General features: G+C 40.9%; 5 protein-coding genes, 4 long non-coding RNA genes and 1 pseudogene across 11 annotated transcripts; 6 read left to right on the forward strand and 4 right to left on the reverse strand.

Annotated features, from left to right (window-relative positions):
- Window positions 1–946: 946 nt before the first annotated feature.
- ca14 (carbonic anhydrase 14) lies at window positions 947–85,598 on the reverse strand. 2 transcript variants are annotated; one of them, XM_039694335.2, is made up of 12 exons: window positions 85,252–85,598; window positions 85,021–85,041; window positions 82,936–83,115; window positions 79,106–79,251; window positions 55,303–55,398; window positions 55,129–55,195; window positions 54,816–54,973; window positions 36,576–36,702; window positions 30,344–30,367; window positions 29,900–29,984; window positions 18,270–18,323; window positions 947–3,103 (listed from the first exon to the last, which is right to left on the reverse strand). In XM_039694335.2, the coding sequence occupies exons 1-12, from the start codon at window positions 85,316–85,318 to the stop codon at window positions 3,004–3,006; spliced, it is 1,125 nt and encodes a 374-aa protein (XP_039550269.2). In that variant the 5' UTR covers window positions 85,319–85,598; the 3' UTR covers window positions 947–3,003. The 2 variants fall into 2 exon arrangements, with proteins under 2 accessions (XP_039550269.2, XP_039550270.2); XM_039694336.2 differs by lacking the exon at window positions 18,270–18,323.
- Window positions 85,599–93,460: 7,862 nt separating this feature from the next.
- On the reverse strand, window positions 93,461–99,991 carry LOC148976943 (uncharacterized). Its single transcript, XR_016145853.1, has 3 exons — window positions 99,278–99,991; window positions 98,860–99,171; window positions 93,461–93,700 (listed from the first exon to the last, which is right to left on the reverse strand). It is a non-coding gene; the product is annotated as an uncharacterized LOC148976943 (long non-coding RNA).
- Window positions 99,992–105,066: 5,075 nt separating this feature from the next.
- LOC120495008 (uncharacterized) lies at window positions 105,067–115,490 on the forward strand. Of its 2 annotated transcripts, XM_089117475.1 has the most exons (5): window positions 105,067–105,829; window positions 110,286–110,387; window positions 110,466–110,520; window positions 110,868–111,017; window positions 112,667–115,490. In XM_089117475.1, exons 2-5 carry the CDS (start codon window positions 110,301–110,303, stop codon window positions 113,167–113,169), a joined length of 795 nt encoding a protein of 264 aa, XP_088973601.1. In that variant the 5' UTR covers window positions 105,067–105,829; window positions 110,286–110,300; the 3' UTR covers window positions 113,170–115,490. The 2 variants fall into 2 exon arrangements, with proteins under 2 accessions (XP_088973601.1, XP_088973602.1); XM_089117476.1 differs by lacking the exon at window positions 105,067–105,829 and having other exon boundaries at window positions 107,793–110,387.
- Window positions 115,491–125,302: 9,812 nt separating this feature from the next.
- LOC148976944 (uncharacterized) lies at window positions 125,303–127,260 on the forward strand. Its single transcript, XR_016145679.1, has 2 exons — window positions 125,303–125,907; window positions 126,004–127,260. It is a non-coding gene; the product is annotated as an uncharacterized LOC148976944 (long non-coding RNA).
- A 9,907-nt stretch (window positions 127,261–137,167) lies between these two features.
- On the forward strand, window positions 137,168–141,146 carry LOC148976945 (uncharacterized; annotated as a pseudogene).
- Window positions 141,147–145,920: 4,774 nt separating this feature from the next.
- On the forward strand, window positions 145,921–184,258 carry LOC120495089 (uncharacterized). Its single transcript, XM_039694494.2, has 6 exons — window positions 145,921–146,042; window positions 147,631–147,995; window positions 160,477–160,552; window positions 160,868–160,946; window positions 181,181–181,367; window positions 181,479–184,258. The coding sequence occupies exons 2-6, from the start codon at window positions 147,633–147,635 to the stop codon at window positions 181,971–181,973; spliced, it is 1,200 nt and encodes a 399-aa protein (XP_039550428.1). The 5' UTR covers window positions 145,921–146,042; window positions 147,631–147,632; the 3' UTR covers window positions 181,974–184,258.
- LOC148976946 (uncharacterized) lies at window positions 172,477–177,442 on the forward strand. The gene has a single exon (XM_089117477.1). It carries the CDS (start codon window positions 173,921–173,923, stop codon window positions 175,685–175,687), a length of 1,767 nt encoding a protein of 588 aa, XP_088973603.1. The 5' UTR covers window positions 172,477–173,920; the 3' UTR covers window positions 175,688–177,442.
- Window positions 184,259–195,740: 11,482 nt separating the features above from the next.
- LOC120495119 (uncharacterized) lies at window positions 195,741–196,812 on the reverse strand. The gene is made up of 2 exons (XR_005625983.2): window positions 196,420–196,812; window positions 195,741–195,901 (listed from the first exon to the last, which is right to left on the reverse strand). It is a non-coding gene; the product is annotated as an uncharacterized LOC120495119 (long non-coding RNA).
- Window positions 196,813–208,526: 11,714 nt separating this feature from the next.
- Window positions 208,527–210,731, reverse strand: LOC120494987 (uncharacterized). The gene is made up of 3 exons (XR_005625956.2): window positions 210,308–210,731; window positions 209,132–209,244; window positions 208,527–208,966 (listed from the first exon to the last, which is right to left on the reverse strand). It is a non-coding gene; the product is annotated as an uncharacterized LOC120494987 (long non-coding RNA).
- Window positions 210,732–217,557: 6,826 nt separating this feature from the next.
- On the forward strand, window positions 217,558–235,460 carry prpf3 (PRP3 pre-mRNA processing factor 3 homolog (yeast)). Its single transcript, XM_039694487.2, has 17 exons — window positions 217,558–217,781; window positions 219,892–220,049; window positions 221,838–221,968; window positions 222,168–222,323; window positions 222,632–222,712; window positions 224,639–224,901; window positions 225,054–225,172; window positions 225,267–225,454; window positions 226,413–226,579; window positions 226,773–226,855; window positions 226,996–227,139; window positions 232,689–232,788; window positions 233,152–233,265; window positions 233,791–233,909; window positions 234,029–234,106; window positions 234,227–234,288; window positions 234,588–235,460. Exons 2-17 carry the CDS (start codon window positions 219,905–219,907, stop codon window positions 234,735–234,737), a joined length of 2,100 nt encoding a protein of 699 aa, XP_039550421.1. The 5' UTR covers window positions 217,558–217,781; window positions 219,892–219,904; the 3' UTR covers window positions 234,738–235,460.
- Window positions 235,461–238,308: the final 2,848 nt, after the last annotated feature.

The following is a 238,308-nucleotide window of genomic DNA, read 5'->3' on the forward strand; positions in this document are numbered from 1 at the left end:
TGGAAAATAAATTAATTTTTTTTGTGGAAAACATTTCACACATGAAAACATTTTTCTCCACACAATGGACTTCCAACGGTAAACAAATTGTTAAAATCCAAATCAGTGCAGTTTCAAAGGGCTTTGGATTGCTTCAAAGGGCTCTGCACGATCCCAGCTGAGGAAAAGGGTCTTATCTAGAAACGATTGGTCATTTTCTAAAAAAAAAAAAAAATGAAATGTATACTTTTTAACCACAGTTCGTCTTGTGCTGGTCTGCAACATGCCAGGCATTACATAATCACGTTGGAGAGGTCAAGCTAGACATAGGTTGAAGTACCGGCCCATTGTTTTAAACATCCAGGATATGCATATGAAATGACCATTTTAAACAATAAACTGACACAAAGACATAAATATTCATTGAACATACAATAAAATTTGAACGATCATCCTTCTCCATGCTTGTAAACAATGTCTACATACTGGGCCTGAGGATAAAAACCCAACCTCCTTGAATGATCCAAGTTTTTTTTTTACAGCCCTGAAATTGACTTTCGACTGGGGTTACACCTACATGGGAATTTGAGCACATTCCGAGTAGTCCTCACTACCTACAGTCTAATGGCCTAGCAGAACATCCAGTGTGATCCTCCAAACATCTGCTGGAGATGCTATTGGGAGCATTTTGACATACATGCAGCTTTACTCCATCTTCCTAATCTTATTCAATAAGCCTGCCATCCCATGGTCAACTACTCTCCAGGCTTACATAATCTTATTACTGAGCTGAAGGGCAGGTTTTTGTATTGTTTGCAACCAGGTCAGACAGTATTACAGTAAGGATGCAGATAGCTTGGGTTTTGCAGTTGTACTTTACCATACTCTTCAATCCAACAGCTATGTGGTTGTCAGGTGTGGCTGTAATGATGCGCACAACAAAGGAGATGAAAACAAAAGAGTCTTTATTTAATAAATCCACAATGGAAAACTTAAGAGATTGACAATATCTGAAAGGGAACCAAGGAAAACTCAGGTACATGTGGGGGAATCAGGGAGAACAGAAACAGGCGTGATAAACTAATTAACAATCTAGGAGACTAACTAGGAAACAAGGGAAAACAGGAACCCAAAAACTAAACAGAAAAAGATGATAACCTCTCAACGAACACCGTACATTATAATTTGATGTCTCCCTCTCTATGTTCAAGACCCACTGAATGTTTAGAAGATAAATATAATCACCTCTTGCCATTTTAACCTGATGCTACACCAGCTACATTTGTATTAGCATCTCAGAGCCAAGTACCTGCCAGTGTTACCACTGCTGGTGCTTCCAGCAAACACAGAACGTTCCCCTAACATTCCCAAATGGTCCCATGAGGTTATTTTTTTGAGAACCAAACAAGAACACTATTGGAAAGTTCCATGTTGGTTATTTTTAGGTTTCATTTTTATAACATAAGGAGAACATTCCCAGAACGTTACCAGAACCTAAATTTGTTTGCTGGGTAGTGACTTGCTCAGGGAGACTGAGCTATCCTAAACTTGCCCAGGTGGGTTAATTATCAGGTGGATTATCCTAACCCACCTTATCAGTACAAATTAAATAGTTTAATGGGTATCCTTCTTAATGATTCAGTTATGTATCATCCAACACATACCACAATCACTTTATATCCGCCTACAATATCACAACATTTCACCACATGGGGAAATCATGATATCAGTTCAGTAATCTACTGATTTATTTATAATATGTACAGGTGTAATTCACAGTCATAAGAGGTAATTTTAATAAAGGCTAATCGAAATGGCTGTGGTGAAGAGAATGCAAAACAAGTATCTCCACAAAACCACACACAGTGAGAGCCATACTAATAACATTAAGAAAAAGGTGACAATAAAAAAACGGTTTACATTTACTAAGAAATTAGAAAAGATAAGAGACAGTTAAAAGCATAGATTTTCGGTAACACTTTATTTTGACGGTCCCCTTTTGAAACATTCAGTTGACTATAAGGAAGTTTGCCACTACATGTCAACTAACTCTCATTTGACTATTAGTTGACCCTCTATTTAATACCTGCTAACTCTTTATTGTGACGGTCCCCCAACAGACTTTCTACAAACTATAAGTAACTTTGCAAGTACATGTCAACTTATTCTAACCCTTTCTAACCCTATTCTTGACATACCTGAGGTTATACTATACTTCAAGCGAAAACGAAGAATGAACCGATATGCCGTAATTTCGAACAAAATCTGGCCAAAATGAACTTCATTTGGAGTTCGTTTTGGGAGTCCGAAACAGCTTGACAAAGGAACACCTTTGTACTACCATTGGTCCATGGCAATAAAGGTAGGTGTGCATGAAGGCTCTGCCTTCTTTCTCATGGAAATATTTTCCAGTTAATTTCTCCTGTTCCAGTCTGTTGAGGTGAGACGTGACTCACAAGTTAGATTATGAACATGCTGGAAAGCTGCTTTATAGTAGAAAATAAAGTTGTATTTCTGATGTAAAGAGACACTGACACTGTTGTTTAATGTGGTAAAACTGCTTGATTTCAAACAATCTATTGTATAAACATTGTATAAACAATCTCTTCTTATGCTTTATTTAAAAAAATAAAAACTGTTTTCTTAATATTATTGTGTGTTTAGTTTGTTATTGAGAGAAGCCCGCAGCACATATTTACATATTCATCTAATCGTTGCTCTCAGCAGTGTTGGCAGCGTCAGGTATTCACTAACAGTATATCGCTGCTCACATATTTTGAACTTCGTTTTAACCCAAAAATAAGAACGAAAAAGAACTTTCTCATTAGTATATCGGGGCCTCAACCCTACCAGTCTCCTAATACTTTAGTAACTCTCTATCTAGAGTTAGTAGACATGTAGCTGCAACGTTACTTAGTCAACAGAATGTGTTAAAGGGACTATCAAAATAAAGTGAAACCATATTTTCTTTTGCATTTTCACAAGAAAAAAGCAATTTCCAAGATACACATGGAAGGTTAAATATCAAGTTTTAGGCTGAGGGGCATCTTCCTCTGGTTTTCCAGGATTAGAAGTAGGGTTTAAAGCCATATCCTGTTTGTGTTCTGTTGCCACATCTTGTGTTCTGATGAAACAAAACAACAACAAAAAACGATTCAAATGATTAGGTTGATCTGAATAAACGGAGTGTATATTGTTATTGCCTATACTAAATAGCTTGCCTTTGTTACATACATAGCCCCCCCCCCCCACACACACACAGATACACATATAAATACATATACATGTATGTGTGTGTATATGTATATATATAGATATATATACACACATATACATATATGTATATATATATATATATATATATATACACACACTCACCTAAAGTATTATAAGGAACACCATACTAATACTGTATTTGACTTCCTTTCACCTTCAGAACTGCCTTAATTTTACGTGACATTGATTCAACAAGGTGCTGGAAGCATTCTTTAGAAATGTTGGCCCATATTGATAGGGTAGCATTTTGTAGTTGATGGAGATCAGATTTGTGGGATGCACATCCAGGGCACAAAGCTCCCATTCCACCACATCCCAAAGATACTCTATGGGCTATGTGCACAACTGTAGTTTCGAACTTCCGCTTTTGTCAGAAGTCGGCGTATCAGTTTCCGGTCTACGACTGGCCATCCGCATCCACTAATAAACAAACAAGATGAGTGCTGCTGTTGTACGAAAAAAGAGTTCTTAAACACATCTAAGTTTCTAAGAACTGTAGTGGATCTAACGTCCGTTTCACACCCGTTTGCAGTGTGTGTTGCGGTGCAGGAGTGTGCTGTTAGTGCGTTCATATTATGATGCGTTTGCACAGTGAATAACTGATCCGCGGCTGTACAACAAACACATACTTAATATTTCAACGCATTCTCACCCCAAGGCGTCACCTTTGACCATGCTTCAATATTTGACGTTTTAGGCACCCTTTAGCGTCACTTACATGACGCGATCCTACGGCGTCATCTAACTGACGCTAAAGGAAAGCGTCAGTTAGAGGACGCGGTTAGGTTTAGGTGTGGGGTGGGGGTAGGGTACACGCGATCCTAGGGCGTCATCTAACTGACGCTAAAGGGCGCCTAAAGCGTCAGATATTGAAGCATGTCCAAATGCTTCCCAAGGCGTCAGCTAGGTGACGCCTTGGGAGTGAGAATGGGCTGAATATTTTTATAATTTTTTGCGCGTTGATCAAAATGTCTATTTTGTGCAGCCACTGCGCACGAAGGTTGGTGTTTATCAGGAAGCAGTAGAAGCTCAAATGGCTGTTAGCGACTTGAAGCAGAGCAAAGTGCCGCACAGCAGTCTCCTACGCACCATGTTAACAGGTTAGGGCTTTCACTTTTCACTGATGTGGTATATAACAGCAGCACAGCGATCGTTTCCACACCGAATCTATTTCTGCTGTGCTGCAAACGCTGGTGGTCAAAATGATAAAGATTGACCTGAAAATGTAGTAATTTCACCATAAATGCGTTTAATTAAATAACATGTAGTAATCTCACCATAAATGCACATTTAATCAAGGAAAACTACAATTTACTTCAACCAGGCGACAGAATGAACTCGTCTCGATAGTGGCGGTGGAAAAATAAGTTTTGTGACATGCAAGATCTATTGTTTTAAAATTAAAATGCAAAAGAAAAGGCAAGTCGGCTGCTTTTGTCAATTTCAAGTTTTAATTTAAATTATTTGCGATTTTAATATAGGAAATATTTGACCAGAGGAAAACCAGAGGAATCCTTCCAACCACTATAGATGGATTTTCAAATAGCTTACCTGATCTATCTAAGCTGCAAAGTGAACCCAAACAAACAGATGAATTAGAGGAAATGACTAGCAGTTTAAGCACCATTCTTACTAGTACATTAGATATTGTTGCGCCAATTAGATTAAAAAAGGTTCGAGAGAAAATTAAAGCACCATGGTACAACAGTGCTACGCATGCTATCAAGAGAGAAACTCGCAACTTAGAGCGTAAATGGAAACAAACTAATTTAGAGGTCTTTAGAATCGCGTGGAAAGACAGTATGTCACGTTATAAAAACACACTAAAAACAGCCAGGGCTGAGCATCTCCACAAACTAATCGAAAATAACCAAAATAATCCAAGGTTTTTATTTAACACCGTGGCTAGACTAACAAATAAACAGACATCACCAGAGCAAAATATACCGTTACAGTTTAGTAGTAATGATTTTATGAATTACTTCAATGCGAAAATAGAAAGCATCCGAAACAAAATTATAAATGTACAATCCGCTATGGTGTCTTATGATTCAGCTTCAATTATGGACCCTCTAGAACAACTAAACCGCTTTACAACGATAGGACAGGAGGAGCTAAATAAACTTATCATTGCATCTAAACCAACAACTTGTTTATTAGATCCAATACCCACTAAACTACTGAAAGAACTATTACCTGTAGTGGAAGAGCCTCTCCTCAATATTATTAACTCGTCTTTATCTTTAGGTCATGTCCCAAAAATATACAAGCTGGCTGTAATAAAACCGCTCATTAAGAAACCGCAATTAGATCCAAATAACTTGGCAAATTACAGACCCATTTCAAATCTTCCATTTATGTCCAAAATACTTGAAAAAGTAGTGTCCGCTCAATTGTGCTCTTTTTTGCAAGAAAATGATATCTATGAAAAATTCCAGTCAGGATTCAGACCGCATCATAGTACAGAAACTGCGCTAGTTAAAATTACAAATGATTTACTTTTAGCTTCCGACCAAGGCCGTATTTCAATACTAGTCCTACTTGATCTTAGCGCTGCGTTCGACACTATAGATCATATAATACTCTTGGATCGACTACAAAACTTCACCGGTGTCCAGGGACAGGCATTAAGCTGGTTTAGATCGTACTTATCGGACCGTTCTCATTTTGTCTGTTTAAATGGGAAAAAATCAAAGATAACGTAAGTAGACTATGGAGTACCACAAGGATCGGTTTTAGGCCCTCTGCTATTCTCAATATATATGCTGCCACTTGGTAATATTATAAGAAAACATGGAATTAATTTCCACTGTTACGCTGACGACACTCAATTATATATTTCATCACGACCAGATGAAAACACTAACTCATCTAAAATGACAGAGTGTCTCAAAGATATAAAATGCTGGATGACGCGTAATTTCCTGCTATTAAATTCAGATAAAACGGAGGTATTACTTATTGGTCCAAAAAACTACTCACAAAACCTCTCACAATACAACTTTAATATAGACGGATGTCCTGATACTTTATCCACTACAGTAAAAGACCTGGGTGTTATACTAGACCGCAACATGTCTTTCGAAAATCATATTTCATATGTTACAAGAACAGCCTTTTTCCACCTTAGAAACATTGCTAAGCTACGTAACATGCTATCTATTTCTGAGGCAGAAAAATTAGTTCACGCATTCATGACCTCGAGACTAGATTACTGTAATGCTTTATTAGCCGGTTGTCCTGCATCCTCAATAAACAAGCTACAGTTAGTACAAAATGCAGCTGCTAGAGTTCTTACTAGGTCAAGAAAATATGATCATATAACACCGATTTTATCATCTCTACACTGGTTACCTTTTAAGTTCCGCATCAACTACAAAATACTACTACTGACCTATAAAGCCCTAAATGGTTTAGCACCTATGTACTTAACGGACCTTCTTTCGCCCTACAATCCACCGCGTTCCTTAAGATCACTAAATTCAAGGCTTCTGGTCATTCCTAGGATATCGAAGTCCAGTAAAGGAGGGAGGGCGTTCTCGCATTTAGCTCCAAAACTCTGGAATGGCCTTCCCGATACGGTCCGAGCCTCTGACTCGCTGACACATCTCTTTAGTCAAGCATTCACATAATGCTTACCTTCTAGTCCTCTGTTATGCCATACGGAACCGTTTGCCACTGAAACTGCTTAACGCACCAGTGGGGCTCGACAGCCTTTTAGACAAACGGGTCGGCGCGTATGGTCGGCGCGTATGGTTGGGTTGCGGAGAGTTCGGGTTACGGAGAGTTTGTGAGTTATAACGGAAATCATTATGAACATCAGCTATGCTATTTATTTCCCATCTGCCTTTCTGCTGTTATCTCGGGACGCTTGTCCCGAGAAAAATGGCGTTCGTCGGGTCCAGTTTTGTGTCCAGCCTCTCACGGGGATTTCGGATGCCCCAACGCCTGTGATGAGACGACTCAACGCCTGTGATGAGACGACTCAACGCCTGCGATATGTTATGGCGCCGTTTGATTCATAAACAATATTTATATTTAATATTTATATTTAAACAATATGAATGTAAGCCAGAGGAGAACTGGCCCCCGACTGAGCCTGGGTTCTCCCAAGGTTTTTTCTCCATCCAATCTGATGGAGTTTGGTTCCTTGCCACTGTCGCCTTGCTTTTGGCTTGCTTTGAGCTTGCTCAGTTGGGGTTATTTAGTGTTTAGCAATGTTGTTGATCTGTGTTGTGCTACTTTCATGTTATCACTGTGAAGCTGCTTTGATACAATCTGTATTGTGAAAAGCGCTATATAAATAAATGTGACTTGACTTGACTTGACCACTTGCTTGAGCAACTTGTAATGCATGGAGTAATAGCCCTAACTTACATTGTTTAAATTGTGTTTTAAAAATGTGCATACTAAGAATCGCAATGCTGACACAACTTTTTGTTTTTAAAAATAAGTTGCAGCATAACTTCTGGACTTTAAATAAAAATATTAAGTATGTGTTTGTTGTACAGCCGCGGATCAGTTATTCACTGCAAATGCATCATAATATGTGAACGCACTAACAGCACGCTCCTGCACCGCAACACACACTGCAAACGGGTGTGAAACGGACGTTAGATCCACCTACAGTTCTTAGAAACTTAGATGTGTTTAAGAACTCTTTTTTCCGTACAACAGCAGCACTCATCTTGTTTGTTTATTAGTGGATGCGGATGACCAGTCGTAGACCGGAAACTGATACGCCGACTTCTGACAAAAGCGGAAGTTCGAAACTACAGTTGTGCACATAGCCTATTTGGTTGAGATCTGGTGACTGTGTCACTGTACCACTATAGTACAGTGAACTCATTGTCATGTTCAAGAAACCAATTTCAAATGATTCAAGCTTTGTGACATGGTGCATTATCCTGCTGGAAGTAGCCATCAGAGGATGGGTACATGGTGGCCATAAAGGGATGGACATGTTCAGAAACAATGCTCAGGTAGGTCGTGGCATTTAAACAATGCCCAATTGGCACTAAGGGGCCTAAAGTGTGCCAAGGATACATCCCCCACACCATTACACCACTACCAGCAGCCTACACAGTGGTAACAAGGCATGATGGATCCATGTTCTGGATCTGCCGGTGATTCTGTTTACGCCAAATTCTGACTCTCCTATTTGAATATCTCAACAGAAATCGAGACACATCAGACCAGGCAACATTTTTCCAGTCTTCAACTTTCCAATTTTGTTGAGCTCTTGCAAATTGTAGCCTCTTTTTCCTATTTGTAGAGGATATGAATGGTACCCAGTGGGGTCTTCTGCTGTTGAAGCCCATCTGCCTCAAGGTTGTGCGTGTTGTGGCTTCATAAATGCTTTGCTGCATACCTCGGTTGTAACGAGTTGTTATTTCAGTCAAAGTTGCTCTTCTATCAGCTTGAATCAGTCGGCCCATTCTCCTCTGACCTCAAACATCAACAAGGCTTTTTCGCCCACAGGACTGCCACATACTGGATGTTTTTCTTTGTAAATCCTAGAAATGGTTGTGCGTGAAATTCCCAGTAACTGAGCAGATTATGAAATACTCAGACTGGCCCGTCTGGTACCAACAACCATGCCATGCTCAAAATTCCTTAAATCATCTTTCTTTCCCATTCTGACATTCAGTTTGGAGTTCAGGAGATTGTCTTGACCAGGACCACACCACTAAATGCAATGAAGCAACTGCCATTTGATCGGTTGTTTAGATAATTGTAGTAATGAGAAATTGAACAGGTGTTCATAATAATCCTGTAGGTGAGTACACACACACATATATATACAGTATATATATATATATATATATATATATATATATATATATACAGTATATACTGTATTTACCCCCACCCCCCCTCCACACACACACAAAGTGTTGATCTTTACTGACATAGTCCACATAATACGTGTATTATTTGAAACAAGTTAAACTTAACTTGAGGTTAGGATTGTTGCATTATTCCAAATAAATAGATTGAGATTCACAAACAAATGTAAAGAAATATACAAAAATGTATAAAATTCACAAATAAATAAATTAAAGGGATACTCCACTTTTTTGGAAATAGGCTCATTTTACAACTCCCCCAGCCTAGAAAATTGCAACTTTACATTTTCCGTCAGTCTTAGTGCATGATGTAACTACAGAACAGTCAAGTTTTAAATAGGAAAAATATCTAAACTCTTTGGTCATTTTTTTGAGAAATGCAAATGGTCTTGTCCACTTCAATGTATGCTAAGCTATGCTAAAAGTGGTACCACCAGAACCGGAGATCGGCTGAATGGATTCAAAAACAGTAAAACTCAACAGTTTAACTCAACAGTTTAACTATTTCCAAAAAAAGTGGAGTATCCCTTTAAGATCCACAAATAAATGTAACGAGTTTCATAAAAAATATAAAATCACTGCACACATTTGTGAATATTTGTAAATCTCCTCACCCATTTGTGGATTTTGAAACACTTCTAGCATCGGCATGCAGACAAATCCACAAATAAGTGGACTCCATGTGCTACAACTGGTCAGCGCAATGTGGCCGTTATCTGACTGGCTTGAGGAAACTGTGGGTGGAGTCCACTTATTTGTGGATTTGCCTGCACATTGACGCTCCACAAATGTGTGAGGGATTTACATGCACAAAAATTGATTCACAAAAGTGTGCAGTGATTTACAAATGCACGGGAAGTTCAAATGTTCACAAATAAATGTCAGGCAGAGTTGTGTTTGTGAGATAAAACATATTAGCAAATCTCATTTTATTTATTTATTTATTTTGTGTGTGAATTTGATACATTTTTTTCTGAATCTCTTTACATATGTTTGTGAATCTCAATATATTTATTTGGAAAAATGCAACAATCCTAACCCCATATAAACCTGCCTCCTGGTAGGTTTAATTTGAGTCTCAATTTAGTTCAGGAGTAGCTCTAGTCTAGTTACCCTAGTGTGGAACAACTGATTAGTTAAAAAAAAAAATCAATGCTCATGTGTGAGCTGAGAGTACAGTGTACTATGCTGATGATTCAATTTTCCTAACCCACACTGCACGCATCCCTTAACGTACACATGTGCATATAAAGTACATTGAGCTCATAAATTGTGGTAAACGGAAGCTCAAACACGCTTGCTTGATGTGTGAGAACCAATAAGGTTTCAGGTTTGTTCTCACATGTCACACAAGCAAGTTTGAGCTTACACAAGAATCAACAAGTTCCCTATCGAGGGAACTCCAACTGCATCAAATGACACTTCGGGGGAAGCCCCTCAGCGTAGCGCGTCTGAAGCATTAATGAAAACTAAGACAATCTCCGATTGGAGAGCGTAAATGACGTAATGTGTGACGACACGGAAGCGGAAGCTACAAACCCAATTCCATAAAAGTTGGGACACTGTACAAATTGTGAATAAAAACAGAATGCAATCATGTGGAAGTTTCAAATTTCAATATTATATTTAGAATACACCATAGATGACATATCAAATGTTTAAACTGAGAAAATGCATAATTTTAATTTTACCGCTGTGTGGCATCCCCTCTTTTTTTAATAACAGTCTGCAAACGTCTGGGGACTGAGGAGACAAATTGCTCAAGTTTAGGAATAGGAATGTTGTCCTATTCTTGTCTAATAAAGGCTTCTAGCTGCTCAACTGTCTTAGGTCTTCTTTGTTGCATCTTCCTCTTTATGATGCGCCAAATGTTTTCTATGGGTGAAAGATCTGGACTGCAGGCTGGCCATTTCAGTACCCGGATCCTTCTTCTACGCAGCCATGATGTTGTAATTGATGCAGTATGTGGTTTGGCATTGTCTTGTTGGAAAATACAAGGTCTTCCCTGAAAGAGACGATGTCTGGATGGGAGCATATGTTGTTCTAGAACTTGGATATACCTTTGAGCATTGATGGTGCCTTTCCAGATGTGTAAGCTGCCCATGCCACACGCACTCATGCAACCCCATACCATCAGAGATGCAGGCTTCTGAACTGAGCGCTGATAACAACTTGGGTTGTCCATGTCCTCTTTAGTCCGGATGACATGGCGTCCCAGTTTTCCAAAAAGAACTTCAAATTTTGATTCGTCTGACCACAGAACAGTTTTCCACTTTGCTAGAGTCCACTTTAAATGAGCCTTGGCCCAGAGAAAACGCCTGCGCTTCTGGTTCCCGTTTAGATATGGCTTCTTTTTTGACCTATAGAGTTTTAGCCGGCAACGGTGAATGGCACGGTGGATTGTGTACACTGACAAGTATTCTGTATTTTCTGTACAAGTATTTTCTGGAAGTATTCTTGAGCCCATGTTGTGATTTCCATTACAGTAGCATTCCTGTGTGTGATGCAGTGCCGTCTAAGGGCCCGAAGATCACGGGCATTCAGTATGGTTTTCCGGCCTTGACCCTTATGCACAGAGATTGTTCCAGATTCTCTGAATCTTTGGATGATATTATGCACTGTAGATGATGATAACTTCAAACTCTTTGCAATTTTTCTCTGAGAAACTCCTTTCTGATATTGCTCCACTATTTTTTGCCTCAGCATTGGGGAAATTGGTGATCCTCTGCCCATCTTGACTTCTGAGAGACACTGCCACTCTGAGAGGCTCTTTTTATACCCAATCATGTTGCCAATTGACCTAATAAGCTGCAAATTGGTCCTCCAACTGTTCCTTATATGTACATTTAACTTTTCTGGCCTCTTATTGCTACCTGTCCCAACTTTTTTGGAATTTGTAGCTCTCATGAAATCCAAAAGGAGCCAATATTTGGCATGGCAATTCAAAATGTCTCACTTTCAACATTTGATATGTCATTTATATTCTATTGTGAATAAAATATAAGTTCATGAGATTTCTAAATTATTCCATTCTTTTTTTACTCACAATTTGTACAGTGTCCCAACTTTTTTGGAATCGGGTTTGTATATAAGGACCTGGCACACATGAGATGTCAGCTTTCTGTTCTTCAGCAAGCGCTATCTGTTGTGTGAGTCTTATTTATTGTTGTCTGTCTAAGCCACAAAAGTGAAAGAAATATCATGGCGAGTGAAGCGAGTTTCAGGAGATGTGTGCACCCTTGCCCTCGTTTTATCACGGGTGGGGACACACATCAACTGTGCACGCACTGTTTAGGGATGCAGCACGCGCAGGCAGCTCTCGAGGGGGCTGCTTGCGAGCATTGTGAGAGATTAACGCTCCGCGTGCTGCGTTCCCGGGTGGCCATTTTCAATGATGATGGCCAGCCTCGCGAGCCCCGTGGTGCGGGACCCGCGCTCTCTGAGGTGGCGCGGCGACACTCTTCATGGGGCTCACAAATAGATCTGTTCAGGGATCTCGAGGCTGCTGAGGCACCTTCTCGAGATTCCTCGGGCAGTTCCGATGTTCTCGATCCTCGCGTGGAAGCCCGCTCTGCGGCTTCTTTCGCGCGAGACGAGGACCCGATGCTTGAGCTGTCTGCCTCTGAGGAGGTGGATGTGCTCAGCATCGAGGGCGGGAATTTCGGGGATGACTCGCCCCCCCGTGTTCCCGCGTATGCGGAGCTGGTTGAGGTTGTTTCTCGTGCTGTGGCTCGTCTTAATATCAGTTGGCCAAAAGAAAAACAGGAAGCACAGTCTAAAAGCAAGCTTGATGAGCGCTTCCTGCAGCACAAAGAGCAACCTCATCACTGGGGCTTACTATTTTTTCCTGATTTACATAACGAGTTATGTAAATCATGGAATAAACCACACTCTTCTCCTGTTTCTAACCCCCCTGTTTTAAACTATAGTAACATCATTGGGGCACGAGAAAACGGTTATGGGGTGATGCTGTGGGTGGAGCAGCCTTTAGCAAATTATTTATCCCCTGAATCGGCATCATCCCTAAAAGCCCCAGTGCTGCCCACTAAGCCATGCCTTGATACATCTTCGCTAGTGGGCAGGGCTTATATGGCTGCGGGTTGGGCTGGTTCGAGTTTACATACTATCGCGCTGCTCCAAGCGTACCAGGCCGTCCTTCTAAAAGACATCGATGAGGGCGAGGGTCCAACTCCGGCAGATGTTGCGGAGTTGAGGAAGGCCGTTGACTTGTCTCTCCGAGTCACCAAGGAGACGGCCCATGCAATCGGCTGCTCCACGGCAGCAATGGTGGTCTTGATGTCTTGGAAGTCTGCCCCAAGTGGGTAGCCGCAGCCACAGCCATCCACTAGCTCCTCATACAGGCATGCTCAAAAGGAGATTGTCGCTTCTAGAGCCCCCCTTCAACAGCATGGGGGCATAGACGACACTCTCAGCCTAAGCTTTAAGGGAAGCAGGGCGACCTGAGGGCCGTCCTGCAAGCGAAGAAGGCTAAGAGGTCCTAGCTGTGTTAGGACCTCTGCGGGCTGCCCCACCCGCGTTGGAGCGACTGAGGTCATCTCCTTCGCGGAGCCCGCAGGAAATCGAATGTTGTCTTCCCGCCGTTGAACACGTTTCGGGACACATCGGTTTCCAGTGAACGCAGGCTGCTTTGTCCGCCCCACAGGCTTGTGGTCAGGCAGTTTTCAGGTTCGCCCATCGAGAATCGTTTTCGGTCCAGCCCTGCCGGAGATCCGCTTCAGGGGGTCGAGAACGAATCCCGATTAATACCTGAAGCCAGACTCGAGAGCCTGGTTCCTTTGGTAAAATATTTCGATGCATGGAAAGATCTCACAAATATTTCCCCATGGTTCCTGCGCACCATTCAGAATGGGTACAGGCTGCAGTTCGGTTCCCCAGATTCAACGGGGTGGTCTGGACTGTAGTCGACCCAGTGCAGGGTCAGGTATTGGAACAGGAAGTAAACTCCCTTCTAGAAAAAGAGGCCATAGAACGTATTCCTCCACTAGACAGGGAGTCCTGGTTCTACAGCCGCTACTTTATAGTTCCCAAGAAGGATGGGGGGTTGCGTCCGATAATAGATCTCAGGCATTTGAACCGTTCTCTGAGGAGATTCAGATTCAAAATGCTCACTATTCCAACAATAGTGAACCAAATTCAGTCCGAGGACTGGTTTGTCACGATAGATCTGAAGGACGCTTACTTTCATACAGTATATCCATCCTTCCATCTCACAGGAAGTTCCTGAGGTTCGCTTTCGGGGGCGAAGCGTACCAATATCGGGTTCTTCCGTTCGGCCTAGCTCTCTCACCCCGCACATTTACCAAATGCATGGATGCAGCTCTAGCACCTCTGAGACTCTAGGGTATCAGGGTGCTTAATCATATAGACGACTGGCTCATTCTGGCCCAGTCGCAAGAGCAGGCGGTTCAGCATCGAGATGTTGTCCTCGCCCATATCCAGAAGTTGGGGTTGAGACTCAACACAAAGAAAAGTGTGTTGACACCAGCCCAGAGAACGACATTCCTGGGAGTGGTGTTGGATTCGGTCACAATGCGGGCACGGCTGTCTCCCGCGCGAGTCGAGTCCATCCTGGCCACAGTGGCTGGGATAAAGCTGGGCCAAGCCATCACTGTCAAACATTTCCAGAGAGTGTTGGGGCTCATGGCAGCTGCGTCCAACATTATTCCATTTGGCCTGCTGCACATGAGGGCCCTTCAGTGGTGGCTAAAAACCAGAGGTTTTTCCCCGAGGGGAAACCCATTCCGCACGATCAGGGTTACGCACAGATGCCTTCGTTCCCTATCTATGTGGAAGAAAGTCTGGTTTCTGTCCCAAGGTCCAGTGTTGGGAGCGTCGTGTCGCCGAAAAACCGTTTCGACAGACGCCTCCCTCACGGGCTGCTTTACGACAGGCCTATGGCAGGACCATCATTCTTCCTGGTACATAAATTGCCTGGAGATGTTGGCGGTATCCCGGGATCTGAGGAGCTTCTTGCCGGACCTCAGAGGTCACCATGTCCTCGTGAGGTCGGACAATATGTCAGTAGTGGCTTATATAAACCATCAGGGGGGCCTGAGGTCTCGCCCTCTATACAGATTGGCGCATCAGATCCTCCTGTGGTCCCAGGAGAAATTGTTGTCTCTAAGAGCGGCATATTTCCCGGGAAGTCAAAATCAGGGAGCAGACGTCCTGTCGAGACAGGGGCTGAGGCCCGGGGAGTGGAGACTTCACCCCGAGGTGGTGCAGTCAATATGTCAGAGGTTCGGCCCAGTGGAAGTGGACTTTTTCGCGTCTCGAGAGACGACCCACTGTCCTCCGTGGTTTTCCCTTACTCCTCCAGCCTCCTCCATGCATTTCCCCCGATCACTCTGCTCCCGGGAGTTCTAGAGAGGGTCCGTCACGACAGGATCAGTCTACGGTTGGTAGCCCTGTTGTGGCCGGCCCGAGTATGGTTCTCGGACATTATATTTCTCCTAGACGGCCCTCCGTGGGAGATTCCCCTCAGGAGGGACCTGCTGACACAGGCGGGGGGCTCAATATTTCACCCCCGGCCAGAGGTATGGAAACTGTGGGTCTCGCCCCTGAGGGGGCACAGTACCTAGAGGCCGGCCTATCAGCTGGAGTAGTGGAGACCATACTCAGCTCTAGAGCTCCCTCCACGAGGAAACTGTACAGATTGAAGTGGAACGTTTTCACCATTTGGTGTAGGGAGCGTGAGGTGGACCTGGTTAACTACCCAGTGGCTTCAGTGCTGGAGTTTCTCCAAGATCGCTTCTCCACTGGTCTTACCCCGTCCACACTCAAGGTGTACGTGGCTGCCATTATGGCTTTCCACGCTCCTCTGAGTAATGGGCCTCTGGGGAGACATCAATTGATTGTACGTTTTCTCCGTGGGGCCTGGAGGATAAGACCTGTGGCTCGTACCAGGTTTCCCACATGGGACCTGGCAGTTGTTCTCGAAGGCTTGGCTGAGGCCCCCTTCGAGCCACTGGAGTCGGCTGAGGCCAAGAACCTGACGCTGTATGTTGCTTTTCTGTTGGCCATCACTTCTCTGAGGAGGGTGGGAGATCTTCAGGCGCTCTCCATATCTAACGAGTGCCTGGAGTTTGCTCCAGGCAACATTAAAGCTATCCTTCACCCTAGGCCCGGCTATCTGCCTAAGGTGCCATCTAATGTGGCACGGCCTATGGTTCTGCAAGCGTTTCATCCTCCACCTCACGTGATGACAGATGAAGAGAGGCTTCATTTGCTCTGCCCTGTCAGAGCATTAAGTATTTACATTCCGAGGTCCTCTTCATGGTGGAAGGCGGACCAGTTGCTGGTGTGTTTCGGGTCTCCCAAGAAGGGGCTCCCCGCTTCTAAACAGACTATCAGCAACTGGATTGTCCATGCTATTTCTGCAGCCTACCAGGTGCGCGGTATGCCTTCACCCGTGGCTGTGAGGGCTCATTCCACCAGAGGCATGGCGTCCTCTAGAGTCCTTCTCGCGGGGGCTCCCATTCAGGAAATCTGCGATTAAGCTGGATGGGCTACCCCGCATAACTTTATTAGGTTTTATAGTTTGGACATTCCGTCAACACCCGGCTCTCTTGTGCTCGTGTCCTAAGTGTGCCTGTGTGCAGCTTCACACTAGGGCAGGCAGGGCGCGTTGTGGCGTAGTGGGTACTCGTTCCCCCAAAGTGTCATTTGACGCAGTTGGAGTTCCCTCGATAGGGAACGTCCTCGGGTTACGACTGCAACCCTTGTTCCCTGAGAAGGGAACGAGAACTGCGTCTCGTGGCCACGCCTTCCCCTGCCTGGGAGCGCTTGCTTCATCACAGAAGTTGACATCTCATGTGTGCCCGGTCCTTATATAGCTTACGTGTCATCACACATTACGTCATTTACGCTCTCCAATCGGAGATTGGCTTAGTTTTCATTCATGCTTCAGACGCGCTATGCTGAGGGGCTTCCCCCGAAGTGTCATTTGATGCAGTTCTCGTTCCTTTCTTAGGGAACAAGGGTTACAGTCGTAACCCGAGGACGGTTTGTTCTCACAAGTCAAGTACTGGTGAGCTTCCTTTTTATTATATTTTGTGTGCTCAATGTAATAAAGAATTAAAGGGGTGATGAACTGAGAAATCAAATTTTCCTTGAGCTTTTGTCATCATATTATAAGACTATCCTGTAAGTTTCAGAACTGAAAATGTCCTTGTTAGTCCAATAATTTTATTGACACCAGCCTCAGCAAACTACTTGTTTTTCAAAGTGGTGAACTATGACGTCAAAGAGGATAAAACACCACCCATGCAGAAGAAGATCAACACCTACTTCAACATGGCTGGTTTAGCCCCGCCCACCGATTCGCGCGTTACACGCATAGCTAAATAACATAGATAGGGCCTACCTATACCTCGTGATGACAAACCGGATCGAGCTACCGAGCAATACAGAATGTGGAAGAAGACATTCGCTGCATAAGCTTCCTCTGGATTCCAATAGGACTGCATGGATAAACTTTATTTTTAATGACGTTCCAGCTGATGAGGTTAAACATTGTCCATCTGTTCACTTCATTTCACAGAGGATTGTTTTGTAAACAAGACTGGATTTGCAGGCCGATTAAGATTAAAGAACGGTGCTGTGCTGTCTATATTGGATCTGACAGGAATTGTGCAACACACGCAGCTGGGTCGAACATGTATGGGCGAATCATTCCGGTTGCATTTTAACAACATGAGACGTTTTCAAAACAATTTCCCCCAAGTGCATCGACGCGTGAGTTTAAACTCATTATAATATGCAAAACTGTTATCCACTCACAGCAGTGGGCGTTTACTTCCAAGTCTTCAGTGCGAGTTTTTCAGCTAGGCTCAAAACTAGGGTACAAAATAGCCTATTTACTTATTCATTTTGATGTTTTTGAATGTAAAAACCAAGCGAACGTCATGAGTTGACCTCAGACAACAATTTAATACAATTTAAAAAGCCAGTTCATGACCCCTTTAATAAAAATATGTATGGTTTTGGTAAAAAAAAATTTTAATGAGCAAAAATATATTTCCTGACTTTTTAAAGTGATTTAAGTAATTTATCCGTGTAGAGTTGATTGAAGAGGTTACTGGGATTAAGGGTTAAGTGTTAGGGGTTAGATGGTCATGAATCAAGGTTATTGAAAAAGTTGACCTGGGCTCAGGAGCAGGTCGGATACTTGGCAGGACATCCCAGCTTGAAGTTAAGCTGTCATGTTATGAGGAGAAATAATCATATCACCAATCACAATCCATCAAAGTAATCACAGACAAACTTTATAAAAGAATGTTACTGCTAAAGAAGAAAACAGAAATACAAGACAAACTATACTCTAATAATTAAGTTAAAGCAGTTTTTAATTAATGAAATCGAAATCAGCTGTGGGATCTTTTTTTACCACACTATTTTCAGAAAATGTTACTATTTGATGATGTATTCATTTTTAATTAATAATTTAATTACAAATAGTATTACTAACAGTTGCAAATTGCTTTAGACAATGGCATGGGTATATTGATCACTTTGGATTATTTTAACTTGAATTAAAGTAGCTAGTTTGTATTTTAAAGGACAACTCCGGCGCAAAATGAACCTTTGGTCTAATTACACATTGCTACCTAGTCAACCGTTATCTGAGATTTGTTTTCATGATTGCCGAATGTAAATAGGTTTATCTCTAAAAACAGTTTAGCCTATAACGCTAGTATAACGCTAGTATATAGGGCATAGAGTAATGACAAATAAAAATCGCTTGTTATTACCACTAACAAGGCTCAAAATAGCCCCACACCAACACGAAAGCATAACAAGGGTCCCTACATTCAAAATACATTAACTCATCATAATTCAAGGGTGTGGGACCCACTCACCCTACAGGCCTATTACAGATCAGTGGGTGGGACTTCACTTGCAGAAACTGAAATCAATATCCACCAACTTGTTTTTGGAAGCTATAACAAGCGCTGTGGCGCTATGGAGATAGGAAGTATGACAATGACAGAAGAAACTAAACATGATAAGGAAGAAGAGGATTTTGAAAGTCTGCTTCTCGAATCCGATGTTCGTGGCTATCTTTACGAGCCGCAATATAAGTTAGTGAAGAGCAGCTGAGGCTGATGGAGGAGCAGGAGGTGGCTGTCTGTCGGTCGAGGAGCCCGGACTGGCTCGAACTGAGGCGGACTGCTGGTTCATGTGCTCTCGCTGTGCGCTACGGCCTACAGACACAGCTAGAGTCCATCTGCTGCAGAGAATTTCAACAATGGCAATTTCTCCTGGACGAAATCTCTGAATCAGACAAGCACATGGACGTTTGTGTTGTGATGTGAACCATCATAGTTTCGCCTGACTGAACAGGTATCATGCAGTAATACACCATATAGAAAGAAATACAAATGAGGAGTAATTCACTAATCAGTTTGCCAATGTAACGTTAACGGGGTTTGTTGTTGTGGCAAGAAGGAGGCGAGAATCTGCGAATATTTAAACATTTTAATAGTAAAATGCAAATAAAAAAACGAAAGTATAAGCCAACAGCCCCTCATTGACGCCTGATGTCCACACACAACATAAAATCAGGCCTGTTTCTCTCTCGATCTGCCGTTTATGCTCCCGCTCCTCTGTGAGAGATACAAGACTGGTCGGTGCTTCTCTTGTCTTTCATTTTCGTCCGTGTATCGTCCGTTTTCATCTCGTCCTGCTTGCCACAGCCAACTAACTGTGAATTTTGCGTGAAATGAATTTCAAACTCTGGTGACAGCCAACGTTAGCCTTGTTGACGAAAGAATGATTTCTCTGATGTTTACGCAGTTCCGGATTAGTGGGTGTGGCTTGCTGAGCTGTGCTATGTGGTGCATTGTGGGTGTTGTAGTCTTTTCTCGTCAAGAGGGCAACAAATTCAAAAATTCTTTTACATTTCGACTACATATGATCCACTTTCAATAAAGATTAATGTTGAAATGGGTGAAATGCTCCTTTAAAACGTGCATCTTGTTTTAGTAATATTTATTAGGAATTTCCTGATTAAAGTTCCAACAATATTTAGCAGATTTCTTGAAGTGCAAGTGACAGCCCATGTCTTGCCTCTATTACTCAATATACAGCAGCAACACCTTTTCTTTAGTAGGAGTGAAGGCAGATGAGGATTGACAATTAAAGAAATCAGAAGCACCCTCCTGATAATGGTGACATTGATTATAATAAGTAATTACTTAACAACCACTAAAAAACATGTTCTATATAGTATGAATGTTATCTGAATGTACTACATTCACCGTGTTGTCATTAACATCTGACCTACCCATCAGTTACGCTTCACACTAATGCTCTCAAGTGAGGAAACGAGATTGTACAAGTAAGAATTGAGAAGCACCCATCAAGATGTAGTCAAGAGCATAATCACCTGACCTGATCTGATGCTATCCTGTGCCCTGATTACTGCTTTATAAGGTAATCATTCATATTCCTGAATCACCATTAAATGTGAGGAATCTAATTGATCTCCATTCAGCTTAGCCTGTTCTCTCTGAAACTCAATCACATAAAACCTTCATCTTTAAAACTACACTACATTCTTTAAAATATCTTATTTTGTGTTCAGCGGAAGAAAGAAACTCATACAGGTTTGGAACATGTGATGTGTTATATATAAAAAAACATTAATATTTCTAAACATAATTGTATGTATGACTTGCTCTAAGTAACATCCTGCTTTCTTTTCAGATTTCAGAGAATAAGTAAAAATGCATAGTAAGCCAGATTTTTTTAAACTTGAACTGTAGGACTACTTATAGTTATAATGACATCACACTCTTTAAACTATTTTAGGTTGTTAGTGCTTTTGTCCTATTTGTCATATTTCTACTTTTTAACAATGATCTTTTGTATCTTTTTGTCAATGATTGATTGTTGATTTTTTTTTATTAAAAAGTTTTTTTTCCATTGAATGTTGCTTCTGACCAATTCACCTTTGGCTAAGCCATGCCCTAGAATGTAGATTGACCAATCACAGCCCAGCTAGAACCAGCTCCCACAGAGGTCAGACAGTTTTTCACTGCGCTCCATTGACTTTCAACACAGACGTCTCATATTTTTGGTCTCGGCAGGCTATTGCCGTCAAAGTTTTATCCAAAATATGGTTAAACCTTGTGCCTCGGGCATTTGCAACACAGATACGTGTTTCCCAGAGTGGAGGTCCGTTTTTTCCCTTCCCAAAACCGAAGTAAAATCCTGACAGTGACAAGTGTCGTGTTTGGATTAAACTGTATGGACGTCCTCAGTCAGCTAAACCCCGCAAAGATCAACAAGCACATCTTTTTTTACTTCTAACCTTACTGTGAGTGTGAAGTTATACTAGTTAGACCGTTTTATAATGTTTCAGGTTATGATTTCGGTTCTCATACCGGTTGTTGATACGCTAGCACACACTGCTAATAAATACAACGTTATACAGTACTAGTGTAGTCCGTTTGCTTTGTAATAACGATTATAGAAGTGAATAGAGACCTACCCAGCTTTGCATGAACAGTGTTGCTCCCTGATATTGTTAATCTCAGCCTGTCAGGAGCCAATCAGAATCCTCAGCACTCACCACACAACGATCACTCTCTCCGGATTACTAATCACGTACACCTGTGCACAATCAATGATCACATCTTACCCTGCATAAAACACCCCACTCACACTCACTCATTGTCAAGCCTCCAACAGGAACAGACCCTAACCAGTCACCTAGAAACGCTCCGTGTCATCCAGCAACAAGGAACGGAACGTAACGTATACTTACCTGCAAAATACTAACCTCTCTGTCCATGGTGTGATATCCTCAGGATCCACTCCATGGTCTCTGCCTTTTCCTGAATCCATGTACCCCTCCTGAATCTCGTTCGCCAACGGATGACCTGAAAGAAAGAAAGCAAGTATCACTGAACTGAGTTAGTTTGATGGAAATCACACTGAAGAGGATCTGCTCACCTGGAATCCTTCACGCCGAAGTATCCTCCTCACATTCACCTCTGAACACCTGAAACTTTGAGCACTCACCTTGTTTGTGACAAAATAAAGTTTATGTTCATTCACTTACCTTTGTCTCCGAGCCTATATCCTGAAAGAAGGCTTGACCAACAACAGAAAGAGGTGAAGAAAAGATGGATTCCAGACAACCTGCCGTTGCTGCAACAAGTTCCACACCAGCTACCACGGTAAATCCAGAGTTTTCTCCTGTTAGCGCTTCCGTGAACGCCGCTTCTTCGATCACCTGCTTTGCGAGCCCACCGTCGTGCCCAGCGCCATTCTCTGGTCGGGCGGAGGATTGCAACGGATTCCTGTTACAGTGTTCACTGGCTCTGGAACAGCAAGCTTAACTATATCCTACCGAACGATCGAAAGTGGCATTTATATCCAGCAATTATGTGGAGCGGTGTTGAGATGGGCTGAGGCGTTGTGGATGAAGGAATCATCCGTGGTAGCATCAGTTCCAGAATTTGTGAGGCATTTCAAAGAAGTTTTCGGACATCCAGTGGATGATTCCTCGTTCGGTGAACAGCTGTTGCAGCTACGTCAAGGGAAGAAGACAGTTTCTGACTATTCTGTGGAATTTCGCACTCTAGCCTCTAACAGTGGATGGAATGAAAGGGCGCTCATCTCAGTTTATCGCCATGGTTTGAATCCAGCCTTGCGTCTTCAAATGGTGATATATGATGACAACTTATGAGGACATGAGAAATTCATCCAGCAGGCTATACGAGTGTATCAAAGATCTCAGAGTTGTTACAAGGATAATCTGGATTGTCATTCTGCACTGCCACAGAGCACAAGAAGCTCTACATCCGAGAGTCAAGTTGAAGAGATGCAAGTCGACACTTTCCGGCTTTCCCATACAGAACGTACTCGTAGAAGAGTACTGAAACTGTGTATGTACTGTGGTGCCAAGGGTCATTTCAGACTTAACTGTCCAATTTGACCAGGAAGAATGATGGTAAGCTCAGTTCTTGATCACACCATTGTATCAGCACCCCTCACGATTCATGTTATCATAAAGACTCAAGAAATCTGCATATCTGTGACCAAGGTTATTATAGTTTTGCATTTTTCATTAGTTTTTATTTTTATTTCGTTTTGAATTTTTGTTTTCAAATTCAGTTTAGTTTTAATTAGTTTTAAAAGTGGGTTTGCTAGTTTAGTTTAGTTTCTATTTTTTGAAAATGCTTAGTTTTAGTTTAGTTTTTATTAGTTTTAGTGTTAGTTTTAGTCTTTTTTTTGTAGTTTGGGTTATTTGTCAGGGGCAAGGTTGAAAAAGGTCAGAAAAAGAATTGTGTAATAATAACTCAACAAAAACATCATACAATTTTAGAAATATCTATTCAACATTAAAACCAGTACATAAAATGAAGCCTACAATGTGAAAATCCTTTACCGTAACAATCTAGATATCTTCTATAAAAAAAATCCCACAGCTTTACAATTTCCACACCTTGTACTAAATTTACCCTATACAACACTAATCTGGACTGAAGCAGCAAACAGTCAGTGTAAGAGTAAAATAATGACATAACATTATTTAATATTTGAATCACAGCTTATAGAGTTTTGACACCGACAACCAAGCAGCAAGGCCGCAACCAGGGTCTGAAAATTAGTGAGGTAATAATGATTAATAATTACCTCACAATAATTAGTAATATAATAATGGTTAGGCTATTGGACCCACATTTCCCCATGGACATGAAGGGATTTTTTAAAGGAATTTACCATATATATATATATATATATATATATATATATTAACTATTAAATGGCACTTTCTGGAGAGTTTTGTGCAAAGAAACAGAATAAAAGTAGGTCTAAATAAATTGCTAGTTGAATAGATTGCTAGTTGAGAAACACTACTTTAATTATTGCATTTATGATGACTATGTGAAACGTTAACAAAGCATGAGCTGTCTTCCAGCTGGCCAGTAAGGTTATTTTGGCAAATTTTATTCTGTAACATACAGATCTGTATTATGCTATTGTTTTTACAGATAATCACAATGATCATTGCGTTTGGTGTGGTTGCCTTATGCAATTGCAGTTTGTCTATAAGCTTTTTTTATTAACGCAGACAGTAAAATGTTGCCAGATATTGATACGAAAAACAAGCAAATAATATAATAACAATTCGAAATTACTTCAAAGCTTGTGTTTTGGAAATACGATTAATATATCACTAACACTAACATGCAACTTTCCACTATAATAACTTCCTAAAGTGTCACAAAAAAATCCGAAAAACAGATCCAGAAAATTACCGCACCATTCGATTAGGTGGATCTGGCAACACAGAGGCTACACTAACGCCCTCATTCACAATGCGTTCTCAAGCCCCCTTCACTGCGCTAGCTTCTCGCTGCAACATGAATTGCAAACACACAGGTGGTCTAAACATGGCTAATTAATCATTCACATAATCATTCAATCATGCCATTCCATTTTTGAATGTAAAAAAAAATGGCCGAGGTCCGGACTGGTTAGCCACGGCCATGCCCACTGCCCAGCAGCATTTTACCTCAAAATTGCAACTAAGTCAGTAACTTTCTAACGAAGGCTCAATCGCTTCTCGGGTTGACATTAACACACTTACAGAATTGTATTAAGAATTTAACATATTTTTACACCACCTTTTAATGTGTGATTGTGTAAAATGTTCATCATGAGATACCAACCTTTCGCGAACTTGCTTTTAACATTGATCGAACCCTCGTTTTAATAGAGACGCGGTGTGCATTGCACGGAGGGGAGGGGCTGTGTGTGTGCGTGCATTTGAGAGAGAGACGGAGGGAGAGAGCGTTACAGGGAAATGAAATGCAACGAATACACTGCGTGTTTTAAATAGTGTTAAAGACGAAAACTAAGGACATTTGCTCTATAATTTTATTTTATTTTAGTTAGTTTTGCAAACACACATTACAGTTTTAGTTAGTTATAGTTTTTTCGTAATGGCTCGTTTTTATTTTTATTTCAGTTAACGACAATGTTTTTTCCCATCTAGTTTTCGTTTTTTCGTTAGTTTTCGTTAACGATTATAACCTTGTCTGTGACAGCCATCGTCGACTCTGGTTCAGCGGGAAATTTAATTTCCGGAAAACTCTGCAAAGAACTCAACCTCCCAGAAGTCAACACTCCAAAGTCTTACTCCATCTACGCAGTGACTGTTGAGTTGATTAATAAGGAAAGTGTCACAACAAAGATAACCCCCATTCAATTATGTGTTGAAAACATGCATCAAGAACTGTTTGAACCGTTTGTTCTCCAAAATAGCCAAACAGACTTGATCTTAGGTCGACCATGGTTAATTGGCCATCAACCTACCATCGATTGGCAGTCTGGGAAGATAAAGGAATGGGGCTGTGCATGTTCCCTCAATCGAGTTCCACTCATGAGTTTTTCCAATGATTCAAGATCCCCAGCCATAACTGTAAGTTCCACTTCCATTGAGAGTCCCACTGAAAACCTGTCCACGAACATTCCTGCCTGTTATTCCTTGTTCTCTGATGTTTTTAATCCTGTCACTGCTTCCAAATTACCACCTCATCGGCCCTGGGATTGTGCCATTGATCTGGTTCCTGAAGCACGACTTCCCAAGGGTAGAATCTACTATCTATCCATTCCAGAACAAAAATCCATGAGAAAGTACATAAAGGAGGCCTTAGGTCAAGGCTACATTCGTCCTTCCACATCTCCTGCAGCTGCTAGCTTCTTTTTTGTGTCCAAAAAGGATGGTGGATTAAGACCATGTATTGATTACAGAGCCCTGAATCAAGTCACTGTGAAGTTCAGCTATCCTTTGCCGCTCATTCCAGCAGCCCTTGAACAGAGAAGCCAAGATGTTCACCAAGCTAGACCTACGGAGTGCATACAACTTAATCAGGATAAGAGAAGGAGATGAGTGGAAAACAGCTTTCATAACACCTGCAGGGCACTACAAATATCTCGTCATGCCATATGGTCTGGTCAACGCTCCTTCTGTATTCCAGAGTTTCATGGACGAAGTTCTCAGAGACTTCCTGGGAAAGTTTGTACTAGTGTACATTGATGATATTCTGATTTACTCAAAAGATCCCGCTGAACACCAACGACATGTATCTCTGGTACTTCAAAGACTCAGAGATTTCACCCTGTTTCTGAAGGCTGAGAAATGTATCTTTCATCAGACCACTGTCGATTTCCTGGGTTACATCCTTAGCGACAGGGGAGTTGAAATGGACAAACGCAAGACTGAAACCATCCTGTCCTGGCCCATTCCCCAGTCAGTTAAAGAGCTCCAGAGATTTCTAGGCTTCGCAAACTTCTATCGAAGGTATATTCAACAATACAGTATTCTCACGGCTCACGGCAGTATTCTCCTCCAAACCCTTGCCATGTGCATTCTTCTCCAAGAAGTTATCTCCAGCAGAAGCCAACTACGAAATTGGGAATCGAGAGCTTTTAGCAGTGAAACTTTCCCTGGAGGAGTGGAGACATTGGTTAGAGGGAGCAAAGCATCCATTCCTAGTACTCACAGACCACAAGAACCTCCAATATCTGAGAGATGCTAAGAGACTCAATCCACGGCAGGCCAGATAGGCATTGTTCTTTACACGTTTTCACTTCAAGATCTCATATCGCCCGGGCTCCAAGAATACCAGAGCCGATGCGCTCTCTCGACTCCATGCCTCAGATACTCCAGTGGAAGAACCAGAAACCATCTTACCCGAGAGATTATTTGTTAATCCCATCCAGTGGGAAATCAATGAGCAACTTCTAGAATTGTCTCGACAGCAACCCAGACTCCCAGGATGTCCTCCCGAAAAGATTTACGTGCCTGAAGAATTCCGCAACTCTTTAATTGCTTCTGCTCATGCTTCGGTGGGAACCGGTCATCCGGGCATAAACAAGACTCTAGCAATCCTTCAAGCAAAGTATTGGTGGCCCAACATGCAACACGATATCACGAGTTTCATTCAAGGTTGTATTCCCTGTGCCATGTCCAAAGTCCCAAGAAACCTTCCGGTGGGTAAGTTAGTACCCCTGCCTGTCCCACATAGACCCTGGTCACACATCGGAGTTGATTTCGTCACCAATCTCCCTATGTCTGAAGGGAACACCTGCATCCTAGTAGCCATCGATCGATTCTCAAAAGCATGCAAGCTAATTCCTTTGAGAGGACTCCCTACGGCTTTTGTCACCGCCGAGTTATTGATGGAGCATGTTTTCCGCAATTACGGTCTCCCAGAAGACATAGTCTCGGACAGAGGACCCCAGTTCATTTCCCGGGTCTGGCGAGCTTTCTTCAATCTTATGAATGTGACAGTTAGTCTATCTTCAGGATACCACCCAAAAACCAATGGGCAAACCGAACGGAAGATTCAAGACATCAGGCAATTCCTGCGCATATTTTGCCACTCCAATCAAAACATCTGGAGCTGTTATCTCATCTGGGCAGAATATGCACAAAACTCTCTCAGACAGTCATCCACGCAGTTAACCCCTTTTCAATGCATCCTTGGTTACCAGCCCCCGTTATTCCCATGGTCCGGTGAGCCATCAGAGGTCCCCGGAGTGAATAAGTGGTTTCAAGAGAGCGGAAGAGTCTGGGATCAAACCCACCAGCACATTCAACAAGCTGTCAATCGTCAACAGCATTTTGCTGATGCTCGCCGCCGCCCAAACCTTGAATACCAACCTGAACAGCTTGTCTGGCTCTCTACGAGAGACATCCGGCTTACCTCAACCATGTCGCAAGCTAAATCCCAAGTACATCGGGCCATTCCCCATTGTTAAACGGATCAATCCAGTCACCTACCAACTTCATCTGCCCCCAGAATATCGGATCCATCGAAACGTTTCACGTTTCCCTGTTGAAGCCCCATCATCCACCGGTACCTCACTCAGTCACAGAGCCCACTCCTGAAGATAACCCCCCGGTACCACCCATTAAACCAGACTCCATTTATTTAATAAAGGAGGTATTGGACTCTCGACGTTGAGGGGGTCAATTGGAGTATCTCATTGATTGGGAAGGGTATGGACCAGAAGAAAGAAGTTGGGTACCCCGAAATGACGTTCTTGATCCCAGTCTGCTCCTTAAATTCCATGCTCAGCATCCTGACAAACCTGCACCACGGCCCAGAGGTAGACCCCCACGACGTCGAGGTCCAAGGTCCGCTGGCGCGGACTCTGGAGGGAGGGGGTAATGTCAGGAGCCAATCAGAATCCTCAGCACTCACCACACAACGATCACTCTCTCCGGATTACTAATCATGTACACATGTGCACAATCAATGATCACATCTTACCCTGCATGAAAACACCCTGCGTTCACGCTCACTCATTGTCAAGCCTCCAACAGGAACAGACCCTAACCAGTCACCTAGAAACTCTCCGTGTCATCCAGCAACAAGGAACGTAACGTATACATACCTGCAAAATACTAACCTCTCTGTCCATGGTCTGATATCCTCAGGATCCACTCCATGGTCTCTGCCTTGTCCTGAATCCATGTACCCCTCCTGAATCTCGTTCGCCAACGGATGACCTGAAAGAAAGAAAGCAAGTATCACTGAACTGAGTTTGTTTGATGGAAATCACACTGAAGAGGATCTGCTCACCTGGAATCCTTCACGCCGAAGTATCCTCCTCACATTCACCTCTGAACACCTGAAACTTTGAGCACTCACCTTGTTTGTAACAAAATAAAGTTTACACAGCCTCCGTCTCAATTAGTAGGAAATGCGGTGGTTCATTTTTTGACTGTGACCGGTAACGTTAACGTTATACTTTTGCGTCTATTTTGGATGCCTTGTTGTTGATTGCGTTTCACCTGTATGTCTTGAATATAGCCTTCGGAAGCATATTGCAGCCCCTTTTGCCTACTTCTATCGGACACTTTATTTGCTGCTTTATAAAAGTTTGATAACATTTCAGCAGAAAGAGCTGTTACAGCATAAGCCATGCAGAGCGCAGATGAAGTTTGACGGATGTAGCAACAGTAACTAAGGGGGCGGGGCTTAGCCAAAGGTGAATTGACCATTGAATGTTGCTTCAACATTAACTTTGGGTACATCAGATGGCAACATTGTTTTATGTTGTCAGTAGGCAAAATTTCAGTTGTATGTTCAATGTATGAACAAACATGATTTAGAATGAACACAACAATGTAACATTGATCCAACAATATTACCAAGGACTCTTTTTGTTAATGTTGATTCAACAGCAATGATTTAGAATCAGCATCATAATGTAACGAGGATCCTATGACATTTCCATTGATTTTTTGTTCAAATCTCACTATTGTTTCAACATGAATTGTGGGTGCAAAAGTGATACTGAACCAACATTACTCTATAACATTAATTCAATGTAATTAGCGTTGACACATCAACTTTGACTTATTGTTTCAATGTAGTTCCTATAATCTATGTAGTTTTTATAATATAATTTCTTTATTTTCAACGTCTGATGTAATTTCTTGTGTTATTTTTTAATTTTATTCCTGATTGTCCCACCTTCATGAAGTCATTCTTGCTAGCACTGGAAAACAATAATCTTGTTGTTTAGTGACTTGTACCCAATTATGAACCGTAAACTGATTTTAAGATGAGACAAAAAAAAAAAAGGAATTTATTTGATGAATTACAGAGGAAAACACATTCTTGGCAAGTTTTAAGCAGAACACATAGAGTATGATTGTGTATAACTAGGAATGTACAAAAATATATATAACAACTCTAACCAGCTCATGAGACATGTGGATTGTTAAAAATTCTTACCGAATAGTTTTCACAATGAAGTAGATGATAACAGCCAAACCTATACATCCACAAAGAGACCCGATCACAATCGCTGTGATTTCACCTGAGGCAGAGACAAAATTATATATTCTAAGAGAACTGATTGAAAAGATAAAAACAATTTAACAAATGAAGAGTTCAGATGCAAAAGCCTAAATGCCATTTGAAATTTTCTTCTTTAATGATGATTTTTATCAAACTTGTATATTTAAGTTCAGTAATTTCATTTAAATAACAATTAATAGGTAATTATTATTGCCATTTAAGTGAAATCACTGAACTTAAATATACAAGCTTGATAAAAATGATCACTCTAGAAGAAAATTTCAAATGGCACTTAGAGGCTTTTGCATCTGAATTCTTCAAATAATACTGAATGTTTAGACAATAAAAATGATTGGTATAATATAAAATGTTTCTCACCTGCAGTATAAATTTGAACTGAGACTGGGGAGAGAAACAGTGAAACAAAGAAGAATTAGACAAAGCACAAGCGTGATGCTATGCATGTTTTTTAAGCTACATTCATATCTTTTCAATGACAAACCGATTCACCCAAAAAAGACAATTCTGTCATCATTTACCCATCCTTATGTAATTGAAAAATGGTGTACTGTTATTTTGGTGGAATACAAAAGGCACATTTTTTTTGAAGAATCATTAAAGGTATTGTAGGTAGGAATTTTATTAAAAAAAAAAAAACTTATTTTCCAAATTTGCTTAAAATTTCTGTATAAAGTTTGTTAAAATGTAAGTACTCTGAAAAAGAAAAATATAAAAATAGAGTGTCTGTAGACCTCTCACGACTGTTTTAAAGACAGCTCATTATTTCCATTCATTCCACCCCCTCCCGTCTGGGCTCCTTCCAAAGCCACGCCCCCAAAATACATGAACGCGCGACTCCGACCGCTGAGCTGAAGACGCATTATTTACCTGAGACGAGCGGAGAGGAGGGAGCGCAGTGCATGTAGTGACATCATGTCAGAATCACATGTATTAAAAAAATCTAACTTTATCATTATTGTTACGAACTGCTCTGAGACAGGGAGATGAAGATCCAAATGCAGCTTTATTTAAGAATAGTCGTACAGGCAGGCTTAAGAATCAGCAGACAGGACAATGGAGAACAAACAGTGGGAATCCAAGAAACAGGCAGAGGTCAGGGCAGGCAGCAATAATCAAAGTCCAAGAACAATCCAAAGTCAAAAACAGAAAACAAACACGAGAAACCGCTCGGAAATGCAGACACACAATACAACAAGACTTTGCAATAAGTGAATGTGAAAACCAGGTATTTATGATGTGAACTAAACAAGATAATGAGAAACAGGTGAATGAGATGAATGCTGATGAGTCCAGGCAGTGAGTTATGGGAAATGTAGTTTGTGAGTGAAACATGATCGTCTGGTGTGGAGTGCCCTCTGGTGGCTCTCAAAGGCACTCCAGCTGATAACTGTTACAATTATGAAGATAAACAAATAAGATGTATTTTATTACTCACTATTAAGCTAGCATATTGATATTGGTAAAGTTTAAAATATATATTTATTGATTCGCTAACAAGCTAGTTATCTATAAAGCAAAGCTAAAAACAGGTTGCATGATATATGTTTTTCCACTGCCATTATTTATACCCTAAACCTACCCCTCACTGGGGTTAATAGCATTTATAAGTCTTCCCCTACCATCCTAGGAAAAAAAAATATTGCTCCCCAGATGTAGATCTACATTTTGCTTTGTTTCGCTCGGACATAACAGCGTGTACATACACGCGGAATCACTTGGACATTAATGGCGTAGACATACACGCATCCATGGATACACGCGGATAGCTCAAAATGCATATAGATAACACGCCACTTGACTTGAAAGTGGCATGTATGTTTATGCAAAAGTCATGATGTCATGTTACCACATGGTCAGCTCAAGGACAGATCCGGGGTCGAGGGCGAAGCAGAGGAGGTCGTGCAAGAGGCCGTGCAACTAGGGTCTGAGGAAGTAGAGGCCAAGGATAGGGTGGTTGAAGTGCAGGGTAAGGAGCACTTCTTGGACAAGAGGAACTGCGTCGAGTTTTGCATCTTCAAGCTCAAACAAGGGCATGTGAACAGGTATGATCTGGATACGCGCAAATGGGTAGGTCCTGTGTGGCAAAAGGGTGGTTGCCATGGTTGTGAGAGAGTGACAGTCGCCTAATCCTTTGTTTTGTCGCAGGGTTGGAAATAATGAGCTGTGTTTAGTGCAGATTAAACGGTCTAGAGTCACACGATTTTTATACTCTTTTTATCAGAGTACTTACATGAGACCCTATCATAGCATTTGAAATGTTCCTATTTTTGTTTTAGGAGTTCCCAAAAACAGTTTAACGTGCATGCAATGATAAAAAACACTTTATTTGTCTTATAATATGCATTTATTTTTAACTGATTTGCTCAACGACTCCCAAACAATTCGTTCGACGATTCATTTTCCCAAACACGTGAATCTGCGGCGATTGGTCAAATGACCCAGTCAGTTGTTATTGGTAAACCGTAGGCAGATACTGTCGGCAACGGAACGCCCATAACCAGGATTATAGCTTGTCAAGTGTTGAAAATTGTATTGTTTGAACAAACGTGTCAGAAAAAGTGCACTTTCCACGCGGTCCCTTACTCGCGTCTCCGTCAAGAGCAAGCTTTCCCGGCAAAACTCACATTGCGGCGGCTTTTGAGGGGCACTGCTTATTATATAGAGCGAAGTCATATTTGGCTAAGTCGTTTAGGAGGTAATTGCCATTTTTCAATGAATGTCTGGTGAATATCAAAAACAAAACTAACTTTGCTTAGAAGCTGTGTGGAGTGCACACAACACACACAACACAATGTAACTATATTGTGCATGCTACAGAAAACTTAACAGCAAACATTATTAATATTACTTACAGGTTGTGATTCGGAGGAGGACGAACCTGATCCATATACACTGGATACTGAGCCCTCCTTCAGGAACAACTGGCTTGCGAATGATTCGTCATTAAAATGATGAGAACACAAGGTTCGTGCTATTCTGTTGTGGTATCGTTGCAAATATGAACTCTGACCACTGATTCTTCACATGGTCGTCCCTGGACAATGGAAACAAGTGGCTGAACTGTCTTTGCAATGTAGAATACAGTGTCTTCTCGACATGATGTGATTTAGCTGAAGTATTTGAATGTGTTCTAAATGTCACTTCAAGTTTACACTTTCGTCTGCGCGCGCAGTTGTTGGGAGCGGCCAATGAGCTAATGTTCTGTATCTACGTCACGACAAAACAGCTAATTACTCGTTTCAAAAACAATTAATTTCATAGACTTAGAGTCGACTCTCACTTTTGAAAGACAATAACTTTATATACAGTGCACTTTCAGATATAAATCTTTGCAGGATGTTTTAATTACCTTAGAGCTATATTCCACACTACATGAACAGTCATTTTCAAAAATCCATGATAGGTGCTCTTTAATTATGCATTGTAGAAAGTTTAAACAAATTTGGAAAAATTTTTTTTTTTTTTTATAAACCTACAATACCTTTTAGTTTCTCTTTTTTATGCCATGACAATTCATAGTACGTCAGGTTTAAAAAGGAAAATACACAAGATTAAATCTGTAAATTCAAAGTCATCTTGGCATACAATAGTTTTGTGTGTGAAACAGGCTGAAATTTTGCAGATTTTCAGTAACAGGCAGATATTCAGTAGTGGTTATTTGTGCGAGCACAAGTGAAGAGTTTTCACTGCCAGTGGTTCCTGCTGTGTTTTGATACTGTTCAAATAATACAAATAAGACTCGGAACAGCAGTGTTCTTCTTTTGGTTTACTGCACAAAATGAATACTAAACTCTGTGAACACAGGTATTTTGGACAATAAACTGGCCAACCAAAATCTAACCCAAAGTTAATCTCTATAGACTGGCCAAAGCAATTCAATACACTACAGTTCCCTTTACACATTTGAATGCAAAACCAACATTGTCTAATAATTCAAATGAAGCTGTATACGTTATTATTATACAAAGCAAAGGGAATGTAATGATATTTGGGCTACAGATGCCTAGTCTCTTCTGTGTTTGTTGCAAATATATCTAATGACAATAATAATCATTTAAATTCAATCTCTATTTAAATATTAACATGTTATTGTATTGTTATATCCACAAATTTCCTACGCCCCATGAGGCCTTGCGTCAAAAGTGGGGGCGTCTTCCGGTTTGAAGTAAACAAAGTTGACAGTCATTCAAGTTATAGCGATCCAAACTAGCTAACAATGTGGGAACACAACCTCAACGAAATTAAAAAGGGTGAAATAACAGTACCTTCCCAGACAGCAAACTGACATTGAATCAACGTGGAAACGACGTCTCTCATGACATTGAAACAACGTTGATTTGCTCATCGAATTAACGTTGAACCAACGTCAGACGCGGCATTCTTCAAAGCTAAATGAAATCGAAAATTAAATTGGTTTGCTTTCATAACGTTGAAACAACGCGTTGATTTCAAGTTGATTTTCCGTTAGTTTTGAAAGAATGACGCATCTGACGTTGGTTCAACGTTAATTCGATGAGCAAAACAATGTCAGATCAACGTTTTTTCGATGTCATATTTCCACGTTGATTCAATGTCAGTTTGCTATCTGGGTTTACCCTCCACAGTTACTTGGTTGGGAGTATTATAATAACATTATTAATAATCAATACTCATCAAGGCATGGTGACAGACAGTTGTGTGAGCTGACAAACAATTAAAATAAAAAAAATACACATTGTGTATAGTCATTGTGCTTTGGAGTTAATTCAAAATCATAAATGAATGTGCTACTTGAATAGATTAACTGGCACATTTGGTATTCTGTCACTCAGGCTTTGATCCTGAGTTTAGGTGTAACATAGCGAACAGCCAAACACATGCTGATAGATTTTATAGAATATTAAGAATTTAAACAAATGTACACAGGAAGATTCGTTGTCTTTTGGGAGGTGATGGAAACTAATGTTACAGTCGTTGGCAGGATCACTCTGATTTCGTTTTCGGCTTATGTTCAAAACAAGTTTAGTCCGGTTATACATACAACCGCGAACAGCACATGTTATCCCTGAGCTCCGTAACGACATCTCTCATAAAGATTTGCGTCTTTAAATAGTAAAATAATTCTCAGAAAAACAGCTAGCCTCTTCGCTAACTAACACACAAAATACAATTGGAATGCTACTTCCGCTGCCTTACCGGAAGTTTCACCCACTTTATTTTTTACAGGAGCGCCCCTCGGAAACTTGTGGATAGGCTATATACGAAGTAACTAGTAAATTGCTGTTTGAGTAGATTTTTCATTGGATACTTTAAGTCAATTCAAGTAACTAAAGTCCTCATGAAATCAAAATTTACTCTATTAAGTTTGTCAGCACACATTACTGGTCTAAGGGTGAACAATTAATTCGTACACATTAATACACAGAAAAAACTGTTTGTCATAGTAATCTTTCATCAAAATCTGAAAAGTTACTTCCGGTCTGGAATGGCGTTCCTTCTCCGAAGATGTCAGTTTGACGGCATGGCACAAAAGCATAAGTTGATAAAAATATATACTAAAATGTATTTGAAATTTGTCTAAGTATACTACAAATACATTTACGTATGTACTTTTCGGTATACTAAACTGGTATTCTTCAAGTCTGCCATATTGGAACAACAAATTTTGTATTGAATGCACTTTGAATTGTGCAGAAGTAGTGCTGAAGTCCAACTAAATATATACTCAAGTATACTTGATTGTGCTAAAGTGGAACCATTGAAAGTACACTTTAGGTACATTTTAAAAATCCTGCATTTAAAGACTGATATGATCATACAATCCTTCTCAATAAACATATTAAAACACATTTTAGGCTTAATATTAAGAATACTGCACATGTAAAATGTGCATTGTTCAATAAAAAATACTCCAAATAAAGTTTAATTATAATTTTATATCAGTAAGTGATATGTCAATAAATATGTTGGATTTGAAGTATACTTAGGATGAAATAAATTTATTTTAAATAGATTTTTGAATACTTTTTTCTGGGTGACCATGACAAACAGTGACAAATAGTTTTCCATTCAGCAAAGCTAGTTTCAGAGGACCATGGAAGCATGTTTTTATTTTTTATGCAGTCCTTTTGGACAGACATGGATTGCTATGAACTGTTGTTGTATGATAAGTTAATCAACTGTTGTTGATTATAAGCGATGCATCTACAGTCTTCAAATTCTTTAGCATTGATGAAAGAAAGTCTTTGAAATCCTTGAAATGATGACAGAATATGTAGATTAACCATTCCTTTAAACCTGAGCTTTCAACTCATTAGAAGAGGGTGGAGAAGGTGTCTGCTGATAATTTACTATGTAGTACTATTTATATTGGAAACATTTGAAAATGTGCTAAATTACTTCCTCAAGTACTATATTACATTCTCTTGCTCTTTTTACTGCTTTGTGATGCTCATCCCACTCAGGCACACACAATAAACTCTGTGTTCACAGGCGTTTTTGAAAAACTAATCAGCCATCATGTAAACAAAGAGCACAGCTTCATAATCGCCCACCCCCAACCCTATTCTTTCTCCCCCTCCCACTTTAATGATTTCTCTCTTTCTCGTACCAGCTATGAAAGAGGACAGGACGGTTCTGTTGTTAAGTGGCTGGGTGGCACGATAGTTATCCTGGAGAACCATGGGCTCTGCTTCTTTTTCTTTGCTGGAGTACAACAGTGTCTCTAATTTCATTAGCTGAAGAGAAGAGAAGAGAAGAGAAGAGAAGAGAAGAGAAGAGAAGAGAAGAGAAGAGAAGGTGTGCATTAGAACCGAGGAGTCATTTGATAACTTTGTGATGAACAGGTTTAATATGTGACATCTCGTAGCATCTGAACACTGTGGTAGGACAGTGTGATTCAGTGACTAGTAGAAGGTGACGGCGGTTCCTTACCTAGGTCTTACCATGAGACTAAACAATATTTTATATATTGGGTTGGAGAATATTTTAAATATAGGGTATTTGAGTAGTATGAAGCTGCATACTCGGAGCCTGCATCTACAGTCCCCCACCCAGAGTCCCGCATTCTCAGACCCCTCGTTTTTCGAGACAGTGCCTCCTATCCGAAAAATGAGTATCGTCAATTTTATTTAGCGAATCGTAGGCTTTTTTTATTTTAATCAAACTACTTTATAGACCATTTTGCAAGATGTAAACAACAATGGTCCAGAAGCACTTCCTGTTTCAGTTAAAATCTGGGATAAAATAAAACCAACAGAACATATAAAACTGAATCAAAAAGTTAAACAAACATCTTTAAGATGTTTTCTTTACCTGTGAAATAAAGAAAACAGTTACAAACTGAAACAGGAAGTGTGTCCGGACCAGTGTTGTTTACATCTTGCAAAATTTTCATTAATGGTCTACAGCTCATTGATATAGCCTACCAACATTTGAATAGCCCATTTAATATTTGTAAAGATAGTGTGAAGTGTTTTTTGTTTAATATTCATTGTATTCTACTATAATATGTATTTTGTTTACGTATTTTTGTGGAGGAATTTTATTTTGGTGTTGAGTCCTCAGGGAGAGAGAGGATGTTCGTAATGAGGGGCGGGAGTGTGAAGGAGGAGGAGTAGAGACGGTGCGAGCGAGGAGTGTGGTGTCGCTCTGCTCCGCTAAAACTCTGTTCAATAAAAAGTTATTAGTCTTCAATTTCAAGTCCATCGTCTTTATTGAAACCAATCCACGGCCAGCTAAACTCCACGCCTTACGTATTTATTGGTGGCAGCGGTGATTGTCTACGGCCTCTTTGGAGAAGTTGCTGTTGGACGGTATTGTGATGAAAATGAATTTAAATATATGATATTTACTGCCCTTTCATCATAGATGCTGGATCAGTTGTAGCCTGCTAGTGGTTAACAAACTGGAACACGTTTTGCTTAACGTGTAACGTTTTCATTTTCATTTACATGGACTGTATTTAGACAAACTATATTTATAACTTTAGAGCAGCTTTATTGTTTTCACCATCGTGTGCGTTTTCTTTTCATGTACAGTTATTTGTTTATTTCATTTATTTTGATGAAAAAAGGAGAAGAAAACAGATAAAGAAGACGCCTCCATCTCGGGTTCAAAGTTGACTCATTGCCAGGATTTGATGACGCTCCCTTTTTCTGAAACGTGTGCGCGGCTCCCTCCTGTGGCGGCCTTTGGTAACTGCACATAGCTGAGAGTCAAAGGAGAAAGCACTGCAAATGAGACTTCTAAAATAGACTTATGTTACGTATTCATTTACTTTTTCTTTAATTATTGTTCTTTTATATACAACCTCACTATAAAAGTCACTGCATAAGTCTAACTGACAGACAAACTTTATAATTTTTCCAACATGGCAGAAGACAACGTAACAACCCCACAAGTGCACTTTAGAGCTGTTTTGCCTTCAGACTTCACTGGGGATGGCAACGGAAGCTTTTCTCAATGGGCTCGTCATTTTCAAGTATGCTGCAAAACCTCAGGTAAACCTCAGCCTGCCAAAGTACTTCCTTCAAGATTGGTAGGTGCTGCATTCAGATACTTTGTCAGATGACATCAAAGCTGATTATGACAGTACATGTAACAAAATTGCTGCAGTTTTTGACCACAAACAGCTACTGAGAACTTTTCAAACATACTTAAATGCCAGACCGCGTCAGAGTAACGAGCCATTTAAAGTGTATGCTGCTGAATTGACCTGCCTTGTTCACCAGGCTTTTCCAGATTATGGAGAATCTGCCATCAAAGGTGAAATTTTGCGACGCTTTATAGCTGGACTTGACCTTTCATTGCAAACTAAGCTGTATGAGTTTGGTGTAACTACACTTGAGAATGCGATTAAAGTAGCTTGTCGGTGCGAGAGGGCACGTTCCACAGTCGCTGAGCCTTTTCCACTGCAGACATCCTCTGTACCTCAACCTGCCGTGGTACACAGCCTCACAACTGAGTTTACCAATATGCTTGTAGCACAGCTCAGTGACCTCCATCTGAAAAGAGACAAACTTCAGTCTGTTGTGACTATGCTGACGCAGCCTAAGTCTCATCACGCCAGTGCTATCTCATCTCCTGATCGTCACTTCTCCTATCACCAGAGATCACCTTCGTTTGACAGAGTTAAAGACAATCACTTTATGCCATCTTCCCGTTATCAACATTTCACCGCATCTGATGAGCCCTACTTCAGAGGAAGATCTCCTGTACGTTCCAGTGACAGTCATCGCAGACTACATGGGAGTCCCAGGTCAAGTTATCATCATTAGCAGCAGCAGGGTTATGATAGACCCTTACGATACGACAGTAGAGATACCCGCTTTAGCCCTCAGCAAAGATATGCTGCATATGATGACTTGGTGCCTTCTCAACCCAGCTACAGGCATCAACGGAAGGATGACAGCAGCCCAGTCGAGAACCGAGACCGACGGAGGGATGAGCAGTATTACAGACATCGCTCTCCAAGTCCACAACGACCCCATTCACGCCATGTACACTTCGCCGAACATCAGCGTTCGGGAAACGAGTGGTAACTAGAGATGAGGGCCAATCTTCAGTTCCACTGTCAGCGGCCCATAGCAGCAATGCAGTCACATCTGTGGACACCCAAGTCTGGACACCATACATAAAAGGCCTCATCGAGGACCAAGAAGTCAGTGTTTTTCTTGACACAGGCGCTGGTTTGTCACTTATCAGTGAGGCCTTACATCAACGCATACCTGCACTGAAACATCGCCCCTCACTGAAAAGTCTTCAGGTGGCACACACACGGACAGGACAACAGTTAGACATTTTAGGCTCATTATCTGTTGCATTACGTCTGGGGTCTCACATATTCAGTATGGACATGTATGTTGTAAGAGACCTCGAGACTAGATTACTGTAATGCTTTATTAGCCGGTTGTCCTGCATCCTCAATAAACAAGCTACAGTTAGTACAAAATGCAGCTGCTAGAGTTCTTACTAGGTCAAGAAAATATGATCATATAACACCGATTTTATCATCTCTACACTGGTTACCTATTAAGTTCCGTATCAACTACAAAATACTGCTACTAACCTATAAAGCCCTAAATGGTTTAGCTCCTATGTACTTAACGGACCTTCTTTCGCCCTACAATCCACCGCGTTCCTTAAGATCACTAAATTCAAGGCTTCTGGTCATTCCTAGGATATCGAAGTCCACTAAAGGAGGGAGGGCTTGCTTAGTTGGGGTTATTTAATATTTAATATTTAACAATATTATTGATCTGTGTTGTACTACTTTCATGTTATCACTGTGAAGCTGCTTTGATACAATCTAAATTGTGAAAAGCGCTATATAAATAAATGTGACTTGACTTGACTCTAGACAGGATGCTCTTCTTGGGTGGGACTTTTTCAGAAAGCATGGTGCCTCAATTGACACAGCCTCTGGTGCTTTTATTTTCAAGAATGACAAAATTTATCTTCTCAATTCCTCCCAAGCACTGCCTTTTTGTTGTAATGTGTTCCTGCTTTCACAGGTCTCAGTCCCCCCTTTGGCAGAGATTGTTGTTCCTGCCTCTGTAACATGTACCTCAGAAACTGGAAGTCAGCTCCATGAATTTCAAGGTATTCTGGAACCACGTGTGATCTTGGACAAAGATTTAGCTGTTGCTCGTAGCTTCTCTAATGTCGAACATGGGCTCACAGTAGTTCATCTGCTTAATCCTACACATCAAGACATTGAGTTGCCCAAACAGACCCATTTAGGTCAGTTCTACTCTGTGCATGACATGCCTTCTGATTTCTATAAGCTTTGTGCAAGCCTAATGGTCTTGTAGCTCAGGTTAGCCTGCCAAGCCCTTCATGCCAATTACCTGATATTCACGTGGGCACAGACACTCTTACTCCCAATGAGTTAGAGCTAGTTAACTCCCTCCTACAAGAGAACTGTGATGTCTTCAGTACTTCCTCTACTGATCTAGGTAGAACTGATTTGATCAAGCATAGTATACACACATCCTCCACATCCCCTGCGCGTCAGAGAGCATACCGTACATCTCCTATTCTACGAGAGGAAATTCACAAACAAGTAGAGAAATTGAGCCTAGCCATAGCCCATGGGCCTCCCCAGTGATACTTGTTCTTAAGAAGGATGTGTCTTACAGATTTTGTATTGATTATAGGCGGTTGAACTCGATAACCATCAAAGATGCACATCCTCTGCCACGTGTGGATGACCGTTTAGATGCCCTTTCTGGAGCCACCTTGTTTAGCACTCTAGATTTGTCAAGTGGCTATTGGCAGACTCAAATTGATGATGCTAGTAAAGAAAAAACGTCTCGGTTACGTATGTAACCCTCGTTCCCTGAGTAGGGAACGGAGACGTTACGTCGGAATGACAGAGAATGGGGGTTTCGCCTAGAAAGCCAATCATCTTCGAGTATTAAAAAAACGAGCCAATGGCAAAGAAATGCCATGGGTCTGCGGAATTTGCATAGCATATCTCCGCCTCACCCCATGTGTATAAAAGGAGGAAGCGGACGCCACCGCAGTATGTCTTCGCTGAGGAGCCGAGACTGAACTCAGGCGCCTACCCAGCGGTACAGCGGAAGTGGCAGGGAGACGTAACGTCTCCGTTCCCTACTCAGGGAACGAGGGTTACATACGTAACCGAGACGTTCCCTTTCGTAGTCACTCCGAGTTACGTTGGAATGACGGAGAATGGGGGTCCCCCGTGTAATCACGCCACCTTCACAGCTGTCTTCCAGTGCCCTGCGCAAGGCTGACCCCTGACGCACTAACTCACTGACAAGTAGTCCTACTTGACACAGGAATACCAAGGTACACTGGGGAGCATATCCCAGAGGAAATATGCCGCAGTACACCTACCCGTGGGGAGGACTTAGGAATACACATGCGGCCCAGAGGGCTACGTATGGAGGAACACTGGAGTCACCAACCCGTAGGGTGGCTAGAATCTTACTCCAGGGGGGCAAGGTGGCTTGCCGAGGGAAGACACATGCTCCGAGAGTCTTACAGTGGAAATACACATGTGGGGGTTACTAGCTGGAACCATGCACATGGAGGCACCTAACCGACGTCCAAGCAATACACTGGCGTCAGCATCAACAGTGGTGGAGGAACTCAGGGCTTCCGTAGAAGGCTCAGCTGAGAAAAATCTCACTTATCCAGTCCGTGGAGTGGAATGGCGAGCAAGCGAAGACACCTGAGCGTACTGGCCGGGTGAGCGAGTACAAGAGAGGACACGGGCTCGACTCGGAGATTATAGAATCTAGCGAATGTGTTGGGTGTCGCCCAGCCTGCAGCTCTGCTAGCGAGGCGCGCGCTAGAGCCCAAGAGGAAGCCACACTCCGGGTGGAGTGGGCTGTCACACCAAGGGGGCACGGTCGACCTTGCTGCTGGTAAGCCAAAGCAATGGTGTCCACTATCCAGTGAGACAACCTTTGCTTTGAGAGACCCCTTCTTCTGGCTCCCACCATAACAGACAAAGAACTGGTCTGAGGTCCTGAAACACTGCGTTCTGTCTACGTAAGCACGGAGGGCGCGTACTGGACAGAGCAGTGCCAAGGCTGGGTCTGCCTCCTCCAGGGGCAGCGCTTGCAGACTCACTACCTGGTCCCGGAAGGGAGTGGTAGGAACCTTGGGCACATATCCAGGCCGGGGTCTCAGGATCACGTGAGAGTAGCCCGGCCCGAATTCCAGGCATGCTTCGTCAACGGAAAATGCGTGCAGGTCCCCTACCTTCTTGATGGAGGCCAGTGCAACCAGGAGCGCTGTCTTAAGCGACAGGAACTTAATCTCGACTGATTGCAGAGGCTCAAAGGGAGGCCTCTGTAGGGCGCTTAAAACCACCCAGCGGTCCCAAGGGGGAACGAGAGAAGGGCGAGAAGGATTCAGTCTCCTCACTCCTCTCAGGAACCTGATGATCAGGTCATGCTTCCCCAGAGACTTACCTTCAACTGCTTTGTGATATGCGGCAATGGCAGCCACATACACCTTCAGGGTGGAGGGAGACAGCCTTCGCTCCAACCCATCTTGCAGGAAGGAAAGCACAACACTGATCGAGCATCTCAGGGGTCTTCTCGGCGAGAAGAACACCAATTGACAAAGAGGTTCCACATCAACGCATAGACATGTCTTGTGGACGACGCTCTAGCGGAAGTGATAGTAGCCGCCACCACAGGTGGCAGGGTACTTAAACCTGCCTCGACCCGTCCAGGAGCCACACATGCAGTCTCCATAGATCGGGTCGAGGGTGCCACAGGGTGCCCCGTCCCTGAGAAAGGAGGTCATTCCTCAGAGGAATTGGCCAAGGAGGTGCTGTCGCGAGGACTATCAGTTCGGAGAACCAGGTCTTGGTGGGCCAATATGGGGCGACCAAAATGACCTGCTCCTCGTCCTCCTTGATCTTGCACAGGGTACGTGCAAGAAGGCTCACTGGGGGAAATGCATATTTGCGTGGGCCCCGCGGCCAGCTGTGCGCCAGTGCGTCTGTGCCAAGCATGCCCTCGGTCAGAGAGTAATACAGGGCGCAATGGGATGAGTCGTGGGAGGCAAACAGATCTATCTGTGCGTCCCCGAACTGATCCCATATCAGCTGGACCGACTGGGGATGGAGTCGCCATTCGCCAGAGACTGGACGGAGCCGTGACAGCTCGTCGGCTGCACAGTTCCGAACTCCTGGAATGTGGATAGCACGAAGGGACCTCAGGTGCTTCTGACTCCATAAGATGAGGTGGCGTGCGAGTTGTGACATACGGCGAGAGCGTAGACCCCCCTGGTGGTTGATGTACACTACTGTCGCGGTATTGTCTGAATGGACTAGTACGTGTTGACCCTTGAGCAACGCACGGAAGCGGTGCAGGGCAAGGCACACTGCCAGCAACTCGAGGCAATTGACATGCATGAGGCGCTGGGGTCCTGTCCAGGAGCCCGCGGCTGCATGCCCATTGCACATGGCGCCCCAACCCGTGGCAGAGGCATCTGTGGAGACAACAACATGCCTGGAAACTCGTTCTAGGGGAACACCGGCCCGTAGAAAGCTGAGGTTCCTCCACGGGGTGAAGGTCTGACGGCAGGTCGGAATCACTGGAACTCTGAGCATACCGTGATGCCATGCCCACCTCGGGACTCAATCGCGAAGCCACAGCTGAAGCGGTCTCATATGAAGCAATCCGAGTGGCGTTGCCGCGGCTGCGGATGCCATATGCCCCAGGAGCCTCTGAAAAAGTTTCAGTGGAACCGCACTCCTGCCCTCTTACTGTCGAAGACAAGTCAGCAGTGAGTGTGCGCGCTCGCTCGTAAGCTGCGCGGACATGGCGACCGAGTCTATCTCCATACCGAGAAAAGAGATCCTCTGCACGGGGCAAAGTTTGCTCTTCTCCCAGTTCTCCCAAGGTCTCTGTATTCGCAGACCTGATCTCGAGAGTGTGCTAGGATCAGCCAGTCGTCGAGATAGTTCAGGACACGAACCCCTTGTTCGCGAAGGGGAACAAGGGCTGCCTCGACAATCTTCGTAAATACGCGAGGAGACAGAGCCAACCCGAATGGGAGAACTGCGTACTGATATGCCTGCCCCTCGAAAGCAAACCAAAGAAACGGTCTGTGTCGAAGTAAAATGGAGACATGAAAGTAGGCGTCCTTCAGGTCTATCGCTGCAAACCAATCCTGGGGCCGAACACATTCGAAAATGCGTTTGGCCGTGAGCATCTCGAACGGCAGCCGGTGAAGGGTGCGGTTCAAGATGCGCAGGTCCAGAATCGGTCGTAACCCACCGGTTTTCTTGGGGACAATGAAGTAGGGGCTGTAAAACCCTGACTTCATCTCGGCTGGAGGGACGGCCTCGATTGCACCCTTTCGCCAGCAGGGTAGCAACCTCCGCTCTCATGATCGGGGCATTGCCACCGACCACCATAAAGTGGATTTCCCTGAAGCCGGGAGGAGACCGTGCAAACTGAATCGCATAGCCAAGCCTGATAGTTCGGGCGACCCAACGGGACAGATTGGGGAGCTCTAACCAAGCCCCCAAAAACTGATCCAGTGGAATCATCCGAGCCACAGGCGTACCCCCGGAGGGGCAGCGGGGCGGAGAGATCGGCACAGGCGAGGGTGGCGTAGCGACCCTGCACGTGTGCGCCACGCTCCGCGCCCTGACAGAGGAGACCAGGGAAGGACCAGCGTTCCGGGGGTCTGCTCAAGCAGACGAGTCCACTCAGCATCCCGCATATCGGCCAGGTTGAGCCAGAGGTGACGTTCCTGGACCACGTTAGTGGCCTTCACCTGACCCAGGGAGCGTGCGGCCACTTTCGTCGCCCGGAGAGCGAGGTCAGTGGCGGCACGCAGTTCGTCAAACGTCCCTGGGTCAGTCCCGCCCTCGTGCATGTCTCCGAGCAGCTGGGCCTGGTAGACCTGCAAGGTGCCCATCGCATGCATGGCCGCAGCTGCCTGTCCTGCAGCTCTATAAGATCTCGCCACCATAGCTGACGAAAACCTACAGGCCTTGGGCGGGTGCTTTGGATCACCACGAGAGGACGCGCTCTGTGGACACAGTTGCATCGCAACAGAGCGCTCCACCGCAGGGACCCCAGTGTACCCATGGACGGCTGCACCGTCGAGGGGGGGAAAGGCGGAGAAAGCCGACGAACGTTCACGGGAGGTCAAAGGAGGCTTCCATGACTTCGCCAACTCCTCATGCAGTTCCAGGAAGAAAGGAATTGGGGTTGGTTGAGGCTTTGCAGCGGCAGCCGCTAGGGGTGTGACGATAACCGCATCACCGCGATATCGAGTTAATGAGATGCCTACCGCGGTGTGAGGTTCATAACCGCACTTTTTTTTTCTGCTGAAAGTTACCGGAGTGCAAATGATGTGTGATATGAACAATAAAAACATTAATCTTTGCTTATAATTTATTGTATTCAGCGAGTCCTTTGTTCAAGGGCTTCTGGAGAGAGAAAAAAAAACGCTTTTCTGCGCAAGGGAGGGACAGTCCATATGGGGGGGGGGGGGGTATTTTTTGTGTGTCTGATTATTAGTATAACTGTTTGGTGTCAGTACTTGGGATGTTTACAGATAATGTTCAATTAAATACACACAAACACAAGCATAAAAGACAAAAGCATAACATAAACAGTTGGAGTTTGATTTTAATTGCATGCGATGACGTTATTCAAAAAAATGGCCGCGAATCTGGTGTCTAAGCCAAATACTGTGTCGCCTATTTGGGCACATTTTGGCTTTGAAGCAGGTGAAAAGGGCCAGCCGGTGAATTTAGACGAGGCAGTATGCCGTATTTGTTGCAAAAAAATATCGGTCTCGCGGGGAAATACTACTAATTTAAGATCCCATCTGAGAATTAACCACCCTGCCGTGTTTGCTGGACTTGGGTGCAGCACACCTACAACATCAGGCCAGCAACGACAGTTGGGAGTCTCCGAGGCCTTCGCGAGAGGTGCCAAATACCAAAGAGGCAGCGATCAGTGGCGAGTACTTACTGACAGCGTTACACGTTATTTGGTTAAAGAAATGGTACCATTTCGTACGGTTGAGAAGTCAGCGTTTAAAGCCATGCTACAGGCATTTGATAAGCAATATGTACTTCCCGACCGAAAATACTTTTCTCAAACAGCTATCCCAGAAAAGTATCTGTCCGTGAAGGACGGCATAATACAGGACTTAAAAGACGTTGATAATTTCTCAGTGACAACTGATATGTGGTCGAGCGTAAATATGATGCCATATATGAGCCTGACCATACACTATCTCAACGCTAACTGGGACCTACAATCAAAGTGCCTGGAGACCGTGTTCACGCCAGAAAGCCACACGGGTGAAAACCTGGCGGAAGCTCTCAGGTCTTCCTTCCATGAGTGGTCCCTGGACGAGAGGAAACTGGTCTGTATTACCACAGACAATGGGGCAAATATTGTGGCTGCAGTGCGCAAACTTGGCTGGACATGGCTAAATTGCTTTGGCCATAATCTGCATTTAGCCGTCACCAATGCACTGAAGGCAGAAAAGGACCGCACTGCCCGAGCCATGGGTGTGTGCAGGACATTGGTGACGACTTTCTCGCAGAGCTGGCAAAAGAAGAAAAAGCTGCAAAAAGAACAAGTCGAGCTCAATCTGCCCCAACACTGCTTAGTTCTGGTAAGTTGTGCTAAAGTTCGATTCTTATTTCTTTAGACGTTGTTTTTCAGGCATAAGTCCGTGGATGTAAATGCACTCATCCAAATGCAACTTGTTGAAACTTTTAATAATTTATTCTACAAAATAATGGGTTGCAAACGATGACAAAACCTGTTCCATAATTCCTATTAAACCCAAAAGATATCGAAACAAATAACAGAATTATATAAATAAATGGTATTTCATATTATTGTTAATATGTTGTTTATGATGTAATAATTATAATTTTTCAAAGGGAATACAAAATAACGAAATCTAAAATCCTGTAAATAAACTGGGCAAAATTTATGGAAACGCCAATCAATGCTCTGAATTTCTGCTGCCCATTTTCATTATCAAGATAAGATACGATTTTATTGATCCCGAGCTGGAGAAATTCGCTTGTTATAACAGCATACGGAGCCTTGCACATTGTGCAAAAAAAAAAACCAAAAAAAAAACATATCTAGCCTATTAATTCGTTCCCTCATTTTATAAATCATGCGCACAATTTACTATTTTGTTTCCTCGATTTGCAAAATTATTTACTAATAATTATTGTTCCCTCTATTTATATAAATCGTGTGTACGATTTAGCCATTTTTTCTAATGTGCGGAGCTCCATAACATTAAACACAACAGATGGCAAAAATACACATATAAATAGTGGCACGATGTATAAATAAATATTTTTATTTATTTATTTTATTAAAAAAAAAAAAATCATAGCCTAATTGGGGTTTTTAATTTTTCTTATGTATTCACAGGATTGTCCTGCCAGGTGGGGCACTAAGCAGAAAATGGTTGCGCGCGCTCTCGAGCAACTCCCAGCCATTAGGAGGGTGTTGATGGATGACCGGCGCAGCCAGCATTTGATACCGACGTGGCAGGACATCGAAGTCCTTGAATCCGTTAATGCAGCGCTGAAGAAGGTCGCAGATTTTACAGATGCGCTGTCTTCCGAGAAGACAGTTACAGCGTCCTCTGTTAAACCAGTCCTACAGTTATTAACCGAGGATAGTTTGCTCCCAACTGATGAAGACACGGAATTGACGCGCAACCTGAAAAGAAAAATGGTTGGGGTCTTGAAAGACAAATATAGTGCGCCTGCAACACAGCAACTATTGGCAAAGGCCTCATTCATTGACCCAAGATACAAGGACATCAACCCCGGAGATGACGTTAAAGATGCGCTCTTGGAGGAGATGATGGCAATGCCAGAAGAGCGGCGCGATATCGGGGATGGAGAAGGTGCCATGAGTACCGCTGCGTCTGGAGAGGAAGGAGGAGGAAGTGCGCCATCATCTTCGCCTCCTCCTCCAAAAAAAAAAAGAATCTTGCGGACCTGCTTGGAAAGAGAAAAGCACAATCCTCCAATCCGGTCCCAAAAAGAATCCGTGCAGATACTGAAGTCGCAAGGTATATGCAGGAGGACGCCCTCGATCTGCACTCTGATCCGCTTGCCTGGTGGCGGGATAATCAGGCTCGATTCCCTCTTCTATCGAAAGTTGCCAGAAAATATATGACTATTTGCGCAACGAGCACTCCTTCGGAGCGTGTATTCAGTGCGGCTGGCAACATTGTTACTCCGTTAAGATCCTCGCTGAAACCAGACAAGGTTAACATGTTGGTTTTCCTGTCACGAAACCTGAAGACCGAAAAATAAAGCAGCAGGACATGACATAAGCGGCCCAACAGCCGAACACTTGTTCAGAGTATTTTATTTTGCACTTTTAAAAAAGGTTGTTTATGTTTAACCTAATAGTTAATTATTAATATTTACAATTGAATATACATGTTAATTTGTTGTTAATAAAGAAAACTGCTTTATCATTATTAAAAAAAGGTTGTTTACGTTTAACCTAATTAATAGTTAATTATTAATATGTACAATTTAATATAAATGTTAATTTGCTGTTAATAATAAAGAAAACTGCTTTATAATTATTAAAAAGGTTGTTTTAGTTTAGCCTAACGAATAGTTAATTATTTACAATTTAATATGAATCTTAATCTGTTTATTTGTTAATAAAGAATAATATTCTTTTATAATGTGCTTTATAATATTCATTTCCATTGTCATTTACAAGCTACATGCGTTCTTGATCGTCTGCAGTGTGTGATGATGATGCGATCGCGGTAAAAAACTAATTTTTGGCGGGGGTGGGGGGTGATAGGGGGGGTTTGGGCGGTTAACCGCCAAACCGCGAGATTTGTTGCTGCTTCACCGCGGTAAGAAAAAATCCCATACCGTCACAGCCCTAGCAGCCGCACCCAAAAACCAATCGTCCAACCGCGAGCGAACGGGACAGGGCGGAGGGTTCCACTCTAGCCCGATGCTTGCGGCTGCCCGAGACAGCGTAGCAGTCATTTCGGGATACGATACGGGCAACGCTGAGACTCCCGAGGGAGGCAGCCGCATCATCACTCCCCAATGACTCAGGCTTGCCTTGTGATGCCGAGATCGACATCGCGTCCTCCTCTGGAGCGCCGAAAGAAACACGCGGGACCTCTGTAGAAAGCCCCGCCTGAATCCTTGCGGCACTCGCGGGTTGCAACACTGGAGAGGGGGGCGTGGTCTAAGGACGTGTCGTCGGATCACTCCACACCGTAACCCTCAGATCACCCGGTCCCCCAGCCGAACTACTAGCCCTGTTAGAGGAAGCAGAACGGATGGTGGATGCGCCGGGGACTCTAACTTTCAGATCATTAAGTCTCGATCTCAGTGTAGCGATGGTCATGTTACCACAAAAAGAACATGAGTCATCCACGAGTGCTGCTTTTGCATGCTCAAAGCCCAGACACACAAAACAACACTTGTGCCCATCAGAGGATGACAGATAACGACCGCAACCAGAAAAACACGGGCGAGACATCTTTAAAAAGACGCGCACCGTGCACTCTTTTAGGAGAGGAAGCTCTGCAGCGCTGAGGCAACCAGGGAGAAAACACTGAGTCCAGCAGACCGCAACACAGACCGCAGGCAAAGTGAAGACTCGCTGGGTACCGCCGTCACACCAACACTGGAGAGCCGCTCGTCTCGAAGAGGTGAGTCACTTGTAACTCAGATCTTTTGGCTTGTGGAGTGAAGATATGCTCTTGGCTCCGAAGCGAAAACATACTGCGGTGGCGTCCGCTTCCTCCTTTTATACTTACGGGGTGAGGCGGAGATACGCTATGCAAATTCCGCAGACCCATGGCATTTCTTTGCCATTGGCTCGTTTTTTAATACTCGAAGAGGATAGGCTTTCTAGGCGAAACCCCCATTCTCCGTCATTCCGACGTAACTCGGAGTGACTACGAAAGGGAACTGCCTTTACTACGGGAGATTCCCTCTATCAATTTAAGGTCATGCCAATGGGCCTTACTAGTAAGTAAGTAAAGTAAGTAAACTTTATTTATATACCACTTTTCACAGACATGAAGGGTCACAAAGTGCTTCACAGTAAAAAACAAATAATAATAAAAAAAATAAAAAAACACAACACACATTACATCAACACCATATAGCTAGTTAAAAGCTTGTCTAAAAAGGTGTGTCTTAAGGTGTTTTTACTACAATTTTCTACAGAGTAAGATTTTAAACTGCACTCAAAAACTAATTGGGAGCCAATGAAGAGCCTTAAGCACAGGAGTGATATGTGATCTTCTGTTTGTCTTTGCCAAAAGTCTTGCAGCAGGATTCTGTACAACTTGCAGTTTATCCATGGAGGATTTGTTTAAGCAACTGTACAGTGCATTGCAATAGTCCAGACGAGAGGAAATAAAAACATGAACAGGCATCTCCAGCTCTTCTTTAGAAACCACTGATCTAATCTTAGTGATGTTCCTGAGAAGAAAAAAACAGGAATGAACCACAGATGCCCCTAATGCCCCCCCCCCAACATTTCAGAGGTTGATGGAGCTTGTTCTGTGTGGCCTCCATTGGTCTAAGACGCTGATTTATCTCGATGACATCATAGTCTTCATTAAGACCTATAAAGATCACATTCAAGATCTCTCTGAAGTGTTTGGTAGATTGCGGCAGGCTGGTCTCAAACTCCATCCTCGAAAGTGTGAGTTTTTCAAACAATCTGTACTCTTTCTAGGACATGTGGTTTCAAAGGATGGCATTCAACCTGACCCCAAAGTGACTGAGAAAGTGCTGAATTGGCCTCGTCCAACTACACCTACAGAGGTTAGAGCTTTCATAGGCCTCTGTTCATACTACCGCCGGTTTATCAGAGACTTTGCAGAAAAAGCAGCCCCTTTACACATTCTGACGAAGAAACATACCAAATTCACATGGAGTGAACAATGTGAGGACACATTTCAGTATTTTCGTCATGCTTTATCCTCCCCTCCTATTCTCACCTACCCCGATTTCAGCAAGTCTTTTATTCTCTATACGGACGCATCTCACCAGGCGATTGGCTCCGTGCTTGCACAACAGCAACAGGGTGTTGAAAAGGTAGTAGCTTATGCCAGTCATGTGCTAAGCACAACAGAGCGTAACTGGTCCACTTTTGACAGAGAATGGTGGGCTATTGTTTGGTCCGTTAGACATTTCTCACACTACTTGCAAGGATGCCCCTTTGTGATTGTTACAGACCATCGCCCCTTGTTAGGGTTAAAGAAAATGCCTATTGATCGAGATCCAACAGGGTGTAGGGCACATTGGGTATTGGAGCTTGACGTGTACAATTGGGTCATAAAACACAGGAATGGCGTAAAGCACACAAATGCAGATGCACTAGACGCCCAAGTCAAAGTGATACTATTCCTTCTGTTCCCTCAATGTCAGACAAACCAGAACCTTCTGTAGCCACCACCCCTTTTACCGCTCATGCTGTCATAGACCTTTCTCAGACTTTGTCAGTCGATCTTGATCAGTGTCAAAAAGATGATGTCACACTGAGGACAGTGAGTGAGTGGTTAAAGGAAAGAAAGAGACCCCCAGCTTGGAACCTAAATAAGGGGTCGACAGAGCTCAAAGTATACTGGCGACAGTTTGATGGACTGCATTTGCAGGATGGAAAAATCTACAATTTTGCCTGTAACAAACCAAAAGAGTCACCCACTCTTCAGGTTGTCATTCCCAGTAAAACTGTCCCAGAGGTGTTACAGTTTTTACATGGTCATTCCACAAGTGGTACATCATAATCATCTTAAACCCTACCTGCCTATCACATATCAGCTGGGGCATACGGTATCGGATGCATTGTCTCCCATCGGACAGACTTTGGAAAAAGGAGTGCCCTCTACTACTTCTAGTTCTTCTGCGCCTGCTGTCCAAGAGAACTTGCCTTCTGTTGTCTTTGCTGGAGGGGTCCCCAATCGGAGTTTAACTAGGTCATTGGTTTTGGGACAGTTACCGCTGAGCTCAACTCAAAACACTGGACAGTTTAATGTCTCTCAGCCTGATAATATGGACACTGTAACCTCAGAAGTGGGCTGTTCTACTGATGTGGCTACTCTAGACTCTAGACCATTAGGTTGCAGGCCTGTCAAATTGCCTGCAAAGTTCGAAGACTATGTGGTGAAGTAAAAGAAAAAAAAGTTATCTATCCTTTGCTTTATAACTTTTGCTGAAATCCTTACATATCTTCGACTACAGACCATTTTGTGTTTATTGAAACTTTTAGTTTTTGGTGCACTAATAATCTGCACATTGGTTTGCCTGGGTTATTAAGGGCATTGGTATTTTCTGTATGTTGAAAACGTGGACATTTCTTTTCCCATGGGGTAACTAATGTGAAGTTTAATTTGTTTAATATTCATTGTATTCTACTATAATATGTATTTTGTTTATATATTTTTGTGGAGGACTTTTATTTTGATGTTGAGTCCTCAGGGAGAGAGAGGATGTTCGTAATGAGGGGCGGGAGTGTGAAGGAGGAGGAGTAGAGACGGTGGCGAGCGAGGAGTGTGGTGTCGCTCTGCTCCGCTAAAACTCTGTTCAATAAAAAGTTATTAGTCTCAATTTCAAGTCCATCGTCTTTATTGAAACCAATCCACGGCCAGCTGAACCCCACGCCTTACAATAGTTTGTAACAAAATTTTTGCCGTTAATGTATGTTTTTTTGGCCCTTTTCCCCCCGAAAATATTTTGATAGCTAACGTTAGCCTTTAACCTTGGACTTTTAGTAGATATGTCATAACTGCAGTTATTTTCACTGCCCATTCTGCACCCCCATATATTTCAAACCCACAAAGTTGTCCAAAGTTCAAAAACATCTCAAGGGACACTTCAACAGCAGTGCAATATGAAGGTAACATTTGCAAACATCTCATGTATTCCAGGGTACACCATACATCAATGAAGTTGTCCCTGCCGGACCCAGCAACATATAATTTTATGATTATCCAAAGCGACTTATAAATGAGGAGGGTTTTTTTTAATGCAATTGCAACATCTCTTTAAAATTCAAATCAATAGCATCTCATAAAATAAAAAAAATATTATCCTTTAATACAGGTAGACAATCAGTCTGGTCACTATGAGTCATTTTTTTCAGATACCGTTTTAACCGGTTCTCTAAATATTTGGTTTAAATTGTGTAATAATCCATACATAAAAGAGAAACATGTCTCTGATTAGTCAAAAATCCTGAATCCCCATTTCTAGGTAACATAAACCTGCTAATCTACAGCTGCTTGAAAATGAATCATTTTCAAAGCAAACACCACTAATACAGGGTGTAATTTTCATCCCGGCCACTAAGGGTCACCTGGGGGAATCGCTAGGATGTGGTTTCTTTAAGAGAGGGAGAGAAGAAGAAGGGGTTGGGGAGGTCACAGGTGCTAAGGGGAAACAAGGGGGTAATCCATCGGCCGGAAGTTGAAGCCTCACGGGAGCTGCCATCTTGTAGCAGAAATTCACTTGCGTTAGCATTCCCATTGACTCATTTTGGCGTTACTTTGACAGCGAATAACTTTACATCTGAGGCGTTTGAAGACCCCATTTGTCCTTTATTTATTTCTAAAGAAACACGACAATGTATAAAATGCTCCATTACCTTGTAGCTTATGGCCCCGTAGAAGCAGTTTTAGTGAAAGTAGGCTAACGATTGCGTCATACCCACGCGACTCTCTGTCGCACAGTTGAGAGATTACCGTATGGACAGGAGAAGAAGCGTGCACGCAATCAGGAAAACGTGGAGGCAAAATGACAAAATAATTAATCAGAATACCTAGCAAAAGTGTCTCCTGCTCCTAGCTCATGGACAGCTCCTATTCACACTCTCCGCCTCTGCTTGTTTCGGAAGGGAATTATTCAGATTTCTCATGCCACAGCACTAGAAGACAGACGGGTTGCTCTCGTCACATCTACGTAGTCAAGCTCTGTTTGAGTCTGCGCGTCAGGAATGGAAGTGCTAAAAAATCGCCAAAAACAGGCTTCAATCGTCTCAATGGAGTTCCAATGAGATCGCTCTGTCCATTTCTTTTACTGTCTATGAGGGGAAATGGTGATATAATTGAGATGGAGATGGACTAATTATTAATAACATGTTTTACATGATAGCCACAACATTTGTGTGGGTCTCTTTCTACTTGCTTTGCAGCAGCAGCTTAAGAGGATATTACACCAATGCCACTACTGACACATCCAGTATTATGAATATGACAGTTTATCTTAAGAATTGTCATGACTGAACTATTCAATATGAAAAGTAAGCATTGCTTGAGCTTTCACACAGTCTCTTTGTACCTGTGAATGAGATATTTTCACCCTTTTATTAAAGATGGTCCAGAGGACACTCTGGTGGCAGGGTGGAGTGGTGAGTGAGCCATTGTAGCGGAAATATTCACTGAGGTTGTCAGGCAACAGTGACTGTACATCAAATGCAGGGATAGCCACCTTCTGGCCTAAAAAAATTCAAACAAATGTTAAAAGTTGTAAACATTTTAATGAAATTGTATTTCTTGTATGTTGATTTACAAATAACCCAAAAGGCTGAAGCACAGTAATCACACATGTATAGCTACAGTAGACATACTCACACATGCACACAAATACATGCCTGCATATCTGATCCGGACCAGATAGTTGAGAATATTACCATATGCCTGATTATTATTTTCACCTGCCTGAAAAAGCAAACAAATGAATGATATAAAGTTTGAGTGGTAATTATATATATATATATATATAGTATATGATATAGGGTGATATGATTAGGGTTTTATTAAATCACCTCAATCAGAATCCCTAACACAGCCAAGCCATTTTCTTGGGTCGCAGCTTCGGTCATATTAGCATAAACCTCTGTATTGTAATGGACAATATGGAGCTGAGAGAAAAGAGAGAGTGCATGTTCAGGTTATAATATATTTAGGCATCTTACGTAAGACATGTTTCCTTTCATAGTTTCGCTCAACATAGTGAAGTAACTTTTTTTAAATTTATTTATGCAGTAATAACAAATACAAATCAAGACAGAAATACACAATACAACAATACAGAGGGTAACAATCCATAAACATAACTAACATTGAACACGCTTAAATAATCGACAATATTGTAGAGTCTTACATGCAGTAGTTTTTAGAGTTCTTCAATTAATTTAAAATTTACATATCAATATCCTTCTTAAAAACAAAAAAAGAGTTTTCTTTGAAAATGTACACTTTTGAATATAAAATTTGGCAAGAAAAAGTAACAAATTAAGTACAAATTTAAAATGAAAGGGGACTAATTTCATAGAGTCACCAAAAAACTTTTTTGGCTTATACAGAAGTCTAAAGAAAGATACCTTTAAATGAAATTTGAAAAGTCAACCCAAAAGATTTTGCAATACATATAGTCCCAAAACAAACGAATAATCATTTCGTCAAACTCATGACAAAATGAGCACAAGGGGGAAATACTATTATAGAATTTAGCAAATTTATAATTAACTGGGTAGGAATTGTGAATAATTTTAATTGAGACTTCAAACACTTTATTAGATAAGAAAATTTGTTGCCAAATTGTAGCCAGAAAGTCTCGTCTGCGCCGTTCTGTCTGCGTCTCCTACACTACACTTCCCATGATCCTCTCGTCTGCACACCTGAACTCACTCCCTCATCAGCCTCCCGTTCAGCGTCTTGTTTCATCTGTTTCACCTGTTTGCACCTCATTATGTTTGATTCTTCCATGTATTTAGTTCCCTCTGTCCCATTCATTCATTGTCGTTCGTTGTTTATGTTACCATGTGTTTTGAGAGTTTTCCTGCCTGTTCCTGTACCTGTTTGTTGTTTGGAGTTTAAGTAAACTATTGAATAGTGATGGGCAGATCGAGGCTTTGTGAAGCAATGAAACAGTTGAAGCAAATGTGCTATATTGTTTCGAGGCTTCGAATCAATCCGACACCCTTCTCCATGGTGACACCTAGTGGTCAATTGAAGGTGTTGATCTGAAACAACCTTTACAACAATTTGTTTTTTTATTATTGTATTTTTTAAATATATGATGCTTGTAACCTGTAGTCTCTTCACATTGCATAATGTTATTTTGGTCATGAAAAATTAATATTAATAAAACAAATCAAGCCACAATGTCTCACTTTCTTATAGATTGATGTTTTGAGCAAAAACAGGCCTGTCACGAACAGCTACAGTGGTGTAGATCGGAGAGCGCGTAATTTTTGAAAGAGTAATTGATGTGCTCAGCCTCGAGTTCGAGCCTGGCTTTTGCCGAACATGAGGTGTAAAAAGTATAAACTAACATTGTCTCTAGCTTTATATTTTGCCAATGAACTAAAATCGAAACCATTATATGGGTTTTTGCCTTCATAAAACAGCACAAGACTTTAAGAATAGGCATTCTGTGTGCACTTTGCTCACGCGATCCTTCCCGACCGACCTATCAATCAAACCCTGATTCGGCGGAGCACTCCACCTGATGAAACACTTAGAAGCTTCATTTAGCCTTTGTCACGTGACTGTGGGTGTTTTGAATCACGCTTCGGATCAGTGTTTCGAATCATTTTTGCTTCGGGATCTCGCAAAGCTTCGGAACGTCTGTTTCGCGTCAGCCATCCCTAGTTTCATGTGTATGTGTATCGTGAAAGAAGGAATCCACCATGAATAGATCCAGCGGTATGGGTTTTCCTGCCTCTTCCCCAGCCACAGCGAGACAGAGGAAACATCAGAGGGGGAGTTCGCCATTGGGGAAGGTGCCACCTCGGATGAATATTTTCGAGTGCTTTGAATTATGGACATTACGGAGGAGACCGTGGTGGTAGAACCTTCCGAGCCCCCTTCCATCGAACACGGACGGTCGTTTGAGGGAACTCGGTTGGCCAGGAGGAGGGTCCCTCTTCCGGGGGTCCCAGTTCCGATGGTCCCGAAAAGGAGGAGGAAAAGGAAGACTTCCTCCGTGTCTATCCCGGTGGTCCCGGTTCCGGTGGTCCTGGTTCCGGTGGTCCGGAGAAGGAGACACCTCCCGTCTGCCCAGCGAGAGACTGCTCATGTCCCGTCTGCCCAGCGAGAGACTGTTCACGTCCCGTCTGCCCAGCGAGAGACTGCTCACGTTCCGTCTGCTCAGCGAGAGACTGTTCACGTCCCATCTGCTCAGCGAGAGACTGTTCACGTCCCGCCTGTCCAGCGAGAGACTGTTCACGTCCCATCTGCCCAGCGAGAGACTGTTCACGTCCCGCCTGTCCAGCGAGAGACTGTTCACGTCCCGTCTGCCCAGCGAGAGACTGTTCACGTCCCGTCTGCCCAGCGCGAGACTCTTCATGCCCCGTCTGTCCAGTCTGAGACCGAGCCAGAGATCCCCTTTGGCGTGGCCGCCAAGGTTGTGACGGACTATCTGGAGAGTCTGACTAGGATTTTGGAGATGCCCGTCGTTACGGTTCATGTACCTGACCCAGAGCCCATGCCTGTTCCAGAGGAAGGGCCCATGCCTGTTCCAGAGGCAAAGCCCATGCCTGTTCCAGAGGCTGAGCCCATGCCTGTTCCAGAGGCTGAGCCCATGCCTGTTCCAGAGCTGGAGCCCATGTCGGTTCCGGACCCTGTGTTTGTGTCTGTGTTTTTGTCTGTCCTTGTGTCTGCTTCTGTTCTAGTGTCTGTTCCTGAGCCAGTGTCTGTTCCTGAGCCGGAGGCAGAGCCAGTGCCGGTTCCTGAGCCGGAAGCAGAACCAATGCCTGTTCCTGAGCCGGAGGCAGAGCCAGTGCCTGTTCCTGAGCTGGAGGCAGAGCCAGTGCCTGTTCCTGAGCCGGAGGCAGAGCCAGTGCCTGTTCCTGAGCTGGAGGCAGAGCCAGTGCCTGTTCCTGAGCCGGAGGCAGAGCCAGTGCCGGTTCCTGATCCGGAGGCAGAGCCAGTGCCTGTTCCAGAGCTGGAGCTCATGTCGGTTCCGGACCCAGTATCTATGTCTGTGTTTGTGTCTGTCCTTGTGACCTTTTCTGTTCTTGTGTCTGTTCCTGAGCCGGTGTCTGTTCCTGAGCCGGGGTCTGTTCCTGAGCCGGGGTCTGTTACTGAGTCGGGGTCTGTTCCTGAGTCGGGGTCTGTTCCTGAGTCGGGGTCTGTACCTGAGTCGGGGTCTGTTCCTGAGTCGGGGTCTGTTCCTGAGCCGGGGTCTGTTACTGAGTCGGGGTCTGTTCCTGAGTCGGGGTCTGTTCCTGAGTCGGGGTCTGTACCTGAGTCGGGGTCTGTTCCTGAGTCGGGGTCTGTTCCTGAGCCGGGGTCTGTTCCTGAGCTGGTGTCTGTTCCTGAGCGGGTGTCTGTTCCTGAGCGGGTGTCTGTTCCTGAGCCGGGGTCTGTTCCTGAGCTGGTGTCTGTTCCTGAGCGGGTGTCTGTTCCTGAGCGGGTGTCTGTTCCTGAGCCGGGGTCTGTTCCTGAGCCGGGGTCTGTTCCTAAGCCGAGGTCTGTTCCTGAGCCGGGGTCTGCTCCGCCCTGGCCGCATGAGGGGTCTTCACCGCCCTGGCCGCACGAGGGGTCTTCACCACCCTGGCCGCACGAGGGGTCTTCACCGCCCTGGCCGCACGAGGGGTCTTCACCGCCCTGGCCGCAAGAGGGGTCTTCACCGCCCTGGCTGCCCGAGGGGTCTTCACCGCCCTGGCCGCCCGAGGGGTCTTCACCGCCCTGGCCGCCCGAGGGGTCTTCACCACCCTGGCCGCCCGATGGACTCTGTGTTTTTTCCTCACCGCCCGATGGACTCTGTGTTTTTTCCTCACCGCCCGATGGACTCTGTGTTTTTTCCTCACCGCCCGATGGACTCTGTGTTTTTTCCTCACCACCCGATGGACTCTGTGTTTCTCCCTCTCCGCCCAATGAACTCTGTGCTTCTCCCTCACCGCCCTATAGACTTTCTGTTTCGCCCCGGTCGCCTGATGTCTCTGTCCCTCCGGTCCCGCCCTGGTCGGTCCCTCCCGCCCGGCCCTGGTCGGTCCCTCCCGCCCCGCCCTGGTCTGTCCCTCCCGCCCTGGTCTGTCCCTCCCGTCCCGCCCTGGTTTGTTCCTTCCTGCCCCGCCCTAGCCTGATGTAGCGTCTGGTAGTCTCTCCGTAGGGAGGGGGTTATGTCACAGTGTTGGGTTGTGTCCACTAGATGTCCTCCTTCCCCACGGTGTCATTCACTATCTGGAACTGCATTTCCCATAATTCCTGTTCTGTCACTTACTGATCATTGTTCTCAGCTGTTTCCACTCACATCATTTGTATCTGACAATTTATACCCTGTCTGTTTCTGTGTTCATTGTGGATTCCTTGTTTATTGTCACCACACTTCGGTTGTCTGTATTCTGTCTGCTTCTTGTTTTGTTTTATGTTTTGGACTGCCTTTCTGGAATTTTGACCCTTTGCCTGGACTCGTTTTGTGAGTACGGATTTCCCATTAAAAATACTGCATTTGGATCTAACGTTTCCTGTGTGTGTGTATCATGACACTCATCAGTACAACAGAAAGATACCCTCATTGCCACATTAGACGCCGATAAAGCTTTTGACAGGGTTAACTGGAAATTTTTATTCACCACGTTACAAAAATTCGGCTTTGGAGAGTCATTTATTAACTGGATCAAGATTTTATACACATCGGCCACAGTCACAATGAACAGACTAACATCACAAAGCTTCACACTGCACAGGGGGATGAGGCAGGGATGTCCACTCTCTCCATCCCTATTCACGATTTTTATTGAACCTTTAGCAGCAGCTATCCGTCAAAACCCAGCAATCAAAAGTATTGAAACACCACAACAAACACATAAAATCTCACTCTATGCAGATGATATCCTACTACAAGAACCCCTAGCATCTACTAAAGAAATAATGTAGCAAATGCAACATATAATAATATACATAAAATGTATTAAAGGGGGCCGAAGGCCAATTTAGCTCAAAGGGAAATGATTCATTGATTCGCAATGAATCTATGGAACCGAATCACTGAACCGAGCAAATGACTCGCTTAGAGTTCATTTGAACGGGCCATAATTATAACCAAATCTATAGTGAAACACTATGTCTTAGCAAGGTAACTTTAAATCGAACAGTACAAGACATTAAATGTGCAAACACGACACAAGAAGATTTAACTTTTCAAATATATGGAAACCTTTATTAGCTATTCTAAACACAACTCTAAGGTCTAAACATAACTAAACATAATCACGCACACACACACACACACACACATTCATACAGTCGCGAAAGGGAAAGAGTGAGTTGGAAAGAGTGAGAGAGAAAGTTTTAACTTTCTATATGCACGTAAGACATAACCTGAAAGGACCACCAAGCATTAATTTGAACCTTCATTTCTTAGAGAGGTTATTCAATTAACATTAAAGCACCAGTTCAGTTAGAGCCTGGAGTACTTGCGCTTTGTAGTGGCTGAGGGAATTCCCTTTGTCTGCGTCGCGTCGAAGGGGGGTTTCCCGGCCGGGTCCGTTGCGTTGTTTGTTGTCTTTGAAGTGCAGGGATGGAAGTTTCTGAGTTTGCCGGTCACGTGTGACTAGCAGCCGAATGAAAAGTCTTTACGATTTCGAAGCGCGTTGCGGAGAGCCGTTCAAAACGAAGCTTTGCAGCAAACTTAACTTTGAAACGAGACTTTTACAAAAAGGAAATAAAGGAAAGAAATGAAAGTAAGACGAGTCGGATGGCTTGACTGAGCTGAATTGTAACCCTGATCTTGATGGGTTATTCGTCTGCGGGTCGAATTTGGTCTAGTCGATGTAGAAGCATGCGAACATGTTCTTTGTTTCAGAGATAAGCACGAACAGAACACTCTCTTGCTGGTTTTAGAGAGAGGCACGGACTTAACAGTTACAGAACTGAACGAACTGAACAAAAATCTAAACAAAAATCATCTGAAATCTTCTAAAATCTACAAAAATCTGATCTTGAGGTCCTTTGTTCGGATCTTTAACTTAAACTCTAGTCCAACCTCCAAGAAGCTTCTGGCCAATTGGAGGCGGATCTACTTCTTGCTTTATCATAATTTATGCATGGTCTGTGAGCTGGTCTCCAGCACTTAGCAGAGACAAAAGACCATCGTTTTAACCTTATAATAATTATAATAATAAAACAAAACCTTTTACGCAGATTTCAATCAAGCCATCTTTTGAATTAGGAGAATACGATTCGTTTAAGAGTAAATGAGGCATTCACACTTCTAATGGTTGTATAACAATTACAAGAGTTAATAGTTAACAACAATTACATGATTCATATGTGATCTAAGCATTAACAAACAACACATGAATTGCAGAAAGCAATGAGACTTGTGAGGTTTGATTAAAAGTTCAAGAATTGTTCTGTGGTGAGTTTATATGCTTTTATGTGTGAGATCTCCGATCTCAATCGTAAGGTTACTGAGAGTTCAACTCGAAGGGGGACGAGGCAAAGGTGTTCTGTGGAACATCTCTGTCAGGGCATCAGAGGGGTCTTTGATGTGAGCCTCTCATTCCACCATTTTGGAGCAGATTTGTCTTAGTAACATTACCATATTGACACGTTCGTCCTGTTTAGTGCCCCTCTCTTGGGCCTGTGGGGCAATAAAAGTCCTTATCTGCAGACAGCACGGAGTCGTTCCGTGACTCTGGAATGTGGGCTCCAGAACTTGGAGTGTTGAAGCCATGTGAATTAATCCCATGAGAAATTAATTTGATTAAGTTGTGTTTGATTCGCCTCGATTCTCTACATATTCCCCCCTCGATCGATGATGGGTTGAGAAGAAGACATCATTGAACGCTGGAGAAACAGAAGAAGAAGAAGCAAACACACACAGCAAACAAGGCAACTCCTCCATGACTGGTCACTTTACTGGTGCAGGGCATTAGGTTATCTAGGCCTAACGAGTTCACTCTCTCAATATAGTCAATTATGTGGAAAAAGTTTAGTTAAATTTTAGGACCGTTATTCTAGTTTGTGTTAAACGGTGATTGATCAACTTTGTGACTAAATTTGATTTGTTTGTTTTATCCACTTCTAAATTGTTCTAGGTTAAGACCAATTTACCTTCCAGATTTTGATTCGAATGATGCAGGGAGTTCTCTGGCTAACATTCGTTCTAAGGTGACTTGCAAACGTCAGGCGTGGTGCGTCAATCCTTATATTGTAACCTTGACCCTTATGGGGCAAAAGGGATTTTACCTAATAAGAGAAGAAGGGAAGGAAGAGGTAAAACAAAACAAAGCAGTTGAGTGACTCCAGTATGGGTACTGTGATGCAGTGACAGGTGTCAACATGTAATGAGAGGTGTTATACTTGTTGGGTGTATTGCTATATGTTTCCTGTGGTGGAAAGGTTAGCTAATACAATGAAAAACATGTTTGTTGAATGTTTTCATGGTAGATGTGATTAACTTGTGTATGTCAGTACAGTGTAGTGTAGTGCATGTACTGTATGTATGCGGTATGTATGTCAGATCTGTCTCAGTCTGTTTTGCTCCCCCCTTTGCTTGATGGCTTAGCTTTGATGAGCTTGTCACATCTTTGCCTTGGAAAGGGATCTTCTGTGATCTCCTGGGGGTCAGTCCAGTAAGGCAGGAAGTTCTCTGGCAGACATTGGGAGGTGGTTTGGCACGGATGCGTGAAGCTGTAGTGCAAAACGTGGTCTCCTTGTTGCATTCCACTTGTGATGCCTTCTGGTTGTGACAGACAGTCTGACTTCTGTGCTTACTGGTGTTGCGGCAGCACACAGATGGTTCTTGAGTTTGGAGCTTGTGGTGTGATGGGTAACCAGGATGGTGTTTTCTGGTACCTCTGGGTGTTTGTCAGTGGTTGACTGTGAGAGGCCACTTTGTTCTGTGTTGTTGTAGAACAGGTGGTCGTCTCAGGAAGGTGTGCAAGGTGATCACTGGTCTTCTGTGTTCAGCTTGTCTTTGAAGAACACTTGCAGTCGACTCAGTAGTCGCTCCATGTCCTCTGAGGGGAGGCTGTCGTGTTCTTGGACACACTCAGTGTGGTGTGGAGGTGGGTTTCGTTGTCGCTTACCCACATAGAATGCTTTTGGATGCACTCGTTGATTCCAGTTGTTTCCTTCTGGTGGGTCCCATGACTTTTCCACGTGGTTGGAGTGGTAGCTGTCGTCGGTATGGGAGTCACGCTCTCTGTGCTCCTGATGAAGGACTGTGGCGTTGTCATGCCACTGGGTGTCTTCCAGTTCAAGGCTTGTGTCTTGGCTGCTGGAGTTTGACACTGTGGATGTTTTCAAACCTTTCTTTGAAGTCATCTTTTGTTTGATGTAGGCCTTGTGTGTCAGGTCACGTAGCTGTTGAAGCGTCATGGTGACTGGGCAGGCCATGATGCCGAGATGACGACTCAGTCCTGGATGCAGGTTTCTCAGGAAGAGGGTTTTGAAGTTCAGATCCTCTTCAGATTCAGGTTTGCTATGCGCACCAAAGTAGGCTTGTCGGAAACGGTGATAATAGGCTTGGGGAGTCTCTTGACGACCTTGTTTGGTTTCCAAGGCGACTAACACACCGTGTTCTGACTCTGGACTTGTAAATTCTTTAATCAGGATCTCACGTAGCAGCTGGTAGTTTGACTTGACATGAGCAGGTTGTCGGTCTAGGACGCTTCGTACCTCTTGACTGGATGTGGATCTGAGGAGGTATAAAATATCTCTGTCAGTCAAATGGGGTCTCACCTCTAGGAGGAAGTCGATATCTTGGAGGTAGGCCTGGATGCTGTGGCCCTCCGTGGAGTTCGGGTCGAACTGGGTGATGTTCTTAGCCAGCTGGTTGAGATCTTTGAGGGTCATTCCAGTTGCAGCTTTGGAGTCTGGCTGGATGATCTCTCTTTGTTTATTGGCAGGGAAGAGTTCTGTGGTGAAGGCCGGTGACGTTTTGGGGTGTGGCCATTCACTTCTTCCGTAGGATGACAGTTCTTGGATGGAGGACTCTGTTCTGCTCAGCAGTGATGATGCTGAGGGAGGTCTCTCCCTTCTTGGCTCTGGTTTCTGTGTAAAGACGTGTTGGAATTCATCTCTGACCGCGTAGAGCTCGTCGTTGGCGTCGTCTCGCTGTTGGGTCAGATGGTCAATTTCAATGCTGCACCTTTGCAGGTGGTCTTCCAGAGCAGTGAGTTTAGAGTTCTTACTTTCAATATCAGCTTTGGCTTTCTCTAGCTGATGTTCAGCAGACTGGAGTTGGTTTTCCAGGTGCTTCTGGACAGTCTTTAACTCTTGTTTGTCACGTTCAGTGACTGCAAGGGCTTCTTGGAGCTTGTCAACTTGGGTCTTTGTTTCATGCTCCGCTTCGTCGGACGCTTTGAGCTGGTCTTTGCAGTGTTGAGTGTGCATCAGCTCTCTCAGGAACTCGGTAGTCTTGAGGTCGTCCTGGACTTTCACTTCCAGCTTGTCTATGCGGCTTTGGGCACGTGTCAGCTCCTCCTGAAGGTGGGTGACGTGCTGGTGGCTTAGGTTTAGCTGGGCTGTGAAGGCATTGCTTAGGGAACAGGTTATTTTGGTTAGTTCCACATGGTTTTGGTTTTGGCTTGAATCATGTGTCAGGAATCTTCTCAGAATTATGATTATTATTAAAAATAATAACAGTTCAATTGTCTTTGGTGTGAGGCAGTCTGTAATGCCTCTGAGCCAGGCGTCCATGTCTTCCCGTTGGGCAGTGGGGTTTGTCGTCCACGACATGTTGGCACGCTCGGTGAAGAGACTGACACAGATCTGTGTGGTATAAGCCTATATGTGGTTGCACGGCTGAGTGTAGTTTCAGTAAGTGTGCACCAATAGTGAAGTGTCGTGATGACTAAATGTTGGTCTAAGTGTACACAGTGAGGCTAGGGATGGGAAGATCTCGTCACTCAACTGGGTCAAGGAAAGAAAAAGAAAGAGGTTAAAACAAATCTCAAATGGAAAAAGCTTTTTGTTTCAATGGGAGAAAACATTTTTTTTTTGTGTGAATATTTTCTATCACTGAAAAGCTGGTTTCAACTCGTGAGGTGAGGACTTCGTCACTCAACTGAGTAAGAGAAGAAGAGAGAAAAGTTAACAACCAATTTCAAATGAGAGAGAAACGAAACAAAAAGGAAATTATTAACTAGGGAAAGTATTAATTTCTCATAAATGTTTCTATCAATGACAATCTGTTTCCAGAAAGGTAAACAATATTTTTGATTATGTTTGCAATGAAAAATAATACAATAATAATGCTGATACCTCTTTTCTGAGTTTGACAGGATTGACACACACACCTTTGGTTGGACCGCTTACAGCAGGGCTTACAGCAGGGATGCTTTGAAGGCGGAGTTTGCGCAACACTTGTCTCTGTTAATTAATCTTGGATAAGATGTCAAAGTTTAAATTGCGTTTACAAATGCAGGGAGAGTGAGAAGAACACACGAGGGTTTGATTAAAAATCAAATACCTAATAATCTGTTGGGAAAGATTATCTTTGTCTCTTTTTAGAGTTGGTTGATGGTTCTTCCAGGTTTGTTCCCGACAAATGTGCAAAATTAGATGGAATAAAGCAGGACAGAACAGGAAAGACGCGATGAGGGAGAAATGAAGCAAGGAGGTTGGATCCCGCTACCTTTAGATCTACTACGAGTATAGAATTGATAGTTGATGAACAACTAAACACACAAATAAACTTTGTAAAAGACGATTGTCTCTGGTTTATTTGAAACTCGTATTGAGATGGTAATGTCTCCTATTGAAGCGTCACGCAAATGAATTATTCCAATATAGTGGTTAAGTTTATAACCAACAAGACGAAAGGATAAAGCGCAATGACGATAATTAAGCAAATCTGAGTCTAACACTATTTTTGTAATAGTAATAACAACTTTCCAAATTTTAACTTTCAGAGTTCTTAAGTTTCAAAACTAATTCACCTAAAGTGATTGGATCTCAAAGAGAAATGTAAAAATTATGAAAATTATGCAATTAGAATTATTACAAAAATACATCTAAAAATCATTAGAAATGATCTGTTTAGAAAGGTAGAATCTCAATTTTGCAATTTCTTGTTCTTTTAAAATCAAATTCGAAATTTGACAATTAATAATCATAAACCAGTATTTTCCTTTCAGGAAAAATATGGTTAACTTTAAAGAAAAGTGTGATAAAGTTAAAAGAAGAAACAAGAAAAGATCGATAGGTGTCTAAATGGTTAAATCGCTTTAACGTTGTTCAAACAGACACTATAGCTAACCGCTGGGGTTAGTATTGATAAAACTGATGCTAAAGGCTTTAGCACAGGCCTCAATGCAAACAACCGCTCAGCTTTAGCTTAGCCTAGCTTAGCGTAGCGTTTGTTTGGTTTGTTTACAAAGTTCGAGGGGATCAGAGTTCACCCGGAAGTGTTGGTTAAGACTTCCGTGTCACGATAGCAACTAAAGCGGTCAAGCGAACGCTAGTGGGCGAACCGTGAATTGCAGTTGGTAAGCAGTTTGTTAGAGTTCCATGCAATGTGAGCGCATTTCAATGTTCACAGAACATGTACAGTAACAAATCGATTATATTACGGGAAATGTCGGCGCATTTCACACTGTTCAAATAAAATACACCACTCGTAGCTGGGTTTACGACATGGGGCTTCACTCAGTTTGTTGAGAGTGATAACTTAAGCACGCGGCGGTGCGCTCTATGAGAACGATGGTCTCGTCTCTGTCTTTGTGCAGGTTTAGTTTCACACAAAGTAACAGGGTCTAACTTGGTTCAGTTTCTAAACAAGCTTTACTTGGACAAAACTTAAAATAAGTCCTATTCAATTACACTCGGACACGCGCAGTGTTTACATGATAAATAATTGAATAGACATACACAGAAAAGCATTAACTTTAACGTTAACTGTTTATCACGGGGATCACGGATAGTGGGACACGCACTGGTGATCAAATAAAATAAACAGATAAGCAAAGTGTTTATCACAATGGAACACGCACTGCGATCAAACAAATAAACAGATAAGCATTAAGTGTGTATCACGGAGATCACAATGGAACACGCACTGCGATCAAATAAAATAAACAGAAAGCATTAAGCATTTATCACGGAGAAGCAATGGAACATGCACTGCGATCAGATAAATAACTTTAAGGCTTTTATGACTAGATTCGACAAGGAACACGCTTGACGCTCTGTCAGGAAAATATTGTAACTTACAGGGTTAGTTTTGATTACTGCAGTTTGATTTCGTTCGGCTTCTCTGACTTGTATAAACACACACACAACGTTATAGCTCTATGAAAGACTCTGGAACACGCAGATGTCGATCAGCTATAACGAGGTATTTTTCTGGAAATAAGGAACACGCTTAATTCCTACCTTATTGTAGTGTGAGGTCTTATATTTTATGCAGGTATAAAGAAAACAAAATAGGCGACAGACTAGACTTCTCAGCTTTCTCTGAGAGCTTCACTCACAGATAACAGCAGCAGCAACATTCAACGTGCGCGCGGCGCATACGTCACACACAGACTCGCGGAGGTTCGGATCTCGTATCCGCAACCAAAAATGAAAAGATAATTTCTTGATATATGTTCACAATTTAGGTTGAACTGCCCTTCATTCTCCACCAATATGTAGCAAATGCAACATATAATAATATACATAAAATGTATTAAAGGGGGCCGAAGGCCAATTTAGCTCAAAGGGAAATGATTCATTGATTCGCAATGAATCTATGGAACCGAATCACTGAACCGAGCAAATGACTCGCTTAGAGTTCATTTGAACGGGCCATAATTATAACCAAATCTATAGTGAAACACTATGTCTTAGCAAGGTAACTTTAAATCGAACAGTACAAGACATTAAATGTGCAAACACGACACAAGAAGATTTAACTTTTGAAATATATGGAAACCTTTATTAGCTATTCTAAACACAACTCTAAGGTCTAAACATAACTAAACATAATCACGCACACACACACACACACACACATTCATACAGTCGCGAAAGGGAAAGAGTGAGTTGGAAAGAGTGAGAGAGAAAGTTTTAACTTTCTATATGCACGTAAGACATAACCTGAAAGGACCACCAAGCATTAATTTGAACCTTCATTTCTTAGAGAGGTTATTCAATTAACATTAAAGCACCAGTTCAGTTAGAGCCTGGAGTACTTGCGCTTTGTAGTGGCTGAGGGAATTCCCTTTGTCTGCGTCGCGTCGAAGGGGGGTTTCCCGGCCGGGTCCGTTGCGTTGTTTGTTGTCTTTGAAGTGCAGGGATGGAAGTTTCTGAGTGTGCCGGTCACGTGTGACTAGCAGCCGAATGAAAAGTCTTTACGATTTCGAAGCGCGTTGCGGAGAGCCGTTCAAAACGAAGCTTTGCAGCAAACTTAACTTTGAAACGAGACTTTTACAAAAAGGAAATAAAGGAAAGAAATGAAAGTAAGACGAGTCGGATGGCTTGACTGAGCTGAATTGTAACCCTGATCTTGATGGGTTATTCGTCTGCGGGTCGAATTTGGTCTAGTCGATGTAGAAGCATGCGAACATGTTCTTTGTTTCAGAGATAAGCACGAACAGAACACTCTCTTGCTGGTTTTAGAGAGAGGCACGGACTTAACAGTTACAGAACTGAACGAACTGAACAAAAATCTAAACAAAAATCATCTGAAATCTTCTAAAATCTACAAAAATCTGATCTTGAGGTCCTTTGTTCGGATCTTTAACTTAAACTCTAGTCCAACCTTCAAGAAGCTTCTGGCCAATTGGAGGCGGATCTACTTCTTGCTTTATCATAATTTATGCATGGTCTGTGAGCTGGTCTCCAGCACTTAGCAGAGACAAAAGACCATCGTTTTAACCTTATAATAATTATAATAATAAAACAAAACCTTTTACGCAGATTTCAATCAAGCCATCTTTTGAATTAGGAGAATACGATTCGTTTAAGAGTAAATGAGGCATTCACACTTCTAATGGTTGTATAACAATTACAAGAGTTAATAGTTAACAACAATTACATGATTCATATGTGATCTAAGCATTAACAAACAACACATGAATTGCAGAAAGCAATGAGACTTGTGAGGTTTGATTAAAAGTTCAAGAATTGTTCTGTGGTGAGTTTATATGCTTTTATGTGTGAGATCTCCGATCTCAATCGTAAGGTTACTGAGAGTTCAACTCGAAGGGGGACGAGGCAAAGGTGTTCTGTGGAACATCTCTGTCAGGGCATCAGAGGGGTCTTTGATGTGAGCCTCTCGTTCCACCATTTTGGAGCAGATTTGTCTTAGTAACATTACCATATTGACACGTTCGTCCTGTTTAGTGCCCCTCTCTTGGGCCTGTGGGGCAATAAAAGTCCTTATCTGCAGACAGCACGGAGTCGTTCCGTGACTCTGGAATGTGGGCTCCAGAACTTGGAGTGTTGAAGCCATGTGAATTAATCCCATGAGAGATTAATTTGATTAAGTTGTGTTTGATTCGCCTCGATTCTCTACAATAATTAAAACAATCCAGTCCTTCTCAAAAATGTCTGATTATGCAATAAACTGGAATAAATCTTCCATCCTCCCTTTACATAAAACCAAATGGGATGTGGCACCCCATCAATCACCAATACCTATTTGTCAAGGTCACATCACTTACTTAGCCATTAAGATTTCCTCCAGACTGTCAGAGTTGGTAACACTCAACTTCACACCACTGCTAAAAAAAATAGAAGATGATTTGCTCAGGTGGCTCAACCTCCCAATCTCCATAATCGGCAGGGTAGCAACAATAAAAATGATTTCGATTTTACCAAAAAATTAATTACCTATTCTCAATGATTCCAACCCACCCCACACTCACCTGGTTTAAATCACTAGACTCCATTATAACTCGCTTCTACTGTAAAAATAAAACGCCAAGGATAAAACTCACTACACTACAAAAATGTAAGGTTCAAGGAGGACTAGAAGCACCAAATTTCCAACATTACTCAATGGCTAACCAACTGCAATACATATACAAATGGATTCACCCCACCCAATCTGATTTTATATGGCTAGATATAGAACAATCACTATGCAAAGAATTGAATATAGCTGACATACTGTTCCTCACCAAAGCAATCAAACAACACACATGTTTTAATGCAGTAACTATAGCCACCCCTCTGACAGCATGGTGGAAATTTCACCATATCACAAATTCTACATTAGCTCCATCTAACCTCATCCCACTATGGAACAACCGTGACTTTATAAGCAATAAAAAAACATTGAATTTTCACACATGGGCGGAAAAAGGTATCACCCACATTAAGCATATTTTCAAATCCAACACATTTAAACCATTTCCACAACTGGCCCAGGAGTATGGCATTGGCATCGGTAACAACGGATTTTTAAAATACCTACAAATCAAATCTTCTGTCCTGAAAAAAATAAACATCAGAGATACAAATTTAGACCACCGGCAACATCAGACTTGGTCAACATTTCCTCTCCAAAGAAACTTCTCTCTAAAATATACAAAATGATCTCAAATCAACTTCAGACCATATACTTACCAACAATGAAATGGGAAAACGATCTTTCAATAGCCCCTGATGCCAACTTCTGGACCCAAATCTGTAAAAACATCTACTGTATCTCATGTCCAAAAATGCGAATCTTCAGTTAATACAACACAAAATACTTCACAGAACACATTACACGGGCAATAGATTAGCTAAAATGGGTTTCATATCAGAAGTTTGCACACATTGCAATCAAAATTCTACAGATACACACATCCATGCAATCTGGCACTGCACTCCAATCAAACTCTTTTTAGGAAGAGGTCACACAGTCACTATCCACTACAGTTGGCTGCCACATCCCACTGTCGCCTTCCCTTTGCTTGCTGGGGGACCTCACAATAATCACTGATAAAACTATAAACTCTAAAATACTTCGCATACGCTAACCATCGCCAAGAAAACTATCCTCATGAACTGGAAAAACAGAAATAAATTACACATCAACATTTGGAAAAATCTTAATACAGACTTCATTGCAATGGAATTCGCATCTCCCCTTCATAATTACACATCTGAAACTGACCCCTGCCGCCCAACACTTTCTGACCTCTTACAGCTATGAATCCTTTCTCTGTTCTTAACTCCAACTCCTCCCACCTTCTTAATCAACCCACGAATATTAGTGCATTTTAGTTGTTTGAACTTGTTTCTGTCATCATTGTTATTACTATCTTTACTGTTACTGTTATGATTACTATTTTCACTTTTATTTTTTGTTGTTTCATTGTTGTAATTGTTGTTGTTGCTGTCTTTTGCTCTCACCGTTGCGATCACCACTGCCATCATCATTGTCATTTTATTATTATTATTATTATTATTATTATCATCAATATTGCCATTGTCAATGCTGTATTAGAATTAAGTGTCACTGTCATCAGTACTGCAATAACTTCCCCCTTATCTCTTCATGGGTTTTTAATGCACCACAACATAGAATAGGGGAAAAAGAAAAAAAGGAATATAAATGCTTTATAACTACCTGAATTGACCATGAATTACAGCATAAATACATGTTAATAAAGCATTTATTACCACACAAAGTAACCATCACTATATGTCTGAATAATAAGATTTATGAATGTATGTTTAAATCGTTTATTAATCATTTACTTGCACTTTATAAGTGATCTTATGAACCACTGACAACGCCTAAATAACTGGTTTGTAAATAATGAAATACTTCATATACTTCAATACTTTATAAATGATAAATTGATAATTAATAAAGTATGGAAATTCAATTATTAAACACATTATAGATATGCTTATGAATCAAGAATAAAGCATTTATAGCTGTATTTATAAACTGCTTATTAATGTTTTTTAATGCTTTATAAATAAAACAAAATAACTGTTTACTAATGCTTAACTAATGATTAATAGCATGCAGTTATTATAAAGTGTTACCATAAGTATATATGGAAAAACCTCACAAACACCAAGGCAGGCAAGACAGGCGAGAAGTGGTTTCAACGGGACAGCATCTCTGTCCCAATTTGAGATACTCTCGCACTGTACTCCCTATTTTAATGCACTTTAGACATTGCACATAACACACAAAAAAAAAAAAGAGAGAGAAAAATTGGAAAAGATAGGGACTGATGAGATGTGGGGGAAGTTTATCTTAAATTATCTTATTATATCATATTTTATTTTATACAGGATTGACGATGGCAATTGCTACATAGGAGGAAGGACGGAAATAAAAATCCACCAACACAATATTGGCAGTATGGTGGTAGTGGGGAGTGGGATGGTGATGGTAATGACAATGGTAATAAATAATAAATGGTTACTTTGTTTACGCATGCACACACATACACATACCCACACTCACACCCGCTCACATACACACTTAGATCAAACACTTAAATCACTCTTGTCACTGCTGGAATTATGGATTTACAAGATTGCTCACTACTGCACTATGTTGGTTTGTTTGTATGTACGTCTGACTGTTAAATAAAAACAAAAATTAAAAAAAGAAGAAGAAGCATTTACTTGAAAAAAAGACATGGTGGTGACAAAAGATGAAGACAGCTATTATAGATTTAAGAAAAGTCTAGATAACAAAGGTGAATGGTCGAATTTAAATGTTGACTTAGTTACAGTCTTAGAAGGCTGTTGAAAATATTATTTTGTTATAGTGAGAGAGACTTGAGTGGAGGAAGGGATGGAAACTGTGTCTGTCTTTCTGTTATTGGCCTGCTAAAGCAAGCTGAAGCAAAATAATGATAATGAACCAAAACAAACCAGCTGACCTTGTAAAATTCTAAATGAATAATGAACAGACATGCTTTGAAACTGGTTTAGAAACCATGTAAAATTAGGTAAAAGTTTCAAGAAAATGTAAAGTTTAAAGTCTTATTCGAAAGATTTGAATATGAAAATATGAGCAGTTCATAGTCGGGTATGAGTGTGTGTGTGTGTGTGTGTGTGTGTGTGTGTGTGTGTGTGTGTGTGTGTGTGTGTGTGTGTGTGTGCGTGTGCGTGTGCGTGTGTGTGTGTTTCATAGTGAAAGCATTTTATCTTTTTGTGAGTGTTTTATCATCACAGATGGGCGAAGGCAAATGACAAACTTTAAAGGAGCTGATAATTCTGATGACCTTTAAGTTGATTGGTCATCAAGCTCTGTCTAGTAGTAATAGTTTTGTCATTCATGATGTAGATTGGAAGATCAGTTTAAGTTGTAAATTGGAATTGGGAAATCGTTGATGGCTGTCTGTCAGGGGTTGAAATAAACGAAAAGGGTGTAGATTTGACGGCAACAACAAAGAAAAATTGGCTAATTTAATATCGAATTATTAAGAGAGTCCTTAACAATTATGAACAGAGGGGGAAATGTTTGACTGACATAGACTAAGTCTGTACAGCACGACCTGACCTGGTATAATAACAGTTGATGACTTTGGAGATGTTTGTACATGACTGACGTAAGAGACCAAACAACAGGCCTGAAAAGCAGGATTCGCTGTTGCCCTTCAAAGACTTCGATAAGAAGATGAGATTGGGCCGTTAAGTGTAGAATGTAATATTTTTGCTTCAGAGGCAGAGAAAGATGTCTGGGCGAAAATTGGCTGAAGGATGCTGTTTAATTTAAATTGATGCATGAGCTGGGTCATGCATCAAAAGTGGGATGGTAACAATTGCCAAATATGGTTTACTGAGGGGTTAAAATTTGCTGAAAGCCATTGCACACGTGGGGCAATATTGCGGTGTAGTGTGCTGTACACGCTGATAACACAATTGCAGGACTGTTTCAACAGGAGACGCCAGGGCAGATGCGGCAGCACAGCAGACAAAAGAAACTACATGTACTTTACTATCTGAAAATAACCTCGGCATTTGTTTTTCTCTACAGATCGTGCAGACTTTTGAGACATGAGGAGAATGTGTCTAATGTTTCTAAAAAAAAAATGGCTATGGATGAATTTGGCTAACTACCCTGGCCTGGGTTATTAATGGACGGAAAGGTGTCACACCTGCACAGCGCATAACTAAGATTTTCCTTTTACAGAATGTCTGGATGGAGTGCAGCAAACTGATTCTGTTCCAAATGTATAAACATTTTGTTGTGGACATGAGCAATATGAGTTGAATGTTTTCCAGGGGAAAAGGACCCTGAATGCTGTTAAGTGCAAGAAATGATCCAGTGATAATGTTTCAGGTTGTTGATTCCACAGGTCACATTAAAAGGGAAGACCGGCCAGACAAGCAGATGAGTTAATAATAGATGCTGTCACTAACAAATAATTAAGGTCTCCATTCACAGGTGAAAGCAGGCAAGAAGTGTTTCACTCCAGTGGGGGCCGTGATTTAAGGGAAACCTTGTAAGGATCAGAAAATGGTTGGAGAATGTGATGATTTTGGTTGAATCAAACTAAGTATTGATTTGATTGATTTGTCTGTACGGTATATTAGAGTTAATTTTGAACAACTAATTTGGTTAGAGGAATGGATACAATTATAAGACTTCTCTGGTTAGATTTGTTAAATAGTGCATTCAATAGAGCTTACTAAATTGAATTAGAAGCGAATAAAATATAGAGATGGGCATATTAAGATTAATGAGAAAAGCTTAATGGTAGGAGTTAGGATTGTATGTTATTCTGATAATTTTGTTATTCAAGGGTGAATACGATTACAGAGACAGGTGAAAACCTGCTGTCTGTTCAATTGGTAAAAATGACAGTCTATCCCAAGGATGAACAAAATTATGCGACGAGACAGGTAGCGGAAGCTACAGTGAGAAATGTGTTAAATTTATGCATGTACGTATATTTTATTTTCCTAATTCTAATCTATAATCTTTTTCTTATTCATGATGAGGTGACTGCGGGTCTGATTTTTATCAGGAGTGCAATAACAGTGATTATTCATTTAGCCCAGCTTCAGATGAATTGCTTTACTTGCTTGCTAATTATTAAAGGGTAACTAAACCCCTGGTCAGAGCCTGACTCCACCCACTAGCAATATTTGAAAAATGCTGAAAAAATGGGCAGACCCCAGCGGGGCTAGGGGGCGTGCACCTGAGACCCGCCGTGAGTGACAGCTGCTGTCAGACTCTAAAATAGAGCGAGACTAGTCTGGAGTGACTCAATAGCTGCCTTTGCAACAGAGCGGCCATTTGAAGTCGAGGACTTTTCTCCCTCACCTTCACCTTCACCTGAAGTGGATGAGGGTGAATTGTATGTATACACAGGGCCAAATCCATTCGAGCTGCTGGCTCAAACTGCGGTCTTAACTCCCGCATCGCGACCGGCATCTGATGACTTATGTCGTCGAGTTGATCTCAATAGCGCACGCTATTGATATTATGCCGCTATATGAAAAAATCCAGCAAAATGCACCGGCTCGTTTGTCGACCCTAGAGGATTAACTTTATCCTAACCATAAATTGTGATTAAAATATCCATGATCACTCACATCAAGACGCCGCTGCGGTGGAGGAGTCCATGCAGGACGAGCAGTGTTTGGCACTGCGTGTGGAGAAGCCCATGTCCACCTCTATTCCGTTACTATCCTGATCACTGTACTAAACACTGATAAATCTATGCTAACTTGAAGCTATCCTAACTGTACTATGCTACTAGCTACACAAAATAATCTAAATTATCTATATAATGCTATGCTAAATAGATGCAACAATACTCTATCCTGGTCGTTTTCAAAAATAATCTAAATAACTATATAAATGCTATGCTAACTAGATGCTATTATATGCTATAGTATCCTGATCGTTTTCAATATTCATAAATCCAACTCCTGACTCGCTACAGTAGTTTTGACGGAACCAGATGCTTTTATACCAGGGGCTGCCAAGGGCGTGGTGAGCTCGCACCAAGGGTGTGACAGAGTGCGTCTGAGAGTTCGCTACGTCAGCAAGTACCCCTACTGCAGGAGCTTTCCGTTTAACCTGAAGAGGGCAGCACTCAGACGTTTTTACACCATATATTTGAAAATCAAAACACTTTATACTCAATTGTCAAAAAATGTACTCGAATCAATGAACAGCATTTATGAAGCTCCATTCTTACAGATCATTAACTAAAAAAAGTTGTTTTGGTGTTTAGTTACCCTTTAAGGAGCTAGTTAAAAAAAATTAAAAAAGTTAATTAAAAAAATCAGTTAAAAGTTAAAAAAATCCTCTGTGCCTCGAAGGTTTTCTATTTTTTTACCATTTCGATTCAATTATTGGCAATGGCGCCCCTAATTGCTGAGAAGGTGCCGTGCACAGAAGCGATGTCAAGGGGGTCTCTTGATTAGTTCGCGTATCGCGTCTTTTGCGCGCTCGAGGTCGTTATTTCAAATAGGCGATTAGGCGCACAGGAAGCGCGCTCATTATGCGCTCGCGGGAGGCGCGCTCATAAACTTTTCAGTATGGGAGTGCTCGTGCACCCAAACACTTAGGTATTTTTTCTCTTCTCCATAAAAAAATCTTTTAGCAGAGCTTCAGCAAGCGTTTTTCTGTGGTGGAAATACATTAGCTACTAAAACTTGTTTTTCATTGAGGAGAGCCCAGTGCATGGTTGTATAGCAACGACAGCCATGGGCAAATCGGTCCGAATTTTACTATTAATAATAAAAGATAAGCTACTGTGCATTATAAATGTCAGGAATGTATCTTTATTGACTCATTCTTTTTATAGAGATGATTGAATGCTGAAATATGAGGTATATATTTTTATAAAATCTCTTTTTGTGTTAACCTTTTTTAAAGTTTAGTAGGTAAGATAAAAGACACTCCTTTAAAACAAATCTTTAATGTTATTAACTTGGTGAATTGATTGTGTATTAGGCTTTTTGTGTATGTGATCATGTTGGTCACTATATTCATGAAATGAAAATAATTTACATAATGATCAACTTTGTGTTTTTACCAGTAGCCTATATGCAAAGTACAATTTTCTATTTTCTAACATTCTAACATTTTAAGAGTGACATAGGGCTACAAAAGCTATTTTAGGTCTATAACATTTTGGATAGTGTTTAATATGAAAGCTGTTCAAAATTATTTAAGCGATAAGAGATAAGTATTGTGTTACTAAATAAGTATCACTCAGACCCTTTTACTTTCAAAAACTCCATTTCGTGACAAATATTGTTTAACAAGCTATAACTAAAAGTGTGCCATGCATATCATTTAAGACAATAACCAATGCGCTAATAGTTACTTCCTCTCTTTAAAGTTAGATTAATCTAGCAAAATAACTGGATTCTATTAACTGTGTTTTTCAAATGAACGGTATGTGATTTTATTGTTGGGTGTTTGTTGTTGTTGGGGGGGGGGCTCGAAGGGGGTCTCACCCTGGGTGTAATTCAGAGTAGAACCGCCACTGATTTGAATCCTATTGCTTGTGGAATTTTACAGAGAGGCATGGCCTGCAGTAAATAACCTTGGGAGAGCTATATAGACAGACTCCGGCCTGTGTTCTGGGCGTCACTCTCTTCACAGTGTACCAATCTGTGTTAGCGACTGGGCCTATTCTTGCAAGAATAAACTTCTCCTTCTTTATTAATTTGACTCTGAAGTGTCTCTTACGCAGTGATGTCTGTTTATTGAATTTTTGCCTAAACAGAACACATTAATGTGAAGCTAAAATATACTTCAGCTGTATTTCTAAAGTAGATTTAAAGTGTATTAAAAATTATATTACACTAAATGTACTATGACAAAACCCTTACAAACAAGCGGTGAAAGTTCTTGATAAAAACCAGAGAAACCATTGTATTATTATAAAAAAAATACAACTTATTAACCTTTGACAGTTTTTAAAGCCTTGCTGACATGTGTCTGATGTATAAATTGATACATGATCTTGCACCACCCCCACTCAAGCAATGTGTGTCCTTTTGCAGAGATAATGTAAGGGTCAGCAAGGCTTCTGAGGTGACTGTTACACTCAATTTAGGAAAACTAAATTTGGACATTCAGCGTTTTCATTTGCAGCGGTTGAAAAGTGGAACCTAATCCCACATTACATTAGAGATTGTGCAAGCCTTAGCAGTTTTAAAATGTCGGTTAAGACTTGGCTGAAGGTGAATCAAATATGTGATCAATGATTCTTTTATATATTGTGTATTTCTATTTGTATTTTTTTATTTTCTATGTGTGTATTGCGTGTTTGTTGTCTTTTCTACTGTTCCTTGCCCAGGGACCCAACCCGGTCTCACCCCAAGACGTCATATAACTGACGTTTTGGGACGTCTTTTGACCATACGTCAATATTCGCCTTTTTAGGGCCCCCTTAAACGTCGGTAGATGAGGTTATGGGATCCTAACTCTACCCCATACCTAAACCTAACCCTAAACCTAACCCGTCACCTAACTGACGTTAAAGGTAAAGCGTCAGTTGTATGACGGCCCGGGATCGCCATCTACCGACGTTTAAGGGGGCCCTAAAAAGGCTGATATTGACGTATGGTCAAAATACGTCCCAAAACGTCAGTTATATGACTTTTTGGGATGAGACTGTGTTAAGGGACCACAGATGTAAATTAGCTGTACTGGTACAGGATTTGAAATGTGCATGGTCCCTGACAAATAAACTAATAAATAAAATAAAATAAAACATATTACACTGATACACATCCACACACCTCTGCGGAAGTGCTCTGTCCATTAATGGTGTGTTCACTTCCTGTAGCTACGCCCACTCCATTACCCCAGTGCAGGTGCAGCTGTGCAGCACCATAATACCATGGCAACCCAGCCAAGCCCATCCAATGTGGCAATGTCATCAGCACTGTGTGAGAAAACAAGAGGAAGTTCGATTAGGTCACACTTTAAATTAGCTGTCTTTACCTACTATGTACTTACATTAAAATGTATTATTGAGTACAATGTACTTAATGTATGTAATGTAAAATACTTGCTGCTATTTAGGTAGGAGACTGTTCAGGTCAGGCACATGATTGATGATATTTTGGGTTTAAGGGTGGGTTAAGGGGTAAAGGAAGGATCAACCGTGTAATTATAGATGTAAATACAGAAATTAATTAGGCTACAGATCTAACTACATACAGGATTTTTTTCAATATTTGTACAACATAAAAAAATGTATGTACACAATAAGTTAATTGTATCAAATTATTAATTCAAATGTTGGTACATAGTAGATACTTAATATAAAGAGGGAACCAGTATTTCACTGTCACAAATTTTTGCTCAAATGTTACAGAGACACCTAAAAGTAACAGTAGTGGCCACTATTAAAAAAAATATATGAATTTTTGCATTTATGAATTTTCAAGAGGGAATTTATTTTCCAAGTATTTTTTCAAAATGTATCACTTTAACTAAAGTACATTTTTTAAATAATGCTAAAACTGAAAGGGGATATCGAATGCTATGCCATGCATTGTGACTTATTTACATTGTGAAAAAGTTAAAGAGTTTAGTACGGAAGCCCTGAACCGCAACCTAAAAAAAAAAAAAAAAAATCAGTAAAAAAAAAAATCAGTAAAAAAAAAAAAATCTAGCATTTCGAGATTAAAGTCGAAACATTTCGAGATTAAAGTCGAAACATTTCGAGATTAATCTCGAAACATTTCGAGAATAAAGTAGAAATATTTCGAGATTAAAGTCGAAATATTTCGAGATTAAAGTCGAAACATTTCGAGAGACGAGAGTACGAGAATACAGTCTTCCGTAGAAGCTGCGCGTGTGTGCTTGCCATTGTCTCACATTGCCGCACACACAGGCATTCATAATGGCCAATAGCGAGTTTCACACTGTGTGTGTGTGTTTTGTTTCATCAAAGGAAATTCAACAGGTGCCAATCTACCAACATTAGGCTATAGGACGTTATGAATGAATGAATGAATAGGGCATTTATATAGCGCTTTCATATATGCCTACACTCAAAGTGCTTTACAATCATGTCAGAGAATCTCTCCTCAACCATAAGTGGTTATTAAATCTTAGGAAATCACAGGATCCGGCAAAATGATTGGATACAGAATGATGCACTTAAAATGTATCCAGAGCGTATTTAGGGTGAAGAGGGAGACCGAACAGTTACTGTTGTGTTCTCGACCCAGATAGTGTTGATGACTAGACGATCACGAAAACACCTCAGAAACACTGCCACTAGCACGTGTGACGTGTGTAGAATTTTGTCGAAAGTCCAGATAAAAGTAAAAAGCTACTATTTTGTGTTTATCCATGGCAGTGCGACTTCACACACACACACGTGCGCGCTCTGAGCCAGTGGACGCACACTGTAATGAATGCACAATATTTCGACTTTAATCTCGAAACATTTTGACTTTAATCTCGAAAAATTTCGACTTTAATCTCGAAACATTTAGACTTTAATCTCGAAATGCTAGATTTTTTTTTTTTTTTTTTTTACTGACTTTTTTTTTTAGGTTCAGGGCTTTCGTAGTTTAGGATTATCATCCTAAACATAAAATCGTCCTAGTGACAAAAGATCCCTGTCATGAGTAGGAACTGCAGATGGTAAGTAAAACTGCATCAAAAAATGTCAGTATTTTGTTGGCAATCGGCACGCCTCCAGGAGCTTGACTGTTCCCGGAAAGAAGTGGTACAGTGGTACAGCTGTACAGTATCTGTCTGTTTTAAATCTGATAAAACTAAAGACTCTTGGGAGATATGAAGGATGCACTAGTTTAGGTGCTCCAGATTAACAATGAGAAACTGTGGATTATGTGCCCTTAATGGAGCATTTCACCCATTCAAACATTAACCTTTATTGAAAGTGGATCATATATGTAGTCGAATGTAAAATGATTTTTGAATTTGGTGCCCCCTTGACCGAGAAAAGACAGAAAATAACCGAAGGGTTATTTAACCCACAATGCAGCACGATGGAAAGCTCCACAAGCCACACCCACTAATCAGGAACTGTGCGTACATCAGAGAAATCATTCTTTCGTCAACAAGGCTTAGCTGCCACCAGAGTTTGAAATTCATTTCACAGAAAATTTCTAGTTAGTTGGCTGTGGCGAGCCGGATGAGGGATGCGAGAGCGGCGCGAGAGGACGGTGCGAGGCCGATGGCGTGAGTGATAATGAAAGACAAGAGAAGCACCGACCGGTCTTGTATCTCTCACAGAGGAGCGGGAGCATAAATGGCAGATCTAGAGAGAAACAGGCCTGATTTTATGTTGTGTGTGGACATCAGTCATCAATGAGGGGCTGTTGGCTTATACTTTCGTTTTGTATTTGTTCATTTTACTATTAAAATGTTTAAATGTTCACCAATTCTCGCCTACTTCTTCCCACAACAACAAACCCTGTTAACGTTACATTGGCAAACTCATTAGTGAATTACTCCTCGTTTGTATTTCTTTCTAAATGGTGTATTACTGCATGATACCTGGATTTTCAGTCAGTTCAACTAGGATGGTTCATGTCACAACACAAATATTCGTCTGCTTGTCTGATTCACAGATTTCGTCCAGCAGAAATTGCCATTGTTGTGTCTTGCTCTTACTCTTGCTGTGTCCGTAGGCCGTAGCACGCAGTGAGAGCACATGAACCAGCAGTCCGCCTCAGCTCGAGCCAGTACGGGCTACTCGACCGACAGGCAGCCGCCTCCTGCTCCTGATCAGCCTCAGCTGCTCTTCACTAACTTCGGAGTTAGTGCGGCTCGTAAATATAGCCACTAACTTCGGATTTGAGCAGTAGACTTTCAAAATCCTCTTCTTCCTTATCATGTTTAGTTTCTTCTGTCATTGTCATACTTCCTATCTCCATAGCGCCACAGCGCTTGTTATAGCTTCCAAAAACAAGTTGGCGGATATTGATTTCAGTTTCTGCAAGTGAAGTCCCACCCACTGATCTGTAATAGGCCTGTAGGGTGAGTGGGTCCCACACCCTTGAATAATGAGGAGCTAAGTTTGTAGTCTCTGTCATTTCAATGAAATGTGACTTCGAATAACGAAAAATGACGATTTTTAAGTCATAATAAGCAGGAAGTAAAACACTTAAATCCTTATTTCTCCCATTTCAGGGGAAAATAAGGGAATAAACCATGACCATTCAAAAAAATTTACTGGGTTTCTAAAGGTATAAAGCTTAATGCAAATGGGTGAAGTGTCCCTTTAATGCATTTTAGTCTAATATAGTTATATAAATATATAATTGTATATAAATATATTCATAAACATCATGATTGAAACCATATGTATTGTGAAAAGAACTATACTACACTCTAAAAAAATACTGGGTTGTCTTAGCCCAATTTTCGGTAAAACCTTTTGGGTTTTGTCCAAATTTTACCCAAAATTGGGTTGAAACAACCCAGCATTTTTTAGAGTGTAGTAAAATTGACTTGACAAAATTATCACCAAACGGGTGAACATAATCCACTCTGTCTTGGATGGCAGAGTTTTTGTTTTAAATCTTTACAGCTTACTGTAAGTGTGTGACAAATTTAGAATGGGTGAAAAATATCAATTTACCTGAATGGCCATTATTGGAGAGGATGAATGGTCTGTTACCAGGCTGGTTGTATCCCAGGGGCTGCACAGGGATTAGCGTTGGGTCATGTAGTGTTTGCAATGTGTCCACATTTATGGGTGACTGGCTGGAACCACCACAGTCAGGAAAAAACTCGGCCCATTCTGGCTGTCCCACAGCACCTAACACAACCAGAAAAGGGTGCCATAGCGAGGTGAATGTTGGTGTGGGAATCAGTCAATGAAAATGTGTGTGGAATTATAAATGATATAAATGCTAGTAAGTTAAAAATAAATCAAAGCATTTAGGGAGAATGTGTGTTGACATTATGTTCATTAAGCTCATAGTGAAGTACTAAGTGTTAAGTCATGCAAAGTTAATGGGGAAACACATGGCTACAAACCCACAGACTACACACACGTCAAGTGCTTAAACATTATGAAGTTAAATTAGCTATTGAAAGAAAAAGGGGGGACAGAGCAACAAAAACATAAACATATTAAAAAAGAAAAGGCAGAAAAAAAGTAGTTATTGGATAACAAAAGAAAACTTTGCATATGAGTCTGGGTCTTTCAGCTTGGTGCCAAGTGAGTTCTGTGTACACAGGGATTAGAGGCCCCCTCAGTCTCACTGTTCACCACGAATATCCCCCAAACCCCTGTTCCACTCCAAAATGTGGGGAGGGGAGGCAGGGTTGCTCTCATTGATTTGTGGTTGCCAAGGAGATCTCTATGACAACTGCAAGACACATATTTCATGCCTCTGTCAGTTTACCTCTTGCATGCTGTCTCAAACATGGACAGGGAACAAAGCATCACTCAACCAAGTAACTGTTTTATTCAGAAATAATGAGTTGGTTTACAACAATGGCACACACATTGTACAGGCTTGGAAATGTGTCCTGGAATGTGTGTGTAGAAGGTATAACAGTAGAAATCATTCAAACAGAAATCTTGTATAAGAAAAATAAAGGAAAATAATTTTTCGTTAAAAAAAGAACAATATATACAGCATGTCATTGTGATTTTATTTGTCATATGTCAGTGAAGCACATTTTGACAACCCCTCATTTCTCTCATTTACTGTGAATAAAAATGCAGAATACAATGGTTTTTCTTCATTATATCTGCATCAATTCAATGGATTTTACCAAATACAAGCATGCCTTATAAATACTTAAATATTATATTACAATACAATAATGAGAATTTGCATATTACATTGGCTTAATTGTCATAAAATTGTCATCACCATCTAAACAGTTTTTAAATAGGCTTAATTTTAAATAAGCAAAATATAATTGATTCGATTTATTTATTTAATTTAGACAAATTATTGATGGGTTGTATGAGATTCACCTGGACATTATTTTGTATTTCAGCATTCTGTTATTCTTTTTACAGTATTGTAAGAGAATTTTTTCAGTTATGTTTTTGGTTCTGGACACTCATTAGCACAGATTATGTACCAGTTTAGAGCATGCAATGCAAAATATGGCTAAATAAGCTTTTGCGAAAGCCTTATTACGACAAGAATGTCACAAGATTACATTGGGTTGTTCCAAAATGGCATTGCTGTTCAAGCAGAGCAGCCTCCTATTCTTCACCATTCTTTTGTATCAAATTAAGCTACTTAAATGCAACCGGTGGACTTGCACTGGTGGACATCTCTCTCTCTCTCTCTCTCTCTCTCTCTCTCTCTCTCTCTCTCTCTCTCTCTCTGAGTATGTGATGCTACTATGGAAGAGTTTAAATGGAAGTAACAAAATAAGTAGTTTGAAAAGAAAAAGAAATAGAAGAACATAATTGAGGGAAAAGGTAAGCTTGATTAATAATATTATTTTCCAAAAAAACAAACAAATAGCTAAATCTTCAAAAGGCTTTTTCACAGAAGCTTTGACCCTTTCACAGAAGCTTTGAAATTTGAAGAAATTCAAAAGTATTTTCCATTATGCATATCTATGATAGTTATCAATTCAAGTTATCTATGATATCCTAATTGCAACTAAATAACACAATGAAAGTGAAAGAAAATCTGTCACAAAATCATGTAGAATGAGAGGGGGAAAAAATAAAGAAGTGTATTACCTGCATATGTCCATTCTTTTGCTTAAAATAGGAGGAAAAATATAATAAAAGTTACAATGGATTTGCTATGTATTTCAGCACTTTTTAATTTATTGACTCAAACAGTTAGTGTCTAACACATCAGAGCAGTTTAATTATTCTACAATTAAAAGTTCCTGAAGCATCAAAACTATAATTTGTCCTAAATTCCTTCAACATTGTTACAAAATGCTATTGTATGCAAAGTCTCACCTGTTCCTGAGCACTCCACACACTTCAAAAAGAGAGAAAGAGACACTGTTATCCAGACAAGGTCCATGCTTTCACCCTCCTCTCCACAGGCCTCACACACTCACAAAACGTAGAAATGTTGGAAATCCAAGTATTAAAAGGTCAACAGCAGAACGGCTTGAAAAATGTACGTTTCGAAAAACATTCACAAAGAAAAAGTAATTATTGGTCCTTTTTTGTATCTGAATGATTTGGATTGTGGAAGAGAGAGGCCATTGCATGCCACAAAATAAGATTAAGAGTTATGCCATGAAGAGAGAGAGAGAGAGAACCGGAAGGAGAAAAGGGCAAATGAACGAGAAAATCACTTGCTGCTGGACGCTGAAAAATGTGCATGACACAACTAGCTGAGGGGGGAGGTTTGGGGGCAAAGCCTGATTGAAGGGGTACTGAGGTGATAATAAAGAGAGAATGAATAGAGACAGTCAGAGAGAGAGAGAGAGAGAGAGAGAGAGAGAGAGAGAGAGAGAGAGAGAGAGAGAGAGAGAGAGAGAACAGAGAATAGAAAGTTCAGAAACCATTTAGTTTATTTACTGTATAAACTGCAAATAATTTTTTACAAAGTTTTTTTTTTTTTTGGCATGCATATCTACCATATTGTCAATTTAATACATTAAATTAGCTGTACATGATAATGCAGACATTGATTAAAACATCATAATTGACAGATACAGGACATTTGGCTATTTTTATTTCTCAAACAGAATGTAACTGCAGTAAACACAAAGTTCAGTAGCCCTGTCCAGTGTCCAGTGATTTGAGCACAACAAGTGAATAACAGACACGATACTAATGGTGCTGGATCGAGCAACTATAAGCGAAAAACACAGTAGCTGCATTGGATTTGCAGAGAGCCTGAAATTAATTTTTTTTTCATCAAATTACATTCATAATCGGCCTTACAGGCGCTAAGTGTGTCTGTGTTGTGTGTTTAGTTCAGTCTTAGAATGTTTCAGCAATTCAAGTGTGTCCCCAGCCTTTTCTATTTCCATATGCAAAGACATTGTGGATTTTTCTTTTCTTTTTTTTTCTTTTTTTTGTATTTAAATGTTAAAGGTGCCCTCTGGCATTTAAAATCAAATCATACAACATATTTCATACCAGATGGGGGCAGTATACCTCCAGAAATACCTCCACGGCGCACTCTCATGTCTTCAAACAACACGGGCGAGCGTTGTGTTGCTCTGTCTCCCTCGTGCATATTAATCAAATCCATTGACACGATAGTAAAAGGTTGGAAGACCGCAGTTTCACGTGGAGCACTTGAAGATTTTTACAGATTAGAGACTAAATGAACAACAAACATCTCAATACAAAATTATAAAGGCAGTGCATTTCGACGATATGGGAAAATTAAAGCCCAGGCTATTATTTCTAGTTTTATGATATTCGTTTTGTTCATATTACATTTTTATCATTAGTTTTAATTAATTTGACAGACAGCATTCCCTGATGTGGACCAAGCTAGCATCTTTCAGAGCTGCCAACTCTCACAACACTTTTCACACACTCTAATGCCACACATCAATTTTGTCATGCACAGAAAAGGACACGGAGACCGATGTCAGCTCTCAGATTCTGTTAATTTTATTACGCAATTCAAACAATAAATACAGTATTGGCGCTTTACACGACAGATCACTAACGCACGTTAACCGATCATCTCTACTAGCTTATGGTAAAAGAACACGAACACTGTTGAAAGATACAGTATGTTACAACACAACTTATCAAAATGTATTCCTCATGCATAATATCGACCAATTATTTTTTCAACTCTTCCCTGAACTGAAATGTAGTGGTGGGCTGTATTTTCCACACGACTGACATCAGGTTCAAGTACACACAAGCCGCCGACTTACTCGTGTACATCAGTTTGGCTGGTGGTAATGTTGCCTGCCCGCATACCGCCTCCCATGGCTGAAACTGGTATTACGACACCTGCCGGGCCAGGGCTAGTAATTTAGCATGCTAATTCAGGGTAATATATTGGCAGCACTATAGCTTGTCATTTTTTTAATGACATCATCAACCTTATTTCTTCTCATTCTTTTGATGCGTGTAGCTCATTTTTGGGATATTTTATCCTCAGTTTTTACAGATGGCACCTTTAAATGTGCTATGTGACTATAATTTTTTGTTATCTGAGTGTTGATTTTGATTGTTCTTTACTTTCCCCAAAAAGTGTCACAAACAACCTGAATTCTCCCTATATATGCATGCATAGGGCTAAACATGTTTTGAAATACTTAAGTTGTGTTTAATGTTAATAAGATTTATTTAATATTATATTTAATAATATTCAAATGTATTTGGCATTATATTTATCAAGATTCATTTACAGTAATACAATAGGCCTACACTCATTTTAGTTTGGTTTCCATTGAAAATAGTTCCTAATTCGTTTGTTCCTCTTTAGTGATTGTTGTAATGCAGCACCCTCTTGTGAGACTTCTTACTGGTAGATTTTATATATACTGTATATTAAGGCAGTTCTGAAGGCAAAAGGGGCTCAAACACAGTATTAGTATGGTGTTCCTAATAATCCTTGTATGTGTATATCAGTGGTGGAAAGAGTACTGACAAATTGTACTTAAGTAAAAGTATTGTTACTTAAGTAATAATTTACTTGAGTACAAGTACTGAAAAATAATATGACTCAAGTAAGAGTAAATAAGTAGTTTGCTTAAAAACTACTCAAGTAACTACGTTACAAAGTACTTCAGTGTTTTTCTATTTTTACCCAAAATGGGGAGATGATAGCAAAATGGAGCGCTAAACACTCGCATGTCATCTGTTTCATTCATACTGAAGGCTCAGTACTGATGCATAGAAGTATTAAACTAACACATTTCAGGAAATGCCTTATATGTCTGGCTCTTCCAAACTTTATAATGGCAGTGACTGGATGAAAATGCCCAAAAAAAAATGCCCAAAAAAGTGCATCCATCCATGATAAAAGTGCTCCACATATAGACTAACGTTACTAGCTTTCTCTGCTGTCAAGAGCAATTTTTTTATTACTAATTTTGAAAAGAAAGGTAAGATCATTTGAATGTTTTGATTTAAATCATTTTTAATTGAAAGCAAAGAAGGTTAATTGAGGTCCGATAAAAAAAGGTATGAAAAACAATAAAACAGTATGAATAAAAAATTCCCAGTTAAAAAAAAAATAAGTGGGGTATGGTTAACGTGTTATCTTTTTTTCGCTATGGTTGTAGCCTACCGAAAATGTGCTGGGAGCCCACTGTTGCTATAGGAACGAACTACACTTTTACATGCATCTGATTGACAGATAAATCATCATGCGATCTTATTTCACTGTTTTTTCAGCTTTGTACAAAGTTTGCTTCGTATATTTATTTTAACTGTATTGTTAAACAGGGCAAGCTTTACCATTAATTGAACTGTGTGCATGTATTTTAGACACTTACATTGATCTTGCTCCGTCCATGCAATAACTGCGTCCATGTTATGAGCCGAGCTTTTTTATTTACTTCAACTGCTCAGTGCTCTGGTATTATCAATGGTATGACCCATTTAGTTGCCATAATTAAATATGAGCAGAATACTCACTTACATTCACTGAAATATTGAAACGTTAGCGCTACTGATTCAAAAAACGAGCGCCAGTCATAGACATCATATAGGTAGACGCCCTATCGAATGCTACTGCCTATTAGCACGGACGAGAATTGGAGCCGCCATCTTAAACCGGTCATCCGCTCCGCTCAGAGTAATCTGAATGGTAGGTGAAATTAGCTGTCAGCGCATTAAATGAATCATATCTCACTGAATACTGAACTGATTTTCACGCGGTTTTTTTTTTTTTGCTGCAAAGGTCATTCATGTAGCTATGATACAGGACACATGGTTCGGCGTATTTTAATACCATTGTAGGTTTAACAATAATATAATATTCTGATATAAGATAAGTGACCAGATACAATATGTGTGATGAAGGATATAATGTATTTTATAAATCACACACTATAAATATAATAAAGAAGCAGAAACAGATAGTAGCAGAAAAGTAAGATATTTTAATAAGTTGAAGAAACAATTTATGATTGACACACGCATGCACATACATACACACGAACAGTCACAAGAATAGACACACACACACACACACACACACACACACACAGAACGCAGCCACCGAATCCACCGAACGCAGCCACCTGTAATAAAAATTGAGAAGCTTTTCAACCTGTTTGCATCAGTAATTTCTAAAAATTAAATTCGGACAACATTAAGCCTATACATTTTTTATTGTATGTGGATGTGGGAGGGGAAAATGTCGAGACTAAAGCCCTATTCGGATTAACTTTACAAGGGTAGATGGAGTAAGTTAATGTAATTTTACCACAGGACTTCTGTAATATCAATAGCCAAATCGCATGTGATGGTTATCAATAAAACTAGAAGTTGGAGGGGTAACTCAATTTGCGCATCGCTGTCATTCATGCTTGTATATTACGTTGCTTTGATGTGCGCAAACACAAATAACCTAGCAACAACAGGGCAGTTGAATGCTTATCTGATAACCTAGAAGCTCTTGTAATTATTACTTTAACAGTTACCCCACCTCTCCTTGCCGGGTGAACACCGGCTGATGCAAACAGCATTTCACAACGATTTCAGTTCAGTAATAGCAAATATCCTTGCTCCTTCTCGATTATCTGGTAATATTCTATTCACAAAATACAACCAATAGCACGGTAATGTTAAGACTTACTTGTGAAAAGCACTATTTTCGGTGGTCCGGCGATTAGAACAGGAAAATGCTCCACAGTGCTCTGGCATCTTATCTGCTGCCACGCAACAAGACTAGGAATACGACCGGTTCAAGATGGCGGCCGGATTTCTCGTTTTTCAGCGGCCAATAGGGTATCTAGTCTGTATATGATATCTATGGCGCCAGTTTTCATGTCAAACTCAAAGCGTGGTTTGAACGCCCCGCCCCCAGCCGAACTGGAGGTTTTGTTTGGTTTTACACCCGAGTCAGACCTTTTCTGTTATTGGCTGAAGGGCTTCAGATCTGTCTGTTATTGGCTGAACTGCTTCAGATGTGTCTGTTATTGGCTGAAGCGCAGGGCTCCATCGCAGTAGTTTGAAAAATGTCTGTCAAATATCAGCTTGCCCTGTTGCTCCATCGTCACCTTTGTCAAAGTACTTTGTACTTTTTATGAAAAATAAATGTAGAGAAGTTGAATACTTTATTTTTATTTTACTCAATAAGAGTAAAAGTACCAAAATTTAATTATACTCAAGAAAGTAGAAAAAATGAAAAAATCTACTCAAGTACTATAACCAAAGTATTTGTAATTAGTTACTTTCCACCACTGGTATATATATATATATATATATATATTCGAATCCTTCATTCTGATTGGTCAAGAGCTGTGCTTTATTCACGATAAAACACGGCTATGACCAATTCACCCAACGGTCTGATCGCTGCGCAACACTGCGGTTCTATGTTGTTTTTATTTGAGCTCTCATGCATTTTACACATTAGAACGTTGTTGCTGTTCAAGCTCAGGGACTATTTTTTCTAGCGGAAGGTAGGCTTTTAGTGATTTTACTTCAAGAAAGTTGCACTAATAGATTGTTTTTTACTTTAATATTGTGTGGCAACCGTTTTATAAAAGCAATAAGGTACTGGAGGCAAGTGCTGTATCGTATAAGTACACAGTAAATTTGAAATCCGGAAATAAACACCAATAGACCCCTTTTCTGTTGGTAAACACGGTGACGTTTTTATGTGGGCGGAGCTTAGGTGGAGGCAGAACTATCCCGTAACGCTAGTTAGCAAGTTTTATTAGCTTGTTTCTTTAACAATGACTGGATAAAATCAGATTTTATCTTAATGTGTAAGGTCACTCACTGTCCAGGGCCGCGATTGTTATTTTCAAAAGTTAATTTTGACGTACAGAACCAGATGGCCGAAAACTTTACCTCAGAGCATCCGTTTACTGAATGAATTGAGAATCTCACCTGAAAAATCCAATAACACCAGCAATTGTCATTCAAGCAGCTGATTTCTGTAAATAAATGCAAAACTAAATGCATATTGCAGCATAGGGCGAAGTCAGGATCCGTCAGCACCGATTTGAGACAAAAATAATTTAAATTGTATATAAAACTATGTAAATGGAGCTCTGTGGCGCAGCAGGGTTTTGAACACGGTCCTGACTGAGCCGTTGCTGGGCGCCGCCGGTGTGTGTACACTCATAGAGAATAATGTGTTCGAATTTTAAAGACGTGGCGCTGCGCGACGCAACGCTTCTCGTCCGGTGTGCGACCCCCTTTACTGGAGTTCCACAACTAACTTACTCAAAAACTATGTTTTTCTCTCCCGCCACCGGAATGTGTGTGTCTGAGGTAAAAGGGACGGAGGCAGTGGACCAATGCACTGTGAGGCAAGGGAGGGGGGTCTCAAAATGTTTAGAACGCTTTTTTCGATATTGCCCCGTTTGCATTTGTGTTATTTTATTTCTTAATTATTTTAAGAATATATCATTACATTATTTACAATACACATATTTTAATGTTTTTTTGGGGGGGGACAACCCTCAGATAGGGGGGGTCCCGACCCCCCCGCGATTTCCGCCTATGTGCGCAGTGTGTTGTTCACGCAGCTGTCAGGTCTTCTGTGTTTCGAGCTTCCCATGGATGCTATACTTCCTCAACAATGGATACAATTTATGTTTATGTTCCCGAAATTATGTTCCTGAAAATGACGATCGTAATCTAGCTCTCTGTGCGGCGCATTTTATGGAAGACAGCTTCCAGAATCTCCACGAGTTCAACTCCAGATTCAACAAGAAACTGTAAACATGAAGCACGTGCTTTCCCATAGGAAAAATGTGTTGCTCATCTGTTGTTCAATCTCATCTCTTGAGATCAATTTGAGCTTCTCATATTCATATCATTCTGTGATCATTTGTTTCTGAGTTACTTCTCCTAAGGGTCCCTTAGGAGCAAGACATAAGCTAGAAAGAGACAAGACACCAGTAAGACAAAGGAGGTTAAATTGAGAAAACCAATTGAGCAATACTTGAGAAGTGGGATAAACAGCGGAGATCTCATAATTGTATACCCCTGATCTCAATTATGTCTTGGTTATTTAAAGGAGAATTAAAGAGAATAACATGAGATGAATCTGAGACTTTAATGAGACAAATCTGAGAATTATGAGCCTTAAAAGAGATATTATTATTGTGTGTCCAACGTCTCTTCCATCTCTTGATTATTTCTTTTTAATGTCTTACTGAAGCTATATATGAGAATGATATCTGAGGTATATTTGAGAAATACAAGAACAAATTGAGAATGCAATTTAAAGATGAATTATCTTTATTAACACTGCAGCAACCAGAACGTGGGATACATGGAACAATGTTAGGCTCACAGATTAAAGGGATACTCCACTTTTTTTGGAAATATGCTCATTTTCCAACTCCCCCAGAGTTAAACTGTTGAGTTTTACCTTTTTTGAAACCATTCAGCCGATCTCCGGTTCTGGCGGTACCACTTTTAGCATAGCTTAGCATACATCATTAAAGTCCAGAAGACCATTAGCATTTCTCTCAAAAAAATGACCAAAGTGTTTCGATATTTTTCCTATTTAAAACTTGACTCTTCTCTAGTTACATTGTGCACTAAGACAGACGGAAAATGTAAAGTTGTGATTTTCTAGGCTGATATGACTAGGAACTATACTCTCATTCCTGCGTAATAATCAGGAAACTTCACTGCCGTACCATGAGTGCAGCGGGCGCGATGACTATTCCCGGGAAACTTAGTCCCGGTCACGTTGGAAGCTGGACACTATTTTCAAGCGCTGCGTCATAACATTACGCCTGCTTACAAGTTTTCTGATTATTACGCAGGAATGAGAGTATAGTTCTTAGTCATATCAGCCTAGAAAATCGCAACTTTACATTTTCCGTCTGTCTTAGTGCACGATGTAACTTTAGAAGAGTCAAGTTTTAAATAGGAAAAATATCAAAACACTTTGGTAATTTTTTTGAGAGAAATGCTAATGGTCTTGTGGACTTTAATGATGTATGCTAAGCTATGCTAAAAGTGGTACCGCCAGAACTGGAGATCGGCTGAATGGATTCAAAAAAAGGTAAAACTCAACAGTTTAACTCTGGGGAAGTTGTAAAATGAGCATATTTCCAAAAAAGAGTGGAGTATCCCTTTAAAAGTACGGTGGCCTGGAAGTGCAAACTAACATTAGAAAAATCAAAAAACACTTTTACAGGTCCACGTAGAAAGTCAGTGGCCTACTCCTTGGAGCCAGCTCTGGCCCTACACTTGTTGACAAAGGCTTTCTTGAGCTTGGCCTCCTCAATTGGTTCCCAGTCCGGTAGAGTTGCACATCTCAGGACATAAGCTGTGAGACAAGAGCATTAAAATCTGTCATGAGTAATTTGACAGAAAAAAATAAAAAATACCACATAGACCATATACAACTGCACTTCAGGTTATAAGGAAATAACACCGTGAGTCGTCCATTTCAGTTCAGAGAATTGCAAATCAGCAAGTAAGATTTTTTGGCCAATCATGAATATAAACAAAACAACGGTGTAACGGTTACCAGCTGGAGTGCCCTATTTATCCACCAGAGGGCACTCCAGATAAGACTAGGTTTCACACGAACTCCATTTCCCATAATGCCCCGTACCTAGGTCTCATCACCAACACAGGTGTTCCTCATTTACCCCTCCATATAAGCTGCTCTCTGACTCTCAATCAGGGTGAAGTCTTGTTTTGCCCCGGCGACATTTCTGAGCGTTTTCCCTGTGATTATCTGGATTCTCTGGTTATCGACCCTCGACTGTTCCTGGACTTTGATTCTCTGTTTGCTGCCTGCCCCGACCCTTGCCTGTTATCCCTGGATTCTGATTGTTGCCACCTGTCCTGACCTCTGCCTGGTATTGTTTATGCTCTGGATTTCCTGCTCTATATTGTATGCCGATCGTTGACTTCTGCCTGTCTGACTATTCTTAATAAATATAACTGCACATGGATCTGCACGCTTCTGACTCTTCATGACAGAAGACTTCGCCGACACAAGATCCAGCAGCCATCATCGTCATGAATCCAGCAGTCAAGCTTATGCGTCTCCGTCAAGGAGATCATTCCATTGAGAATTATGTTGCTGACTTTTTAGAGCTGGCTCACCTGACCTGCCTAGATGAGGTATGCTTAATGATCTTTTTTCGTGGAGGACTATCTGAACCGCTCAGTTCGTTCATGCCCTTGCATGATCCTCACGGGACTTTAGAGCAATACATTGACCTGGCTCTTCTGTTGAGCGGATCATCTTTTACTGTGGGCTTTGAGGAGAAGGCCGAGGGGGCGTTCCCAGAGATCGTCCAGCCAGAGACCGTCCAGCCAGAGACCGTCCAGCCAGTGACCGTCCAACCAGTGACCGTCCAGCCAGTGACCGTCCAGCCAGTGACCGTCCAGCCAGAGACCGTCCAGCCAGAGACCGTCCAGCCAGAGACCGTCCAGCCAGAGACCGTCCAGTCCGAGACCGTCAGCCCTGCCGAGCCTGCACTTCACTCAAGCCTCGCGAGTGATGAAGCTCCAGTTCAAGTGAGTCATCATGAGTCTTCAGTTCATGTGATTGAATCTTCAGTTCAAGTGAAACGCCGCCGCAGGAGGAGAAGGAGGGCTCGTTCAGTTCGCCAGGCTTCGGTGAGCTTACCAGGACTCCTCGCCCTGCCGGCCCCGCCTCTGCGCCTCGCCCTGCCGGCCCCGCCTCTGCGCCTCGCCCTACCAGCCCCGCCTCTGCGCCTCGCTCTGCCTGTGCCTTTCAAGCTCTGTTCAAGCTGTGCCCTTCAATTCCCTGTGGACTTCTCCAAGTATTTTTTGGGAGGGGGCAGTAGGTACCTTGTGAGGGCCATGGAGGCGATACAGACATGGCCTTCATTTCGTCCTGCACCGCCGTGGCCGCCTGAGGGGTCTTCACCGCCGTGGCCGCCTGAGGGAGCTTCACCGCCGTGGTCTCCTGAAATGTCTTCACCACCGTGGCCGCCCGAGGGGTTCTCACCGCCGTGGGCAGCCGAGGGGTCTTCACCGCCGTGGCCGCCTGAGGGGTCTTCACCGCCGTGGCCGCCTGAGGGGTCTTCACCGCCGTGGCCGCCTGAGGGGTCTTCACCGCCGTGGCCGCCTGAGGGGTCTTCACCGCCGTGGCCGCCTGAGGGGTCTTCACCGCCGTGGCCGCCTGAGGGGTCTTCACCGCCGTGGCCGCCTGAGGGAGCTTCACCGCCGTGGACGCCCGAGGGTCCCACAACTCCGCCCTGGTCACGTCCACAGCCTGCTCTGCCCTGGCCATGCCCACATTTTGCTTCGCCTTGGAAGCCCGAGGGTCCGACAGCGCCGCTCTGGTCTTCGACTGCTCCGACCTGGTCGCCTCCACAGCCAGCTCCGCCACAGTCTCCAGGTCCTCTTCCGCTCCACGGGCCTGGTCCTCCACATTTCTCCTGGACATTGTAAGGAGCGTCTGGAATCCGCTCCTTAAAGGGGGGGCTATGTAACGGTTACCAGCTGGAGTGCCCTATTTATCCACCAGAGGGCACTCCAGATAAGACTAGGTTTCACACGAACTCCATTTCCCATAATGCCCCGTACCTAGGTCTCATCACCAACACAGGTGTTCCTCATTTACCCCTCCATATAAGCTGCTCTCTGACTCTCAATCAGGGCGAAGTCTTGTTTTGCCCCGGCGACATTTCTGAGCGTTTTCCCTGTGATTATCTGGATTCTCTGGTTATCGACCCTCGACTGTTCCTGGACTTTGATTCTCTGTTTGCTGCCTGCCCCGACCCTTGCCTGTTATCCCTGGATTCTGATTGTTGCCACCTGTCCTGACCTCTGCCTGGTATTGTTTATGCTCTGGATTTCCTGCTCTATATTGTATGCCGATCGTTGACTTCTGCCTGTCTGACTATTCTTAATAAATATAACTGCACATGGATCTGCACGCTTCTGACTCTTCATGACAAACGGTGTTATCCTTAAAGGACAACTCCGGCGCAAAATGAACCTTTGGTCTAATTACACATTGCTACCTAGTCAACCGTTATCTGAGATTTGTTTTCATGATTGCCGAATGTAAATAGTTTTATCTCTAAAAACAGTTTAGCCTATAACGCTAGTATAACGCTAGTATATGGGGCATAGAGTAATGACAAATAAAAATCGCTTGTTATTACCACTAACAAGGCTCAAAATAGCCCCACACTAACACGACAGCATAACAAGGGTCCCTACATTCAAACCGAAGCATTGAGAACGCTGTTAGTGTCCATACAGTTTAATAAGAAGATGTTTTATACACACAGTCAACTTCGCGAATACAGGAAGAAGCCATCTTTGAAAAAAAGTCTCTACCAGTCGATCTACGAACGCCGATCCATGTGCGCTGAACTGTGCAGAATCTCATATGGTCCGTTGTTTCCAGAAGAAACACAAACACAAACCATTTTCTTCTCTTCAATATGTACACGTAGGCTACTGTTCGCGCTCACTTTATCACCTTATTCACATCTCACCAACGCACTTGGAGCGTTCGTAGATCGACTGGTAGAGACTATTTTTCAAAGATGGCTTCTTTCTGTATTCGCAAAGTTTACTGTGTGTATAAAATATCTTCTTATTAAACTGTATGGACACTGACAAAGTTCTCAATGCTTCGGTTTGAATGTAGGGACCCTTGTTATGCTGTCGTGTTAGTATGGGGCTATTTTGAGCCTTGTTAGTGGTATTAACAAGCGATTTTTATTTGTCATTACTCTATGCCCCATATACTAGCATTATACTAGCGTTATAGGCTAAACTGTTTTTAGAGATAAAACTATTTACATTCGGCAATCATGAAATGTGTGTTGAACGAATAGTTGAAATAAAGTCGTTATTTTTGTTGTTTTTTTGCGCACAAAAGTGTTCTCGTCGCTTGATAAACTTAAGATTGAGCCACTGTAGTCACTTGGTCTATTTTAACGATGTCTTTAATGACTTTGAGGCCATCAATTGTCATTCCCTCAAGAAGCCTATGGACTAGTATGCAGGAGTTATCTTAATATCTTAAATATCTTAATTTGTGTTCCGAAGATGAACGAAGGTCTTACGGGGTTGGAACAACATGAGGGTGAGCAAATACTGACAGAATTTTCATTTTTGGGTGAACTAACCCTTTAAAATACAGGCTGATAACAATAAGATAAAACTACTGCTGAGTGAACAGAAAAGGCCCCAGGATTAATAGACGGTTTCATCAGACGCGTTGCCATAGTGATGAGCTGGCCCAAAGTTAACTTCCGTTCTGTTCGTTTATTAGTGTTTACTGGATAATATGGCATTGACTACAAATTGAAATTTAAGGTGATGAGCAGGTTATTGAGCTGTGGGGTGCAACCTGACCTAGGGAGCAAACGCAATTTTTAAAAATAAAAATGTCAAGGTTTCCTATGAGGGAGATGGCGGTATTAAAATAGCCTATGTTTATCTGAGTGATAACCGGTACAGTGTTTCCCATACATTTATTAGTGGCAGCCCACCACATTATCAGCGCTGACCGCCACATATTGATTTCCGTGTTTTTAACAATTTAAGAAGGGAAAAGTTGTAATTGACTGCAGAGTTGCGTAACTTGCGTGCATATTCGGACGCTCTCACTCTCTCTCTCTCTCTCTCTCTCTCTCTCGCAAACACATTGAGTTGACAGCGGACCAGTCTGTGTATTGAATGGTTAGTATCATAAACAGCGCTGCACAGATCCATCCAACATGCTGTCAATGTGAGAAAGACCCACCTTAAAAAAAGGTTAGCAAGCATGTAAGTAGCCTAGCTATGTTAACCTTATCAAACTCCGCCGTCGCGCTCGCCACAGTTTTTTTTAACACTGCGGTAAATCAGACACGTCGGTAGAAAAACATCTTGTCTCCAATTTTTGTTCAACGGGTCTGGTAGTGTCACATTTCAGTTTGGCCAGGTAACATTTATTTTCTTTGACTGGCAAGATACCAGCTACTAGGTTATTTACTTGTTATGGATGTCTCCGCAAGTCTGCCGGAAGTTAAGTTTGGGCCAGATTAATGCACATGCGCAGTACCGTTTGTTTATGTTGTCACTGCTGAAAGCGTCTATAAATCCTGGCTTTTAACCTGGTCTGGAGCAGGCTAGCTGCACGGAATAAATCTCAATGGTAACTAAGGTGCCTCTTTTGTGCAAACAAGTCAAGACTAAATTCATCCAGCTTAATCCCTTATCCTAGTCTAGTTTTGTGCAATAACCCCCAGGTGTTCTTTACGAAAGCGGGGGTAAACCGTGTTTGACAACTATATTGCACATCTTTCAAAACAAACAGAAATCGACAATTAAAAAACACTTTGCCACGACTAAATATACGCAGAGAATTCATTAGTTGTCAGTAATAGTTGCAGAATTTGCATCAATCATTGCTACACTGTCATGATTGGATATAATAATTCCCACCATCGTGGCCTAAAAACACACAGAGCCTAATTTTGAAAAAAAACTTACTTAGGATTCCGTTAACTTTTTTACGGTCAAGGACCTGCTTTCCTTCCTTTCCTGAGGGGTTGTTGCCAGGGCGACCAAAGGGTACTGCATTTTGACACTCCTCAACAGTGAAGAAATTATCAAAAAGTGCATGAAACAGACGCATGCAATTTGGTTTTGATGCGTGATTCATGGCAGCCAGGCGGAATGATGAGATGAATATGCCGCTCCCAGGAAACAGCTCCTGCTGGCCTGATGGTGAAGCTGGGCTGCCACAATTTCTCTCTCTAATTAAGTCGCAGAGAGTCTGAAGCTCTCTGACCTGGCCTGGATCTGAAAGGGAAAAATAGTACAAACAATACAGGAGTGAGAAAATACAAAGCTACTCTTTAAAGGATTAGTTCACTTTTGAAAAAACTTTCGCTGATAATTTACTCACCCCCATGTCATCCAAGATGTCCATGTCTTTCTTTCTTCATTCAAAAAGAAATTAAGGTTTTTGATGAAAACATTCCAGGATTTTTCTCCACTCGCGAGGGTTTTCACGACGTCACATTCTGGGCGGTAACCCGGATGAGCGGCCATTATGGAGGCACTCGGATGTAAACAACAGCATGGACTGCACTGTATGCACTACTGAACACATTGTTACACAAAAAAAAAAACCGTGTGAAAAAACCGTATGTGCAAAATCATACAGAGAAGGACTCATCAAGCAGGAGAGAGCCCAATATTTTGACAAACTAAAGTTAATATGTGGTAAAAGTCCGAACGAGCTAGCTTCTCTTGCCCTTACTGCAATTCTTTCTTCTAACGTTATTTCTTATTCCTACCAAGGCTACGTTCAGATTGTCAAACCAAAAAGCACATGAAATCCGTTTCAAGCTACGTCCATATGTGGTTTGAAATCCTATTCAAATACCAGGGCATATGCCTCAGTCTGAACGAACTGATGCTGTGCCTCTCTCAACCATAAACGCCTTCTTTCATCAGTTTTTTGCACTCTTCTCGTTAACTTTTGGCAGTCAGTAGAACTCGAAATGTTTTTTTTCCCGATGCGACCGATTAGTACAGACCAAAACTCGACTATTATATTATCATTTACACTGATCATTAACGTTTTTTGTCTTTCATGGATAAATAAACTCATGAATTATGACAGCTTGCGTGTGGTGACTCCCTTACTTTGTTGCGACTCAGAAGAGATCATAACAAATGGGGGCTCGTCCGAAAGCGAATTTGTATCATTAAATGAAAGTTGATTAATATTTGGAATTCGTTGATGTCGATTCGATTGAAGTAAAATATGTAAATATTGAGCTTTCGATATGCACGTTGTTTTGAGTAACGTAAATTGTTATTTCGTTTAAATCGACTCACGAGTTTGACAGTAGTTCGCAAGGGAAGTGTATTTTTCTCTTTTGCAGGGATGCATTGTTCATTTTCTCCCTGGTAGGAATTAGCAACGCTTAGCGTTGATTTGTTATTTTGCCTTTTTTATTTTTGTGCAGGCTTTTGGGTTAAGTATACCGCCGTGGTTTTGGATTGAGCTGTTTGTTCAATTTTTAAGCCATCGGTATTTTGGTGTTTAAAAGTCGCTTGACTCTTGAAAGCTGCACGAAGACTAGGCCTAAGTTAGTTTAGTGGTTGGGTAGGTAGTTTAGAGGGGGAGAGTGAATAATTGTTTCACCTGTGTTTTTTTTTTGTTCCGAAAGGAAAATAAATGCACTTGCTTTTTGTTTAATAGTAGATCTAGGCTATTGTAGTGAGAACATAATGTCGTCTATAGAAGAGTTTATTAAGGATCCTAATTCGGAGGAGATGTTAAATTCTTTTGTAAAACAACAATTATGGGAACTTGTAGATCATTGTAAAATCAGTGAGGTAGATAAGAAAATACGGAAAAAGGAATTACGTGCGGTTGTGAAGAATTGGTTATGTGAAAATGGTCTTATGAAAAAACGCGACATTGAGGCAAAGGGTTCGTTAGATATTTTTTCCGGATTATCTTTTGAGGAAAGAAAAGAGATTTTGCACATGCAGCAGCTTCATGATCAAGAGTTGCTGAAAGAACCAAAACGTTATGAATTTGAGATTGAAAAAATAAGAAATGAGAATGTGCTCCGACAACGTGAGATTGATTTGGAAAAAATAAAATTAGACGCTGAGAAGTCCGCACGAGATCATGAGCTGCAGGTGGAGCGATTGAGATTAGGAAGGTCCGATGTAGGGGAGAGAGGTTTGGGTTTACCTGGAGGGTTTGACTTGGCCAGTAATCTAAGGTTGCTTCCCAAATTTAATGAATATGACCCTGATGTTTTTTTTTTCCTTGTTCGAAACTATGTCCGAAGAGAGGAATTGGCCGAGGTCTATCCGAATTGTCATGCTTCAAACGGTGATCACAGGCAAGGCTCAGGAGGCATATGCATCGCTCACAATGGAGGACCGTAAGGATTATGACAAGGTAAAAGTAGCTATTTTGAAGGCCTACGAATTGGTTCCTGAAGCCTATCGCCAGCGATTCCGAAGCTGGAGAAAGGGTGATCGTCAAACTCACTCTGAGTTCTCAGCTCATTTTGATCGCTGGTTTGCTGCCCCTGCTGTTGATAATTTTGAAAAGCTGCGTGATCTGGTCATTTTAGAACAATTTAAAAATATTGTGTCCGATGATATTGCTACATACATAAATGAGAAGAAGCCTAAAGACGCGATAGAGGCGACGGTTTTGGCAGATGACTATGTATTAACGCATAGGAAGTTATACAGAGAAGACCGATCAGTTCAACAGAGTGGTAACTTCAATGAGAGTAGAGTTGGGTTTAAGAAATTTGAACAATCGTACCCTTCAAAATCAGAGAACACTGGTCGGATGAGATCTGATAGAGACTTAGTGTGTCATTACTGTTTCAATCCAGGACATTGGAAAAATAAGTGCCCAGTATTAGCTGCTAAGGGGAAGTCTGGGAAAAAGAAATCATTAGTTAATCCTGTGTTAGTGGCTGATGTTACTGAAACTACCAATGACTCTGAGCACGGTACTTTCATAGAGGTGGCTGAGGAAGTATGTGACTCCAAATTAGTAGCCATGAAACACTTTGTACCATTTATTACGGAAGGTTGTGTGTCTTTGCCAAACTCTGAGAGTAAAATACCAGTGAAAATTTTGAGAGATACAGGCTCATCAGAATCTTTTATTCTTGAATCTGTTCTACCCTTTTCTGAGGTATCAAGTGAAAAGAGAACTGTTCTGATTAGAGGAATTGGATTAAACATTCTTTCTGTTCCTCTGCATAGAGTACACTTGACATCCGATCTCATTTGTGAAGTATCATCTTTAGGAGTTCGTTCGTCTTTGCCAGTGGATGGGGTTGCTGTCATCTTGGGTAACAATTTGGCTGGAGGTAGAGTCTGGCGGGAGGTTATTCCACCTCCTGAGGTAGTGCCTATTCCAGTCACTGAGAACACCGACAGTTTGCATCAAAATTTTCCTGAAGTATTCACAGCTTGTGTCATGACTCGCGCAAGGAGTCGTGAGATGTCACTTGAGAAACAAGGAGTGTCAAAATATGTTGTTCCTGGGTTATCCACCCTTTCGCCTATTTCTCATAGGGAGTTGGTGGATGCGCAGCGGGAGGACCCGGAGTTACAGAAGTTGTTTGATGCTGTGATTTTGCCTGAAGAGGTAAGAAGTGTTAGTGGGTATTTTGTCCAAGATGAGGTTCTTCTAAGGAAGTATTTTCCCTGTAAGAATGTTTTACTAGAGGAGTGTATAATTCAAGTGGTGGTGCCTAAACGATTTCGAGATGTGGTATTACAGAATGCACATGGTGAAATTGCTGGACATTTAGGAGTAAAGAAGACCTATGACCGAATTCTGCGACAATTTTATTGGCCTCGTGTGAACAAGGATATTGCGTCTTTCATTAGAACATGCCACACTTGCCAGGTAACTGGGAAGCCAAACCAGTTGTTGAAACCAGTACCTTTGAATCCCATAGAAGTTACAAGTAAACCGTTTGAGCACTTAATAATTGATTGTGTCGGACCACTGCCTCCATCTAAATCAGGGAATTCATATCTGCTGACAGTGATGTGTCAGGCGACTCGGTATCCAGCAGCTTATGCTATCCGAAAAATTACCACAAAGGCAGTTGTTAAGGCTTTGACCCAATTCATATCGATTTTTGGGATACCTAAGATTATTCAAAGTGACAACGGTACTAATTTTACATCTCGTCTGTTTGCTGAGGTTCTGAAGGTACTTAAAGTGAAACATAATCAGTCAAGCGTGTATCATCCTCAAAGTCAGGGTGCGATTGAACGGTTCCACCAGACTTTGAAGTCACTTTTGCGTGCTTATTGTGTGGAGCTAAGCCGTGACTGGGAGGAGGGTTTACCCTGGCTATTACTTGCTGCTAGGGAAGTACAGCAAAAGAGTTTGGGATTTAGCCCGAATGATTTAGTTTTCGGTCATCGTGTACGTGCCTCTTTCTGTTTTGTGTGAGGGATTAGGTGGGGAGGAGACTCCGCAAAAGTTGGTAGAGTATGTAAATGGTTTTCATAGACGTTTGTTTTTGGCCGGACTGAGTGCACAGAAAAATCTTGTTTTGGCACAAGAGAAGATGAAGAGTCACTTTGATAAGCGTGCTGAAGGTCGTGTCTTTACGCCTGGCGATCAGGTGTTAATTTTGTTACCATCTTCTGGGTCTCCTTTTTGTGCTAAGTTTACTGGACCATATACTGTTATTCGGAAACTATCTGATGAAAACTATCAAATTGCAACTCCAGAAAATCTAAGCAGTGTTTCCATGTAAATTTGCTTAAAGCTTATCGTTCTCGAAATTCTGAAGTCCAGTCAACTCAATCAGTTGCTCCAGTTGTTACTGCTTCTTTTGACTCTTGTCAACCTTTTGTTGAGGGAGAAGTTATGGTTGAGGATACAGTTGTTCCTGAAGATTGTGTTTTGTTACCTCGACTAAAGAATTCAGAGACACTTCAGAATTTAGGTGCTCTGTTTTCACATTTGACAGAGGCTCAAAATAAAGATCTAACACAGTTGTTGGGGGAGTTTACAGGTTTGTTTTCAGATATACCCAGTCGTACTCATCTGATACAACATGATGTTGATGTGGGAGAGGTGCAACCGATTCATCAGCGTTTTTATAGGGCTCCCATCAGTAAGAGAGAAGCATTGGAATCTGAGGTTCGATATATGCTTGAGAACGGAATAGCTGTTCCGTCGTGCTCAAGTTGGGCTTCACCTTGCTTGTTAGTACGGAAAGCAGATTCAACTTATAGATTTTGTATTGACTATCGCAAGTTGAATGCCATTACTAAGCCTGATGTTTTTCCACTTCCTCGAATGGAGGATTGTGTAGATCAGGTGGGTACAGCTAATTTTGTGAGCAAGTTAGATCTTCTTAAGGGGTATTGGCAAGTGCCGTTAACTCCTAGAGCTAAGGAGGTAACTTCTTTTATTACATCATCTGGATTATACTCGTACTCCGTTATGAGTTTCGGCTTACGAAATGCACCTGCCACCTTCCAGAGATTAATGAACCGAATGGTTGCTGGGTTGGAAGGGTGTGCGGTGTATTTAGATGATGTTATTGTTTTCAGTGAGACTTGGGAGGAACATTTGGTCCGTTTGCGAGCTCTGTTAACTCGGTTGATTGAGGCATGTCTAACAGTTAACTTGGCTAAGTGTGAGTTTGCCAAGGCGACTGTAAGATATTTGGGGAAAGAGGTAGGCCAAGGTAAGGTGCGTCCACTTCAGGCCAAAGTTCTTGCCATTCAGCAGTTTCCTTCTCCGTCTACCAAGAAAGAACTCATGCGTTTTTTGGGGATGGTCGGTTATTACAGGGGTTTCTGTCCAAACTTTTCAACTGTGGTTTCTCCGCTGACTGACTTGCTTAAAAACTCAGTAAAGTTTGACTGGAGTGAAAATTGCCAGAGAGCTTTTGAAAACATTAAATTGTTATTGACTTCTGCTCCTGTTCTAGCTGCCCCAAGGCTGGATATGCCATTTAAGTTACAGGTGGATGCCAGCCAGGTTGGTGCTGGAGCTGTCTTATTACAGACCGGGGAGGATGGGTTGGACTATCCCGTGAGTTTCTTTTCTCGAAAGTTTAACACCTATCAGAAAAATTACTCTGTAATCGAGCTTTATCTTTAATTTGGGCACTTCAGTTTTTTGATGTGTATGTGGGGGGAGGAATGCCGGTGGAGGTGTTTTCTGATCATAATCCGTTAACATTCTTGCATTCTTTACAGTCGCAGAGTCAGCGCTTAATGCGTTGGATACTTTTTTTACAACCCTACAATTTGGTTGTTAGACATATTAAAGGATCAGATAACGTAGTGGCAGATGTGTTATTTCGTGTTCCTGATCTGATCAATTAAGTGCAATGGTGATATGGTTGTTTCTGTTTTTCTGTGCTCTCTTGTCGTCTTAATTTGCTTTCAGGATCCAGATTGCTGATGGCAAAGTGGGGCTGAAGGGTGAATGGAAATAATTGTGGTAATCATGGTTGTACTGTGATCAGAGGTGGTATAACAATGTGCCTAGAAATATGATTAATACATTTATGGTGTTGGGTTTGTTGTTGTTTTTTTGTTTTGTTTGTTTTTTTTTATCCGATTTGTGACGGATCTCTTTTAAAGGGGGGTGTGTGACGGTTTCAGTGAGTAACTCGTCATTTCTGAGTTACAGGTGATTTGGCTGAAGGGCGTGGTTATACACCTGAAGGTCATCATGCTGCTCAATAAAAGACTGGGACTGAGATGAGAGCAAGAGAAGAGTCGATTGAACTTGTGCTCATTTGTTCGCTTGGGGGTACTTTGGGGTTCCTGTCACGAGGATGAGGAGGACTCGTTGAGAGGTTTTGGAGTATGGGAGATCACCACCGTCGCTTGCGCCACTTCATGTGGGATATCTGTTGTCGCTGAACGTTTCATGGACTGAGATGGGCTGGACTGCTGTTGTTAATAAGTACACCTACGCATCTGCTGACACCCTGATTATCATTTACACTGATCATTAACGTTTTTTGTCTTTCATGGATAAACTCATGAATTATGACAGCTTGCGTGTGGTGACTCCCTTACTTTGTTGCGACTCAGAAGAGATCGTAACAGTACTTAAATAATATGATGTTAATAATTATTTTGTTGTTTGACTTAAGATTTTGAAATTGTGGTACATAACAGTGCAGTAGCCGAGTATTAATAAAACAGCTCTATATTATTTCTGATGCCAGTTATTGCCATTATTGTGAAAATGACCGTAGTCTCCCTGTTTCTCCCTGCTGTTCAGTAAACAGAAAATGCATTTTCGGGATATTTGTCACGGGTGACAAAATCGCTCAGTAACGGAACCTTCTTGAGAGTCCTGAGTTTCCTAGGGGAACGTATTGGGTGCAACACTCCACTACGGTTCCGGGTGTGATGGAAACATGCCCGTACTGATTAGCGCTAATGCATTGCAGGTGTGAGAGAGAGAGGAGCGGCGCTCACACAGGCTTCCTGTTTCATAAGCCACAATATAAAAGGAGCATTTAGAGAGTGTTTGCAGCGCGGTTGGTGGGTGTACAGTGTGTCAAGCAGTGGAGATTTCTTTAAGACTGCAAGGGAAGCTCAGCTTCCCCTATAATGTCAAACAAATAATGATCAAATGTGTACTATTGTGTTAACATTTTAATGAGTAAAAATGCGTTAGAACACGGTAATCTCGAAGACGAGTTCGTTCAGAATAAGCAACAAATAGGTCGGCTGACTTGATCTCCTTCTCATGCATACCTGTAGCGCGTCACAGTGCATGCATTTTCCTATGGCATTTCCCCGTTGAAGCTCGGCGTCCATTGACTTCAATGGGGCTGCTTTGAACAGTTTTTTTCAGTGCTGTTAAATTAGACGGTCATTGGATAAATGCTGCGATTATGTCCCGCCCACGGACGCCGGGCGTCTCTGGGTTTAATAGGGAAGTGGGCTGGCCTGGCGTCCGGGCGTCCGCGTGATGATTGGAGGATTGCATCTCCTTTTGATTGACAGTGATTTCACCCAATAAAAAAATCGCTGACGCGGAAGCTAGTTTAAAGACTTCGTGCTCAGTCTCGTCGCGAATTTTGTGTGTATTTTTCTCGAAAGACGAACTACTGTAACATATTTCTTAGTATTTGCAATTTTCATCAGATATTTCACAGTTCAACCTAATTCCCACATTTCTTCCGTCGATGTCAGGTGTCTTGTTGTTACGTGTGCGGGCGTGGTGTTTGAATCACGGCACATCTGTCTAGTTTGGTTTCACTTTTGTGTTGGGATTCGGACATGCATTCTCCGCGTGTTTGTTTTCGGTTGTGAGTGCACAGGATGACCTTATGGTCGTACTCATGCGTAACGTTAGCACTCTGTCTTGTCGTGTTCGCTCTGTTCAGTGTGTTGTGTATTGTGCGGCACATGGTTTGTGTTTACATCGGCCGCGTGATTTCATGTCATGTTTTGTCTTGTGCTGTGTAGCACACAGCTTGTGTTTTAAACTAGCTGTGTGCTTTCATGTTGTCATGTTCTGTGTGAAAACGTGTCTTATGAGTGTTCTCATCGTTCTTCAGGTCTCATTTTGTGTGAGCACAATTGCTTTTTAATTTGTTTTATTGGTCATGTGTTTTTGTCATGTTTGGTATGAGCACATGGCTTGTGCTTGTCATGTGTTTGTTGTGCCATATGTGCTTTCCTGTCATTGTGTCGACTCCCATCTTGTTTCCTGATTATTAGTTATTTTGCCCCACCTGTCCTCCCTCGTTACCTGCCTTTTTTGCTCCCAATTTATTCCCCTTGTTTTTTGTAGTTGTTTGTTTTTATCAATAAAATAAAGCCCATCAACTCTGCATCGAGTCCTCGCTCTTTTCACCATTCCCACACCTGACAGTCGAGTTTAAAAAAAAGAAGAAGAAAAAAGAGCTTCCCCTCTTTGAAAGACCAGCAGCCGCCACTGGTGTCAAGATTCCAAAGGGTTGACTCTGGGCAGTGCTGGATACAGGCTTCCTTGGAAAAATCGTTGGAGTGTGGAGATCGCCCATTCGAGTTTGCTGGGTCAGATTGATCGTTTGTGGGAAGACTGCTGGACCGAGCTAGGGCTGGATCTGTGCTGTGGAAGGAGAGAGGAAAGATAAGTGAATTGTTTTCATCTTATGAACATTTGAACCACTTGAAGAGGATACAGTGAATGTGGATCTGACTGTTGGAGGAGCTATGTGTTTCAGAGTGTGATGAGGAGGAATTAAAAGTGAAAACCCTGTAAACGAGCGCAACGGCCGGAGTGGGGCCTCTGTCCAACCCTATCGTGTGAGTGAATTGCAGTGCTTTTGCCTTATTGATACACATTGATTTATTGCTGTGGAATTGAAGTGAACACAAGTGTGCTGTGTCTTTGTTGAGAAGTGGCCCCCATCCATGCTTACACGTTCGTGGAAGGTTATTATATCTGCCCCCGTCAGAAGCCCAGAGTGATACTGTGAACTGAAGAGAGAGTACTTTGTACTGTGAAGATCCCCACCTGTTCTACTTGCTGTTTGAGCCCAGAAGCATACAGCACCACTGGTAAAGTAACCTTATGACTCACTGTCTCCCTATTGTGAACTGAAGAGAGAGTACTGTGTACTGTGACTATCCTCACCTGTTCTACTTACTGTTTGAGCCCAGAAGTATACAGCAACGCTGATAAAGTAATCGTTTAACCCACTGTTGCCCTACTGTGAACTGAGGAGAGAGTACTTTGTACTGTGAAGATCCACACCTGTTCTACTTGCTGTTTGAGCCCAGAAGCATACAGCACCACTGGTAAAGTAACTTTATGACTCACTGTCCCCCTATTGTGAACTGAAGAGAGAGTACTGTGTACTGTGACTATCCTCACCTGTTCTACTTACTGTTTGAGCCCAGAAGTATACAGCAACGCTGATAAAGTAATCGTTTAACCCACTGTCGCCCTACTGTGAACTGAGGAGAGAGTACTTTGTACTGTGAAGATCCACACCTGTTCTACTTGCTGTTTGAGCCCAGAAGCATACAGCACCACTGGTAAAGTAACCTTATGATTCACTGTCTCCCTATTGTGAACTGAAGAGAGAGTACTGTGTACTGTGAATATCCTCACCTGTTCTACTTACTGTTTGAGCCCAGAAGTATACAGCAACGCTGATAAAGTAATCGTTTAATCCACTGCTTCATTACCGTGCACCCACGAGAGTACCCTGTACTGTGAAGAATCCTTACCTGCCATACTTACCGTCTGAGTCTGGAAGTCTGCAGCACCGCTGGGGGAAAAGTAAGCTTTTAATCCACTGCTTTATTATCGTGCACCAACGAGAGTACTCTGTACTGTGAAGAATCCTTACCCGCCATACTTACTGTCTGAGTCTGGAAGTCTGCAGCACCGCTGGGGGAAAAGTAAGCTTTTAATCCACTGTTTTATTATCGTGCACCAACGAGAGTACTCTGTACTGTGAAGAATCCTTACCTGCCATACTTACTGTCTGAGTCTGGAAGTCTGCAGCACCGCTGGGGGAAAAGTAAGCTTTTAATCCACTGCTTTATTATCGTGCACCAACGAGAGTACTCTGTACTGTGAAGAATCCTTACCCGCCATACTTACTGTCTGAGTCTGGAAGTCTGCAGCACCGCTGGGGGAAAAGTAAGCTTTTAATCCACTGCTTTATTATCGTGCACCAACGAGAGTACTCTGTACTGTGAAGAATCCTTACCCGCCATACTTACTGTCTGAGTCTGGAAGTCTGCAGCACCGCTGGGGAAGAGTAAGCTTCTAATCCACTGCTTCATTACTGTGCACCAACGAGAGTACTTTGTACCGTGAAGAATCCTTACCTGACATACTTTCTCTTGGGTCTGGAAGTCTGCAGCACCGCTGGGGAGAAGTAAGCTTCAACCCCCCTGCTCCATCATCATACATCGACGAGAGTCTCTTGAACTGTGAGAAACCTTTGGCTTAATAAAGATTGTTACTCCTTTGAAATTTATCTCTGTCTCCGGGTCCTCTGTTGTGTGCCTGTGGTGTCGGCTCCTCACGGTGGTGACTCAGTTAGAGGGGGGGTGGTTGGTCACCCGAGCGTTCCTCCCCTCGACCTGTGACATATTCATTTCATCCAATTAGGAGAGAGAATTCATGCAGGATGAAGAATAAATAAGTGAAAGTAGAAGTGATAAAATAAGATATAATATCTATCATAGGGGGAAATCAAAATGGTACAAAGAAATTAACAGAGAAATTTGGAAGTGGAAAATTGACACTTTCTAAGAAATGTATTTCTGTTTACTAAAGAGCTGATTAGATATAAACCTCTGTTACTGAATAAACGCTTCATCAGAATATTGAGTTTTACTTTTACAAAAAGTTCCACTGTATATTCCATCAACTGGAGTCTGTATTTATATAGTATTGGAGTGTCAAAATGACCAGACGAAAACCTGGAAAACGATGGCGAAGGACTGGTAATGAAGAAGACCCAAATAAACGACCAAGACGGGCTGCACAATTGGTGAGTAGCCTGGCATAGTTGTGTTGCAGTAAATTTGCAGCAGATAGGATATTTAATGCCTTATTTTCCTCCCTGCAGTCATCCCTCCCTGCAGCCACTAGTGTTCATGTGGAGACTGATCAGCAATATTTAGGTAACTTATGAAATGTGTTGTTGTGTGTTTCATGTTCAAAAGCCACACCCAGTCCCATGTGCAGAGGAGAGAGAGATCCTGAACAAAATTAGTTCTGATTAAGAATCACAGGTCCTGTAAATAGATAGAATGCAGTCTACAGTTGGTCAAATCAAGCATGGCTAAATAGCTTTCTCTTATTCTTCTCTTCTTCTTTTTTTTTTATCTTTTGAGTTTCTTACAAGAAGGTTTCTCACCAGAATTCTGTTTCAGGTGAGAAATCTGAAAAATGTAATTTAAGCAAAATGAGACTAATATTGATCTAGAAAAAAGGTGTGAACCACTGATGTGTCATCTTGCTGTGTCAGGAGGTAGCAGCAGCGGAACACAGCATGGAGGTGTGCCTCCTGGAGGAACCCAAAACGCTGCACTTCAAGGGGAACACGCCCAACATCCAGGTGTCCATGCAGGATGTACCGCGCTCACTCTCGGACATCAAGTCTCTCACCACCTGCCAGGTACACACACCCTGTCTGTCTGTAATGATGTACAGTATATTTTTTCACTGAGTAGAGGTCTCATTTATAAAGCGTGCGTATGCACAAAAAAGGCCTTGAAACAGGCATTGCGTCCCTGCTCGCAAACTCTGACTCATGCGTACAAATGTTTTGGAGACGGCACAGTTTGGCGACACCGATGGTGAGCTGGAGTTAAATGTCTTTTTGGTCACTTTTAGGCAGAAAATCAAAGAAAATTATACAGCTACAGAAAGATAATAATTTCACTCACCAAGCATATCACTTGAAGCAAATATCCATCCATTCTTAAATGTCCGCGTCAGCGAGCGTGTTGGGCCGTTTAGTGAAACTGACGCATAATATAGCCTGATGTAAAACCGTAAATCTTCATTATGAGTAGTAATCATAAATAGGCTACAGTGCATGTTCACAATAACAGTTTAAATAAATTGATTAAACATTTAGATTGAATATGCCATTCTCATTGGAGTTAAACATTTAAAATAGGCCTACATGAAATCATTACATCGCCAGACAAGTTCATTTGATCTTGGTCTGAAGAGAGAGAAATAATCTGCGAACATAGATTGAAATGCACATAATCTTAGAATAATTTCTTAATGCGTATGTGAACGCCATCAGAGTTTATCACAGGTTCGCATTAAAGTCTGTGTAGAGAGAACGGTGTCGTCTTAGCCGCCCCTAATTTAATAACTAATGAACGTTGCGACGGAAGTGAATTAATCACAACTAAATTTAGCTAGAAAAAGCTAGACATCCATTTGTCTCAGTAAAGCTGCTTTGAAACAGCCTACACTGTTAAAAGCGCTATATAAATGAAGATGACTTGACAAAAAATTAAATATTCAATAAATAGAAATATTTGTTGTGGATGCAATGCTTTTGAACACTTTTCTTCTGGCATGCTGAGCTTTAATGTTAACCATAATTGCTTATCATGATAGCTGAATATTAAATGAATAGACGAATAATTGTCTGAGAAAATAGCTTTGTGCAAATAATGCACAACATGGTCTAAATCTATTTCAATTAAAAATACAATTTAGCCCGTGGAAAAGATTAAGAAAAATAAATGTATTTTACACTATTTCATTTATTTATTTAAATAAAAAGGCAAACTAAATCATTTTTAGTAATGTGACTTGATGCACATCCATATTTCATATTGACTAATGTCTTGTAGGCTACCTACCGGTAAACATGTTAGATGATCACATGGATGAATAATCGTATGCAAATGATATGCAGATGAGGATATGCATAGTAAAACTAGCAATTGTAAGCTCCTTATAGGGCCATTTCGGGGAGGAGACGCATTTGCACACAATCTTCTGCTGACTCTGGCTGACTGGGATTTATAAAGTGAATGTTGCGCAGGTTCTGGCGTACGCACGGTTTTATAAGTCTGAATATTTTTTTTGCGCATGCCATTTTTGGCTTTTGGGTGCACATACACTTTTAGTAAGGATCCTACGTGCAGTTTTATAAATGTGACCCCAGATCCTGCTAAAATATGACACAATAATCTGAGTGTAAGAAAGTGATATACAGGTTGAGACAATATAAGTTTTGTGTTGTGACAAGATGTTTTTTTGCCCCCTAATGATTTTAATTTATTTTATTACCAGCACAAGGTAGCGTGGTAGCACAAGAGAGTATTTCAACTGTTAACTCTATCAAAGACAATGAAGAACCATCTTCCAGATCAGCCTTCAGAGATCCTCCTGATGACGTAACAACTGAACTACATGGCAATGCTGAGTATGATCCATCTCAATTATTTGAGGAAGCTCTCCCTGATGTGGGGGATTGGACGTATGATGATGGACATTTGTTCAATGAGGGATTTGATGAGGGTTTGAGTGAGGACTGTGCAGAAGAGTCAAATTTCAAGGACACAACACACAAACCATTATATAACAATGCATCAATAACTGTTGCAGAAAGCCTTCTGATCATCATGGCTTATGTAAACTGTCATAAAGTAACTGATAAGGCCCTTAGTGATTTGCTTAAAATGCTTAAGTTGGTTTGTCCTGATAGTCTGAATACAGACTGCTTAAACAGTGTACAGAAGTTGAAAGACTTTTTTTTTCTCACATGCCACATCATCTCCTATTGTATTGCATAAATATTGCAGTACTTGTTTTGGGTCATTAGAAGGTGAACAATTACAATGTCTATCTTGTGGGACCAGTGTGTCAGAAGAAAGCTCATCATCCTTCATAGAGGTTCCAATTGATGCTCAAATAAGGTCAATGTTTCTCAAGCCAGGTTTTCAGGAGAAACTTAACTTTAGATTTAGCAGGAAGAAGACAAATCCTAACAACATTGAAGATATATATGATGCAGAAATTTACAAACAGCTTGTAGATGGGGGTGGTCCTCTTAGTGACCCTAAAAACATCTCACTTACTTGGAACACAGATGGGGTACCTATTTTCAAATCGTCCAAGTTTTCAGTGTGGCCTTTTTATTGCATCATCAATGAACTGAGTTTCATGGAACGCACAAAAAGAGAGAATATGGTATTTGCTGGACTTTGGTATGGGGACTCAAAACCATCCATGGTTACATTCCTTAGACCACTAGGTGACACACTGAGTAAACTTGCGGATGATGGAATTCTTGTGCAACCTGCAGAGTTGACATCTGAACCTTTTGTATGTAAAGTGCTCACCATTGCTGGAACATGCGACTTGCCTTCGTCATTAGTTCTTAATTCAGTGCAATACAATGGGAAATTTGGATGTCATAAATGTGAGCAGCCAGGAGAGACTGTAAAGACAGGGGAAAGGGGACATGTTCATGCATTCCCATACCAACATGGAGATCCAAAAGGCCCACTGCGCACAAATGAAAAGTTTGCTCTTGATATGAAAATCTCAAGTGAGACCAAAACCCCCGTTAAAGGGGTGAAGGGTCCCTGTTGGCTTAGCAAACTTAAATGTTATAACCTTATCAAAGGCACTGCCATAGATTACATGCACTCAGTCCTTCTTGGAGTAATGCGCCTTCTGATGGTTCTGTGGTTTTCTCCAGAGTTTTCTCGTCAGCCCTTCAGCATGGCAAAAAATGCAAAGGAAATTGACAGGCGATTTCAGGATATCTCTCCTCCATCCTCCACTCGATATCCTCGATCAGTGACATCTCACAGAATGTTTTTTAAAGCATCAGAATATCGGGATATTTTGATATTCTATGGACCTGTTGTTTTCCGTGGAATTCTCGCAACACTGTACTACCAGCACTTCCTTCTACTAAGTGAAGCCATTTTCATTTTGTTGATGGAATCCATATCAGTTGAACAGATTGATCATGCAGAGAAACTACTGTGGAACTTTTGTTCCCAAATGGCTAATCTATATGGTGAGCGGTACGAGACTGCAAATGTACACTTTCTTGTGCACCTAGCAGACAGTGTGAAGGCCCTTGGTCCATTATGGACTCATTCGTGTTTCCATTTTGAGGACAAGAATGGCTATTTGTTAAGGCTCATACATGACACTCAAAATATACCTATGCAGATGGTCCATGCAGTCAAACTTGTGCAGTCTATTCCTGTTATTTCACAAACCATAAAACCAGGGAATGCCATAGATGAATTTTACACACGGATGACTAAAGATGATAGTTTCTGTCAGGAAAACAATGATTTGTCTAGGACCAAACTATATGGAGCATCTAGTGAACTTCAACTGGACACAGTTCAACTCTCTACATTGGAAAGACATACTGGTCATTGCATCAGATCTAAAACAGTAAGGATCTTTCACAGGGCACAAGTTAAGAGAAATTATCTCACATCAAAACACTATGGAAAAAGGCAATAGAAGAAACAATTTTACAGTCGTTTTTTTCTAGTGATGGACAAAGAAAGTATGGACAGATTGAGTTCTTCTTTACCTCAGAACATTCAGATGCCAAATGGGCCCTTGTTCATGAATTCAAAGATGCTGGTTTTTCTTTGCTGCATGATAGTGTAACAAATGGTACATGCAGTCATGTTGTCCCCCTATTGGAAACCTCTGTTAATACAGTCGTTTCCTTGGATCATACATTGGGTAAAGTTGTTTTCTTTGACTTGACATCTATGCCTGGCATTGTTTTTGCAGCTAATTTCCCCAACACACTTGAAAAGTTTTAACCCCTTAATGTTGGGTTTATACTGGATGCAACAGTGGGTCATGGTCAGAGTGTGTGGTGGCAAGATGAACTGCCTCTATTGTATTATCAGGGTGCTTGAATGAATTGAATTAAAACAGCATGTGCTCTATTATGTGTTACACACTCTTTTACTGCTCTATACAATAAAGCTTCGCTGTGAATTCTGTCAGCACAATGTCAACATTTAGAAAGTTCACAAAGGTGTCTTTTGAGCATATTATGGCTTATGTTTTGATGGGTTACGTTTTGGAACTCAAAATTGTAATTAATGAATTGCTTGTGTCAGAAATCAACACATTTTGTACATTGAACATTAGTAAACCATCTCAAATTATTTGCCTGAATTGACTTCTTTTCTTAAATTTTGCGCTGAGATAAACTGAGATATGATTGAGCTATAATATTAAATAATGTCTCATACTGAGACTAATTTGAGAGCTTGCATTACTCTATTTTTTCTTTTTGCTGAAAGAGACAACGTTAAGAGAATCCCGAGAACTCAAATAGTGAGCAGTACGAGACATATTTCTCACTGAGATATAACTGAGATCAAATTGAGACATATTTGATAGCGCCACAGTATGTCTCATTTTTCTCTTAGTTGAGATCTGGAAAAGAGACAGCTGTGAGAGAATTTAGAGAACTTGCACTGTGCTCAATGTGAGACTTAATTCTCAGGAGAGACATTTGAGAAGAATGAGAAAACCACTTTGGTCTCAATTAGTGCTCATTTATATCTAGGAGATGTAAATGTGACATAAAGGAGATCTCATCTTAAATTTTGCTTTGCTATTCCGACTTTAAAACAAGAGGCAGCAGTGTTGGGCCACAATCTGTAAGTAGGCTAAGACTTCATCATTTTAAATGTATTTGCATGTAATTCCAGACGTAACGTTAGCCTTGTGTTTTATTTTATTTTTTTCAAATGCCAGCGCTGGCTTTTTAGCCACTACTAGTTAGCCTATGCTATTTTGTGTCCACGACAAACTCATAGAAACATTATGGATCTTAATTTTCTATAAGTACTAATGTTTTAAACGTATTTTTCATGTATATATGCTTTATGACGTTATTTTCGATTTGATCAAGAACGTAAACATGCCAACGCTGTTTGAGAATGACATTAGTAGCCAGTCAGTTGCTATTGTTGCCAGTCAGATGCTATTGTGTAAAACAAACGTGTATAAAGTTAAAAAAAATGTAGCAAATTATCATTCAGAAAGGTTTAGTAAGAGCCGTGTGTGGTGAGGTTCTGCTTGATTCTCTTCAACGCTGCTTTCTCGGCCTGATTCTGCCTCAAACAGATACTGCAGTATCGACACCATTATTTACATGATTAGACCGGTAATGGTAATGGGTGTCAACCTTCCGGACAACGTTTGCGACAGTTTAGCCAATCACAACACACCGGCCCAAACTAACCAATCTACGACTACGTGTTTCTGAGGGAGTGTTTCCATAGAATCAGGAAGTCAACCGTTCGTTCAGGGGACAGAGGAGAGCGCGGCTGACAATAAAGCTGAAGTTTATGAAAAATAAGACTTTTAAAAAAATAAAAACCACGAATACATGTTATATTGCACCCCATAAATACAATTATGCAAAGAAAAAAAGCAGTCAACCCCCCCTTTAAATGTCCCCAACTAAGAAGCCAAAAGCAAGGAACCAAAACTCCATCAGGTGTTTGGATGGAGAAAAAAACCTTGGGAGAACCCAGGCTCAGTTGGGGCCAGTTCTCCTCTGGCCAACAGACATATTGTTTTAAAGCAGCTTTACAAAAAGTGCATTTCAGAAAAGTACATGGAAAAAATACATTTAGTTAAACATTTAATTTTAAGGGCATAACATATCGTCGGCGCTTAGTCGTCTCTTCACAGGCGCTTAGTCGTCTCTTCACAGGCGCTGAGTCGTCTCTTCACAGGCGTTGGGGCATCTGAAGTCTCCGTGAGAGGCTGGATACAAAACTGGGGCTAACGAACGCAATTTTTCATTTATCATCCCGAGATAACAGCAGAAAGGCAGATGGAAAATAATTAGCATAGCTGATGTTCATAATGATTTCCATTACACAAGAGTAGATGTTAAAAAACCACAATCTCACAAACTCTCCGCAACCCAACTATACACGCCGACCGGTTTGACTAAGGCTGTCAAGCCCCACTGTCGCGGAAATGCATTTCAGTGGCAACGGTTCCGTATGGCATACCACCTACCGCAAAAACACAATATCAGCCCAACCACCCGTCATCCACACAATACACACAGGAAAGTAATGACTGTAAATACTATGCAACCTATACAAATAACCTACAGACGTTTCAAGTTTAATAGTATTAATGCATTTGATCTGATTCAACAGAGGAATAAAAGTTTAAGCATTATATGAATGCTTGACTAAAGAGATGCATCTTTAATCTAGTTTTAAACTGTGACAGTGAGTCAGAGCCTCGGACCGTATCGGAAAGGCTATTCCAGAGTTTTGGAGCTAAATGCAAGAACGCCCTCCCTCCTTTACTGGACTTCGATATCCTAGGAATGACCAGAAGCCTCGAATTTAGTGATCTTAAAGAACGCGGTGGATTGTAGGGCGAAAAAAGGTCCATTAAATACACAGGAGTTAAACCATTTAGGGCTTTATAGGTCAATAGTAGTACTTTGTAATTGATACGGAACTTAATAGGTAACCAGTGTAGAGATGATAAAATTGGTGTTATATGATCATATTTTCTTGACCTAGTAAGAACTCTAGCAGCTGCATTTTGTACTAACTGTAGCTTGTTTATTGAGGATGCAGGATAACCGGCTAATAAAGCATTACAGTAATCTAGTCTCGAGGTCATGAATGCTTGAACTAACTTTTCTGCATCAGAAACAGATAGCATGTTACGTAGCTTTCTAAGGTGGAAAAAGGTTGTTTTTGTAACATATGAAATATGATTTTCGAAAGACAAGTTGCGGTCTAGTATAACACCCAGGTCTTTTACTGTAGTGGATAAAGTAACAGGAAATCCGTCTATATTAAAGTTGTAATGATGTGAATATTTTCTAGAAATAAAAATTCCAGTTACAGCATATTCATTTTTCATCGATTCTTGCACCAAATAACACAACAAGATGACATTTAATAATAATAAAAGTAATTTAAGCTCCAGCTAGTGCCGTGACGTAACTATGACGTCGGCGCAAAAGGGGTCTATAGAGTTAATTTCAACACTTTAAAAGTGTTTATTTGGGAAGCACCCACAAAGTGTTAATTCAACACTTTCCAAAGTGTTGCCTCTCTCAACACCGACAGTGTTACAATACGAACACTAAGAGAGTGGAATATTAACACCAATGCAAATAACAACACTGCCAGTGTTTACTTCTTCAACATTATAGTAGTCAAATATTACACCATCCTGGTGTTGATAGAACACATTTTTACAAATAATATTATAATATAAATATATAATATATATATATATAATATAATAATATTTGTCAGTTTATTTTACAGTTCTACTTACCCCTGATAGAAAGTGTATCCCCGGTCGCGGGAGCGCGCTCGCATTCAGCAGGAGGTGCGTCATTGCTGTTTTTTTTTAATCGACGAGGTTTAGCAAAGACAGATATCACGTGGCCCATCACAAACAAATTATTTTATTCTTCTGTGGGCAAACGATCGAGCTTCATGCACGGAATGGAAAAATTCTCACGAGAATGTCTAAAGTTACTGAAAAACTAAGACGACCATATCGTTCAAACAGCCTGTGGATATAAAATTGTTCTAACAGAAGTGAATATGAACACATTTCTTTTTTCCTGACAAAAGTTATAGTGGGATACAGATTTTTTCAGACCGTATTTTCGACCTGCCAAAATATGTATCCCCCCCTAAAATCTACTGATGATGGCCTATCATTAAGTGTTTTATTTTGTGAATACTGTACATCATGTCTAATAACAGAAGTGAATATGAACACATTTCTTTTTTCCTGACAAAAGTTACAGTTGGGATACAGATTTTTTCAGACCGTATTTTCGACCTGCCAAAATATGTATCCCCCTCCTAAAATCTACAGATGATGGCCTATCATTAAGTGTTTTATTTTGTGAATACTGTACATAATAACAGCAGTGAATATGGACACATTTCTTGTTTCCTGACAAAAGTTTACTATAACTTAATGATAGGCCATCATCTGTAGATTTTAGGGGGGGGGGGGGGGGGGATACATATTTTGGCAGGTCGAAAATACGGTCTGAAAAAATCTGTATCCCACTATAACTTTTGTGAGGAAAAAAGAAATGTGTTCATATTCACTTCTGTTATTAGACATGATGTACAGTATTCACAAAATAAAACACTTATTAATAGGCCATCATCTGTAGATTTTAGGGGGGGATACATATTTTGGCAGGTCGAAAATACGGTCTGAAAAAATCTGTATCCCACTGTAACTTTTGTCAGGAAACAAGAAATGTGTTCATATTCACTGCTGTTATTAGACATGATGTACAGTATTCACAAAATAAAACACTTAATGATAGGCCATCATCTGTAGATTTTAGGGGGGGGGGATACATATTTTGGCAGATCGAAAATATGGTCTGAAAAAATCTGTATCCCACTGTAACTTTTGTCAGGAAACAAGAAATGTGTTCATATTCACTGCTGTTATTAGACATGATGTACAGTATTCACAAAATAAAACACTTAATGATAGGCCATCATCTGTAGATTTTAGGGGGGGATACATATTTTGGCAGGTCGAAAATACGGACTGAAAAAATCTGTATCCCACTGTAACTTTTGTCAGGAAAAAAGAAATGTGTCCATATTCACTTCTGTTATTAGACATGATGTACAGTATTGACAAAATAAAACACTTAATGATAGGCCATCATTTGTAGATTTTAGGGGGGGGATACATATTTTGGCAGATCGAAAATACGGTCTGAAAAAATCTGTATCCCACTGTAACTTTTGTGAGGAAAAAAGAAATGTGTTCATATTCACTTCTGTTATTAGACATGATGTACAGTATTCACAAAATAAAACACTTAATGATAGGCCATCATCAGTAGATTTTAGGGGGGGATACATATTTTGGCAGGTCGAAAATACGGACTGAAAAAATCTGTATCCCACTATAACTTTTGTCAGGAAAAAAGAAATGTGTCCATATTCACTTCTGTTATTAGACATGATGTACAGTATTCACAAAATAAAACACTTAATGATAGGCCATCATCAGTAGATTTTAGGGGGGGATACATATTTTGGCAGGTCGAAAATACGGACTGAAAAAATCTGTATCCCACTGTAACTTTTGTGAGGAAAAAAGAAATGTGTTCATATTCACTTCTGTTATTAGACATGATGTACAGTATTCACAAAATAAAACACTTAATGATAGGCCATCATCTGTAGATTTTAGGGGGGGGGGGGGGGATACATATTTTGGCAGGTCGAAAATACGGACTGAAAAAATCTGTATCCACTATAACTTTTGTCAGGAAAAAAGAAATGTGTCCATATTCACTTCTGTTATTAGACATGATGTACAGTATTCACAAAATTAAAAACACTTAATGATAGGCCATCATCTGTAGATTTTAGGGGGGGGGGGATAGATATTTTGGCAGGTCGAAAATACGGTCTGAAAAAATCTGTATCCCACTATAACTTTTGTCAGGAAAAAAGAAATGTGTTCATATTCACTTCTGTTAGAACAATTTTATATCCACAGGCTGTTTGAACGATATGGTCGTCTTAGTTTTTCAGTAACTTTAGACATTCTCGTGAGAATTTTTCCATTCCGTGCATGAAGCTCGATCGTTTGCCCACAGAAGAATAAAATAATTTGTTTGTGATGGGCCACGTGATATCTGTCTTTGCTAAACCTCGTCGATTAAAAAAAAACAACAACAGTAAAACGATAACTTAAACAATTCACTTGTTATAGTTTAATTCACCTTGGACAAAGCAATGACGCACCTCCTGCTGAATGCGAGCGCGCTCCCGCGACCGGGGATACGCTTTCTATCAGGGGTAAGTACCTTGGCACGACACCTGCGCCTCAGTTGCCCTCCATGGGGATCCAGTATTTTCAACAATTGCCTGATTGTCTCTTGTGTCACCACGTAGCCAGCCTGAATGCATTTCAGATGCATCATCTTGTATCCGTGAAGCATACCATATCGGTTCAGCTGATCCTGGAGAAACACAGCAATGTCCAGCAGATCCGAATGTTCTTTTCGTCTGAACAGGCGCAAAGTCTTGAGGTGTCTGCGCAAAGTTGACGTACTAATAACAATGCCAGACAGCAGTATCTCCCAATGCCTCAAACCCAAAGTAAAATAAAATCGGATTAAACTAGAAAGGTGCGTAGTCGAAGGCATGTTTCCTCCATGCAATCCTAAAATAGAGATCCTGGCAGGATTTTGAAGGAGTTCATTAATTCAGAAAAACAGAGCAAAAACTTTTTTTCCGTGAAAAATTAACTCGTTAATTCAGAAAAACAGAGCAAAAACTTTTTTTTTCTCATGAAATATTAACTCGTTAATTCAGAAAAACAGAGCAAAAACTTTTTTTCTCGTGAAAAATTAACTCGTTAATTCAGAAAAACAGAGCAAAAACTTTTTTTTCTCATGAAAAATTAACTCGTTAATTCAGAAAAACAGAGCAAAACTTTTTTTCTCATGAAAAATTAACTCGTTAATTCAGAAAAACAGAGCAATTATTTTTTTCTCATGAAAAATTAACTCGTTAATTCAGAAAAACAGAGCAGATTTTTTTTCTTCAAGTGAATGCAATACGCCTCCGTATGTCCCTGCTTGACAACAACTGATAAACATAATCGGTTTTAATGAGGGGAAAAAATAACTGTGCGAGTATGGATTAGGACTCAGAAACTATGGGCTATGTGCACCACTGTAGTTTCGAACTTCCGCTTTTGTCAGAAGTCGGCGTATCAGTTTCCGGTCTACGACTGGTCATCCGTATCCACTAATAAACAAACAAGATGAGTGCTGCTGTTGTGCGAAAAAAAAAAGAGTTCTTAAACACATCTAAGTTTCTAAGAACTGTAGGTGGATCACCATGTAAACAGGTTAGGGCTTTCACTTTTCACTGATGTGGTATATAACAGCAGCACAGCGATCGTTTCCACACCGAATCTATTTCTGCTGTGCTGCAAACGCTGGTGGTCAAAATGATAAAGATTGACCTGAAAATGTTAGTAGTTTCACCATAAATGCGTTTAATTAAATAACATGTAGTAATCTCACCATAAATGCACATTTAATCAAGGAAAACTACAATTTACTTCAACCAGGCGACAGAATGAACTCGTCTCGATCGTGGAGGTGGAAAAATAAGTTTTGTGACACGCAAGATCTATTGTTTTAAAATTAAAATGCAAAAGAAAAGGCAAGTCGGCTGCTTTTGTCAATTTCAAGTTTTAATTTAAATTATTTGCGATTTTAATATAGGAAATATTTGACCACTTGCTTGAGCAACTTGTAATGCATGGAGTAGCTAATAGCCCTAACTTACATTGTTTAGATTGTGTTTAAACGTGCATACAAAGAATCGCAATGCTGACACATCTTTTTGTTTTTAAAAATAAGTTGCAGCTTAACTTCTGGATTTTAAATAAAAACATTAAGTATGTGTACTTTGTTGTACAGCCGCGGATCAGTTATTCACTGACTGTGCAAACGCATCATAATATGTGAACGCACTAACAGCACGCTCCTGCACCGCAACACACACTGCAAACGGGTGTGAAACGGACGTTAGATCCACTACAGTTCTTAGAAACTTAGATGTGTTTAAGAACTCTTTTTTTCGTACAACAGCAGCACTCATCTTGTTTGTTTATTAGTGGATGCGGATGGCCAGTCGTAGACCGTAAACTGATACGCCGACTTCTGACAAAAGCGGAAGTTCGAAACTACAGTTGTGCACATAGCCTAAACTCTTGTACGTTAGTCTAATGTTCTACCACTAGACCATTACATTACTATTACAGCACATACAGGCGAATTTGGGGGAATGCAAGGTCTCGAGGTGCATTTTTGTTGAACTTATTTTAACTTGAGTGCCGCGTTTTGAGAATTGAGCACACTACAGTTGCGTGCGCGTTCACAGCAGAAAAAAAAAGTTATTTAAAGTCACGTCATATTAAATTTCAATGTCGTGAAACAGCTGTCGCCAGGGGGTGTCGCCAGCACCCTCAGCATCCCTAGTTCCCACGGCCATGCACAGAGTGCAAAACAGAGCATCGCCATTTGGGCTCAATGGCGGGTACAGTTAGAGACATGCAAGATCTGAGGACTGTTTTATCTCTGAAAAAGCTTGGACAAAGAAGAAGCCCTGACACCGAGGCGATCAGGCTTCTAAGAGTGGTCCCCTCTGGGGTAGGGACGGTTTTAAGAAATCGTTTCTCCTCTGTGCCCTCTCTGGTGCGACTCTCTGAGGAGGGTCGCAGCGCTGCCAGTTCGGTTTCCCTGCCGGTTCGCCGTTTCAGGGCACCAAGGTGTCAGTGTCCCAAAACAGTGCCAAGGTGCCTGCTTTGTCCAACGATCATTCGAGGAGGGATTTAGACACTAAGCCTATGTGCCTCGGTCATGTGGAAGAACCTTGGATCCTCCCCAGTTGGGGGCTTTTTGTCAATGCATAGTGCTATCGATGGATGCTTCCCTCACAATTTGGGGGTGATCATGAGTGGTCGCTCTGCGAATGGCGGACAACACACTGATGGTCTGGTCTCATATATCAGAGCAAATATCCTGTTGAGGCAGAGGCTGAGGCCCAGGAATTGGAGACTTCACCCCGAGTCTCTTAGGGAGAACTTTGGTCAAACTAAAGTCAAGTCGACCTTTTACATCGTTTGTACAACACATTGCTCTATTTGGTTCTCCCTCACGCATCCAGCTCTGCATGGACTGGATGTGATGAGTTAGGTGTGGTTGACGATACACGAGTACGCATTTCCCGATATCTTTGCTACCGATTGAGACCATTCTCCAATCCAGAGCTCCTTCCATGAGAAAACTATGTATTGAAATGGAAATTATTCTCCACCTGGTGTGGTGAATGTCACCGAGATCCTGTTAACTGCCCTGTTGGTACAGTTCTTGATTTCTTGCAAGACCGTTTCTCTGCTGGATTATCTCCTTCTACCTTAAAGGTGTATGTGGCGATTGCATCGGCCATCCATACCCCTCTGGGGATCTCCTAATTACTCGTTTTCTCCATGGTACATTGAGGTTGAGACCTGCACTGCACTCTAGAGCACTGGCTTGGGATTTGACCATTGTACTTGAGGGTCTGGCATTGGCTCCCTTCGAGCCCATTGAAGAGGTTTCAGAAAAAAAAGGGGTTTCCTTACCTTGAAAACTTTATTTCTCCTTGCTATTTCTTCTATCAAGAGAATTGGGGATTTGCATGCCCTGTTGGTTGCTACTTCATGCCTGGAATTTGCACATGGTATGGTGAAAGCATTTCTTTCCCCAAAACCGGTTATATTTCTAAGGTCCCAGCTAATGTTGGGGGCCCAATGTTGCAGGCCTTTTATCCTCCACCTTTTAATAGCCCAGATCAGGAACAACTAAACCTGTCCAGTTCAGGCATTGGATGCCTACGTTCACAGAGCTGCCAGGTGGCATAAGTCTGAGCAGTTCTTTGTCTAATTTGGGTCACTCAAGAGTAGGGATGGGTATCGTTAAGGTTTTATCGGTATTACTACTCTTACCGATACCGCTTATCGATCCGGTACTTTAACGGTATTCTTATCGGTTCTTTTTGGTGTTTTTTTTATTATTTATTTATTTATTTATTTTAAGAGTTAAGAACATAATTAAACTTTATATTTTGAAATGTAAAATAGAAAAAGCAAAACGAAGAAAAATATATTTTTGTTATGCAGCAGTGTGCAGGCTTTTTTTGTTTATACAAGTACAAACACAAGAATACAATTAATCAAAGATACAAATTATATACAAAGTGCTTTAATTTCAGGAAGGTCTACTAACATATCTTTTCAGGTAATTGTTTCTGTCTGAAAAGAAACCTAGTAATCAAATATAAAATAGCACTGTATAGTTTATGTCACGGGTGACAAAATCGCTCAGTAAACGGAACCTTCTTGATAGTCCTGAGTTTCCTGAGGGAACATATTGGGTGCAACACTCCACTACAGTTCCGGGTGTGATGGAAACATGCCCGTACTGATTAGCGCTAATGCATTGCAGGTGAGAGAGAGAGAGGAGCGGCACTCACACAGACTCCCTGTTTCATAAGCCACAATATAAAAGGAGCATTTAGAGAGTGTTTGCAGCGCGGTTGGTGGGTGTACAGTGTGTCAAGATCCCAAAGGGTTGACTCTGGGCAGTGCTGGATACAGGCTTCCTTGGAAAAATCGTTGGAGTGTGGAGATCGCCCATTCGAGTTTGCTGGGTCAGATTGATCGTTTGTGGGAAGACTGCTGGGCCGAGCTAGGGCTGGATCTGTGCTGTGGAAGGAGAGAGGAAAGATAAGTGAATTGTTTTCATCTTATGAACATTTGAACCACTTGAAGAGGATACAGTGAATGTGGATCTGACTGTTGGAGGAGCTATGTGTTTCAGAGTGTGATGAGGAGGAATTAAAAGTGAAAACCCTGTAAACGAGCGCAACGGCCGGAGTGGGGCCTCTGTCCAACCCTATCGTGTGAGTGAATTGCAGTGCTTTTGCCTTATTGATACACATTGATTTATTGCTGTGGAATTGAAGTGAACACAAGTGTGCTGTGTCTTTGTTGAGAAGTGGCCCCCATCCATGCTTACACGTTCGTGGAAGGTTATTATATCTGCCCCCGTCAGAAGCCCAGAGTGATACAGTGAACTGAAGAGAGAGTACTGTGTACTGTGACTATCCTCACCTGTTCTACTTACTGTTTGAGCCCAGAAGTATACAGCAACGCTGATAAAGTAATCGTTTAACCCACTGTCTCCCTATTGTGAACTGAAGAGAGAGTACTGTGTACTGTGAAGATCCACACCTGTTCTACTTGCTGTTTGAGCCCAGAAGCATACAGCCCCACTGGTAAAGTAACCTTATGACTCACTGTCTCCCTATTGTGAACTGAAGAGAGAGTACTGTGTACTGTGACTATCCTCACCTGTTCTACTTACTGTTTGAGCCCAGAAGTATACAGCAACGCTGATAAAGTAATCGTTTAACCCACTGTCGCCCTACTGTGAACTGAGGAGAGAGTACTTTGTACTGTGAAGATCCACACCTGTTCTACTTGCTGTTTGAGCCCAGAAGCATACAGCACCACTGGTAAAGTAACCTTATGACTCACTGTCTCCCTATTGTGAACTGAAGAGAGAGTACTGTGTACTGTGAATATCCTCACCTGTTCTACTTACTGTTTGAGCCCAGAAGTATACAGCAACGCTGATAAAGTGATCGTTTAATCCACTGCTTCATTACCGTGCACCCACGAGAGTACCCTGTACTGTGAAGAATCCTTACCTGCCATACTTGCCGTCTGAGTCTGAAAGTCTGCAGCACCGCTGGAAAAAAAAGTAAGCTTTTAATCCACTGCTTTATTATCGTGCACCAACGAGAGTACTCTGTACTGTGAAGAATCCTTACCCGCCATACTTACTGTCTGAGTCTGGAAGTCTGCAGCACCGCTGGGGGAAAAGTAAGCTTTTAATCCACTGTTTTATTATCGTGCACCAACGAGAGTACTCTGTACTGTGAAGAATCCTTACCCGCCATACTTGCTGTCCGAGTCTGGAAGTCTGCAGCACCGCTGGGGGAAAAGTAAGCTTTTAATCCACTGCTTTATTATCGTGCACCAACGAGAGTACTCTGTACTGTGAAGAATCCTTACCTGCCATACTTACTGTCTGAGTCTGGAAGTCTGCAGCACCGCTGGGGGAAAATCTGCAGCACCGCTGGGGAGAAGTAAGCTTCAACCCCCCTGCTCCATCATCATACATCGACGAGAGTCTCTTGAACTGTGAGAAACCTTTGGCTTAATAAAGATTGTTACTCCTTTGAAATTTATCTCTGTCTCCGGGTCCTCTGTTGTGTGCCTGTGGTGTCGGCTCCTCACGGTGGTGACTCAGTTAGAGGGGGGGTGGTTGGTCACCCGAGCGTTCCTCCCCTCGACCTGTGACATTTATCATAGATAGAATAATGCTTATTAAATCTAAAGTTACTCATTCAAAAGCTGTGAGTGATTTTCTCTGCCTTTTGTTGTTTGATTTGCATTAATGGCTGAATCGTCAGCAGGTTTAGGCTATTAGACTGCTGCCCCTTTAAGACCGAGTGCAGATAATGGGGACTGATGCACCATCATTTTCTCCCTATTATTTACGTCCATTTAAGACATAATTGTGTTTAAGTGAATAAACTGTGTTTAAGTGAATCTCAGAGCTGGTCATTTTGACATTTTTTATTTATATAGTTAAGGACACACGAAGCCCAAGTAGGCTTCTTTTCTTGTCTCGTTGCAGTCCGTTTCGGAGCGCGCACCGCCTTGTGAACAGCGTCTCTTGCACAGGTTTTTGTGTTTTTAATAGCCATTTTCTTGATCTTGCAACAGTAGTAGACGGCATTTTGCAACAATCGCCGATCGTGCTGATTCGACGGTTACGTTTGGGTTTTAGGAAGAACTGACAGCGCTCCGCATTGCTGTGAAGTAAAGGAAGTTAAGCTGGACAGATCGTCTCGTTTTTTAACGGTTTTATCTCAAATATCTTCTTTTTATAATCTTTGGAAGCCGAAATACAAAATATATTATAATAATATCCCAGATCTAAAGTGTAACTACGTTGAATGTTTAGTTCTGTCCTCATTGTCACTCATTAAGCAAGGGCTGTCGTGTTGTGCGTGCTGTGGCTTTGCGTGAGAGATCGCTCTCTCTCTTCTCTCTCTCTCTCTTCTGAACTAATTGCAAATTTGCATCACAGACAAATGGTTTAATTAAAATATAGTTTATATATAGAAATGGCTGGCGATATAAACATGCTCAAGATAACGTCTTTATAGGAATAATAAATAGTAGCCCAACTTGCGTGTATTTACTTAATTTCTCCAGTACCGACAGCAGAACCGATAACGTCCGAGCTTATCGATACAGCGGTCTTGCAAAATTCAGTACCGGGGCCCGTTTAATACCGGGTTTCGGTACCCATCCCTATTCAGGAACTCAAAAAGATGACTCCCGTGAAAATAAGTGTACCACACCCAAAGTTATAAGCGTTTGAAAAAAAATCACCACTAGGTGACGCTGTTTCGAAACTTCTCAGGCTCCTTCAGGGCATCGTACTGATGACCCTTACCGAGTTTCGTAACAATTCGTTCATGCGTTCAAAAAATACAGCATTTTAGCACATAATTCAAAATGGCCGACAGCCAAAATAGCCGATATGGGAAAATTGGATATCGTTCGACTCGGCATGACGCCCTGAATCTAACGAGATCATTTTTATGATTTTTGGAAAAACTGTTCAGAAGTTATGAGCAAAAATAGCCATTTCATATCTCCGGACCAGTCGATGGTACAGCGCCGAAACGCAGCGTCTCAGGTCATACTTATGATGACATGTACCAAGTTTGGTCTAAATAAGTAAAAGCATTGCGGAGATACAGCCTTATGTCTCTTTTTGCAAGCATTACGTAAAATTAATTTGCACGGTATTCGAGAACGACATGTAGCGTTTTTATGAATTCCATAACTTTTGGTCGGCACGGTCTGGAGATGATCTGGTTCAATTTTGGTGAGAATCGGAGCAATGGCCTAGGAGGAGTTCGAAAAAGTAGTTTTTCAGATAATTAAAAATGGAGGACAATTTGTCATGACGGAAATGACGTCGAATTCAATCGAATCGGCTTGAGCCAAGGAATACGTCGACAAAGGAATTTTGATTCTAGCCATTATGGTTCAAAAGTTATTAGCAATAACAAAGAAATTTTTGACATTTGGTGGCGCTAGAGGGATTGAGTTGGAGACTCTAAATTTGCTATGAAGACTTTTCAGATTTTCCTCTATCAGAGTACCAAATTTCATAACTTTCCCGCAATCGGTTCTATGGGCTGCCATAGACACCCAGAGCAGAAGAAGAATAACAATAAGAACAGGAACAGATACAATAGGTGCCTCTGCACCTTTGGTGCTTGGCCCCTAAATATTAACACTTCAAGCTTAGACATTTACGTTAGGCTACCCAATTTTTTCAGGCTAATTGTAGTAATGAGACAGACAGTTAGACAATAGCCATGCCGCTAGGAGTGTGCTCGCATCTGATAGGCGAAACTAGACCAATGAGACATCAGCTCCGACCTAATCAAAATTTGCAATAACACAATAACACTCAAGCATGAGGATTAAACACAGTTTCAAGGGCAGTAGCGGTGACAGCTGTATTAAGACTTGTAGCCATACACACAGAGTTAACAAGCGGTAACCACTGCATAGTTGGTTACAATAAATCACAATACATGAGTAAGAAACTTAACTCACGGAAATAACTTGTGATGCCACAGACGGTACGGAGTGACGCTGCTGTCACCGGGTCCGAAACACCGGTTCCAGAATCGTCATTCACTGAGAACAAGTGGTGGTCAAGCGATTCACATATATCCGCAAAGCCCTGACACTGCAAACAGCATCTGACACTCTGAGTGTCAGCATCACATGAGGATGACGGCTCAGGAGGAAGCGGGCAAGGAAACAACCTGTTACTTTGGCACGTAACCCTGTCTCAGGCGGAGAGTGACGTAGTCGCCGGGTCCGAAACAGATACAACCGTCATTCACCGAGTAAGTCTCCAATTTACTTCGCAAAGGCAAGAGCAAGGAGTAAATCTGTTTTCAGGGAGAGCTCCTTAATCACAATTGAAGCTAGGGCCTCGAACGGCGGTGAAGAGAGAGCCCTCAAAACTAGAGCAAGATCCTCACTCTCCTGAGAAATCTGGTCACCAGTGTGTGCTTACCGATAGATTGCCCGTTTACCGGGTAACGAAGGGAAGTAATAGCGGCCACATACACCTTCAGCGTAGATGGCAAACAGTGTTACACATTTATCGTCTTCTCAACTGGGAATAACGACGTGAGACGCTGCTTCGTTTTGACGTTTAATAAAAGAAAACAAATAAAATACAGCGTGCTTGTTTAGCAGTCATTCACATAATGGCGGTTGCCCAGTCCAACATAAACATTACGTGGATCACGTGTCCACGCCCATAGATCAATGCCTAGTGGGATATGAAGTCAATTCAAGTCATATCAATTTAATCAAATTAAACACAGAATGTTTTTTAACCACATATATCTGATAAAATGAACTGTTATTCTTAGTGTTGGGTATCAAAATGTTAACTTATAAATCTTAACTTCAAACTATTCTTTTAAATAGTCTTTTAGCTAATAAATTCTCAACATCCTCCCCCCATAAACTACAGTTTATATAATTTTCAAAGGATAAAGAAGCTGGATGGGTCTCTGCAGAACAGTCCCTGAACTTGTGCGAACTGCACATGACCTCACAAGGCCATCACGACCTGGAAACAATTCCTCAATTCTTCCTAGCTTCCAGCTCTGTCTTGGGATGTTATCTTCTCCGATGAGTGCAACATCTCCGACCTTCAGCAGAGAAGACTGTGGGGTGTCGCAGCGATGAGCCGACTTCAAATCCAGCAAATATTCTCTCCGCCATCGGTTCCAGATGTTGGTCATAAGTCTTTGTCTGTAGCGCCACCTCTTGTTCATTTCCTCCTTATTAGATATTGGATGGTTAATCTCAGCTGGACATGGCTTAGGAGGCAAGCAGGTCAGTCTCTGGCCCACCAAGAAGTGAGCAGGTGTTAGTGGTTCTGGCTCGTCCACATCATTGTGCACATAAGTGAGCGGCCTCGAGTTTATTATGGCTTCAGCTTCAGTCAGAATGGTGCACATTTCTTCAAAGTTGAGTTTAGCTTGGCCTAGCACCTTTCTGAGAATAATCTTGACTGACCATACCAGTCACTCCCAGAATCCACCCCACCAGGCTGCTCTTTCAGCGATGAACCGCCAAGTAGGGATGCGCGGTATACCGGTATTGCAAAAATACCGGTATATAATAAATTTCAAACGGTACAATATCATCATTTTGTTAAATTCGGTATTTGATGAGCTGCTGTTCCGAAGTTCTCCACTAGGCGGCAGTGCGCTACCGAAACTGACGCGAGTCACGCGAAACCGGCAAACGAAGGAACACGGTGGAAATGAAGCTCATTCGGATTTCTACACGCCCGAAATTAATAAATAGAGAGAGCAGTATGAGTGAAATAAGGCATTACTTTGCCTACTAAATTAATGAGAATAGTGTAGAAACAGACCTCAATGCACCACTCTGCAAACTTTGCTTTCAATAACGTGTTGCCATGGAATGCAACACATCAAATCTGCCAAAGCGCTCGTCAGTTGCTCATCCTGACTTGTTCAAGAGATCAACTGGTGAGTTCATCATTCAACTGATTTAATTTAGACTTTTATTGAACACCGAACAGCGCACATACATAAGAGCTTATCATTTAAATATGATACGGTAAACACGAAAGCTCAAATCTTCTTGCATGACACGCTAGAACCAATTCAGTTGCCGTCTCATGATCTCATCATTTTTGCAGTTTCAAACAAATATATTCATTTAATTTGAATTAATAAAGCACAAAAGTGATAGTAAAATGAATGGCATTACTGCCGCTGTGGCGACCCATAGAGAGAGAGAGAGAGAGATAAATATTAATAATATTAGCCTACAATTAAGCTACATTTGTCAACATTCACTAAGGAACTTGGACTAACAATATAGCATTGATTAATCTAGATCAATCAGTAATTAAATGACCTAAAAATGTAATATCCTAATAAATGTTTAGCATCATAACATTACTTTTTGCAATGCATTATATATGAACCCAAACACAAACAGTAACCAAACCAAGATGAATCAATGCAATAAATGTTGATAATTCTCTGTTGATGCGTTTACGTCATTTCATTATTCTATTATGTTAATCTATTATTATAGATATTAACCTATTTTAATTGTATAATATCAGTGTTTTTTTTCCCCAAATCAAAATTTTACCTACACATAATTTGTTTATTTTTTAAATTTTAATACGTTTTTTTTGTTTGTTTTTTTTGGATACTTTTCTTTGCACATATGGTAGTTGCGGTGCAAGCAGTGTTTAATAAAATTGTTTCAATTCACTTAAATTTAGACTTTTTTTTCCCGACTGTGGTATCGATTTAGTATCGAAACCGAGGTATTAGGTTCTGGTATCGTATCGAAGCCAAAATTGTGGTATCGAGCCATCCCTACCGCCAGGTGATGCCCTTCTCTGAGAAGAATTCCCGTAGCTGTGGATCCTTTATGCCTTTCCAGAACTCCTTCAAATCTTGATCAGCTCTCTTGAACGTCTTGGCGTTATCTGAATAAATCACCTTGCACAGTCCTCTTCTTGAGATGAATTTCTTAAACACTAGCAGGAAGTTCTCTGTAGACATATCTGAGACCAGCTCTAAGTGCACTGCTCTGGTGACAGCGCAAGTGAACAGTGCTATATACGCCTTTGTCATGACGTTCCGTGTCTTCACATAGAGTGGCCCTGCGAAATCCACACCAGTGATCTCAAATGGCGGTGACTCTGTTATTCTGTCTCTTGGCAGTGGCGCGGTAGTCTGCTGCCCAGCCCTTGCATTGGATTTCTTGCAGAGTACACATCTGGACACAACCTTCTTCACTACCTGTCGTGCCCTCAGAACCCAATATTTCTCTCTTGTCTGCACTAAAGTGTCTCATACACTCGCATGCATTATCTTCTCATGTTCATACTGCACCAACATTTTTGTGTATCGGTGGTTGTTGGGCAAAATTCTTGGGTGCTTTTCACTGTAAGAGAGATCAGAATGCTGGAGCCTTCCTCCCACTCTGAGCAGCTCATCTTCATCCAGAAATGGTTAGCTCTCGGATTCTGGAGTCAGTCTTGGGACATTTCCCTGCTTTCAGCAGATCAATTTCAGGGATGAAACTCTGGTTCTGAATCACCTTTATCCAGTTTTTACTGCTTCATTTAACTCTTCTGCAGTCAGTTCACCACTGATTTTTGAGCTTGAGCGGGTGTTGGAGATAAACCTCTTTATCCAGGCTGTCACTCGAAGCACTGTTTTTAGTTTGCTGTACTTCTCCAGACATAAAACAGGGCTTAAGAAGTCTTGGTCTTGCTTAACAAGCTGCACAGCAATCTGGTATTTGGATCTGAGTTCAGACTTTACCTCATCTTCCTGAACATCTTCCTGAGTGCTTTCTGACTGATCAGGTGACATCAGAACACAAGGACCATTCCACCACAATATGCTCTGCTTCAGGTCCTGCACAGTTAGGCCTCTAGTGGGGAGGTCAGCTGGGTTAAATTTTCCTTTGCAGTGAGACCATGACTGCGGGTCAGTTAGAGACTGGATTTCTATGACTCTATTCGCTACAAACTGCTTCCACTTATGAGCAGAACCACAAATCCAATGCAGCACTATCATTGAGTCTGTCCATAGTCTGAGTTGTGTCTTGTCTAGCTGCAGTGCCTTCATGAGGCTGTTCCCCAGCCTGGCTGCTATTACAGCACCCATTAGCTCCAGGCGTGGCAGTGTCATCCTTTTGAGTGGAGCCGCTCTGGACTTGGATGCGACCAGGCTTATGGTCACATCTCCTTCCTTCGTTCCTCCTTGAATATAAGCAACTGCACTATATGCCCTTTCACTCGAGTCACAGAACACATGTAGCTTTAACTCTTGACCATCCTGGATCGAAACCTGATTCAGTTGAGGGAGCTCTGAGCACCACTGTTGCCATTTCTTTGTCAGATCAGGTGGTAGTTCCTCGTCCCACTTGAGCCCTCTCTCCCACATTTCTTGGAACAAGTACTTAATCCTGACGGTGAAGGGAGTCAGGAATCCTAGTGGGTCAAAAATGTGAGCAGAAGACTGCAGAACACTTCGTTTTGTGTTATCTTTCTCTTTCAGAATATCAAGCAGCCCTCTGAGGTCGAACACAAAATCATCAGTGGCCGGTCTCCACACCATTTCCAGCACCTTCAGCACAGACCCATGTGATTCTGGTTGCTCAGCACAATCCATCAAGCTTTCCTGCCATTTTTCTTTGAGCTCAGGAGAGTTTGTCATCCATTTACAAAGCTCCATGCCTGCAGCAGACATAATGTTCCTGGCTGTCGTCGTACACTGTATGTGCCTCTGTCACCTCATTTGCACTTGAAATAAAATCATCGACGTAGAGTGAGGAGCTGAGGACTTCTATCACTCGTGGGTGTTCATGCTCATACTGTCTTAAATGCTTCCTAATGGTGGCTGCGAGTAGGAATGGGCTTGATGAAGCTCCAAACACCACTCTCGTCATTCTGAGCATGCGCAGTGTCACATCCTTCTCCTCTGTTGGTGGTCCTGTGAACCATAGAAATCTTACAGTGTCCCAATCTCTTTCTGAGAGTGAAATCTGCAAAAATGCTTACTTGATATCTGCCATATATGTGATTTTATGCAGTCTAAATCTGATAAAAATACTCATTAGATCTGGATTCAGATTGGGACCTGTTAAAAGACAGTCATTTAGTGAAGGACTTCTATCTTCGTGGGAGGACGCATCAAACACAACCCGCAGTTTCGTTGTCGCTTTATCCTCTCTCAATACCGCGTGATGGGGTAAGTAGTATGTCTGACTGCCTTGTGATGGTGCATGCTCCCTTGGCACATCCTCAGCCATTCCTTGTTTTAAGTAGTCCTCCACAACTTCATTGTACCTGCTGTAGAGTGTGACATCCTTGCTTAGTTTCCTTTTCAAACTCTCAAGTCTCTTTTTTGCTATGCGGTAATTGTCTTGAAGTGGCGAATGATGCTGTCGCCATGGCAACTCCACTTGATAACGGCCATCTTTGAAGATGGAGGTTTCTTCGAACCGCTGCAGCGCCTCCACATCCTCTGGGCTCTCAGACTTCTCACTTGTGATGCCCAGGGACTGAAGCTCCCAAAATGCATACAGCTGTTTATCAATCTGTGCATCTTCACTGAGCTGAATATGCATACAGGTTGTCTCTGTCATGCTGGACACTGCTACTGGGCCTTGCACTGCCCATCCGAAAGTGCTCTCCAGTGCCATTAAGCTCTTTGTCAGTCTCTCTACTCTGCCTGATACTATCTGCCAGTAATAATCAGAGCCAATTAGCACAGAAAGTTCAGGGTTATCATCTCCAGCGCCGTCTGCTAGTTGAAGACCTCTGCTTTCCATTTCCCGTTGTGTAAGTTCACCAGGCACTTTCATCAGCGCAGTGCACACTTTGGGGGGGGACAACTGCCTCGATTTCAATTCCCTGCTGACTATCCCATACATTCTCCAAGCTGAGCTTCACTATATTGCGACTCACCATTGTTGGAGCAGAGGAGCCAAATGTGTGAAGAGTAAGTGTCCCTTGTCTAGTAACGGGTAGCTGCAGCGCCTTCACCACATTCTCATGCACAAAACTCCCCTGACTGCCTCCATCTACCAAGCAGCGGACCATCTTCCTACTCACAGTTTCATGTTCTCGTATCACTCGGTGAGCGTGCACTTTCATCTCGACGACGCGGTCTCTGTATTCCTCCGCGACTTCAATCTCCGCCTCCACATCCTCCAGCGAAGTGTATTCCTCCACTATTCTGTCAAGCTTGCGCAAACTGTCCTCCTTTGTTCACAACACGGCTAACATGTCCCGCACACGGTCGATATCCTTATCTTCCTTTATTAATTCAGCATCAATCTGGTTTAGCAGTCTCGTTGTTGAACTCCTTTCAAGTTGTTCCACACCGACCGGTCGCTCTTCGTTATCTTCGTCCCTCATAGTTGTCTGTTTCCCGGGTTTCGGCACCAAAAATGTTACACATTTATCGTTTCTCAACTGGAAATAACGAAGTGAGACGCTGCTTCGTTTTGACGTTTAATAAAAGAAAACAAATAAAATTCAGCGTGCTTGTTCAGCAGTCATTCACATAATGGCGGTTGCCCAGAATGTCCAACATAAACATTACGTGGATCACGTGTCCACGCCCATCGATCAATGCCTAGTGGGATATGGAGTCAATTCAAAAATCAAATTAAACACAGAATGTTTTTTAACCACATATATCTGATAACATGAACTGTTATTCTTAGTGTTGGGTATCAAAACGTTAACTTATAAATCTTAACTTCACACTATTCTTTTAAATAGTCTTTTAGCTAATAAATTCTCAACAAAAAGATCACCGGGTCGATATTGATGTCCTGGCGCCATTTTGCAAAAACTCCCCATTTTAGAGAGTAAAGGCGCTTAATAGAAGGCGTGCATGCCTCCGCGAGTGTCTCACTCATTTCAGCAGTCATGAATGCATATTATTTCGCTCATTTAAGGTCCCTGAAGCGGCCACACATGAAGGTTCCACAGCTCGGGGCTCGGGTGCCATATCGTGCCATTCACCTGAGAAGACAGGTCCTTCATGAGGGGGATTCGTCATGAGGTAGCCACCATTATCTCTCTCAGGTCCGCAAACCAGGACTGGTTCGGGCAGTTCGGGGCCACAAGGATCACTGACGCTCACCGCATCTTCACCGGAGGGAATATGTAAAGCCTGACTTTCGGCCAATGCGATTGTCAGGGCATCTCCCGTCAGCGGGGAGTGAGATAGCGAGAAAAACGTCTGAAAGAGCGGGTTCTCGCTTGTGGCAAACAGATCAACGTCTGGGCAGACGTTGATCTGTTTGCCACAAGCGAGAACCCTCCCGAATCGATCCCAAATCATTCGCACCGATCCCTGATGAAGCCCTTGAGGAATCCTATCCTTGAGGAATCCTGTTCCTCGAAAGCATGTCCGAGACATGCTTTTGGTTTAGGAGACCTGGGATATGCGCCGCTCTGATGGTGAGGAAGTGTCGATCCACCCACAACAGGAGACTCGAAACCAGAGACATCTTGTCGGCTCAAAGTAGTACATGCTGCTTCTCCAACCTCGACCGAAAAGCTTCCAGGGCTAAGGATACCACGTTTAATTCCAAACAGTTTATGTGCCACTCCGACCACTGACCTGAGACAGGCACGCCAAAGCACACTTCTCCCCAGCATGAGGTTGACACATTCCATCAAGACCGTTGCATCACTATTCCCAAAGGCACTCCTGGGCTGAACATATCTTGAGAACTGAAGAAGCCGCCGCCATCAGCCCTTTCTGAGGCCCAAGAAGCCTCAGAAATTCCCTCAGTGAAACAGACCTGCCTGGTCTGAAACAGCGCAGAGTCCATTAAATTGTCACTATGAGCACTTGAGAGAGGTGGGCTCACATTGCCACGAGTCGAAACACGCCCAGATATGTTATAGTCTGACTTGGGATAGACATGCTCTTCTGCACATTCACACGCAGTCTTAGTGTATCCAAATGGCGAAGCAGTGTTTCCATGTGAATGATTAGCACATCCCTTGAGTGAGCTAAAATCAGCCAATAGTCCAGACAATTCAAAATGCGCATTCCACTCGCTCTGAGGGGAGAAAGCGCTGCAACCACACTTGGAAAAAGTAGGGGCAGCCCGAACAGAAGCACTGAATACTGGTATGCTGTGCCTTCGAAAGCAAATCTCAGGAAGCGCCTGTGGCACGTCGCTATTTGAATATGGAAGTATGCGTCCTTTAAAGGAGTGTTTCACCCATTTCAACATTAATCTTTATTGAAAGTGGATCATATATGTATTCGAATGTAAAATAATTTTTTTATTTGGTGCCCTCTTGACCGAGAGAAGACAAATAAACGAAGGGCGCATCTGTATGTAAGACAACAACTCCCACAATGCACCACATTACACAGCTCCACATTTCACAGTCTCTCACGGAGAAGTGAAAGCATAAAATGAGGAGCGATGATGGCAGATCGAGAGAGAAACAGACCTGATTTTATGATGTGTTTTGTTTCTGTTGTGTGTAACGTTACAGCAGTCGTCAATGAGGGGCTGCTGGCTTGTACTTTCGTTTTGTATTTGTTCATTTTACTATTTAAATGTTTCCCAGTTCCTGCCTCCTTCTTCCCACAACAACGAGCCCCGTTAACGTTACATTGGCTAACTCATTAGTGAATGACTCCTCGTTTGTATTTCTTTCTATATGTTGCATTACATGATACCTGGATGTTCAGTGAGCACGAAACTAGGATGGTTCACATCACAACACAAACGTCCGTGTGCTCGTCTGATTCAGAGATTTCCTCCAGGAGAAATTGCCATTGTTGAAATTCTCTGCAGCAGACGGACTCTATCTCTGTCCGTTGCATGTGTAACGGATGCCAGCTAGTAGTTGCTGTGCGAGTAAACCTCACTCCCCGATCTCAATAGGCGCTCTAGCGACAGACGCTAGAGGCTGCAGTCTTTAGCCTCCTTGTTAGAGCGCCTGACTCTCACGCCGGAGACCCGGGTTCGAGGCCCGCTCGGAGCGGGTCGAGTTGGACCCGGGTGTGAGGGGTTACACATGCAGTGAGAGCACATGCACCAGCAGTCCACCCAGCTCGAACCAGTCCGGGCTCCTCGACTGCGACACGCAGCCGCCTCCTGTTCCTCCATCAGCCTCAGCTGCACTTCACTAAATTGCGGCTCGTAAAGATAGCCACGAAGATCGGATTCGAGCAGTAGAATTTCAAAATCCTCTTCTTCTATATTTTGTTTAGTTTCTTTCGTCATTATCATACTTCCTGTCTCCACAGCGCTTGTTAGCTTAGCTTCCAAACAAGATGGCTGATATTGATTTAGTATGTGCAAGTGAAGTCCCACCCACTGATCTGTAATAGGCCTGTAGGGTGAGTGGGTCCCACACCCTTGAATAATAATGAGCTAATGTTTGTAGTCTCTACTTTGAATGAAATTGAAATGAAATTACTTCCTGCTTATCATGACGCAAAATGACGATTTTTACATCATAATAAGCAGGTAGTAAGACACTTAAATTCTTATTTCTCCCATCTCAGGGGAAAATAAGGGAATAAACCATGACCATTCAAAAATATGACTGGGTTTCTAAAGATACAAAGCTTAATGCAAATGGGTGAAGTGTCCCTTTAAATCTACTGAAGCGAACCAGTCCCCAGGATGGATTTGTGCCAGGATATAATTCAGTGTTGTCATCCTGAACGCGCGCTTGTGAAGTGCTTGGTTGATGGGTCTTGGGTCCAGAATCGGACGAAGTCCTCTACCACGAAATAGCGGCTGTAAAATCTGCTGTCCTGCTCGCTCAGAGGGACACGCTCTATCGCTCCTTTCTTGTGCAGACTGAAAATTTTCTCAGAAGGGTGGCGTTTTGGGGCTATGTCAGTGACGGGACCACACCATTGAGACGGGGTGGTCTACGTCTTAACTGAAGAGAATATCCATGTTGAATTATTCCCAGTAGCCACAATGAAATGCCCGGAATAGCCCTCCACGTGTACACGAAATGACACAGCGGTTGCGTTAGTTCTACGGCCAGAGTTGCCATTGATTAGCAATTATCTCTAGTTAAAACATTAAAACACAGCATGCCAGTGGTAAAGTGTTCAATAGCATTGCATCCACAACAAATAAATATTTGTATTTATTGAATATACATTTTTTTTCATAACTTCTCAGTAATAATTTCATGTATTTTAAGTGTTTAACTCCATTAATGAGAATGGCATATTTAATCTAAATGTTTATATCAGAAGTAAAACATAGTTTAAATCATTCTTTCATTTATTTAAACTGTTATTGAGAACATGCACTGTATTTATTAGGACTCATGAAGATTTACGGTTTTACATCTGCCATTAGATTATAGGCTATATGTGCGTCAGTTTCACTAAACGGCCCAACGCACTTGCTGGCGCGGACACTTAAGACGGGATGGATATTGGTTTCAAGTGATAGGCTTGGTGAGTGAAAAAAAACAAACAAAGAGAGTTAAATTAATAGAAATTAATATGAAAATCGATTCAGAATTGGTGAATTGATTTTTTTCAACACAGCCCTAAGTTGTTGGTTTTTGGTCCCATACATTAACACCAGCAGAAAATAACTACCACCTCTTGAGTTTCTGGTGCTTAAGTGGTCTATTTGTGAACAAACTTTAATTGAGGATAGTAAGAATGCTAGATCTTTATATAGTGTTTTGGATGCATTGTGAACTCTTCACATGTTTCGGTTCCAGCTTAAGTAGAGCCTGTGCAGCAGGGCAGATGGGTGACGGTTAGGCATCGCCACTGTAGTCGCGGATCAAAGAACCAGTCTTCCATTCCGATTCCCATAACAAATTGATTTGCCCCACTCAGTGAAACACCCACTGAGAATCCTGTTGATTGTGCCCTGGTAATTGGTGATTCAATCACACGGAACGTGAAAATAGAGACACCAGCAAACATAGTCACATGTTTGCCGGGAGCCAGAGCGCCTGACATCACAGCAAATTTAAAAGTGCTAGCTAATGCTAATAGTAAATTCTCTAGATCATTATTCATGTCGGCACAAATGATGTTCGACTTCGCCAGTCGGAGATCACCCAAATTAATATTAAAGAGGTCTGTGAACTCGCATGTATGACGTCAGGCAATGTAATTTGCTCTGGCCCCCTTCTTGTTCGCAGGAGTGATGAGATAGTCAGTAGACTGTCCTCACTTAATCGTTGGCTGTCTGAGTGGTGTCCGCAAAATAATGTAGAATTTATAGGCAATTGGTAAAGTTTTTGGGGCAAGCCTGACCTGTTGAAAAGAGATTCATCCCTGCTGGGCTGGTGCTGCTCTTCTCTAGTAATTTGGCTCATAGTCTTAGAGCTAAAACAAGACAAATTTTGGCACCAGGTCAGGAAGCAGACAGACTGGCTAAACCGACCGTCTGCTAGCGGCCTCACGTCACCAAGGTCAGATAAATCCCATCACATAGAGCCTCTTTCACCTAGATATCATATAGAGACTGTGTCTGTTCCCACAGACACAACATTTAATTAATATTCAACAAATAAAAAACAGATATAATACAGATATAGCTTGGGTTGCTGAATATTTGATCCCTTACTTCAAAATCGCTCATAGTTAATGATATGATTTCAGATTATAATCTAGATGTGCTGTGCTTGACAGAAACTTGGCTAAAAACAAACGATTACATTACTTTAAATGAGTTCACCCAGCAAGATTACAGTTATAAACATGAAACTCGTCTGAAAGGCAAAGGGGGAGGTGTTGCTGTAATTTATAGTAATATCCTCAAAACCACTAAGAAATCTAGTTTTAATTATACTTTTTTGAAGTATTGCTGCTTAATGTAAAAATATATAGTGTAAATGCTAAATCACTTTTGAGAATTCTGCTGGCTACTGTATACAGGCCACCAGGGCACCATAAAGATTTTATAAAATAATTTGCGGAATAATTAATCAGAATTAGTCAGAATAATGTTAACCCCCGTTCTTCTTTTAACATGATCACTTTCTCTGTTTGCTTTGCTCCGATAAAACCTTTGCTTTCTTGTTTTTCTGTGCTGCTTGCTTTGGCCATGATTATAACATTTGTGCACACTAAGAAGCAAGTGACCTAGCCCCAGGAGTGGAGAGGTCTAGGTCATAAAACCTGACAAATGTATGCGGAGAGGACCATCCTACCGCATTACAAATGTCAAGAAGGGAAACACCCGAATTTAAAGTCATAGAGGCCGCCATACTCCTCTTAGAATGGGCCCGTACAGCCATTAGTGAAAGCTGTCTGCCCGCTTCATAAGCCAATGAGATAGCCTCAACTATCCATTTGCTCATTACCTGTTCACATGCAGGGAACCCTCTCTTGAGTAGGGATGGGTACCGAAACCCGGTATTAAACGGGCCCCGGTACTGAATTTTGCAAGACCGCTGTATCGATAAGCTCGGACGTTATCGGTTCTGCTGTCGGTACTGGAGAAATTAAGTAAATACACGCAAGTTGGGCTACTATTTATTATTCCTATAAAGACGTTATCTTGAGCATGTTTATATCGCCAGCCATTTCTATATATAAACTATATTTTAATTAAACCATTTGTCTGTGATGCAAATTTGCAATTAGTTCAGAAGAGAGAGAGAGAGAAGAGAGAGAGCGATCTCTCACGCAAAGCCACAGCACGCACAACACGACAGCCCTTGCTTAATGAGTGACAATGAGGACAGAACTAAACATTCAACGTAGTTACACTTTAGATCTGGGATATTATTATAATATATTTTGTATTTCGGCTTCCAAAGATTATAAAAAGAAGATATTTGAGATAAAACCGTTAAAAAACGAGACGATCTGTCCAGCTTAACTTCCTTTACTTCACAGCAATGCGGAGCGCTGTCAGTTCTTCCTAAAACCCAAACGTAACCGTCAGAATCAGCACGATCGGCGATTGTTGCAAAATGCCGTCTACTACTGTTGCAAGATCAAGAAAATGGCTATTAAAAACACAAAAACCTGTGCAAGAGACGCTGTTCACAAGGCGGTGCGCGCTCCGAAACGGACTGCAACGAGACAAGAAAAGAAGCCTACTTGGGCTTCGTGTGTCCTTAACTATATAAATAAAAAATGTCAAAATGACCAGCTCTGAGATTCACTTAAACACAGTTTATTCACTTAAACACAATTATGTCTTAAATGGACGTAAATAATAGGGAGAAAATTATGGTGCATCAGTCCCCATTATCTGCACTTGGTCTTAAAGGGGCAGCAGTCTAATAGCCTAAACCTGCTGACGATTCAGCCATTAATGCAAATCAAACAACAAAAGGCAGAGAAAATCACTCACAGCTTTTGAATGAGTAACTTTAGATTTAATAAGCATTATTCTATCTATGATAAACTATACAGTGCTATTTTATATTTGATTACTAGGTTTCTTTTCAGACAGAAACAATTACCTGAAAAGATATGTTAGTAGACCTTCCTGAAATTAAAGCACTTTGTATATAATTTGTATCTTTGATTAATTGTATTCTTGTGTTTGTACTTGTATAAACAAAAAAAGCCTGCACACTGCTGCATAACAAAAATATATTTTTCTTCGTTTTGCTTTTTCTATTTTACATTTCAAAATATAAAGTTTAATTATGTTCTTAATTCTTAAAATAAATAAATAAATAAATAATAAAAAAAAACACCAAAAAGAACCGATAAGAATACCGTTAAAGTACCGGATCGATAGGCGGTATCGGTAAGAGTAGTAATACCGATAAAACCTTAACGATACCCATCCCTATTCCTGAATCATTGCCGAGTCCAACGATACCAAACATGCTGGGTTTCGTCTTATGGTTGGTGTAGCGTAGCGATTTAGCGCAAAAAAAAAAAACATTTGGCGATATTTTCGAAACCGCTGTTCTGATCGAGACGAAACCACCGTCAGAAAAACGGAAACATAGGTCGATAGCTAAACTCTAATTCCAAAATTCGAAAATATTGATAGTAAGGGGTAGTAAAATTCAAACAAAGTCATGTGTCAGTCATTTGTTACGTGTTTTTTCATATAAATGTCTATAACTCTGAAGCAAATTGAGATATTTTCACCAAAATTGACACACACATGTATGGGCTCACTCTGAGGACAAATTAAAAAAATTGTGGGGCTGAGCCTCTAGGTGGCGCTATAATAGAACAAAACGTGAAATTCCCATTGACTTCAATAGAGTTTTGTGAAATAAAATGCTATACTAAACAAATAACATTACGAAACTCAGTGTGTGCCATAAGCAGCATACCCTGAAGGTACTCAAAAGATTTTGAGACAGCGCCACCCGTTGGTCAAAAGTTATAATTAATTTCCAAAAATACTAATTACTTTTGAATAAATTTGCCTATTGCAATTAAACTGATGTTAATAGATTCCTTGGGTTATGCCGAAAACATAAATATCAGGTTTGCCATAATCAGCAAAACTTCCGGTCCGCCATCTTTATTTCTTTGATAAACCTTCTTTTTCGAACTTCTCCTAGACCGTTGGTCAGATTTTCACCAAAATCGAATCAAATCATCTCCAGACCATGCCGACTAAAAGTTATGGATTGCGTGACAATAGACAAAAACGTTTTCGTATACCACAGCATCAAAGTTGAGGCATGCTGCCAAAATGACTATTTAGGCTTTATCTCTGCAATGCCTTCACATTTTGACACCAAACTTTGTATGTGTCATTGTCATCTCACTCTGATCACAACGTATCAATTTCATAACTGTGCCACCTATTGTTCGAAAGTGACCAGCTGCTCACCGCTTAGGAGTTTTACCGCCACCTACCGTATAAGATGCGCAAAACTTTCTGATTACAAGCAGAGGAAGATGCGCGCTGTGCACTTAAAAGCCTTTAATCTTCTCAAAAAACGACAGTGTTCCTTATAATCCGGAGCGCCTTATATATGGATCATCATTTTATACGGTAGGTGGCGGTAAAACTCCTAAGCGGTGAGCAGCCAGTAACAAAAAGTAGACGAATGAGAACGTCCTCGTCTCAGTTCTCGCGCATGCGCCCATAAGGAAGTAATGGAATAGTGGAATAAAGTCGTTATTTATGTTTTTTTCGCACAAAAAGTAGTCTCGTCGCTTGATAAACTTATAATTGAGCCGCTGTAGGCACATGGAATATTTAAACCTTTTCTTTAATGACTTTATGGGCCGTCAAGAGCCAGTCCCTTAGGCAGTCTATCTAGGACTGATCCAGCTCTCAGATTCAATCAAAAATATCTTTATGTGTTCCGAAGATGAACGAAGGTCTTACGGGGTTGGAAAAGCATGGGGGTGAGTAATTAATGACTTAATTTTCATTTTTGGGTGAACTAACCCTTTAACTGACATGCATGTGCATATTTATAGCCTATACAAATGAAACACATGTAAACACAAACACATTATTTTGGATGTGATTAATCACTCAGCACTGGATAGATAGATAGATAGACAGACAGAGATAGATAGATAGATAGATAGATAGATAGATAGATAGATAGATAGATAGATAGATAGATAGATAGATAGATAGATAGATAGATAGATAGATAGATAGAAGTGGGTGTAGTGGCTGTATAAAAAGATATTATGTAATGCATTTTTTGGAAACAATTAAAAACAATCTAAAATGTTGTGCATTCATTTTTCGTACATTAAAAACAGAAACATCAACGAAAAAACTGTACATCTATTGAGCAAACGAAATCTTGCTCGAATGTGATAAGATATTGAATACAGACTTCACGTATGTCCGGGTCTGTCATGGGTCTGTAGATTAGCTGTCTTTCGGTGTTCGTTTACCGCGTGATAATGAGGTTGTGGTGTGAAAAGTTGTGATTTTATGATACCTTGTGTATTATATCTCTTCAACCTGCGTGTGTTTACACTTCGGGTCCGATGCTCTCCATGCCAAGTTTGCCACACACACACACACACACACACACACACACACACACACACACACACACAACGCATGGGCGGAGTTACGAGTCATTGGCCAGTAGCAGAAGAGCGGAGCAATTACTGGCTATAGTGTAGACCAATAAGATGGTTACTATCTGACGGCAGCGGCCAACGAGAGCCTGTGCGTGGATGGCACTGGATTGGGCACGTGTGTTTATGCACATGTTGACGCTCGGGAAGTGAGGAGAGAGAGAGAGAGAGCGAAAGAGAGAGAGAGAGAGAGAGAGAGAGAGAGAGAGAGAGAGAGAGAGAGATGGTCTGTGGGATAGGGAAAGAGTAGAAGGAATCGTTCTGAAGGGTTTGCGTTGCTTTTACAGGCGCGCCTGAAGGTAAGATGTTTTCAAAACTATTCGTTATTGGGTAGCGTGCCATTACACAGGAATAGAATGAGAATTATATTTGCATTGCTCACTTTTGATTGTTAAAATGTTATTAGTTAGACTGATATTTGATATAGTCTCATGTATCTGAAATTGTCCCATTACTGCAACTCGGCGTATAGTGTGTGTGTGTGTGTGTGTGTGTGTGTGGGTGGGTGTGTAATTAAGTCACGTGCAATAATTTGTGTGAAGAATGATATGTTTATCATTTGAATAATCATGTAACATGTATACATGTATGTAAGAATACATAAAATTGTATGTTTTACAAACGATAATGTCGGGGTTGTGATTACATTTAGAATCACATCCCAGGCATTATCGTATCGTATCTCACACGAACAGTAATACATGTTCCGTTAAAAAAAAAAAGCATGTATAGAAAGTTGAAAATGAGTGAGATTTCGAAGTGCATAACAATGCAGAAGAATTTAGAGTGTTAGTGCTGACATATACTGCATGTGTGTGAGTGCAGAACAGAAGTGAAGCCATAAGTGACCCTAACTGTCATTTTCATTGCTGCTGACTGAGCAGCACAGAGTGCGAGAGTAACAGTCTTAATAAGAAACAAGAAGGGTAGACAGAGAAACAGATTGGAGGAATACAGGAGGAGAGATGTATACTTTGTTTTTACTATGGATTTGCAATGAAGAGGCACTCTTGAAGAGAAAAGAGCAAGGGAGAAAAAGAGAGATGTTAAAAATGGTTGGGGGATGGGCAGGGGACATGAGCAAGTGAAAAGTGAGGGTGTGTTTGTCTCCGGGTGTTTTAATGCCCCAGCCCCTTTCCTTGTGTGTGTGTGTGTGTGTGTGTGTGTGTGTGTGTGTGTTTACCAGAGGGAGGAGAGGAGTCAGAAAATAAAAAAGAAATGGAGACACCCTAGCTGCCCTCTTTAACCACTAGTGTTAAAGCATCCCACTGCACCCCTCCCCCTATTTCCCTGCTCTAGACAGCACTCACTTACACAACCTTGCACACACTACATACTTGCACAGGCTTGCATGCTCCTTGCTTCTCTCTGATCTCAGAGGGTCTACTCTAGACAGACCCCATGCATTCTGTAATGGCTCAGACAAAACATTATGGATAAAATAAATGTAATATTGGCATTGGTTGTATTTGGTTTTATCAAAATTGGGTTCATTTTGGAATGCAGTAGGGTCTGAAAAACCACAACAAAAACCTTGGTAAATAGTTTCAAAATCAATAGTTTTAGCAATTAATAAATTATAGCATTTGATAAAGAAAAAATAGATATTTACAATTTGAAGGTCACTAATCAAATTTGTGACATTGCCAATGGGAAGTCTGTTGTGAAAAAGGTCAGATATCCTTGCTTCCATTAATGATGGTCTTTGGAACATTTATGGCATAAAGTGTTATTGCCATTAAAGCAATACCTTATAGCATTGACATTCAGACAATCTGAAATGCATGCAAGTGTCTCATTTTAATTTTCCACAATATGTGCAAATTTGCCTTTTGCCTACTTCCATTTTTTTGTTCTAGATATATTTTTTCCATCTCTTTCCCACAGTCATGCAGTCCTCAGAATCGCCTTCCTGTCAACCGGATTCATTATGCTCCAACAACAGTTTCTTGTTCAGTGATGATGAGACAAAAGTTTACCTGTTGGAGGACAGGGACAGGCCACATGGGGCCCGTTCGTCTCAGTCCAGTCTTTCTAACAGAAGTGTTTACAGTATGAATGGAGAGCAGGAGCGTCCTGGATCTCAGTGGGCGTGTGATGGATTCAGTGGCCCTGAGAGGACACAGGGCAACAGTCACGCTAGGTCAGCATCTTCGTCCTCCTCGTCTTCATCTGGATTAGGATGTAGCATCTCTGAGAGTGAGCGAGGGAAGAATGGAGGAACTGAAGGAGACCTGCTGTTTGCTCGTAAGGTGAGAATCTTTCCACCAATTCTCAATAGTTTACACCTGGTATTAACATCTGTCTCGAGTGTTCCAAACAAATGTAGTCAGTATTTATCAGTATTAAAGTGGTTACTTTTTACCACTAGTACTGGTTAAAACTCTTCACTTCCTGAAAGCAATCAATAATAGAAGTGGTCTAAATATTAAACATGTGGAAGTCTCAGGACCAAACAAAAATGTTCGTCCAATCATTGCATTTGGACCGAATATGATGGACCTATCTGCTTGTCAACATGTGTGACCCGTGCTTGGCAAAATGAGTCGGAATGTGTATGGGCTAATAACAAGCTACAGGCAAAACAAGTAAAAAAATTAAATAATGTAAACTTTGTGAATATTCATAGCTAATTCTCAATGGTCTGAGCCATAGACTGTAGCCATGTTTCCATCCACTTGTCAATCGAATTATCTAAAGTTCGTTTAAAAAACTCATGCGGATAAAGGTGGTGAAAGTGTGTTTCCATCCAACGGCTTTAAAGCGAATAAAAACCTGTACTTAATTATGTCACATGCTGTTTTGCGATCAAATTGGTATATCGAATTGATTTGAGACATTTTAAGGTGTTTCCATTTATTTTCGCACTGAATCGAACAACATGCAAGCAAACTTTTGCGAACAAAGTTTTGTTAGACAAAACGGATCGCGCCATCTACCAACAAATGATCAATATTTCACAAGTTGAAGCCTAATAATGCTTATGTGCCAGCTATATAGCGTCATATGAATGGGATAATGTATGCGAGGCGGTTGTTGAAGGGGTTGTATTCGCTATAACAACCGCCTCGCTATATATTATCCTGCTTATTACATATGAAACAACCAAATAAATCAATAAATCAATAATTTGACACAAAACATTGACTTAAAAATGAGTTTATTGATTTAAAAATGACTATTGCTTCTGCTAAAGAAAATAGTCTGTTCCGTTCCGTATCTGAACTGGCAACGGTGTGTTATACTAGCAGCCATGGCATGGCAACGGTGTGTTATACTAGCAGCGCCACAGTCTGTTAACAAGAACAGACCACATTCTACATTAGAATTCAACCAAGCCACGTAAAAACAAGCAAAACTAACCTGAGAAAACAACGACGCTATAAACATTGCTATGATGATGCCAATGCACGTATGCCTGACGACAGCGGAGGTGACTGTGGTGTGGGAACGACAGCGCTCCATCAGTTCTGGGAGATCGTAGTTCACGGAAACCCTTTGGTTGAAGCATCTTTTTCCTTTGTCCACTTACATCTGTCTTTGTTGACATACGCCATGTGTGTGCAAACAGACTGGCCGGAAATGAACTCGTCTTCTGACGTGTTGCAACCATAAAAGGGCATAAAACTTAATCGCAATTCATTATTTATTCTGCTAATAATGTTTCCATCAGCTTTTATTGCATTAGCCGTATATCGATCAAGATTAAATCCGATGAGACCGAACGTATTTCATTTGAGTCGATTTTCATGAAATTTCATCGAATTTTACTATTTCCATAAGGCATTTTTCATTCGATATCACTTAATTCGGATAAAAACGTGTCGATGGAAACATGGCTTGTAAAAATGATGGACGACGCCCCTTTACTGTCTCTTCCATTGGTGAAAAGTGAAGCTGCCAAAGTCCTAATATGGCTGAAAAGAACCTCATTCTGCACAGTACAGTCACCCACACTCTCGCAGAAACGGTTAGTACAAAGTTTACTGTGTGAAATAAACAGTTATGGACATCTAGAAATTAAAGTTGAAGCTTCAAATTGTGCACTTTTATGTCAACACTATCAATGGCGAAATTAATCGGCAGCAGTCAGGTGGTACAAGTAAGAGCTCTATGAGTAGTTTACGTTCATTATTATTGTAGTCCTTTAAGATATGAGGTAATTTAACGTCATCTCAGAGATGACGTTAAATTACCTCATGTCTCAAAGCACTACAGGTCATGTGTTTTGAAGGAGGTGTGGCTAGGGCTGGGCGATAAAACGATAACGATAATTATCGCAATATAATTTTTCTCGATAAAACGATATCAAGAGGTCGATAAATGTTTGATAATGTTTATGCGCCAAAAGCGGAACGAAAGTCATTTGAACCGCGAGCCACACGGAGCATTAATCCGCTCGGCTCAAAGTCCAAACGGCAGCGCACTGAGCGCAGCGTGAGCTCACGCAGACTCGCACTCTGATCATTTGATCGTCCAGTGAGAAGCGCTTGAGTTCAGTGAAGAACACAAATGTCAGTTAAACCAGGCAGATAAAACACCGCTGACAAAAAGGAGTAACACTGTGTGCAACGATACAGTCAGAATCTGAATTGATACTGAATCCATTTAGTCTAGCATGGATTTACTGTAAGGTTAGCCTAGTATTAACTGCACCATGAAATGTGTGATATACATATTGAATTGTATTATTAATGTAGACATTGTATTAAATGAGTAATGGAATATAAGTACAGTATTTAATAATGTATTTAACTGTTTTTTTTTTTCAAACAAATACCACAGAAACCATAAAGTTCCATTTTGCTATGATAGTAAGGTGCTAGGTTATAGGCTATGCCTGGTTTTATCTGCGGTTATCATGATCTAAATGCTTGATAGTGGATGACCAATGGTTCATTTTAATAAAACTCAAACAGCCAGAAGACTCAGAATATTACATTTTACCAAATACAAATTTGGACGTTACATTTAAAAAAAAAAAAAAAACCCAGATGTGACTTATCCCTTTCGTAGTCACTCCGAGTTACGTCGGATGACGGAGAATGGGGGTATCGCATAGAAAGCCAATCCTCTTTGAGTATTAAAAAACGAGCCAATGGCATGAAAATGCCTTGGGTCTGCGGAATTTGCACAGCGTATCTCCGCCCCACCTGGTGGGTATAAAAGGAGGAAGCAAACGCAACCGCAGTATGTTTTCGCTTCGGAGCCAAGAGAACTTCTTCACTCCACAAGCCACACAATCTGAGTTTACTACGGTCACTCACCTCTTCGAGACGAGCGAACTCTCTGGTGTTGGTGTGACGGCGGTACCCAGCGAGTTTCACATTGCCTGCGATCTGAGCAGAGGTCTGCCGTGTGTGTGTCTCTCCCTGGTCGCTTCAACATCCGCAGAGTTTTCTCCTCTCACTGAAAGAGTGTGTACTGAAAGAGTGTGCACGTGGCACGTCTTTTTAAAGACGCGTCTTTTTGAAGACGATCTGCCCGTGTATTCCTGAGTGCGGTGTTCTGATAGAATCAGCTGATGGGCGCGAGCGCTGTTTGACGTGTTTGGGCTTTGATCACGCTCAGACAGCGCTTGTGGGTGTGTCACGTTCTCTCAGTGGGAACGTGATCATTGTTCAGACTCAATGAGCTCAGTAGAGTGAGAGTCCCCTCATCCACAACCTGAACTATTTTCTCCACGTGAGATAATACTTTGGCTGGTGGCCAGGGTGACCAAAAAGACGTCAGGTCTGGAACTAAACCGACGAAATTCTCCGGTCCATACCCCGTCTTTCACGTTGCAACCCACGTGGTCCAGAGTGAGTGGGCGGTGCCCGTCCGCGGGCCTGCATTCTCATTCAGTCCCCCAGCTGATGAAATCATGTTTATCGCCGCATCACAAGGTGAGCTGGAGTCCTCTGGAGATGGCTCGTCTGTGCTGCTGTCCTCGGATGTGCTAGCATAGCGAGTTTGATTCAGGGTTCACAGCTATGCTTCCCAGGCTGCCACGAGTTTATGTTTATTATTTTGATCCCCATTAGCTGCTACATTAAGCAGCAGCTATTCTTCCTGGGGTCACAACATTTTAACAAAAACTTAACATCAAAGCTCTACAACAACAAAGACAGATACAGAAGTGCACACAACATCATAAATCATCAAACTCACACACACACACACACACACACTAAACATAACATAACAAACATAACATCAGAATACAAGCTCTTAAATATGCAAAATATTACCACTCTCTGGGTACAACACAAAATATGAAAATCACATTTCAATTATTATAGCTCATTGTCCAGTCATTATTAATTATAAAAATTACACTTACTCCAAAGTAAATAAATACAGTCTCAATCTTTTGGAAAAACTAACATTGTGACTCTCTGAAACCAAAAATAATGGGAGCGAGTTCCATGCCACCACTGCTCTGTAACACCATGTCCTTTGAAGTTGATTAGTTCGACAGACAGGTAACAAGAAACGCCCTTCACTTGATTGACGATTGGAATAAATATGAACGTCACTGAAGAAGGTCAATCTACCATAAATAATTTCAGGTGCTTTAGAAATAATTATATTTTTTAAGAATTTAATAAGAGAATAATTAATTCTACTTCTTACATGAAGCCATGCTAACTGATTATGCATATCTCTTACACTTGTTCTAAAAGAACAATTTAGAACAAGCCGACATGCTTTATTTTGTGCAATCTGTAATCTGTTTAAATTATTCTCTGTAGTTGAAGCCCAAATAATGGAACAATAGTCTAGATGACACAAAACTATTGATTCCACTAAAGTTTTCCGTATACGAAACGGTATACATTTTCTACAATGACGAACTGTGGCCATACTCCTGCCCATTTTATTCAATATTAATTTTATATGAGCGTTCCAGGTCAACCTGCTGTCCACAATCACACCGAGCAATTTGGCCTCCGCCACTTGTTCAATTATCAAACCACCAACTGACAAATTCAAAACGGGGGAATCTTTTAAAAGATGATTAGATCCCAACATCATACATTTACTCTTCCCAACATTAATCTTCAATTTATTTACTCTCTTCCACTTTTCAATTAATTGTAATTCATTATTTAATACAGTATTAAGTCTGGTAGAGTCATAATCAGACAAAAAAATAGTTAAGTCATCTGCATACAGAGAAATAGTGGCACGCTTCAAAATAAAAGACAAATCATTAATAAAAATAGAAAACAACAGTGGTCCAAGGCAACTCCCTTGAGGCACTCCACAACGTGTATCCGGTTTGTGTGGAAAATTCTGCCATATCTCGAGCACTTAAGGCTGATGATTGGTGTTTGGGGGTGGCGAACCCAAATCCTTTCTTCCCGGATGTGCATGAAGAGGCCGTGAGATCGTGGAAGTCCACTTATCTCGTAGAGGCCACAGTCTAGGGTGCACTGGGGTTCCCCCCTGTGGAGTGTTCTGTGGCAACACTTATGTGTCCCCACGGTGCCTCCACCTGGCGTGGCAGCCCTAGGCACCCCTCCAATGCCTGTAGGTTCTTGTCTACTCCAGTGGCAGGGACCTATAGAGCTGCGGGGCAGGCTGCCATCTCACTGTATGTTATTGTCATTCTCATGCAGGGACGTGCACAGGAATTTTGAGGGGCAGTTGCTCTGACCTGAAAAAAAGGGCACCGCCCCTCACGGGCTATATGAAGGAATATATTCAGTTGAATTTGTCCCCTTCCAAATTGCCTTATCTGGCCGTGTTTATTGTCCAAACGCAATGCCTCATCTTATGGTCTTATAATTATTTATAAAGATTGCAAAATGTCAGAGATTAGACAAATGAGCAAAAGAGTTCATCATATTGTTGTTTATTGTTTTTTAAATTATTCTTTATTTATTTATTTATTTATTTATTTGAAAAGAAATAATCTGGATTGAATGGAAAAAACTCGAAAAAATAAAAAACGCTTAGATTTCGGGAAAAAATACAATTCTTTTTTGCCAATCCTTACCTCCCCCTGGGGCCCTAAGCAAAATTCTAAGGGGCCCTCTACCTGATCTGTGATGCCGTGAGCCATGTAAACCATTTGCCATTGCCACTCAATACCGCCCAATACAATCCTCCCTCCTTTAAACAAAACAGTCAAACAATAAGTACAACAGTATAGAACAGAATGAGGTTCAAACAAACAATATTTACTGAATAAAGCATTTTTATAGAATGTTAAGATAACAAGTGAATATTAACGTAAACATAAACAAGAAGAAAATAATAAATTACAACCCTGAACTTTGGCTTTTGGGATTAACTTTGGTTCTCTCTACAACCAGGGTATTTTCGGAATCAGTAGCCTATGATTTTTATTTAATTTTTTTTAATGCATGTTGAAGCAAATCTTGATTTATTGGACGTCTGTGGCTCGGTGATCCCACTGGATCGGTTCTGGGAGCTTGGTTAGAGCTCCCCGGCCTGTCCCGCTGGGTCGCCCGAACGATCAGACTCAGCTATGCGACTCAGTTCGCACGATCTCCTCCCCGTTCCGGGGAGTTCGCTTACGGTGGTCGGTGGCTATGATCATCCCATTGCGCCCCAATCATGAGAGTGGAGATTGCCGCCCTGCTGGCGAAGGGTGCAATCGAGACTGTCCCTCCAGCCGAGATGAGGTCTGGGTTTACAAGCCTTACTTCATTGTCCCCAAGAAGACCGGTGGGTTACGACCGATCCTAGATCTTCGAATTTTGAACCGTGCTCTGCCGGTCAAAATGCTCACGGCCAAATGCATTTTCGAGTGCGTTCGGCCTCAGGATTGGTTTGCAGCGATGGACCTGGAAGACCTGTACTTTCATTTCTTCATCTTACCTCGACACAGACCGTTTCTTCGGTTGCGTTCGAGGGAGAGGCATATCACTACACGGTTCTCCCATTCGGCGAAGATTGTCGAGGCAGCCCTTGTTTCCCTTCGCGAACACGAGGTTCGCATCCTGAACTACCTCGGCGATTGGCTTATCCTAGCACACTCTTGAGAGCAGGTTTGCGAACACAGAGAACTTGTGCTACAGCACCTAGGCCGTCTGGGCCTTCGGGTCCATCGGGAGAAGAGAAAACTTTGGCCCGTGCAGAGGATCTCTTTTCTCGGAATGGAGATAGACTCGGTTGCCATGTCCGCGCGGCTCACGAGCGAGCGCGCGCACTCACTGCTGTCTTGTTTTCGACAGTTCGAGGGCAAGAGCGTGGTCCATCTGAAACTCTTTCAGAGGCTCCTGGGGCATATGGCATCCGCAGCTGCGGCGACGCCGCTCGGACTGCTTCATATGAGACCGCTTCAGCTGTGGCTTCATGATTGAGTCCCGAGGTGGGCATGGCATCGCGGTATGCTCATAGTTCCAGTAACTCTGACCTGCCGTCAGACCTTCCTGTGGACGAATCTCAGCTTCTTAAGGGCCGCAGCCCCTCTTCAGCGAGTTTCCAGGCATGTTGTTGTCTCCACAGATGCATCTGCCACGGGTTGGGCAGCCATGTGCAATGGTCATGCGGCAGCAGGGTCCTGGACAGGGCCCCAGCGCCTCATGCACATCAATTGCCTCGAGTTGTTGGCAGTACGCCTGGCCCTGCACCGCTTTCCAGCACTGCTCAGGGGTCAACACGTACTTGTCCGTTCAGACAATACCGCAACAGTAGCGTACATCAACCGCCAGGGTGGTCTACGCTCACGTCGGATGTCGCAACTCGCACGCCACCTCCTATTATGGAGTCAGAAGCACCTGAGGTCCCTTCGTGCTATTTACATTCCAGGAGAGCGGAACCTGGCAGCCAACGAGCTGTCACGGATCCGGACTGTCTCCGGCGAATGGCGACTCCATCCCCGGTCGGTCAAGCTGATTTGGGACCAGTTCGGGGAGACACAGATAGATCTGTTTGCTGCCCCCGACTCATCCCATTGCGCCCTGTATTATTCTCTGACCGAGGGCACCCTCGGCACAAATGCATTGGCGCACAGCTGGCCACGGGGTCTACGCAAATATGCGTTTCCCCCAGTGAGCCTTCTTGCATGGACTCTGTGCAAGATCAAGTGGAACCTCTTGAAGTGGAACCTCATCGTTGACTGGTGCTCTTCTCGCCGAGAAGACCCCCGGAGATGCTCGGTCAGTGTCGTGCTTTCCTTCCTGCAAGAAGGGTTGGAGCGAAGGCTGTCTCCCTCCACCCTTAAAGTTTATGTGGCTGCAATTGCCGCATTCCATGAAGCAGTCGAAGGTAAGTCATTGGGGAAACACAACCTGATCATCAGGCATCTGAGGGGAGCAAGGAGACTAAATCCTCCTCGCCCTCCTCTCGTACCCTCTTGGGACCTCTCAGTGGTTTTAAATGCCCTGCAGAGGCCTCCCTTCGAGCCTCTGCAATCAGTGGAGATTAAGTTCCTGTCGATGAAGACAGCGCTCTTGGTTGCACTGGTCTCCATCAAGAGGGTAGGGACCTGCACGAATTCTCCGTTGACGAAGTGTGCCTGGAGTTCGGGCCGGCTTACTCTCACGTGATCCTGAGACCCCGGCCTGGATATGTGCCCAAGGTTCCTACCACTCCCTTCCCGGACCAGGTGGTGAACCTGCAAGCGCTGCCCCTGGAGGAGGCAGACCCAGCCTTGGTACTGCTCTGTCCAGTACGTGCACTCCGTGCTGACGTAGACAGAACGCGGTGTTTCAGGACCTCAGACCAGCTCTTTGTCTGTTATGGTGGAAGCCAGTAGGGAAGGGCTCACTCAAAGCAGCGGCTGTCTCACTGGTTAGTGGACACCATTTCTTTGGCGTACCAGCAGCAAGGTCGACCGTGCCCCCTAGGTGTGATGGCCCACTCCACTCGGAGTGTGGCTTCCTCTTGGGCTCTATCGCATGGCGCCTCGCTATCAGACATCTGCAAAGCTGCAGGCTGGTTGACACCGAATATATTTGCAATATTCTATAATCTTCGAGTGGAGCCTGTGTCCTCTTGTGTACTCGCTTCCACCAGTACTGGACCCGCTCAGATGTCTTCGTTTGCTCGCCATTCCACTCCTCGGACTGGATAAGTGCGATATTTCCTCAGCTGAGTCTTCCATTGAAGCCCTGAGTCCTCCAGCACTGCTGATGCTGGCGCCAGTGTCTTTGCTCTGGACGTCGGCTAGGTGCCTCCGTGTGTATGGTTCCCTCCGGTAACTGTCACATGTGTATTCTCCACTGTAAGCCTCTATGAGCATGTGTCTTCCCTCGGCAAGCCATCGTGCCACTCCTGGAGTTAAGTTTCAAAGCCACCCCTAGGTTGGTGTTTCCAGTGTTCCCCCATATGTATTCCCCTTGGGCCATATTTGTATTCTTAAGTCCTCCCTGCGGGTAGGCGAACTGTGGCATATTCCCTTATATGCTCCCCAGTGTACCTTGGTATTCCTGTGTTGAAGTAGGACTCCTTGTCCGTAAGTAAGTTGACAGGAGTTCAGACTTTCGCAGGGCACTGGAAGACAGCTGTGAAGATGGCGTGATGGCACTGACCCCCATTCTCCGTCATCCGACTTAACTCGGAGTGACTACGAAAGGGAACGTCTCGGTTACGGATGTAACCCTCGTTCCCTGAGTAGGGAACGGAGACGTTACGTCTCCCTGCCACTTTCGCTGTACCACTGGGTAGGTTTGCCGTAGTGAGGAAAATTTCCCACCGGTTAATCGACGTGTGACAACAACGGTAATTTCGGTTTCACCGTGGAGGGGGGGTTAAATAGCTTTTAAATGCGTGCGCGTTATACTTTCACTTTCGAAATAAGCGTCAATTGGCAATTCAGCGTCAATTGCTTGAATGGGCAAAAAAAACCAACTCGCTGATAATAAAACTTTTATTTATAGACAGGACTTTTATTAGCATAACGAACGAATAAAATATAGACAGAACTTTTATTATCATAACGAACGCATAAAAATAACCTCATGCATTGGCTGAAAAAAGTTAAAATCGGCAAACTGTGGGCCCAAACAAATAAGAACCATAAAACGTTTATTAACGAATAAGAAAATAAAATAGGCCTAAATAAATTACACAAAGTTTAAATAAGGTAAAACCCATTAAAAAGAGATGAATATAAAATAAAAACTTCAAAAAGGACCTTAGCCTACATAAATGACATACTTTCACTTTCGAAAAATAAGCGTCAATTGCAATTCAGCGTCAATTGCTGGAATGGACAAAAAAAAACAACTCGCTGACAATAAACTTTTATTTATAGACAGAACTTTTATTAGCATAACAAACGAATAAAATATAGACAGAACTTTTATTAGCATAATGAACGAATAAAAACAACCCCATGCATAGGCTGAAAAAAGTGAAAATCGGCAAACTGTGGGCCCAAACAAAGAAGAACCATAAAACGTTTATTAACGAATAAGAAAACAAAATAGGCCTAAATAAATTACACAAAGTTTAAATAAGATAAAACCAAATAAAAAGAGACGAATATAAAATAAAAACTTCAAAAAGGACCTTAGCCTACATAAATGACAGCAGTCAAAAAAAAGTAAAACACTATAAATTGGCATTTATTAACATCGCTTCCAGTCTAGAGTCAAAGAACATGACAGTTGAGACAAAGACCAACTTCATGACAAAGACAGTTTTGTCAGAGTCTACATGTTCTTTGCCAGAAAACCGAGCATGTTGACCATCTCTGGCTTAAGATGAGATCTTTTGGGGGTGACTATGTTCTCCATCGTGCTGAACACCCTCTCGGATGCACAGCTTGTTGCACACACGCAAAGATGGCTCTTGGCATGCACTGCGCAGTTTATTTTTAATTATAATGTATGCTCTCTTCTGAACTAAATAATTTAAAATGATTATTTTTAATTAATTCAAATATTATATATAATTCTAACTATTTTAGCAAAAACGAATACTTTAAAAAAAAGTCAAGACATCGCGGTGTCACGGTGGGAAAGTGATGTCACCGGTGATGGGCTTAAAACCGGTAACACCATCAACACCGTCTATCGCGGCAAGCCTACCGCTGGGTAGACGCCTGAGTTCAGTCTCGGCTCCTCAGCGAAGACATACTGCGGTTGCGTCTGCTTCCTCCTTTTATACCCACCAGGTGGGGTGGAGATACGCTATGCAAATTCTGCAGACCCAAGGCATTTTCGTGCCATTGGCTCGTTTTTTAATACTCGAAGAGGATTGCTTTCTATGCGAAACCCCCATTCTCCGTCATCCGACGTAACGTCTCCGTTCCCTACTCAGGGAACGAGGGTTACATCCGTAACCGAGAAGTTTTTGTTAATGAACATAAATTTAACATTAGCTTAGTATTAACTTGAGTTAGGATGCAGATTTACTGTCAACTCACTGTCAAATATGCATTTCGAGACAAAACATGTAATTTGAATATTGCAGCCTGCACTGCAAACTGCTGAAGAAATATTTTTCTATTCAGATATTTATTTGAAGGAAAAATGAAATGTTTGAATGTTCTACCTCATATTTGTGAAATGTTCTCGTGTTTGGCAAGTGTTTGTCATGATATGTTCTGACAATAAAGAGTAGTTTAAAACCAGAATTATTGCTCTGGTTTATACAACTTTCACTTAGGAGTAAAAATATGCCTTTAAACTTGAAAGAATTAAAGATTTGACATTTATCGTGATAATTATCGATATCGACTGATATAAAAAAAAATTATCGTGATAATTTTTTTGGGCCATATCGCCCAGCCATAGGTGTGGCTTTGGAGAAGCTCTGAAATGAGGGTGGTTATCTCATGTTTTCAAAGCTAGCTTACTATTGTTTAACCTTTCCAAAATTGCCTACCCTACCTTTAACAGTTTACTTATACCAGCGTTTTGTTGTGCATTGTGTTGGCACAGTGATTATCACAAAGTTACCTGAATTTTGATTCTGCAAACAATGTTTTGAGCTGAAAACTCACAGTTATGTAGTCAAGTAACTGTATTGAATGAACTTAAGATGAGCATGCTTCACACGACATGTTCCTACTTTTATTCCTTTCCATTTATTAATTTAGCAGGTGCTTATAGCTTATATCTGCTTGGCAAACAGACAATGTCCTGAGAACAGATGGTTCTTATCTCTACAAGACACACATGGCCAGCGATTTTTAAAACATTTGTTTTTGCACAGATGTTCATTGCCAGGTGAGTTGGTGGTGGTCCTTCACTCTTTTCCAGGACACATCAGGATGCATTAGTGTTTTCACCTGAACCTTTTGACCCCATTTACATCTGAATTTAGTGCTGTCTACTAATGCTGGGATTGCCTGAAACAGAAATTAAATTCAGATGCAAACAGGATTTTAGAGAGAGGGCCCTTTCACACTTACCTTGTTTGGTCCGAATCAAAATTAAAGGTGTGAACCTACCCCGGACCACAGTCCGGACTAAACAGATGAAATTTGGTCAGACGAAAAGAGGTTGTCTCAGTCCGGATCAGACTGAACAAAGGTTTGGTTCTTTTCTTCTGTGTTAGTGTTTCTGTATGGTTCGGACTTTCAGACCTTTTACAGGAAGTTCCGGTGGTTCCCGCATAGCCGAAAAACAGGACGCAAGTATGTCAACGTAATGTTCTTTAGTGCTCGCTCGCATAATTGCAGTGTAAAACCAAACCAAAACTTTCCGAAAGTATAAAATGTATCAAAACGTGAACTTTGGTTCAGACCTTGTTGTGGACTTTCAGGTGTGAAAACGCCCTTAGTTTGGATATCACATAATGGTGGCTTTCTCTCCTCCTCAGTGTTTTGAGCTCCAGGGTTTTGTTCGGCCTTTGCTGGAGCTTCTAAATGGACTGAAGAAAGGAAGATTTGACAAAGGTGAGATAAAAGCACACTGTCTCTGTGTCCAGTCTTAAACATCTCTTTATTTGAAGTTATACCATTGTAATGGCCCTGTAATAATCTGTGTAGTTTAGAGTGTATCAGCCTTTTTTATGTGTGTTGTAATTTATCTGCATCTGTTCTCGTTTTCTGACTCTTCTGCCGTCCACTGCTTTTTTAAACTTAAAACCAAAAGTCAATTTACTTTCTGTTTTCAGATTTTGCACATTTCATTACATAAACCTGTGCAGGAAGTGATTTAATCTGACACTTTCTGATTTCATCAACATGTTTACTGCTTGTGATTGGCAGGTCTGAGCAGTTTTCAGCAGAGTGTTGCAATGGACAGAATTCAGAGGATTGTGGGAGTGCTGCAGAAACCACATATTGGGTGAGAGAGTTAGTTGAATTGAATTGAATTGAGTTATGTATAATCTCACCTTTTTGTTTGCAAGTATTCATGACATTATTAGAGACTCCATTTTCTGAGCAAAGTCTTGTTATGTGTAGACAACAGGACATACTAAGGACATTGACTAAACTTCTTGACCAAATCTGCAGGAGGTGCTATAAAAAGCCATACTAACTACAGAAATAAAATAAACAATAATGGAAAACAGCAGACAGAAATTAAGAAGTAATTTAATTTGTAAATAGACATCTGTGGAAATATTTGCAGGTTAACTACTTCCTTTTTATAAGAGTTTAATATAGTTCAGCAATGACACATTGATAAAAAGTGACAGTGAAGACTTAAAGGTTCTATATGTAACTTTTTTTTATAAAATGAATCCTTTTTTTATTGCCTGTGTTTGAAGGAGTTGTAATCACACATTGCAATGATCCACTTTTCAGGTTTTGCTATTACCTCTGAAAGCCAATATTCATATTTATAAGTGAGGTCTCCGGGTCGGATTTCCTGCGAAATCCATCAGATGTGATGTGCATGCGCGCCCCCGAGCCTCTCTATAGTATCCAGTCAACCATGTCTCTATCCAGTCTCTATACAATCAACCATGCGAACAACGGCACTTCATGGAGTCTGATAACAGCCCAAAACGTCCTGCCTCCAGCACAACACAGACTCCAACACAAACTCCACATAAATATAAAAAACAAAAAAGTTTTATCTGCCCAAGCTCGTCAGGCAAAACGTGAATCTGATCGACTCCGGACGAAAACGCGGATCAACATAGTAAACTCTAGTGAAATAGCAAGGTAAACTACATGAAACATGACATGAATACAAAAGAATGTTCCAGGATTCCAACAAAAAGTCGGTGCTTTAGGATGTAACTTATTTTATTTACTAGATCTACTAACTAACAACACTCATCCCACTACTATCATATTGTTTATAATACACATTTCCAGACATGTTCAGTACAGTAATGTTACTTCCTAGCCTAGAAATCTAGATGCACCCTAGCGGCAGCAAAAATTATTTTGCAGCAAAGTGTGGTCTAGCAACTCTCCATAGACGTTTGAGCTGGAAAACCCCAACTCTGGTAGGGCCAATCACATCGTGTATAGAGTCGGAGGGCGGGCTTAACATAATGATGCTCGGACATATCCGTTTCGAAGTTGTTCATCCTCGGATGCGGCTGGCACCGCACGCGCTGTTACAAAAAAGTTGTGGCGAAATGATCAACTTGTCATATTTGCCACGCTCGTGCTGTCAAGTCAAGTATAAAGGCTTTACTCCGTGTCAGCGCGCGCTCTGATAGGTATAGGTGCACGGACCTCTCCCGAATCATCTCCACCACCCCGAAGCACCACTACTCCGGCTCTGTTTCCCTCGTAAGCTGATATTAGTATTTAAACATTCTCTATGATAATATTTTTAATGACACACAGTCTCTCTCATAAACACACAAACACACACATACTGTCTCTTTCTCTCACACACATATGTTGGCTAGTTATAAACTCTCTAGACTTTTAATGATTAGTGTTTTATTTTTAAAGTTTGTGGGTAGTGTAAAAAAAAATCCCTTATTTTGGGGATGGATTCCGGGAAATCTCCCTTATTTTCAATGTTCAATGTTGACAGCTGGACTGGATACGGTAAAAGTTTATCAACTTGCTCCGCTGAGTACGTCACCGTCTTTGTTGCTCTGATTGGCTTTAGCGCTATCCAATTGCGTGCAGAGAGAATTTGAAAGAGAACCGTTTATCCTGCCCCTCGGATTGAGCCCTGTCAATGAAGAGTTTCCAGACCTAACATCTTGATGTAGGTCTGGCATGCCAGGCTAGTTACTTCCTATATCTTACTGATACACTGAAACTGTTCAGCTTAGTTCACTAACCGTTTTCGTTATCATATTATACATTCACCTGTGTTGACATTGCTGATTGTGAAAGATACATGAAAATAGTTAGTGAAATGGCTTATAACATCACATGTCGGCTAAATTCAGTTTATTGTAACATTATCATGGTACGAGCACAGAGCATTAGTTCAACGTCAAGCTGATAAAAGTAGGCTATTATTGTACCTGCAGTGGGAGTTTACATTAGTTTCCAGCATGTTGTGTGAGGATTTCGCCGTCGCGTTGAAAGTCTCCGTGTGGTCGGTAGTGACTGCTCGCTCTTGAGATCTTGCACGCACACGCACACGAGCACAAGCGCTCTTGTTGCATTTTGAAACATCACCGCAAGAGGCCACTAAAAATCGCATACAGCACCTTTAAACATTGTTACCAAAACATCTATTTAAAATAAATTTAGTTCTTTTAGTGACTTCCTTGTCACTAAGGAATCATAAAAAAAATTATCAGTTTCCATAAAAATATAAAAAAAAATGTTTTCAACATACATAATACATTCTTGAGAACCAAATCAGAATATTAGAATGATTTCTGAAAGATATGTGACACTGAAGACTGAAGTATGGCTGCTGAAAATTCAACTTTCACAGGAATAAATTACATTTAACAAACAGTTATTTTAAATTGTTAGAATATTTCACATGATGATTTTATTGTAGTGTAGTTTTTTTTTTTTTTTTTTTTTTAAATTCTTTATTTATATTCAGCAAGAAATAATTACAGAATAAAAGTGATGATGAAGAACTTTACATTTGCTGTTGTTTTTTTAGAACATTACATATATATACTTTGAACAAATAGGGAGAGATAAAGTTGTGCATTACAAAGTATACAAATTATATATTTAACCACTTTGTGGGAGCCATGATAGAGGAGGATAGATAAGAAGACAGGACAATAAAGCATCGGATCATTAAATCAACACCTCTACGAAGTCTGGTCTTAAGGGCTTTACAAATTTAACCCATTTAGCCCACCAACTAACAAATATACTTTTCTTAAGACGAATGGAAAAGGTAATTGATTCCATTACATATATCTTGTTAACAATGTCTATCCATTCTGAGACTGTGGGAGGTCCGGGAAGCAGCCAACGCCTTGTAAATGCTTTTTTGCAGGCAGATATAAGAACAGCATATAAATACTTATCAGCAGTTCTGAGCAAGAACTCACAATTCCCCAAAAACAGAGAGGAAAACTGAAATGGTACTTTATTGTTGAATATAGTAGTTAAGATCTTGTGAAACTCTGCCCAAAACGGTTTGATTTTTTGGCAATCCCAAAAAACATGCCAGTGATCAGCCTCCCGAGCGCCGCACAGCCTCCAGCATTTAGCACCACCTGGATCAAAATGTGCTTTTTGCTTTGGTGTTATAAAAAAACGAATAAGACATTTCCAGTTAAACTCACGCCATATATGTGAGTTTGTACATTTCCATTGAAGCTCGCATATTTTTAACCACTCATCTGTAGATATTGATACATTGCTTTCCTTTTCCCATCTTTCTTTTATGTAGTCTGTGGAATGGGTATTTTTCACCAAGAGACCTTTATAAAACTTAGAAATAACCCCTTTAACAGTAGCATTTTTATATGCACTCAATATTGTTTTTAATATAGGGTCATTAAGGTCTGTTTTAGGTTTAATATTATATTCAAAGTGATTGCGTACTTGCAGGTATCGGAAAAAATCTGAATTTTCAAGATGGTACTCCTTTTTCAAATCCTCAAAATCCCTTAATTTTCCATTTTCTGTGAGTGAATAAAAAGTTGTTATACCTTTGAGAATCCATGATTTAAAACGGTTATCCATCAAATTTGGCCTGAACCCAGGGTCAAAAGCACACCATTGAATTATCTGTATTTTATCATTTAACTGATACTCTCCTTTTACTTTGTTCCAAATTTTTAATTGGGTTTTGATCCACGGATTTTGCGTATCCTTTATAAGCCTATCTAGGTTCGTACAAGCCAATAAAGCGTGAATCGGGGGGTCCATCATGATTGAAAGTTCAATATCTTTCCACCTGGCATGAAAATTTGGGGAACATAGGTTAATGAAGGGTTTAATTTGGGCCGCGTAGTAATATCCTTTAAAATAAGGTAACCCCATTCCCCCCTCCTCCTTCAAGAGCTGCAATGTTTTAAATTTAACCCTAGGTTTCTTCCCTTGCCAAACAAACCGGGAAATGATTTAATCTATTTCTGAAAATTCTTTTAAAGAGATTTCTACAGGAAGGGCTTGGAATAAAAAAAGATATCGTGGAAGAATATTCATTTTCACACAATCAATTCTATGACTCAGACTAAGAAAGGAAACAGAATTCCACCTTTTGATATCTTCTCTAATTTTTATCCGGAGGGGGCCATAGTTTATCTCTGCAAGCCGTGAAACATTACTTGGTAAATGTATACCTAAATATTTCAATGAACTATTATCCCAGCTTAGCTGGAATTTGTCAGTAAGACAAGTTGGAGGGGAGTAATTAAAAGCCAACAATTGAGTCTTTTGTAAATTCAGTTTATAACCAGAATAATTACCAAATTTCTGTAAGAGATTCATTAAATTTGGAAATGTATTAGAAGGGTCACTTAAATATATCAAAATATCGTCTGCATATAAGGCTACCTTATGATCTTCCCCTTTTATATTAACTCCCCTGATACTTTCTGTCTGTCTCAGCCATTGTGCAAGGGGTTCGATATATAGAGCGAAGAGTAAAGGGGAAATGGGACACCCTTGTCGCGAACCCCGATGTAATGTAATAGTGTTTGAAAGATTACCATTAATTTTTATTTGAGCAGAAGGTTTGTCATAAAGAGTCCGTATGACATTAGAAAAATTTGGGTGAAAGCCAAATCGTTCCAGAACTTTGTATAGGAAAGCCCAACTGACTGAATCAAAGGCTTTTTCCGCATCGAGGCTTACCAAAAGGGCTGTTAAATTATTCTGTTCTATGTGGTCCATGATATGCAATGAGCGTTTAATATTGTCCTGCGTCTGTCTTTGTAAAATTTAGCCAGCTTGATCAGCATGTACAAGCTGAGGTAGTATTTTTTCTAATCTTTTAGCGAAAATGGCCGTAAATAACTTATAGTCAGCATTTAGCACCGAAATGGGTCTGTATGATCCACAGTCTGAAAGATCCTTTCCCTCTTTAGGAATAATAGAGATGACTGCTTCCCTCCAGGAGGGCGGCATCTTTGAATCTTTAAGAACAGTATTGCAGGCTCTAAGAAGGCTAGGTAACAGCTCAGTTCGAAATGCTTTATACCAATCTGAAGGAAAGCCGTCTGGGCCTGGCGACTTATTTGTCTTCAGCCTGGAGATGGCTCCACTTAGTTCAGTTTCAGTTATGGCTGCGGTCATAATTGTATTATGTTCTTCTGAGACACTTGGTAAGTTAAGAGATTTAAGAAAGGCTTCAGTTTGTTGTTCATTCTCCAACTGTGGTTGTGAGTACAGAGTCGTGTAGTATTTCTCAAAAGAATTTTGTAGCTCTTCTTGTTTATACTGTAGAATATTGGAAGCAGGATGCTTTATTTTGTATATGGTGTTATCTGCTCTTTGTTTTTGTAACCTCCTTGCAAGAATTTTAGCTGATCTAGGTCCGGCTTCATAGTATTTTTGTTTAGCAAAAATCATATTTTTTTCTATTTCTTGGGTATATAATAGGTCAATTTCATTTCTGATTTTCTTAATTTTGGTTAGCAAATTAGAGGTTGGTGCCCTCTTATGTTGCTCTTCAAGGTTTTTTAATTCTTTGCTAAGATCTGTGATCCTTAATTGTTTTTTCTTCTTATTGTGAGCACACCAAGATATTACTTTCCCGCGAATAACTGCTTTTAAGGCATCCCACACTATTACCGCATCAACCTCTCCATTATCATTTTCATCCAGAAACTGTTTTATTTCCTTTCTAATCTGAGCCACAAACTGTGGATTATTTAAAGCACTCGTGTTCAATCTCCACAATGTTTTACGTGGATTATCACTGATTTGGACCCCACAAGAAACAGATGCATGGTCAGATAGATCAGTAGTGCCAATATTACAGTAACTTATTTTGGAGCGATCTCTCTTAAAAACAAAAAAGTAATCTATTCTAGAGTATGTGTTATGGGGGAATGAATAAAAAGTATAGTCACGTCTAAGTGGATTGAAGTCTCTCCAAAGGTCTAGTATGCCCAATTCCACCATGAGATTGTTAACTTTCTTGTGTAATGATGTAGTTGGTACCTTTTTAGATGTATCTAGTTCTGGGTTAAGGCGAAGGTTCCAGTCACCCCCGCAAATTACAATTCCTTTTGCTTTCACCATTAAATCAAGCATGTTTCTATACAAACCAAAACTGCTTCCAGGAGGAACATAAACATTACAAATTGTAATTATTGCATTATTTATCTTTCCAGTAATCATTATATACCTCCCTTCCTTATCAGAAATCTCTGATATGTACTCAAAGGGTAATCTTTGTGAGATTAATATTATTACCCCTCTTCTACGACCAGATCTGTAGGATGAATAATATGCCCTTGTGTATCCCATTCTTCTCATTTTTTCATGTTCAATTGCTGATAAATGTGTCTCTTGTAAGAGAACAATCTGAGCCTTTTCCCGCTTCATTTTTGATAGAATTTTACTTCTCTTAACAGGATTTGAAATGCCCTTCACATTAAGTGATACTATCTTAACGTCCTGTATATTCATCAAAATTTTCTTATCCAATAAACCCGAACGAAGCCTCCTCCATGCGCCATGTCTGGGTTTTAAAGCTTATGCACCAACAAAATCTCTCCCAAAGAACATGTATTAAACAAAAACGAACAAAAAAAACAATGTCAACATTATGATGATGTAGCCAAAATAAAACTGGTGTTTCCAAGGTAGGGGCTCGTGTCAAGAGAGCCCTGCAAGGCCTTGAATGGTCTAGGTCCCAATAGGGAGACGTCCCACCTCGTCGCTGAGACGGGGCCCTATATATTGTCCTCACACTAGCAAGAATTTGTGTTGCAAAAAACATAAGCATACTCAAAATGTAGTTGTCCCGACCCTTAATCGTATTAACCAAAAAAAAAGAAAAAAAAAAAGAAGAAGAAGTAGGAACCCTTCAATTGGATTAACCGAGTAACCAACCTTAGCCCTTATTATAATCTGTAAAATTAAATGAGAAAGGACAAGTCACTCATACCTCTAGCAAAAATTAACCAACTTTGAGAGGTGACCTGGAAGTATCAGTCCTCACTCGTAGATAATCTTCTGAATCCCTGGAGCTTTTCCTTGATTCGTGCATGATGACTTTTCCGTGTATTTTCCCCTGATGAACCGAGCTCTTGGTCGCTGCTCTGCGCGTGTCGTCGTCTTCTCACCGTCTGCCACGAAGACAAGAGTTGAATATCCTCATGATCCGGGTCTGCTGCGGGTGGTACGGCGGTGACAGGAAACCCGCGAGCTGCCATATCTCTCGTCGCTTCTGATGCGTCCTGGTAGAGACGGGTGCCATCAACATAAAACACCCGCATCTTTGCTGGATATGGGGTCTGAAACCTGATGCGTTCATTCTTCAGTATTTTTTTGGCTTCCGCGTACTCGTTGCGCTTTTTAAGCACTTCAACTGGAAAGTCGTGATCCACAAAGAAGCGCGTTTCATCACAGTATACTTCTTTTTTCTGCCAAGCTTTCCGGAGAATTTCCTCTTTTATACGGTAACTCCCAAACTTTACCACGATAGAGCGGGGCTTCCCCTGCGCGCTGTCCGGTTTTTGGGTCAGCGCACGATGTGCTCGTTCAATACTCAGATCCCGATCGTCAGGGAGGTCTAGCGCTTTTTTGAACAGATTGTCCAGGAAAGGAACCATTTCGGCCCCTTCCTTATCTTCGGGTATCCCGTAGATCCGCAGATTTTCCCTGCGTGCACGACCCTCCTGATCTATCAGCCTAGCTTCAAGCTTGGCTTGACGTTGGGATAGCCTCTTAATTATCATCGATGCGGCTTGTAGTACCGTTTCTGTTTCCTCTATTCTTCCCTCCGCTTCATCCAGTCTGTCGTTAACACCTTTTATTTCTTGTTTGATGTCCGCCAGCTGCACGTTATTATCTTTTCTAAATTCTCGTAATTCGTCCAGGATACGTTGCAAGCTGGGCTCAGGTGCGTCGCCGCCGTCCTGAGGGCTTAGCTCCAGGGGGTAGCCTCGGTCACCACCAGGACTCGATTGAGTGGTCTCGTCCACAACCTGATTTGCGGTTTTCCTACTTCTAGTAGAAACCCCCCTTTCCATCTTGAAAAAAAAAATCCCAAGTATTAACAAAAACAGTAAATTAGGGGTGTATTTTAAAGATACCGTCGGGAGCTACCAAATTAAGCTGTCATCCTCTCGCTAGCGGAACCGGAAACTGTAGTGTAGTTTTGATCAAATAAATGCAGACTTTCTGAGCAAAAAAATGTTAATTGTGGGTTTTCTTTAAAAAAAACTATTTACAACATTTAATTTTCTGGAAATCATTTTAACTTTATCAGTTGTTCATCTTATATTTTTCCACTAAAACAAATATTCAAAGGATCTATTTTTTTTTTCACACTTGACAGTTTGTATATTGAATTTCAACTCAGTAATTTATTCATTATTTCATTATTTTTGGAAAAGAATTTCATTTTCTTTATATTCATTATTTTAAAGTTAAAGAAACTTTTCTTTAAATTCAGTCTAAAGTGAGTGGTGAAACCATTGTGCCTCCTGCTGCGTTGATTATTCATATTACTGATATTAGCCTATTGCAAACCTCCTAAATGCACATAAACAGAGTTATCTCCTCTTGCCTTAAACTCTTTCTCATAATCAGATGAGAGAGATGGCGAAAATGAGAACACGAGGTCACTGGTATGGCGGCAATTCAAAGTCAAAAAGAACTGAGTGCTCAACTGAGGCTGGAGCGCGCGGTAAATGCCTTTTGCGATAGGATAACAGATCCACACGCGAGGAAACAGGGACTCGCAAGCTCATTCATATCCTGTGCGCACTCGTGACATCTCCTCTGTACCAGAGCCCGTCTAACGGAGAGCCTTGGCACTTCCTATTAACCCCATTGTGTATCCTCTTGGTTGCAGTTCCATTAGAATTCCATTGGAGGTGATCGCGAGCGAGCGCAGAATGAATGGGAGTCTCTGGGGCTAAACGGCTAAATGTGTCTCTTTCACCTGCTTGTCGTTAAATCAACATATATTTACAATGCTAATAACCATGGAAATGTGTCATTACAGTCTGATATCTCTTAACAACACAATGCAATCACTAAAACTTTCTGTTAAAAAAGTATCTGGTAAGAATATATTTTATATTAACAATGCATTAAATCACATTACACATTAATTAACCACAATAAATAAAACAAATTAAGTGATGTCTCAATTCAAGTGAATTACAAGTCATTGGACAGGCGTTTGAGACAGGCGTTCAAACATTTGTTTGAGCGAGCAAAAGCAGCAGGCGAGAGCAAAACAAGCGCGAGAGTGTGTGGAATGATCATGTGCGTGCGCAAGGGCTTGTATTGCTTAATGCCAGAGAATGTCTAATTGAAGAGAATAGGCACTGGCTGGTTACTTCTGGGTTCTGGACTGGCTGCAGTAACGCGTCTCTGTCCATGCTGTGGCGCTCGCGGTCGAGTGCAGAATGAATGGGAGTCAATGGGGTTTCACCCCCATAAATCCACTTTTCTCAGGATGTAATTTTTTGTCGAGTAATTTGAAAGTTGCATTCAAAAGGGAGGGCTAAGATAATACACTCAGCTCAAAATTGCATTTTTAAGTTCACTTATCTGTTCTAAAAACCCGTTCAAAAATGTGATGATGTCACACAATAGCAGAATGCTAGCGTGTTCCGGCCAACAACAGCCTAACCTGTAAGAAATCAAAAGGACATAAGTACTCGTTCATTCGACTTTTGGCCTATAATATATATTGAACTTGCAGAATCAACAATAAAATCTATGTTAATTTAACGACAAGCAGGTGAAAGAGACACTTTTAGCCGTTTAGCCCCATAGACTCCCATTCATTCTGCTCTCGCCCGCGATCACCTCCAGTGGAATTCTAATGGAACTGCAACCAAGATGATACACAATAGGGCTAATAGGAAGTGCCAAGGCTCTCCGTTAGACGGGCTCTGGTAATGCGTACAGAGGAGATGTCACGAACGCGCACAGGATATGAATGAGCTCGCGAGTCCGCGTTTCCTCGCGTGTGGATCTGTTTTCCTCTCGCGAAGTTTTACTGTCTATGCGAAAGTCATTACGCCAGCATCGGTTGTGCGCTCAATTGAAAAAGCTTTAACATTTATTGGTTTAAAAAAGTCACAGGGAAAGAAAAAAAAAAGAGTTATTAGTCTTTCTGTTTGAAAGTATCAAGTATATTTTGTGTATGGGTAATACTGAGGGTGTTATTTTTTTACACATGGAACTCTTTTGAAAACTTTTACTATGCTTTTAGTATTATAGCTACCAAAAATAACTAATCGTGGAAATTGTTAATTATACCATTATATTTAGATCTACTCCCATTTCATAAAAAGTTGCAGCTTTGTATTTTAGTACAGTGCCAACACTATGTAAATAGGAGATTTCGTTGTGCAGTGAAGACAGCATCATTGATTATAACTAATTGAGTTAATCCCATTGAGTTTTGGGGACAAGTCACTGACTCGCAGGCAACTTGACAGACAACACTTATTGACAGCTATGTATATTTCAGTCTGGACCACTTTCATCAAATACGATTGGCAATTAGCATACAGTTTGGATTGGTGGTATGATTCTGTTCTGGGCAAGAACTCCCTGCGCATCCATGCAGCCTAGCATGGATAAGAGCAGGGAGAGCAGCAATAACCCTCCTTAGGGTAAACAGAACAGAACCAACATGAAGGTATGCAGATATCATTAATTCAAGATTTTAAAAGTACAACATAATTCAAGAATTTATTCTGATTCAAGGGGAATCGGAATACCAAATCCTGACTGGGCGAGAGAAGGAGCTGGGGATGGTGGAGGGTAATTAGCTCCTGCGCCATAGCTGCTGATAATACTTGGAGGAGCTATGTATACAGATAGATGTCGTATTCCTTTTGGTAGATGTGGATCAACTCAAAGTCAGCTAATGCAAGCTTGACTAACGTGACCTGTCAGAACTGACGCTACGCTTAATAATTGAATCAACATTTAAATGGTTTTCATGTTCAAGTTGACCATTTAGACACTGACTTGATTTACTGACGCAAAAACAGCAATAAAAAGTTTTGCCTCAAAAACCATCCGCTGTACATGACTTATCACATATCAAAAAGCACTGATCATATTTTAGCACAGATGTTGCAGAATCGTTTAGCCTGCATTGAATTGCAACTAAGTTTACCAAAGAATACTTGAAACCAAGTATATGAAACCATTGAAATGAAGTTGAAACCATTCAATATAATTCAATAATTCAAATATATATATATATATATATATATATAAACAGCCACTTTCCTAACATTGCAGGTTACATTTGGAAGGTAATGCAATTTTAGTCCAATTTTCCTGTTTTATACTTTCTCCTGCATATTGCTTCTAACATGCCAGTGATGAATAAGTGTTAATCTGTCTCTGTGCAGGCATTCTTGTGCTTATGTTTTCATCTATATTATGTACGTTAATAACCTGGAATTAGAAAATTAGTCATTTTGCTTAGTTTTAGTGTTTTTTTTTAAATAGTTAAAAGTTACTATCATATTTAATGTTATTATCTTGACAAACTATACATCATTAAAAAGATATAAGACTCAAGTTTCAGTATTTGACCATATGAGCACATGAGCGTCAGCCACTCCCATTCAGAAAAAAAACTCCCATGGTGTCGTCATGATAGAGCTTTACTAAACAACGTCCCTCGGGGCTTTTAGCTCAACAATATGCAGATTTGGAGAAATATTGATCGATTCTCATAGGTTTACATCATATTTCTATAGACAGGAATAATGTTTATTGAATTTATACCCAAATGCGTCAGTGTAATCTTTATGAGCGCTGGATACTCCGATGTACTGTGTTTTCAGTCCATACCAGCAGCCTGAGGGCACCCTTTGTACAGTACAGTCCATATATGGAACACACTAAGAAACCATAATCATGTGACATTCCAGAACTGCCTGACACAAACAAAGCTAACAGATCCCTGTAACATGCAGATAAAGATGTTTTGAAGACAATAAACATGATTCCAATGATATTTGATTTACCTGTGTTCTTCAAGCCCTGACGGGTATTTTCATAATAATAGCTATATTCATAATGTAATGCTAATCGATATAGACTTTATCTTTGTGCAGAATACTATAAAATAATATATTTTCTGTCTTATTTTTTTATCTGAAGCCAAATCAGATCACAGAAGGTTATTTAAAACACTCGACTTGCGTTATAAAAGTAAGTTTGGAGCTCAAACATTGTTTTAATCTAATAAATTGTTGTGTATTGATGGTGTACTAAGCTAACATGCTAGCTAGCTCTAGGTGCACCTGCCACCCATCTTGTCATGATTCTGCCATCATGTCTTAGATTTTTCCTGGTCTTGTGGCAGGATCATGACAGACCCATGTTTTGTGTACAAGCGCATGGCCTGTGTGGGCCATGTGCTTGTGTTGTCTCGTTACATGTCCCCGCCCCCTTGTTATCCTCGTCTAGTGCTTCATTGTCTAGTCAGTTTCACCTGTCCTCGTCATTAGTGTTCCCTATTTTATCCCCTTGTGTTTGCTGTCCTGTGTCGGTTCATTGTTTGACGTTGCATGTTTTAAGCTGTAAGTAATTCTTTGAGTAAGCTGTTATTTGAGAAGAGTCTGTTCATGTTGTAGTTTTGTTCCTGTCTTAGTTTCAAGTCTTAGTCTGGTGTGTTCTACCCTGCCTTGTTTTGCCCCCTCGTGGGTTTTATTTTCCTGTTTGTCACAAGTAAACCCTTTGCACATCATCTGCTGTCTGCTATTGGGTTCATCAGCCAAGCCATATGACAGAATGAACCGACCTTCAAGAAACCCAGCAGACAGCAAGCCTATTTATCCTACTCTGCAGCCGTCAGACCCCGAACAATGGTGGCAGTCGGCCATCACCGACAGCCTGGAGGGCAAGCTTCCTTTCCCTCCTCAGGGAGAGTTGACCCTGAGGAAGTACGCCCAGGTCGTGGACAAGAGGAGGTTTTTCTTGCCGGAGATTCTGGTCAACCGCTACTTCATCGCGGGTCTTAACGTCCATCCTCCTCTAGCTGAACGTGAGCGACTGGTCAGCCGCCCGTTCCACAAGATGGTGGACAGTCTGTCACAGAGGGAGCTGCAGGGTGCTACAAGGTCTTCATCTCCCGCTACACTTCCTGTGATCCCTGAGGGTCGTCTGTTAGCCGTTGCTACACTTGGGGACCAACCCAGTCTTGCCGCGACTCCTGAGACACCTTCCACGTCCATCAGTCTTCATGGTAAGCGTGGAAGGCACCCGTCATGGGAGTCAGCATCAGAGTCTTCCTGCCCGGAATCCTCCTCGCCTGCAGTGAGCTCACCTGTTCCGGTAACAGTTCCTGTTTCACCCCCCTCTCCGGTCACTAGTCTGGCTACCTACTCCGCCCCACGACCCAGGAGGAAGAAGAGGAGGAAAGGACCTTCTGGTTCTCCGTCTCTACCCCCTCCTGAGCCCGTGATGGCTCTCCAACCCGCCGCTGAAGTCGGAAGCGCTGTTCCCTGTCCCGCTGCTGTAAGTGTGGCTCCGGTTGTTGCAACAGGAGACGCCGTTCTACAACCTGCTGCAGAAAGCGCCTTTTCCCAGTCGGCGTTGGGGAGATCCATTCCAGAGACTTGTACTGTGAATGTCGTCTCTGAGTCTTCTGCCGTGTCTGCAGAAGAGAGAGCAGCAGTCGATTCCGCTGCAAGGGCGGTGGTACAGTCCGTTTCGGCTCATCAGGAGATGCCAGTCATCATCGCTGCCAGAACCCTGTCCGAGTATTTATCCCGTCTGGCCAGAATTCTTGATGTCCCAGTCAGTCCTGTCTCGTCCCCAGTCCCTGTTTCAAATGCTATACAGAGCACAGATCCCAAGCCAGCTGCAGTCTTCGCTGATCCCAAGTCTGCTACACCGAGCACTGATCCCAAGCCAGCTGCAGTCTTCGCTGATCCCAAGTCTGCTACACAGAGCACAGATCCCAAGCCAGCTGCAGTCTTCACTGATCCCAAGTCTGCTACACCGAGCACAGATCTCAAGCCAGCTGCTGTCTTCACTGATCCCAAGCCTGTTGCACAGAGCACCGTTCTCAAGTCATCTAGTGAGAGTCGTGATCGCAGTCCAACTGCAGTGAGCGCTGGTCCTAAGCCAGCTGACTTAAATGCTGATCCCAGGCCAGCTGCCACTAAGACTGCATCCCCGTCTGTTCTGGTCTCCCCTGGCTCCTCTAATTCCCGGTCTGTTTCCCCATTTGTCCCTGTTCCTGGACTTCCGTTTGTTTCCCCTGTCATGGCTCAACCCCGGACTGTTTTTCCCTTGTCCCACACCACTCCTCCCAAGCCCGCTCGGTCCTCTCGTCCTAAGCCCACTCCCTGTGGTCCCAGGACCTCTGTCCCACCCACCCACCCTGGACTGTCACGCAAAGACATTGTGTTTCCTCCACCCCCTCTGCCCTGTATGATGTTTTTGATGTTTCACCCCAATCCTTTCATTGTTTATTCTTGTATGCCCTTATTATTATTTGTTATGTATTGTTGGTTCTTGTCTTTGTCCCAGTCGGTCTTGTCCCATGTTTGATGTCTCCTTGAGGAGCGTCTGGAAGCCGCTCCTTAAGGTGGGGGTTCTGGCTGCGTCCAAAACCGCATACTCAATGAGTAGGTACTTAATTTCAATAAGTACTTACTCAACGAGCGCTAAAAGAGTAGGTACTTTATAGCCAAATCTCGTTGAGTATGAATGAGAACCGGACATCTGCCATGTTGACGTTATCATGTGACCTACTACGACGTGTTATCATCGTATCACAAGCGCAAAGAAATGAACAGCGACACGTTTAATTCTTCTATCTATAAATATCTTGACATTGATGAAACTTTCTCATTTTGTTGTGGTATTGTTGAAGAAACAGCTGATATTTTTTTTATTAAGAAACCCCCAAATCGTCACCTCTTGAATATATGTTGTTAATTTCTTTATTTTATACCCAAAACGTTTCTCCTTTAAGTTTTCCTCCTTTTCTTGATGAATTTACCTCGTTTAATCCCTCAGACCTATAACAACAAAACAACAACATTTTTCATGTATTATGAAGAACTATTTAACGATATTTAGCCTTGTTATTGTTCCTTTTTCCTGTATTATGATGTAAACAAACCAATGATCTTTATGTTTTCTGTTTTGTCATTATGACTATTATGGTATCTTTCCATGATCTTGTATGTAATACGTTTATGTTTAAATTATGAGAGACAGGTGTACTAACACTTCATAACATCAGTGACTCGACAGCACAACCTAGAACAGTTTTCCTCTGCGTTTGTAATGTCTGCACAAAGGAGACGGGCAGCTGCTCGAAGATCTCTTTTGGAGAAAACTGTTGATTTTATACTCGAAAAATGTAAGTATCACTCCTTAAAAATTAATATTACCTCAGAATGAATTGCATTGTTAGCCCACCCCAAAACTTAAACAAAATAATAATATTAAATGCTGACCAATACTTAATTATATAACTTTTTTATATACTAAAAATATAATTTAATATAACAAGCAAAATGTAATTTGTTTTGTCATATGACAGTTATGCATGAATAAATTTATATTCATAAATGCAGTGAAACATCTCAATTATCAGTCAATCGATTAATTAATGGATACATTAATTAAATAATTCAATTTTATATACTGACAACAATAATAAAAATGAATAAATGAGTAAAAGAACAAATAAAAGTAACCATCACAATAAACAAATGCATTATACAAGTCAACAACACATGAAACAAAGCTTTATTCAAACTACAAACATGTATTTACAGGGCTGAACACCACATCCTAATGCCGTCTCAACACAGCGGTTCCCATTCTGCGGCTTTATTCTGATGAATTCACCAGAGGGGACTGTGCCTTCGTCCCGGAGCTTGTTGCTGCGCTGCGCTTCACAATCTGAGGCAATAAGGGCAGGTGGAGAGATAGAGGGTCTTGTAAGGGCAGGTGGAGAGATGGAGGGACTCATCCATGGCACCACTTCCAGGATGCAGCTCTAGGCTCCTCATCCTCAGTGCTCACACCAGATCCTACAAAAATGCACAAACATTATACAAAAGCAGTAATTTTAACACAATGTCATTTGATTTATGTATTAAAAATAACCTTACTTTATATTTGAGTAAAATCCCTAAAACAAATGCTGCCATCATCTTTCCTTGCAGGTCTTGCTCCACCACAAAAGCTATGCAGCAAATGCACAGAAATCAAGAATCAGAAAAGTGTTGTAATTTCTCTACTTGAAATTTGTACAATAATTCAAATAAACTACAATTTAAGATTGAATAGATTTTGTTATCCATTTCTGTAGTATACTCACTCAGAGCCTTTCATGACAGCATTCAGCATCATGAGCCTCTCTCCACCGGATAAACGCACGCGTGTTCTTCTGTCCCTGTAACATACAGACAAGATTCACATTACGAGTTCAACACTGAATTTACATGCTGAGGTTGATGTGTTAACTCACTTTTAATCCAACTTAAATGTTCCTCAATATATCAACACTAATAAGGGACAAATTAAATATAACATATTTAGTTACTTTATAGATTTGTTTATTTACCTTATTTACAGTACATTTGTCTAATGTAAGTAGTGTTGACAACAGTGAATTATCCTTCATATTAATAGCACACATAACGTTACATCACTCAGATGTATTTTTCATGTTGGGATGTGCTCATCTGCAATACTTAAACAATATTTTCATTTCAGATGTAAATAGACATTTTAAATGAGCGTATTTAAGATGTAACGTTATATGGTTATGTAAATCCATTTTAGAAACTTACGTGTAGCGTACTTACTGGAGCTCCCCAGTTTAACTAACTAATAAAACATGTGTTTACAGCAAAATCACAACTATACTATACTGTCTAAGTCCTTTAGACCTTCAACAGTTAAAACGTTTACTCTATAGTAGTTTAACACATACGATTTAAACACAAGAAACCGTGTTTACTCACATTTGAAAACCCCTGCTGATCTCCGATGTTGATAATGACGTATGCTCTCCCGTGGCCTCCTGGGATAGAAGAGTATCCATCGGATGAACACTCAAAAATCGGGGCGAAAGCAGGAGATCATCCGGGAACTTCTCGCCTACTCTTTTATGAGTACTGAGGTTTCGGACATACTACTCCTTTCAAATACTGTTTCCCCCTACTATATAGTACGAAAGTAGGAATATTCGGACGTACTATAAGTATACGTATGCCCGCATCTCGCGATAATTAGTACGTCACTCTGGTAATTCTCGCCTACTCTTTTATGGATACTAAGGATTTGGACATACTTATTCGCTCGCCTACTGCTTTTTCCATACTATATAGTAGGGAAGTATGCGGTTTCGGACGCAGCCAGAGTCATGATTCTGCCATCATGTCTTAGATTTTTCCTGGTCTTGTGGCAGGATCATGACAGACCCATGTTTTGTGTACAAGCGCATGGCCTGTGTGGGCCATGTGCTTGTGTTGTCTCGTTACATGTCCCCGCCCCCTTGTTATCCTCGTCTAGTGCTTCATTGTCTAGTCAGTTTCACCTGTCCTCGTCATTAGTGTTCCCTATTTTATCCCCTTGTGTTTGCTGTCCTGTGTCGGTTCATTGTTTGACGTTGCATGTTTCAAGCTGTAAGTAATTCTTTGAGTAAGCTGTTATTTGAGAAGAGTCTGTTCATGTTGTAGTTTTGTTCCTGTCTTAGTTTCAAGTCTTAGTCTGGTGTGTTCTACCCTGCCTTGTTTTGCCCCCTCGTGGGTTTTATTTTCCTGTTTGTCACAAGTAAACCCTTTGCACATCATCTGCTGTCTGCTATTGGGTTCATCAGCCAAGCCATATGACACATCTGTTATTTTTTATGATTTTTTTCTAAATATAAATGCTTATTGAAATGTTTATTCTTTTTTTTTTTTTCAAAAAGGGCACTTGATATTTAAATGTGAAGTCAGAACTTTGATAAAAGAAATGAGGGAGAATTGAAACAGTGACTACGTTTACATGCAGACAATTTTCGGGTTAAGGTCACTATTCGGGTTTCTGAAACATTAGGAATAACCTGTTTACATGCGTGAGCAGAGAGAGTTTCTCCTGTATAGATGGAATTGCAATATCCCGATGTAAACCGCGACGCGCACTCAAAAGACCAAGATTCCTTGTGAATAGAACATGCGCAGAACACAAATCACTTATGGGGATATGCCGATATGCGTTTACATGACCAAAAATTCGGGTTAGAAAAGGGATACCCCAGGTATAATATATATGAGCATATTCGGGTTTTTGCCAGTGTTTACATGGCCGTTCACGACCGGGTTATTGCTAATATCCCGGTTTTGAACGGGTTATTGGCTGCATGTAAACGTAGACAGTGTGAATAGCCAGTCATTAGTGATTATAATGCAGACAAAGAAAAGTATATTTAGAGTCAATAGACTGAATAGATGACAATTACAATAAACACTAGTCTGCATTTTAGAGTCTAATCAAGTCATATGATCTTGAAAAACATTTTACTAAATGCAGAGTTTTAGACTTATCATCTTCAAATTTTAATTTTCAAATTTGCATTTCTAGATTGATACAGTGCAGGCTTCAATTTTATTTTCATAAAGATGTTTCATAAAAATAAATTTCCAATAACTTTACAAAACTTTAAAGCCATTTATAATTTTTTTTTTTTCATTATGACTAATTAATTCTACATTTTTACAATAAACTGCCAGGTTTCAGCTTTCAAATGAGATCATACCCAGCTGGCATTTTAACGTTGAGTTACTGTTGAATCAACGCAGGTGCCAGTGTTGGATAACCGTTGAATTTTGAGGTTGTAGCCTACAAATAATGTTGATTTGACGTAACTCAAACTCAAAAACTGTTGATATTTCTATGTTGAATCCATAGTGAGTTAACAACACCACTTCAACTATATGGTGTTCAACGTTGTTTTGACGTTGAATTCATGTTTGTTTTTTTCATAAACTGACATTATTTCAACAACATTTAAACTTTTAATGTCAGTCGAATGCCCGGTTGTGCTTTTACTACAAATGGTTCAAGAACTGTATCTGTTTCAGATTGGGTATGCCATTTCTTTGGATTTTTCAAAAGTGGGGTTGCAGCTTAACAGGTTAATAAAATCTGTTTTGGGACTAGCAGAGTTCTGAAACTTAAAGCATTTATATAAAGACTGCTTGTTTATCATTGTTCAAGATGAACACTCAAGTAAGCCAGATGTATGTTGTAGGTCAATGATTAATTAAGATGCTCTAAAGTTATATTGTTGTATTACCTGTTCACTTATTGATCAAAATATTGTTCATATTATGGGCAGTCTTGGCCTAATGGTTAGAGAGTCAGACTGATAACTCAAAGGTTGTGGTTTCGATTCTCTATACCAGCAGGAAATGACTGAGCAGAGAGAGTTTCTCCTGTGTAGATGGAATTGCAATATCCCGATGTAAACCGCGACGCGCGCTCAAAAGACCAAGATTCCTTGTGAATAGAACATGCGCAGAACACAAATCACTATGGGGATATGCCGATATGCGTTTACATGACCAAACCCCCAATCACTCCTCGGGCGCCACAGTAAAAGTGGCCCCCCACTGATTTGGGTGAGTGTTCACGGTTGGCAGTGTGTGTTCACTACTCACTATTCCTAATGTGTGTGCACTAATTTGGATGGGTTGAATGCAAATGACAAATTCTGAGTATGGGTTACCATACTTGGCAATCACTTTCTCTTTTTCACTATTGTTCAATATGTAAAAAGTTAATGTTAAGTTTTCCCCTCAAGTTCTCACAGACATCCTAGCACAGTAACCACAGGTTAATGTACTTCATCATTTACTATGGACATGTTTCACTCATGTTGTCCAAATACGTTTTACATAATGTAAAACCTAAAAAACAAAAATGTATTAGATATATTTTATTCTGCTTACTGTCTTTTGTGTGTGTGTGTGTGTGTGTGTGTGTGTGTGTGTGTGTGTGTGTCTGTCTGTGTGTGTGTGTGTGTGTGTACAGAGAGAAGTACTTGCCTACTTTGCTGCAGATAGAGGGAATGCTAAAGCTTTGGTTCCCTCAAGTGACTGCTCAAGATTCTGTGACACCTAACCCTGCTGACTTTTCACTTCGAAACATTTCCACCCTTGGCAAAAGCAATACCACTCCTCCACACAAGCACAAAGACCAATTACATATTCCAGTCAAGGTTCGTGTAGATGCACACAAGAGACACATATCAGTTCAGTTGGTGTACTCCATTTACACTATGTGAATTTGTAGACATTGATGCCCTTTCTTATTTTCTTGGCTCTTGCAGAAGCGAAGATTGAGCTGGTCAGACACAGACTCACCCTCCTCTTCTCCTCCTGTGGTGTGTAAGCGCACCAAATGTTGTGAAGAGGACCCCTCTTCAGGGACCCCTTCCCTTTCCTCACACATGAACCAATCAGACAAGCGAGTTAGTGAAACCCTGGAGCACAAGGTCATCCGGTGGTCAGGTTCAAGGCTGACATGGGTGCACATTGCTCCAATCTTCTCCCCACCTAAATCTGGTCCCTCTCATGAAGGTGGAATGGCTAATGATAGAGAGAGCGGCAGAGTCCTCCTTCCAGTTTCCCCTCTCACCAGCAGGAGCAGTCCAGCCACGCAGGACAGCTTCATCTCTTCCACCACATCTTTTTCAGAGCCAGATGGATGCCAATGCCAGTCTGTGAATTTAGAGACAAGAAGTCCATTGCAGGAATACACCCAGATCCCACAAATCACAACAAAGCCTTCAAACTTAGAAGAGCAAAGCCCTTTGCAAACCTGATGCAGAAAAACCAAGCACAACCAACCGGATGGGATGTTGAATTGGTTGTCTATTACAGTGATTGAAAAAGTATTTGTAAAGAATAAGTTTAAACTCAACATATAAGATTTTCTTTAATTGATTGGGTTGAAAATTGGCTGTTTTTGAATTAGAAATGACTATGAGAGTATCTAAATTAAAGGTGACGTGTGTGAATTTGGTGTCACTGCCATCACCAAATAGAACTGCAAAAATAATCATTTAAAAAAGGTTTTCAAACACTCCCCCATCAGGAATTGGTCAGCCAAACAGAAAGCCTTGCTCAAAAATCAAGGTATTGGTTGAGCCAGTGTTGTGCTGGACAGGATACTCAAACAGTGTTTGCATGATAATATTCTAACATCCAAAAAATTACACAGTTCACCTTTAAGGAAATTTTAAATCATGCAGATGTTCATTGACTTCTGGAGTGTGTGTTTAAATCTGAGGAAAAGACGTTGAATTTGCTTTCCTAACATGAGATCAAATTAAAATGAGAGAACAATAATTTTAATGGAAGGATAACACAAGGTCAAGCCAGCGGTAGAACTTAATAGAAATTAGATGGCATAGAATAAAAGGGTTAGTTTTTACTATAAATGTGTTGTTTTCTCAAATTACTACTGAGATTATTGGAATTATATTTGTGTTAATTACCATTTGAAAAAGTTGCCAGTAAAACAACACAGTTGTAGCATGACAAGCCCTTTTTATAATTCGGAGGAAAAATGTAGCAGGATCATAACTGACTTTTTAATATCTGATATTTTATGAATTTATGAGTGGATTGTAAAAGAAGTTGTGAGAGTTTTTTAACTGCATTTTATAAGTGTGTGTGTGTGTGTGTGTGTGTATGTGTTTGGTGGGGGTTTTAAATGTAAATCAAACCACATTATTTGCTATAGAATCTGTGACAACTGCTTGAACTGAAAAAAGTACCCACAACTAATATATACATAAGTGATGATATCTCAACCTGATATAATGTAGGAAATTATGTAATACCCAGATTGAAAGAGAAAAGAAAGTTTCCAGAGTCTGAGTCTGCTTGATTGAAATATTGTGTAAAGTGCACTGAAGTAGGCTTTTGGAAAACCTCCTGCTCCTCCTGTCAGATGTGAATTTAGGTGCTTGAATGAGGCTGTGCAGTTATATGAGACGTCCTATTAAACAAGGGTCAGAAGTCTATGCCAACTTTTATTTATTCAATTGTTGATTTCAATATTTATTTATATTTATTTGTATTTATCCATATGGCAGCTGAGGTAATTAGAGCTTGATCAATCATGGAATATTTTTCTGTGTGGATATAGTAGAGGAAAAAATGAAGCAATTCTGATACTGGGAAACCTGTGCCTTTTTTCTAAAAAGGATATTCATATTCATACTTGTCTTTGTTGATTGTGTATTTTTATCAAATGGTAGAAAACACAAAATCTTAAAATGTTCTTATGCACAAGTTTATTCATGAGAAAACTGCCTTTGGACACAAAGTATCAATTTACCACTAAAATCACAGTGAATTACAGTAACCAATAACAAATATGTCAGTAAATTGGTTATCATAGCAACATTCAAAGTGGTGCTGTATTTTACATTTATATTTAATAATTTCATTGCACTCATTTTTAATCCAGAAACAACCGAATTTCTGGGATCATTATGTTGGGAGCTGATGAATTATAATGTTGAATTGCACTTGTGCATCAATTAATGGGACAACAATTGCATCAACGTCACATGCTGCTAAATTACCGATTTTTTACAAGAGATTTTAATTGCTTAATGTCCAGCTGCCCTATAGCTATAGAAATTTTTTCCATGATAAAAAATTAGAACTGATAACTGCATCACATTTATTATATGTAATTTACTTTTTATGTAATGATTTTGTAGAAGTTGCACTTTTTTATTTTGTCATGTTTTATATTGTACAGGTTATTTAAGACAAAGACCAAGAGCATAAAGGTTCATAAAGGATGTATATTGGTTGTTAAATCTGTATTTTTAAATAACTGTTATACCATGCAATCTACACACTGGAATCTGTCTGCTGTCTGTCCTTCTTTCCAGTCACGTTGTCTTTCACCTGTTTTTCCCTTCTTCATCCCTTATTTACTTTTCTCTATTTTTTCTACTTTTTACTGTTATTCATGCTTTTTATAACGAAGACAAACCTTTTAATAAATAATGCATTTTGGAAAGTACCATTTGAATAAGTTTTGTTTTATTGGTGTATGTACATCATAAAAAAAGTTTCTATTTTAGTTTTGTCTATGTGGTGTTTTTAATATCCTAAAAGACAAACCAAGTGCCAATTCATGGCAACAGCATTACTGAGTATTTTTTTCTGAAAACGTGTAGGTTACGACTGTAACCTCTGTTCCCTGAGAACAGGGAACAAGACACTGCATCGGTTGATGCTCTCATTTAGCTTTCACCTCCAAACTGTACATTCTTCAACTCCCCTTAGGATTACGTGGAGGAAGAATAGCAACCATTTTTAAGAATCTTATTTTGTAGGTCCTTGTCACCTTTTTTTTTCTTTTAGACTCAGCTTGTTTGTATTTGGTCGGTCGAATCCGATACTAAGTGTAGTAATCTACCGCCCACATAAATATAACAAACATTTTATAAAAGTGTTTTCCGATTTCCTGGCTAGGATCATGACAGATTATTTTAAATGCTGGTGTGTTTTTAACACACGTCTGTTCAGGGCCAGCTCTAGCCCTTTGGTTGCCCTAGGCGAGATTGATTTTTTCTTCTGCTTATATTAATATAATTCAGTCTGGTAATAGTTACAGTATGTGGCTAACCTTGACACAGAACAATTACTTTCTTCTTTCATTTCCACCTGTGCCAACATTCTTAATACTGTTGCGCCACAAAAAGTTAGGTGTCTCAGATCTAAATCTGAGCTATGGTTTAGTGCAGGAGAGCTGAGCGCAGGTGGAAAACAGACAGGCTCCATGTGTCATAAAGGCTGATCTAACTGGGAGGCTTCACGAGAGGCCTGTATGACCAGACTCAGGAGGCCGAGTAATCATAGTGACCTTCAGTGAGGGGAGCACATGGCCTGCCAGGTAGGTAAACCAGGCTGTGGGGTAGATAAAATAGACCACTTCAGTCATGCTAGGGCGCAAGCTCACTTTCATAAGCTGCCTAATTCGTGGGAACTCAGCCCCAGGATGACCTGATAAGGCCAGCTGCCCAGTCCTGGGGCTCAGTCTCGGAGCGGCCTCTTAAGTTTTCTTAGGTAAGAAACTGACTGCCATGGACCAGTAAGGTTGGGGACTGAGCTACATGGTGGCCTGATAAGGCCAAACGCCTGATATTGGGTCTTGCTAGTAGGGTTGGGCCGATGGTCGATATCGTGATTGCATCGGCTAAACATCGTGCCCCCCCGTTTCCATGGTGATGCGTTATGCGTGAAATGTGATTCACCACCGCCAAAATAGCGCTCTATTGCACATTTAGCGCTTTTATTTCAAAATATTTTCTTAGCTTGTAACTTGCTTACCATTTCATGATGACAAATGTGTAAGTGAGTTTGTTTTGTCGTAAAAAAAAAAGAAAAAAATCTTGATCTGTAACGTGAGATGGGTGCCGTGTTTGGGCCGCAGATCAGACATTTCTGTCTGTTGGATGTATTACAGTGTGGGGATTCATCAGTTTCTGCCGAAATACATGAAAGTAAGTGTCACAGTCCTCCGTCTGCATCAGTCTGTCTTGTCTTCAGCACTACACTTCCCATGATCCTCTCGTCTGCACATCTGAACTCACTCCCTCATCAGCCTCCCGTTCAGCATCCTGTTCATCTGTTTCACCTGTTTTCACCCCATTATGTTTGATTCTTCTGTGTATTTAGTTCCCTCAGTTTTACTCTGTCTTTGTCGGTCAATGTTGAATGTTACCCGGTGTACCCCGTCTTCCTGCCTGTATTCTTATTAAATATATATCTTCATTGTGACTCTGGAGTCCTCCAGTTCCTTCTGCCTGCTCCACACCCGTGACAGATTGACCGACCCTTGACAGTGACAGCATGGGTCTTCTCCAAGACGGACGCTCATCTGAGGAGTATGTCGGCAGGTTCCTGGAGCTCTCTGCTGGGGTAAGTTGGTCAGATGACGTCCTAAAGTCAGTCTTTTGGCTGGGTTTGGACGATCATCTGTACCAGCAAGCCCCAGCAGCAGCGTTTCCTGGAACCTTCGCCGAATACCTGGACCATGTGTTGTGGTTGAATGGGTCAGCCTTCACCGTTGGTGAGGCTGAAGATGACAGCACCACTCAACCACACACCCACCGTCATCACCACACCTGTCATCATCACCCACCGGTCAGAGCCCTCTTTACTGCTGGTTCCGTCCAGCCCTCCCGAGTCAGGTCTCCCCTCTCCGCTGGTTCCGTCCAGCCCTTCCGAGCCTGAACTCTCTCCTCCGCTGGTTCCGTCCAGCTCTTCCAAGCCTGAACTCCCCTCACCGCTGGTTCCGTCCAGCCCACTCGAGCCTGAACTCCCCTCACTACTGGTTCCGTCCAGCCCCATCCAGCCAGCGCCAGAGACCGTCCAGACCGTCCCTCCAGAGACCGTCCAGCCAGAGACCGTCCAGCCAGAGACCGTCCAGACCGTCCAGCCAGAGACCGTCCAGCCGGAGACCGTCCAGCCGGAGACCGTCCAGACCGTCCAGTCAGAGACTGCCAGACCGTCCAGCCAGAGACCATCCAGACCGTCCAGCCAGAGCCCGAGACCGTCCAGCCAGAGCCCGAGACCGTCCAGCCAGAGCCCGAGACCGTCCAGCCAGAGCCCGAGACCAGGATCCCACCCAGCCTCCCTCTCCCATCTCCTCCCGTCATGCAGCCGTCAGCCCTTCCGTCTGCCAGCTCCCCTGACCCAGCCTGGTCGTGGGATCCCCGGTTTTTGCCTCCCAACTCCTCCACATGGACACTTCCTCGGCCCCCGGTCCCATTGGCTCCCCCATGGCTCATACCTCCCTCAGCTCCTCCATGGTCCCTCAGTCCACCAGCTCGGCCAGGCTCCCTCTGTCCTCCGGATTCCCTTCACTCCCTCGTCATCCTCCCCTCACCTATGGACTTCCTTCCTCTGGCTCCGCCCCATTATGTCACCCCTCCGGTTCAGTTGGACTCCTCACTCCCTCCAGTCATCCGTCAGCCCTCACTCCCTCTGGCCTCACCGTGTCCCTCCGTGCCCCTGTCGTCACCTTGGTCACCTGAGCCTGTGTTATCACCATGGTCCCTTGGTCCCTCGTCAGCACCCTGTCTCGTCAGTCGCTCAGCTTCACCCTGGTCTCCTCTCTCACTCGCTCCGCCCCTGTCAGTCGGCCCCCTGGTGTTGTCAGCCCCGTCTCCTTCAGCTCCACCAGGAGTCCTCCCTCCATCTGCTCCGCCCTGGTCTCGCCCTCAGCCTGCTCCGCCCTGGCCACGCCCTCAGCCTGCTCCGCCCTGGTCTCGCCCTCAGCCTGCTCCGCCCTGGCCACGCCCTCAGATTGCTCCGCCCTGGCCACGCCCTCAACCTGCTCCGCCCTGGCCACGACCCGCTCAGCCCTCAGATCGTCCCCCCTCCTTCCTCTGTTCTGCGGCATGAGGTCACGCCTCCCAGGAGGGGGGAGTTCTGTCACAGTCCTCCGTCTGCACCAGTCTGTCTTGTCTTCAGCACTACACTTCCCATGATCCTCTCGTCTGCACACCTGAACTCACTCCCTCATCAGCCTCCCATTCAGCGTCCTGTTCATCTGTTTCACCTGTTTTCACCCCATTATGTTTGATTCTTCTGTGTATTTAGTTCCCTCAGTTTTACTCTGTCTTTGTCGGTCAATGTTGAATGTTACCCGGTGTACCCCGTCTTCCTGCCTGTATTCTTATTAAATATATATCTTCATTGTGACTCTGGAGTCCTCTAGTTCCTTCTGCATGCTCCACACCCGTGACAGTAAGTGGCCCAGAAAAATAGAGTTGACTTCATAATCATTTAAACTGTGTCTCTCTGATATGAATAAAAACCGTCGTCAAATATTTGAATGGGTTGTTATTTCTGCTTCCATAGACACCATTCTGTATTTTACAAACTAAAAATGTATTGTTTTGCTATTATATATATATATATATATATATATATACTGGTTTTTAAATGTCTGAAACCTAAAATAAATATTATGTGGTTAAAAACACTGAACAATATAGTGATGACGAGGGCTGCGCGCGTCCGTCTTTGGCTCAGCGCCAGCCATAACGCGAAAGCACGCAGTTTGAATCTGGCAGTTATATCACAGTACATTCGCTCCATAGACTCGCTCTGTGCTCAGCTGCTGCAGAGCGTGCCGAATTTGAAATTTCTGATAAGATATAGAAGAAAATATGTTGTGGAAAATGAGAATATTAAGAAAATACCCCCTCCCCTGACTCCCTCCCGATATCATCGTCCATCGCGATGTTTCACTGACATCGTCTGATGCCAAATTGATAGACTTCGCCCAACTCTGCTTGCTAGCTGGCAAAGATTACCCACGCTGTTGGGGGTTTGCCTTTTGGGAGGCTTAAACGGCTAACCATACAGTGGTAAATCCTTTTTGGCTGATCATAATTGGGACTCACCTACAGAGAGATCCACTGAAGCCAATTGTCTGATTGGCCAGTGAATTTATTAGCCAAGCACGCCATGTTGGTGCTCAGGGTCAGGGAGGCCTGCTAAGGCCAGTGCCTGACCGTCAACACTGCTGGCTGTATACCTTGTCACTTGAAACTCACTTTGAGAATTTGAGAGGCCCACTAGGCCTGAAACAAGCCAGTGCTGTCAGCCATATCAACCCACCCATACTGTTGGGGACTCACTTTCAAACACAACACAGTTGGGAAACATACTACACCAACACAAATATTGGGGCCACCCACACGAGGCCTCTTGAGGCTGGCTACATGAACGAAGCTATAACGTATGTCCCAAACCATTGGGACTCTTTTCCGAGCAGGTCTACTGCCTAAACTATTAAGGCCAACCACCCGAGGCAAGCTGGCCTAAGGAGCCCTTTTTGGGGGCTGCCCGTCAAGGAGGCCTGCTGAGGCCTACTACTTGACAGCACAGCCTTCATTGGCAGATAAGCTGTTTACACAGCTCCTACAGTATCCTGGGACCTAACCACATTGCCCATGGCAGTGTACTCGGCAAAAACACAAGGGCTGTATAACATGTGCCACCCTGCCTCAACGGAGGCCCCAGACTCAGGGGCCTACTATCTATATGCATGGGTGTTCAGCTCATTTGTGCACCCAGCACCCATATACCTCATCACACAGACACATCGTGTCTCTTACCATTACAATGCTGATGACACCCAACTCTACCTCTCATTTCAACCAGATGATCCCACAGTAGCTGCTCACATCAAGTTCAATGTGTTGACACTTGCTTACAGATTGACCACAGGATCAGCTCCCTCCCTTGACCACAGGATCAGCTCCCTCACTACTACCAGTCTACATCCCTACCAGAAGCCTACAATTAGTCAATGAGCGCTGGCTCGTTTACCATCACAGAGAGCCTCAAAATCACTCTCCAGAACATTCTCATTCATGGTAGCATGCTGGTGGAATGATCTGCCCTCCCTCATCTGGTATGCAGAATCCCTGACAGCATTCAAAAGACAACTGAAAACTCACCTCTTCCATGAGCACTTAACATAAAAAAAATTATTTCCTTTTCCTTTAAATCCTCGCTTATCTGCCTTATGCTACTCCGAGCAATGTCATCAGTTGTAAGTCATCAGTTGTAGTCATCAGTTGTAAGTCACCAAACATCAGGGAGGAAGGCCAGAGGGTTGTTCCATAAAACAAGATTAGAAAACAAGCCAGGCTTATTTTGGTTAGTCAAACTTATTGTCGGTGAATTCTGTTTCATAAAGCAAACTTAAAATAGTTCAAACTCAGTTACCCTGGAAACTTATGCTGGGAAACTAGCCTGGTCCGGGGCAGGCTAACTGTCAGGCTAAGTCTGAGTTCAGGCTTAACGAGCATACAATTTATACTCACCTGCTGGTATTTCGATGTCATTTTATTTTACTTAACCACTATTAATGCAACTTTAAAAAAATATATATATATATATATAAGGAAATGTACTTTACTAACAAATGTAAGAAAGTATATGGTATAAATGTACTAAGAAATGTTCAAAACTTGTGTATTTAATTGGTTTAATTGGTGAGTGTTCTTAGGCCTACAATGCCTAAGGAAGGAGGAAATCAGTTAGTCATGAAGGAATAATGATAATAAAATACACACACACACACACCTTTTATACACTCACTCCTCCTTATACTACGTGATATCATTTTAGATGATGCCCCCTCCCCTCCCCTCAGTCTTCTTTTTGGTCGCTTCAATAAAGAAAATAATAAAAAAAAAAAACCTGAATAGTTGTAACTTCAAGCTGGCATTGATTACATATCTACATACCATAAGATTTACTTACCATTCAGACTTTATTTTTATATTTTATTTTTATATATTATATTCTTTTTCCTTCACTTAAGTTGCTGCTGCTTGAAAGCAATTAACGTTAGCCTACTGTTATTAACACACAAATTTTGCAATGTATTGTGACACATATTAAATGTTGAAGTATTTTAAATAGTTTACACCGCTACTTACGCATTGAGACGATCAGCAATTTCCTGCCAAACTTTCTCTTGCTTTATTTATTGCCGCTGTATTGACTTTTTTGGCGATAACATCTTTAAATTCTTCATTATATGTTTCCATGAACATTGCTGCTCTATCTTTTCCTTTTGTTGCCATGGTGGCCCACAGTAAATCGATTGACCCATGCTCGACTTTTCAGGACTTTTAAAGAATGGGCGTGCATGCGCAATTATCTAGACTATTTAAACCTGACTCAAATTAGTAAGATCATATGATCCTCAACTTACTGTTATGGAACCAATTTAAAGGGTTAGTTCACCCAAAAATGAAAATTAAGTCATTAATTACTCACCCCCATGCTGTACCAACTCCGTAAGACCTTCGTTCATCTTCGGAAACACAAATAAAGATATTTTTTATTGAATCTGAGAGCTGGATCAGTCCTACATAGAATGCCTAAGGGACTGGCTCTTGACGGCCCATAAAGTCATTAAAGAAAAGGTTTAAATATTCCATGTGCCTACAGCGGCTCAATTATAAGTTTATCAAGCGACGAAACTACTTTTTGTGCGAAAAAAACATAAATAACGACTTTATTTGACTATTCTATTACTTCCTTATGGGCGCATGCGCGAGAACTGAGACGAGGACGTTCTCCTTCGACTACTTTTTGTTACTGGCTGCTCACCGCTTAGGAGTATTACCGCCACCTACCGTATAAAATGATGATCCATATATAAGGCGCTCCGGATTATAAGGAACACTGTCATTTTTTGAGAAGATTAAAGGCTTTTAAGTGCACCTTATAGTGCGGAAAAATACGCTAATTGAAAAGCATATGTACAGCGCGCATCTTCCTCTGCTTGTAAACAGAAAGTTTTGCGCTTCCAGCTATATCAGCACATCATCTTATACGGTAGGTGGCGGTAATACTCCTAAGCGGAGAGCAGCCGGTAACAAAAAGTAGTCGAAGGAGAACGTCCTTGTCTCAGTTCTCGTGCATGCGCCCATAAGGAAGTAATAGAATAGACGAATAAAGTCGTTATTTATGTTTTTTTCGCACAAAAAGTAGTCTCGTCGCTTGATAAACTTATAATTGAGCCGCTGTAGGCACATGGAATATTTAAACCTTTTCTTTAATGACTTTATGGGCTGTCAAGAGCCAGTCCCTTAGGCATTCTATGTAGGACTGATCCAGCTCTCAGATTCAATCAAAAATATCTTTATTTCTGTTCCGAAGATGAACGAAGGTCTTGCGGGGTTGGAACAGCATGGGGGTGAGTAATTAATGACTTAATTTTCATTTTTGGGTGAACTAACCCTTTAAGCGCGGATGTTTAACTCGGCTCATTCAAGTCAGGTTTTGGACTTTAATCCCCGCTTTTCTAAGCAGCTTTCATGAAACAGCCCCCAGATGTCACATGAAGATACACGCACACACACAAACACACACACACACATAGATGTCTTCCTGAAATTTTTATAAAAATAATTACTCTGGTAAAATATAGATGCCCAAAATTTCTACTTAAGTAAGGTAATAAAGTATTTGTACTTCGTTACTTGACACCTCTGTTCCTGAGACCTTTACAGCAAAATTATAAAATTATATTTATACACAGGAAAAAATAATAATAATAAGGCTAAATATCTTCATAATAGTTCATAATACATAAAAAAATGTTTGTTTGTTTGTTTGTTTGTTTTTTATTGTTGTTATACGTCTGAGGGATGAAACGAGGTAAATTCATCTAGAAAAAGAGGAAAATTTAAAGGAGAAAATTTTGGGGGTTTCTTAATAAAAAAAAATATTGTTAAAAGAATAACACTGTTGGTCACATTAGTAGATTTTAAAATATAACGACTTAAATCAACCCTAAATGTATTCACAAAATAAATGAGCAGCTGTTTCTTCAACAATACCACAACAAAATGAGCAAGTTTCATCAGTATCAAGATATTTATAGATAGATTAATTAAATGTATCGTTCATATATTTTAAGCAAGGTGTTGCACTTGTGATAATGCGCCGTAGGTCACATGATAACGTCAACATGGCAGATGTCCAGTTCGCATTCATACTCAACGAGCCCGGACGAAAACCGGCCTGGACGAAAACGGCCCGGACGAAAACCGCACTGTTCCTCCTGAATCCAAGTTTCCACTATCGGCCGTATTCTCCTCTCCAGTACCCTGGCAAAGACTTTCCCAGGGAAGCTGAGAAGTGTAATCCCCCTATAGTTGGAACACACCCTCCAGTCCCCCTTCTTAAAAAGAGGAACCACCACCCCGATCTGCTATCCCAGAGGCACTGTCCCCGACCGCCACGCGATGCTGCAGAGGCGTGTCAACCAAGACAGCCCCACAACATCCAGAGACTTGAGGTATTCAGGGCGGATCTCATCCACCCCCGGTGCCTTGCCACCGAGGAGTTTCTTGACTACCTCTGTGACCTCAGCTAGGGTGATGGACGAGTCCACCTCCGAGCCCTCATCCTCTGCTTCCTCAATGGAAGACGTGAGGAGGTCCTCGAAGTATTCCTTCCACTGTACGATGACATCCCCAGTCGAGGTCAACAGCAAGGAGACCTTACGGCTCCGAGCAGCCGCTTCGACAATGGAGGTGGAGAACATGGTCCACTCAGACTCAATATCTCCAGCCTCCCTCGGGATCTGGTCGTAGCTCTGCCGGAGGTGAGAGTTGAAGATCCGACGACGACCGACTGACCAACATGAATCCAGCAGTACAATTGATGCGCCTCCGTCAAGGAGATCAACCCATTGAGGACTTTTGATGCGCCTGAACCAGTTTGTGTGTTGTCTGTTCCCGAGCCTGAGTCAGTATGTGTGTCTGCCCCTGAACCAGTGTGTGTGTGTCGTCTGTCCCCGAGCCAGTGTGTGTCGTCTGTCCCCGAGCCAGTGTGTGTGTCGTCTGTCCCCGAGCCAGTGTGTGTGTCGTCTGTCCCCAAGCCAGTGTGTGTCATCTGTCCCCGAGCCAGTGTGTGTGTCGTGTGTGTCCAAAAAGGAGGACAAATGAGTGTCCGGCTTGAGGCTGCGCCGGACACGGAGCTTAAAATCCGGACTGTGCGGCCAAAATCCGGACGTATGGCCACCCTATGGCCGAGACGTCAAATTCACTCGGCGCAGCCCGTGTTCAGCTGTCAATCAAAGTTAACCGCCCTTATTCGTCATACGATTTATATCTAAATATGATCTAAACTAACGAGTTAGAAAAAAATTCACCCCCCTCACAGTTGTCAGGCACGCGGAACATATTGAAGATTACAATAAAAGTACATGGGACCAAACATATGTATTTATGCTGTGAAAACGGACATTATAACATGACATCTTTGGACATTTGCTCCCTTTTGGGACCGGCCTCTAGCAGATTTGAGATGTATTGCAGTTTATCGCACTTCCGGGTAGGCTTCATCTTTCAGATTAGAATGCTGCCGCTTGATTTCGAGTAGCCGCGTGCTGAGTGACGCGATCAAGAACGCGCTGTTCCATTAGCAGAATGCTAATTAACCGGACTCGCGTCCTCTCGTCCTCGAGAGTTCGTTCTCCCGAATCGAACTTGGCAAGTCCGAAGTTTGTGGTGTACTTGGTATTGAGAAACGACCAATATTGACCCGCGTTCTGTTTTCTATCATGGGACCGCAGCAAACGAGCTGTAGCCTGACATGCACTTCTCAAAAACTGAGACTACTTGAGTGAACATTGAGCAGTTTTTTCCGTGAGCGGGAATTGAAAACCCGGAGTGGACCATGAGCGAAGTGATTACAGCATGCTTAGAGTGGAGAGAGGAACGTGTTTTTGCTCCACTCCAGGCTTTATCACATCCCCCTCAGCAGGGTGAATACGCAGTGGCTGCGTTCCAAACCGCATACTCAATGAGTAGGTACTTAATTTCAATAAGTACTTACTCATCGAGCGCTAAAAGAGTAGGTACTTTATAGCCAAATCTCGTTGAGTATGAATGCGAACCGGACATCTGCCATGTTGACGTTATCATGTGACCTACTACGCGTTATCACAAGCGCAACACCTTCATGCAATAAAAAAAAATATGAACGATACGTTTAATTAATCTACCTATAAATATCTTGATATTGATGAAACTTGCTCATTTTGTTGTGGTATTGTTGAAGAAACAGCTGCCTATTTATTTTGTGAATACATTTAGGGTTGATTTAAGTTGTTATATTTTAAACCCTACTAATGTGACCAACAGTGTTATTCTAACGATATTTTTTTTTATTAAGAAACCCCAAAATCATCATCTCTTGATTATGTTGTTAATTTCTTTATTTTATACCCAAAAAGTTTCTCCTTTAAGTTTTCCTCTTTTTCTTCATGAATTTACCTCGTTTCATCCCTCAGATATAACAACAACTTTTTTTTATGTATTATAAAGAACTATAATGAAGATAGTTAGCCTTTTTTATTGTTCTTATTTCCTGTGTATAAATATAATTTTATGTCATATTATGATGTACACAAACCAATGATCTTTATATTTTCTGTTTTGTCACTATGATTGTTACATAAACTATAGTATCTTTCCATGATCTTGCATATAATAAGTTTAAATTATATGAGCGACAGGTGCTCTAACACTTCATAACATCAGTAACTTGACAGCACAACCTAGAACAGCGTTTGTAATGTCTGCACAAAGGAGACAGGCAGCTGCTTGAAGATCTCTTTTGGAGAAAACTGTTGATTTTATACTCAAAAAATTTAAGTATCACTGCTTAAAAATTAATATTACCTCAGAATGAATTTCATTGTTAGCCCACCCCAAAACTTAAACAAAATAAAAAAATTAAATGCTGACCAATACTTATATAACTTTTTATATACTAAAAATATAATTTAATAAAACAAGCAAAATGTAATTTGTTTTGTAATATGACAGTAATGCATGAATTCATTTATATTGCTAAATGCAGTGAAACATCTCAATTGTCAGTCAATCGATGAATTAATGCATAAATTAATTACATTTTATATACTGACAACAATAAGAAACATGAATAAATGAGTAAAAGAACAAATAAAAGTAACCATCACAATAAACAAATGCATATACAAGTCAACACATGAAACAGCTTTATTCAAACTACAAGCATGTATTTACAGGCACTGAACCCCAAACCCTACTGCCGACTCAACACAGCGGTTCCTATTCTTTGATGACAGCATTCAGCATCATGAGCCTCTCTCCACCTGATAAACACGCGTGTTCTCCTGTCCCTGTAACATACAGACAAGATTCACATTACGAGCTCAACACTGCATTTACATGCTGAGGTTGATGTGTTAACTCACTTTTAATCCAACTTAAATGTTCCTTAATATATCAACACCAATAAGGGACAAATTAAATATATATATCATGTTTAGTTACTTTATAGATGTTTTTTATTGACAGCACATAATTTGTCTAATGTAAGCAGTGTTGACAACAGAATTATCCTACATAATAGCACACACATGTATTTTTCATGTTGGGATGTGCTCACCTGCAATACTTATACAATATTTTCCTTCCTGATGTAAATAGACATTTTAAATAAGCGTTTAAGATGTATGGTTATGTAAATACACGTTGGAAACGTAACTTTATGGTTACTGGAGCTCCCCTGTAAGCTATACATAATAAAACATGTGTTTACAGCAAAATCACAACTATACTATACTGTCTAACTCCTTTAGACGTTCGATTACTCTATAGTAGTTTAACACATACGATTTAAACCGTATTTACTCACATTTGAAAACCCCCGCGTCGCTTATCTCCGCGATGTTGATATTGACGTATCCTCTCGCGTGGCCTCCTGGGATAGATGAGTATCATGAGTAGCCGTGGAAAAGCACTCAAAAATCTGGGCGGAAGCAGTAAGCCATCCGGGAACTTCTCGCCTACTCTTTTTATGAAAACTGATGTTTCGAACGTACTGCTTCCTTCACGTACTGTTTTCGCCTACTATATAGTAGGAAAGTAGGCATATTGGAACGCACTTAAGTCCGAATCTCGCGACAATTACTACGTCACCCAGGTAATTCTCGCCTACTCTTTTGGATTCATTCATACTTTTTTGCTCGCCTACTCTTTTTCCCATACTAAATAGTAGGGAAGTATGCGGTTTGGAACGCAGCCATTGTCTTTCCTTAAAAAATAAGCTGTATAAAATAGATCAACTTTGTCACATGTCTGTCCTGTCTTATGTTACCCCTGTTCCTTGTGATGGTCTTCGTGTTCTTGGTCAGTGTTTGTCATTCTAGTTCAGTTCTGTTTTGTTTCATTGATTACGTTTCCCCCCTTGCGGGTTTTTGTGTTTTTGTTTTCATTTGTTAATAAATATCCTCATACTGCACTTGAGTCCTCCTTTCCACTTTTTTTGTAATCGTATCGTGGCAGAAAGATCCGACCACTTGAGGACTCAGCAGCATGGAGGTCGAGGAGTTTGACTGGGGGAATATGGATGACAATTATATGGACGATGATTACTTGGATTGCCCGGACTACACCATCGCCACATTTGGGTCAACCCAATTTTCATCCATCAATGGTGACAGAAGGACTCCGCCTCATTGGTCACTGGTCATTTTTTGTGGGACCCTGGGAGGTTGTAAGGGATGACGAGAGGGTCGAGAAGTGGTTCAACACCACGCTCCATCCTGACCTCCCTTTGATCCTGGGCCATTGAGGGACAGCTCAGGACCCACTTCTCACCATCAGGGAGGAGGAAAAGGAGGAGGAAATGCCCGTCTGCCCAGCGAGAGACTGTTCACGTCACATCTGCCCAGCGAGAGACTGTTCACGTCACATCTGCCCAGCGAGAGACTGTTCACTTCCCGTCTGCCCAGCGAGAGACTGTTCACGTCCCGTCTGCCCAGCGAGAGACTGTTCACGTCCCGTCTGCCCAGCGAGAGACTGTTCACGTCCCGTCTGCCCAGCAAGAGACTGTTCACGTCCCGTCTGCCCAGCGAGAGACTGCTCACGTCCCGTCTGCCCAGCGAGAGACTGCTCACATCCCGTCTGGGGTGAAGTACCAGTGCCTGTTCCAGAGCCAGAGGCAGAGCCAGTGCCTGTTCCTGAGCTGGAGGCAGAGCCAGTGCCTGTCCCTGAGCCGGAGGCAGAGCCAGTGCCTGTTCCAGAGCTGGAGCTCATGTCGGTTCCAGACCCAGTGTTTGTGTCTGTGTTTGTGTCTGTCCTTGTGACTGTTTCTGTTCTAGTGTCTGTTCCTGAGCCGGTGTCGGTTCCTGAGCTGGTGTCGGTTCCTGAGCCGGTGTCTGTTCCTGAGCCGGTGTCTGTTCCCAAGCCGGTGTCTGTTCTCGAGCCGGTGTCTGGTCCTGAGAGGGATTCACCGCCCTGGCTGCCCGAGGGGTCTGCACCGCCCTGGCGACCCGAGGGGTCTGCACCGGCCTGGCCACCTGAGAGGTTTTCACCGCCCTGGACGCCCGAGGGGTCTGCATCGCCCTGGCCACCCGAGGGGTCTTCACCGCCCTGGCCACCCGAAAGGTCTTCACTGCCCTGGCCACCCGAGGGGTCTTCACCGCCCTGGCCCCCCGAGGGGTCTTCACCACCCTGGCCACCCGAGTGGTCTTCACCGCCCTGGCCGCCCGAGAGGTGTTCACCGCCCTGGCCGCCCGAGGGGTCTTCTCCGCCCTGGCCACCCGAAAGGTCTGCTCTGCCCTGGCCGCCCGAGGGCTCTTCACCGCCCTGGCCGCCCGAGGGCTCTTCGCCGCCCTGGCCGCCTGAGGGCTCTTAGCCGCCCTGGCCGCCCGAGGGTTCTTCGCCGCCCTGGCCGCCCGAGGGTTCTTCACCGCCCTTGGCGCCCGATGGACTATCTGTTCCTCCTGTCCCACCCTGGTCTGTCCCTCCAGTCCTGCCTGATGGAGCGTCTGGTAGCCGCTCCGTAGGTAATGTCACGTGTCTGTCCTGTCTTATGTTACCCCTGTTCCTTGTGATGGTCTTCGTGTTCTTGGTCAGTGTTTGTCATTCTAATTCAGTTCTGTTTTGTTTCATTGATTACCCCCTTGTGGGTTTTTGCTTTGTGTTTTTGTTTTAATTTGTTAATAAATATCCTCATACTGCACATGAGTCCTCCTCTCCACTTTTTTGTAATCGTATCGTGACAAACTTACCGTGTGGTTTTGAGAAGCATCGCAACGCAGAATCATGAATTATTCTATCACAAGCTGAAAGATTATGATTTGAAATTTTGAGTGACAGACAAGTAGAAGGGTGGGGGCACACTGGGGGGCCAATGAGTTTTCAGGAGGGGCCAGTGCCCCCATGGCCCCTCCCCTGTCTACACCACTGATCCTGCCTCAACTAAAGAAAATCAAGGACACGAGGGCAGAATCATGACAAGGTTAGATTATTGTAATGCTCTACTGGGTGGTTGTCCTGCATGCTTAATAAAGCAAGTTATTACCAGAACCAGGGAGTATGACCATATTAGCCTGGTTCTGTCAACACTGCATTGGCTCCTTATTAAACATCATTTACATTTTAAATAGGCTAAATGAATGGTTTAGCTCCTTAGTACTTGAGTGAGCTCTTAACGCATTATAGTCTGTCATGTCTATTGCAATCTCAAAATGCTGGCCAATTGATAATACCTAGAATATCAAAATTGACTTCTGGCGGTAGATCCTTTTCCTATTTAGCACCAAAACTTTGGAACAGTCTTCCTAACATTGTCCAGGATGCAGACACACTCTCTCAGTTCAAAGCTAGACTAAAAACACATCTCTTTAAACTAGCATACACATAACACATTATAGACTTCTAAACTTCTATAATGTTGGGCTGCATAGATTAGGTCAGCCGGAACCGGGAACACTTCCCATAAATCCTGATGTACTTGTTACATCATAAGAAGAATGGCATCTACGCTAATTCTCTCTTTGTTTAACCTGAGGTTTACCGCAGTCTGCCGGATCCAGGCCGTATCCAGATCTGGACGCGACGACAACGCAGTCCTGAAGTGTCAATTAGGCCTCCTTCCCTTTTCCTCTGTACAGATAATCAGTTGTCGAGATAATTCCGGTTCACTTGGCTACGCCAAAGCGATAAAATTCTCTATTGTAAATTTTAAGGCCAGACAAGTAGTTTGTTGAGGGTTTTTTTTTATTTAAACACACATACCTATAGAATGAACTCTTAATGCTTAAGTGCATGCTATTAGCGTTCTCACAAGTTTGCGTTTATAAAGTTTGCGTAGAGTAACCTTTGGGTTACTAGTCGTACTCGCTAACCATTAGGCCTGTCACGGTTCTGTCACTACATTTCTGGTTATTCTTGGTTTTGTGACAGAGCTGTGACATGCCTGGTCTTGTGTTTATGTTATGGTCTTGATGGTTGTGAGCACATGGCTATCATGTGATTTCTGTGTGCCATGTGCTCTTGTTAATGTTCTAGCCCCTCCCATCTTGTTACCTCGTTATTGGTTTATTTGTCCCACCTGCTTTCCCTCAATTCCCTCCTTGTTTGCCTTCCTATTTAGTCTCCCTGTGTTTGTTGTCTGGTGCTCGTTCGTTGTTAAATGTTACCTGAGTTTTGAGTTGTGTTTGTTCTGTGCCTGCCGTGCCTTGTTCTTGGATTTTGTAATTAGTTCATGAGACCTGGATTTCTTTGTTTTGTTTGTTTGATTTATGTTTTATTTAATTAAAACATTACTTCTCCTCTGCATTTGAGTCCTCGCTCCATTTCCCTCAACCCACACGTAACAGAACGAACGAGCCATGAAGAGGACTCAGCGGAGTAAGAGGTCGAGGGGGTCACCTGTTTTCCCATTGTCATGTCCTTCATATGAACGGATGGTGAGATTAAAGGAGTTGATCTCTCTTCGGCAATTGGAGGCAAAGGTGTGGGACTTTGCCCAGAAATTTTCTGCAGCGGCAGAGGGATTAAATCTTGGTGATGCAGCTCTGAAGGATCTTTTCAACCATGCCCTTAATGACCCAATCCCTTTTGAGATTATGAGAGAGCTGGGGGAATTTTCGTTTAAAGAGTTCATAAGACTCTTAGAACGTCTTACAGATCCTCCTGGTTCTGTGAGATGGGAGGACACTTCTTTGATGGTCCAGGAGGTCCCGAGTCCGGTGGTGGTGGTCCCGAGTCCGGTGGTGGTGGTCCCGAGTCTGGTGGTCCGGAGGAGGAGGAGGAGAAAGGCCGCCGCATCGACTTGTCCGGTGGTTTCTAACACAGAGACCATCCCGGAGGTGACGCCCAAGCTGCTCGCCCTGACGACGCCGCCCAAGCTGCTCGCCCTGACGGCGCCGCCCAAGCTGCTCGCCCTGACGGCGCCGCCCAAGCTGCTCGCCCTGACGGCGCCGCCCAAGCTGCGCGCCCTGACGACGTCGCCCAAGCTGCTCTCCCTGACGGCGCCGCCCAAGCTGCTCGCCCTGATGGCGCCATCCATCAAGCCTGAATCTGTTCAGGTCAGGTCTATGGTTCCAGAAACAGTTCACGTCACGTCTGCCCAGACGGAGTTGGTTCATTTCATCGCTGCCCAGCCAGAGACTCTTCAGGTTCCGTCTGCAAAGTTAGAGACTGTTCACGTCCTGTCTGTTTGGCCTGAGATGGTTCCTGTTTCTGAGCTGTTGCCTGTTCCTGGACTAAAGTTTGTTTCTGTCCCTGTGTTTGTTTTTGTGGCTGTGTTTGTTCTGGTGTCTGTCACTGATCCGAAGCCTGTTCCTGAGCCGGGGTCTGTTTCAAGGCCAGTGCCTGTTCCTGAGCTAGTGTCGAATCCTGATCCAGTGTCTGCTCCTGAGCCAGCATCTCCGCCGTGGCCACCCGAGGGGTTGTCCACGCCCTGGCCACCCGAAGGGTTGTCTCTGCCATGGCCGCCCGATGGACTGTTTTGTCCTGGCTGTCCGATGGTCTGCCTACTCATCTTGGCCACCGTGCACAGCCTGGTCCACCTTGATCCTTGCCAGGACTCCTGTAAAGCTTAAAGTCTAGTTTTGGACTTGTGAATTTATTTACTGTATATTGTTTTGCGCCCTTTTGATATCTGTTTTTGTTTTGTCTGTGGAGTTGGGTTGTGTCTGTGTTCCTGTCTCGTTTTATGTCTCTCTTTGGGAACGCCAGGTGCCGTTCCTTTGAGGGGAGGTAGTGTCACGGTTCTGTCACTACTTTTCTGGTTATTCTTGGTTTTGTGACAGAGCTGTGACATGCCTGGTCTTGTGTTTATGTTATGGTCTTGATGGTTGTGAGCACATGGCTATCATGTGATTTCTGTGTGCCATGTGCTCTTGTTAATGTTCTAGCCCCTCCCATCTTGTTACCTCGTTATTGGTTTATTTGTCCCACCTGCTTTCCCTCAATTCCCTCCTTGTTTGCCTTCCTATTTAGTCTCCCTGTGTTTGTTGTCTGGTGCTCGTTCGTTGTTAAATGTTACCTGAGTTTTGAGTTGTGTTTGTTCTGTGCCTGCCGTGCCTTGTTCTTGGATTTTGTAATTAGTTCATGAGACCTGGATTTCTTTGTTTTGTTTGTTTGATTTATGTTTTATTTAATTAAAACATTACTTCTCCTCTGCATTTGAGTCCTCGCTCCATTTCCCACAACCCACACGTAACAAGGCCACGAATGCCCCCAGAGCTTTTGAGGTAGTGGTCTACTGATTAAGGCAGGTAGTTCTCTAATCGAGCTTAGTTTCAGTGAGCCAAGTGTGTTCTGCAGGGGGTACAGATGTATATATTTCACAGGTCCAGAGAAGTCAACAGTTTTAATCTGGGATTTATGACTCCATGACTCTGTGGTGGCTATTCATGTGCATGTATGTTGGAGAAAATGAGCTGTGTGTTTGTTTTCATGTGCCAATGCCTTCAGGGTGATTTCGTCTGGGAAATAAACTCTTCGTTGCATTTCTGTTCATCCAAACAATACAAGTAGTTTTTATCACCCAATAGGGGTGAATTGAATTTATTTAGAACTGATATGAATATGATTCTGAACCACCAGATTCAATTTTGGTAAAACTTTACTTGTAGCCATGGTAATAACAGATGAAACAGATTTTCCTGTTTTTATTTTTATCATCAGTCTATCTATGTGACAAATGTTTGGGTGTTCAAAGGTGTGTACGCAATGAACACACTCTCACACACACACACACACACACACACACACACACACACACACACACACACACACACACACACACACTTACAGAAAAAAAGAACAGCCTTTTTAAATAAAACTACAAATATATATATATATATATATATAGTTATGTAATTTTAGTTTGTTATGTAAATGAATTCACATGGTTAATTACATATAGGCCAAAACATGGTTAATTGATTACAAATTTTATTTAGTAGACCCACAAAAATACCACATGACTGGCCAGGTTTTATTTATTTATTTATGTATTTATTTATTTATTTATTTATTTTAAATCACCACGACTCCAAGACATAGGTAGTGTGCTAGTACTCCACAAATATCACACACATACACAGTCTATTTCTTTTTAATTTTATGAACACATTTTCACTATGAATGCATTTACAGAAAAACCGTACACTCATATAAATACATTATCATGCATTCAAATCTACATACAGTATATAAAAACTCACTACGGATGTTTCCAAATTGGTAATAATGCCACGCACACTCTCTTTGACACACACACACACACACACACACACGCACACACACACACACACACACACACACACACACACACACACACACACACACACACACAGGCACCCCTCCCCTCCTGTATCCAAGCAGTTTTAGGCAGAGATCAACCTAAACCCCCACCCAAAAAACCCTAACCTACTACCATAACATCCTACCCCACCCTCCATCTGCCCCTCTTCTTTTCTATTGGAGGAAAGAAACCAGGGGCAAAAGCAAGGGGAGGGTGTGGAGAATGTATTGCCTCTGTGTCTTGTGTGTGTACTGTAGGACATTTAAGGAGAGAAGGTTGTTGTGAAATTTTCAGCAAAATAGAAGAACCTCTAAATGTACAAACATGAAATTAATTTGTTTATGTACACAACATAATTAATTTTGTTGTTTAATTTTTTGGAAATGTTATACTGAAATTGCAATTTTTAAAATTTTTAATCTTTTGTAATATATTATATTTTGCTTGATGAATTGGGGTAAACATAACAGAAATGAATTGGAGTAAACCGCTGGTATGATTTTATATGTCTGGAGGATAAAGGGTTGGAGAAAGACAGAGCGAATGATGTGCTTACTCACTTGTCATGCCCAACTCTGTCGTTTCTGTCTCTCTCCCCTGCTGTGTTCATTCAGATTGCTCCATACTCACACGAGCTGGCCACACACACACACACACACACACACACAGAGAGAGACACACACACACACGCACATTCTGCAACACTGTCTTGACACACAAATGCAAATTAAAGCACATGTGCAAAAAAAAAAAAAAAAAAAAAACTCTAAAAATCCTCATAAAATATTGAAAAAAATCCTATAGCATTTATATACATAACTATATGCATGCAAATACATCAGTCACAATTATCATAATTTTTAGAGAAACATGAGATAGCTGTTGATTGGCTACAATTGTAGTGACACCTCCTTAATATGGCATGTGCTTGGCTGCAGTGACACAGTTTTGCTCCATGTGGTGTTTCACATTCATGACACATGCGCACAAGCATTAAATTTATTACAGTGCATTTCAATGCACTTAACCTTTTTCTCACCCTGGTCATATAGATGCCATCATGCCAAAAAATAAGCATGGGTCCCCATTGATAAATCTCAGTCATTCGGAAGTATTGCACAAATCTATCAACCAAATTTCCCAAACTACTTGTGGTGTGAAGGATCGGGGGGTACGGAGAAGGGTCACGCTGATAGTAAAATCCTGACTGCATAAATAAAATTTGGCTTTTGGTTTTAATGGAAACTAATCGTTCTATTACAGTTTTTAAAAACTGCTTCCACGCACTTTCGAAAACTTTGGCTCCACACTGTAAAACTAAAGGTGCCTCAAATATCCTGTCGGATACTCAAGGAACCTAAAAACACAATTTAAGTGCCTCAAAGCTCTTTCTCCAACAGTTACTGGAGGAGCATTGACAATCTTAGCGGTTCTTGCTAGAACTTATGGGATCCTTGAAGCACTTTGTATTCATTTCAGAGTTTCTGGAGTCACCTTTTCACTACCATGAGACCTTGTGCTTTGGGGGAAATTAGAGGAACTTGAATGCTGTAAAAGGGTTATTGTAAGATCTTTTAACATTTAAGTGGTTCCTGGAAGATCTCTTATGTTAAAGCCAGCATCTGGAGGAACCTAATGGTTCTGTGAGGCCAGAATACAATTATTATTATATCCTTTTATTGTCATACTTACGTTTTGTAAAAAAAACAAAACAAAAACAAACTGTTTGTTCGGCTCTCCGTTACAAGGTTTGTAAATTCACCAAAGAAATAAAAATACAGAGTCTATTCACTATATATTCAAACACATACATATATAAACTAAAACACACGTTCTTACAGAGTTTACCACTCATTTATTGCAGTAGCACTATGTGGTTTGAAGGTTTTAGCCGCGATGCTAACTAATCTAACGTTAATGAACTAACGTGAATTAATGGAAATCATTGACTTGTTGTCTTAGTGTCAGGATACAGGCTCAGAGACAGAGGTATGAGAATGAACAAACTTTATTTTGTCACAAACAAGGTGAGTGCTCAAAGTTTCAGGTGTTCAGAGGTGAATGTGAGGAGGATACTTCGGCGTGAAGGATTCCAGGTGATCAGATCCTCTTCAGTGAGATTTCCATCAAAACTAACTCAGTTCAGTGATACTTGCTTTCTTTCTTTCCCGTTGGCGAACGAGATTCAGGAGGGGTACATGGATTCAGGACAAGGCAGAGACCATGAAGTGGATCCTGAGGACATCAAAACATGGACAGAGAGGTTAGTATTTTGCGGTATACGTTACGTTACGTTACGTTACGTTACGTGTTGCTGGATGACACAGAGAGTTTCTAGGTGACTGGTTAGGGTCTGTTCCTGTTGGAAGCTTGACGTGAGCGGGGTGTTTTTATGCAGGGTAAGACGTGATCATTGATTGTGCACAGGTGTACGTGATTAGTAATCCGGAGAGAGTGATCGTTGTGTGGTGAGTGCTGAGGATTCTGATTGGTTCCTGACACTTAAATTGTTTTAGTCATTCACTTAAATGTATTCTGTACAACTGTGTCTTCAAATTGCTGATATAACTTATTAATAGCTAATTCCTGCAGTCGACTGTCGTCATTGGCGTTTGTTATGAATAACACAAGTGAATAGGCGTTAACGTTAGTTTGGTCTGTTTTTGTTTATGTACTAGTACAGGTGCCCTGATTCTTTCAAATACCATTTTAAAGCCCTGTACTGGCCAATAATTATTATGTTGTGAATGGATATAATCAGTTTTGTTCTTTTGTTTCCCCAGAACAACCACTGCATTTCTAAAATCATCTGAACATTTCAGAGGTTACATTGAATTACAGTAGTTATCGGCACCACATGCAAGTATTTTATATTACTATGAACTTTTCTGTGTGAATTTGTTTTGTTTGACTGTGTACTTGTGTTTTTAATCAGTTATTCTCTGAAAATATTCCTTCATGCTCTCAAATCTCATTCATGTTACTCAGAAAAATTACATCACCGACTTGGCACCAATAATGCTATATGCATATTCTTGTACCTTAATCATTTGCATTTGAATATAAAAATTGAACTCTGAATTATAACTTAAAGTGTAGTCTTTTTAGACAAAAAAGGCTATTATATGGCTTCAGAAGACTTGCAACACAACTCATAACACATGAGTTGTGGACCAATTTTTCAATTTAATTTTTCATATTTTTTGGATCTTTTCTGTGACATTTTTGGAGATTAAAGGGTTAGTTCAACCAAAAATGAAAATTAAAAGGCATTAATTACTCACCCCCATGCTGTACTAACCCCGTAAGACCTTCGTTCATCTTCGGAACACAAATGAAGATATTTTTGATTAAATTTGAGAGCTGTCTCACTACCACATTGGCTGCCTAAGGGACTGGCTCTTGACGGCCCAGAAAGTCAATGAAGAAAATGTTTAAATATCCCAAGTGACTACTGTGGCTCAACTATAAGTTTATCAAGCGACGAGAATACTTTTTGTGCGAAAAAACATACAAAAACAACGACTTTATTCGACTATTCCTTTTCTTCCTTGTTGGCCTGAAACGAGACTTCCTTAGATTTCCACGACGCATGCGCGAGAATTGCGATCTCCTTCAATCACTTCAGTTCAGTTCTCGCGCATGCGTCGTGGAAATCTAAGGAAGTCTCATTGGATAGATGCACATTTATGATGGATAGATGCACATTTATGATGGACAGATGCACTTTTATGATGAATAGATGCACTTTTATGATGGACAGATGCACTTTTATGATGGATAGATGCACATTTATGGACTGATGCACATTTATGATGGATAGATGCACATTTATGGTGGCCAGATGCACTTTTATGATGAATAGATGCACTTTTATGTTGGATAGATAAACATTCATGATGGATAGATGCACTTTTATGATGGACAGTCCCCAATGAGTGTATGAATGTGTCTGTGTGTATGTGGTGTCATTGAGTTAGTTTGACCGTAGCACCTAACCTTGATCTAACACAACTACAGAGAGACTACTAAATTAAGAAAGCATTCAGATAGAGAGTATGTAAATGGAATTTTAGCATTACTAGACAGAAGTTCAGCAGTATTCAAGGGGTGTGCCCTGAAACATGCACAAAACACAAACACAACCCAGGTGAAAAGGAAATATATTTAAATTGTACTTATTTTGATATACTTAATGTATTTTAAGTGTACCATATTAAATATGTATTAAATGTGCTAAATTGAAACAACTTCAAGTATATTAAGTGTACTTTAATATGTATTTAATTTCAATTTTAAGGTAATAGTAATATATTTTATACTAAATTGTGCTAAAATGGAACCATTTTAAGTACATTTAATGTAATATAATAGCACTGATTTAAAGTGTATTTTAATACACTTTAAATAGACTTTAGAAATACAGCATTAGTATATTTTTAGCTTCACATTAATGCATTCTGAGTATATTTTAAATATAATTTCAGCTTATTAATAATGTATTAGTAGAACACTATTGGACCCACTATTAACATATTAAAAATATATTTTTCCAAAAACCATTTAATATAAAAATAATATATTTTAATGTATTAAAAATACATTTAAACATTTGAATTCAACAAAACCCAATAAAAAAAATATTTCTACAAAACACACAAACACTCTTTGAAAGATAAACTTTAATGCACTACATCAGTAAAGCATTATGAAAACTAAACAAAATACATTAACATAAAATGCATTGATTTGCAGAGGTATTAAACAGAACAAAAATAAATAAATAAATAAACTAACTGAAAGGAGTAGTTCACTTTTGAAAAAACTCTTGGTGATAATTTACTCACCCCCATGTCTTCCAAGATGTCCATGTCTTTCTTTCTTCAGTCGAAAAGAAATTAAGGTTTTTGATGAAAACATTCCAGGATTTTCTCCATATAATCACTGGGAACCAAACGGTTCAGGGTCCAATGGCTAACAGTCAATTTGTCGTGAAAGCATGAGAATTGGCTCAATTGCGAGTCTTGTGCTGAATGCTTGAGAGTTGGCAGCCCTGACAAATCTTTTTTCGAGTCAATTCATTAATTTCGTTCATTGAATGAACCTAATGACTCGGAAAAAGATTTGTTAATTTTGATGAACGAGTTCAAATAGGAAAATCATGAACATGCATCACAGAACAGAGCAAGGCGACCATTTGAGCTTATAAAACTTAAACTTGTGGGTTTTTTTTTTTTTAAATGACCGATCGTTTCGATTGATAAGACCCTTATTCATCGTCTGGAATCGTTTAAAGCCCTTTGAACAGTTTGCACAGAAACTGTCTTTTGGACCTTGAACCGTTTGGTCCCCAATGAAGTCCATTATATGGAGAAAATCCTGAAATGTTTTCATCAAAAACCTTAATTTCTTTTCAACTGAAGAAAGAATGACATGGATATCTTGGCATGGGGGTGAGTAAGCTATCAGCTAAAGGTTTTTTTTTTTTTTTAAAGTGAACTAATCCTTTAAGTCAAACAAAGTGAAATACAATAGCAAAAAGTAAAGTGGCCAAATCTTGAGTAAAAAGAGAAGTTCGTGACTTGTTCAGTCTGCCATAGACTCTTTTGGGGACATCAGAAACACAGAGGGAAATCTGGCAAGAATAAAAAAAAACAAGCATTAGTATAAACTTGTTCATTTATAATTCTAATAAAAAGCTGTCACTTTGTTACTTAATTCAGAACACTTAATGCACAAAAAGTCAGATATAATTATTATAACAAATAGGATTTTTCTTTATCATAAAGAATTTTCTAACCATTTCTGAGGTTTCAGGAAGACACAGCTCAGATGATCTTGGGCTTGAGCTGAATGAACCTCGTTTCATGGACTCCAGGGCCTCTTTGAGAGATGCTAATATCCCTGGAAGCTCTATAAGAAAAAATAAAGTCGCATGTTATACAAAGTTAGGGCAGAAAAAACACTAGTTTGTGTTCTTCATATATAATTTGTATTTTGTTTAAATGGTGAAACATATTTAATGAACCATTACTGTAACTTCCACGCTATTATTAAAGTAATTATTCATTATTAATAAAGACAGAACTTTCTATTGAAAGTTACAAGTTGGTGACAGCTGATAACGCCTTGATTAAATGTAAAAAAGCTGAATACCACTCATAAAATCATATAAATCAGTCCCTCGAGAAAAACACGATTATGTGATTGCATAATTCAATGCATAATCAGGCAAAATACATATTCATTTTTCAAATACGTGTTAATATATAATAGGTCACTTAGTTACTTAGCTGCTACATGACACACTATTCTATTGCCTTTTTTTTTGTTTTTCACCAACAAAAAGTTACAAATCAAGAGGATCAACTACTACTTACTCGACTTGACCTCATCTACTCACGGTTAGGTTTAATAAAAAAAAATGTCTTTGCAATGTGCAAATTCCTTGGCTAGGCTAAATATTAAATATAAAATCTCTCATTTCATTATTTAACATCATTTTAATTTCTCAGTGCAAGATATTTAATAATTGGTTTTGTGAAAGCTTATAGTTGGTGATTACAACTTAATTTATTTATCGAATTGACATGAAAACTGACAGCCTACTAATAATTAATTAGATTTTACTATGAATTAAATATCACAGATGTGAAAGTTTTATTAGAGCTTAAAATATATTATAATATTTAAAACACAAGAAGTTACTTAGGGACAATCAAGCCTGTCGTGTAATCACCATTAATAACCTTTTTTCTGCAAACACAGTGTGCAATGTTTTTATAGTTGTTTTATGTCACTGTCTAGATCTATAACAATTAAGTTGATAGACGTCAATGGATTAACTCGCTTTAGTGTCAAATCAACAGAAACGCCAGTAATCCACAGAACATCGACATCAACTTCTGAAAATATTTTCTAAACCCAAAGTGAGAATAAAGCCAATTATACTAATCACTTAAACTAATAAACTTACCACCAAGAAGTAAGATCTTTTCTGGCAGTATCTTGCTCTGTCCATGTCGTGGCGGCGCAGCTCTGCGTTGTCCTCTTCACTGCTAAATTGTTCGCGGGAGCTGACGACCTGGTAATCTGCTCGTGTTTTCTCTTAATATTAGATCGGTGCTATCCACATTCACTAGGTCCGAGTCAGTGAAATAACAAAGCAAAATTTGGAAAATACATGATTTCTGTTGAAATATCCGAAGTAGGAAATCTAGGAATACCACAGTGACAGTCAGTAGTATCCGTTGTCCGCGCCCTGCCCAACATGTAAGTTCAAATGGCAGTGTGTGATTGGACAATTGCCGGCAAGCTTGTTTTGAAAAGATTGGCTCTGATTGGTCCAAATGAATGCAACTGGAAATATTAACTAACATCCACAAAAAAAGAAACAACTCTGTTAATATAAACCTAACATGCTTTAAAACAATTTTTTTAAATTAATTTTGGCTAAACAAATGTAAGAGTCAAGCTTTAAGAAATTTATTTTGTTTTTCTAGTATGTACACCTGATCTTTTATGTTGATGTGTGCAAGTACTGGTATTCACTTGTTTTGTGGAAAAGACTATTTGATTAATTAATGCAGAAGTATAGAAGTGCATTACTTGTTAGTCAAATTTTAGTGCTTTTCATAATTATAACAAATTAATTTAAAAAAGTTAAACCTAAAACACATAATATAAAGTGTGAAATACATATGCATTGAGTTAAGTGTTGGTAGTATTACAAAAAGTGTGGTAGTTTTTGGTATATTTCTTAAAAGCTTAACTGAGCACATATTTATAATTAAAGTGCTACTTAGTCTTTGTAGAAATATACAATTAATTTCGATACATGTTTAATTGCCTACATGTTAGGAAGGGAATTAAAGGGACTTGAATTTTTAAACTTGAAGTGAACACAAAAAATACTTTAATTTAGCAACAAGTATGCTTTCTGTAAAGACACTAAAACTTCACTAAAACTATGTTTGTTTTTAGCATATTTCTAAAAGTGTAATTAAGTGTATATTTATTAGCATTGCGTTTCTAGTAAAATATTTTTAAATATAATTAACATATGTTTGTATTTAGCATATTTCTTAAAAATGTAATTAAATACCAATGTACTTCTAGTACACTTTTTAGAAACATATTTAAAGCATGATTGTCATTAGCATATTTATTAAAAATATAATTAAGCATACATTTATTACCAATGTACTAATAATATACTTTTTTAGAAATACATTAAAAGTATGCTTTTCTGTATTTCTTAAAAGTGTATTTAAACATATATTTATTACCAATGTACTTCTAATATACTTTTTAGAAATACATTTAAAGTATAATTATCATTAGCATATTTATTAAAAATATAATAAAGCATACATTTATTACCAATATATTACTAATATACTTTTTATAAATACATTAAAAGTATGCTTTTCTATAGTATATTTCTTAAAAGTGTAATTAAATATATATTTATTACCAATGTACTTCTAGTATACTTTTTAGAAATATACTAAAATGCAATAAAATACATTTTTAGTACACTTTAAATAAGCATGTTGTAAATACAAATGTATTATAAACACACTATTTGTATTTCAAATATATTTTTAATACATTTAATACAACGTCTTTTTCACCTGGGAAAACATATGAGCACACCTTCACCTTCTTGAACTGAGTCTGACGTGGTGTTTTACAAAACTGTCATACTCCACTAACACTAATAAACTACCAGTCCACATAACTGATGGCCAACTAAAATAGAAGATGTGTAACCTCCCAATACAGAGCAGTTCTGACAGTAAAATCTATGCTGCATTAGGATTCTAGCCCATTTAAAGGGATGGTTCACTCAGAAATTAAACAATTCAGTTCAATTCAATTCAATTCAAATGTAAAGTGGACCAAACAAATCAAGTGTTGAGGACAGAACAGGATGCTATTCTGTCATCCATTGTACATGTTGGCTATGATCTGGGTAAATTATTAATTAATTAAACATAATAATAGAGAAATAATTAAAATAAATAGTGAAATTATTAATGTGGATACTTTTAGCACCTTTTCCCATTTTAGGCTTTTACCAAGAACCTATATGTAAAGATCTGTGCAGGTTATGTAATAGAACTGTCCATGCCAGCATTCACTGACATAAGCACATACTCATTCCAGGCACATACTGTACATAATTCAACACTTGAATGAATCCATATGTATTCACAAATGCAGCACTATTCAAATGCCCTCACAATGGGGACAAAAAAAAAAATAGACATCATACACACATCGTGAGTGTGCAAATGAACTCAGCCTCATTATGTCTTGATCTGTCTTTCCTCATAGTCAATAAGAGCAGAATAAAGAGCAAGATAATAAATAACTCAGAAGCCTACATAGGTATAGTGGTATGCACTGCTCTGCTGGGGCAGGGGTGAAATCCTCACACAAGAAGAATCCTCCGTAGGCTAGCTAGACCATCCCATTTCGTGGGCTTCGAGTCCATTGAAGGATGCAGCCTCTGATTTGGGACACAGCTAATAAAAACTAAGACTAGATAGACAAGACAAAACATAATATGATTGTGACACAGGATTACTGGAATACAGTGGATTACACTCACTTCGTGACCAGTGTTGGGTGTAACTAATTACTAAGTAATTAGTTACTGTAATTTAATTACTTTTCCCTTGAAAATGTGAAGTAAAGGATTACTCTTCATTTATCTGTAATTTAATTACAGTTACTTCTGATGTATTTGAGGTAAATACTGTGTATAGATCAATCCGATCTCACAGCGATTTGTATGCATTTTATGAGGTGTCTAAATTATACGACCGCACTCGTACAAATTCGTATGAATTATTGTAAAATATGTATGAAAAAAGTGTGAAATGTCATGAGATCAGAAATAAAAAAATAGTGGGTTTAACATCAAAATGTATTGTCTGATGCTAAAAAGTGTGTTTTTATAATGTAACCTTCTCAACCTTGGTCAGTTTAAGGATAATTCATACAATTTTATAGTATTTATTTGAAAGAATTAAAACAGATTCCTGTCTATCCTTGTATTATTCAGCTGGTTGAAATTGATATGGGATTTTGAAAGTAATTAAAAGTAATTAAATACTTTTTAGAGAGAGTAATTAGTACAGTAATCTAATTACACTGTTGAAGAGGTAATTAGTAACTAGTAGTTAATTACTTTTTTAGAGTAACTTACCCAACACTGTTCGTGACCTAGAAGATGGTTGTCTTGGCTAATGGTTCTGGCAGGGCAGCCATGACGTGACAAAGATTGGGTTTGGTGGCCATGACGTGAACAAGCTCAGGCTTGGAAGTCATGATGTGAACAAGCTAAGGCTTGGCAAGCATGACTTAAAGAAACTCAGGCTTGGCAGGCACGACATGAACAGTCTCTGGCTTTGCAGGCATGAAGTGAACAGGTTCGGGCTTGGCAGGCATGGCGTGAACAGGCTTAGGGTTGGCAGGCATGACATGACATGACATGAACAGGCTCAAGCTTGGTAGTCATGGCATGACATGAACAGGCTCAAGCTTGGTAGTCATGGCATGAAGAAACTCAGGCTTGGCAGGCATGACGTGAAGAGACTCAAGCATGGCAGGCATGACATGAACAGGCTCAGGCTTGGCAGGCCTGACTTAAAGAGACTCAGGCTTGGCAGGCATGACATGAACAGGCTTAGGCTTGGCAGGCATGACATGAACAGGCTCAGGCTTGGCAGGCATGACATGACATGAACAGGCTCAAGCTTGGTAGTCATGGCATGAAGAAACTCAAGCTTGGCAGGCATGACGTGAAGAGACTCAAGCTTGGCAGGTATGACATGAACAGGCTCAGGCTTGGCGGGTACTGAAGGATTGTGGGGATCCTCATCCACAAACCCACAGTAAATGATGAGCCGCTTAATAGAAGGGCATGTATTAGGCCAGGGAAAAGTAAATTTTTGTTTTGAGAAATCGCTGACAAATGCCCGAAATCACAGGCAAATCGGTGCTTGTTCACGCGATTGACAATCACGCAGTGTGAATGAGCAAAGACATGATCTGAGAAAATTGCGAATGAGTCGCCGACGCCTGTAAGATATTTGGCATGCTAAATATCATAACCTGTCGGCGATTCAAATTCCAAAAATCCTGCCGTGTGAAAAGTGTTCTGACTGAAAACTACATCGGCGATGACCGACAGCCAATGAGAGAGCAAGATACAGGACAGCGGAATGTTCGGGGAGGAGTTAGACCAGAATATCAGTATTTTAATAGATGGGGAGTGCGGGGCACAACCTAACGCGGGTTAAAGGATAATTCCGGTATTTAACACCTTGAGTCTATTTTGTAGTTTGTTTTAAATGAAATAGAGTGGTGGGCTTAGAAATTTTGACAATGGGTCCTGTCTCGACTTTTTGACTATTTTAGAATTGCATGTGAGAGCTTTAGTTTAGACTGACTGTCTATGGGCATTTATAAACATGTCCTTAAAACAACCCTTAACGTTCATTTTCAAAACTGTATACGTAACTCACTGAGTGGTTGGTGGTGTTCGTTGATGTTCCGAAACAAGTAGCGTAGCGAAATACCGCTTCTGTCGTGTTTTATTTGTCATTTTTTTAAATTGCATTAATGTCTGCTGGAGGACTTAGTGCTCGTTGATATTACTGCGCTAGGTAGGAAAACGGAAAGGGGTCTGTTTACATTTGGTTGTAGTCTTTTCGCTCAGTTCTCCGTCTTGCCATATTTGACTGTGTCTGTGATATTTTTTTACGGTACGCTAGACACCGTGTTCCGTACAGCGTCCTGGTTGTCGCCATCAAGTGGTCGGGAGTGTGCTAACGCTTCAGACTCAAGTATCGTGTGGAAGTTTATACGCGGTTGTGAGGTATCTGAAAAAAATAGTTCCACTATAGCAAACAACACAGATTTAAAGCATACATTGCGCCGATATATTTGTTTTTAATCATCATAGAACACCACCAACCACTCGGTGAGTTGCACAGTTTTTTTTTTTTTAAATGAACGTTAAGGGTTGTTTTAAGGACATGTTTGTGCATGTGTAACCCCTCACACCCGGGTCCAACTCGCCCCGCTCCAAGCGGGCTTCGAACCCGGGTCTCCGGCATGAGAGTCGGGCGCTCTAGCAAGGAGGCTAATGACTGCAGCCTCTAACGTCTATCGCTAGAGCGCCTATTGAGATCGGGTAGTGAGGTTTACTCGCACAGCAACTACTAGCTGGCCTCCGTTACACTCACCCCCCTAAACCTCACTCTCATCCGGGTCACGGCACCAATGTAACCCCTCACACCCGGGTTCAACTCGTCCCGCTCCAAGCGGGCCTCGAACCCGGGTCTCCGGCGTGAGAGTCGGGCGCTCTAGCAAGGAGGCTAAAGACTGCAGCCTCTAGCGTCTGTCGCTAGAGCGCCTATTGAGATTGGGGAGTGAGGTTTACTCCCACAGCAACTACTAGCTGGCCTCCGTTACACATGCCCATAGACAGCCAGCCTAAAGCTCTCACAGGTTATTCTAAAATAGTCAAAAAGTCGAGACAGGACCCACTGTCAAAATTTCTAAGTCCACCACTCTATTTCATTCAACCATTTCATTACTCACCCCTATGCTGTACCAACCCCGTAAGACCTTCGTTCGTCTTCGGAACACAAATGAAGATATTTTTGATTAAATTTGAGAGCTGTATAACTACCACATTGGCGAGCCAATGTGGTAGTTATACAGCTCTCAAATTTAATCAAAAATATCTTAATTTAATTTGTGTTCCGAAGACGAACGAAGGTCTTACGGGGTTGGTACAGCATGGGGGTGAGTAATTAATGACTTAATTTTCATTTTTGGGTGAACTAACCCTTTAAATGTAACACAGACTTTTTACATAGTCAGTCAGGATCAAGCAGGTTTTCTTTCTGCTCTTTTTCTCTCGCTGCCAGAAGACGATCTCCTGCGAATTTGCGGAAAGTTTTGATTATATTTCGTGAAGATACTGGACAAAGAGTGTTTTGACACCATGCAAGTAAATTTTTTCATCACAGGTTTTTTTCGGTTTCCGAGTTGTGTGTATTCGTTTCCAAATCTAACTTTAAATTGCTTGTTGGCTCAAACATAGTACCATTTTGAAACATGTCAGCAATTCCTAGCGACTGTTACCTAGGCTTAAAATATGTAATAAACAGCGGGGTTAGTTGTAACACAGTGTTACATCTAAACTGCAAATTGTACAATGATAATCAAATGAAAAAGGAGCCACACAACTTTTCAGGTTTGAGTATACATTTAACTTTGTTGGACTTTCACAAAAAATGTTGGAATTCAAAATGTTTAAAATTAAGTGTACTATGAATGATAACTTGTTTATTTATTAAAAAATATGGCCTGTTTTTAATGCAATAAACCCTTTAAATTTTTATTTTAAGCACATTTGTATTATTATTACTGTTATTATTGTTAATAATAATAATTGTACATGCAGCTGCCACACACAAATCTAATTTAATTGCAATTACAATATTTATAATTTTATTTATTATTATTTATTGCAAAACTGTGCAGCCCTTTTCTATGTCTCTATCGACGATATTGATCCACAATAGAAGGATGATTGGGTGAGGGATGGATGTATGGATATCTATCTACAGATGCACAAACAATATCAAACTATACAAATAAAATAGTACTGAATTATGTGTGTTACACACAAGTGTTACAACTAACCCCTCTGTCTGTTACAATTAACCCCGCATATGGGGTAAGTTGTAACATTTGCACTTCTGTCACTTTCAGTGCAACTGTACGAAAATGATAGGTCCTAGAAAAAAACTTTAAGTGTTCATTTGTAGTACGTGCCTGTGTTTTTATCAAACAATAACTATATTTTATAACTATATTTTATAATGTAATATAATGTAATATAAGGCCTTGTTGAACAGAAATTGAAAAAAAAAATCATAGCATGATAACATAGGCATTTTCACTTTTTTAGTAAACAAAAACTAAATTGTCATCAAAGAAATGTGTTTCCCCTTTTCCCGTGTTAGGCCATTAAAGGGTTAATAACGTAATGATATCAGTATCATCCATAGCCTGTCTATGATTTTACTGTCTATGATTTTAAGCAGGTTATGTTGAACAAAAAAACGACATTTTCCGCTCCAGGTCGACAGATGACAGCAGTGTGCCGGCATCAATAGTCTTTCCGGAGGAAACATTTACCAACAACTTCCGTTTCCGTTTCGCCATTGGAAAACGTTCAGCGAACACCGTGGGAACAGAAAAGTCTAGAAATATTTCAGTTCTTTTTCCTCCCCTTATTTACACAACTACCGGATTCATTTTATTTTAGTTATTTGGTGTGGAGGAAGAAAAGACGAGCATTTTAGATACCGAGGAAACTTGCCAGTTCGCTGTAAAACAGCTGAATAAAGTTAGAGGTAAGTGTGTTCGTTTCGTTTGCTACCGACACCCTTCTTTAAAACATTAACGTTACTCACAATAACATTAACATAACTTACTTATAACTAACAGTTACCGGCATTTGATTATCGTTGCTACGATTATAGTTGTTAGCTACTGTAATATAACGACGGCAACTTGGTTGTGCTGTCAATAACTGGACAGTATGATATTTTTTGCAGTGCATTTACTTTGGTAACATTCTGAGAGATTTAAGTTAAGTTTAGATCCACTTTAATGAACTTTTGAGGCCAATAACGCAACACGATTGAACGGAATCTTGCACAGCACGTAAGTTAAAATTTCACTGATTCTAACAAGTAAGGGGTGACACTCTACAACATCTAGAGTGCAAAACAGACAAACCCACCCACACACATACACATACAAACACACTTTTATACACATACACACCAATAAATTTTGATTACAAAAAGTATGTTTTAAATTTTTAAAAATCACAGCTTCATCAGAATGTTACGAAACTTGGTGACTTTTATGGCATTATGTATATGAACACACAAAAATTGAGGTCATGATCTGAGCATGCTAAGTGGTCTTAAAAAAATAGTCACACTTGTGGTCTTTGGTCAAAAATGACCCCCATAGGAAATTAATGGGAAATTGACAAACACAAAAATGCACAATTTTTTTTTTTTTTTACATTTTTTTTATACATTTTTTTTAATAAAAAATCGTTTTTGAGATTGTTTCAACTATATATTCAAATCCACAAAAAAAATGTGTTCATAAACATCTGGGGAATTCACATGCTTCTCCATAGAGAGCTGTACATGCCATCTAGTGATTACACCATCAAAACATATTTTTGTTCTGAAGGCCTAGACTCTATATTAAACTAAAATAATATAATAAATAATAATAGATTTTATTAACGCACTTTTCATTCCAAAGAATCCCAAAGTGCTACATAAAAGAACAACAATAATAGCTACAGAATACTAAAAACAATAAGACAATCAGCATATAAAAGCCTTTCTAAATAATAATAATAAAAAAAGTACTGCATTCATAATTTTTTTGAAAAAAAAAAATATATAGAAATATATATATATATATATATATATATTTCCATGGCAAAATAGACAATAAATATTGCATAAAAATGAATAAATTCAATCAAATTGTCTCAAAATTCTAAATTACAAAGAATAAATATTATAGAACAAAAATAAATTGCTTTGGTTTTACTGGGATGGAGGAAATTACATTTTTTGGTGTCCGGTCACTTTTGACTGGGAAGATATAACAAGTGTGACTCCGAAACGAAGAGCACCTGAGGGTTAAACAAAATGAACATTTGGTCTAACACATTGGCACCTAGGCGGCCGTTCTCTGAGATTTGTTTTCATGATAATCGAAAATAAAGAGTTTTATCTCTTAAAACTGTTTAGCGTATAACACTAGTATATAGGGGCAAATAATAATTAAAAATAAATTGCAAATTAATACCACTAACAAGGCTCAAAACAGTCCCACACTAACACAGTAACATAATGAGCGTCCTTGCATGCAAAACGAAGCATTGAGAACTTTATAAGTGTACGGACCGTTTAATAAGAATATATTTTATAAAGACAGTCCCCTTTGTGTATACAGGCAGTAGCCATCTTTGGAAAACTCTCGACAAGTCGAACCACGGAAGCTGTTCATACAGTTCAGAAATTGGCTGAACTTCATACAGTTCAGCTCACTTGCCACGTCATTCGTGGTTTGACTTATTGAGACCGTTTTCCAAAGATGGCTCCTGACTGTATACACGAAGTGGAATGTCTTTGTAAAATGTCTTATTAAATGTTCTCAATGCTTTGTTTTGTAGGGACCCTTATTATGTTACTGTGTTAGTGTGGGGCTATTTTGAGCCTTGTTAAAATGGTATAAACTAGCGATTTATTTTTACTTATGTTTTGCCCCCATATACTAGCATTATACGCTAAACAGTTTTTAGAGATAAAACTATTACATTCGATTATCATGAAAACAAATCTCAGAGAACGGTTGATGGTTCATTTTGCACCGGACTTCTCCTTTAAGATTAATATTACATTTTGTTTGTTTGTCTTTTAGATATTTCTTCAGTATGTCTCTCCCCAAGCGTGAGGTTGATGAGCTGAGGCCATGGGTGGAACGCACAGTAAAGAAGGTCCTTGGTTTTTCTGAACCCACTGTGGTGACAGCAGCGTTACACTGTGTGGGAAAAGGCCTGGACAAGAGAAAAACCACAGGTAAGATGTTTACCTTGTATGTATTCATCAGGTACTGATATAAGTTATATCTGTACCTGCTATTAGAGCCAGACCTATATATCGGCAGGCCGATATTATCGGCCGATATTAGGCATTTTCTAAAATATCGGCAGTTATAATGGCCGATAAATTAATATTTCAATAATAAAATAAAAACGGACATGTGTATGCACTGTGTGATTTTTGCTGTGGTAGGAGCTCGCAAGATCTGGGTTGAACCACATCACATAGGGTTCTAACATACACACTAGGGGTGGAACTGTGGTACACAGAAGTCACGGTTAGGTTCATACCTCGGTTCAGACATCACGGTTCGGTACGATTCCATTTCAATGGAGGGAAAAGCAAAACAAAAATACAGAAGAAATTGTATTTTTTAAATAAGTTTTATTAATAAAGGCATAGAACCAGTTAATTTGTAGTGCACTGACAATAGTTATATATAATTAGTTTATTAATTAAATGAATAAAAAGACAAAAAGACCTTGCGATATGTTTAGTAATTGTTCCTGAATTAATTTAAAATTATTTTGAATTAATTAAATTATTTTGCTAAATTTCAGATCATTATATTTGTTTCCCTTAATTTTAATTAACATTATTAATTAACAATGTAACATTATTCTCATCTGAATTATGAATAATTGATTTCTGTATGAAATAGTTCTACCATTAAAAACACATTCGATTTTCTTTTTTAATCAATGTAGAATGTGTAAGATTAGTGCTCCGAGGACCAGAAATTAAAAACAATGCAATATGACGAATGTCCAAAAGATGGGACCCACAGACAGTTTTGAAATGGAGTTGGATAAATATGTTTTGCTTTTAAAACAGTGTGTGTGTGTGATTTTGGTTGGGTGACAGTTGTAGGTTACAGTTTGTTAAGAGTTTACAGTGTGACAAACACAATGTTGTGTTTTATTGGGAATGTACACAAATATAAGGACAGTTTTTGTTTCCACTATTCTATTGCGTCTCTCTCTCACACTCACTCTCACACACACACATCTTGACATCGCAGCCTGTCCATTATGCGGTCACACCAAACGCGAAGAGCGCCAAATTCGCGTCTTTTGCGACTAGTTCGACGCTTGTCCAAAACGAGGATGCGCATATAAAGCCAACGTTTGAACGGGCGTTTGAAATAACGCGCGTTCAGAGCATAGACGGTTCAGAGCTAGCCGATGGTACAGATTATGTGTCCCTAAGAACCCGCGTATCTAACAGTAGTTCCGCATTACATTAATTAATATGCACGCGAGTTTTATTTATTTTTATAATGTGTATTCTCTGTTTAAATTCGTGCACCGAACCGTGACGCCCGTACCGTTTTGGTTCAATACGAATACATGTACCGTTCCACCCTTAATACACACACACACACACACACACACACATAGACACTCTCTAGTTGTTTTTGTTGACCTTGCTGTTCTTTGCTATTCACCTAATCATTCGCACTGCATTCTTTTTATTTATTTTTCCATCTGAAGCTATAGCAACACCATTGAAAATATTGAAGGCCTAGTACTTCATGCGCTCATGCTACTTCTTACACAAAGAACAAATGGATTTGCTGCGGTTGCTTTATCACATCCAGTGTAAATGACATCAATGGCAGCACTGGTTTATGAAGAATTATTCATAATTTTAGAGCGGATGTTAGAGAATTTTATTATGCGGCTGATACTGATACGGCTGATACGGCAGTGATAATTCCATGAGACTATTTATTAATGAAGATCAATCCCTATCTTCTTTTAGACCAACTAAGACCGTTTCTTGATGATTCAGCAAGCAGCTTTGTTGAGCGTCTGTTTGAAGCTCTTGAGGAAAGCAAAAACTCCCGTGGCAATAAAGGAGCTGGAGAGAAGAACCGCAAAAGGGAACTAAAGGTAGAGTTTTCTGTACCTCCAATGTCTGAGCAAGAATGAACATTTATTAAGGAAATAAAGTCTGTTCTGAATCAATTTTGAGTGATTGTTTTATGAAACTGACATTTAATATAAGGAAAAAGTTATGTTTACGTAAAGTTTTTCTAACAATGTCTTCTTTTTTCATTTATTTTATTTTTCCTCTCTGTCCTTTGTTTAGGAAGTGTTTGGAGATGAGGTGGAAGGAGTAAAGGATGGCCACAGTGTGGATACAGGGGTAAAGAAGAAGAGAGTACCTCGCTTTGAGGAGGTGGATGAACCAGCTGTTTTACCTGGACCCCCTACAGAGAGTCCCGGCATGCTTACCAAGATGCAGGTAACACACACCATCAGTAAAAGAAGACACTAGACAGAGGTATCCGATGGAGCACATACAGGTTCACTTTAATAAAATGTTGGCAATTTAATGAAATGAGTAATGGGATGACGTATGATTACTGCAATATTTAGAACATGTAATGACTTGTAAGCACTGGGGTAAAACAGATGTTCCTTAGTGCTGCACAAGGATGAAAGTTAACAGCTTTTTTTTTTAGAGGACACTACATAATTGCTCATAATTTAATATTTTTGATGGACTGCCTGTTTCAAGTGTAAATACTATCTGTGATACTCTATTTTCAGATAAAGCAAATGATGGAAGCAGCCACACGGCAGATTGAGGAGAGAAAGAAACAGCTTAGTATTGTGGCTCCTGTCTCACAGGTAATAGAAAATACCAAACACCTATTTACAGCAATGGCCCTGTACTACCTGTGTGTTCAAAAGTACTCTAAGTAGGGCTGGGCGATATGGCTAAAAAAAAATCATATCTCAGTATTTTTTGTTTAAATGGCGATATACAATATATATCTCGGTACTTTCTAAATTTTTCTATTTAGATAAAGAAAATCTTTATATTTAAAAAAAATATATATATATATATATTTCATATTCTGCCCAATGATATCCTACAAACTTTGATACTTTGAACTTTGATTTTATCCTTCAAATGTTGATATTGAAGGATATGGAAACAAATATAGTTAATGTAATATAGGCTATGCAATACATTATGTGCAAAAATATTTTGTTTTTAAATTGACTAAAGGCTAAACTAAAAGTGAAAATAAAAACAAAAACATTATATTAGCCTGCATTTGATTACCCCATTATAATGGTCACTTTCATAAAAATATACTTGTATGTTTAAAATTCCACAAATGGCACAACAAGAAATATTTTAGCAATGTTTATTTTAGTCAGAATTGTTGCATATTATAGTACATATACTATTCTATTGTGCTCTGTCTTTTTGACAGCGGCGCTCGTTCACGGAAGCTTGAATTTTAGCGGAGATTGGAGATTAATTTGCAGAAGCTCGTCCTCTGCTGACAGTGAAATGGACATTTGTTTTACTTTCTAGCATTTACAGATGGAGAATATACCTGCTAAATTTTAGTTTAGCACTGAGGAAAGCACCACATCCCAAACACATTAAACAGCACAAGTATTTATCTGTCAGTCAGCAACAGTATCTGTCAGAGCATCTGACTGCACAAGCTGCTTTAAACTTAACTATAACTTACCAGTTATTTTGAAGCCCTTAATATAAGCTTGTGTCATGTTTAGGACAAATTGTAGCCTACTATGTAGCTACTTTCATTACAGCAACTCACACTGTGACCTCTACTATTTTTCAGATGTGCTCATATCAAACTTCTTTATCGATATAAACAATATTGCCTCATTCAGTATCGTTTAAAAAAATAATATATCGATATATATCGTACAAACTCGATATACTGCCCAGCCCTAACTCTAAGGAATCATAGAAATACCTTGCATTTATTGTTCACTTCATTTATGATTGTTGATAAATTAATCACAGGTAAGTTTGTTTTTCACAATATAATATATGCGCAATAAAATATTTCTTGTTAGAAGTTAAATGTAGGTTTAAAATTTTACCTGTAACTAATAAATGTGTACAGTAACAAAGTGCTTATAAATCATTTGCTAGCTATTAGTTCACAGTTAATTCATAGTTTATTAACTGTAGTCTTTACTTTAAAGGCACACTATTGCCCCTTTTCCACCAAAGCATTTTGAGAGCCGGTTTGGAGCCGGTGCGTACTCGCAAACCAGTTCTTTGTGTTTCAACAGCCAAAGAACTGGTTCTCGGCCAGGAAAATTGGTTCCAAAGTGGCACCAACTCTTTGCTGGACTAGAACCAGAGAACCGTTCTTTTATCACGTCACCCTTACGCCGCGCAATGTATATATACACACACACACATACTATTATTTAAATTAGCAAAATTTATGATGAGATGTGCTCCAGTTCTGTGGAGGTTTTAACTTAAAAAATCAATCAGCAATTATAAGCGATCAGCAATTATACATTTTTAATAATAAATTACTATTTATTTTTCTCTAACGATTTATTGAAGACAATTGACACATTAATCAATAATCAAAATAATCAAGTGTAGCCCTTAACTTTAATGTTTATATTAAATGTCATGTTATAACTGGTACAGAGTTGCAATGTTGTTATCTCTTATGTTGTTATTTTTGGTCCCTAATTGTCTGTCATTTTTGTCATCTAAGCTTTAAAAATGGATACCAAATTTGGTTCTTTCTCCTATAGCCTAGAATGACGCAATCTCAGACGGACTCTAGTTCTACACGTTCCAACCTCCCAGCGGGGGGTGCCACGCAGTCCATCGCTCCCTCTCAGGCTGCTAACTTCATGAATGACGCTATAGAGAAAGCCCGCAAGGCAGCTGAGCTGCAGGCCAAGATCCAATCCACACTGGCCATGAAACCAGGAATTCTGGGTGCTTTGGGCAACACAGGGCCACATAACCTGGTAGCCTTGGCCAACCTGCATGCCATGGGCATCGCACCACCGTGAGTGTTGTAAACATGTCGAAATTACTATCTTTCATGTACATAATAAAGAATATTGTGAAAAGGCTTCATGTTTCCTAGGAACATTTTTATTAAATTGCAATGTGTTTTCATGTTAAGGAGGTTAAAAGTTTTCTCGTATTTGCTTATAGTAAAGTGGAGCCTCGTGAGATTACAAAGCCAACTCCCCTCATTCTGGATGAGCTTGGACGAACTGTTGATGCCAGTGGGAAAGAAGTTGAGCTCACACATCGTATGCCCACTCTAAAAGGTACCACACACTACTACAGAAATATGAATCTCGCATTTTGTTGTTTCGAAATATATATTTCCTAATGTTTTCTTTTTTTCCCTTCTGTCTCTAGCAAACATCAGAGCAGTGAAGAGGGAACAGTTTCGGCAGCAGTTAAAGGAAAAACCCAGCGATGACCTTGAATCCACGTCTTACTTCGACTCACGTGTGGCCCTTACACCTGCACAGAGAGCCAAGAAAGGCTTTAGGTTCCATGAACAGGGGCGCTTTGAGAAGATCGCCCAGCGTATTCGGACCAAGGTGGGCAACAGTATCCCTTTTTTTATTTTTGACAAAAAAAAAATCATAGATAAAAAATTTGAGTTGGAAAAAAAAAAAACGTAGCTCAATAATTCACCTTTGGCTAAGCCCTGCCCCCCTTAGTTACTGTTGCTACATCCGTCAAACTTCATCTGCGCTCTGCATGGCTTATGCTGTAACAGCTCTTCCTGCTGAAATGTTATCAAACTTTTATAAAGCACTAAAAGCAGCAAATAAAGTGTCCGATAGAAGTAGGCAAAAGCGGTTGCAATATGCATTCGACGGGTATATTCAAGACATACAGATGAAACGCAAGAAACAACAAGGCATCCAAAATAGAGGCAAAAGCATAACGTTACCGGTCACAGTCAAAATAAGAACCACCGCAGATCCTGCTAATCGAGACGGAGGCTGGGACTAACAATATCAGGGAGCAACACTGTTCATGCAAAGCTGGGTAGGTCTCTATTCACTTCTATAATCGTTATTACAAAGCAGTGTGTGCTAGCGTATCAACAACCTGTATGAGAACCGAAATCATAACCTAAAACATTATTAAACGGTCTAACGTTAACTAGTATAACTTCTATAGGGTTTAGCTGACTGAGGACATCCACACAGTTTTCAAAGTCGACACTTGTCAGGATTTTACTTCCGTTTTGTGATGGGGGGAAAAAACGGACACCCCCCTCCAACCTCTCTGGGAAACGCGTATCTGTTTTACAAATGCCCGGGGCACAATGTTTAACCATATTTTGGATAAAACTACGACGGTAATAGCCTGCCGAGACCAAAAATATGAGACGCCTGTGTTGAAAGTCAATGGAGCGCTGTGAAAAAGTGTCCGACCTCTGTGGGAGCTCGTTCTTGGCTGCGCTGTGATTGGTCAATCTACATTCTAGGGCGTGGCTTAGCCAAAGGTGAATAGATGATAAATAATGTTATTTCCTGTCCTCAGGCTCAGCTGGAGAAGCTACAGATGGAGATTGCTCAGGCTGCCAAGAAGACAGGCATACAGGCCTCCACTAAACTTGCTCTTATTGCCCCCAAGAAAGAGATGGGAGAAGGCGAGATTCCTCGTATAGAGTGGTGGGACTCCTACATCTTGCCTTCCCACATAGAATTGTAAGAGTCAATAGCTTTCATATCTGCTACAGAAAATTATAAAATATACAAGACAGATTCAGGGGGGGGGGGAATTATCGTTCCGAAGTCGTATTGACATTATGAAGAATTAAGGCTGTCTTTCCATATAATCTGGCAGTTCATTTTGATAATTAATAACTTAAATGAGTGAAAGATCTGTTCTTTTTCTCAGAACTGCGTCTACAAACTTAGATGAGGTTGAATTGCATGGAGTCACCAACCTACTTGAACACCCTATTCAGATGGCCCCTCCAGGTATTCATGCATGCATTAAACATCAAAACCTTCTGCAGATAGAAACTGGTTGAATTTCAAAAGACCCATTGATCCAGATATTTGGTCTAACCTTTTAATGTTTCTATTTCTGTCTTTCTTTTTTTGCTTCTCTTTCTAAGTGGATACAGATAAGCCAGTGACTCTGGGTGTGTATTTGACTAAGAAAGAACAAAAGAAGTTGAGGAGACAGACACGTAGAGAAGGCCAGAAAGAGGTGCAGGAAAAGGTCCGATTGGGTCTTATGCCGCCACCTGAACCCAAAGGTACATCACCAGCCAGATTTAAATGTTTAATATGTCAAACAACCAGAATGTTTCTATTAAAGGTTGTTCACATCATAATTCATGAACACTTGGGTATATATAGAGAGTTTGTACAGTCATGAGAAATCATTTAATTTTAAAATGCCTATTTCCAGGCTTTGAAAAGTTTTGGAATACGTTTTTAAAAAGACGTTTAATACACTGAGCTAATGAGCTAAACTCAAAAGATCTAAGATTTTTTCTACGTAAACAAAAGGCCTGTCTCAAGTATTGTTCACAAATCTGTCTAAATCTGTTGGTTACCACTTCTCCTTTACTGAGATAATCCATCCACCTCACAGGTGTGGCCTATCAAGATGCTGATTAGACACAGCATGATTATAGACCAACGCCACTTTTGCGTCATCGAAGGGTAACGCCCCCTTTTGGGGGAAAACACCTCTATACTGTCTATGGGAAAACAAACGGATTCCCATGAGAACAGAACTCGCACTAGATCTGCAAAGTTTCTTGATAGCAAAAATGGCACAAACTTAAAGAAGCTAACGTTACTGAATACGGGGTTACAGAGGTGTCCCTTTGAAATGGTCGAAAACTGGATTAATGACCCCACACAGCGGCCAAATATGGACTATTCAGACATCTAACGATACCACTATCTCGTGGAATCGCCAAGTAAGTAGCCTTTTTTTTTCATTAACACTCACAGTATGACAAACTAGACGATGAATGGATAATATTTAACTTGATTTAAGCTATTGACATAGTCTAATAAGGTAACGTTAGCTGCTATATAACAGCTTAGTCTTTCTAATAGCTAGTCGACAACAAAACTGTCAATAGCGTAAATCAAGTTAAATATGATCCAAGTGACATGGCCTCATCGTCTAGTAGTTTGTCATAGGCTACTGTGAGTGTGTAAATGATAAATAAATAAATAAAAAAGGCTACTTACTTGGTGATTCCACGAGATAGTGGTATCGTTAGATGTCTGAATAGTCCATATTTGGCCGCTGTGTGGGGTCATTAATCCAGTTTTCGACCATTTCAAAGGGACACCTCTGTAACCCCGTATTCAGTAACGTTAGCTTCTTTAAGTTTGTGCCATTTTTGCTATCAAGAAACTTTGCAGATCTAGTGCGAGTTCTGTTCTCATGGGAATCCGTATGTTTTCCCATAGACAGTATAGAGGTGTTTTCCCCCAAAAGGGGGCGTTACCCTTCGATGACGCAAAAGTGGCGTTGGTCTATTGCACAGGTGTGCCTTAAGCCTTGTTCACACTACATGATTTTAAAACGTTGGGCTGAACTGTGTGCTTCACACTACATGACTTGCTCTCAGTGAAATCAGGGGTGTTCAAGTAGTTGAGCTGTTCACACCACACGATACAACGTGATTGATCCACAACAGGAGGTAACTCACTACACGAGCTGACGATGCACTAAATAGAGATACAACCTCGATCGGATGATAAGAGCAAATCATTTGTGACTCTAATGAGAGCTGTTTCAGTACTATGGTACGGTCTATATCCTGAAAATAATCAAATAAATAACGAGTTGATGACAACTCTGTCACCCAACGATTCTATCTTGTCTACAAACCACGTTTTGTCACGAAAAAACACGCAATAAAACTAAACAGAAATGATGCGAAACAGCACGTGCGCCAATACCCAGCGAAGAAGAGAACACAACACGTGAATATGGACTTCAGACAGAAACTAGTGCTTCAAACTGTTTGCGTGATGATTTGCTCTGAGGAGAAAAAAAGCAAAAAAAAAAAAGAAAACATAAGATTTACCCGGTGACTTCAACCCATGCGTTGCTATGATTGGCTGTATTCATGACATCACTGAGGTTGAGTCGCGTGACGGCTCTGGAAATCTAGCATGCTAGATACTTTTCTGGGCTCGGCGACGCATCTGCGAGTGTCTTCGCTGCGTTGTTGGCTCTTTAATATTACTAACAGATTGGCGAGCGTTCATCGCCCGCTAATCCCCTGCGATTTGCACGCGATAACACCCTGACCTGTCGGCGAGCTCAACGATTTGCAAATCGGGCATAAATCGGGCTTAAAATCCTGTAGTGTGAACTTGGCTTTAGGCTGGCCACAATAAAAGGCCACTCTATTTACAGTTTTATCACACAGCGCAATTCCACAGATGTTGCAAGTTTTGAGGGAGCGTGTAATTGGTATTTTGACTGCAGGAATGTCCATCACAGTTGCCCGTGAATTAAATCTTCATTTCTCTACAATAAGCCGTCTCCAAAGGTGTTTCAGAGAATTTGGCGTACATCCAACCGGCCTCACAACCGCAGACTACTTAACCACACCAGCCCAGGACCTCCAGCATCTTCACCTCTTAAGATCGTCTGAGACTAGCCACCCGGACAGCTGCTGCAACAATCGCTTTGCATAACTAAATTTCTGCACAAACTGTCAGAAACCATCTCAGGGAAGCTCATCTGCATGGTTGTCGTCCTCATCGGGGTCTCGACCTGAAATCATCAGTTCTTCGTCGTAACCGACTTGAGTGAGCAAATACTCACATTCAATGGCGTCTGGCACTTTTGAGAAGTGTTCTCTTCACGGATGAGTCCCAGTTTTCGCTGTACAGAGCAGATGTATGGATGTATGGCGTCGTGTGGGTGAGCGGTTTGCTGATGTCAACGTTGTGGATCGAGTGGCCCATGGTGGCGGTGGGGTTATGGAATGGGGAGGTGTATGTTATGGACAACGAACACAGATGCATTTTATTGATGGCATGTTTAATGTACAGAGATACCGCAACAAGATCTTGAGGCCCATTTTTGTGCCATTCATCCACGGCCACCACCTCAGGTTGCAGCATGATAATGCAAAGCCTGATGTTGCAAGCATACTCGCATGTCACCCATTGAGCATGATTGGGATGCTCTGGATCGGCGTATACAACAGCTTGTTCCAGGTCCTGCCAATATCCATCAACTTCGTAGAGCAATTGAAGAGGAATGGACCAACATTTCACAGGCCATAATCAACAACCTGAACCTATGCGAAGGAGATGTGTTGCACTGCGTGAGGCAAATGGTGGTCACGCCAGATTTTGACACTTTTTTTTAAACTGCACATTTTAGAGTGGCCTTTTATTATGGCCAGCCTAAGGCACACCTGTGCAATAATCATGCTGTTTATTCAGCATCTTGATATGCCTCACCTGTGAGATTATCTCGTCAAAGAAGTGCTCACTAAGGCCTTGTTTACACTGCATGGTTCAAGTGACCCAAATCCGATTTTTTTTCCTCTCATGTGGCACAGATCGGATATGAGCAGTGAATGTGTCAGCAGGAAAAAAACGCATGGATTCCGATTTTCTCAGATCGGATTCAGGCCTCATTCATATGTGGTAATAAATATGAATCGGATGCGTGCATTTGCGTGTGCCATGTAAGCAGACAAATCGGATATTCCCCAGTAAATGCGAGTCGTGCGTCATTAAAAACTGCACGATTGTAGGCGCGAGCCGCGCGATTGAAGAAAGGACACACACACAGTGGGGCAATGCGGAGGTTTCATGTCTTTTGAGTGTTTGGGACGAAGAGTGCAGGCAAAAATGCAGGGTTGTTACAGAAATAAATCCGTATTTGAAGACATTTCATGAGATATATGAGGCATCGTTTTAAGTGCTTGTGGCTACAGTGCCTCTCCTCTTTTTTTCTCCGCTGTACGAGACCAATATTTTGATGACTTGTCAAAATATTGTGGAAAGAAATTTTATCTGGATAATTTTATTCGCATCTGCATCCATTGAATTTCATGCTGTTTTACTTAATTTCCCGGGTCAGAACGTCTGCATTTGGTAGTTTCAGCAGTGTATAGTGTAAATGCAAAAATTGGATATGGGTCACTTTTAAAAGATGATGTAAGCAGGTCGTCAAAAAAATCTGATATAGCCAGAAAATCGGATTTAGGCATCAAGACCTGCAGTGTAAATGCAGCCTAACAGATTTAGATTTGTGAACTATATTTGAGGAATATTGGCCTTTTATGTACATAGAAAAAGTCTCAGATCTTTGAATTTAGCTCATGAAAAATGGGGGTAAAAGCAAAAGTGTTGCATTTATAATTTGTTCAGTATATAATAGCCTATATGTTTAATTAGGGTCTGAATGTTGGTGCGGGTATTGCACATAGATTTACTCATTTCCACATGTTTCGGTCTTGTAATGTGGGAAATTCACTATAACTTGTTGGTTAGATCAGTAAATTAATCCACACGTTCAGAATATCTTATCAAATCAGTCATTTAAAACCGTGTCAGTGATTCATCCATACCACGTTGTGTCTATCTGATGCACAAATGGCTTCACAATTTAGCACATTGTGTCTGCACTACAAGCGACCTGCATGCTGAGATTTTCATGTCTTTAAGTCTTTGCAATTTAAACATTTAAGCGATTTTACACCATTATGTACTCGTGCACTCTGTGAGGCGTTTTTCTGTGCACTCTCAGCCATGTTTACGCATACACGTAAAGCCGCCTCACAAACAACTTGGGTGCTTCTCATTTCTTATCTGTGCATCCTCGTTTCCTTTCCTTGCTTCCTTTCCTTGCGTCTCAGCTCCACCCCTTGTAGGACGCGAGGGAAGGAAGCGAGGAAAGGAAAGGAGGACCGAGGAATCAAATAAAAGCTTTTTTATATACATTGGAATACTTGATCACTCGAGCGTCACTCCACAGTGTCATCAGCAGCGCTAAAAGGATCTGCCCTTATGTTGTTGAAGTTTGGTTATTTAATAAATTCATAATAAATAATAATAAAGATAGGCTATACTGTTGAAATATCTGAGATGTGTGGTTTATATAAACTGCAAAGGTAAAGTATAAATTAAAATGATTGTGACCGATGTGAAGGGGGAGGAGAATTTGCACGTGCGCCATGTTTAGTCAATATAACAGTTCCGCGTAGGATGCACCTGTGTATCCTCGCTTATGACTCCTCAGGAAGCCTCCTCACTCCTCGATCCTCGACTCCTCACGGTGCAATTAGAGAATTAAGATGTCCTTCAAGATGGCTGAGCTCGATCGGTTTCCGGGTCATAGGAGGGAGGACGGAGGAGCGAGGAGGAATATTGAGAAGCACCCCTTGAGTTCTGTTGAATTGAGTTCTTTTTTGTGGCTTATTGCACTAAAATTGCCAAAAACTTGGCGAGTGTCCCCATACACCACATTGGTTGTCTACACCAAAACACTTGTCAGTATATTGAATCAGTACATTCACCCCACACATGCCATTCTACCTATTATTAAAACAAATCGTTTAAGTCATTCATTTTAGTTAAGATATACTAATAAATTTCAACATGGATTTTTATTCTTATTTTACATGTATGAATAGACTTTCATGGAACATTAGGTCATGAATATTACCTCAAAAGTCATGAATTTATTGGTAAAAATGTGTATGAACCCAGTATATTTTAGCTTCTACAAAGTAACCACTAGATTACTGCTCTGTACTTTTTTCTGTGTATGCAATCTTCATGCGTTAATGTTTGTGTGCAGTGCGGATCTCTAATCTGATGAGGGTTTTGGGGACGGAAGCTGTGCAGGACCCCACTAAAGTGGAGGCTCATGTTAGAGCACAAATGGCCAAGAGGCAGAAGTGAGTGGTTTTACAAGCACAAAGGATTGGTATCAAAGCCAACTGCTCAAAATGGCACATTTACAATCATTATTAACATGTACTTTAGTTTCCCTCACTCCACAACAAATCATTTATATTTAAGTGTATTCAGATCAGGAATGAATGTATAAAACAAACAAATGAAATGCGCTATACAAACAAACTTGAGCATTTCTCTCACCCGTCATGAATCCAAATGTGCACATTTTGCATGCTTGGCTTTGGAAAATAAGTTCTAAAATGATTTAAATTTAAAAAATGAAATTTTAACTCTTTGAAATACAGGCCTTTGTTCTTTCATGTTTGATTTGTATAGAATGATGTTTTATTGTGTATTCTTAGGGCCCACGAGGAGGCAAATGCAGCACGCAAACTCACAACAGAACAAAGGAAAGAGAAGAAGGTGAAGAAACTTAAGGAGGATTTGAGTCATGGGGTTCACATTGCTGTGTACAGGTACAAAACATGACTAATCGGCTAAAATCTTGCGTTCAGATTTTTAACTGCAGTGGAAAAGCAAACCATGCTGAAGCGAATTGCACCAAGACCTAGCTCGCCAAGATGGTAAAAGCTGTCGTTTAGCCATCACACGCTGGTAAATGAACTCAGGGAGCAGGTATTATCAAATTATACCGAAGCTATAACTTGAACGGATGATTTTTTTCGGTGCTGAGTAGGCAAGGTTTAGGTCTCAAGTTGCCATTTCTGTCAATGGGTCACGTGATACCCCCCTCGTTTTCATTCTTGCCAAACAATTAAATATGGTGCTACTTGACTAAGGCCTATTGTATCACAGTCCAAATTTGTACTTTTTCTTCACATTCAATATAGATTCTTTCTGTTTGCTCTCAAGATTTCAGCTTTAAGCTTTGTCAACTTTTAATTGCATTGTTCTTGCTGCTTGCACACAACAACATGCATATAGCATGGACCGTTTATATTCTGTTGTTTAATCAAGTGGTTTATCTGATTTGCTTGCAGAATCCGAAATCTGTATAACCCAGCCAAGAAGTTTAAGGTGGAGGCCAATGCAAACCAATTGTACCTTACTGGCACTGTAGTACTGCACAGAGACCTCAACATTGTAGTAGTGGAGGGAGGTTGGTGAATGTGATATGGAAATCTCTATAGATTATCTTCACAGATGTGTTTTATTTTTATTATTATTCTTTTTTTCATGATCATTATTTATCTTTACTTGACTCCTTCCTCCCTGTAGGACCCAAGTCACAGAAGAAGTTTAAACGACTGATGCTGAGTAGGATTAAATGGGATGAGCCGAATTCCAAGAGAGATGGTAAGTGGAAATAGGAGTGACTGAAGACTAAACATTTATGGTCTGTCTTTTATTAGCTGTGGATATTAGCTGTTTTATTTGGAGCTGACCTTTGACCTTCCATGCTTTTTCTTTTTTTAGAACCTCAAGATTCAGATGATGAGGGTTCCAGGAAGAATAATAAATGCACCTTGGTTTGGGAGGTAAATGCACACCCGTTTCATATGTCATTAAACGTAACATTTACCAAAAATTATGCATTAATATCATTACTCAGCAAAAATAGATTATTTCTATTACAAATGGTGTTTCACTCAGGTCTCTAATCACCTTTATTTATATAGCTTCATACAATATAGATTGTTTCAAAGCAGCTTTACAGCAATAAATGGCAAAAATAATGATTTTTAATGCTGTAGACATTGTGATATGAAATAAATATTAAGTTTTTCTTTCCTTTTTCTTATTAATTCTTTGTGTACTTATATATATTATTCCTCAGGGTACAGCCAAGGAACGTAGCTACGGGGAGGTTAAATTTAAGCAGTGTCCTACGGAAAACATGGCTAGGGAACATTTTAAGAAGCATGGCACCGAACACTACTGGGACTTGGCTCTGAGTCAGAGTGTTCTGGAGACAACTGACGACTGAGATACAGACTGAACTCTGAAGAAGAACAACAACATAGGAAAGTGACATGTGGACTTTACACTTTTTTTTTTTTTGAGAAAGAGAGAGAGGTGGAAAAGACTGGCAGAGATAAAGATGTATATGTAAATATAGTTTGAGTGTGTAAGAGGATGATTGTCTTTTGCATACCTGCAATATAGGTGTGAAACAATGCAAGGCTTAAGAAATGAGCTAGGATGTTTACCATTGTGTGTACTGCTACCGAACTTCACAGTGGTGGCAGCTTGAACAAGGATGGACACTGGTTTTGTATCTCAGTTTTTTTAATGTAGGCTGTGCATTCTTTGATGTAATGTGTGATTTCTACCTTGGATCCATCTGGTTTGAGTGCTGCATCATGTGTTCTTACCATTTTGATGCAGTCTTTTCAGTAACCAAGCCTCACCCCTGAAATAACTTGGTTGTTACTGTGTGTAGTTTGTTACTGATTGGACAGACATTTTTGAGAGCAGATACAAGACCATTGGTTTCACTTTAACACAAACGAGTTATGAATGAACGGAGAAGGATTTTTATTTTGGTTCACCTACTCAAATGTCCAATAGAAAGTGAAAGAACACATGGCTGCTTATGTTCATGGCACATTTTTTTTCATACTCTTATCCCCCCTTTTCATGTCAAGAATTCAAATGCAAAAAGTGCAACCAACCCAAATGCATCATTAAAGCTTAGGTGAAAAAGAAATTTCTTGTTTGTTTTGTTTGTTGAGAAAGTTTTCTTAATTGTAATATTTGTAATATATATATATATATATATATATATGCATATATATATATATATATATATATATATGCATATATACATATATATACGTACACACACACACACACACATATATATATATATGTGTGTATGTATATGTGTGTGTATATATATATGTATATGTGTATATAGATGGGTAGTTGACGTGACGTGGCTTTTTCACCGTCACAGAAGATAAAAAATAATTAATTTCACATTTTCATCATTTAGAATACTGTAAATGGTTAAGCATTTTCTTGTTTTACATGAATTTATTGTTTTAATACCAGAGTTACTTTTTTTTTTTTTTTTACAACTTTGAGCCAAATCTCAAAATCGTCCTACAAATTTTTTTCATAAATATTACCCATAATTGTGCAGGTGTCTATTTCACTAAGTGGCCCATCATTTTCCTATACATACATTTCTAAATGTATGGGCATTTCATAAAGTTTGTCACAGAAAAAATTGTCCTTTGGTGTTACGTTACCTGATATTATGTTGGGCAATATAATGGACAACTACATTTAGTAGAAAGACCCCATTCAAGGTCATGTGACTGAAGACCCCTATGAAGCCCATGAGCAGTGCACATAGTAATTATTTCTCTCAGAATTGTTCAAATATTTAACTATGTTTTCAGACCACTGAAGTTGTTAAGTTTTTTTTTGTCCTTTGGTGTGACGCCCCTAAATATATTTTTTTAATTTAAATTTGTATTTTTAACAGCAGGACTATGTAATATTATGCAAATGTATCATGCCAATTGCTAATGACAGTTCAGCTAGCATTACCATAGTTATTAACATGCCACAAAAAGCTCAAATGTCCTTTGGTGTGACAGGAAATGTCCCTCGGTGTGACACTTTGGCCTGTCACACCTTAGGACACAGATGTCACACAAGGTAGCAGTTTTTGAGGGGGAATTGTCAGTTTTTCCACTGGCGAGAAAATAACTCGAGCGTTATTTATGTTTTGATTGATAATGTTAGAAAAAATGACTGTTACCTTAAGATTGCTTTTTGTTTTAGATGGCCACAGTTAATTGTATTATCATTATTATTTTATCATTGTATTCTTATTCCCCAACAGACCAAGCATTCCTCTTGAATGGCATATGTACAACAAATTCATATGGAAAATTTGTAAATAATAAATAAGCTTAGGGATTTTCTATTTAGAAACAATTAGATTTTCCACCAGTAGTGGGCTCTTGCTCAATGAAAGCAAATATGTGCATCAGAGTCCACAGAAGTTAGTGTGGGAAGACCATAAAACACTGTGGAACACAGCCAAAGTCCAAAACCTGAAATGTGTGTCGCAAGGAAACATTGTCAAATCCAGGGCAGTAAAATAATATTTTTGCGCTCAATCCAAAATGAAGCTTTGTGGAGATGTGGATTAGCAGGGTGCAGTGCATCTGTAGAACACTGGTGTTGGAAACACTGGAAGATTTTGTTTTCTAAAGCAGAACCCTGCAAACTGACAAGACCCTAATATCAAACCATTTAATCTACAATTTAAAGTGTTTGTTACAGCACAAATATAACATTTGAATTCAAGATTTTAGCCGATTTGTCATGTTTTGTACCTGTATACAGCAATGTGTGAACCCCATGACTCAAATCCTCCTTAAAAAAAACTGGTAAAGAAAGCCTGATTCTAGTAATGCAACTGCAGCAATAGTAGTAAACTTTAGGATCAGTCCACTTTAAGATCGGAATAGTTAGAATTAGAGACCGTGTGTGTTTTCACAACAGAAATTATATTTGTTTTGGTAGCTCTTTAGTAGATGGATGGAATCCAGCTGTTATTTTTATTTTTTTATTTTTCAGATTCATGTTCAGCACTAACAACCTCAAGTGTTCATCTACACCCAGGCAAGACATCCTAGAATTCATCATAGGCTGTTCAGAATATGCCAAAAACAAATAATCATTTACTGCTAATGGGTGTCAGATCGTGGAGGGTACTTAGAAAATGGATCACCTGGCCAAGCAGATCCTAAAGGTTCCAACCAACAAAAAGAATATAATCAACCCTTCCTCCATTTAGTATTGCCACCCCAACAATAGGTAAAAAAAAAAAGAAAAAAAGGCTGCATTACAGTTTACTTCCCCCTGTCTCCTTCATTCGGATGAACGTCATTGCTTATGTTGCATGAGTGCCCTATACTGGCAGAACCTTTGCTTTATATATATATATATATATATATATATTGTGTTGTGTTGTGTTGCGTTGCGGTATATGGAGCTGCCTGAAGTGTACATTTGAAGAAGTCTCGCTCCCTCGGTCAAACTCGAGGGAGTTAGGGTATGTCAATATAAACTTCCCTCGTCCGATTCACGAAGTGGAACGCACTTCAAAATGGTGGCAGGCCCAGCCTAAAAGTGGACTTGAACGCAGTCCTGGTTACAGAGACAGGTCTAAGGATTAGGCCTTAGTTTAATTAGGACAATTAATTTGCTTTAATAAATGTACCAGTGAAAAAACATAGGCGTGCATCTTGAGACAAAACAATGGCACTGACATTTTTATGTCTGTGCTTGTTGCTTTCAGTTAAAACAGCTAAAACATGCATTTTAGCCTAGGATTAGTCTTAAACCTTGTCTGAAACCGGGGGTACTAAATATCTAATTCTAGGTTGTGGCATGCTAGTTCAACATTGGTAGAAGCGCAGAAATGTTTATTGATACATGAAACTATCCAAAGAACAATCTACCAATTGTTATCCCTTTCTCCCCCAATGAGGTGCTGGGCCCAGAAGAATCATCCCTGTGGACATGAATAT

Source organism: Pimephales promelas, chromosome 12 (assembly GCF_988280905.1).
Source record: "Pimephales promelas chromosome 12, fPimPro1.hap1.1, whole genome shotgun sequence".
NCBI lineage: Eukaryota > Metazoa > Chordata > Actinopteri > Cypriniformes > Leuciscidae > Pimephales > Pimephales promelas.

Excerpts from the sequence above, each read along its gene's own strand:
- ca14 (XM_039694335.2), bottom strand. The coding sequence starts at position 85,318 with ATGGACCTTGTCTGGATAACAGTGTCTCTTTCTCTCTTTTTGAAGTGT. Across the intron at positions 85,042-85,251 it reads TGTGGAGTGCTCAGGAACAG|CAAAAGAATGGACATATGCA; the intron begins GTGAGACTTTGC and ends TCCTATTTTAAG. Across the intron at positions 30,368-36,575 it reads CCTGTCCTCTTTCATAGCTG|TCTCAGTTCAAATTTATACT; the intron begins GTACGAGAAAGA and ends TTCTCTCCCCAG.
- LOC120495008 (XM_089117475.1), top strand. The coding sequence starts at position 110,301 with ATGACCAGACGAAAACCTGGAAAACGATGGCGAAGGACTGGTAATGAA. Across the intron at positions 110,388-110,465 it reads CAAGACGGGCTGCACAATTG|TCATCCCTCCCTGCAGCCAC; the intron begins GTGAGTAGCCTG and ends TCCTCCCTGCAG. Across the intron at positions 111,018-112,666 it reads AGTCTCTCACCACCTGCCAG|CACAAGGTAGCGTGGTAGCA; the intron begins GTACACACACCC and ends TTTTATTACCAG.
- LOC120495089 (XM_039694494.2), top strand. The coding sequence starts at position 147,633 with ATGCAGTCCTCAGAATCGCCTTCCTGTCAACCGGATTCATTATGCTCC. Across the intron at positions 160,553-160,867 it reads GAAAGGAAGATTTGACAAAG|GTCTGAGCAGTTTTCAGCAG; the intron begins GTGAGATAAAAG and ends TGTGATTGGCAG. Across the intron at positions 160,947-181,180 it reads CTGCAGAAACCACATATTGG|AGAGAAGTACTTGCCTACTT; the intron begins GTGAGAGAGTTA and ends GTGTGTGTACAG.
- prpf3 (XM_039694487.2), top strand. The coding sequence starts at position 219,905 with ATGTCTCTCCCCAAGCGTGAGGTTGATGAGCTGAGGCCATGGGTGGAA. Across the intron at positions 221,969-222,167 it reads ACCGCAAAAGGGAACTAAAG|GAAGTGTTTGGAGATGAGGT; the intron begins GTAGAGTTTTCT and ends TCCTTTGTTTAG. Across the intron at positions 225,455-226,412 it reads CCCAGCGTATTCGGACCAAG|GCTCAGCTGGAGAAGCTACA; the intron begins GTGGGCAACAGT and ends TCCTGTCCTCAG.
- LOC148976946 (XM_089117477.1), top strand. The coding sequence starts at position 173,921 with ATGAACCGACCTTCAAGAAACCCAGCAGACAGCAAGCCTATTTATCCT.